Source organism: Halichoerus grypus, chromosome 3, assembly GCF_964656455.1.
Source record: "Halichoerus grypus chromosome 3, mHalGry1.hap1.1, whole genome shotgun sequence".
NCBI classification, from domain to species: Eukaryota; Metazoa; Chordata; class Mammalia; order Carnivora; family Phocidae; genus Halichoerus; species Halichoerus grypus.
Genome location: NC_135714.1, coordinates 39,184,574 through 39,427,153, shown reverse-complemented (window position 1 = coordinate 39,427,153; position 242,580 = coordinate 39,184,574). Strand labels below are relative to the sequence as shown.

The following is a 242,580-nucleotide window of genomic DNA, read 5'->3' as shown; positions in this document are numbered from 1 at the left end:
CAGTCATTCCTTTCATTATGGTATTTGTGTTTTGACTTCAGATATTTTTCTTTTTTACCTTTCTCAGTGTTAGAGTACCTGGGTTGTGTTTCAGAAGCTCCAAATTAGAGCTGCTACACTCAAGTCATTTCCTTACTCTAAAATGAATATTAAAGACTGAACAACTAGGTGTCTACCTGGGGAGCTGTTTTCATGTATCTCAGAATTTCAGCCTAATAAACAAGCCTGAAGCCTGTTTCCTATCTGTTTGTTGGGCTTCTGTTCTGGCTAGTTTTCTTTCTAATTTGTGGGGAAGAATTTAGTGAGCAGAGAGAGGAGATTGAATGAATGAATAATAAGTTCAGCTGTTTACTGTTTTTTATTTGCTTCATTAATTTACCTAAAGTCACACACTATTTAATCAACAGATATGTTTCCTGTGTGATAGGTACTTTGTAGGTACTAGAGATAACCCCGATCCTTTCTCTTGGGGAGCTGGTAAGGAGCGAAAGATCGCAGGCAGGAAGTAGATACTCAATAAAATAGACATCCTTTCATGTGTGATAAGTGGTGTTTAAAAATGAAATGGTACAGAAAGTGATGAAAAAGGGGGTGAAAGGTCACTAGCAGCTTTAGATTAGGAAATCCCGCTGAGATGGGGACATCTGAACTATGACCTGAATGGCCTCCATTTGAAGATCTGAGGGAAAAGTCCATGAGGGAGGGAAAGTAGCAGGTACCAAGTCCGGAAGCCCCACAGACCATGGTGAGGAATTAGGGTTTACTCCAGTCACAGTGGGTGGTGTTGGAAGGTTGTCAGTGGGGAATAATTGCTGTCCTTAAGATGACTGGCTGCTGGCTGCTGGTGGAGACAAGACTAAGGGGCAGGGGAGGGAGGTGGGTTGGGAGCAGCCCAGGCTGGAGGTGCTGCTGAGGCTGGGCTCCAGTTCCCCACCGCCCTTGAATGCCCTTGAATGAGTAGCAGGTGTGAGGAAGCCCTGGAAACTGCTGTGTGAGAGTGGAAGGGGAGTGAATGAGACCGGATAGAGGAAATAAGTTCTTTAAGGTCAAAATGCAGTTCAATTGGGCCTAAATATGTACGTGAATTTGTTCTGAGGGAAATAAAGCAGTACATTTTGGCCTTTTTTGCTTCAATCTGAACCAGTTAGAGAAGGACTGAAAAAGTTACCAAATAGCCACTAGGAATGACACAGATAAAATTGTGAATGTGATGGCCTTATCAAACTCCTCCTTACTTTGTGTCATTGTAAAAGTTGGATGAGCTTACTATCTGAAATTTGGGGCATATTTATGTTGAAATCTTTAGTTTTTCAGCTTAAACTTTTAGGGATTGATCGGCATTTAGTGTTTCTGTTTCAATTACTTTCCCTATTCAAGTCCAAATTAAATTCAGATAATTTCAAATAAATTGGTATAGTCTTTGCTGAAATTGCCAGAGGAACTTTATTGAAGCAAAACATTGAAAGCATTTGCTTTTTGCAAAGAAGTCTGATGCTTGAACTTCATGGCTATGAATGTTAAAAATTTTAAACACAGATAAGTATCTGTTGTAATGTTTAAAGATGACGTAAAGCACTTTTGGCTCTTCATGTTATTTCAAATGACCCAGGTATCTCCAGCTGTTACATTTGCCCATCCCTGGGTGTTAGAAAGTGAGGCAGATGTTTAAGCTCTGGAGCTAGAATTGATGTAGGGCAGCTATGTGTCTTCTCTGGTCTGCAGAAGTTGTCCTCTGTATTGAGTGGCAGTGATTAGACCACCCTAAGCCATGGGCCTTAGAGTCTACTTATAAGTTGGTGAGCTGCATAGAGGGAAGAAGCACCCCCTAGAAAAGATGTGAATTTGGGGGTGAGGAGAGGGAGGAGTTGGGAACCCCTCAGCTCTCCAGAAACTCTTAAGGGACAAGAGACCAGGTGTCCACCTGGAAAACCGTTTTCTTTCTTTTTTTTTTTAAGATTTTATTTATTTATTTGACAGAGACACAGAGAGAGAGGGAACACAAGCAGGGGGAGTGGGAGAGGGAGAAGCAGGCTTCCCGCTGAGCAGGGAGCCCGATGTGGGGCTCGATCCCAGGACCCTGGGATCATGACCTGAGCCGAAGGCAGACGCTTAATGACTGAGCCACCCAGGTGCCCCACCATTTTCACGTATTGCAGAATCTTGGTCTGTTGAGGAAGTTTAGGTCTCCTATTTGCTGTGCTACCTCTCCTGCTAAATTTTCAATTAATGTGGGGGCATGTATTTATGTGGTACTGTGAAGAATCACCCACATACAGCCTGAAATTCCACAGTCTAGATTCATTTGAGTTAAAACACTTTTAGAGAGACCTTCCCTTTTCACCATCATCTAGCCATCCTCTATCTTAACAGTATTTTTTCCTCATAGCACCATACCTGTCATTGTATTATGTATTTGTTTATTGTCTCATCTTCTTCACTAGAACGTAAACTCCATGAGGGCAGGAGTGCAGTTTGTTTACTGATGTAACCCCAGAGTGGGCATGCCTAGCCACATAGTAGATGCTGGTATTAGTTTTCTCGGGCTACCATAGCAAATTACCACAAACAGAAAGGTTTGAAACAACAGAAGTTTATTCTCTCACAGGGCAGGAGGTCAGAAGTCCAAAATCAAAGTGACAGTGGGGTTGGGTAGGTTCGTCTGGACACTGAAAACTGTTCCATGCCTCTCTCTTAGCTTCTGGTTGTGGGCGTCAGTCTTTGGCTTGTCCTGGCTTGTAGACATAATCCCAGTCTCACGTCCATCTTCATATGACCTTCTTCTCGGTGTCTGGGTTCTTTTCTGTCTTCTATAAGGACACTATTTGTATTTAGGGTCCACTCTGAGCCAGTATAATCTCATTTTAACTAATCACATTTGCAAAGACCCTATTTCCAAAGGAGGAAGGTGACATTCTCAGGTTCCAAAGGGACATTAAATTTTGGGGGCGGAAGAGGGCCAGTATTCAACCCACTGCAATGCTCGATATTTGATGGACGGATGAATGAATTCACAGTGTAATTCTAGGCTGTAAACTCCTTGGGTATTTTTCATTACTCTCTTAGTAGTCGTGCTGCAGAAGGTAGGGTTTAACAGGTCAGTCTGGTCCCAGATTGCTTGGGCTCCAATTCTGGTTCTGCCACTTCCTAACTGAAATCTCGGGCAATTACTGAACTTCTGTAAGCCTCAGTTTTCTCTCGTAAAATAGTGACATTAAACGTTACCTATTTTTTGTCTGCAACTATTTTAAAGCACTTTACATTTTTAAAATTCTCACATAGCCTGTGTATTCGCATTTTACAACAAAGGAAACTAGGTTTGTTTCAAGAATTAAAAACAGAAAATAGGGGCGCCTGGGTGGCTCAGTCGTTAAGCATCTGCCTTCGGCTCAAGTCATGATCTCAGGGTCCTGGGATCGAGCCCGGCATCGGGCTCCCCGCTCCACGGGAAGCCTGCTTCTCCCTCTCCCACTCCCCCTGCTTGTGTTCCCTCTCTCGCTGTGTCTCTCTCTGTCAAATAAATAAATAAAATCTTCAAAACAAACAAACAAAAAAACCCAGAAAATAGGTAAGTCACTTTGTGAAGTACTTGGAACATAGTGCTTAGAAAATCTTAGCTAAAATAATGGATAAATGTGACTTAATCTCATAATTTTAAGACCTCTGTTACAAATTGATTCATGAATCAGAAAAAGAAATCTTGTGAACTGAGGCACCTCAGTTATTGCTCACACGGTCGCTGTCATTGGGGGTGCACTATTCCTGGGAAGACCAGGCAGAATGCTGGCCAAAGGCAGGGGCATTTCGACAAACTGCAGTAAGGGACCCTGGTGGGGGAGGGGAACAGCACTAGGTGTGTGAGGACACTAAAATAAAATTCCTTTGGAACTTTCGCTGGGCCAATTCTTACTAACTTCTTCCCAAATGACTGTTCTGGTGTATTAGAGGAGAGGATTGTGTCCTAGCAATATATTCAGTAAACGGAATGTCTACACAGGCTACTTTTAACATATGCAGAATATTTCAGTGTGCAGATATGGGTATGTTTTTTTTCTTCTTTTAAACTGAAAAAAACTCTCCCCTCCCTGCAACAGGTAAACTTCCAGTTTGCCTGTTTCTTGCTCTTTAATATTTTTAAAAAGCCAGCATCTTTAGATCACAGCTAAAAAGTTTACATTCTAAATTCCACATTATTTTCAAGTATCCTTCCATAGCTTATATATGTGTACATTTGTTCAGTGTATTTATTCTACTAGACTGGAAGTTCTGTGAGGGCAGGAACTTTTATTTTGTTCATCTGGCAGCTAGCAAATCCTAAATGAGTATTAGTTGAATGAGTAACTAAATAAGTCATGGGGTAGCATTTCTATCTTAGCTACTGCTTGCCTATTATCATCCTGGGATGCTGGCCGCCTCTTTAAAATATCTCTTGTTCTCAAATTGCCTTCATTTGTAGTACTAAGCACTAAATAGGCCTGTAATATATGTGACCAAAGTTTGATCTCTAAAATCACCCTGAAATTTTCAGAGGTATAGTCACAACCTTTAAGTTGATTTTTCCACAAATCTCTTCAAGGTTTGTATTTTTTCTTTTAAATTATCTAATTAGCTGGATATAATGCTAGACAATAAAAATTTCAAAAGGCTAGAAACGTTTCTTGTGAAATTAAAATATTTTAAGAAACTAACTGATGGTTGTCACTTTAAGCTGAAAAGCAAATGTGGCAAATTTTTAAAAAGGAATAATTCAGATAGGTCATTGAAGATTACTGTGGGCCCTCTGCATAGTCAAAGTACTTTGGATATGTTAGGAGACTTCTCACATTTTTGTGATTTCTTACATTATAAACCTTTGTTACAAAGTATGTAAAAATAGATGTTTACTCTCACGCTAACAATACTTCAAGTATTCACTCTGGTGCATTGATAACGAGAACTAGTTGGGGTTTTTTTTTGCTGGGAAGAAGTTTAAGGAATTCTTATTTTAAGGAATCTTATCCAGCAATGTAAGCAGCTTTAGTTCTCAGAACATAGTATAGTTGTGGAAGAGAGAGGGACGCTTGTCTACCTACACTGGCGATCTCAAATCCACTGACGTAGATACTTTAACTTCACAGTTCTGGTAGCACCTCCACCAGAGGGCAGAACGTGGAAGGGAAAGGAGGTGAAAAATTCATACTTGCCTTCAGAATGCCTGTAGAAACACTGAGGACTAAATCCCACCCTCCTTTTGCAAACTGAGCTAACTGGGGCTCAGATCTGCTCAAGGTAGACCTGGCTGAATAATCCGCTAGGCTCTTCGTTTTCAGGCTGGTGTCCCTGCAGTAGTGATGAGGTCTGATGAGGCAGTATTTTAGTAAGAACACAGGCCTGACATTACACTGCTTCCAGGCATCCCAGCTCAGCACTTGGCTAGCTTAGGCTGGCTACTTTGGCTCCCTAAATCTTTCTCATCTCTAAAGTAAACATAATAATAATACCTCAGAGAGTGGTTGATAGAACTAAAAGAGAGAATGCATGTATGGTGCTCAGCACAAAGCTTGCCACAGATACCAAGAGCTTAATTGTTGTGAATTATGATAAACTTGTCAGATGCTGGATTTCAGGTCTGATGTTTGGAACACTCTTTTACTATACACATGCAATATTTTTTACTTTTTCATTTCAGAAATAAAATACTGATTTTTCTCCAATTTTACAAATGTATACTCCCCCCACCCCAGCAATAATATTCAAGGGGCAGGTACCTGATACATACTTTGTTGACTATGCATGGCCTCCACCAGAAAAACGGAGATGGATTTATTCAATGACCTCATGAGTCATTTTTGAAATTTCCATTAAGATCTTGACTGAAGTTGGATGAAAACTCATTTCTAAGAAAAATGCAATGTATTCTCCTGCCCCCTTTCCCCAAACATGTGACAACTGTCTTGGGCTTCAAATGGTAATCTTTACCGTTGTAAATACTTGCAGTTCCCTCCTTGATGTGTCTGGAGAGCCGTTGCTAGTGAATGACAGAAAAGTGGAATTGTTGGCCTCTCAGTTGCAGCCTGTGGATTCCTCCCTAGGAAATTGCCACCTAGGTGTATGGAAGCAACCTGAGGTTCTCCCGCATCCCTGGAGCCTCAGCAAAGTCTCGGGCGTCTTGCAAAAGCAGTTTCTTCATGTAAAATGTAATAGAGGGCAAGTTTCTATTTGCCTAATGCAAATAATGCCGGCCTTCGAAACGTTAAATCTTTTTTTTTTGAGAAAACAAATTTGGCCTTTAATTGCCAGTGCCTGCAGTTATTTTGATTTTTCCTTGGCTAGGCTCTGGCTGAAAGAAAATGGTCTAGGATGGGATAAGGAGATTTTGGCGAGCCGAGAAGTAACTCTTTTGCTCCCAACTACTCTGTCTCCCACAGCCCAAACTTTCAAGTTTCATCCTTTTCTTGCAGCCCTCGAGGGGCGTAAATTTGGTGGGGTGGGGGAAACGGGCAGTCCGCTTGGCTTTCCCTCTGCCCCTGGAGAAGAATTTTGAATGCAAAGAGGTGGGGTTGCGGAGGATCTGTCCTTAAGGGCTCTTAAGGGTTGGACCCAGAGACGGGAGTGAAGGGAGGGAGTGGTCCGCGGGTGGGATCTGTCGAGCAGACAAAATGTGGGGCCCCTGCCCCGTGAAGTTTAACTTGTCTCTTACTGAGTGAGGAGCAAGGCGTCCCTAGTACGCCTCGCCCCCCAGCCCATCCCTCGCAGGGCACGAAGAGGAGAGAACAGCGACCAGGGTACGAGTGGGCAGAGGAAAAAGCGAGACATGTTCTCCAGCAAACAGCCCCCTGCCCTGGCTCGGGAAGAGCGCTACCGCCCAGCCCGGGGCCCGGAGCAGGTAAGACCCACGTACAGCGCTTGCCCGCAAACAGGTCGGCTGACCTCTCAGTCCGGTTGAATTGAGGGTCAAGCCCTCCCTCCCCTGCGCCCTCGTCCCTCGGTGCCACCTTCCTCCCCCGCCGTCGGTGAGCTTTCGGCTTCCTCAGCCCGGCGCTGAGCTCCCCGCAACCTGTCCTCGGGCGCAGAATCCTCTACGGGGCGCTCAGCGTCCGCGACCCTCGCAGGGTCATGGGCAGAGTTTCCTTCAGCGTCAGAGTCGGGTCGGCCCGGAGACCCCGCTCTCCTTGGCAGGGGCGCCGCCACGTCTCCCACAGAGTCCCTCCTCGGCCGGGCGCCCTGCGCGCAGCGAGTGGACTGGGCGGTGCGCGGGCGCCCGCGGCGCCTGCAGCAGGAGCGTCGCGACCGGCCCCCCGGGGGTCCCCCGCTTCCTCGCTGCGCCAGCGTCGCGGACGCCCGACCTTTGCGAGCACGGCGCAACAGCCCCGCCGTCCCCAGACGTAGGACCGCTTTCCAGCTGCGCGCGTCTCGGTCTCCATCCCTCTCAGAGCCCGGACTCGCGCTCGCTTCCCCCCGCGACCAGCTGGTGCCTGGAGCTCATTGGCCCACTCTGAGCGTTGGCACCCCATAACCGGTCCCGCTTGCAGCGTGCCGGGAACTCCCGCGTCCCCAGCGCGCAAACTTTGTCTTGGCGCAAATCCGCGGGGGCACACGGGGCGCCAGCCTCCGGGGGGCGCAGGTTCAGAGCTGCTCCGGGTTTGGCGGGCTCCGATCGCGTCCTGGAAAGGGACAGCGCTGCCCTTAGTTCTGGAGAGGAAAGGTAGGGAAGAGCATCACGGACGGTCCCCACTGGCCTGAGTCCCCAGGAACAGGGTCCGATTCGCGACTGCCCTTCTTTTGCGGTGTCAGGAGGGTCCCAGAATCCGCTCACTGCCGCTCGGTCCTGGCTGCGGGCGGGGACTCTGCGGGCTGAGCGGGCGAGAGGAAGGTGGTGTCGTGTCGGATCCTGTGGGGACTCTTCCCCAGCTCCGGTGGCGGTGGATGGCGGTGCCGGCGCTTTTAGCACTGCGGGTCATTCCCAGCCCGAGCCCCGAGCCCCGAGCCCCGAGCCCCGAGCCCTGAGCCCCGGGCGCGGCGAGCTGCGAGCTCGTCGGGAAAGCCGCAGGGTTGGGCGTTCGCAGGGAAGCTGTCCTCGCAGTTCATGAAGTGGAGCTTTCCTCCCGCGGCAAACGTCTGAGAACAATGCGCCACGAAGCCTAATTCGTGTATAAGACTACGTACGGCGGCTTCTATATGCGTAGTTTGTAGGGTTTTTTGGTTTTGTTTTTGTAAAGGAATTTTGTAAAGGAATGGAAACAAAACTGCTAAGGAATGCCAGACTGCTACCAGAAAGGGAGCGAAGTCAGGATCGTTGTCCAAGAACACACATTTTAGCTGAAGGTGTTGAAATTAAAGATGCTGCAAAACATTAATTTTTGGCATAACCCGGAGAGAATGAGAAGAAACAATGCATTTTTTTAAAAAAAGTCATAAAATCCATTTTTGTTAGTCACAATACAACACTTACCTGCCTGTTTGTATTATTTGGTGCCGGATAGTTTGTTTGTATGTGATATTATGCTAAAAATTAGTCCCCAAAACCAGATTCCTGGGGATTGAGAGGTTAGACTAGAGATCTAGGCACCCCGTGCCATCACCACACACCAGCTGGGGTTTCATTTTGGAAGAGCCACCTTTCCCACCATGGTTTTGCCTGGATTTCAGCACTTGCTGGCTCTGTTGTCCTGCAAGCCCCTCAGTTGCCCCTCTCCATTGTTGGGGGGCAGACAGGAAGGAGATTGGAGGAGAAGCTGAGCAGCCTGCTATCTCCAGATAGTTAGCATCGTCACGCTCTAAAATCTGTATTTTCAGATCCTCATACTGTAATGAGGTACTTGGTTGCTCATTTTTCCTCTTTGCCTTACCTCTAGCCTCCCTTGACATAAAGACCTAAAGACTTGGGCTTTAGGGTTTCTGAGTGTCTCTACTGTTGGGGAATGGGCATTCCCTGAAGACCAGGAAAGCTGCCATACAGAATTTTCCTGAACGGGCCCAAGGGAGAAAGGTTTATTTCATGTTCCACTTTGGCCTTGATAAGTTATTTGCCAAACATGTGTCCGTGCAGCCTGCCCCATCAGGGTTTTTGGCGTTCCCCTTTGCCTGGCCAAGTAGAAAATGGGGCAAGTTGGCTCAAGAATACTGACCTGTATGGAACACTAGATCCACAGGAAGCACTCAAGCAACCTCCAGACTTAACCTGTTCCGTGAAATCTACTCAGACACATGCATGTGCACATACACATGCATGCGCTTTCGTGTTTTAGACTGTTTTTCAGTGGGGGTAGCAATGGAAGAAGTCACAAGAATGAAGGCTGCTGTTAGCTCACATGCCTTGGAGGGGAGAGTATGGATTTTGGTGTTTAAGCTAAATTCAAATCTCTGGCTTTACCCCTTAAAAGTTACAAGGCTCTGGGCAAGTCAGATACTTCTGTTGAACCTTAATGTCCTCATCCAGCAAATGGGGATAATACTACTGACCATTTATAAGAATGCAGTGAGGATTAAGGAAATGAATATGTCCTAGAAATACTACCCATATTAGTGGTCTCCCTAACCTATTTTTACTTAACAGAACTGGTCTCCTCTCAGACCCACTGAGTCTGTCAGGCTTTTCTCCACATCCAGGCTTCTGTGATTCTAAAGGTGTGCTCTCCAATAGAGTAGCTGCTGGTCACACATTGTTATTTAAAATTAATGTCATTATTTAAGTCCATCAAAATTAAATCCAATTAAAAATTCAGTTCTTCTCTCTCACTAGACACTTTCCAAGTGCTCAGTAATCACATGTGACCACTGGTTACCATATTATGTTGGTAGAACATCTTTTTCAATGTGGAATGTCCTCTTGAGCTTTCTTTTACTTGAGTGATAATTTAATGAGGCTCTTGGAGGATACAGGTTTTCTGTCCAGTGCCTCCTTTTGCTTCTTTTCTTCCCAAGGAGGGGTTTTGTATTGCTAAATCACTTCTGTTTTGTTGACGTCTCTGACACTGCTGGGGTATTTGTTGAATGGTAAATGGCTAGATCCCTTTATAAATCAGTCAACAAGTGTGAATTAGCCACAGAGTCCTTGGGCATTCTCCCCTCAGCCTTGATGATTTTTGATAACGTATTGTTCTTTTCCCTCACAATGACCTTTATGGCTGATGGTTTTCCTAGTTTTAGAGCAGAGACTCTAATCTAACAGAGGGAGGCTCTTCTATCTCCCTTGTGCCCTGACATGTTGATTTCTTATAAGAATGACCATACAAGAAGACTAGGTTCCATGTTTGCCTCAAATCCACTGAGAGTGTTCAGTTTATTCAGATTTGAAACTAGCACCTCTGCCTTATTCTGTAGGACCCCCTCCTGAACCTATCACCATTTGACAGACTGTATATTTTACCTCTTTATTTGGATTGTTTTCTGTGTCCTCCTACTCTCAGATAGAAGCGCCACATAGGCAGAGATTTTTCTGTGTTTTTGTTCATTGCTAGAAGAATGCCTGCTACATAGTTGGTACTTATTAATTACTTGTGAATGAATGACTATGCAGAGACATATTTGGGACTAGCTAGGATAGATTCTGTATTAGGTTCCCAGGGCTCTGTACCAAATAACTACAAACTGTGTGGCTTAACACCACAGAAGTTTATTCACTCAAGTCCAAAATCAAAACGTCAGCAGGGCCATGTCCCTTGAAGGTTCTGTGGAGGAATCCTTCCTCCCCTCTTCCTAGCTTCTGGTGGTTGCTGGCAATCCTTGGCCTTCCTTGGCTTGTAGCTACATCACTCCAGACTCTGCCTTCATAGTCTTTCCCTGCATTTCAGTGTTCTTTTTTCTTATTATAAGGACACCAGTCATATTTGGTTTAGGGCTAGTCCTAATCCAGTATGACCTCACCCTAAATAAGTACAAAAGCAAGACCCTATTTCCAAAAAAAAAAAAAAAAAAAAAAAGGCTTACATTCTGAGATTCCAGTGGACATGACCTTTGGGGGACATGATTCAAGCCAGTACAGATAGATAAGTAATCCTTTCCCTGCCTGGATTCCTAACCCCCTAGAGGTTGATTTTGTTTCTGGGGCTTTGCTAAAATCAGCTTTGTGCCAAATACAGTCTACAACGTTGGTTATTCTTACAGACAAATAATCACCGCGCAGGATGGGAGATTAGGTCGGCTTTCTACATGCGTGTGGAATCCATGGGATGGTTCATTTCTGGATTGCTGGAACCGCTGCCCCTTCCTGAGCCTGTTGCTGTTCCCAGCCCTGTCGCCAGCCTCGACTTCTTTCTCTTTGCTCAAATAGAGCCCCTGTTGTCCCAGAGCGCTGGTTGGTCTGCCTCATCCCCGAGCATTCTGCAGCAGTGTTTGCTCAGCTCTGAGCTCTGCCGAAGGGTGCCCATCAATTATGTTTTCCGCTCAGTCTGCTGGCAGTTGCCTCCGTCAGCTCACCTTCCGGCAGCTGTTTGAATATTCTCCTGTAGTACATTTCTGATGTCCACACCATCAGAACTGGTGGCGACAAGCGCAGTGTCAGTGCTTGATGGGCTGGTTGGAGATGCGGGGTGGTCCTGTAGGTGATCCATCTTGCCATTCAATATCAGTGCTGAAACTCTGTTGGCAGCTCAGGAGGATATCTGTGGAGAAAGGCCAGGCATCCAACAGTGTGGCTTAGGAGTTGGGCAGAAAATAAAGGGGTGAGTGGCGAAGAACATTTTGGGGCCACTAGTTGTGCTCAGCCCAGGACCCCTTTGAGCCTTTAGGCTGACAGTGTTTGAAGAGCACCTTTTATTTCCAGCAGTTGGGAGACTTTTAAAGAAAGGTCTTTATGCAGCTGTGAAAGTGAACCGTGTCACTCTCCAGAGCCTCATGAGGTCATTCTGCTAAAGTGTCACAGTAGCATGGTAAAGGTTGATAGCACCGGGAAATCTTAATGTGGGGCTGCCCGAACCCCATGAGTAGTGAAAAACCTCTGTAAACTGTTCCATGTGAAATTTTCTGGCTCGGGCACCATAATACCCTGAGAGGTTAAGAGTCATGTACCAGACCCAAATAACTTCAACTTATGAGAATCAGCCACACAGCCTGGACAAAAGGAGGAATAGATTCATCCATTTGCTCAATGAACATTTCTCTGCCAGGCACAGTACTAGGCTTTGGGGTACACCAGTGGACAAAAACACAAAGATTCATGCACGTGTGGAGCTTAGCTTCTAACTAAGCACTGAACACGAAATTGGTAGTGCAGGGAAGACGGATAACGGTTTAAGTAGTATGAGTCACTTTGCCTATCATTCTACCTAGTGCCAGGGAGTGAGAGCCCAAGATAAGAGAAGGGAATCCACGGTTAGTTTCAGAATACTGGTGTCTTCCTATGTATCCACCATGCAGTCCTCCGTCCTCTGTGTGGTCCTGTGTTTAAAGCTTTGAGCCTTCTTGTCTTCTACCCCAAACCAGTTAATTCATCTAGTACTCAACTGATGAGCCTGTTCCATCTCTGGAAAAACTGACCATGTGGGGTTTATGGACAGAAGTTGTATTGGTCTCCAGTGTGGCACTTTCCTTAAGGATTTTCAAGGTTTATTTTGACCATACATGATTTTCACCTTTGAGTGCCTATTTCAGAGCCTCATCCTGCAAACAAGATGCCACTCCTCTGTAGTGTGGTTTGGAGATCAAAGCTGTATTATTTTGCTTAATCTATTTCTCTGTGATCATTCAGAACAATTCTGTCCAAGTTGAACAAAAACAGAAAATCACAAATGGGAGTTCTGGTCTTTGTCTGATACTAAGTTGTTTTGAGACTTTACAGAAGTCAGCCTGTTTGATCCTGGTGTCTTCATAGCTAAAATGAGGTAGTTGGACTAGACACTCTCCAAGGTTTCTAGATCTAAAAGCTGAAGTGTTAATGTGGCAGAGAAAATGAGCAGTGCATTGTACCTTTTTTTTTTTTTTTTTCCCTCCTGTCTTTCTGACATTTGAGAAGTGCTGTCTGGGGAGGAGGCATTCTAGCAGCCCTTAATGTCTGCCTCTCTCTTTGTGGGTCTTTTTGCTGATTCTTCTTATGGTGACCATCTGCCAAAGTGCAGAATTTCCCGTTCAACCCCAAAGAAGACTGACCAGAGAGCCCTGATTTGGCCAGTAGATGGCCCAGGAGCAAGTTGGGAGCCAGATACACCTCTGAGCATAGCTGAGGAGCAGTTTGACACAGGAGAAAAATCATTGTCCTTAAATGGCTAGGTAGGACACACACCCCCTGTCTTCTGTTAAGAAACAAAAAATAATAAATACATGTTCAGAGATGCAAAGGAACAGACTTCTTAGGAAAAAAAGGAAGAATTGTTGCATCTCTGAAATTTAGGAAGCTTGGTTATAAAATAACTCAGGAAGTAGAGTGAGCCTGATTAACCCATTAAACCCAAGCCAGGAAATAGGCTCACACAGCCCTGGGTGCTCATGCATGCAGACCTGACTCATCATTTAGCTGTTGGTGCCTCCAGCAAGTACATTTCCCTAGGCTCAGTTTCCTTCTCTGGACAATGGGGACAGGATCCCTCATGAGATGGTTGTGATTAAAGATTCAGTAAGATAATGCTTTGTGGAGGTGCTTTGTAAGAATACAAGTTGTTATTATTATTATTATTTTTTTGGTTACTGTTATCTGTGGTGAATTTAGTTGTGTCTGTCCCTAGATAATATCCCTCTTGATTTGAAATTTCAATTCTGTGTAGTCAGTTGCTCTCCCTAGAGAAGGTTGAAAGAAGAAATGTTGTTTTCTTTGTCTGGGCTCCCTTATGAGTATGACAAAAATAAAGCAATTGAAATGTAACATCACCCTGCTTCCCTTTGTGGTGTACAGTAGCATCATCCCTTAGAAATATAATGTCGGCCACATGTATAATAGAAAACTGTCAAGTGGCTACATTTGAAAAAGTAAAAAGAAACAGATTGATGTTAATGTATTTTATTTAACTCACTGTGTCTAGGATTTTATAATTTTAACCTGGAATCCATACAAAAATTATTCATGAAATATATTACTTTTTTTTTTAAATAATAAGTCTTCAAATTTCAATACTCTTACAGCACATCCCCAGTCAGATGGGTCACATTTCTATGCTCAGTAACCACATGTGGCTCGTGTCTACCATATTGGATAGTACGGACCATATGGACTATGGTAGGTTGAATAGTGGCCCCCCAAATATATCCATGTCTTATTTCCCGGGACCTGTGAATGCACTCTTATGTGGCAAAAAGGACTTTGCAGATGTGATTAGTTAAGATTCTGAGATGGGGAGATTATCCTGGATTATCTGGGAGGACCTGCTATAATCCCCATGTCCTTGGGCAGGAGAGTCAGAGTCAGAGAAGGAAGCAATGAGATGGTGGGTGTGGAGGTTGGAAAGAAGTGTTTTCAAGATGCAGGAAGGTCCACCAGCCATGGCCTACAGACAGACAACCACTAAAAGCTGGAAAAGGCAAGGAAACAGATTCTCCCCTGAGAGACTTCCAAAGGAAGCAGCTTTGCTGACACCTTGACTTTGGCCCAGTGACCCTGATTTCAGACTTCTGACTTCCAGCATTAAAAGGAAATTAAGTGTGTGTTGTTGTCAGCCACTGTGGTAATTGGTTACAGCAGCCAAAGGAGACGAATTCCTTACTAATAGTCTAATGTTAACATCTTTCTAAGACTGATTTGAGAAGGTGTTTGTCTGGCTCCATCATCTTAGACAGTTATGGTTATTGGCTTCATCCCAGCCTGGGCTAGGGTAGCAATGCGCTGTCATTCCTAGGATTGCTACCCATTATAGCCATCCTCCCTGAGCAGTGGAGTGTTTCTGACTGACTCAAGTGCAGCCTTTGATGACAAAACTCAGTTGATGTCATTGTCCTTGAGACTGAACAGTGGAGAGAGGTTATAGTACACAGGAGGGAAAAATGGTGTGGAAAAACTTACTGGCTCTCTCTACTATCCACTCAATAGTTTCTTAAATCTAAAAATGTGCTGAAAATAATGTCTATCAATTTTAAAAAAAGTATTGCCCTGTGGGTTTGGTAGGGGTAAAGTCTTATACTTTTCTTTCCCCCAAAGATATTATTTATTTATTTATTTGACAGAGAGAGACACGAACTGAGCTGAAGGCAGATGCCCAATGACTGAGCCACCCAGGCGCCCCTTATTCTTATACTTTTATCTGTGAATGCTAGTGAACATGATTGGACCGCTAATTCTCAACGTTTAGTGAGCATGAGAATCACCCATCGCCGGGTGGGACCCTAGAATTTGCATTTCTAACAAGTTCCAGGGAATGCAGATGGAGCAGGTGGGCAGGGAGGTGTTGGGAGGTCCCTGGGAATCCCTGGCCTGCAGGAGGGCATCCCAGGCCTGGCCTCCGTGGGGAGGGTACGGCGTTACTGCGGGGAAGGCCCCGAGGCCGGCCTCCCCTCGCCCACCAGGGTATACACACACTCCTCTTCCAACAATAAGCTGAGCGGCCCCATTGCTAAGGAACTTGAGAGTGGGCACCTCTCCTCTTGCATGGCTCTTTTGGGTCTCCCACCCTGAGGTCAATCCTGAGATCCCCAAGTCTCAGCTAAAAATACCTCATTTGCCATACAGGCCAGCTGTCTTCTCAGATTTCCCAGCTGGAGTGAATCCCCCAGACCTGGGGCTGCCCCAGTGGAAAGGCTATAAACAGAAAATACCAAGTTAAAAATAGCCCTAGGGAGGCCCCTCAAAGTGCTCACACCCAGCGGCCCACTGGAGATGACCAGTTCCAGGCAAGGGGGCAGGTAGGAGAATCAAGCCAGGAAGGGATGAAGAACTTAGGCTTTGTCCGGGTTCATCCTGCGGAGGAGTTAGGGCAAATTTTAGAGACTAGCTTCCTCTCTCCTGGTCTTTGTGTTTTTTTTTCTTTTTCTTTTTTACTGTAAATTCCGGAATTGGTAACTATAGTCCTAAACCGGCTAATGGTGGTTTTTATGCTACCATCTTCTGCATAACAATACAGTTGAGCTTCCCATGCTTTCTGAAATTGAAACAGAAATGAGCCTTTCCAAAGGTGTCCTTGGCAAGAAAGTCAAGTGGTCCCTTGGAAAGACCTGCAAGAGCTGATTTATGTGCCAGGGTCAGTGGTGTGGGTCATCTTGGGGCCACCTCTGATGGTCTTCCTCACTCCCTCCTGTCTAGCACCCACACTTTTCATTTGGATTGTTTTGACTTGACCTCTATCAACGGACTGTCAATAAAGAAGAACAAAAATTCTCTCTGGATAAGAGATAAATAATCCTAACTAATAATATTCTCCAATCATTTTGTGTCAGAAACTCCTAAAAGCAGGCAACGCTCTTCCTTTCTTCCTTGGAGAGAGCTTTCCCAACAGGTGAAAAATACCTTCTTTCCAGAAAAATTAATATTCTTCCTAGTGGAAGTAAACAAAACTCATGGGATAACTATTGTAATTTTTATTAAAAATTTTTAAAAATTAAAACAAAATTTCTTTAAATTTGTATTTATTATTTTTTTAATTTTTAAAAGCGAGCTTTTCTTTTTAAAAAGTTTGTTGTTTCTCCACTCACATTTCTCAAAGACAAAGGGAAAATATAACAAATTATCCAATTTGACCTTTTCCCTCTTAATAGAGTGTTGAATGCTCTGCAGTGTGGCCCGTACATTGGTCAAGTCAGATCGGAAGCGATGAACGCAGAGCTTCTGTGGTGGTCTGGCTGCTGCAGCATCAGACGTGAAACACACAATACACACCCTCACAGCCTCCTGACTTCAAGGTAGGGGAGAAGGCTGAAGGACCCAGATCTTGTCATCTTATCCATCTTTTTTATCGAAGTGGGAAGAGAGTGAACAAAGGAAGAACACGATTGCCTTCTATAGATTTCACACCTTTGTTTGGATCTTCCTATTCTTGCCCCTTGGTGAAGAGCCGAGTCCTGAAACCGGGGGCAGTGCAGTGGCCAAGAGCTTGGCTGTGGAGTGGTGCCCTGCGGGGTGTGTTGGAGCCCAAGTAGGGAAAGGAGGGGTGGGTATGGGGTCAGCCTGGGTGTGGGGTCAGAGCTTGAGTGGGATGAAGAAGGCAACCAAGCGTGGGGGCAGCCGAGGCAGGGTGTCAGAGCTCAGACAGCGTGAGCCTGGCGCCCCATGCGGAGATGGGGCGGAGATGGGGCCGGGAGACTTGTTGCAGCCTGGAGGACTGATCAAATAATTACACACAAGAATAAGCCACGTCTCTTGCTGTGGGAAAAAGGAGTTAAAGATAAAGAAAGGCAGAAAGCTAAATCTAGAACTCTGTAATATGGGATTGGAATTGGAGATACGGGTATAAATGTATGTTTCAACATATAAGAATAGATAAATACAGATGTAATGTGTGTATGTATATGCGGACAAAAGATAAATACATTTCCCCCTGTGGCTCTGGTCTGCTGAAAGACACTGGGAACAGTGACAACCTAAGAGCAGTGAGCACACCCTGTGGGTTCCAAGGGACAGCCAGCTCTAGGTTTTAGATACCATTTTTTACAAAAAGGAACCAAGGTTCTTGGAGAAATGGCTAATTCCAAGGGTGAGGCAGGGAAAGTACAAGATGAGTCTGAAACAGCCATCTTGTTCCAGAAAGCAAAAAAGGGCTCAAGGAACAATAGCACGCAGACTGACTTGGCTCCCACTGGCCAAATGGAAAGCCGTTTAGTGTCAAAATAAGTAATGGTGGTAACAGACGATAAACCATTGAATAAAATAGGAAACCAAGAGTTCATGCACGTGCCAAAAAAAGGATAAACTGAAAATTTGAAGGGATGGGATAGTTACATAATTTCAATACCTCACCACAAAATACTTATTGATTACACAGATGAGTGGGGGAGAGGAAGAGAGTAATATTGTAGGAGGGAGGCTTGGCAGATACCACGTGATTGATGTGATTGTATCAGCAAAGGAATACGTTGATAGGAGGCAATGAGAAGAATATAGGATCACTTTTGTGATATTTCTGCTACAGACGTCTGAATTTAATCCTAAACCACAACTCAACACTCCACAAAATAACTGGTCTGTAATTTACAAAAGCGTCAAAGTTATGGAGGTCAAAGGAAGACTGAAGGAGACAAAGGAAACATGAAAACCAAGTGTGACATCCAATTCTAAATTAGACTCTTTTGGTAAAAGGGGTATTATTGGGACTATTGGTAAAACCTGAGTGAGTTCTGAGAATTAGATGGTAGAAGTCTATCAGTGTAATTTCCTGGTTTTGGTGGTTGTGCTGTAGTTATGTAGGAGAATGTCCTGTTTGTAGGAAATGTCCACTGTCCAGAGTGATAGGGCTCCAGTTGGCAACTTATGAAATGGTTCAGAAAAATAGTTCTTTGTATTGTACTTCCACCTTTCCTATAAATAGGTGGTTGTTTCAAATTTTTAAAAAAGGAGAAAAAAGTAAATACATTTTACTTAATAATTTCAGGAGATTTAAAACTTTTTATGTTTGTATCGACACCAAGATTATTTGTAATCACGGCAACTTTTTTTGGGGGGGAGGCAGTAAACAAAAAGTACACTGTTAATACACAATCTTACATTTCCAAAAGGAGAATTTTTTCTAAGTTCTTCATATGAAAACAGGATTATTTATAATCACTTAGTTCACAATCATGATTTTTAATTGCATCTTCGTAAAGGTAAATGTCAATACACTGCATTTAGGCAATTACTAAACATTTAAAAATACCTTTTTTTTACTAGTTTAGTCTCCTAATTTGGATTCAGAGGTGTGCCTTTTCATAAGCAAATTAAATACATTCAAAACATACTACATATTTTAAAACATTTATTATTTATATGTTTGGTTTTGTCTCAAAGTATGGACAACTTTAGCACTGGAAAGCAATTCAGGAGAATTGGCAAATGTTATTCTTTATGAAATAATATATTATAATTTTAAAAAATTTCCCTTTCACCTATTTGCCCATCCTCCCACCCACTTTCCCTCTGACAACCACCAGTTTGTTCTCTGTATTTAAGTCTGTCTGTCTGTTCATTTATTTTGTTTTTTTTTAGATTCCACATGTAAGTGAAATCATATGGCATTTGTCTTTTCTGACTTACTTCACTTAGCATAATACCCTCTAGATCATCCATGTTGTCACAAATGGCAAGATCTTATTCTTTTTATGGCTGACTAATATTCCACTATTTTTTTTTATCCATTCATCTATTGACAGACACTTGAGTTGCTTCTATACCTTGGCTATTGTAAATAATGCTACAATAAACATAAAAGTGCATATATCTTTTCAAATTAATATTTTTGTTTTCTTTGAGTAAATACCCAATAATGGAATTACTGGATAATATGGTATTTCTATTTTTAATTTTTGAGGCATCTCCATACTGTTTTCCACAGGGGCTGCACCAATTTATATTCCCACCAAGAGTGCATGAGGGTTCCATTTTCTTCACATCCTCACCAACACTTGTTAATTCTTGTCATTTTGATACTATCCATTCTGACAGGTGCAAAATGATATCTCATTGCAGTTTTTACTTGCATTTCCCTGATGATTAGTGATGTTGAGCATCTTTTCATGTGTCTTTTAGCCATCTGTATGTCTTCTTCGGAAAAACGTCTATTCAGGTTTGGGAGGTTTTTTGGTGTTGAGTTGTATCACTTCTTTATATATTTTGGATATTAATCCCTTATTGGATAAATCATTTGCAAATATCTTCTCCCATTCCGTAGGTTGCCTCTTTGTTTTGTTGATAGTTTTCTTTGGTATGCAAAAGCTTTTTATTTTTGTGTAGTCCCAATAGTTTAATTTTGCTTTTGTTTCACTTGCTTTAGGAGACCCATCTAAAAACATGTTGCTAAGGCTGATGTCAAAGAGATTATTGCCTTTGTTTTCTTTTAGGAGTTTTATGGTTTCAGGTCTATCATCTATTTTGAGTTCATTTTTGTATATGGTGTAAAACAGTGGTTTAAGAAAGTCCAGTTTCATTCTTTTGCATGTAGCTATCCAATTTTCCCACCACCATTTATTGAAAAGACTTTTTCTTACTGTATATTCTTGCCTCCTTTTTCATAGATTAATTGACCATGTAAGTGTGGGTTTATTTCTGGGTTCTCTGTTCTGTTCCATTGATCTATGTGTCTATTTTTGTGCCAGTATCACACTGTCTTGATTACAGTTCCTCTGTATTATATCTTGAAATCTGGGATTGGGATACCCCCAGCTTTGTCCTTCTTTCTCAATTGCTTTAGCTATTCCAGGTCTTTTGTGGTCCTATACAAATTTTAGGATTATTCTAGTTCTGTGAAGAATGCTCTTGGTATTTTGATAGGAATTGCATTGAATCTGTAAATTGCTTATGAGAGTATGGACATTTTAGCAATATTAATTTTTCTAATCCATGAGCATGGTAGATCTTTATATTTGTTTGTGTCATCTTTAATTTATTTCATCAATGTCTTATGGTTTTCAGAGTATAGGTCTTTCATTTCCTTAGTTAAATTTATTCCTAGGTATTTTATCCTTTTTTTTTTTTAAGAGTTTATTTATTTATTTGACAGAGAGAGAGACACAGCGAGAGAGGGAACACAAGCAGGGGGAGTGGGAGAGGGAGAAGCAGGCTTCCCGCGGAGCAGGGAGCCCGATGCGGGGCTCGATCCCAGGACCCTGGGATCATGACCTGAGCTGAAGACAGACGCTTAATGACTGAGCCACCCAGGTGCCCCATTTTATCCTTTTTGCTACAATCATAAACTGATTTTTAAAATGTTCTTTTACTTGGGAATACTAACTGTGGAAAGATATCAAAACAAAATTTAAAGATATGATGGCTGGGCCAATGAGATTTATATTCTGAAAAGTCATCTTTTTCATCATCAACTTTATAATTTTAAGAAATGTTTTATAATTCTTAATACTTTGGACTATGACCATAACTATTAAGCGGCACAGATTATATTGTAAATATGAATTAACATATTAAAAACATTTGAAACCATCATTAGAAAGCAATGGGGAAGGTAAATTATTTAATTATGGGTGAAATAATTCTAGTAATTCAGTTTTGAGTGCTAATAAGTAAATATTCATTAGAATTCCTTGTCACTGAAGTATTTTCAGTATTAGACTGTTTCCTGTTGTAGTTAAGAATAACATGTTAAGTTTTCATGAAAAAGTGGAAGTTAGTTTTGTATGTTCATTTTCACATTACCACAAATTATTTACCCAGTAGTTACTCTATGTAGCACTTAACACAATTATATTGAAAGAAGATTTGTATAACCATTTACTCTCTTTCTCCTCTGATAGACTGTGTGTTCCATGAATACTGTTTTCAGTAGCCACTTGGCATAGCTGTACAATCTAGAAAGCACGGTTTCCGAATTGCTCTTGCAATGAACAGTCCGCTGGCAGGTTTAAGAGGCCAGCTTTCAGTAATTTCTCCGGTGCTTGCCTCCTTGGGGGCAATTAATTCATTTATTCTTTGAGATCTTACCCTTCTTCCTCTGTTTGATTTCTTTGGGTTCCAAGCATATATTATTAGCTAATAACCACCAAAACTATCTTCCCCTTTCTAATAGCCTCTTTAACAGTAGTAGACCTGGGTGCAACTTTGCTAGTCTTTATCTAGATCTTCAGAGTCATGTTTTCTTCTTCCTTTCTGCTCAGCTCATTGGCTCAAGTCTCAGCCTTTCTCTTAAGGAAATCTCTTTCTGCCTCTAGCTTCATTAGTTTGTTGTTTTGGAAATAAGACTGAAGTATGTTTTTTAAACCATTCCACATCTCCTTTGACTCCCTGAGTTAAACTGATTTTGTCAAGACAGAATGTTCAAAGCACAGGCTTTTTAAGTGGCCTTTTTAAGATCGCATTTATAAAAATTTTATTTAGTTGTGTTCCTACTTCACCTCGGGAAGATGGAATACAAGATGATAAAGACATCATTCTTTTTGTTTGTTTTGAAACAAAATCTGCCACCTTTCCCTGACAGAATCCATGAACTAGCCTCTAAATCTAAGGCCAGCGTCAAAGGTTATTTAGCAAATCCAGGGTGGATTAGGACCATGTGATGGAGGATGGCTAAGGCCTTTGGATAAGCCCCGTACATCTGAGGTGTTGTTACCTCCACTTACTGGTTTCTTTCCATGGCCCTGACTATAGTTTAAAACAACATAATAAGAAATGGAACCTGGGGCAGCCTTTCTTCAATATCTATTCTAAGACAGGCACAAATAGTCAAAACCAGAAGTTCACGTCTACTCCTGGAGAGCCGAAGCATCTCAGCTGCTTTGTAGTTTCCAAACAGCACGTTTTGTTCTGCTCACCTCCAGAACTACAAAGGTTTGATCCTACCTCAGCCTCACCTGAAACCCTAGGCCAAGTTACAGCTATGTAGCTTGGGGGCAGAGGCTGCAAAGATTGTCCAAAGTCTAAGATCCTGCATGAACCCCACTTGGCACAGGTCCAGCAAAGCTTAAGGCCTCATGCCCTGGCTGCCCACGAAATAATCACCCCATGTGTATTTACCCCCAGATACTACTCCTTACTCTTCCTTGCCATTCCTGGTTTAATGTAGTAGACGTTAGGTTTTGAAAGGCTTAATAAATTATGCTTCTCCTCTTTAATTAATGTTGACATTAAGATTCTGTGTCCTTTTATATGCCAGGTAGGATGATGGTCACAATTAAGAGACATGATGTTTGATCTCAAAAATTATACCATCTCTCTTTGGAAAAAAGGTATAAACTCTCAGTGTTTACTTAAAGATATTAACTCTCAGTGTTAGTTAATGCCTATAGAATGTGGGAGAAATTTGCTAACCGAGGACTTTACCTTGCATCCAGGGCATTGAGCTGACCGTGCAGTACGTGTTCAATAGATGCCTGCTAGACAGCCCAAATGCTTCTCAACCAGAAACTGTAGTACCCTGGGGGCATTTGGAAATAATGGAGGATGCATCGTGGGTCACAATGCCTGGGATGGGGTGGGGGGGAAAGTTACTGCTGGCATTTATTAGGTGGTGTCCAGGGATGCCAAATGTCCTGAAATATGTGTGAGAGTCCCATCAGTGAAAAATTGCCCTGCTTAAAATGTCAATTATGTTGATTTCCTTTGGCTTCCCTCCTCCCTCAACCAATACACACAAGCTTTGAGACCCAAATGCTCAAGAAATACTCTTGTTCCATCTTGGCGCAAAAGTAAAAGCTTACATATTTTTAAAAACGTAACAGTGTGACCTGACTGTGCCCTAGTTTACTCCACTCTTATGGTTGACTTGTTGTCCTTTCTACATATGTGTATTACTGTCCTGTCCCTGGGTTTTGAAGTCACTCGTGAAGTTGTGCCTCTCCTGGGAGGTAGGCTGTCAACTCCTGGAGGGCAGGGACTATGTCTTTCTCATCTTTATATTCCTGTAGCCCAGCTGTGCACAGAATAGGTGCTAAATAAGCATGAGCAGAATAAGTCAAATTAATTAGATCTTAACATGTGGCATAGACATGTTTTGTCATGGAACATAACACAGAACTTCTCTGTATTTTCCAACCAGAATGTTCATGAAATATAGCAAAACAAATGATGAATGTTAAGTTTGGAATTCATCCCTTTGCTCCAGGTATTCAGAAAGAAATTGCTGCTTCATCTAACACATAAAATCTTTACTTGTACCTTTTTTCTTTTTTTTTTTACTGCAGGATTCCTTTTAGCAGGTAGGTTCAGTAGGTTAACTGTTTTCAACATCTGTTTGTGTTTTACTTTGCATTGAAATGCCTGAAATGGATTGTTGTAGAGCATAAAATCCATTTTGTCCTGTATGCATTCCCTGATTGTTTTCAGCTGTAGGGAGTCAATATTTTAGTCCTGTACTCACTTTGCCAATCTGTTTGATTTTTTTAAAGTCACAACATTTCCATTGTCATAGGATCAGTGAGTCAATTAGGTCTTTGAGAGTTGCCCACACTCAACAGTTTTCTTAATGCTCCATGAAATTGGCTTCGTTTGACAATATGTTAGGCGTCTCTGGATTTTGCTATAGCATCCTTCGAAATACAGTAACTTATAATTGGGATGTGAAATTTAAAACATTTTAACGAATAAATGTCAAACATTTAATTTCCTGAGGGATGGATAATCCAACCCTCCTATCTTTTCCCTCTGTAGTCGTCATTGTTTCCAAAGCAATATACTGAAAAGGCTTTGAGACGCTTTAATATATGCAGAAAGATATCTGATGTTGTATCTACTTTAAAAGGAATCTTTTATTACTTGAAGATTTTTGCCTGCCACAAAATGGTAACATTGACATGTTTGAGATTAGGGGCAAAGTCATCTCACAAAAAGGACCCAGGGCCCTATTTATCTAGCTTGTCTAGATGCGGAGTTGCTTGTTGTTTTGTTCTGAGATCATCTTCTGTAACTGAACAGAAATATGAGCCTCCCACCTTGCTCTGAAGAAAATGAGGTTTATCTTAAAAGGTTTTCCTATTGCCTCTGAAGACATCTCCTCCCTGGAATAAAGATTATTATAACTTTCCTCCAGAGCCCAAATTGAGCAAACTCCACACAATGTGTTGGAGAGAAATCAGGATTCTTAGAGCTTTCCGAACTTGAAAGACACATTGTTATTCTTCTTTTCCTTTGCCTTACCAATTTCATTTTATTTTTGGAATATTTGTGGTTGGCGCAAGACATTTATTTTTCACCCTTTACTTACAGATATGGAAATATGTTTGGGACTCAGTGAAGGCTTTATAAGGTCACCTAGATTTTCAGTGGTGGAGACAATATTGTACAAGTTGCTTCTGAAACATTCCAGTCTTCCCTGTCATATTTCAGACTTTGGCTAAACAATGCTACCCTCAAAACAGAAACACTGAATTGATATGCTGCCTGGATACTGGGTTATTATTATTAGTCTCCTCAACAGGAAAAATATTTGTCGCTATTTAGTCTCTGTACTGAGCATCCATTCTGGGATGTGTGAATATGAGACTTGGGATGGGGGTACTATCTGGTGCTGCTGTTATGTTAATTTTCAAAGGAGAAAATATGAGTATGGTTGGCTTGCAGAACCATGTGTTTTGGTGTGAATGGAGTAATTTCATTTTGAGAGCGCTCATGAGTTCTTTGAACTTTGTATGCATCAATTAAATACCAGAAAATGGGATGAAAAGACTTACTGAAAACCAGATGCTTGTTCTTCATGCCTCTTGGAACATTAAAAACAAACATTACAACAAAAGACATTTGGGTTTGGCATAATTCACTGGTGGATGATTTTGGAGGCATTTTGCTTATTGGTAGAGTGGGAGCTAATATTTGGAGAATTAACAGATGTCTGGTTTGAGTGTATCTAAATCACTGATCTCTTATTCAATAAATCTTTTAATTCATGTAGGGAATACTTTCATAGTTTATTGAGAACAGAGAGGAAAGCACCTAGCACTGGCAGATTTACTTCTTAAATATGGGGTAACAGTTGGCTTGTTTTTGCTCAGTGGATAGACAGTGGAAGTGGGTTGGATTAGCTCTTTCTTTAATACTGAGAAAACAATTCAGATCACATTTTGGAGTGATGGTTGTACAAGACAATGTTCCAAGCTGACTATCTAGCAGCAAGTGGAGACTTGGTGTCTGGATTTTCTTCAGGACTGTGAGTGTATTAACATGTGACAGCGTAATATCCCCACAGAGTTTAGAGGGAGCTTCTGTGTCCTGCTCAGGCCAAACCAGTCAGAGTGACCTTGTCATCCTCTGCGCCACCGAAGCAGCAGAGTCCAGAATACATTTGCGGTTCATCGGCGTCCTGCCTAGAGAACTAAGGTGCTAAGTTAGTCTCAAACCAATACATAGTTTGGGTTTGGGATGAATTTTTCTTTTGAATTGTTTTTAACATTGTAAGCAAATCTTTTTTGGTAGGACAGACGGTTATTGAATTCTGCCATAATTTTGCATAAAATCCCATCCACTGAAATGTGTGCTGTCATTTTGGTTTAAGAATGTTTTGACATTTGACTTGCTCATATCATAAACTTCAAAGTAATAAATGGAATTTTACTAAATCTACCAGATCAACATATGAATTAGAATAACCTTGGGGTAGTAATATTTGTATGTGGCTAAAATTCACAGACTGTTGATTAACTGTCCTATGTTAACTAAGTCTACATAATTTCATAATTGTATTTAAGAATATAGCCATTTTGCTATTTAAGAAGATCAATAGCATGGTATCACGTTATGAAGGTAGAATTAACTTCCACATTTCCCAAAATACTCTGTTACTCTTAAACAGTTTATATATTACCTCAAGTTTGCCTGATCTTTGGTTATAATTTAAACAAACCCTATTCGAAATAGAAATAATCAATATATCTCTCTACATCTGATGCTGTACATTAAGAAGTAGCAAGCTGATATTAGTCTCTTTATAGACAGTATCTTTGGATGAATATTACCACTTTCAGAGCTATTGTAGGTCAAGGATAGCCTGTGCTTAGCAAAACCTTGGAATGGTCAGGGAACAGGGTTTTTGTTGTTGTTGTTGTTAATTAGGTTTTTCATGAATGAAATATCAACTTGAATCTCCTTTCTATTCTGATTTTTTTGCTCTTGAAATGATGTTACTTACACTATCCTATGAGGGATAACATCCACGTCTTTGAAAACTGATCATGAGGGCCAAGACTTGCATTCTCAAGGCAAAATATTCTAAACTATAGAAACTGTAGAAGATTCCACATTTTTCAGAATTCCAAAACATTCTCTGGCAATATTTTATAAATTTAATTCTTGACAGTCTACTTATTTTCTTATGATTTTTCCATCTCTCTGAAAGGTAGAGAATAGAAAACTTATGTATTTAAAGATCCCAGGTAATTGAGGCTTTACTTAATTAGATCAAGGTTTTAAAGGTAATTTTGAAATGTGAGCTCCAGAAAGAAATTGAAAAATACTACAGACAGGCCATTTCTAAAACATATCTCTTACTGTCTGGCTGCGGTGAGGTAGTAATCCTCCGTTATGCCATATCTGGCCTGGGAGGAAGCATGGAAGCATGGAAACTCAGGAAAAGGTCTATTTCTTACCCCCAAAGGAGCAGCTATACTGAGGGATGGGTGGTTTTGCACCTCTGATGATGAGGGCCATGGGATCTGGTCCTTCATAGGACTTGGGCATCTAGATTCAGTTCTGTATGACTCAGGGGGTAAAAATTAGTCTGTTTTCACAGGGACAGAGCTGGTGAGTGGATAATGTGTTCTAAGCAGTTCTGAAAACCATAGAACTAGGCCAAATTAAAAAAAAATATGAGATCTCTGGTCTTTTTTTTTTTATTATGTTATGTTAATCACCATACATTACATCATTAGTTTTTTTTTTTTGAAATTAAATCATCTTTATTGCTAAAAGTTAATTGACAAATATTAAAGAGAAAAATTCACTATTAACTATTGAAGAGCTGGAAGCTTGGTATATATAATTTAGGAATTGCTACTACTCACATAACTGTTCAGCTTTATGTGAAGGTTAACAGAAGGAGGGTTCTTGCACTTAAGCTAACAATTAACATGATGTATTATTTTAAACTAGAAATTTTAAACCACTCAAAGAATTACATGCCTCATAGCTAATGTTATAATTGTATCATATTACTTAGGTTCAAGTTCTTCCTTCAAAGAGTCATCAGAATAACATGGACTGAAGAGACTTTCGAACACTTGCCATCTCTTGCTGCTGAGTTTCCATCATAATTGTTTTTGCAACATAGCCATTTCTTTTCTAAGTTCATTTTGTGCACCAGTAAGTAGATTATCATGATTCTTCTCCAAGTCCTCCATACTCTTTATGAACTGCTCATATAACTGTCTAATTGTTTTCAGTCTCTGGCTCTGAACAATTCTAGATTGTTGAAAAACCTTTTGTTGCTGTCAAAACATGTTAGCTAGTTTTTCTTCTTGTTCCTCAGCTTTCTGCATATCTATATCCCATTGCTGAAACAAAGTCAGAAACTGCTGAGAATATTCTTGGTTAAGCTTCTGCCTTTGCTCTTGTTGGGTTTTCCAAACATGTTCAATTTTCTGGTTACTAGTTTTGAGAGAAGCCTTTGTATACAATTCTAGTCTTTTTCTCTTGGCAAGAAGAGCCTTGTTAATGTAAGCTCCAAATCTTTCCAGCATATTTTGTACTTCACCCCCCATATCTTCAAATATTGCTGCAGAAGTCCTTTTCTTCCCATGCTTATCAATTACTGGAGTCTTCCCTTCAGTAACATCCTCCTCTGAACCACTCAGATCTTTTTTATCTTCTTTCTCAAAGTCATAGGCTCTTATAACCTGATCCTCCATTGATGGCTTCCCATATTTCCCTGTATGTTTTCTTCCAGAGGGCACCATATTTAGATGTTTTCTGACTTTTAAAAAATAAATCTGAGGCTCACGCTTGGCTAGCGTGACGCTCCTCTGAAGCAACTCATACATCATTAGTTTTTGATGTAGTGTTCCATGATTCATTGTTTGCGTATAACACCCAGTGCTCCATTCAGTACGTGCCCTCCTTAATACCCATCACCAGGCTAAACCCTCCCCCCATCTCCTCCCCTCTAGAACCCTCAGTTTGTTTCTCAGAGTCCATAGTCTCTCATGATTCGTCCGTCCCTCTGATTTCCCCCCTTCATTTTTCCCTTCCTACTACCTTCTTTTTTTTAACATATAATGTATTATTTGTTTCAGAGATACAGGTCTGTGATTCAACAGTCTTACACAATTCACAGCGCTCACTATAGCACATACCCTCCCCAATGTCTATCACCCAGCCACCCCATCCTTCCCACCCCTCCCCTGCACTCCAGTGACCCTCAGTTTGTTTCCTGTGATTAAGAATTCCTCATATCAGTGAGATCATATGATACATGTCTTTCTCTGATTGACTTATTTCGCTCAGCATAATACCCTCCAGTTCCATCCACGTCGTTGCAAATGGCAAGATCTCATTCCTTTTGATGGCTGCATAATATTCCATTGTATATATATACCACTTCTTCTTTATCTATTCATCTGTCAATGGACATCTTGGCTCCTTCCATAGTTTGGCTATTGTGGACATTGCTGCTATAAACATCGGGGTGCATGTACCCCTTCAGATCACTACATTTGTATCTTTGGGGTAAATACCCAGTAGTGCAATTGCTGGGTCGTAGGGTAGCTCTATTTTCAACTTCTTGAGGAACCTCCATACTGTTTTCCAGAGTGGCTGCACCAGCTTGCATTCCCACTGACAGTGTAGGAGGGTTCCCCTTTCTCCGCATACCCGCCAACATCTGTCGTTTCCTGACTTGTTAATTTTAGCCATTCTGACTGGTGTGAGGTGGTATCTCATTGAGGTTTTGATTTGGATTTCCCTGATGCCGAGCGATGTTGAATACTCTTTCATGTGTCTGTTGGCCATTTGGATGTCTCCTTTGGAAAAATGTTCATGTCTTCTGCCCATTTCTTGATTGGATCATTTGTTCTTTGGGTGTTGAGTTTAAGAAGTTCTTTATAGATTTTGGATACTAGCCCTTTATCTGATATGTCATTTGCAAATATCTTCTCCCATTCTGTCGGTTGTCTTTTGGTTTTGTTGACTGTTTCTTTTGCTGTGCAAAAGCTTCTTATCTTGATGAACTCCCAATAGTTCATTTTTGCCCTGGCTTCCCTTGCCTTTGGCGATGTTTCTAGGAAGAAGTTGCTGCAGCTGAGGTCGAAGAGGTTGCTGCCTATGTTCTCCTTTAGGATTTTGTTGGACTCCTGTCTCACATTTAGCTCTTCCAACCATTTTTAGGCCACTTTTGTGTGTGGTGTAAGGAAATGGTCCAGTTTCATTCTTCTGCATGTGGCTGTCCAATTTTCCCAACACCATTTGTTGAAGAGACTGTCTTTTTTCCACTGGACATTCTTTCCTGCTTTGTCAAAGATTAGTTGACCATATAGTTGAGGGTCCATTTCTGGGCTCTCTATCCTGTTCCATTGATCTATGTGTCTGTGTGCCAGTACCATACTGTCTTGATGATGACAGCTTTGTAATAGAGCTGGAAGTCCGGAATTGTGATGCCACCAGCTTTGCTTTTCTTTTTCAACATTCCTCTAGCTATTCAGGTCTTTTCTGGTTCCATACAAATTGTAGGATTATTTGTTCCATTTCTTTGAAAAAAGTGGATGGTATTTTGATAGGGATTGCATTAAATGTGTAGATTGCTCTAGGTAGCATTGACATATTCACAATATTTGTTCTTCCAATCCATGAGCATGGAACGTTTTTCCATTTCTTTGTGTCTTCCTCAATTTCTTTCATGAGTATTTTATAGTTTTCTGAGTACAGATCCTTTGCCTCTTTGGTTAGATTTATTCCTAGGTATCTTATGGTTTTGGGTGCAATTGTAAGTGGGATTGACTCCTTAATTTCTCTTTCTTCTGTCTTGTTGTTGGTGTATAGGAATGCCACTGATTTCTGTGCATTGATTTTATATCCTGCCACTTTACTGAATTCCTGTATGAGGTCTAGCAGTTTTGGGGTGGAGTCTTTTGGGTTTTCCACATAAAGTATCATATCATCTGCAAACAGTGAGAGTTTGACTTCTTTGCCGATTCGGATGCCTTTTATTTCTTTTTGTTGTGTGATTGCTGTGGCTAGGACTTCTAGTACTATGTTGAATAGCAGTGGTGATAGTGGACATCCCTGCCATGTTCCTGACCTTAGGGGGAAACCTCTCAGTTTTTCCCTATTGAGAATGATATTCGCTGTGGGTTTTTCATAGATGGCTTTTATGATATTGAGGTATGTACCCTCTATCCCTATACTCTGAAGAGTTTTGATCAAGAAAGGATGCTGTACTTTGTCAAATGCTTTTTTTGCATCTATTGAGAGGATCATATGGTTCTTGTTCTTTCTTTTATTAATGTATTGTATCACATTGATTGATTTGCGGATGTTGAACGAACCTTGCAGGCCAGGAATAAATCCCACTTGGTCGTGGTGAATAATCCTTTTAATGTATTGTTGGCTAGTATTTTGGTGAGAATTTTTGTATCCATGTTCATCAGGGATATTGGTCTGTAATTCTCCTTTTTGATGGGGTCTTTGTCTGATTTTGGGATCAAGGTAATGGTGGCCTCATAAAACGAGTTTGGAAGTTTTCCTTCCATTTCTATTTTTTGGAACAGTTTCAGAAGAATAGGTATTAATTCTTCTTGAAATGTTTGGTAGAATTCCCCTGGGAAGCCATCTGGCCCTGGGATCTTGTTTTTTGGGAGATTTTTGATGACTTCTTCAATTTCCTTTGTGGTCATAGGTCTGTTCAGGTTTTCTATTTCTTCCTGGTTCAGTTTTGGTAGTTGATACATCTCTAGGAATGCATCCATTTCTTCCAGATTATGTAATTTGCTGGCATATAGTTGCTCATAATATGTTCTTATAATTGTTTGTATTTCTTTGGTGTTGGTTGTGATCCCTCCTCTTTCATTCATGATTTTATTTATTTGGGTCATTTCTCTTTTCTTTTTGATAAGTCTGGCCAGGGGTTTATCAATCTTATTAATTCTTTCAAAGAACCAGCTCCTAGTTTCGTTGATCTGTTCTACTGTTCTTTTGGTTTCTATTTCATTGATTTCTGCTCTGATCTTTATTATTTCTCTTCTCCTGTTTGGTTTAGGCTTTATTTGCTGTTCTTTCTCCAGCTTCTTTAGGTGTGGGGTTAGGTTGTGTATTTGAGACCTTTCTTGTTTCTTGAGAAAGGGTTTTCCACTTAGGACTGCCTTTGCTGCATCCCAAAGATTTTGAACAGTTGTGTTTTCATTTACATTGGTGTCCATGAATTTTTAAAATTCTTCTTTAATTTCCTGGTTGACCCATTCATTCTTTAGTAGGATGCTCTTTAGCCTCCATGTATTTGAGTTCTTTCCGACTTTCCTCTTGTGATTGAGTTCTAGTTTCAAAGCATTGTGGTCTGAAAATATGCAGGGAATGATCCCAATCTTTTGGTACTGGTTGAGACCTGATTTGTGGCCTAGGATGTGATCTATTCTGGAGAATGTTCCATGGGCACTAGAGAAGAATGTGTATTCTGTTGCTTTGGGTTGGAATGTTCTGAATCTGTCTGTGAAGTACATTTGTTCCAGTGTGTCATTTAAAGTCTTTATTTCCTTGTTGATCTCTTGCTTAGATGATCTGTCCATTTCAGTGAGGGGGGTGTTAAAGTCCCCCACTATTATTGTACTGTTGTCGATGTGTTTCTTTGCTTTTGTTATTAATTGGCTGCTCCCATGTTAGGGGCATAGATATTTATAATTGTTAGATCTTCTTGTTGGATAGACCCTTTAAGTATGATATAGTGTCCTTCCTCATCTCTTATTACAGTCTTTGGTTTAAAGTCTAATTTGTCTGATATAAGGATTGCCACCCCAGCTTTCTTTTGGTGTCCGTTAGCATGGTAAATGGTTTTCCACCCCCTCACTTTCAATCTGGGGGTGTCTTTGGGTCTAAAAGGAGTCTCTTGCAGACAGCATATCGATGGGTCTTGTTTTTTTAGCCAATCTGATAGCCTGTGTCTTTTGATTGGGGCATTTAGCCCATTTACATTCAAGGTAACTATTGAAAGAGATGAATTTAGTGCCATTGTATTTCCTGTAAGGTGACTGTTACTGTATATTGTCTGTGTTTCTTTCTGGTCTATGTTACTTTTAGGCTCTCTCTTTGCTTAGAGGACCCCTTTCAATATTTCTTGTAGGGCTGGTTTCGTGTTTGCAAATTCCTTTAGTTTTTGTTTGTCCTGGAAGCTTTTTATCTCTCCTTCTATTTTCAGTGACAGCCTAGCTGGATATAGTATTCTTGGCTGCATATTTTTCTCATTTAGTGCTCTGAATATATCATGCCAGTCCTTTCTGGCCTGCCAGGTCTTATGGCTAGGTCTGTTGCCAATCTAATGTTTCTACCATTGTAGGTTACAGATCTCTTGTTCCGAGCTGCTTTCAGGATTTTCTCTTTGTCTCTGAGACTCATAAGTTTTACTTATGTCGGGGTGTTGACCTAGTTTTATTGATTTTGAGAGGGGTTCTCTGTGCCTCCTGGATTTTGATGCCTGTTTCCTTCCCCAAATTGGGGAAGTTCTCTGCTATAATTTGCTCCAATATACCTTCTGCCCCTTTCTCTCTTTCTTCTTCTTCTGGGATCCCAATTATTCTAATGTTGTTTTGTCTTATGGTATCACTCATCTCTTGAATTCTGCCCTAGTGATCCAGTAGTTGTTTATCTCAGCTTCTTGATTTTCCATCATTTGGTCTTCTATATCACTGATTCTCTCTTCTGCCTCATTTATCCTAGCAGTTAGAACCTCCATTTTTGATTGCACCTCATTAATAGCCTTTTCGATTTCATCTTGGTTAGATTTTCATTCTTTTATTTCTCCAGAAAGGGTTTCTCTAATATCTTCCATGCTTTCTTCAAGCCCAGCTAGTATCTTCATAATCGTCATTCTGAACTCTAGTTCCGACATCTTACTAATGTTCATATTGATTAGGTCCCTGGCAGTTGGTACTGCCTCTTGTTCTTTTTGTTGAGGTGATTTTTTCCATCTTGTCATTTTGTCCAGAGGAGAATAGATGAATGAGAGAACAAAATGCTAACAGGGTAACAACAACCCCAGAAAAATATACACTAAACAAATCAGAAGAGACCTGAAACCAGGGGAAAAGAAAGGGAAAGTAAGAAAAAAGAAAAAAAAAGAAAAAGAAAAAGATAAAAAAAACAGAATATGATCAAATATGATCAGGCTGGTGCATAGATCAGTGCCACACACTAGATTTTGGGTGTATTTTGGTCTGTTAGAAAAAAGTGACTCCCAAAATTTTAAAGAAAGAAAAACTTATATATGTACAGAAATAAGGTTAAATACGATGAAGGGATGGAATATGACTGTAAAGATGAAAATTATAAAAGATTTTATAAAAGGAATTGATAAGATAAGAAGTTGGTTGAAAAAAGAAAGAAGAAGAATTAAAAAAAAAAGGGAGAGAATGTGATCAGGCAGGAGACTAGAACAAAGCCATACACTAGAGATTTAGGGTATATTTTGGTATGTTAGAAGAAACTGTATTCCAAAATTTTAAAGAGAACATCTTATATATATACCAACAATAAGGTTAACTACTATGAAGAGATAGAATATGACTCTAAAAATGAAAAATAAAAAAGATTTTTAAAAAAGGGATTGATAAGATGTTGGTTGAAAAAGGGAAAAAGAAAAATTCGAAAAATAAAAAAAAGAAAATTAAAAAAATTAACTTTGAAAGTCTAAAGAATCAGGGGGGAACAAAGCCATAGATTCTATGTGCAGTATTCCCCTAGCACTGGAGTTCTGCCGTTCTCATTGATTGGTAAACTTGGTCTTGGCTGGCTGTTCTCGCTGATCTTCTGGGGGAGGGGCCTGTTGCCGTGGTTCCCAAATATCTTTGCCGGAGCGGAATTGCCCTGCCCTTGCCAGTCCGGGCTAAGTAATCTGCTCGGGTTTGCTCTTGGGAGCTTTGGTTCCCTGCAAGCTTTCCGTACAGCTTTGGAGGGCAAGAGTGAAAATGGCAACCTCCTAATCTCCGACCCGGAGGAACCGAGAACTCGGGGCCCCACTCCTCAGTGATCCCGCTGAGAAAAGCAGTCACTCACTCCGGTCTCCCCGGTCTCCGGCCGCACTCCGTGCTCACCCGGCCTGTGACCGAGCGTTTCTATCTCTGGCACCCGACCCTGTGTGGAGTCTCCAAACCCAGCAGATCCCTGCGGTGCACTCCCGGGCCGCTCCTCCTGGGGGAGGAAGGGGAGTCTCCCCGGACCTGCCACTTGTTGGGTCCCTGCTGGAGGAGCAGTGGCCCCACTGAGCCGCGGATCACGGTTTATGGCAACCCCGAGCTGAGAGCCCACTCCTCGGCTCCGTCTCTGCAGCCAGCTTCCCCGCTCCGATACCTGGGAGCTCTGCCTCACTCAGGTGCCCCTGGTCTTTCTGTGACCCCAAGGGTCCTGAGACCACACTGTCCCAGAGAGGGTTCCACCCACTGGACCGACGTCCCTCAGTGGAGCCGACTTCTAAAAGTTCCAATTTTGTGCTCCTCGGCTCTATCACTTGCCAGAAGCGGCTGACGGAAGCCCCCTCCCCCACCGTCCATCCTCCCGAATATCGCCTCGGATTCATTTCTCCGCATGTCCTACCTTCCAGAAAGTGGTCACTTTTCTGTTCAGAGAGTTGCTGCTATTCTTTTCTTCGATCTCCTGTTGAGTTCGTAGGTGTTCAGAATGGTTTGATCCCTATCTAGCTGAATTCCTGGGACTAGATGAAATTCAGGTCTCCTACTCCTCCGCCATCTTAACATGTAATTTCAAGATCTCTGGTCTTTCTACTGAGTTTCAGAGAAAGGAATTGAGTGACTCAGTATTGCTTTGGATTTTGCCTTTTTTGCCAATGACCTTGAATTATTTTTATGAAATTATTCACAAAGAACCTCACACTTCTCATCTGTAAATGGGTATGGTAATAGAAACCACTTCGTAGAGCTGTTTTGAGAATTAAGAGCTATTTTCTATGCAAAATGCTGAGAGGAGTGCCTGGCCCACAGCAAATGTTCAATGGGTTTTTTTGCTTTATTGTTACTATTTCTGTTATTATTATGACTGTAGTAATTATTCCAACAAGGGGCAGCATTTTAGTCCCTGTGTTTCTAAGACTCTTCTGACAGTGGGAGGGCATATTTAGGTGAGTTTATTGATTCATTATTTTTTAAAGATTTTTTAATTTATTTTTTGACAGAGAAAGAGACAGATGGAGAGGGAACACAAGCAGGGGGAGTGGGAGAGGGAGAAGCAGGCTTACCACTGAGCAGGGAGCCTGATGTGGGGTTCGATCCCAGGATCCTGGGATCATGACCTGAGCTGAAGGCAGACGCTTAACGACTGAGCCACCCAGGCTCCCTGATTCATTTTTTTTTTTTTTAAGATTTTATTTATTTATTTGACAGAGACATAGCGAGAGAAGGAACACAAGCAGGGGGAGTAGGAGAGGGAGAAACAGGCTTCCTGCCGAGCAGGAAGCCTGATGTGGGGCTTGATCCCAGGACTCTGGGACCATGACCCGAGCTGAAGACAGACGCTTAACGACTGAGCCACCCAGGTGCCCCTGATTCATTATTTTTAAAAAAGATTTATTTATTTATTTTGGAGAGAGAGAGAGCGCGCACGAGGGAGCAAGAGAGAGCCCGAGCATCAGTGGGGGAGGGGCAGTGGGAGAGGGAGAAAGAATCTCAAGCCGACTCCCCACTAAGCACAGAGCCAGACACCGAACTCCATCCCGGTGATCCAGACCACATGATCACAACCTGAGCCGAAATCAAGAGTCTGACGCTCAACTGACTGAGCCACTCAGCTGCCCTGATTTCATTATTTTAATACTTTTATGGAGTGCCTAGTAGAGTCAAGGCCCTTTTTGAGTACTAGGGCTACAATGGCGAGCAAAAGCCAGCATGGTCCCTGACTTCATGGAGCCTACCGTATAGCAGGAGTAACCAATGTAATCTAATAATCACACACATACAAGTAAATTGCAACTGGGATAAAAAGCAGAATGATGAGAATCAATCACAAGTCATGAGTTGATGTAGGAAGAGTGAGTCTTGAGTGACACAGGCTGGTTGAGAGCTGGAGGGAGGCCATTCTAGGCAGAGTGCTTGTGAGGATCTGAATGAGCAGCAGAAGGTGGCAGAAGTGTAGAGGGCAAGGCCATGAGTGGTGTGCAGTGAGCTGAGCATAGGCAGGGCAGACCTAGAAGGGTCTCCAGATCCTGCTTTGGAAAGCAGCATCAGCATCAGCGGGGAGCTGCTAAGGAATGCACAGTCTCAGGCTCTACCCCAGACCTACTGGCTCAGCCTCTTCCTATGTGTTTCACATGTACATTGATGTCTGAGAAACATTGCCTTTTATGCCATATTAAGGAAGCTCGTCTTTGTCTCTGAAGTTTCTGGAGGGTTTTAAGCAGAGCCACAATGTGGAGATTGGAAGGGGACAAGTGAGGATTTGGGGAAACCAGGGAGGAGATTGCTGAAGTCTGTAGCAATGTGGGGTTTCTGATGGGATTACGAGATGAACTTGTCCAATGATTGCCTGCATTTTAACCTTATTTTTTATTGCTTTCTCCCTATTAACTCCCAATGAAAACATTTTGGCTACTACACTGTATTAAGAAATTTTTAATTGAAAACTGAAAAGCTATAATTTACTAAGTTGTAAAATTTTTCTTTGGAATTTGTCCTTGTTGAAGACATATAAAAGGCACTGAGCTTCTGAATAACAGGAGATAATCTGCTGTGGTCACACTGAGTTGCTGTTTTTCTGGTCAAAGGCAAACAAACTTGACAGTTATATTATTTATTATGAAAAGCCTTTTAATGGTTTTTATCTCCCTCCCATCAAAATTAAGTATATTAAAAATCCCAAACATTTCTTGGGAAATTTTTTTGAGCTTTGATTGTGAATAATTTATTCAATTGAGAATGCATATATTTATTCTGATCCTACTATGTACTAGGCACCAGTTAGTTGCCTAGGGGATAAAAATAATTTTCTGGGCACATGATGTAAGGATTTGTTGAATGAACTGAACATGTATCTTTACCTCCTGAGATTGTAGTTTAGTAGTTTTCGTATGTATGTACATGACCATGATCCAAAGTAGAAAGTAATAAATGCATAGGTCAGTTGAAATTGCTTCAGCTGCAAGTGATAGAATGTTTAGATTAACAGCGATTTATCAAGAATTTATTCCTTTCTCATGTGAATGTAATCTGGGAAATAAGCAGTTCAGGGCTGATAGAGAAGATTCACAAATCCATCAGGGAGTCATGTTCCCTCTTTCTTGCTATTCAGCCACCTTCTGCATATAGTTTTTACCTCAGAGTCTAAAATGGTTGCTTGAGAGGCATCTAGGTGGCTCAGTCAGTTGAGTGTCTGACTCTTGATTTTGGCTCAGGTCATGATCTCAGGGTCGTGAGATCAAGCCCTGCGTCGGGCTCTGCGCTCAGCTGGGAGTCTGCTTGTGAATTCTTTCTCCCTCTGCCCCTCCCCCTGCTTGCACGCTCCCTCTCTATCTCTCTCTCTCAAGTAAATATATCTTAAAAAAAAAAAAAATGGTTGCTTGAGCTCTAGCCATTACACTTGTATTCCCACAAGCAGGAAAGAGGAAGGATAATACCCCTCTCTTCAAGGATACTTCCTGGAAGTCACATTTACCACTTCTAGTTTCATCTCATGAGCAAGAACTCCCACATGGCCTCACATAGCTGCAAGAGAGGCTGGGAAATGTTGTCTTTATTCTAAGTTGCCGTTAAATATTGGCCCAACCAAATTTTAGGATTCTGTTTCTAAGATCAAAGGAAAAGAATAGATGCTAGCAGCCGATCAGTCTCTGCCACCAACCAGAAATTCAGATGAGGCAGAGGGAGATTACTTGTGTCTAGATGATCAAGGGAGGCTTTCTGAATGGGGTTAAATATGAATTACTTCTCTAAGGATTTGGACTTAGTCAGGTAGATGTGGGAATATAGTCTAGAATTATGATTTCCAAACTGTGAGCTGAGGTAACCCAAAACTGCAGTGATGCACAGAGGGTCTGCTAGTTATTTTTAATTTTTGAGAGGAATCCAGTGATACTCAACATTTGTTGGTTACCAAATGAAATACTAGGTTGAGGTAGTTCAGTGTCAACATTAGATTGCACTGTATTCCTTTTGATGTTGTCCTATTTTCATAAGGCTGGGTTCTTGGTGGTGGTTGTGTAAAAAGTTGTACCATGGAAAAATCCATGTGGAACAAGCAATGAATGGCGGTGATTCCCAATCTGATTCTAAGGTTTGAAGTATTGTGCACTGCCCAATAGATGCACACATAACATTAGTAAGTAATTGTCATTACTTAAGACTAACATAAAAATTCTGTTGTATTTTTTCAAATGTCTACTAAAGTTTTTAGGATACAAATTCTGATAAAATAATTGGACCAAGAGACTTAATAAGTGGAATTGTTAGGCATTTCTTTTGGTTTAGGCCACTGAAAAAAATTACATGGACACATAGTGCCCTGAACCAAGAATGTCTGGGAATCTCTGATTTAGGGGGTTAATTAAGTAACAAAGCCACTTTGTTTCATGTTCTTAACAAAGATGGTATTTAAAAAATTTTGTCTGTAATCAAATCCACTAAAATTTATTTTTTTCTTTTTAAAGATTTTATTTATTTGACAGAGACACAGCGAGAGAGGGAACACAAGCAGGGGGAGTGGGAGAGGGAGAAGCAGGCTTCCCGCTGAGCAGGGAGCCCGATGTGGGGCTCGATCCCAGGACCCCGGGATCATGACCTGAGCCGAAGGCAGATGCTTAATGACTGAGCCACCCAGGTGCTCCTAAAATTTACTTCTTAAATCACAAAATTTTCTAGCTGACTTCAAAGCTTGTAATAGGAACTGTGAGTATGGATTTGTACTAATAGTCCTAGTAAAAGCTGATTTTATTAATTTTAGTATATTTTTTCTGAAAGGGAAATATTTTTACTTTTTTCCCAAATACAGTGCTCGCTTCGGCAGCACATATACTTTTTTACCAAATACATTTTCAATTTCATGATTTAGGAATGGACTTTGTAAGGCATTTCCAGTTTACAAAGAAGTAGTGATTTGCATAATAATGCACAGAGCAATTTTTGTTTAGGCAATTTAATTCATTTATTTATTCAACAGGTATGAATCCACTTCTGATTGTGTTCAGGTGCGACTCTAGATGCCAGGTGTACACTGATGAGCAAAGGGAGGTATTTTCATTTAAAGAGAGAGTCACAACTGAGTTAAAATTATTTATGGTATGATTACAGAAGCAGGTATCTCTTTGTTCTAGAGCAGTTTTTGCCATTTGCAGCTGTGGAAGTATTCCCAAGACTCTACTGTGTGTTAGTAAAGTCAAATGCTGCAGGAAGGCAGAACAGGATAAAGGCTAATATACCCGAAATAACGGCTATGGTCTCTGTGACCTTTGAAATCTTAATAAAATGGACTTGAAATTCCATACACCCCTGCGAAAGTCCAAAGCCCTCCCCAGATCTCTGCCAAGCCACTGGGTACATGCTTCTCATGATCATCTCTGGTTCCAGGCTCTGAATCTTCTGAATTAGTTCAGTTTGGGGATCATTTTTCATGTTGCCTTTTCTCTTCATCCATTAATATACAGCCTCTTTCTCACCATGGCTAGAGGGTAGAGAACAAATTAGGGAGTGCAAGACTGGATATAGGTAAACCATTCCAGGTGAGATATGATGGTAGTTTTTATTAGAATGTAGGATCTAGGAGGCTGGAGATTTTCGCTCTGCCTAGTCATACACCCCAAGTGCCCAAACAAGTGCTCAGTTACTTTTTCCTGAGATAGGGAACTCTGAAAAAAATACCAGACATGGAGATAAAAATTATTTATTTGGTTTCAGGCATGTTAGGTTTGAGGTATTTTTGTAACATCCACTGAGGAAATGTCAAATGGCCAGTTGGATACAAAAGTCTGGAGCTCAGGGGAACGATCTAGGCTTGCTATGTAAAGATGTAAGTCACGTGTGTAGGCCTGGCAATCGATGCAATTTGTGTGGGTGATATTGCATGGAGAGTATGAATGTGAGAAAAGAACTTACAGAAAGAGAAGGAATGACCAGACAGGGAAGAGAAAGAAGTCAAGGGAAGAAAGTGCTTGAAGCAGATGAGAGTGGCTGAGAATTCTATCTCTCACATGATACAGGGATGTCATTACAGTGATGACTGAAACATGTCTTTGGATATGGCAACATGGAGGTCGTTGGTGACCATAGCAAAAGCTCTTTTGGTGCAGTGACAGAAGTGGGTCCCAAATCATACAAGAGTAAACAGTAAGTGAGGAAATTTGGACATTAAATATTAACAACTCCCAGGGCATTTTGGATGAGAGAGATAGGACAGTGGCTGAAGTGTGATATAGGCTTGAGGATGGTTAAAAAAATAACTGGAGAGACCTAAACATGATAAAAAGCTGATGGCAGTGAGAGAAAGAGAGAGGGAGAGAGTTTGGATATATGATTTAATGGAGAATTAAGATGTAAAATTACTGAGAAGGGAGAAGGAGATGGAGTCTGTCACAAAAGTGGGAGGATTAGTCTTAAATACGAAGAGCCTTCAATAGCTTCTGTGTTTGAACAGGAGAGAAGGGTCTATAAATGATCAGGTGTGTAGGTTTAGATTTAGGTAGATGAGGCAATTCTCATTTGATTGTTTTTTATTCTCTCTGTAAGATGGAAATTGAAGTGGGCCGTTTTCTGAGAGTGAGGGCCCAATGGGAGAAGGTAGTTGGAGGAGAATGGAGAAGGCTTTACATCAGCAACTGGGTAGTCCTGTTGGGTGGCTTTTTACAGGCACTTGCAACTCTCCAGGTGTAGATACAGAGAGAGCAGGTTGTTGGATTCATCTGGTGTTGGCTTTTACATGATGCAGGGGAAGAATATCCAGAGGCGTAGGCAGGTTCAGGGCATTAGCAATAGTATTGTTTCATTAATGGTCCAAAGAGTCTGAAGAAGATATGTAGGGAATTGAAAAAAGGAGAGAGCTGATAGACTGGGAGACGATAGAGGTACCCATGGACAGCAGGTCAGAATTATGTCTGCTTCAAGTTCTCTACAATGTTTTACCTGATCCTCCAGCAAGAAATTGTATTCCTATCTTTTGAATTCTTATGGCACTTTAGCTGTAAGTCTCATGGTGCTTATCATTTGCTACCTTGACATATATTATTTGTGGACATATCTCTCCTACAAGACTGAACTTTTGAGGGACAGTTGGTCTGAAATCATTGTTATATCTGTCCCTGTGCTTATTATAATAGTACATGTTCAATAACTAATTGTTGAGTAAATGAAATAAGTAAGTAGATTCTCTGTTGGGTTATAGTCCCACACTTGCTTATCTCCAAGTCTGAAAGGGCACCACCCACCCAATGCTAGTGTTGTAATCAATGTACTATTGCAGATCTTATATTAAATTGTGTCAGTGTGTTGTTTTGCAAACTTTACCTGGCTTCCCCAGGTAAAATTTGAAACTGACCTCCATATATAGAGGGCAAGAAGGTACTAAAGAAAGAGGCAGACCACTTCAGATTGGTAGATGGCAGGTTTAATAAGCAAGGGAACTTACTATGAGGTTTGCTTGGGCAGACAAGATGAGTAGTTTTCCACACCTGCCAGCCAGAATCATAAAAGTTTATATAGAGGCTTTAACTGGGTTCAGTCATGTGTTTTGTCCAGATGGTCTCAACAGCACATTGCTCTCTCAAGGCTGCATTCTTGAAAATGGCTCAGGCTGTGGGAACAGTGGTACATTTCAAGGACAGGGGAGGGGGTGAGGGGTCTCTGATTGCCTGAGTCCAGCTCACGGGTCAGTGGGTGGTCATATCCTTTTCGTGGTCTCCTCTAACACAGTGCCATGTCTTCTTGCAGATCAAATTGTAAATTAACTCTGAATGATCTCACTTTGGCTGGTAGATTAAACCAGGTGCAGAGGCAATGGGTCAGTAAAGACATTAACCTAGGAGATCAAGCCATTCTCAAGCTAACATCATATGTTCTTTCAAATAATATGTCTCATTGGGTATTCTTAAAATTACAGAGGATATCATTATATCACAGTGTATGTAGTGAACACTGCTTGCAATATGTGTTAGTGAACAAGAATTGATTCTGATGTAGGGGCAATAAAGCAGAAATGGAGTATCATATATGCCTTGCAATTCAGAAGAACCTACCAAAGTTGCCTTTTTATCCATGGGAAATTATCAAGTACTTGTTATATGCTATAAATGATCAAATAGAGGACCATTCTGTTGGAACAACTTCTTGTTATGATAAAGCTCTGCCTCAAAGGTCATTCATTTTTCAAAATTAGACATGTATTATAGGGGAAGAACCAACAAAACCTGAATAATGCATGGCATGGGGGGGATGATGGAGAAGTGAAGAGTCTTGGGGTTATTGGAGAAGTAGAGTGTCTGTTAGCACAAAGATGGAAATCAGGAGAAGAACTAGTTTGACGGTAGGGATAGAGAAAGAGACTAGTTTGATTTTGGACATGTTGAGAAGAGATGCTGCTAAGCACTAGGCATTGGAAATATATGATGTAACTTGAAAGGATGTTTGGGACTCAAGAGAGATTCAGGAGTTAGTTATGCAGAGGTTACAGTTCAAGCCCTGAAACTGTCACAGGAAAAAATGCAAGGAGAGTCAGAAGTCTAAAAGAAAACCATGAGAAATACCTTCATATGGGACTGGAAGAGTTGCTCATGGAATGGGACTCAAATCACTTTTAAAAATGATTTTATTTATTTGAGAGAGAGCGAGAGAGCACAAGGGTGGAGGGAGAGGGGGAAGCAGAGGGAGAGGGAGAGGCAGACTCCCCACTGAGCAGGGAGCCTGACATGGGGCTTGAACTCAGGACCCCAGGATCATGACCTGAGCCGAAGGCAGACACTTAACTGACTGAGCCACCCAGGCACCCCACAAATCACTTTTAATTTCATCTCAGATTCCTGTTGAAAAAGTCACTGCCCTAAGCTAGCCATTTGTAATAAATGAATTTCTGGCAAGAGACCAAACTAAAAATTAAAGTATTTAATTTAAATTAGCAAAATGTAAAGTATTTGAAGATAAGAACTTTTATCTGAACCCTCATGATTGCATCTCCTAATCCTCTCACAGATGGATAGGCTATATTGGCATCGTGGAAGGTATCCTGAGGGGTTGTCAGTGTCCTGGTCGACCAGGACAGGCTCTTTTTCAGTGTTCAACTTCATTTAACCTTGCTGAATGGCTGAAAATTAATTTTATCCAGATTCATGCAGATTTGGGCTAGGACTGGTGAGACAAACAGCAGTGAAGTCTGGGTAATGTCCTGTCTACGCCTACTCACCAATATGTTACCACTGTACTAGGCAGTCTTTGCTTATAGCTCTGGGCCATGGTAATTTGTAGCTCTTTGGAATACCACCAAATTGGCAAATATGTCAAAAAAATCAAGGTGGAATCCCATTAAAAGTTCACGTACTCCTAAAAAAGTTTTCAGAAATAGATGATTTTCTCTGCCCTGAATGTGGTTGTACAGTTATTTGTTCATTTATTGGCATGATTCAGTGACTAAGTTCAGTTTCATGCCCTGAAGGACGTGCACCAGAATCTCTCAGGAGTGCTGTTGTTCTGAACGGACAGCTGTACTCTAAAATTCCATACTGTGTATTGAGTTGCTTTGTAATATAAAAACCATGTTTCCCATCTCCCTTTTACTTTAGGTCTTGGGAGCTGTTGACAATACCATGGGTGATGGCTGCTCTCAGAAGCTGGCAACTGCTAATATTCTCCGCTTCCTATTGCTGGTCTTGATTCCATGTATCTGTGCACTCATTGTCCTGCTGGTGATCCTGCTTTCCTTTGTTGGTGAGTGACGCCACTATGAAAGAAAAATGAAGTCAAAATTAAAATGAGCCTAACAGTGATTTCCGTTTAGTACTTACTTAACCTAAAGCGTCAACTTGACAAGAGGGTTATCTGTTGACTATCTCACGCAGATCTGAAGTTTCAGCCACCAAAATCATTCTGCTAGTTATTCCTGTTAATAGAAAGTGATGAAGTAATTGATGCAAAGCATTTAAGGTGTGATTACCAGGTACCAGGCACTTTGAAAGTCCCTGAGCACTTAGGGATGGTTAAATTAGTCTGTCTTCCATAGGAACTCATGGTTGAGAGGAAGAGATGATTATTACACAAGGCAACACATGTTGATGATGGAGGCATATGCAAGGTACTTTGGGGAAGTCAAAGAAGGCTTCATGAGGCATTAACATTTTAACCTTTGGAATAGTTCGTAGAAATTCAGGTAAGAAGGCAATAGCACATGGGTTTGGCAGAGAAAACAGTAAGTGCCAAAGTATGACCCTGTGATAGATGGAGATAGACTTAGGATATTGGGTGGAATTTTGGCAGTGGGAGGAAATGCAGCTAGATTGATAAAATCCAAATGACACAGGATCTTGCATGCTGCCCTAGGAAATTGGGCTTCAGCGCTTAGGTTATTGGTTCTCAAACTCTATTCCACGGAACCAAGGTTCAGGGGAGGAGTTTCAAGGTTTACACAAATGCTTGTTTTGACTTTCAATTTTAAAAAAATAAATCTTAAACACATACTTAAACTAAATATTACATACCAAGTTTTAACCAAGCAGAGACCAGCAACCAAATAATTCATGCGTACAGATTAATTCATTTGTATTTGGATCTTGCTATCTTTTTAAATAAACACTATGTTAAAAGGTGAGCTATTGGGGGAGGTAATCCAAAATATTACCTTTGGTAGCTACCTATTGCTACGAATTAGGATTTTTTTGATCACATGCAGGCAAATGAAATAGGGAAATAAATAGCAAGATGATTCTGATCAAATTGCTTACCAACAATTTTGAATTTTTTTATTTCACCAAAACTACCTATCATTTTTCTCAATGTTTGGTTTTTAATAAGTCACACGTTTACAATTTATATAGTAAATTAATCCTAATAAAATATAGCTTGTATCTATTTGTAGATATTAGGATCTTATATAATATTTATTTGAAAATGGTATTTATCTGCTACAACAATGCTTGAAAACCACTGCTAGGGATGGTAGTTTACCATTGGAGGATCTTTCCAAGCGGGGAGAAATTTGATCATATTTGCATTTGCAAAAGACGGTAGATGCTCTGCAGAGGACTGGAGACAGAAAGGGAGGAGGCTTTTTTGAGGCTCTGGCTGTGGCCTAAATAAAAGGTGATAAGGGCTTGAATTAAGGCATTTGGTGCATTAAAATGAACACAGATCAGGACTGATTGGATTTTGGTGTGAAGGAAAAGAGGGGTCAATGCTGACTGCTGGATTTTTGGCTTAGGAAATCAGGGTGATTTTGGTGCCATCTGTTAATGCGGGAAGTAAAGGTGGAGGAGTAGGATGCACGTAGATGGAGGGCAGGTTGGAAGTTCAGTTTGGACATGTTAACTTAGACATACTTGGGGGACAACAAAATACAGTGGCATCATAGTTTAAGTGCATTTATCTTGAGCAAATTCAACAGTGCAGGTAGGACCGAGAAATGAATGTCGGAATATAAGAACGTGTTGCTTTTCTAAGGAAATTTCAAGGGAAATTGTGGCTATATATGATTTTTGACTTATGTGCTCACTTTAGAACCCAACCCCCACCGCACTGTTACTGACCTGAAGCTAGAAGTATCCAGAAGCGAAGCTGAGAAGGGGGTCCTGACTATGAAGGTGGGAGTCTCACTGGCAGTTGAAGGAGTAGAAGTAGGTGAACTGTAAAGAGAAAGTGTGCTGATGAAAAGCTGAGGGCAAAAGCCCTGGAGTATTTAAGGGGGAAGATAAAGAAAGAGGAGGAAGCAAGAGATACAGGAAGAATGGTCAGACAAGAAGGAAAAGAACCTGGAAATGCTGGGTTTCACAGACACCAAGAGATGAGAGACACTTCAGAGGTTGATAAGTAAGAAGAAGACAGAGAGGGGCGCCTGGGTGGCTCAGTCAGTTAAGTGCCTTCGCCTCAGGTCATGATCCTGGGGTCCTGGGATGGAGTCCTGTGTCGGGATCCCTGCTCAGTGGGGAGTCTGCTTCTCCCTCTCCCTCTGCCCCTCCTCTCCGTGCCCGCCCCCCCCCCCCCCCCGTGCACATGCTCTTTCTCTCTCTCTCAAATAAGTAAGTAAGATCTTAAAAAAAAAAAAAAAAAGACAGAGCAAGTGGCTCAGCCCAGGAGCCTTCAGGTTTTCTGTTGGAGTTTTAGTCGACCTGCCCCCAAGTGGGACCAACTGTGGCCTGCTCTCAGGGTAGAAGCAGGACAAAACTGAAGCTCATCTTTGCCACCTTTTCCTTCCAAGACTCTGCACTCCTCCAGATTTGGCCTGCTTTCATTTCCTTTCTAGTGCCTTCAAGTACTTTTTTGTGTGGTTTGTCCAGATTTATAGTTGTTATCTCTTTGAGGGTCTGTCTGGTAGAAGCTCAGTCATATCACTGTCATTTTTAAGTCTAATTCTGGTAATAATGTATTCAGAGGCTCACACACATTGAAGATTATTTCCTTTCATTCTCAGGGTAGAATGCTAATAGAAGTTTTAAACACATTTTTAAGTATCTCAGTGCTTAGAGGCCTCTCAATAGAGAGATGCTATTAAGGCAGTGCTTTATTTAGGTTAAATCTGTTTATTTATTTATTGGATCCTATTTTTATAGCTTTATTGAAATATAATTCACATACTTGCTTAAAGCATATAATTGAATAATTTTTAGTATATTCACAGGTAAGTGTAACCATCACTACAATCAATTTTAGAACATTTTTACCACTTTCAGAAGAAACTATACTTTTCACTGTCAGTCTCCTGTCTTTCCATCCTCCTCCTGCCCCAGACCTAAGGAACCACTAAACTATGTAATGTCCCTATAGATTTCCCTATTCTGGACATTTCATATGAGCATACATGATTTTTGTAACTGGCTTTTTTCATTTGGCATAATATTTTCAAGGTTTATCTATGTTGCATTGTGTTTCAGTACTTCATTCCTTCTTACGGCCAAATTATACTCCATTGTGTGGATTTACCACATTTTCTTTGTCCATTTACCAATTTTAGTTGTTTCCATCTTTTGGCTATTATGAATAATGTTGCTCTGAATATTCATGTACAAGTTTTGGTGTGAACATATGTTTTCATTTCTCTTGGGTTTATACCTAGGAGTAGAATTTTTTTATTGCTATATATGGGATTAGGAAGTGCACCATTTATAACCACTTCTAAGTGCCACTTTGGCTTATATTTAGGTAACCTTTAGAAAGTGGACAATTCCTAGACATTTTCTTCAAAAGCATTCTTTTCATAGATTCTGCACCAGATGATATATGGATATATTAAGTAATACCTGCTCAAATAAACATTTCCTATTTTATAACTGAGATGTTTGTTGCTGTAATGAGCAATAAAACCATTTTATATTTGTGTTTTAAAAAACTTCGTTAAACTCTGCTTACTTTTAAACATATTCTGTTTGGTTTGCGTTTGTAACTCCATGCTCTTTCCAAGTTTTATAGTTATTTATGGGTCCATTAGGTTACTATGGGATGGTGGGATGCCAATTTTGTATAAATAACAGGAGCTGTATCTTCAAAAGACAAAGATAATAGTGAAAGGATTATTGTTTAGGAAAAGATAATAAAAGCTTTATGCTAACACAGTTGCACTATGTTTCTCTAATTTTGTCTTTTTGGGCTTCTCTCATGTATAAAGTCAAGTGGCAAAGAGTTGGACTTTTATGAATAATTATTTCAGCAGCAGGATATAGAAGAGAGCAATAGCAAATTGTTTCTCTCCTCAACCCCCAAAACCGAAGTTGGAACTACAAAGGTTTAGTTTAGTTTAGTGTTTCTAAAATCAGCAGATAGTGTGAGCTGTCCATATGGTTCCAAAGATTTGGACTCTAAAGTAAAGATTACGATTTTTTAAAAAATCAAAGTCCAGGATCAGATAGATTCCAAGGTGGATTTTACCATACATTTAAGGAAGAGTTAATACGTATTCTCCTTAAACTATTCCAAAAAACAGAAGAGGAAGGAGAGCTCACAAAGACATTCTATGTGGCCAGCATTACCCTGATACCAAAACCAGACAAAGACAACACACACACACACACACACACACACACACACACACACTATAAGCCAATATCCCTGACGAACACAGATGCAAAAATCCTTAACAAAATAGCAAACCATTCAATAATACATTAAAAGGATTATCACCACAATTAAGTGGGATTTATTCTGGGGATGCAAGAATAATTTAATATTTGCAAATCAATCAATGTGATAAATCACATCAGTAAAATGAAGAATAAAAATTATGTGATCATCTTAATAAATGCAGAAAAGCATCTGACAAAATTCAACATCCGTTCATGATACTCTCACAAAGTATGTAGAGAGAACATACCTTAACATAATAAGGGTCATATATAAAAAACCCACAGCTAACATCATACTCAATGGTGAAAAATTGAGAGCTCTTCCTCTAAGATCAGGAGCAAGACAAGGAAGTCCACTCTCACTATTTTTATTCAACATAGTACTGGAAGTCCTAGCCACAGCAATCAGAAAAGCAAAAGAAATGAAGCATCAATATTGGTGAGGAAGAAGTTAGCTGTCACTATTTGCAGCTGACTTGATACCATACATAGAAATTCCTAAAGACTCCACCAAAATACTATTCAAAGTAATAAATGAAGTCAGTAAATTTGCAGGATACAAAATTAACCCCAGAAGTCAAGAGTATTTCTGTACACTAATAATGAAGTAATGTCAGTAGGAGAAATTGAGAAAACAATTCCATTTACAATTGCACCAAAAAGAATAAAATACCCAGGAATAAGCTTAACCAAGGAAGTGAAAGACCTGTATTCTGAAAACTATAAAACACTGATGAAAGAATTGGAGATGACACAAGCAAATGAAAAGATATTCTATGCTCAGGGATTGGAAGAATTAGTATTGTTAAAATGTCTATACTACCGAAAGCAATCTACAGATTCAATGCAATCACTATCAGAATACCAAGAGCATTTCTCAAAGAACTAGAACAAATAATACTAAAATTTGTATGGAACTAAAAAGACTCCAAATGCCAAAGCCATCTTGAAAAATAAGAACAAAGCTGAAGATATCACAATCCTAGATTTTAAGATACACTACAAAACTTTAGTAATCAAAACAATATAGTACTAGTGTAAATAAAGTTATATTTATATGGTCAATTAATCTATGAAAAAGAAGGCAAAACTATACAATGGGACAAAGTCTCTTCAACAAATGGCTCTGGGAAAACTGGACAGCTGCAGGCAAACGCATGAAACTGGACCACTTTCTTATACTATTCACAAACATAAACTCAAAAAACTATTGGGACTACACAAAAATAAAAAGCTTCTACACAATGAAGGAAACCATTAACAAACAAACAAACAAAAGACAACTTACTGAAGGGGAGAAGATATTCGCAAAAGATATGTCTGATAAGGGGTTAATATCCAAAATATATAAAGAACTTATACAACTTAACACCAAAAAAAAAAAAAAAAAACCCTCAAATAATCCAATTAAAAATGGGCGGAGGACCTGAATAGACATTTTTCCAAAGAAGACATACAGACACATGAAAAGATGCTCACCATCACCAATCATCAAGGAAATGCAAATTAAAACAAAATGAAATATCACTTTATGGCTGTCAGAATGGCTAAAATCAAAAACACAAGAAATGATAGGTGTTGGTGAGGATATGGAGATAAAGAAGCCCTTGTGCACTATTGGTGGGAATGCAAATTGGTGCAGCCCTTGTGGAAAACAGTGTGGATATTCCTCAAAAAGATTAAAGGTAGAATTACTCTATGATCCAGCAATTCCACTACTGAGTATTTACTAAAGAAAATGAAAACACTAATTCAAAAAGATACATGCACCCCTATGTTTACCACAGCATTATTTACAATGGCCAAGATATGGAAGCAACCCAGTTGTCCATTAGTAGACAAATGCAGAAGAAGATGCGGTATATATATAAAATGGAATATTTTGCAGCCATAAAAAATGATGAGATCTTGCCATTTGCCAAATCGATGGACCCAAAGTCTATTATGTTAAGTGAAATAAGTCAGACTGAGAAAGATAAATACCATATGATTTCACCCATATGTGGAATCTAAGAACACAAAACAAGTGAACAAACAAAAAGCAGAATCAAACTATAAATACAGAGAACAGACTGATGGTTGCCAGAGGAAAAGAGGTGGGAGGATGGGCAAAATGTGTGAAGGGGAGTGGGAGATACAGGCTTCCAGTTACAGAGAGAATAAGTCACAGGAATAAAGGGCACAGTATAGGGAATACAGTCAATGATATTATAGTAGCATTGTATGGTGACAGATGGTAGCTACACTTGTGAGCATAGCATAACAGAGAGAAGTTGAATTACTGTGTTGCACATGTGAAACTAATGTGACACTGTATGTCAATTATACTAAAAACTGTTTTTTTAATTTTATTTTATTATGTTATGTTAATCATACATTACATCATTAGTTTTTGATGTAGTGTTCTATGATTCATTGTTTGCGTATAACACCCAGTGTTCCATTCAATACGTGCCCTCTTTAATACCCATCACTGGGCTAACCCATCCCCCCACCCCCCCTCCCCTCTAGAACCCTCAGTTTGTTTCTCAGAGTCCATAGTCTCTCATGGTTCGTTTCCCCCTCCGATTTCCCCCCCTTCATTTATAGATTTAGGTTTTTGAAAGACGTTGAAAGGAAAATTGAAGAGTGGGAAAGTTACAATATTCTACCTAGGTTTTTATTTCTTTAGTTATAGCCTAATAATGAAGGGCCATGTGACATAGAAAAATAATTTATAATAATTTATAAGGCGGTGGTTTAACATCTTCCTCTTCCATTTACTAGATGTGTGGGTTTTGGTCAGATGCTTTAACTTTTCTGTCAGAAGAGGACTATAATTCTTATTCATTTCACAGAATTGTCAAATGAAATTAAATTTGTGAAAGTGTTTTTATAAACAACAAAAGTTATTATGGAAGTAAAGAATTAGTTTTTATTATACTCAAAAATTGACTAAAAAAGGCTTGTACTCAAAGTGTGGTCCATGGGCTGACAATGTCAACATTACTTGAGTGTTTGCGTGAAATGCAGATCGCACTCCAGACCTGTTGACTTTGCATTCTAGCAAGATCCCTAAGTGATTTCTGTGCTTGATCCAGTCCTCAACCCACTGCAATCTGATCTTCCCCCCTTTCTCTTTTTGTCATACTACTAAATGTTCTTACTGAGGCACCAGTGACTTTTTATCCAATGCACAGCATTTGAAACCAATGTGCATTTGAATAAGACTTAAAAAAAAAGATATAAAGTTAAAAAAGAAAAGAATATAACAACCAAAATTGGTAATAGAGGGCAGGGGGGTGTCAGAGGAGATAGATTTTCATCTTCACTCATAATGTGGAGCCAATCATTTTCCTAAATATATAGAGAATGAAGTTTGACTTTTTAATGGTATTTTTCAAAAATTAGTAAATAAAAATGATAACTATTACCACTTCAACAGCAAAACCCTGTGGTGAAAAGATTAGGCTTTGAAGTCAGACTGAATTCCTGCTCACTTGCTAGCTTCGATATCTTGAGCAATTTCATAGAACTTTCTAGTTCTCAGTTTTCTCTTTTGTAAAGTGAGATGATAATGTCTACTTCATAAGGTTGTGAAGAGTAAATGGCATAGTGGATCTAAAATGCTTAGCACTATATGCTCAATAAATGTAATTATTATTGTCCTTAAAAAAAATTAGAACCCACGCTTTCTTTCTGTGTTTGTTTTTGCCAGTTTGGAAGGAGCATGTTCATTGTTAGTTGGTGCCAGCAACACTGTCTTTCATTCAGGTGGGATCTATGACCTGATATGATCTTGCCCAGTCTTGACTACTTCTTTCTTTTCAAAATGCTCTTCTGTTTTGCCTGCATATTTTCACTTCTGATTTTTCTGCTATATCTGGCTGATCTTCTCATCTTTCTTTACTTAGCCATTAAATGTTGGGGTTTCTGTCCTAAGCTCTCTTTCTTCTCACTTGACACCCATGCCTCTCTTGGCAATGTCATCTACTCCCATGACTTCCTTCATCATCTGTACATTTCAACAAATATTCATTAAGGCCGACACTGGTGCCAAGCATTCTGCTTGGCACTTGAGATGCAGACATGCATAATACACCCTCCTACCTTCAAGGAGACAGACAGGAAAACAGACAATTGCTCTTGAGTGTAGGTGCGATACAAACAGTGTGTGCTCTGGAACCACAAAGAAGATACAAATATGTGGGGGTCTTGCAAGTCATTCTGGAGGAAATGTTAAGATTCTCTAGATTTAGACTTTTTTCCCCCTTGAATGTTTTGCAGGCATTTTATACTCAATGTATTTGTAAACCATCTACTGTAACAGTCAGGATAGGGTGTGCTATACTGTGTAACAAAAGTAATCCTATAATAATAGCAGTTTAAAAACAACAAAGGTAATTTCTCACTCATGCTGCAAGTCCTTTGTGAATGGCATGGGGGCTATGCTCATTGAGGTCATTCAGGGACTAAACTGATGGATCAGCCATCATCTTGCACCTATGCAGTTATTGTGCCAGAGAAAAAGAAAAAGAGCACTAGAGAGTCTTCTTTTTTTTTTTTTTTTAAGTGTATGATATGGTATTATTATCTATAACCACCAGCTGTACATTAGATCCCCAGAACTTATTCATCTTATAACTGGAAGTTTGTACCCTTTGACCAATGTCAAAAATGTCCAGAGACAGAGAATGAGGCCAGAGAATGTAACCCACACATGTGTCTCAGTAGAATGCGAGAGAATTGAAACTATTTGATGAATAGAACTAATGACTATCACTTCTATCTCAGTTGCGGGTCCTTTCATATACACAGTAATTCAAACCAGAAACCTGGAAGGGACCTCTGACTCTTTCCCTTATCACTCACAATTTTGCCTCTGAAAGCTCTCTTCCAAATGTTACCTTTGTCTTCATTGCTTTTGCCTTGGGTTAGGCCATACTCTTTTCTCACTGGGACTATTGCAGTAGCCTTCTTATTATCCTCTAGACTTGACCCCTTTCCAGCATCACCCTGCTGCCAGAGTGATCATTCCAATGTGCCACCTTATTTAAGATCCTTCAAAAGTTCTTCATCACAAGAACAATTCCAAGACTTTAACAGGAACTATTCTTCACAATGTGGCTGCTTTTCCTTTCGCCTTTCTTCCTGCCAGTCCCACGTGTGCTAGCTGTGTTTAATGACCTGCTGCTGGGCTTTGCATATCTTTACCCCTTTGTTCCATCTAGAAAGTTCTCCATTCCCTATTACCACACCTCCTTCTTCCCCACAAATGCTTTGCTCAAACCTACACAATCCTTAACTATATTTTAAGATTTCTATTGAGGATCATTCTCCCCTAAGAAACCTTTCCTGACTTTCTCAAATGGAATGACATCTATTTCTCTACTTTCTGTCACCAGATTGCCTTATGCATATCATTCTCAAAGCCCTTGTATCATGGCTTGTATTTTTAGACTACATGCCTGTTTCCCTCAACTAATCTATAAACATCTTGACGATAAAAAGCTCTTACTAAATGTTGTGTTTTCAGCAGGGAGTAAATACAAAGTTCCTGGCACATAGAAAAGCCAAGTAAATGTGTTACCACAGGGCTAGAGATGTAAAGATAAGGAATTACTTTTAAACTCATATCATAGGAAGATAGTTTTTTTTACATGCATTTGATGGTTGATTTTTTCCAACTTGTATAATTTGTTCAAAGTGAGAAGAGCATGTGGGTGCATGTGTATGTGTGTGTGTCATGTCCCAGCTCAATTCTTGGGTAGGTTAAATAACTCTTGAAAGCTTCGTTTTCCTTCTCTCTGAAACTCTGTAGAGAAGAGTTGTTGATAGCATCTGTTTCAAAAGATTGTTGGAAGGCTAACTCAGTAGATGCCTATAGTGACTATGTTAGTTTCCTATTACTGATACAACAAATCGATTACTTGGTAGCTTAAAATGACACAAATATATTACCTTCGAGTTATGGAGGGCAGAAGTCCAAATAGCACTGGGCTAAAATTAAGATGTTGGCAGGACTGTATTCCTTCTGGAGGCTCTAGGGGACAGTCTGTTTCCTATCTTTTCCAGCTTCTGGAGGTTTCTTGCATTCCTTGGCTTGTGGCCTCTTTCCATATTCAAATGAGCAATTGAGTCCTTGAGTCCTTATGCTGCATGGCTCTGAAGCATACCCCCTCACCTCCCTCTTCTGCTTATAAAAACCCCACAACCACCTTGGGCTCACCTGAATAATCCACGGTAATTTCCCTATCTCAAATCCCTTAACTAACTCATATCTGCAACATCCCTTTTGCCATTTAAGGTGTGTAAAGTAGCATATTCCCGGGTTCTGGGACTTAGGATGTGGACATCTCTGGAGGGAATATTAATTTTGCCTACCACGGTGCTCAATCCACTCATTACAAGTGACCAGTACATTTTGGCTATTATTATTGGAATTATAGGCTATTTCTTAAACAGAGGTTGTTAAACAGAACTATGTTCCAGAGCTGAAATACTTTTGAGCCACACAACCTTGATCAGTGTGGCCTTGTATTAACTTGGCATGAAAGAGCCCCACTTCGTTCACTCCAGAAGTAGGTTAAGTGATTCACTTTTGAACATTTCCTTAGCCATTTTTATTATGTGGGATACATTTATAGTAAATGGAAATTGGTATTTATTTAAAAGTACCTTAGTAGCCCTAAGGAAGGCAGTTTTACTTTCATGACTATCATTGTGTAGTAATGACTAACAGTTATTGAGAACTTACTATGTGCCAGGAACTGTTCCAAATGTGTGTGTGTGTGTGTATACAGAGAGAGAGAGAAAGACTAATTTGATCCTAATGACCAGTCCCGGGGTGGGGGGGGCTTTTATTTTCCTCATTTTATGGCAGTTGAGAGTTTACCCAAAGTTTCAGGGCTGGTAAGTACCAGAGATGGGATTTAAATCCAGGTGGTCAGGCTGTAGGACCTGTGCTTTTAGCCACAGCACTGTAAAAATAGGAATGTAAAAAGGATGGGGCAAAATGGGAAGAATGAACCCTCCACTTTGGGCTAATAACTCTCAGCATTTTTATAGCTCATCATGGTATAGCTTGAGGGTATTTAGTCTTACTGAGTTCTAATTTTTGTACTTTTTAAAAAATGCATAATAGGGGCATCTGGGTGGCTCAGTCGTTAAGCGTCTGCCTTTGGTTCAGGTCATGATCCCAGGGTCCTGGGATCGAGCCCCACATCACGCTTCCTGCTCAGCAGGGAGCCTGCTTCTCCCTCTCCCAGTCACCCTGCTTGTGTTCCCTCTCTCGCTGTCTCTCTCTCTCTGTCAAATAAATAAATAAAATCTTTAAAAAAAAATGCATAATAGATGACCAACTGTGAGTTGGGAGTTGGTCGGTTTTCAGAGATGCTTGAAAACAAATTGTCTAATGAGTTCAGACTTTTGGATAGGTCCTTAGGTTTGTTCCCTCCCCCTCGCTGTCAGTTGGGTTGGTCAGTCTGTCTCTTAAAATTGTACCCTAGGAACATTAACCACGGCAACTACCATACATCATGTATTACCTTTGCCTTTTGATCTATTCTGCCAACCTGCTTTGATACGTAGAGTTTAAGAGCAAGGAAGCTGAATTATTTTAGATAGTTGTTATCCAAGTCAGTGTTTCCTAAGAAAGTCCGTGTTTCCAGGGACCTCTTAGAGTAAAGAGATGCTATTAACACTTTTGCCACTGTGGTTAGATGAAAAAGATAAAAGAAAGATTATTAATATGGCTAATCATTACAAACAAAATGTTAAGAGCAACTGTTGAACAATTTCATATGGAAAGGAACTCCTTTTAAGTGAGTTATTCAGGGATGTAACCGTGAGGAGTTGGATTTGCTAAAAGTATGTTGACAGAGCTGGATGCTGACTCAGAGGGTTAGCATAATAAGTAAATCAACTTTACGGGCTCTAAAAGTTCATTACGGCCACATTAGTGGAATTAACATGTTTTTGCGAAAAGGCTATTTATGTCAAAATAAGTAATAATGAGAGCAACTAATAAATGGATGAAAATAAAATTATATCTAATCGATTCATACATTGTTATGTATGAAAGAAATACATATTATACATATTATACAGTCGTCAAGTCTATCACATTTAATATGACTTTAATATTGACTCAGAATCACACAGACATTCTGGAGAGTATGTTACCTGCACCACATGGTCACAATTGAACTTTTATGCTCCAGCGTTTTATTTAGAATCCTTCGGCAGATGAAACTGTTGACCTTAGTTAGCTAGAAAACAGCTGCTTTTCTATTTTGATTTGTAGTTAATGTTTTCCAAGTGTCAAGCACATGTAGAGAAATTTTTTCCATAGACTGATATTAAACATTTTATTTATATTTCTTTTATTTTTAATGGTCCGTGGACTGTTTGGGAAAGTGAGAGCCAATGAGAGCATTCATCGTAAATTCCTTTAGAAAAAAAAAACCTCCCCTGGGTATTTCTATAATGAATCAATATCACATTTGTTTATTTTAGTGACATACTCAATTATAGTGCTATATTCTGGAAGCAGTCTGTTGTCTATTTTTACTAAGTTAAAAATACATGATCTCTTTCAAAGTTTTCGGGAGTTTGTGCCGAAGTCAAATCTAGGTGATTTCCAATATCTTAGGTCTGACTATTTTGTCATTGAATGAATACCTCGAGAAAGTGACCAATTGATAATTTATTTAACGACTATATCGTATTAATCATATTATATTTATATTTTCTGGTCAAAGATGAAGATAATTTAGTTCCTTCTCTCAGTTTTTCTAGAATTAGAGTTTTACTTTTGGGGTTTTTTTATGGTATAGTCTTGGCAAATATATGAGCCCTGTTATTTTTATTTATCTGTTATGCATAGGTCACTGAAATTTGGAAAATGTGGAGAAATATAAGGCTGAAACTAAGCAGACACTATTGTCCTTTGGTGGCAGATATAGAGATATGAAGAGCTTGTGTCCTGGATACTAAGTAGCATAAAATGATGGATGAAATTGAGAAACTGAGAAAGGAGGAAGGGAACATTGTAAGGTTCACCACATTTCATTTATTTGTTGTAAGTCTCAGGTGAGGTGGAATTGCCCTAAATTCTTTGGGCATGGGGACACCTAGATGGGAGACTCAGTTTCTCTACCTGAAGCTTTTGAGAAAGTAGTAGTTTCTTCACAGGGTTAGGTTACTCGTGGTAGAAGAGAAACTCTCTTGGTTGTCCCAGTGAAGTGGGTAGTTTTGCTAGCCACCATCTTTCTCTTTGTGTTTGCCTGGATAGAATGAAACTTGGGAAAGTAGCTCTAGAGTTTTCTTAATGGGTTTTTTAAAATAAATACTTCTAGTAATGTATCAAAATATCCTTTTTTTTTTTGTCTTTCAGGAACATTAAAAAAAACCTATTTTAAATCAAATGGGAGTGAACCTTTGGTCACTGATGGTGAAGTTCAAGTGTCTGATATTATTCTTACAAATACAATCTGTAACAAGAGCACTGTGACATCTACTACACATCCCAATCAACACATTCCAGCCTGGACCACGGATGCTTCTCTCCCAGGGGACCAAAATCACAAGAACACAAGTAAGTCTGAGGATGTTGAATACTTGTGCCCTTTAATGTCTGTGGAACCCATGGGTGGGTTTTTAAGTGTGGCAACCAGTGCTCTTAAGTCACAATCACTTACTGGTCATACAGGCAAAGCTCTACTCACTTATCCGGCAAACTTAACTGAGAGTTCTATTCCTGACATGAAATGCCATCAGCTCAGCTGTCCAGATAGGGAGAAGGGTAAGAAATGAAAATGTATCAACGTCATTCAACATTTCTGAGGCATACTGCTTGCCCCAATACAATGGTATTGATTTTATGGCGTTTCACTTCTGAAAGTTTGTGTTTCTGGTTTGAAGTTTTAAGTTACTTATTTTGAGATGGTTAAATGAATAAGTAAGTGAAGTTACTTATTTTCTTATTGGTGCCTTGTGGGAAGGATCTCAATTCTATGGTAGAATGTCAATGATTTAATGGGAACTATCCCCCCATTTGCTTTGGAGGTGCTCATGTGTTCTTTTTACCTTGTTTCCCTCTTCTCCCTCTTTTTTTGGCTGTGCTATTTATTGTATGTGTTGGTGACTGACAATCACACCTTGAGGAAAATGGCGTGTATGAAACTCTGCTTAAGGACAAATGGAGGAATATGTCAGCTATTCCAGAACAAGAGCTGGAAGAGAGAGAGAGAGGACAGCAAGTGTGGAGATGGGACCAGTTAGATGGTAGCAGGCAATATGCTCTGGAATGTGATTCTATTCCTCAATATCCCTCAGATTTTTAGTAAAGGCACTAAGCTTCCAGAATTCTGGTGGGAGTAGAGTTGTGGGTAAAGTGTCCAAGAATGTCGGCTCTGATCCAGTTAGTGCTGGCAAAACATAATCAGAGTGCAGTCACTGTAAGAACTTTCTCTGCACTTGTCTTAGTTCTTATTTTCTTTTTTTCTAAAGATTTTATTTGAGAGAGAGAGAGAAAGAGAGAGAGAGAGCACGAGTGGGGGGAGGGGCAGACGGACAAGCAGACTCCGTGCTGAGTGCAGAACCCCATGTGGGGCTCGATCCCAGGACCCTGGGATCATGACCTGAGCCAAAGTCAGATGCTTAACTGACTGAGCCACCCAGGCATCCCTTAATTCTTATTTTCTACTTCCTAAAACAAGATTATGTGATTGAAAATTGTACAAAGCCCATCCATTCATGGTCATTTTCTTGTTTGTTCCTCCCTCTTTCATGAAAACACACAAAGGGAAATCACAGCCTAGGTCTAGGACAGAGTATTGATTTTCATTCTGAGCCAGGAAGGGAAGGATTAGGCTAAATTGTAGCTATCATAGCATATGTTTGTCAGTGTCTGAAGAAAAGCAGAATTATTCTGTTGCTTTAGCCCCAAAGAGACAGACTGTTTGGATTCCATTATTTCACACAGCACCCACGTATTAACTATTTCTTATGCTTGGTGTTCATCAGTGATTAACACAGATCCGTGTTTATTACCTGATAATAATAACTGCAAACCCAAATTATGCCTAGTAAAATTTATTTTCCTCATGAGTTTGATTTTGAAGTTTTTAAGATTTTATTCATGTTTTAAGCACTTCATTATTCTTTTTTTATTCTGCTTTTATTACTTAACAGTTGATGTAAGAGAATTTCTCCCATATTATTAACATACTTTGTAAACATTGTTTCTAATGTTTATTGGTTATTCTATGGTTTTGTCATATGTTTAGTTTTTCTTATCATTCTCCTATTGCTCAACTTTTTTTTTACCCCAGTTTTACTTTCTTAAGGACCGTGTTTTTCATTACAAGTGCAGAAGTCATTTAAGCAAAAACTCAGTCCCGTTAATGTGGTTGCAATTACAGCAATTGTTATTTTCTTTTGCTAAGTGGATTTATCTCTATTTTGAAAGTTTTGTCATTTGTTAAGATTCAAGTAGAGGTGGCAGACACATACTCTGAAGAGTAAAGAAACATATGGTATTTGTTACTCAGTTTGGAAGCTTGATGGAAGTCTGTTTGACTCGTTTTCTCTTCCTATGCCTGGAACATTGCTTGAGACTATGAACGTAATTTGACGTGTAAAGGAAATCCAGGTGAAATTAGAACGGTTAAATGGAGAAAGGTCAAAACCTTTGAATATACATCATTCCATGTCGTTAGTGTACTTGACAGTTAACGCTGAGCTTTACCGTCTGACCACCTAGACCCTCCATAGACTGTCGGTATTAACTAAAATTATTCATTGCAAAGGATTTGATAGTTTTTCATACATTTCAATAATACTGCTAGCCTGTGATTATAGAGCTTTTGGTTGTTTTGAGGGCATATTTAAATACTTTCTCTGTGGTCCTTATATGTAATTAACTGATGAGGTGTGCAGGACAGACAATACACACCAGTTCAAGTAAGGGAATTGAGGCTTAGAGAAATTAAGTTGACATATCCAATATCACTTGTGTAGTAGTTGGTAGGCATTAAATTGGAATTCCGTTCTTGGGACTCCTAGACCACTGCTCTTTCAAGAATTTCATGCTTCTTCATTTAATTTTATTGCATTCTTTGTTGTTGCAGAACAAATTTAAGCTCGAGGAGAGTAATTTGTTTTGTTCGTTGCACTATAAAATATTTATTGAATGAAAAAGAAATGAACTACAGTCATTTCAAAATTTTAATATCTGATTTATCACTTTTCATTAACAATATCTAATCATACTTCTGCACTTGATATTTAACCAGTTTTACTTAAAGCATCATTTAATGCCTTGTATCAGTACTAACACCTAACAGAGGATTTGCTTTTATACTTTTAAAAAAATTATTATCTAATTGAAATGTCATTTTAAATTCCTGGCATATGTGAAAGCTATTTAAGTCCACTTCAGTCCAAAAATACAGTGCCCAGACATTCTGTTCTATCCAAACATCCTGGGTAGGAAACCAAGGAGAGAACTCCAGGCAAAGGTACAAGGAAGTAGCCTTTCCTTAAGACCTTTCCACCTGGTGGTCCTCAATATCAAGCCAAAGCATAGACTACTATAGTTTGTAAACTCTTAATCAGAATACGCCCCCCCCCCCACAATTACACTGTGGTGGAGCTTTGTAAATGTAAAACAGGTTTTATGTGACATCTGTTACTTCTGGATTTTCATTAGCTGCATTTTGAAACCCAGTTGTAATATGGAAAGGGAAAGCTTGCATATTATATTTCAGCAAGGGATTTTTCTAGGTTGCATTTTGTATTTTCACTTTTTTGTTTTCACCTTTCTCCTTACATATTTTTATAAATATTTAAACATAAATTGAATTCTAAGGAAAGGAAAAAACTCTTTGACCAACCAACAGCTTTTGGGTTAAAAATAATTTGGTGCACAATGAAGTAACCTAGAAACTCTGGTCAGGAATTAAAGTGAGAAAAGAGTGGGGTAATGTGCTAGAAGCTTCAAGTATTCTGTTATCATGCTCTTTGATAACCAGCTCCGTAATCATCTGTATCAGATGAAAATGCATCATGCCTCTCATTCACTTTTAAAAAAAGATTTATTAGCACTGATAACTTTGTACCAAAAGTGCCCTGATCACATGCTAAAAATTTGCCGAGTGTACATGGAACACTACATCAAAAACTAATGATGTAATGTATGGGTGATTAACATAACATAATAAAAAAAATTGCTGAGTGTAGAGAGCTTACACACCAGTCAAAAACCCTAAAGTTATTCTTTCTTCCTAGTTTTCTGTTTGTAACATGGTGTTTCTATTAGCTTGAAAGTAAGTTCTGCCAAGAGTATGATGCTAAGGGGATCAGAGTCTTGAAGTTTTGCCTGGATTACTATTCATCAGGCAACTCTACAAAGGGGGATTTTGGGAAGAGGGAGTCTAATTAGAGTCTAATTAGACATCTGAAATCACGTTAAGTCCCTTCTCCTTTTTCCCTGACATTTTCTAATCTTATCAACAATAGAACACTGGATGTCTTCATTATATTTTTTAAAGTCAGTTCTGCTGTCCTCAGAGTAATGCACCCACCTCTATAGCTTACTGACTATGGATTATTATGCTGCTTGGAGTGGGGATCTGTGCTTATCTGTGCTCATATGTGTAGATGGGGATGAGTGAACAGATTAAATGTGCCCAAAATTGTATCCTTAGCATTCCTTGCTTTTTGTTGGACAGTACTTTTCCATCTGGGGTTTGAGGGACTCAGATGTATTCTGAGGATCCAAGAATTCTCTATAATAATTTCTTAAATATATGCTTTCATTTCAGTGATAAAAAAAATAACTACTGTAAGTCTGACCTCAATAACCTGGGTAACCATCTTATAACAAGTACTTACGTGGAATTTTGGTGCCTGTATTTGAGTTTCTATTTATGATTTATGTTACTGCTAAGCTGTATTGCCTAGACGTTTGCCAGCCATCAAGAAACGGACAGAGGCATACTTGATAGATATTCTTCTCAGTTGCAGAATGAAAGTATGTACTGGCTTCTTGTACAAAGGGCACCTTCATGGCAATTCAAACAGAAAAATGGTGACCCACTTGCTCAGCTGGGATACATGGTGGTATAAGCTTCCTAAGTACAGAAGAACTTGGGACTCAGCACCATACTTTTCATAGAATAATGTTATTATTATTCATTAATATAATTAACTTAAATTTCATTAGCTTTGTAATTTTGTTTCTATTTAAATTATACATACTAATTTTGTAGTTGTGCTAGATCTATAGGCATAAAGTGGTTTATATCTAATTATATATACACCTGCATAACTTTCTCCCTGTAAGAATGCCTGTAACAATTTTCAGCTTGCAAAATACTGCTTTCGGGTAACAGAATTCTAGCTGTTTGTGTCACAAACCCAGAAAAAGCAGCAAGGCTCTATGGCAGAGCTTCTGAACTTTTTTGGTGCCAAGGACTGCTTTGGCAATCTGGTGAGGCCTGTAGGTGCCTTCTCAGAATAATGTTTTGGTGCTTAAGATAAATTACACAGAATCACAAAGGAAGGCAATTTTATTAAAATTCAGTTATCAAAATATTAGAAACATAAATTAATGATACAGTAATTCGTGTGTCTATTAAATAATGATATCTAGCAGTAGGTCAATAACTATAATTTTATAACAGGGATGAGCATAAATAATATTTTGAAATGTCTGCCACAGCTCCATGTTGATATGAAAATATCATGTATAATTTTTAATTTGTTTTTCTACATTTGTTACCTACATTGATAATTTAAGTATTCTAAATTTCAGTTGGAGGTTAATGGAAATAGAAATGCTATTTTTCTCCAACCCAGGTTCTTCATAGACAATAAAAATTCTATGTATGGGTCCCTTGGGGTCTTTGGATTATGATTAAGAATACATACTCCAGATGAAAAGAGTTTTTTTTTTGATACCTGGAAGAGTCTAAGGTCTGTTTAAGCTGCTTCATTAGGAATTTGCTACTCCAAAATTTACTCTAGTCATGACCCTGGACACTATTGCTTATGTGCTCTGCTGACCATAGTGTTAGACACCAATGTTCAAGTCCAGTCGGTTGCCCTCTTCTGTATATTAAATCATATTCTTCAGGCTTGAAGAATAGTTATGAGATTCGGAAATGGGCTTCTGGCTAGAATCAACATCTAAGCAAGAACCAAGTGAAACATTTAAATAATTGTTGCATGTTTTTCTGGTTAGCACGGTAGCATTCTAGTAAAGACCTGCACAATACTTGGGAAAGAGAGAAAGGAATTTCAAATGTAGTAATGGATTCCCCCCCCCCCCCGCCCCACTCTCCTTTCCTTTCTCCTTATTTCATCTTTAGATGACTGTCCTTGGGAAGTACTGGGTTCTCTTCCTGAGAAAGCAAACTCAATCACTTGCAGAGGTAGGCTTTTGAAAGGGGTAATGGATTGGTCACTGGTTCACTCTCCATTGACTACGGTCCCAGTCTTCCCTTCTCGAAGATCTCTGGGTAAGACTTCCTGACCTTCTTTCCAAAATGAACCTGCAATATTCCACAGGTGACATGTTCCCCCAAAGGCATCGTGCCTATAACACATTACTGTAGCAAATGAGAGTCAGAGTTAAATAGTTGTGTCAAAGGCTTGTGGTTCAAAATTTTCCTCTCCAGAATCATTATCACAGTTTCCTCTTCAGGAAGAACAGCCCAATATCCTTGATCAGTATAGAGAAAAAAGAAAAACAAAACAAAACAAAACAATAGCGTGGTGATACTACATTGCAAACACAGTCCTGATCCAATTCAAGGATAAAAACGATCTTTTAAAAGCCAAATTCTTAGATAAAAGTTAAAAAAAAAAAAAACCTGTGTAATTTATTCTACTCTCTGGTTCTGAAAGAAATTTGGCATTGTGTATATTCTTTTGCCTGAATCATTCAATTTGCTGACTGTCTTAGGTTTTTGGTCTTTGTACAATTCTGTGTTGAAAGCAAAAAAACTGTCTGTGGGAATCTGTTTGCTGTTACTTGTGCCTTTGGAGAATATGACTTTTCACTTACTTGTAGTTGAAATGAATATGATAATGAATTTTGTAAGCCAAAAACTTTGCATCAATTTACATTTGATGCAAACCGCTCCTTGTCTTTTATTGTTAACATATTTTATTCTTATATTTTGCTCCTCTGCATCATTAACCTAATATTTGCATGTGGTGTTTGAACTGATAAAACTTACAGTACTTGTTTATAATTATGTTAATTGGTGTAAACTCATTCTGATGTTTATGTGCTCCTCCAAGCTTTGCGAGACATCTCAATTTCCGAGAGTTTAGGATATTCTGGGAAGCACCATTTATTCATCAGCAGCTGTTTATTGGGTGCCAAGCTCTGGGGTTTGGCTGTGTACTATAAAATTGGATCAGATAGAGAAATCCTGTCCCTAAGTAGCCACTGTCTAGTAACTGCCTTGAGACATAAACAAACTGAGAAATTCTATAAGAGAGGGTCAGGGACAGAGGAAAACATGATCTATTTCAATTCTTCTTATTTCTTTAATAGATAAAATTGTTAATTCATACCATATTTAAGCTATAATAAATATATCATTTTTCCAAACAATAAAGTTTTATTTATAATTATAAAAGTTAATTTCAGTTTAAAGGTTTGACCTGGATTTTTCATTTTTAATGAAAATATACTGTATCACTATTAAATTTAAAAATTTAGTTAGAATATAATTAACTTAGATAATTTGAACCGAGCCTGTAGTTTTCAATTTTATGTGAAGGCCAACCTTGCTTTTATAGGTACTATTGAGAATTTTATCACCTCAGAAAGTGGGAGGTCTGGAATTACACAATTCCCTCCTTGAAATTTCTTTCCAATCTTTCATTGTTTATTAAGTAACCAACTCACAGAGTTTGTTTCTGCTTTGGTTATATGTTTAGAAATGTGTACTAGACAAAGGATATGCATTTTAAGAAACTGATTTATGATAACTTGATGGCTATTAAGCCATCGTGTGTTACCATATTATGTATCTTTTAAGGTCAACAGAAATTTTTAAAAATAAATAATATGAGAGGGTTGCCATGGGAAAGAAATGAATTAACTTTTTACTTGTTTTAGAGTTTGGGGATTGGCTAAGTGGCCATGTTATAGCCCATCATGAGAGACAGTGAAGCAAGTAATGTGTGGGGACACATCACTCACTGTCAGTGTTAAGGTGGGGACCCATCACCCCTTCCTTATTTCCTATTTCTCCCTTTGGGAATGGGGATGTCTATCCTCTGCCTGTCCCACCATTGTATTTTGGAAGCCCATAACTTGTCAGGTTTCACAGTTTCACAACTGGAGAGGAATTTTGCCTCAGGATGAATTGTGCTTTGGGTCTCACCCACATCTGATTTAGATAATATTTAGGTAAGACTCTGGAGTTGATGCTGGAATGACTTAGACTTTGGGGCTTTGGGGATAGAATAAATATATTTTGCATATAAGGACATGAATTTTGGGGGACCAAGGGTGGAATGTTATGGACTGAATGTTTCTATCCCTCTAAAACTCGTATGTTGAAGCTTTGACACCCAATGTGATGGTATTTGGAGATGGGGACTTTGGGAAGTAATTAGAGCTAGAGGAGGTCATGAGGTGGGACCATCATGATGGGATTAAGTGTCCTTCCTTTAAGAGAAGACACCAGAAAACTTGCTCTTTCCATGCCCATACAAAAAAGAGGTCATGTGAGCACACAGTGAGCACAGAGTGAGAAGACATCCTCTATAACCCAAGGGAAGAGCTTTCCTCAGAAACCCACCATGCTGTCACTTTGATCTTAGACTTCCAGCTCCAGAACTGGGAGAAAATAAATTTTTGTTCTTTAAGCCACCCAGTCTATAGTATTCTGTGATGGCAGCCTGGGTAGACTAATACAAATCTCACATTTAATGCAAAGCTATTAAATAAAATATCAGCAACCAAATCTATTAACACCTAAAATTATATTGCATTTTAACACAATAGGCCTTATTGTGGAAATACAAGGATGGCTTAATATTAGACACTTCATTCATAGGTCTCCTAATTTAATTAATAAAGTAGATTTCTTTTACTGATCATCTCAATTGCTGAAGCAAAAGCATTTGTTAAAATTTGACACTAAACAAGGAAGAAAATATCTTTAATCCAATAAGGAGTATCTCTCAAAAACCTGGATGCTTTGACATTATTTGTAATTCCAGAAGAATGAAAATATTCTAACTGTCCATTAGGAGGGAACTGTTAAAAAAAAAAAAACGTGGTATAGCCAAGCAATAGTGTAAGATACATCTGGGAAGATAATGAGGTAGATCTCTACACACTGATATATACAGTGATCTCTAGACTAAATCATGAATCAATAAATCAAGGTGCAAAACAATGTATAAAATATGCCACCTTTTGTGTGATAAATTGGAAAGGGAAAATGTATTTATTTACTTATGTTAAAAAATAAACAGAGGGAGGATACACCAAAAACTAATAAAAATGTTTTTTTATTGGTGAAGAAGAACATGAAGGAAGTGACAGGGATGCAAATAAGACATTTTTAAATGTACCTTTCGTGTAGTTTTGATTAAGAATCAGGTAAAGGACTCATTTAATAAACAATTAGACCAGAGGAAAAAATTCATTAAAAATTGAAAACAAGGCAATAAATTATCTAACTGTATATCAAGTTAGTGACTCAACCATCCAAAATAAAAGAATTATCTCCACTGAACTTAGAATATTTTGATTGTACATCCCTAGTGGATGAACTCTAAGCACCAAAAGAGTTGCCAAGAAGGTTTAAACTCAACAAGTAGTCTTTTTTTTCTCCCAGCTTTATTGAGGAAAAATTGACAAACATTTGCATATATTTAAAGTGTAAAATGTGGTGATTTGAAATACATATGCATTTTGACATGATTGCCAAGATCAAGGTAATTAACACATCCATCACTTCATGTAGTTAACTCTGTGTGTGTGTGGTGAGAACACTTTTACTCTTAGCAAATATCAAGTCTATCATACAGTATTGTTAACTATAGTCACCCTGCTATATGTTAGTTAGGTCCTCAGAACTTATTCATCTTGTAACTGAAAATTTGTACCCTTTGATCTACAACCCCTTATTTCCCCTCAGTTCCTAGCAACCACTACTCTATTCTCTGTTTCTGTGAAGTCCTTTTTTTTTAATATTCCACATATAAATGATACCATATGGTATTTGTCTCTCTCTGGGTTTATCCATGTTATTGCTATTGACAGGATTTCTTTTTATGACCAAATAATATCCCATTACATGTTCTTTATCCATTCATCTTTCAATGGACACTTCTGTTGTTCCACATCTTGGCTGTTGTAACTCGTGCTGCAATGAACATGGGGTGCATATATCTTTTCAAATTGGCATTTTTGTTTTCTTCAGATAAAAAAGAAATGCCACTTTCCCAGATGTGGAATTGCTGGGTGATATGGTATTTTTATTTTTAATTTTGGTGGAATCTCTACACTGTGTTTTATAGCGACCACACCGATTTACATTCCCATCAACACTGTACAAGGATTCTCCTTTCTCTACATCCTCATCAACACTTGTTATCTCTTGTCTAGCTATTATCAAATAGCTATCCTAACAGGTGTGAGGTGTTCTCTATAATTAAGAATCTATTTCTTGGTTTGCCACTCTCTCTCTCTCTATTTTCCCTTTGCTCCTTTGTTTTGTTTCTTAAATTCCACATATGAGTGAAATCATATGGTATTTGTCTTTCTCTGACTGACTTATTGTGGTTAGCATTATACTCACTAGCTCCATCCATGTCCTTGCAAATTATGAGATTTCATTATTTTTTATGGCTAATATTCCATTGTATATATATATACCCCATCTTCTTTATCCATTCATCAGTTGGTGGACACTTGGGCTGGTTCCATATCTTGGCTACTGTAAATAATTCTACTATATAAACATAGGGGTGCATTTATCCCTTTGAATTAGTGTTTTTGTATTCTTTGGGTAAATACTCAGTAGTGCTATTGCTGGCCCGTAGGGTAGTCCTATTTTTAACTCTTTGAGGGACCTCCATACTGTTTTCCAGAGTGGCTGCATCAGTTTGCATTCCCACCAACAGTGCAAGAGGGTTCTTTTTTCTCCACATCCTCGCCAACATCTGTTGTTTCTTGTGTTGTCGATTTTAGCCATTCTGTCAGGTGTGATGTGATATCTCATTGTAGTTTTGATTAGCATTTTCCTGATGGTAAGTGATGATGAAATCTTTTCCTGTGTCTGTTGGTCGTCTGTATGTCTTTTCTGGAGAAATGTGGAAATGAACATATATTAGTGAGTGGAATAAGTAGGCTACAAAATAGTATGTACATTGCATATATACAAAGCATTGTAATACACTGTAATGCTATATATATTCATTTTATGTTAAGTAAAATGTATCTTTTGAAAGAAAAAAAAGACTAGAAAATAATGTCACACTTATTGTGTGTCAAGTATTGTACTGTATACCTTACATGAAAGCTCTATTAAGTAGATACTATTAATATTTATCTACTAATTATATTTATCTAATAATATTTATTTTAAAATAAATTTCTACTTATGCTTACCTCATTTCATTGCTAGTTATATAGGGAGTTTTGCATACCTTATAATAGTAGGGATTTAATAAAGATTTACATAGGATAGGGAAATATAGGCAACAAATATATAGTTTAAAATTCTGAAATCAAAATAATTCAATAATATGATTTAACTTAAAATATGTCATTTTCTTTTTTAGTTCCTTTCTGTATCCATGGCATAGAGTTTCGTTTTTTTTCAAACTTCAAAAAATGGGGGATACTCTTATTTTTCTTTATGTTTTTGAGCAATCAAAACAATAAGCCCTAGGTTTCTGGTTTAATAATAAATAAGTAAGAAATAAGTAATAAATAAGTAATAAATAAATAAGGCCTTATTATGTCTGCTATAATTTAGAAGCAGGTACTCAAACCCTAAAATTTAAAGAAGCCCTTAAACAAAGAAGACTGTTGCACTACTTTTCAATATTGTGAAGGATTTCAAGTATACATGTTTTAATAATTACCATTACTTCTTGCATCCTGCTTCTTCCTTCTGGGTCAAATTCTCTTCTTAACTGAATTACTCCTTGGGAGTTCTCCCAGTGAATACTATTTCAGTTTTGATTTGTTTTAAAATGTCTTTATTTTCCCCCTCACTATGGCATGATTGTTTAGCTAAGTTGACAGTTTTTTTTTTCTCTCATCAATTTAAGAATTTTATTTCACATTTATATGGATTATTCAATGCTATCAGAAACCTTAGTGCCAATTTAAATTTTGGAATTTTGTCTTGGAAGCTTTAAAAAGTTTTTCTTACCTTTTCTGGTTTTATTAAAATGGATATGATGTGGATTTCTTTTTATGTATCTTGTCTAGAAGATGTGCTTCTTGAATCTGAGGATTCAGGTATTTCTTCAATTTGGGAGAGTTCTCAGCTATTAACCCTATGAATATAACTTCCCTCCTGATGTTTCTATTCTCTCTTTCTGGAACTCTAATTACTCTTAGGTTGGACATTCTCATCCATCCTCTGTTAATCTCTGTGCTGAATTCTGATGTATTTTCTCGGATTTGTCTTCTAGTTCTTTAGTTCTCTCTTCAGCAGTATCTAATCTTCTATTTTACTCTATTCACTGAGTTTTAAATTTTAGTGTTGATATATATTTTTCATTTCTAGAGGTTCTGTTTGGTTTCTTTTCAAATCTTCCAGTTTTCAATTTACAGTATGTCATTCAAATGACTACATTTTTGTCTTTAGTTGTTTCATTCATACTTGTTTAATAGCCTCCAGACAACCTTCAGTTTTCTGAAGTTCTCAGACTTTTAATACTGATGCTGGTTATGACCAATGATTTTTCTTTCTCTTAATGGCTTGGGTTCCTGTTTATTTTATGAGTTGGATTATAAACTTCCTTGGATTCAGGGCATGTCACTCTAGGACAATTTTGTGTTTTGTTTGACCAGGCACCCCAAGGTATCCCTGCCCCGGGGCCAATTTTTATGTTAACATTTGGCTTGTGTGGTTTTTAGATCACATGTGTAATTGTAAATTCAAACCCTTGGGAGGGCTAGGGCTCTGGTAAAACGTACCTAAAGAAAGGTTTTTCTTTCAAACCAGAATCTAGGCAGAGTGAGATAAGTGTCCTCATCATATGCCTGAGCTAGTTGGTTCCCTGTTTTTTGTGGGGGTCTTGTTTCCTCTTTGTGCTTCTTGTGGATTCAAGCCTTTATTTCTTTATTGAGAAGATAACTTCCTCTAAGACAAGGTCATTGCTGTATTGGCTCATGATAGCCACTCATGTGATATCAGATTCCTGTGATGTCAGCTCATGTGCTCATTGCTCTTGTTTTCAGTTTGCTGTTACATTTCTGGAATCTTGAGGTTTCCTTTTATTTTATGGATAGTTCAGCTGTTCACATAAAAGAAGTTTGTTTTATTTTACAAAATATTTCTAGATGTTTATCATGGGTGAACTTTCAGGTTATTTATTTTGCAATATTTTGGAATTCATTCTTTAAAAAGAAATCATTTTACACAGAAATTTTTAATCACACACAAGGTAGAAAAAATAGTACAATGAATCTCAATGTGCCCTCTCCCAGCTTATCAATATTTTATCAATTTTGTTAGAATCCTTTTTAAAGGACTTTTTTCTAGGGCCTCTTATAGTAGAGTTTAAATTTGCTCCTCTAATTGAACAGAGGAATTTTGATATTAGCTAGTTTTTAATTAAAATACTCTATTTCATAATTTTAAGAAATCATCTAGAGAAAGCAAAGGCTTTATACAACAATATGTTAACCCTATATTAAATATTTAATTCATCATTATTAAAATTCATATTTCAACATTTTTCAATTATAAGAAAAATTACAGTGTCTCTAGAAACAAAATTGAATTGACCCCTCTTGGGTTTTTTGTGTTGGATATTCCATAGTTCCATGCACTATTCTAATCTCTGCCTCTCTAGGTTTGCATTATATCTGCCCCATTTGAATCTGGGCCAGTCTCACTAATTTTGACTCTGCTTCTTTGCTATTTCAACTCTATACATTCATTTACATGTTTAAGCTTCCTGTGTTTCTCTATTTCAGCTTTATTATCCCAGAGCCCTCTACTCCAGTTACTTCCTTCCATTTTCACCCTAACACAAGAGAGGCAAAGAGTAGAGAGGTTTCAGCATTTACATTTTTTCCAAGGCCGGGTTTTACACAGAGTTCTGTTTTTTGTCATCTGACAAGTGGATTGACATTATCTACTAGAGTTGGTAATGAGTAGGAGAAAAGTATTCTAAAATTTTCTGTTAATATCTTCTAGATAAAGAAGAAACAGTTTTCTTAATGTTCAACAAATGTCTTCAGTTACAGTGTGACCAAATTTGTCGAATCTATCCAGAGTAGAGATACAGTATAGCCATTAATATTTTCTTGAGAAACTCCCTATGTATCAAGAACTCAAAATGACTGACTCATGATGGGTTGGCCTTATTATGTCTGCTATAATTTAGAAGCAGGTATAAAGCAACAAACATTTCAGCACAATAGTTGGAAAACTAGAATCAGACCATGTTTTGTCTCCTAAGCTAAACTTGGGAGATAAGTGTCTACTTACAAGGGTAGGGCATGGCCTCCTTACCAGTCCTGTGTGGGTAGCTTCCCTGGAGAGATGTGTGACTGTCCAGGCTGGAGCTGAGATGCAGTTTGTAGATGCATCTGGTTTCCGGAGAAGAGGTACTACTTTTATGTGACATTTGAATGGGTGACAAAGCCAGAGATGCTTATGTGTTTGGATATCTCTGCCTCTTTTAAAAAGACAGAAGTTCTCCATATTGGAGGCCCCCAAAACTCTTAAACTGATCACCTTTACTTCTTATCTAATGTTCTAGAGAAATCCTGGGGCAGCTTCTCAAAAATCCCTATATGGGGAGTTATAGAGTTTTCTGGAGGGAGGATTCCTTTCTAATCATTTGCTGGCTTCATAAGCATTCCGACCTATATAGTTACACAGAGTTCTAAGCATAGGACTCCATGTGTTGTCTAATGCTCTGCTGTCACTTTGTTGAAATTATTAATGATAATATAATTTCATATAAATATTATAAATAATATAAATAAAATAATATAAAATAGTTTTTGAACCAGGGGCCCTACATTTGCAATTTACCCTGGGTGCCCCAAATTATGTAGTCCATTCTGTTCCTGGGTTTTACTGTGATTGGACCAACTTCAGTCTCTTATTTGCCCTTGAATAAAGTACAGTGCCAAGCAATGCCATGAACTAATTGTCATTGGCCTCGTCAGGACTCATGCCTGGAGCTAGGGCTAGGGAGAGGCCTCTGAAAATTCATGACTGCTATTCATTTAGGGATGGGGGAGTTGAAACTGAGCCTACAACCAACAAGAACTATTCCGTTCTTCCTCCTTTTGTTGTTGTTGTTGAGTGGTTGCTCATGTTTTACTTTTATTTTTTAATCTTACATTGCCTTGTAATAAGATAAAAGGTATATTTATTAAAAAGAAATAGTATGTCATATGCATTCCAAAAACTAGAAATTTATTTTAAATATTTTCTTTTCAGTATGTAGAACAGGTCCTCCCTTACAATCTTATTCCCTGTAGAATCTTTCTTTGTAAATTCAGAGAGTAAAAAGGTAAATATCAGCTCAACTTGAGGCTGATTTGTTACCAATTTTTTTTCAAGATTTAATTTATTTATTTGAGAAAGAGAGAGAGAGCATGAGCAGGGGGAGGGGGAGGGGCAGAGGGAGAGGGAGAAACAAACTCCCCACTGAGCAGGGAGCCCCAGTGGGGTTGGATCCCAGGACTCTGGGATTATGACCCAAGCCAGAGGCAGATGCTTAACCAACTGAGATACCCAGGCACCCCAGCAAAAAGTTTTATAGTTTATCATATGTGCTAATGGTAGGCATTGTAAAAGCATCACTTAATCTTTATAATAACTCAAAATACAGTACTTTGCAGATGAAGAAACATAAACAGAGAAGTTCAGGACCTAGTGAAAGGCCACATAAATACAGAATAATAAAGGCAGGATTTGAATCAGACTGTGCAACCACCCCATGCTATGTGTGGGAAAAGTGTTTTACAAATGTGAAAGTACATATCTGAATTATTGTTATCATTCAATCATTCACAATTCTAGGATAGATAATTATATGGGACAAGATGTGTTCTTTAAAAATGAATGAAAAGTGACTGACAGATGAAGATGTGACAGCTAAAATGTTACATCTTACTTTGTTCTATGGAATGTGAATAATTAATTTACAATAAAATATTGACCCCTCACTGTTACAGTGTTGCCACAGTAGATATTTGTTGGATGAATGAATGACAACAAGTTGTGTGCCCTTAGCTACCATTCAAACATCTTAGAATCAAGTAGTATGAATATGTGTATATGAATGATACAAGAGAATGACCCAGTAATAGGTATATGTAGGATATCAAAGCTTAATGGTTGGCAAAGACTTTCCCAAGAGACTTGAGGTTGTATTAAAAATGTTAAATCTGGAATATATGTAATTATATAGAAAATATTAAATCCCAATCCTCATGCTTCTTCTGGCAAGAGTAGATAGGTCTTACTTAACTTTGATAATTTATACAGTGTTGTATTAACTAGGCACTTATATTTTTTGCCTGTGCATAAATTGGCAAGACATTGGGTTACCTATGTCCTTGAATATGTCTGTAAAGACTTTATTACAAATGCCACAATTGACTCATGTGTTTTACTTTGATTCATTGATTTTTCTTTTATAAGAAATAAAATAGTTACCATGTTTGTATTCAAAGATGTTTACAGAGTTACTTAAGAAGCCCAGATCCTCACAGAGAGGCCCTGTCTTTAACTTTGTGTTCCTTCTTATCTTTCTGTAACCTTCTTATGGATCTCCCTAAATACACAAAGTCCTTTCAAATTGGTTTGTCCCAGAAATTATTTGGACAAAATGTAACTTTTCGTGTAAGTTATCTAGAATAGAGACTGGCTTACATTATACCATTCTGCTGATGTAGTTTCGACCTGTGCTGACTTTGTGGTCCAGCCAGGAATAGATAAGATACTAAGCATTCCCAGTCCAAATGGACTCGCAGTAAGGACGATAAACCAATTCACTGTTTTCTTTGAAAAAGTTTAATTTTTGCCAATCTTGGAGAAGCAGCTCTATTGCTAAATCCAAGGAGATTCATCAAAATATTCTACAATGAATGAAGTACATTTACAGTGTTTAAAATGGAATAGTATCTTTGGCAGAATCATACACAGGAAGAGAATAGGTTACGGGATCAGAAAGACCTGGTTTCAATTTCAACTCTACAGCTTAACATAGTGTAACCTCGAATACTTTCTCATCCTCATTGAATCTGATTCATCTTCTATAGAGTGGGAATAAAAAAGCTTTCTCAGGGCACCTGGGTGGCTCAGTCATTAAGCGTCTGCCTTCAGCTCAGATCATGATCCCAGGGTCCTGGGATCGAGTCCCGTATCGGGCTCCTCGCTCTGCGAGAAGCCTGCTTCTCCCTCTCCCACTCCCCCTGCTTGTGTTCCCTCTCTCGCTGTATCTATCTCTGTCAAATTAATAAATAAAATCTTAAAAAAAAAAAGCTTTCTCATAGGATAGTAGGAAGGTTAAGTAAAGTGCCGTATATAAGGTACCTAGCAAACATCCAGCCTAGAAAGTACTCAAGGATCTTTTATCTCTTTTCTTATCTTTAACTGTTGTATTTAATATAAAACAATAAGTAGAAATGGAATTTAAAATATATTTTATATTAAGAGACAAACTGAATAGAAACTAATTAATTTATTTAGGCTTTTATTGTAAACTTATCTCACCCTATCTTCTGTGAATAATATATTTTTCTTGCTGAAGGTACCAACGCTGTTGATACATCAGTTGAACATCAGCAGTATGATGATTTCTGCTATGTTTTCTCTGTTATGCTGAGGTCTCGTGCTAAAAGCAATTGAGCATGCTTAAGGATAATGAAAGGTTATACCTTGTAGAGGAAAGGGAGGGCAGTCCCTCCTCTTTTACTTTCAACTGCTGCACTATAGTCCAGAGGGGAGTCCAGGATGGGAATCAGTCTGGTGGAAGGAATAGGATGGGATGACTCCCTAGGCCATGGTAAGTTCTAGGGAACAGATCATTAAAAACAATAGTCTCAATAATAGCCATCAACCTTAGTGCTTTTGGGTCTCAGATATACTGGCTTGTTCACATCAGCATCTATCTTGTTTAATAAGAAAACTTTTAGTGGGAAGACTTTGTTCCATGTAATCTCCGCACTCATGCAGTGAATAACTATTGAGTGTCTACTATTTGGTATCCCAGTGATGTTATTTCTAGTGATGTGGATGAATACTGGGAATAAATAAGTAAATAAATAAACAAACAGACAGACAGACAAGATTGTATGAGGCAGTCCTGACACTATAATGAAAATAGAACAGGATGATGTTATTAAGGGATGTAGGAACACTTTGGATGCTATACTTATGGGAATGGGAACTTTCGCTATCTCCTGAGAAGGAAATATCTTTTTTTCTTGTGTGCAGCTCACATTGCCATGAACATAGAATAACACACCAAATACGAGTTACCTTACTATCTTGTATTTTTCCAATGATTTCTCAGTATTCAGTAGTTTCTTTGGCTACTGAATGGGGGTGGGGGTGAATTAGCCTTTTGGTCATCTCATCACTTCAAATATAGTTTATCATCAAGTGTATAAACTCCAAAGCTGTGAACCTTACAGAAAATCATGTAATATAAAATAAATAATAGCATGTGGTCAGTATACATGGGTGTGTTATCTATGGATATAAATTCAGGCTTTGTGACATATCATGACATACTTTTTAGTCTTTTCCTTTCATGGGCCATTAGGAATTACCTTCTTTAAGGTCTGTTTTTAACATAATAACCCCATTTTATGTTAGCCCAGGGTGGCTCCAAATAGAAGTTATTCAGAACACATAGGTTTGAAGATCTGGATTTTCCACAGAACGGCTCTGCCTAGCTGGGCAGATGTCTTAGACTTTCTAAAAGTGAGTTTCCTCATGTATAATATAGATGCAGTATCACTTTACCAGGTTGTGAAAATGAGATAATTGTGAATGAGAGCTGCTGAGTACGTGTTTTGGTATCTGGCATAGGCTGGTTTTCAATAAATGCTTTCTGAGATTGAATTTTCCAGAGATGATTTCATATTTTTGATGAAATAAAACTCTTACTCTTAGCTCTTTTAAGTAAGCATCTCTGCTTGTAGCACAATACATACAATTGGTCATTTTGAAGTTTGCTGTCTGTATGATCTCCCTGCCTGTGTTGCTCTCCCACACTGAAATGTATTTTAACCTCCCTCACTAAATGACTTGACTGTCATATTCATGAAACTTGCCCAGAACCCCCTACCTTGGCATTCACGTTCGGCTGAATTCATGTGTCTATGTGTCTATTTGTGTTCTGTCTGAATATTTTAATTTGGATTTTCTTCTTCTCTCACTCCTTTCTTTCCCATTTTGTATCTTGAGTTTGATGAGGTCCAAAAAAGTGTTGTGCCCTTAAATTTTTGGCCGAGTCTATCCTAGGGTCTAGCATGCAGAGAAATTCCACATGTCATTGTAGCCTTTGAAAGTGGAAAGTGTTTTGATCCTGCCCCACTGAGCTCAGCTCATTTTGGGTTGGATAATAAAAACAATGGTGGAGTGTGTCTTTTCATGAAGTATGAGACTGAGCTAATGGCTACAATCTAGTCATTTGGGGGAAAGACTTCCTACAGAGTTTGGGCAGTTTTCAGAGTGGTTTGAAAAAAGAGAAGTGAGATTAGGAAGTGCACTTAGGAGACTAGGGAAGGCAGTGAGAGGATCAGAAGTAAAGTCTCTGAGGTGACCTATGTGAAGGAAGCAGATGCGGAGGTTGGGGATCCTTCTGTGGTAGGCTGTATTTATTCTGTATTACAGATCAAAGGGTTAGTTTGGCCATTTTATCAGAGATGCAGCCTTATTTTTTAACACTATTTTTATTAAAATGAAATTAGCCTTAGGTTTGGAGAGGTTTTTCTCTTTATTTCTTTGACTGGGAATTACATAGTTATCAGAAAAGATGTTTCCTTTCTTATTGAGCTTCTTTCCCTTCTTGCTGTTCTCCCCCCTCTCAACATAATTAGAATGAATACTTTCACTCCTTTTCCAAAGCCTGAAGATGCTGTTTTTATTTTTATTTTATTTTTTGTTTTTGTTTTTTGTTTTTTTTTTTAGTGTTCCATGATTTATTGTTTGTGAAGATGCTGTTTTTAAATAGTAGCTTATTTAAATAATAACCGAAATTTTAATTATCTCCTTTTTTTAAAAAAAGATTTTATTTATTTATTAGAGAGAGAGAGAGAGAGCATGACAGGGGGAGGGGCAGAGGGAGAAGCAGACTCCCTGCTGAGCATGGAGCCTGCCATGGGGTTCGATCCTGGGACTCCAGGATCATGACCTGAGCCGAAGATAAATGCTTAACTGACTGAGCCACCCAAGCGCCCCTAACTTATCTCCTTCTTAAAGCAAAAGTAATAAATCTTCATACAAACCAGTAAGAGAATACAGAATTAAAGAAAGAAAAATAGAATAGTCTCCTAAAATCCCATTACCTGCACTCATATTAATATTTTGATTTATACGACACCAAACATTCAAATTTAGGGAATGAGAAAGAGAGGCTGTGGAGGTGGTAGTGCTTGGGAGAAGAGCCAGCTATGAAACAAAATGAAATTGGAGGCTCTGACTGACCCTGGATTGTTGGCATGGACAAGACTGGAAAACTTTGTATAACCATGTATGTTTTATTTTATTTTATTTTTTAAAGATTTTATTTATTTATTTGACAGAGAGAGAGCCAGTGAGAGAGGGAACACAAGCAGGGGGAGTGGGAGAGGGAGAAGCAGGCTTCCCTCGGAGCAGGGAGCCCGATGCGGGGCTCCATCCCAGGACCCTGGGATCATGACCTGAGCCGAAGGCAGACACTTAACGATTGAGCCACCCAGGTGCCCCTAATCATGTATTTTTTAAAACAGGATCCTGGTATGCAAATTTTTTTGTGACTTGCTGTTTTTATCTATTACAAGCACCATTCTATGTGATTGACTAGTCTTCTAAAACATCTCTCATACAGCTAAGTATTCTGTTGTTTGAGTTTCAAAGTATTTTAAACCAATTCCCATCGGTGAATGTTTAGGTGATTCGTATCTTTTAAAAATTATAAAGTGTGCAGAGATGAAGATCCCTGTAAATAAATCCATATTCACAATCATGATTATTTCCTTAGAATAAATTTTAAGAAATTTTACAGTGCCAAGGGATACGCATTTAAAGTGTCTCTCTCTCTCTTCTTATATATATATAGCTTTATAGCTATAACACATATATAACATATATAACATTGCCCTGCCTAGCTATGATCCAAATAGTGCCTGCCAACTTATGTGCCCATCAGCAAGGTGTGAGAGTGTATTTTTCTCTATATTTGCCCAGGATACAGATACTATTCCTTTGTGAATATTAGTAGCTTGATTTCATTATCTTATGCACAAACGCCGCCACACTTATTTGTACGTCTGTGTATGTCTGATTGTATATCTATAATCACTCTTACAGAATATATTTTATCTCATGAACATGTCAGTCTGTTATACCGAGTGAGTTTGTAAACATATAATTCTGATATGTCTGCTCTTAAATATACTTATCTTGACTTCCCAGGTGCCTGTACGAACATCACCCACAGCCAGTGTCAGATGCTGCCCTACCAAACCACGCTAACACCTCTCTTCTCGATTGTCAAAAACACGGAAGTGGAGAAGTTCCTCAAGTTCTTCATGTACCTCCATCGCCTCAGCTGCTACCAACATATCATGCTTTTTGGCTGTAGCCTCGCCTTCCCCGAGTGCGTCGGTGATGCTGATGACAGGTATTTTGGAATCAAAATCATTCTGTGATAAGAGTCGGTTGTAACAGAGGTGTCTGAGAGGAATGAAATTATCCCGAGCTACCACCGTTTATTTTTGTTAAAGGAGAAAATATCCCATACCCATCACAGCCACTTGTAATTCTTTGAAACTGAAATTTTTTTGTGAAAACTTGGAATTCTTTTATTTCTGGAGAGAAATTATCCCGGATGTGAGATTGAGGCAATCAGCTGGGATACTGAGGAGCTGTTTCCGTGAGGGTCTGGCAGAAGACAGCACACTCAAAGGGGTGACTGAAAAGAGTTTATTGAAGAGAAGATTTATAGAGGTATGGACAGGTTAAGAGACCAAATGATGGGAGGCATCAGGGTCTCATGATAGGGGATGCAGTTCCACCACCCAAGACGTGGAGGGGGAAAAAGGGCGGACAGCGACTGGAGAGAGTTTTAGCTATGGGCAAGGGGTCTTCCAACCAGCCAAGTCCTGCGACCCTATGCAGAGGAGCATAGCCACCAGCAGCCAGCCTGTCAGCCCTGCAGGAGAGAGGAGAAAGAAATAACTCTGACCTCACTCTACTCCTGCCCTCCCATCTGCCGGGGCCTTCCACCATCCGAACTCACCCACAGCCATTGGGCAAGGGCGTGTTATTGATGTGACCACAATAGATGAGATCTAAAATCTCATCCAAACATTATTGGGTCCAAAGTCCCAAATCTCATCCTCTGAAACAGGCATAGGTGAGATGCTGGGTGGTTCTTATGGTCAACACTAGAGCCCAGAGCAGGGTGAGGAGGGTGAAGGGTAGATGCAGAGGGACAAACAGAGAATGTCTAGTACAATATCAAATAAGATTAGAAAGAATTTTCTTATTTTGGGCGGGGGAAAGAACATTTGAGTGAGTGTGCTTGTGGATGTATCTTGTAAGCTCATTTTTTTTTTTTGAGATAAAGTTGACATATAGCATTATATTGGTTTCAGGTGTACCACATAATGATTCAATATTTGAATATATTGCCAAATGATCACCACAATAAGTCTAGTTAACATCCATCACCACACATAGTTATAAATTTTCTTTTTCTTATAATGAGAACTTTTAAAATCAACTCTCTTAGCAACTTTTAAATATACAATACAATATAGTCACCATGTTGTATATTACATCTCCATGAATTATTTAGTTTATAACTGGAAGTTTGTACTTTTTGACCATCATCACCTTATTGAAATAACATAATTTCAATATTACATTATTATATTGAAATAATTTTCAGTAAGAGTAAATCAATGAAAAGTATGTTATGGAATTTTTTAAGTTTACTAAGTATACATTTTTAAAATTTTTGCAAAGCATGTGTTAAATACATAATCACATAAAACATCAATTATTTTCTGAATTAAAATGTTAGGGAGTTTTCAGAATAATAATGTTAGAATGAAATTCATTTTCAAGTGCAAGTAGGTTCCATGTTATTTGTACTAATTTAGTTAGTGTATAAAATATGTTTTGAACAGAAGGAAGGCATTCATTGTTTTGATTGGGGAAAGCCTACATTGCCACAGAATAAAATCTGCGTAGAAGAGAAATAGTAGATTGTTTATTGTAGAAGTAAGTAAAGAACTATGAGCAGATACTGCTTTTAGGAAAACATTTCACTATAAAGAATCATATGCAGAGCATGCTTTCATGGTAACAAGAGAGAAACAGTGGCGGTATAACACGGCGGTTGTGATATTTTTCTAGAGCTGCTGTAGCAAATTACTACAAGCTGGGTAGCTTAAACAGACCTTTGTTCTCTCACAGTTCTAGAAACTAGAGATGTAAAATCTGACAGGGCCGTGCTCCCTGTGGGGGTTGTGAGGGGGTAGAAATCATTTTCTCCTTTCACCTGCTTCTGGTGGTTTCAGGCTTTCCTTGACCTATGGCCACGTCACCCCACGCTCTCCCTCCATCCTCACATAGCTTTCTCTGTGTGTCTCTCTTCTCTCGTGAGGACACTTGTCATTGGTCTAGCTAGCTCAAGATGATCTCATCATCTCAAGGTTCTTGACTTAATTATGCCCACAAAGACCTTTTTTTTTCCAAATAAGGTAACATTCACAGATTCCAGAAGTTAGGACATGGACACATCATTTTGGGGCCCTCCATTCAACACACGACAGTGGCTAAGAAAGCAGGCTATGGGGCCACGTGCCTCATCCTTCTTACCTGTAAAATGGAGATAATAGCTGAACCTCCTTTGCAAAGTTCACATGAGGATCAAATGACAGAGGGTGCCTGGCTTTTATGAAGAGCTCAAGAAATGTTAGCAACGGCTATCAAATCAATGGGTTGAGAAGGTGAGGTAGTACTAATGAAATTAAGAGCATAAAGAGTATTTCTAACATATATTAAGTATTGAAGGATTGCAAAAAAAGAATGTGGAATACATATGGATTAAAAGAAAATTAGGTCGAATACTCAAGGCTGTTGGAGTTGGATTCTTGTTCCACTTCTTAATTTCAAACATTTTCACTTACCACTCTTTTCTTGAATTTCTCTATGGAGTCATATGGGTGCATAAATAAAACAATGAAAGAAAGCTTCCTGGGGACTCTGAATTCGTTTTGGTCTTCCTTCTTAATATAACTCAATCTCCACTCTCACTTAAATCAGTTGTAAAATTCCGGTTAAGCTCCTCATAGTCTTCAGGGCACTTTTAGGTAAAATTTGTTTTTCTCCTGACCTGGTTCATCCTGAAAAAATGCTCTCCTGTAAGTGTTTTCCATTTTCTGTTATAATGGATGATAATTTATAGTCACTTTTCAGGTATACTTTGGGGACTTATCCTATTTTTTATTGTTACATTTATTATTATATTTAATTTTATAATTATACTTCCAGACCAGTGCTTCCTGCTGTCATTTAGTGTGTGCATGGAAACCAGAAGCTAAATTTAATAAGCAAAGTAAGTTCATAAAGGTAAAATGTATTGTAGAAAATAGTGTAAATACAGTTTTCTTATATTTCATTATTTTCGATCATCCATTATACTAATTTTCTCTAACTATTCAAATAATGGAGAATTGCTTATATTCCATCCTAGACAAAATAGCTAATGTTTAAATTTTAGTTTAAAAAGATTAGTGGGATATATAAATAGTATGGTTTTTTTTTTTAAGATTTTATTTATTTATTTATTTGAAAGAGAGAGAATGAGAGAGAGAGAGCACATGAGAGGGGGGAGGGTCAGAGGGAGAAGCAGACTCCCTGCTGAGCAGGGAGCCCGATGCGGGACTCGATCCCAGGACTCCAGGATCGTGACCTGAGCCGAAGGCAGTCGCTTAACCAACTGAGCCACCCAGGTGCCCAATAGTATGGTTTTTAACCTGCCCCTTTGAGACCTCAAATGCTCATTAACTACATTTTATAACAATAAACGTTAACAGTTTTTATTTAGACGAGGGTTGCTATTAATAAATACGTATATCATATACTATAACACAGGCTAACTGAAGTGGTACATAATTTATATGAATTCAGTGAAATTTATCTCAAACTATAGAGATCTCATTGATAAGTCATTTGGATAGCCTTAAAAATATATGTGTTAGCAGGAGTAGCTTAAAAATATCAGCAAGTAGCTGGAGAGAAATCCACAATTCCTGGGTCAGGAAAGTAACAGTTCTTTCTGGATGGCTTTTTGACACACCAGATACAATCAAGGTCTCTGGAAGAGAAAACAGGTATTGCAAACACATGCTTTTGATGTGTAATTATCACTCATACCCAAGTTGTTTAAATAATGGGCCTATAATATTGTCAAAACTGAAGGGGGGTCAGTTTGGCTTGGAAGGTCCAGTTTTGCTTCTAGAAGACACCCAGGAGACCTGCTAATGTGGGGTGACTGTCACCCCACTCACATCTTCTGATACTTTGCAGAGAAACTCTGTGCTCATGAGATGAGTCCTTAACATTAAAAACTTGACATGTTTGCTATTGATTTTTTTTTCCCTCTGGACTATAGATTTGTCACTAGGTCCTTCGCAGAAATTCTTAATAGCTGTGGAAATGAAATAAAAATTCTTCATTTAGCCAGATTACTTGAGATTCAAGATTATATTTCAAACCTAGGAACTACAGGACAGTTTTCTGTTAATGTACTTAATCCCTGTAGGATTGTGATAGGAATCAAACGTGTTTCTTCAAATGAGCTTCTTAAAAAATGCTCTGCTTTTTCCCAAATAAGTATGTTGACTGGAAATTAGAAAATTTAATCTGGCAACTACAGAGAAAGCACTTGAGGGGCTCCTGGGTGGCTCAGTCGGTTAAGGGTTTGCCTTCGGCTCAGGGCATGGTCCTGGTGTCCTGGGATCGAGCCCTATGTCGGGCTCCTTGCTCAGTGGAGAGTCTGCTTGTTCCTCTCCCTTTCCCCTCATGCTCTCTTTCTCTCTCTCTCAATCTCTCTCAAATAAATAAAATCTTAAAAAAAAAAAAAGCACTTGAAAGTTTGGGGGCAGATGAAACCTAATTCTGCCAATTGCCAGTTATAAGACCTTGGGCATTTTAGTTAGCCTTCTGACCCGCAGTTTACTCATCTCTATAATGAGAGCCTTCATAAGCTGCATTTGTGTGTGTTAAACAGAATGATTTATATAAAGTGCCCATACATGGCCTACACTATATGGCACAGAGTAACTTCTCCATGAACAGTAACTTACTATTATTGATAGAGTAGTCAATGATGGTCAGTGAATTTTCTGGGAGGGTATAAACTTCATCACTTCTTTCAGAGATGCAAGATTTGCATTTTTTTCCCCATTCTTCCCACCGTCTAAACCTGATTAGTAATGTTGAGCATCATTTCATGCTCTGTATGTCTTCTTTGGAAAAATATCTATTCAGGTCCTCTGCCCATTTTTTAATTGGGTTTTTTTTGGTGTTGTGTTGTATAAGTTTTTTATATATTTTGGATATTAACCCCTTATCAGATATATCATTTTCAAATATCTTCTCCCATTCAGTAAGTTGCCTTTTTGTTTTGTTGATAGTTTTTTTCACTGTGCAAAAGCTTTTTATTTTGGTGTAGTCCCAATAGTTTCGTTTTGCTTTTGTTTTCCTTGCTAGAGGAGACATATCAAGGAAAATGTTTCTATGGCTAGTATCAAAGAGATTACTGCCTATATTTACTTCTAGGAATTTTATGGTTTCAGGTTTCACATTTAGGTATTTAATCCAGTTTATTTATTTTTTTAAAGATGTATTTATTTATTTTAGAGAGCGAGAATGAGAGAGTGAATGAGCGAGCATGAGTACGGGAGGGGTAGAGGGAGAGAATCTTAAGCAGACCCACCACTGAGCACAGGGCCCGATGCGGGGCTCAATATCATGACCCTGAGATCATGATGTGAGCTGAAACCAAGAGTTGGATGCTTAACTGATTGAGACACCCAGGCACCCCAGAGTTTATTTTTGTGAATTATAAAAGAAAGTGGTCCAGTTTAATTCTTTTGCATGCAGCTGTACAATTTTCTCAACACCATTTGTTGAAGAGACTGTCCTTTCCTCGTTGTGTATTCTTGCCTCTTTTATCGTAGATTAATTGACCATAAAATTGTGGGTTTATTTCTGACTTCTGTTTTATTGATCTATGTGTCTATTTTTTGTGCTGGTACCATACTATTTTGATTACTATAGCTTTGTAGTATATCTTGAAGTCTGGGGTTGTGATACCTCCAGCTTTGTTCTTATTTCTCAAAATTGCTTTGACTATTTGAGGTCTTTTGTGGTTCCATCTAAATTTTAGTATTATTTGATCTAGTCCTCTGAAAAATGTCTTGGTATTTTGATAGGGACTGTATTGAATCTGTAGATTGCTTTGGGGAGTATGGACATCTTAACAATATTAATTCTTCTAATCCATTAACATGGGATGTCTTTCCATTTGTTTGTGTCATCTTCAATTCTTTCATCAGCGTTTTATAGTTTTCAGGGTACAGGTCTTTCACCTCCTTGATTAAGTTTATTCTGAGGTATTTTAATATTTTTGGAGCAATTGTAAATGGAATTGTTTTCTTAATTTCTCTTTCTGCTATTTTGTTATTAGTGTATAGAAACACTACTGATTTCTGATTTCTGTGACTTTTCTGACTTCACTTATTACTTTTAATAGTTTTTTGGTGGACTCTAGGATTTTCTATATATAGTATGTCATCTGCAAATAGCAGCAATTTAACTTTTTCCTTACTAATATGGATGCCTCTTATTTCTTTTTCTTTTCTGATTGCTGTGGCTAGGATTTCCAGGATTATGTTTAATAAAAGGGTGAGAGTGGACATCCTTGTCTTGTTCCTGATTTTATAGGAAAAACTTTCAGTTTTTTATCATTGAGTATGATGTTGGCTGTGGGTTTTTTATATATGGCCTTTATTATGTTGAGGTATGTTTCCTCTAAACCCACTTTGTTGATAGTTGAATTTTGGGTGTTGAATTTTGTCAAATGCTTTGCCACATCTATTGAGATGATCATATGGTTTTTATTATTTGTTTTGCTGATGTAGTGTATAATGTTAATTGATTTGCAAATCAACTGAACTATCTTTGCATCCCTGGAATAAATTTCAGTTGATCGTGGTGAATGATCCTTTCAATGTATTGTTGAATGTAGTTTTCTAATATTTCAGTTGAGGATTTTTATATCTATGTTCATCAGCAATATTGGCCTGTAGTTGGCTTTTTTTTTTTTTTTATGGTGTCTTTGGTTTTTGTTTCTAAAATTTTGATAATAAATCAAGATTGGAATTCTGCTATGTTGCTAACTTCCATTCACTTTGTGTTCATCTTTTAAGCTTTTGATTTTGCTAAAATCTTCGTAGATAAATAAAAGTTTAGGCCCATTTTTGTTTCAGTCCCTAGGGAGGAAGAAAAAATGTTAAAAGAAACAAGTGATATTAAAAATTGCCTTTTGGAAGGCACAATTTGTTCATTTCTCATAAATGCCCTAGGTTTCCTTTTAGAAGCAGCAGAGTTCCCTGGAAAAAATGAGCCCATACTCCAGTTCTCATTACTTAAAGTTACAATAAAAGTTCCCTGTCATTTCAAATATACAGATGCTTTGGTCTTCCTATTCTGACTCCTTCATATTGCTAAAGATGGCCATATTACTAAAATGGCCTCTAGGTGAATAATCAAGATGGGTACAAAAATTATTACTGGAATGATTAAAAAATATTTGCTATGCTAGAATTCTAAAACATCTCCCCCATCATCCAATTTATACTCACAGTTTCTACTACAGCACAGCATTGTATTGCCACACCATTTCTGAATTAAATTTTACTGACAATGTAATAAGAGAGTAAAATTTATGTGTTTCTAATGTAATTTTGGAGGGCTTACTGTGTTCTTAAATGTGTTATTTTATTTTATTTTATTTTTTAAAAATTTTTTTATTGTTATGTTAATCCCCATACATGACATCATTAGTTTTAGATATAGTGTTCCATGATTCATTGTTTGTGCATAACACCCAGTGCTCCATGCAGAACGTGCCCTCCTCAATACCCATCACCAGGCTAACCCATCCTCCCACCCCCCTCCCCTCTAGAACCCTCAGTTTGTTTTTCAGAGTCCATCGTCTCTCATGGTTCTTCTTCCCCTCCGATTTCCCCCCCTTCATTCTTCCCCTCCTGCTACATTCTTCTTCTTTTTTTCTTTCTTAACATATATTGCATTATTTAAATGTGTTATTTTATAAGACAGCATGGGCCAATCTCCTGCGTAAATGCGACCCTGAAATCATCTTAAAAGCTAATTGGAAAATATAGCTTGCTTTAAAACAATTTTTTGAAGTATTCATTTATTATATCAAGTCAGAATAGGCTTATTTTATTATTTTTCTAAGTGGAGACTAATTATATACTGCTAACTTATTTTACTAAAGATTTTATCTACGTCCCAAGAACTCTATTGTGTCACATTTGGGAATGAATGGAAACATTACAGAATTAACATTTTTTTCATAATTATAATTTTAAAAATTTATATAGATCAGTAGTCAAATAAAGATGAGCTTTGTTGGTATATTCTGAAAGCCATTTGCCACTTACTTCCCTGAGTTTATCAACAAACTGGAAAGCAGCAGGCTTTTTTAGCCAAACCAGTGCTGACTACATGGCTGTTGAAATGGTCAATTGTATGACTCTTTCCTTTTCAACATCAGTTAATCTAGTGTAGTCTGCTAGACTAATCTAACAGTTAATCTTGTCTGCCTTTTGGCATTATACATAAATATTAAATGATAAGTAAGTTTCCATTTTATGAGCCAAAATGGCTCCAAATGTGGGTAAGATATAGTCAGATAACTCATATTACTTTTATTTCACAAAGACATAAAGCTGGAGAATCAGGTCATGACAGCTCAGCTCTTTCTGACAATGCCCTGTCACATCACTGACACGGTCTCAAGCACACACATTTTATCAAGCTCAGTGGAGTCATTTGCTTACTTTTCTCCTCAATAATTCATTGGTATTACACGGATGTGACTAGAATTTAGATTTAATATTTCTGATTCAATTCATTTGAAGATCCATATGTAAGGCATCATTTCATGATGTACAAAAAATCAAAACAGCTGCAAAAATAATTTAACAATTGTAAGTTTCTTTTGTGATTTGTTAATCCTCTATCCCATGGGCCCTGGTAGTATGCCAAGTATTAATGAGAATCAGGATTGTGTTGGTTACAAGTTGTGTGGAGTTTTATATTCCCTTTCAGGAGTGGTTGTGTGGTTTTACATTATTCACACTCATCTTAATTCAAGCTGTGTTTATCTGTTGGTATTTCCTTGTTTTTCTATTTTAAGGGTGACCCCCTACTATTGGCATATAAACAAGGCACTTAATCTGTAGAGTTTTCATCCATAACAATTTTACTGACATTTTCCTCTTACATGAGAATTATTTCAAGATTGAACAGTACTTGTAAAATTTGCTGACCTAATGGGGAGGAAATCACATGAGCAGGGCCAGCATGAGCTCTTGTATAATCCATATAAGTTGAGAGTTAGGTAGTGATGGTTCTGATCCCAGCTTTGCTGACAGCTTTATTCCAAGCAGGCCACTGAATTAGCCCCTGCATGTGATTCCTTTATTTTGTCAACAAATATTTGCTGACTGCACATACTAGGTATGAAGCCGCAAACAAAATGAAATCCTTGACCTCATGGAACTTTTATTATATTGAAGGGAAATAAGCAAATAAATAGATAACAAATAAAAAATTAAAATAAATACATAAATAGTAGTACACACTAGGTATAAAGCTACAAACAAAATGAGATCCTTGACCTCATGGAACTTTTATTATATTGAAGGGAAATAAGCAAATAAATAGGTAACAAATAAAAAATTAAAATAAATAAATAAATAGTAGTATATCAGACAGTGATAAGTGCAATGGAAAAAATTTCAGCAAGGAATTGGAGAGCATTGGGAAAGTGGGAGTGTGGTGGCAAGAGGGGCAATTTTAAGCAGAGTGTTGTTCAGCGAAACTTCACTGAGATCTGTGAGGACATGAGAATCCAGGAGATGAGGGAAACCTGGACATCTGTTGGTGTTTCCATTTTATTTATGCTTTTAGCAAGCATTTATTGGCACCTGCAATGTGCCAGGTGCATAGTTTGATGCTGGGGATGTAGGGATGAATAAAATAAAGTTCTGCCTTCAAAGAACTCAGCATAATAGGGGACCAGACATGAAAACATTAAATTGTTGTACAGTGTGATCAGTTTACCAAGTGTGGGGGTAGCAGAGAGACAGAGGAAGAACTCTTTCCATCTGGCATTATTAGGGAAGGCTACTACCAGGGAGGAAGTAACAGCTAAATTGGTTTTAGAGGATGGAAAGAAGTTTGCCATGTAGACAAGGTGGAATGGGAAGGCATTTCAGGTAGAGTAACATTCTAGATCTATCGTATATTAGGGGAACTACAACTAGTTAAATTTTACTAGGATATAAAATGGGGAGAGAACAAACATATTTTAGGGAATTTTAAGAAGTAAAATTAGCAGCACTTAGTGATTAATTGCATATGAATTTTGGGGTTGAGGACAAGGCAAAGGTTTTTGGGCTTGGGACTTGGGTAGATAGTATTACCACCAAGAAGATCATGTATATCAAAGGAGGAGTGGGGGCTGTGGTGGTGAGGGGGTTGAGTTAATATTGACATAATATTTTTATCTGGTTCAAGAAGTGCATGACAGTACTATTCCTTTCAGAGGAGTTAAAAACATTTTTTCTTCTGTAAGAGATGACCTGATTTATACTTTCATCGAGTGGTTTGCTAGTCAACTGGCTCCCTGAAAAAACCAAACTGCTGATTTTTGCATGGGTTGCCTGCATTCCCCTGTGAGAGGCTGTGGCTCCTACCAGCCTTCTCCCTATGGCTTTCTCTAAGTTCCAATAACTGCTCCTTCCCTTGTTCCTCAAGACTGGGTGCTAACAGAACCTGTCCCAGCATAGTACACTACCCCTTGTTGGTTTTCCTAAACCCTGCCAGCACCTTTGTTAAGTGGTCCTTTCCTTCAAAGCTCTGCAGTGATCCTACTTCAGTGGGTCGTTTCTTTCCTGCTGGAACCATGGCTATTACACATAAAAAATAAGACAGACATAGGCCTTGCTTTTAAAGAACTTCAGACCAATATGACCCCCACCTACCCTGACATTTCCTCTTATTTCTCTTCTGATGTGGGACAAGAACATACAAACATTCTCTTGTACACTTTTCCATCTCCATGTTCAGTGAACCTGGAAACCAAGGAAACCTCTTTCCTACCTCTGTCCTACCCCATCTAAACCATAGTTCTTATGGTCTCTTGAGGCCAACAGAATGTGCTTACATAGGAAGTTGACACTGTTGGTCCATCAAAGAGAGAACAAGCCATCTGTTATTTTTGTGTTTTCCAGCAGCGGTGATGAAGTCATGCTCTTGTGTCATTTGTGGATTTATTCCTGTGTTACCTGTGGCTCATGTTTATGCAAAGAGGCCAGCTAGGTGACACACTTTGGAGCACTGGCCTGGAGTCATAGTATCTGCCTATGAGATCTCTTCTTTAGGTTTCAGTTTCCTCACAATGTAAAAGGAGGAAATAAGTGTCAATTACCTTGCAAGTCTTAACATTCTTTTCATGATGAAGGTCTGCAGCTTTGGGAGCTGCCTGTGACTATGACTTTGTAAGCCTTGTCCACGGAGCAGCTCAGCTTAACAAAGAAAATTTAGGAGTATGTTTTTTAAAAATGATTGTATGAGTTTTGTCAATGAATACATCTAACTCAGTAGCATGTTTCTGACCAAGTGATATATCAAAGAAAAGTATATTAGTTACCTACTGCTGCTTAACAAATTACCACAAATTTAACAGCTTACAACAATGCACATCTAGCTCTTTTTGTGTTTAGCAGAGCCATGTCTAATGGTCCCAAGAAGCATCTGAAGCATGTAGCAGTTCCAAAGCATAGGATGCTAGATAAGCTGACTGGGTGTGTTTGCCCCTCATCCATCTACTGGTTCCCATAAGCTAAAAGAATGTCTCCCTCTCATTTTTTTCCTAAGGAACCAGACTTAACTATGACCTAATAGGAGATGAAGTAAAGAAGATCTGTATACAGCATTTTATTAAGATTGGTGGCAAAGTTCAAACTGATATAACTTACCCTGCTGGTTTTATAGATGTCATCAGCATTGACAGGACTGGGGAGAATTTCCATCCGATCTGTGACACTAAGGGTCACTTTGCTATTCATTGGATTACACCTGAGGAGGCCAAGTATAAATTGTGTAAAGTGAGAAACATCTTTGGGGGTTGGGGGAGAGGAATTCCTCATCTGGTGACCCGTGATACTTGCATCACCCAGTATCCCGATCCCTCATCAAAGTGAATGACACCATTCAGACTGATTTGGAGACTGGAAAGATTACTGATTTCATCAAGTTTGACACTATGGTGATCAGAGGTGCTAACCTGGGGAAAATTGGTGTGATCACCAACAGAGAGAGACACCCTAGTTCTTTTGATGTAGTTCATGTGAAAGATGCCGATAGCAACAACTTTGCCACCCAGCTCTCTGACATTTTTGTTGTTGGCAAAGGCAACAAACCATGGATTTCTCTTCCCTGTGGAAAGAGTATCTGCCTCACCATTGCTGAAGAGAGAGACAAGAGACGGTTGGCCAAACAGAGCAGTAGGGAAAGGGTCTCTAGGTGACGTGATTGGAAGTCTTTTTACTTAATTAAAGATAATACAGCAGGATTAAAATAAAAAATAAAAAAAGTAACAACAATACCTACCTATTATCCCATAGTTTCTGTGGATCCTCAATCTAAGAATGACTTATGTGGGTCCTCTGCTTTAGGGTTTGTCATATGGGTACAATCAAGGTATCAGCCAGGGTTGGGGTCTTATCTGAATCATGTTGGAAGAATTTTAGTTCCTCAAGAGTTGTTGGACCGAGGGTCTGTTTCTAGCTGGCTGTTGGCCAGAGGCCACTCTTAAGCCCTTGCCATGTGGGCCCCACAATATGACAACTTGCTTCATCAAATCCAATAAGGGAGAGAGTCTGCTAGCAATAGAGAAGTCATAATCTTATGTACCCTAATGATGGATGAGACATCTCATTGCCTTGTATTGGTTGCAAGCAAGTCTCTAGGCTGACTGACACTCAAGGGGAGGGAGGGGCTTACACAGGGCATGAATATCAGGAGGTGGGGATCATTGGGACCATCTTAGGGTCTGCCTGCCACAGAGATTCTTTTTCTCTTTTTTTAGTGGTAAAAGAGTTTTAAATCCTAAGCTCTTCTAATGTATTTAAAGTTTAGTTTATGTGCCAAAAATAAAAAGTGACAACTAAATGCAACGTGAGAGCCTGAGTGGAGATCGTAGGAATATTTGAATAGAGTTCTTAAAGGTATTGTACCAATATTAATTTTCTGATTCTGATAATTATACTGCAGTTACATAAGATGTTTGCCTTGGGGGAGCTTGGATGAAGGATATATGGAAACTTTCTGTAATGTTTTTATAAATTGTCTGTAAGTCAAAAAGTAGGTCAAAGTAAAAAATTAGAAAAAGTGATTTGTAACATTTAAAAATCCATAACTATATAAGCCTACTTTGTGGCCATAGCTTGTTCAGTAATTTTAACATTATGTCTTTATCAGACCTTTTTTTGCAGATAGCATTTATAAATTTGGGGAGTAATGGGAAGATATTGGTCAAAGGGCACAGTAAAGGAAAAAAACTGTAATTTTTTTTGTAAATAAAGCAAACAATTTTAGTAGATAAATTCACTAAAAATTATATAGGTATATACAGTGGAATATTATTCAGCCATCAAAAAGAATGAAATCTTGCCATTTGCAATGATGTGCATGGAACTAGAGGGTATTATGCTAAGCGAAATAAGTCAGTCAGAGAAAGACAAATACTGTATGATTTCTTTCACTTATATGTGGAATTTAAGAAACAAAACAGATAATCATAGGGGAAGGGAAGGAAAAATAAAATAAGATAAAAACAGAGAGGGAGGCAAACCATAAGAGACTCTTAACTCTAAGAAACAAACTGTGGGTTGCTAGAAGGGAGGTGGGTGGGAGGAGTGGGTAACAGAGTGATGGGCATTAAGGAGGGCACTTAATGGAATGAGCACTGGATGTTATAAGCAACTGATGAATCACTAAATTCTACCCCTGAAACTAGTAATACACTATATGTTAACTAAACTGAATTTAAATAAAAAATTTAAAAAAATTATATAGGTAAAATCTGCCACTTTTTTTGGTTAATTATTTTAGAATGTTCTTCCTAGTGACAATACCATAAAAGCTTCACTACCACTATATAACAGAATTATTTATATATTTGTTTATATGTATTTGTTTCAACAAATAATTACAGAGATGATGTAACATAACAGTTCTCTTTTTGAACTTTAGTTGAAATGTGTTAGGGACTTGTAACATCAAAAGCACTTCACACGTCAATTTAAAATAATCACCAGTTCTAAAATAGTATTCTGATAGCCAAATCCAACTCTTTCCCTGTACAGAGCACTGTTTTCAGATGTCAGTCAGCTTGCTGCTTGGATATAGACACTCATGTTCCAAAATAGTGTGGTCTGTCTCACCACACTGTTCCATGTGATGAAAAGCCAAATACTTCAACCCCTCATAGGCAGTTGGATTTCCTGCAAAGCAAGAACAAATGGTTCCTCGTTTTACTCACTGTTTGAAAGGGCTCCTTGTTATAAATACTCTATCACTATTTCACATGTCCTGGTCCGGCAATTTGAAGCTTATGGGTCTCGGTTGGTTACACCTCTTAAGAGAGCTATTTGGAAACACTCTAGACATTTTTCTTAGGTCCTATTTTTAGAATGGAAGGCCTAATGGTATTTTAATGTCTCTATATATTCCCAGAACAAATCTCAAGAAAAAGTGTCTGTTACCTTTTGAAATTTAGCAAAGCTGGTAGGATTATCACTGCTCCTCTGAGAAGTATTATGTTAAAGAATTAATTTTGATTTACAGAATGTTAGTGGCAAAAGGACCATGGAAAATCAGCTCGTTCAAACCCCTCACTTTTCAAACGAGGAAAGTGTGAGTCTTGGTGTGAGTGAACTGTTGGCCCAATATCAGACAGTGAGGAGTATGGAAGTTTTAGAATGGTAGACTTACGTTTTCCTGCAGAAGATGACCGTGGTAAGAGTCAGTAACAGTCAGTTTCTGAGATAAGACTCAGCTTTAGAACATGAAAATAGTCTGCTGGGCCCTTGTGTGAAACTTTATTGCTCTTATAGAAGATTCTGGGAAAAGATGTGGAGTCATCCAAAAATAGGGGTTCAGAAGTGAGGAAAGGTCCAGAAACCTCTTGGGAGAATTGGGCCCTGTGTGTAGACAGACAGCTTCTCAAAGATCTTTCCCTGCACTCCCCCGCCGACTATGTTGGATGAATGTTTCCCCTTGTAGATGGCACCTGGCATTCCATCAATTAGAGATTCCTTTGCTCCAGCAAACAATCTTCTAATGATGCAAAAAACGTTTGGGAGGGTTAAGTGTCCATCTGTTATTATGAATTACTCTGTGTTATTTTCATCTTTCTTCTTCTTTGGCAGCCTAATTGGGATCTGATCATTTGGGGAATGTAGTTTTGATTGTAGGAAGGGAAGAAAATGTTGATGAGCCAGAAACACTCTGGTGGAGATGGCCATCTAAGTGGGGTGGCCAGGATGGTGTCAGAAACTGGGACCCAGGTCAGGGACTAGAAGGCAAGGGAAGAATGCTGAAGACAAACCCAGATTGCTTGTAGTTTTACTCTGGGCTGTCTCACACGTGGGAAAAAAAGAGAATGACTTTATCCTTCCCTGGTGTTCCTTAGCTCCTTTGGCAAATACTGATTCATTGCAGGTTAACTAGGAGTTTGTGGAATGAAGGGAGAACCCAACCCTGTGTATATTGTTGGTCCACTCAGAAAGTGCGTGCAAGCATGCCTGGTTTAATTGCTCTTTGCCTTATTGTGCTTCACAGGTGTTGCATTTTTTAATAAATCTTTGGCAACCCTGTGTTGAGCAAGTCTAGGTATCATGTTGCCAACAGCCTTTGCTCACTTCATATCTCTGTGTCACATTTTGGTAATTCTTGCAGTATTTCAAACCTTTTCATTAGTATTATATTTGTTGTGATGATCTGTCATCAGTGATTTTTGATGTACTGTTGTAACTGTTTTGGAGTGCCATGAACCACACTCACGTAAGAGGGTGAACTTAATTGGTAAGTGCTGTGCGTTCCCCTGGCCTTCCCCTGTCAGTCTCCCTCCCTTCAGTCCCCTCTATTCCCTGAGACACAACAGTGTAAACATTAGGCCGATTAATAACCCTATAATGGACTCTAAGTATTCAAGTGAAAGGAAGAGTTACGTGTTTATATTTTAAATCAAAAACTAGAAATGATTAAGCTTAGTAAGGAAGGAGTGTCAAAAGCCAAGATAGGCCAAAACTAGGCCTCTTGTGCCATACCCCCGAATTGTGACTGCAAAGGAAAAGTTCTAAGGAAATTAAAAGTGCTACTCCAGTGAACACATGCATGATAAGAAAGCAGAACAGCCTTGTTGATATGGAGACAGTTTGAGTGGCCTGGATAGAAGATCAAACCAGCCACAACATCGCCTTAAGCCAAAGCCTAATCCTAAAGCTTAAAGCAGGGCCCTAGCTCTCTTCAATTCTGTGAAGACAGAGAAGTGAAAAAGCTACCGAAGAAAAGTTTGAAGCTATCAGAGGTTGGTTCATGGGGTTTAAGAAAAGAAGCCTTCTCTAGAACATAAAGTGCAAGGTGATCAGCCAGTGCTGATGGAGAAGCTGCAGTGAGTTACCCAGAAGATCCAGCTAAATAATTAATCAAGGTGGCCACACTGGACAACAGATTTTCAGTGTAGATGAAACAGCCTCGTCTTGGAAGAAGATGCCATCGGGGGCTTTCAGAGCTAGAGAGAAGTCAATGCCTGGCTTCAGAGCTTCAAAGGACAAGCTGACTCTCCTGTTATGGGCTAATGCAGTTGTTGACTTTCAGTTGAAGCCATAGTTTATATACCTTTCCAGAATCTCTAGGGCCCTTAAGAATTATGCCAAATCTATTCTGCTTGTGCTCTATAAATAGAACAACAAAGCCTCGATAATAGCACATCTATTTACAACCATGATATACTGAATATTTTAAGCCAGATCTACTGCTCAGAAAAAAAAAAAAAAGATTCAAAATATCACTGCCCATCGACAATGCACCTGGTTACCTAAGAGCTCTCTCTCTGTTGGAGACATAAAATGAGATTAATGTTTTCATGCCTCATAACAAAATATCCATTCTGTAGCCCATGGATCAAGGAGCCATTTTGACTTTCAAGTCTTATTACCAAAGAGATACATTTCATAAGACTATAGCTGCCACAGATAGTGATTCTTCTGACCGATCTGGGCAAAGTAAATTGAAAACCTTCTGGAAAGGGTTCATCATTTGAGATGCCATTAAGAACATTCATGATTCATGGAGAAAGATCCAAATACCAACATGAACAGGAGTTTGGAAGAAGTGGATTCCGACCCTCATGGAGGACTTTGAGGGGTTCCAGACTTCAGTGGAGGAAGTAAGTGCAGGTGTGGTGGAAATAACAAGAGAACTAGAATGAGAAGTGGAGCCTGAAGACTTGACTGAATTGCTACAATCTCATGATTCATCTTGAACAGATGAGGGGTTGCTTCTCATGGATCAGCAAAGAAAGTGGATTCTTGAGGTGGGATCTACTCCTGGTGAAGATGCTGTGAAAATTATTGAAATGATAGTGAAGGATTTAGAATATAACATAAACTTAGCTTATCAGGCAGTGGCAAGATTTGAGAGGATTGACTTGAATTTTGAAAGTTCCTCTGTGGGGAAGATGCTACCAAACAGCATCACTGTTACAGAGAAATTGCTCATGAAAGGAAGAGTCCAAGGATGTAGCAAACTTCACTGTTGTCTTATTTTAAGCAATTGCCACAGTCACCCCTACCTTCAGCAGCCCCCACCCTGACCAGTCAGCAGCCACGAACATCTAGGCAACACCCTGCACCAGCAAAAAGATTATGACTCACTGAAAGCTCAGATGATGATTAGCATTTTTAGCAGTAAAGTATTTTTTAATTAAGGTATGTACACAGTGCATTGTTTTTTTAGACATGTATTGCATACTTAATAGACCGTAGCATAGTGTTAATGTAACTTTTATATGCAATGGGAAACCAAAAAATTCATTTGATTTGTTTTATTGTGATATTCACAATATTCTATTCTGGCGGTCTGGAACCAAACCTGCGATATCTCTGATATTAAGTATCAAGTTTTGAACTAACCTTGAGTTGTGCTTTTGGAGCACACATTCCTGAAGTATGGATTCACATGAATAGAGTGTTTAACCAAGTGGGTCCTGGGATCAATCTGGCTGGGTTTGAATCTCGGCTCTGACATTCACTACCTCAGAGATCTTGGACAAGTCTCTTAGTTTTCCTGTGCTTCATTTTTTTTTTTTTTAATTTGTATATTTGGGATGATAGTAGTAGTACTTATCACTTAGGGCTTTAATGAGAAATGAGTGAGTTAATGCATGTAAAGCACTTAGAACAGAGCCTAGCAAAGTGTTGCAAAGCAGTCGCATAAGAATTCTATGATCTGATTCGTCAACCATGTCCTTCAGTTTTATTTGAGAAAATATAGTCTCTAACTTCTCTAGGATAAGATTTTTGTTTTTCGAGAGAGAGAGAGAGAATGAGAGATCATGTGATGGGGTGGAGAAGGAGAGGGACAGAGAGAGAGAGACAATCCTAAGCAGGCTCCTGATCCAGAGCCGAGCCCCTGGTTGGGCTCAATCTCACGACCCTGAGATCATGACCTGAGCCGAAACGAAGAGTGGGTCGCTTAACTAACTGAGCCACCAGGTGCCCCTCTGAAATAGAATGTTATTTAAGTGACACTTTCTTAGTCCTATAAATATCTATGTATTTCCCGATGGTGGTCAGCTGTCTTCTTTACACCAAGAAATCGTCTGGACCAATTCATAATTTTATAGCCCAAACCTAATCTTTCAAATGCAAAACCTCTCTTTCCACATCTTCATTAACAAAATTTAGTAGGTAGATAATTATGTGGAGATCAGGATTCTACAAGGTACTGAGTTTTGAGACAAGTTCCTGAGAGGAAATAAATTACATTCATTTACATCTGAATGTAATTGTTGAGTACTCCTTTTCCATATTTGTATATAGAACAAGATCCTTCTCTCAAGATCTATTACAGACTCTTATCAGTTCTATTTTAACTCAGTAGCTGGTGTATCCCATTATGTTTCTGCAATTCAGAGAAGTATGAATGGGGAATTTTAATGTGCTTGTTTAATCAAGGGATTTTTAAGGCCGAATTATTCGGTCCTTATGTGAAAATAGACAATATGGAAGAGTAGATAGAACATAAAACAAAAGTTCAAACTCCTGGATTCTCTTCCTGCTTCTGCCATTAAGAAGATGTGTGATCTCAAGTCCATCCCAGAATCTTCCTGGGCCTGTCTCAAATGGAGGATTTGAATCAGGTATTGCTTAAGGTTTATGACAGATCTCATATTGTATGATTGTGCAACATCCCAGTGACCCTACCAAGTGAAGTGTGTGCTTTGCCTTGACTGACGTGTATAGTTTCTTTCCCAGTTTCCTTAAAACCATTTGAAATGGCTTTGCCAGATCCCCAGCCAGGGTGAGAGAGGCATTCTGTGGCTGCAAAGTAGGAAATGCCCACTGGGTCTGCAAGAGAACAAGTCCCTGCCTTGTAACATTTCTACATTTACAACTGGAATTGTAACATTCTTGTCCAGAAGGGTTTGATTGCATGGCAGATGAATAAAGGCAAGCTCTGGGGGCATCATTAGTCTTACCATTAACAGCAGTTGTTTGCATTTTTCTATTTTGCAGAAGATAAAGGAGAAATCTGAGAAGATAAATAACTGTTTAAAAAGTGAAGATAAATAGTTTGTTACTGTAGATACACAACTGAGTTGCCACTTGTCTATTTTTTTCTGGGGAGGCAGTGGAGGTCCAGGAGGAGCTTTCTGTCTACCTCTCAGAGATACTTTTAATTTCTCAAAGGGAAGCTAAAGAAACGAGATTAACTTATTTTGTGACCTACTTCTGCTTTTCCAATTTGGGGGCCTTCCTTTCTATGTTAATTTACTCCATTTGATATTAACTAGAGCTCTTTTCTTTGGTTGACAGGTTTACTTCAGCACAGGAAATCTAAAAAACAAAAATCATTGGGATAAATACTTTTACAAGAGATAGTAGGCTGATATGCTATGGAACTAGCTTATTCCCTCTAGAATCATGGGAATAGGGTGGCTGCAATCCTTGTTTTAGGACTTAATGTAGAAATTTAAGTTGTTGACTGCAGTAAATATAAATTAAGATAATATCACGGCACTCGTGGCCAACTTTAATTTCATTGTTATTTCAAGAAGGAGTCAGTAAAAACATTAAATTTCACTTTTTCTTTTCTTCCAGCCGTGGACTCCTGCCCTGTAGGTCCTTCTGTGAGGCTGCCCAAGAGGGTTGCGAATCAGTCCTGGGGATGGTGAATGCCTCCTGGCCTGACTTCCTCACCTGCTCCCAGTTTAGAAACCAAACCGAAAGCAGCAATGTCAGCAGGATTTGCTTCTCACCACAACAGGGAAAAGGCAAGGAATGTAAGTGTCTGTGTTTCATTTCATTTAAAAAACTTTTTACTGAAATATACCGTTCATACAAGGATGTATACAAATAATGTATACTTCAATACATTTTATGAAAGTGACCAGACCCATATAACCAGCACCCAGATCAAGAAATAGATCACACAAAACTTGTACATGATGAATGTTCGTAGTGGCATTATTTATGGTAACCAAAAAGTGGAAACAACCCACATGTTCTTCATCTAATGTATGGATTTTTAAAAAATAGTATATTCATGCAGTGGAATATTAATTGACAGTAAAAATGCATGGACTCCTTGTGCATGATACAGTATGGATGAACCTTGAAAATGTTTTGTTAAGTGAAAGAAGCAAATCACAAAAGGTCCAGCATCCCCAAAAATCTTTCAAGCCCCCTTCCAGTCCACTTACCCTCCCAAAAGAAACCTCTCTTCTTTTTTTTTTTTTTTAAGGTTTTATTTATTTATTAGAGAGAGAGAGCACAGCAGGGGGAGTGGGAGAGGGAGAGGGAGAAGCAGACTCCCAGCTGAGCAGGGAGCCCGACGCGAGGCTCGATCCCAAGACCCTGGGATCATGACCTGAGCCGAAGGCAGCAGCCTAACCAACTGAGCCACCTAGGTGCCCCAAGAAACCTCTCTTCTAAGAGAAGCCACCTAAGGTGATTTCTGTCATCTTAGATAGGCTTGCCTACTTCTGAGCTTCATGTCAGTGGAATCAGGAAGGATGGACTCCTTTTGTATCTAGCTTCATTTGCTCAACATTATGTTTGAGAGATTCCTTATGTTTTCCTCTTATGGTTCATTCATTCTCACTGTTGTATAGTATCCTAATATATTACACCCCAATATATTTTTCTATTCAATTGTGGCTGGACATTTGAGTTGTTTCTAGCTATTATGAATAGTGATGTTTTGACTATTCTTGTGTATGTCTTTGATTAAACATAGTCCATATATTTATTCAGCAAAAAGTTTTTTAAAGTGGTTGTACCAATTTATCCTCCTACCAGCACGGTGTGAAAGCTGCAGTTGCTCCAAATTCTCCCCAACACTTGTTATTGTCAGTCTTCATCATTTTACCAATCCTGATGATAGTATTGTGGCCTTTTGTGGTTTTAAGTTGCATTTCCCTGATGAGTTTGATTAATTTTTCAAAAAATTTTGGTGATGTGAATACCCCTTTTCATGAAGCATCTGTGCAAGTGTTTTACCATTCTTTGTTTGGGTAGTTTGCCTTTTTGTTCCTGATTTATAGTTCTTTATGTATTCTAGATATGTCAACTCTTGGGTTTATGTATGGTGAAGATCTCCCACTCTGTGGCTTGCCTTTCTTATTAGTGTCAAATTATGGAATAGAAGGTCTTAGTTTTAATGGGTCCATATTATCAGTCTTTTATTTTGTGGTTCATTTTTGGTGTCTTGTTTAAGACATCTTTGCCTACACCAAAACATTGAAGTTTTTTTCCTGTGTTTTCTTCTCGGATCTTTTATTGTTTTAGCATTTACATTTACACCTACCATATCCTAGAATTAATTTTTGTGTATGGTGAGAGCTATGGATTAACTTTTTTTCTGTGCATATATTTAATTGACCCACTGCCCTTTATTTATTTAGAATACAATCTTTCCCCTCTGCACTATAATGTCACCTTTGTTATCGGTCAAGTGATTGATGATATAAACATCTGTTTCTAGACCCTCTATTTGGCATAGAATTAAGCCAATACCACTCTGTCTGGATTCCTATAGTTTTATAAGTCTTTATATTTAATAGTGTAAGTCCCTCACCTTTTTACTTCTTAAAGATTGCCAGTTCTTGGTCCTTTACATTTTATGTAAATTTTCAAATCACTGTGCAGTTTCCACAAATGCTTTTTGTTTTGATTTGGGATTGCATTAAATCAATAGTTCAAATTAGGGAGAATTGCTTTATAACATTGAGTCTTCCAACCCATCAAAATGATACACTATGGTAATCTTTACTTAAGTATTTTAATGAGTTATTCTTTAATTTCTCTCAATAATGTTTGGTAATTTCAACCAGAAAGATCTTGTTCATCTTCCTTTAGATTTATTCATGTGTATCTGATATTTTTTATGTCATTTGTAAATGGAATCTTTAAAAAATTTTTGTTTGTGTACAAATAAATCACATATTGATTTTTATACCTCTCTGTAGATCCATTTGGATTTTCTAAGTGAACATTATGTCATCTACAAATGACAGTTTATTTTCTCTTTTCCAATCATTATGCTTTCTGTTTCTTCTTTGTCATAGAGAAAGGTTTCAATATTTCACTTTTAATTATAATGTTTGCAGAAAGACTTTTACTGATGCTCTGTGTCAGATTAAGGAAGTCCTTTCTATTTCTGGTTTGCAAAGGTTTTTTTTTTTTTAATCATGAATGGATTTTGAATTTTATCAAATGCATTTTCTACATCACTTGAGATGATATGATTTTCTCCACATTATGTTAAAAATATAAGCTTTAGTGATATGTAATTCATATACCATAATATTCACTCTTTTAAAATGTATAATTAACTGGTTTTTGTATACTTATAGAGTTGTACAACCATCCATAGCCATCTAATTCCAAAACATTTTTGTCACCCTAAAAAGAAACCCCATGCCCATTAGCAGTAATGCCATTTTCTCCTCCCCCAGCCACTGGAACCACTAATCTACATTCAGATTCTATGGATTTGCCTATTTTGGACATTTCATATAAATGGAATCATAAAATGGGACCTTTTGTGATTTGCTTCTTTCATTTAGCATAATGTTTTCAAGGTTTACCCATGTTGTAGTATGTATCAGTACTTCATACATTTTTATTGTCAATTACTGTTCCTTTGTATGAATATACTATTTTTTAAAATCCATACATTAGTTGAGGAACATTTGGGTGTTTCTACTTTTTGTTTACTATGATGCCACAATGAATATTCATGTGAAAGTCTTATGTGAACATATGTTTTCAATTCCCTTGTGTATATAGCTTGGAGTAGAATTGTTGTGACCAGTAATAACTCTGTTTAACACTTTGAGGAAATGCCAGTCTCATCAGCAATGTACAAGTGTTCCAATTTCTCCACAGCCTCACCAACACTTGTTATCCTTTTTGATTATAACCATCCTAGTGGGTAGGAAGTAGTATCTCAGTGTGATTTTGTTTTGCAATTTAATAATGACTAATTATGTAGATAATTCAACATTTCATGAGCTTGTTAGTCATTTGTATGTCTTTTTAGAAGTAGCTATTCAAATAGTTGGCCCATTTTAAAATTAGGTAATTTGTCTTTTCAATTGTTGAATTGTAAGAGTTCTTCATCCATTCTGGATACAAGCCCATTATCAGGTATATTATTTGCAAATATTTTCTTATGTTCTGTGGGGTGTCTTTTCAAGTAATTTTCAAATGACTTTTCTTGATTGTGTCCTTTAAAGCACAAAAGTTTTTTTAACTTTGAGGAAGTTCAGTGTATCTATCTTTTCTTTTGTCACTTCTGCTTTTAGTGTCATCTCTAAAAAAATCATAGCCTAATCCGAGGTCACTAATATTTACTCCTGTTTTCTTCTAAGAGTTTTAAGATTTTAGCCCTCATATGTAGGTCATCAATTCATTTTAAATTAATTTTCATATATGGTATCAGGTAGGGGTCTAACCTCATCCAGTTATCTCAGAACCAACTGTTGAAGAGACTATTCTTTCCCTGTTGAATGGACTCAGTACCTTGTCAAAAATCAATTGGCCATAGATGTATGGGTTTATGTCTGAACTCTCAATTCTATTCCATTGATTTATATGTCTATTTTTATGTAAGTACCTACTGTATTGATTATTATAGCTTTGCAGTAAGATGATTACTAGAAGCAAAGAAGGACATTTTAAAATGATAAAAGAGTCAATCTATCAAGAAGCCATAATCTAATATCAGAGCCCAGAAATATATTAAGCAAAAATGATAGAATTAAGGGAAAAATAGTGGATAGAATAACTAGGTAGATCATCTATAAGGAGGAAGAATTGAAAAACAACTGTAAACCAACTTGATTTAGACAGCTATAGAATACTCTACCCAACAATAGCAGAATATATGTAAACATAGACACATCTCAAATTTTTAATTTTTTAACTGTAAACCTATTTGTGTCTCTAACTATGAGTTGAACATATAGTTGAATAGCATTTTTTATGCACTAGACAAATCCTTGTCTTTTGATTGTAGTGTTTAATTCATTTACATTTAATGTAACTACTGATAAGAGAGGACCTACATCTTTTATTTTGCTATTTGTTTTCTCTATGTCTTTTAAAGAAATTCCTCTATCTTCCGTTACCTTTTCTATTATATATTTTTTAAAATATACCATTTTAATTTCTTATTGCTTCTTATTATATTTTTTGAGTTGTTTTTATTGGTTGCTGTGGGACTTACAGCTAGCATCAAGTTATAACAATCTGGTTCAAATTAATACCAACTTAATTTCAATAATTTACAAAGTTTGCTTCTATATGGCTTTGTTCCCTATCCCCTTCTTTGTGCCATTATTGTCATACAAATTATATCTTTATACATTATAAACCCATCAACATAGTTTTAAAATTACTGATTTATGAGGTTGTCTATTAAATAAGATAGAATAAGAAAGGATTGACAAATAAAATATATTCATTCTGTCTTTTATATTTACCTAGGAATTACCTCTACTGGTACTTTTTATATCTTCATGTGGATTTGAGTTACTGTCTCTTGTCTTTTCGTTTCATTCTGAAAGACTCCTTTTAGTATTTCTCATGGGGAAGTTCTGATAGTGGCTTTTGTTTATCTGGAAATGTCCTACTATAGTCCTCATTTTGGAAGGGTAGTTTTGCTGCATATAGAATTCTTGGTTGATAGTCTTTTATTTTCAGCACTCTAAATATGTAATCTCACTTTCTTTTGGAGTCATGCTTTCTAATGAAAAATCAACTGTTAATCTTCTATAGAATCTATTTTGCCTGATCTATCTCTTGGCGTTCTCAAGATTCTTTCTATCTTTGGTTTTTGATAGTTTGATTATGACATATCTATGTATTGATCCTTTGAGTTTATTCAATTTGAGTTTGTTCTGCTTCTTGGATGTGTGGATCAACATTATTCATCAAATTTGAGATTTCTCAGCTATTATATATCCAGATACTCTTTCTGCCCCATTCTTTCTCCTTTCTCTCTCTCTCTCTTTTGGTGAACAGTACACTGTTTCTTTTTTTATCATTATATTTTATTTAAGATCAATTAATTAAGGTATAATGTATTATTAGTTTCAGAGGTAGAGTTTAGTGATTCATCAGTTGCATATAACACCCAATGCTCATTACAGCAAGTGCCTTCCTTAATGCCCATCACCCAGTTACCCCATCCCCCCACCCATCTCCCCTCCAGCAACCCTCAGTTTGTTTCTATAATTAAGAGTTTCTTATGGTTTGTCTCCCTCTCTGATTTTGTCTTATTTTATTTTTCCCTCTCTCTCCTCTCTTTGTAGAACTCCCACAGTGTATATGTTGGTATATCTGATGTTTCTTTTAAGTATTTAAGGACCTGTTATTTTTGGAGATGCCTGGGTGGCTCAGTTGGTTGAGCATCTGACTCTTGATTTTGGCTCAGGTCATGATCTCATTCAGGGTCATGAGATCAAGCCTCATGTCAGGCTCTATGCTTAGCACAGAGTCTGCTCCCCCCCACCCCCACCATTTAAATAAACAAAATCTTGAAAAAAAAATTTTAAAAAGGATCTGTTATTTTTCTTGATTTTTTTTCTTTGTGTTCCTTAGACTGAATAATGTCAACTTATTTATCTTCAAGTTTGCTGATTCTTTCTTCTACTTGCTTAAATATGCTGTTAAGCATCCCTGGTGAAATTTTCATTTTATTTGTTTTACTTTTCAACTGCTGAATTTCTATTTTGTTCTTTTTTTTTAAAGAAAATCTAATTTATATCTCTTTATTAATATTCTCTGTTTGTTGGGACATTGTTACTATACTTTAGTTCAAAATGGATTTTTAAAAATTTTTTGAATGTATTAAAATAGCTGATGTAAATTCTGTGTCTAGTAAATCCAATGTCTGAGCCTCATCAGGGACAGTTTCTATTGACTATTTTTTCCCCTTATATATAGGTTATACTTTCCTGTCTCTTTGCTTGTCATATTTTTGTTGTTGTTGTTGAAAATTTGATATTTTAAATAATATAATGTACAACTCTGCAAATCCAATTTTTCCTCTCTTCAGGATTTGTTGTTATTGCTATTTGGTGTTGCATTTATTGTTGATATTTGTTTGTTTAGTGATTTCCCTGAACTAAGTCTGTATTGTAAAGTTTGTGTTCTTTGTCATGTCTGACCACTGAAAGTTTTGCTCAGATAGCAGCTCAGTGGTCAGCTAGTGATTGGACAGATATTTCCTTAAATGCCTTGAACCAGTAAGTCTCCCACCCTTTTTAATGGGTTCAGTGTGTGTGTTGTGGTAGGACTTAAACACTCTGGCAATTTCCAGCTCTGCCTTAGCCTTCAATTCCTGCTTATGTAGAGCCTCAATGTCAGCTAGAGGTGAGAGATTCAGGGGGATACTTCCAGATGTCTTTATCCTAAGTGTCAGCATTCTTTTTCTTTCTTTCTTTCTTTCTTTCTTTCTTTCTTTCTTTCTTTCTTTCTTTCTTTCTTTCTTTCTTTCTTTCTTTCTTCTCTTTCTTTCTTTCTTTCTTCTCTTTCTTTCTTTCTCTCCTTTTCTTTCCCCTCTAACTAGGGCTTTACATTGGCATAAAAGACCTGCTTTGATTAGCTGTTTATCCTTCAATAAAGCTTGAGCATTCTGACTGTTAATTCTTGGGCCTGGTACTCAGTTCTAGACTTTTCTGCTAGTATGTAAGAGCCTCTTTCTAAGCTATTAGAGAGGGTTTTTGGCTCACATATGAGTTACAATTACCTGTAGCTTTTTTTTTTTTTTTTTAAGATTTTATTTATTTATTTGACAGAGAGATAGAGAGCACAAGTAGGTAGAGAGAAAGGCAAAGAGAGAGAGGGAGAATCAGGCTCTCTGCCGAGCAGGGAGCCTGATGCGGGACTCAATCCCAGGACCCTGGGATCATGACCTGAGCCGAAGGCAGCCACTTAACCAACTGAGCCACCCAGGTGCCCCACCTGTAGCTTTGAGTTACTGTTTTCTAGGTCATTGATGCTTAGCAGTAAGGCATCCAATCCATTGTCCTTATAGTTACTACTACTACTACTACTACTACTACTTCTTCTTCTTCTTCTTATCATTATTATCATTACTACTATTATTTGCACTTCTCAAACCCCATTCAGTGCATTACTTTCCATAGGTACATTATTCTAATTCACCTCTGATGAGGGTTTTAACAATTTGACTGCCCCACTGTGCCAGGGAATGTCTGCCCTACCTTCCAGGAATGATGGCACTTTCACAGCAAGGAGTAATCCAGATCAATAACCCAATCTTATAACATGCTGTCTTGATGATCACTCCTGGGACTGTCACAAATTGAGTTTTTCCAGAAGTAGTCACTGAGATGGAGTTTGTTGTACAGGGTATTTTATTAGGCATCAGCACTTGTGTAAAGGAGGGAGAGAAAACGGGATTGAGCAGAAGGAGAAATTGAAATTTGCTCTAGGTCCATCTAAGTCTCTGCTAAATCCATGCAGAGCTCTGGAGTGTAAATGGTCTGAGAAAGGTATTCCATGTTGGGCCAAAATAGCTGGTTCTTTACATCCCCATCTCAATTAGCCATTGATGTGGTCCTTCCTGGGAAGGGTGTGCCTTTGGGAGAGGCAGCTCTCTGCAGTTGGGGCAAAATCTGAAGGAGCTAAAGGCTGTTGGCTGACAGTTGGAGCACCAATCCTTTGTTGAGGAACGGATCACCTTGATCCAACAGAGACTGAGCTGATTTTGCTGTTTGGTTAAGGCTCCATCTACCTCTGGTTTATCTTGAGTCTGAGAATACACTTCTTCAGTGGTCCCAAAGAGAAACTGAGGTGTTTACTGCATTCTCTTCCCTCGGGCAGTCCCAAATTCTATTTTTTTCTTCTCAGAACAGTAAGATTGCTGGAATTTCCATTTTATTTTGCAGAAGTGTTCTGCTTAGGTTTTTAGCTTCTTGCTCTTTGTGGAGAATGCCTTGAGAGAAAATCCTTCCAAGTGATAGGCCTACTTGTCTGTGTCTCCTTTCTCACCACATACTTGGCCCCTTAATACCCACTCCTTTGGCAGCACCCAAACTCTAACTTTTGTCTCTCTATGCCTGTGGGATTTCCAAAAGTTCTGCTGGTTTCTTTGCCTCTTTGCAGTGGTCCTGTGTCCAGATTCTCAGTTTTTAGCTCCATGCCAAGAACTGGCAAGTTCCACAAGGGAAAAAGCATCCACAGAATGTATACTCTTTGTTCAACAGTTATCTTCTCTCCAGGATCTTGGCCATTCACATCCTAATTGTCTTGAGAACTATCAGATGCCTTTATACAGATGTTTCTTCTGTTTTATCTGGTTTTTCTAATTTTACTTGATGAGGGCATAACCTGCTGCAAGTTACTATATTTAAGCCATGAGTGGAAGTTTGTTTTATTTTTTTTAACACAGTGTTTAGTGGAGGTCTGCCACTAAGTTAGGATTCCATCTGAAAGACAGTATATAGCAATAAACCATTAGCATGAGTCAGTGTATCTGAAAGAGAAGTCTCTCACGTCTTTTCTTTTTCAGCTACCTTTGCCCCTGTTTTGATAAGAACATTTTATTAATGGTCTTTACTAGAGGTCATTTGGAAAATATAGCCTTTTGGTACAGGATTTAAGAATCCATAGAGAAAATTTAAAAATCAAAACATCGTCAGTGTTCTTTAACACTGACGGCCAAAAATTTTCAGTTCTTGAAAATCAAAATAAGATTATCAGTATTACTTAATGGCTCAAACTGAAACGCCACGTAATATAGGTTCTCCAAATATCGGAAGACATTACAAATTTTCTGATCTTGAAAAACACCTCGGAAGTTTGATGAAACATTTGTATCTAAAAACATATGTTTAAAGAGACAGAAATTTCCTAAGAGGATTTGAGATCCTCTACTTGTCATAGTCTTCTTAAATTTTTTGGTTGTATTATTTTTTCCACATATGATTAATTCTCTGAGGATAAATCTGATAAAAAGTGTTCAGTGCAATATTTTCCTAGAATTTAAAATAATTGTTCTGTCTCATGCTTGATGATGCTTGATGGATAAACAGGGTGCTAACAATCATAGATATGTGCATAGTTCGTGTGCTAGGGAAAGAGCTACTGCTAGCTATGATCTTTGTGTAAGCATAAGAATGCAATTTCTAGCATACACACACACAGTTACTAAAAATGTGTTCATGTACTAAGAATATGTATACCAACTAGAGAAGTATTTATTATATAATACAGTCTTAATCATATAAGGGTTTATACTATATGGCCACTTATAAATATACCTGATGAAGTCCTTTTCTCATTTTTTCATTTATTCAGTAAATATCAATTGAGTACCTACTCTGTTTTGAGCATCATCCCAGGTAATCTGAGAAAATAAAAGTAATCACAATAATCATAATATTAGTTTATACCCACCTAATGCAGTAGTTCTCAACCAGGAGTCATTTTGTAGCCTCCACCTGGGAACATTTGGCAATTCCTATAGACATTTTGGTTGGTACATCTCCACCCACAGAAGGAGTTGATATGAGCTAGTATCTAGTGGGTAGAGACCAGATATGCTGTGTAACATCCTACCATGCACAGAAAACTCCTCACAACAAAGGAGCTCTGTGGCTCAAAATATCAGTAGTGCTGCTTTTGAGAAACCCTAGTCTAAGGCTTTATGTTTTGCAAAATATTTTATAATAGTAATAATAAGAATAATTACCATGTTTCCTACATTTAAAGAGTGTTAAACCTCATCTGGTCCACCTTATGTGAAAACCAATGTGAGAAGAATATTGTGACTACATTTAAACATGCTATCACACAGAAACTACAAAGGGATGCAGGTTAAATGTCAATGGAGTAAAGTGGAGTCAACCGCATAAAGGAATTTTGAATATTGGAAAAAGGGAAGGGTCCCACCTGACAAAGAAGAAGAGAGAAGGTGTTCTGTAGGCACTCAGCACTGTGAACTTGGGTTGGGCGTCAGGCTCCTATTTAGCCCATAAAATGAAGGGTCATTAAAAGTTGACTCCCATTTAACGCTTTTTCTTCCCACTTGTGAATCATTTGTCCCAAGAAGATAGTAATTTCCCTCTTTATATTACGGTCCCCATTCTCCTTTCCAAAGTGCTTTCACAGCTGTTAGCTCCCTTGTTTCCAGAGTAAATCTCTGAGGTATTATCATCTTCATTTAATTAATTGGGAAACTAAGGGTCAGGGAGATTGTTTCAAGATTATTTTAAATCTAGCCCCGCCAGGCCCTATCATCTACCCAATAGTCCACCATTGTGGGACCATCCTGGGATTCAATTATTAATCCTTGAGCCCTACTCTCTGTTACAGCCCCCTACTCACAAGAGCTTTCAAAATGTCTTTTCAGACTGAATGGAGCCAAAACGCTGACTTGTAACAGCTGCTTTCTCCAATGCACAGCTCTGTGAATTTCATTCTTCTGTGAGCGTCCTTTAGATCAGTCAAAACTCTGAAGAGATTTTGTTGTCATATAGAAAGATGCACAGTTGTCTTATCCTTTCTATCTTATATTGATGCTAGATCCTGTAAAGTAAATAATGTGCTAAAGTGATAATGCTGTGGGAACTGTTCTTCAGAGGTTTTAAAATAAACATTTGTGTATGTTTCCATAGTTGAGTTGTGAGAACTCAGGAGCAAAAGGTCAGGGCCCATCAATCATTCTAAGCTTTCTCACTAATCCTTTACTTTACCTTCTCTGTGATCATATATGAAAAGTCGTTTTTAAATGGTATTTTTGTAGGTCTAAAGAGATCTCCCCTGCCATGAAAGAACTTCAGCTATTTATTTTTTTCCTCGTCCTTTTCCTTCTCCTAGTATCTTATTTGCCTTTCCAGCTCTGGTTGCTGAGAGCAACCATTTCAGCACATAGCAGCAAAATGGTAGTTTTGGGATCTTGGTAAAACACATACTCTGAATTTCTGCTATTGGGCTGTGGATTCATTTGGGAGAAGTAATGCAATACTGTTTCTTTGAGGTACTTAGTGTCAGTGTTTTGCCAGAGATAGATGATTATAGATAGCATCACGAAGTTACTAAAAGCTAGCCATGCACTTTTCATTACAGTGAATAGTCAAATAAAATGGGGTTTTCTTAGAACTTCAAATTTTCCTACATTTATAATTTTAAATTACTTAAAAATTTAAACCATGGGATCATTTTCTTTTTTCCATGTGTGGATGCTTCTTTTAAGAGCACCAAACTTAGGGGCGCCTGGGTGGCTCAGTTGGTTAAGCGACTGCCTTCGGCTCAGGTCATGATCCTGGAGTCCCAGGATCGAGTCCCGCATCGGGCTCCCTGCTCAGCAGGGAGTCTGCTTCTCCCTCTGACCCTCCCCCCTCTCATGCTCTCTCTCTATCTCATTCTCTCTCTCAAATAAATAAATAAAATCTTTAAAAAAAAAAAAAAAAAAGAGCACCAAACTTAGATCTAAAGACTTGTATTCAAGCCCTGACTATTCTACTTACTAATTGTATGGGCTTGAGCAAGTTTCTTAAACCCTTTTAACCCCTCTTTCCTCACCTTTTTAATAGGAATAATAATACCTGGGTGGTAGAACTGTTTTATGGGCTAAATGAGATAATGTATTTGAAAGAATTTTGGAAACCATAACATACAGTATAAATGTGAATGCTTCAATTCAACAGACATTTAGAAGCCTATTCTATGTACCAGGCAGTTTACCAGGAGCTGGAAAAGGAAAGATGACATGCGTACTTTTGAAGAGCTCATAGGCCAGTGGAAATATGGATATCTAAGCACAGAGGCAGAGCCTGAGACAAGGGTTTGAGCACAAATGGTATATTTGGGAGAGGCATGGGACAGTGGGGGAGGGGAGAGGTGATTCAGGGAAGGGAAGATGGCCAACAGAGGCAAATTATTAAACCAGCTACCATAGTGGGCAACTGGAGTTTAATCTTTTGGAAAAAACCTGGAAAATAGTGTACAACATACAACAATTCAGAATTACCCCACTAGAGGGGTGAGGTAGCTGGGGTATGCACTTACTTCTTTAGCCTTTGAAACTGATAGTATCTACTAGCCTATAAGTACTACATCCTTTAAGAGTAAAGACATGAGAGAGAGGAGGAGGAAGTAGAAAATTTGACTGTGCCTGCAATGGAAGGCTTTTGTCCCTGTTGACTTCTTCATCTGCAGCACTCTCTTTGCCTTTAGTTTCTAGAGCACTGCTCTGTTTGGTCTGCTTCTCACCACATCGGCCAGTCTCTTTCCTTTTCCTCAATGGACCCTAAGAGTCTAGCCTCAACCCTCTTTCCTCAACATCCTATGCATTTTTCTCTAGGAAATCTCTTGCCTGTGGCCATGTAAGTACTGATGACTCTTAAATCTGTATTTCACATCAGATTGTATTTTACTTCCCCAAGCTTTAGATCCATATTCCAATGTCCTCACTTCCACCTCTCCAGCAAAGCTACTTTTTTCCTGGTCTCCAGGGATTTTCATCCAGGTTGCTAAATCCCATGGGAAGTTCTCAGTTTCCCCCTCTGACTTGACTTCCTGCAGCATTTGCCACCATTAATTACTCCCTCCTCCCTGATAAGCTCTCTTCCCTTGGCTTCCAGGAAGAAACCACTTATTTTCAGCCTCCTTTGGTGTTTTCTTCTCATTTCTATCACTTCTAAACATTGGAGTGCCTCAGGGCTTAGTCTTTGGATCTTGTCTATTTCAGTGATCTGATTAGGGCTATTCAGGCTTGTGGCTTTAAATACCTCCACGAACTGACAACTACCAATGTGGGTTTCGAGCCTGACTCTTTTCTGAACTCTGAAACTGAATGCATATGTTTCTCCCTCTGTCTCTTACACACACACACACACACACACACACGGCCTTCAATTTATTTCCAGTCCAGTGCCTGAAAGGCATGTCAAACATAACATGTACTAAACTGATCTAATATTGCCCCCACATTTGCTCCTCTCCCAGCTTTCCCTCTCTTAGTAAATAACAACTTCCTTCTTCCGGTTGTTCCAGCCAAAAATTTTAGGTCATCCTTGACTCTTCTCTTTCTCTCCCATACCATATCTGATTTGTCAGCAAATCCAATGGCTCTAATGTCAAAATATGTGCTTAATCCAATCAGTGCTCCCCACCTCCATAACCACTACTTTGTCCAAGCCACTTCAACTCATTCCTGGATTATCCTCCAGCTCCTTATTAGCTTCTTTGCTGCCTTCCTATGCCCCTGTATCTTATTTTCAACACAGAAGCAAAATGGTTTTTTTTTTTGCTACTCAGATCCTGTTGGTCCTTTAAATGTTCACGTCTCTACCCTCCAAGTTTTTTTTAAAGGTTTCCCATCTCACTCAATATAAGAGCCACCATCCTTACAACCTTCAGGGCCATTCATCAGTATTGTTGCATTGTACAACTCCAGGGGAGCATCATTCACACAGAATTCAATATAACTAGGGCTTCTTGGAGTTGTGCAACATAGACATCTGGCCCTACGTTATCTGGCTCTCTTACCCCCTGACTTCTCTCTTAGTACTTTCCTTTTGGCTTCCTAGTTCCAGCTATTCTGTTCCATCTGCCTGCTATTCTCCTCTCCCAGATATCCCCTCCTGGTTCTCTTAAGCACCTGTCTGTCAGGCTGTAACATAGAGCATGTGAGGGAAAGTGGCCAAAGCAAAGTAAAGAAGGGAAGCTATACCAGTAACAGCTATCATTATGCTTGTTATCTGAGTAGTGATAAATCTTAGGACATGGAAAAATTCTTAATAAATTTCATGATCAGGGGTGCTTGGGTCGCTCAAGTCGGTTAAGCATCTGACTCTCGATTTCTGACTTGCATCGTGATCTCGGGGTCATGAGATCGAGCCCTGAGTCAGGCTCTGGCTGGGCCTGGAAGCTGCTTGAGATTCTCTCCCTCTCCCCCTGCCTCCCCCACCCTCCTCTCTCTCTCAAAAAATAAAAAAACCAAAAAATAAATTAATTAATTAAATTAAATTTTAAAAATAAACTTCATGATCCACTTGTCTGATACTTGAATTACATTTTGCTAAAATTGAAGCTTGAAGGTTTTTTAAAAATCATTTAAAATCTTTAATGACTTCTTTCAATCCATGAACCTTAAGAAATACTCATCTTGTGGATTTCTGCTGTTTTTCTGTGAGAACTATAGTCTTGTTTTGATTTCACTATGCCACATACCCAGCAAAAAGAAGCAGTGTCAAACAAAATAGATTTCTTGTTGAGCCTAAATACTACCTGCTCTCTTTGAGCTCAGTAATTTTTGTTTTTAGATCATTTGAAATTAGGTTTCTGTTCTCTGCCAAATATTGCTTTGCTTGAGGTAGCACAGTCGTTCCTCAAACAGAAAAATAAGGAGGTTCCTTTCCACACCTGCAGTCATTCTTCTCACTCTCTTTACAAGGTTGATAACTCAGAAGCCCAAGAGCATAGATTGATGCCTGTGTTTCTTGCAGAATATATTTTTTTTGTTGTTCAGTGGCTGGAGACCAAAGGCATCCACATTTTGTTCAATATTGTGCCTCACAATCAGAAATCAACATTTGTGGCCTTACAGATTATGATTAAATACAGAAATTTTTAGCTACAAAGCAAAAGTCTGATTTTTTCAGACTTTTCATACCCACTAAGCCTTTTTTAGTCAATAATCAGTTTGATCACTGCAACAGGAATGCTGATCAGTCACACCCTGAACAGTTCAAAACATCATTTATTTTAATTCTAAATTCAGCTTTATATCCCCCAATTTAATCATAACAGATTCATCTTTGCAGAACCAGATAGTTGAAAGAAATTGCTGAGTTTTTTTTCCTTCACCTAATTGAAATACTAGCTTAGTTCTGAGTTTCATATTTGTCTCCAAAAATTCCCAAGAAGGGATACAACTTATGGGTTTTTGTTTGTTTGTTTGTTTTGGTGGATAGAGTTTCTTTTTTTAAATTTTTTTTAATTTAAAAATTTTTTTATTATTATGTTATGTTAATCACCATACATTACATCATTAGTTTTTGATGTAGTGTTCTGTGATTCATTATTTGCATATAACACCCAGTGCTCCATGCAGAACGTGCCCTCTTTACTACCAATCACCAGGGTAACCCATCCTCCCACCCCCCTCCCCTCTAGAACCCTCAGTTTGTTTTTCAGAGTCCATCGTCTCTCATGGTTCATCTTCCCCTCCGATTTCCCCCCCTTCATTCTTCCCCTCCTGCTATCTTCTTCTTCTTCTTCTTTTTTAACACATAATGTATTATTTGTTTCAGAGTTACAGATCTGTGATTCAACAGTCTTGCACAATTCACAGCGCTCACCATAGCACATACCCTCCCCAGTGTCTATCACCCAGCCACCCCATCCCTCCCACCCCACCCCCCACTCCAGCAACCCTCAGTTTGTTTCCTGAGATTAAGAATTCCTCATATCAGTGAGGTCATATGATACATGTCTTTCTCTGATTGACTTATTTCGCTCAGCATAACACTCTCCAGTTCCATCCATGTCGTTGCAAATGGCAAGATTTCATTCCTTTTGATGGCTGCATAATATTCCATTGTATATATATACACTACATCTTCTTTATCCATTCATCTGTTGATGGACATCTTGGCTCTTTCCACAGTTTGGCTATTGTGGACATTGCTGCTATAAACATCGGGGTGCATGTACCCCTTTGAGTCCCTACATTTGTATCTTTGGGGTAAATACCCAGTAGTGCAATTGCTGGATCGTATGGTAGCTCTATTTTCAACTTTTTGAGGAACCTCCATACTGTTTTCCAGAGTGGCTGCACCAGCTTGCATTCTTGGTGGATACAGTTTCTTAAGCTCAATCCGTTCTCCTTCAAATTGAACTGGAATGATGTAGTAATTGCCTAGTAATTCAGGCATCTAAGTGTCTGAACTCCAAACTCTAGGCCGCCCACTGAAACTAATGTGTGATTCAGGATCATCACATCAAAATCTGTGAATCTCTTTTGAAATTGCAGCGTCATTATGCCAAACAGAACTTTAATCTTCATAACTTCAGTTCCATTGAGCTCAGCAATTGGGAAGTAATCGTCTTCTTCATTTTCATCTGTTCAACCCATATGTTTATTTTGTGTCTGAAGCCTTGCACCCATTTAAAACAAAATTAACTAAATTCTTATCGAGGAGGTAATGTAACAGTTTTTTAGAGCTGAGGTCTTCTAAATATTTTTGCCTGTGTAACTCTAAAAGGATTTTGAAAAATGATACACCTCTTGCACAATTTTAAGTTAATATCTAAAAATTTTGAATCATGAATGTAATTGGCAAAGAGTATAATCTAAAGGATATTATAATTGACATTTTAAAATGAACCTATTATATTACTTTTTAAAATGTGTCCAGAAGAATTTAAATACTGTAGTGAGGTGACTCTCACCATTCAAAAATTACAAGCTCTTTCTTTCTTTTTTTCAAAGATTTTATTCATTTATTTGAGAGAGAGAGTGATAGAGAGAACATGAGCAGGGTGGGGGGCAGAGGGAGAGGGAGAAGCAGACTCCCCACTGAGCAGGGACCCTCACATGGGGCTTGATGCCAAGGATCCCGGGATCATGACCTGAGCTGAAGACAGACGCTGAACTGAACTGCCTGAGCCACCCAGGCACCTTTTTAAAAAAAGATTTATTTTTAGAGAGAAAGAAAGAGTTAGTGAGGGTGGGGGGGAGGAGCAGGGGGAGAGGGAGACAAGCAGACTCCCCACTGAGTGGGGAGCCCAACACGGGGTTTGATCCCAGGACCCTGAGATCATGACCTGAGCCGATACCAAGACTCGTCGCTTAACCAACTGAGCCAACCAGGAGCACCTACAAGCTCTTCTTTTAATAGTCATTAGATATTACATTGTTTTTCTTTCTCCCTGAACTCTTATTTCTATTCCCCTCTCCCACAGAATTTCATTCAGTGTAATCTCTTTTAATGTTTAGAATTATTTTTATCGCCCTACCATACATCTCTAAAACCAAACCATGTATAAAAATGGACATTATTACTTGGAAACATTTTCCCTCAGTTATGAGACTCTGAGTGTCAACAATTTCTTTTTTGATTAATTTTTCATAATAATTATGATTTAAATCTGTTAAAGTTTTTATAATTACTAAACTTAAATGTGACATTTGCTAGAGATTTATCCCTTGATGTGTTAGAGGGATGGTTGGTTTTCTTTTAAAATTGGTTTGTGCACAGTGTAACAGCATTTGCAATCAATTCCATTCCTGTATTTTTTTCTTCTAGGTGGTTGTGCTTTGAAACTTATTCACATAATTAAGTACAGGGGATAGAAGGAGTTTTATTATGATAATGGCATTCAGTTAAACTTCCCAGTTTAATGTCAAAATTCACATTGTAATAACATGTCATTAAAAAGTATTTCTAATGATTAGATGACAACCTGATAAGATTCTCCTTCCATTTTTGAAAACACAGAGGTGAAAAGCACTGTACTTGCTCGTGAATTTGTCATTCTGTTATCAGAGTCACCATGGTCTTAATTTCTTAGACCTTTGCCAGGATTTATCAAATTCTGTGTATGATTTTTTCACTTAGAAGCATTTTATTTAATCCTGTATACTCAGAAAGAATTTGGAAGACAGAAATATTGTTAATTTCAATTAATTTTTGCTAATACAATATTTTTTATAAAAAACTTATCATATTATTGCATGCTTTAAGTATATATATCAAAACTTTGGAGCTATTAATTTGATTCTTTCAAATTTATAGAGAATTTACCTAATCAGTAAAGCCACTTTTCTATGTTAAGCTAATTGGCCAAATTAGAGTTAGTTTCTGACAGAAAGAGGTTGACTTTTTCAGTTTATGTTAGTGTGTTAACATATGTTCCCATGATAAGAATCTTATTGTTATTTATTTTTTTTACTTCCTAAGTTATATAATAAAATTCACTTTTTTTCCCTTGTGTATAGTTCTATGAGTTTTAACACAATGCATGTATTTGTGTAACCACCAACACAATCAGGATAAAACAGTTTATCACCCCAAATATGTCCTCATTTTGTCCTTTGTAGTCAAACCTACATTCCAACCCTAAACCTCTGGAAACCACTGATCTGCTCTCCAAACCTACAGTCATGCTTTTCCCACAATATCATAAAATAGAATCCTATGCTTTATTATCTTTTGAGACTGACTTCTTTCACGTAGCATAATACTTTTAAGATTCATCCATGTTGTTACATATATCAATGTTTTTTTCTTTTTACTTTTTAATAGTATTCCATTGTATGGATGTTCCCTATCTTATTCATTGGTTGAAGGACATTTTTTGTTTCCAGTTTTTGGTAGTTACGAAAATTATTGCTAAACACTTGATTACATTTGACTACAGTTTTTTTTTTTTTTTTTCAAAGATTTTATTTATTTATTTGAGAGAGAGAGAATGAGAGAGAGCACATGAGAGGGGGGAGGGTCAGAGGGAGAAGCAGACTCCCTGCTGAACAGGGAGCCCGATGCGGGTCTCGATCCAGGGACTCCAGGATCATGACCTGAGCCGAAGGCAGTCGCTTAACCAACTGAGCCACCCAGGCGCCCTTGACTACAGTTTTTGTAAGCAAATGTCTCTAGGATAAATACCTAGATTGGTAAATGTATGTATTATTTTATGAGAAACTGCCAAGCGGTCTTCCAGAAAGACTATGTTATTTACTTTCCCTTCAACAATACACATGAATTCCAGTTGCTCCACAAGCTCATCAGTACTTGGTATTTTCAAGTCGAATTTTGTTGTTTTTTTTGTGTTAGTCATTCCAACAGGTCTGTAGAGGTATTTCATTGTGGCTTTAATTTGTATTTCCCTAATGAGTAATGATGAGCATCTTTTAACATGCGTGCCATCAATATATCTACTTTGGTGAAGTGTCTATTCATATCTTTTGCTCATTTTTTCCCCTTAGGTTGTGTGATTTCTTACTGTTGAGTTTTGAGATTCCTTTATGTATTCTGGGTGCAAGTCCTTGTGAAATATGTGATTTGAAAATATTTTCTCCCAGTTTGTACTTTCTTCACATTGTCTTTCACAGAGCAAATGTTTTTAATTTTGATGAAGTCTAATTTATTAATTTTATCTTGTATGGAACATGCTTTTGTGTCCTAGAAGAACTCTTTGCCTCATTCATATGCACACAGATTTTCTCCTATAATGTTTCCCAAGACTTTTTTTTTTTTTAAAGATTTTATTTATTTATTTGACAGAGAGACACAGAGAGAGAGGAAACATAAGCAGGGGGAGTGGGAGAGGGAGAAGCAGGCTTCCCGCTGAGCAGAGAGCCCGATGCGGGGTTTGATCCCAGGACCCCCCGGGACCACGACCTGAGCCGAAGGCAGACGCCCAACGACTGAGCCACCCAGGCGCCCCAACTTTTATAGTTTTCATTGTACTATGATCTATAGTGAGTTTATTTTTGTAAAATGTGTGAAATATAGGTCAAGTAGTACTTTTTTCTTTTTGCACATGAATATCCAATTTTCCTAGGACAATTTGTTGAAAAGATTAAATTGCTTTTGCAACTTTGTTAAAAATTAATTGGCCATATTTCTGTGGGTCTATTTCTGGACTCTTTATTCTGTTCCATTGGTCTTTTTTTCTATTCCAGAACCAAAACCACTCTGTCTTGGTTATTATAGCTTTATATTAAATCTTAATATCTGGTAGTATGAGTTTTTCAACTGTGTTCTTGCTCAAAATTTATTTTTCCATTCTAGTACTTTCCCTTTCTATATAAATTTTAGAAAAAACTTGTCAAAAAATCTTGCAAAGATTTCAATTGGAATTGTGTTAAAGCTCTAGATCAATTTAGGGGGAAATCAATTTGATATCTTTAAACATAAATGAATCTTTCAAGCCATGAACTCAGTTTACCCATTATTAGGTCTGCCATGGTTCTTTTATCAGCATTTTATAATTTTCATTATAGATCTTGCACATATTTTATTAGATATTTTTAGAGCTATTATAAAAGGTACTGCTTTTAGAATAGTCATTTCATATTGTTCATTGCTTATTACGGTAGACAGAAATCTGAGATGGTCCCCAAGATTCCAGTCTTCTGGTGTACAATCTCCTATTTTTTAATGTGGGTGTGAAATGTGATTAGGATGAGATAGATGGTCACTCCTGTGATTAGTTATATGCCACAGTTGACTTTAAGAAAGGTAGAGTATCAGGTGCCTGGGTGGCTCAGTCGTTAAGCGTCTGCCTTCGACTCAGGTCATGATCTCAGGGTCCTGGGATCAAGCCCCATATCAGGCTCCCTGCTCAGCGGGGAGTCTGCTTCTCCCTCTCCCTCTGCCTCTGCTCGTGTTCCCTCTCTCGCTGTGTCTCTCTCTGTCAAATAAATAAATAAAATCTTAAAAAAAAAAAAAGAAAGGTAGAGTATATTTGGCAAGACTGACCTAATCAGGTGATTTCTTAAACTAAATCTTTCTTCCTGCTTTCCTGAGAGTTTCTGTCATGAAAGATGTTGATTTCTATGAAATATTTTTCTGCATCTGTTGGCATGATTATGTGGTTTTTCTTTAGCTTGTTAATTTAGAGATTACATTTATCACTTTTTTAAAGATTTATTTATTTGAGAGAGAGCGAGAGCCCACACACAAGCAGGAGGGGCAGAGGGAGAGAGAATCTCAAGCAGATCCACACAAAGTGTGGAGCCTGACATGGGGCTCAGTCTCACAACCCTGAGATCACGCGGTGCTCGGTCACAACCCTGAGATTACGACCTGAGCCAAAAGCAAGAGTCGGCTGCTTAACCAACTGTGCCACCCAGGTGCCCCCATTTATTATTTTTTGAATGTTGAACTACCCTTGTATTCCCAGAGTAAACCTATTTGTTTGAATATTGTGTGTGTATATATGATTTTCTTTGAGTTATTCCTGTTTGGGTTTTGCTGAGCTCGGGTCTAAATTTATAGCCTTCATTAGATTTCAGAAGTTTTAGGCATTAATTTTTCAACAATTTTTTTGTACAAATCTCATTCTTCTTTCTTTCTTTCTTGGATTTTAATGACATCAGCATTAGACCTTTTTATAGTATCTAACAGGTCCCTGAAGTTATGTTCATTTTTTTCAATCTCTTTCCTCTCTATTGTTCAAGTTGGGTAATTTCTATTAATCTATATTCAAGTTCATTGGTTCTTTCCATAGTCATCTTCATTCTGCCATTCAGTGGCTTTTTAAAAAATTAACATATTTTTCAATTATAAAATTTCCATTTGATTTTTTCTTATAGCTGCTATTTCTCTACTGAGAACATCTATCCTTGCATTCATTTCAAATTTGTTGACCTTTACTTCATGCAGCATGGGCATAATAGCTGCTGTGAAGGCTTTCTCAAATAATTCCAATATATAGGTCTTTTCAAGAATGGTGCCTATTGATTATCTTTTCACTTGGAGGTTGCTGAAAGTGTCCTGCTTTTTTGATGCCAACTAATTTTGGATTATATCCTGGGTATTTTGAATATATTATGAGATTCTGGGTCCTGTTAAAAATCTCTGGAGAATGTTGATTTTTGTTTTTGTGTTTGTTTCTTTTCATAGTCGATTGACCCAGTTAGGTTCAGGTCACATGTCCCATTGTACGTTCTGTGGGCTTTAGATCCAATATCAGTTTACTTTTCAAAGACTTTGTGGTGTAATTTGGATCCTCCACGCATACGTGCCTCCCAGGGACCAGTCTGGTATTTGGGCCATGGATTGCATTGTAGTTCAGTTCTCAAAGCCTTTGGTGTTCTACTTCAAGTCATTGTCACGCATGCGTCTCTGGGGGATAAGCCCAGGACTTCATATACAGTTCTACGGGATCTTCTCCTCAAGCTCTCTTCTCTCTCTGACTCCCAGGGACTCTTCCTCCTGGTCCTTTGTCCAAAACGCTGTCATTTCAACATTCTTTCACTCATATCCTCCTCCAGGGCAAACAGGCAGCCCAGGCCACTTCTGCTCCCACTGTGGCATGAGTGCAGCTTCAGGACTGGGACCCCCCTCCCTCCAGAGGAGGCTCAAGAAAACAACTGGGACAGATTTCCTCTACTCTCTTTGCTTTGCAGGGTCCCCTCCTCCCGTTCCTGCTCAAGGAGAGAGCTTCTGTTGGCCATGCCTGCTGCACGGTTCCATAATTTCTCTGCCCAGACTCTATGTTGGAAAATATGGGTGGAAAAAGAAAAACAGCAGAAAACTCACTTCCTAAGTAGTCTTTTTTTTTTTTTTAAATGAGATATAATTGACATATAACATTATATTAGTTTCAGGTGTACTATATAATGATTTGATATTTGTATTACTCTTTTTTAAGTCTTGATTTCTCTTCCTAAGCTGTCTGCTATTCTTTACTTTTTAGATACCAGAGATAGTTGCTTTATATATTTCGTCTGTGATTTTTGGTTATAATCAAAGGGGAAGATAAGGTAGAATAATCTTCTGCCATCTTAACGGGAGCTGGTAGCTTAGAATCTCACTTTTTTCTTCTAATTTTAGCCTATAGATTTAGGAGGACAAAACCCAATGCCTGGACACAGTTTGTTGCTGGAATGAAATGAGCGCCCTCACCTTCCATGTTTCTTATCTGTGCTCTTTTGACTTTGCCCTTCAAGGGGTTTCTCTTAGGAACAGTATATTCTCTGACATTTGGGGAGTGGGGATGCAAGATGGCTAAATTGAAAGTATTTTGAAATGTCTACATGTTTGGAACCTCAGATGTTTTGCACAAGAATATGCACTGGAGCAGGTTTGGAATGGATTAGAGGCATGTCTTTCTTTCATCAATAGAGAAAGGGACATCATGAAAGAAGGGGTGGGGAAGGGAAAATTGATGACTCCACCCTTGGACATGTCCTTAAATGGGGTATTTATGGAAAAGAGGGAATTTAAGGACGTGGACATTGATTCCTTTAAAACTATCTCTGCCTGTATGTACCCTTGGAAAGTCTTTGCTTCTGCCTAGGGAAGTGTATTCTAATCTTAGAAGATGGCTATTGTAGAATCCAGCAGACCTGGCTATTATCCTGGTTCTACTTCTTTAGTGATAATCTAAAGTTGAAAATAAGCACATATAGTGTAAAAAGGAATCACAAGTGACAGAAACTCATATGCACATATACAAGTGATTCATTAATACATGGGATAAATTTTAAGAACAGAAAAGTGCTGAGTAATTGTGAAGATGGGGATAGCTATGTGTTAGAAGCTGGTGGGGCTAGTCTGTGGAAACAGTACGTTGGTTAGAAATTTGTAGAAGAGAAGATGAATTACTTTTCATTTAAGCTTCCTCTCTGGTAAATATGGTTAAGGCAATTACAAAATTAAAAAAGAAAAAAAAGCACAGAAGAAACAGTAACTGAACTTTTTTCCAAATAATAGTTTTAATAATAGCATTTAATAATAATATAATGGTAATAATAATATAAACCTCTTGCTGAGCATTTCTTATATACCAAATGCCATCCTAAGAGTTTAGAGATATTGGGATGCCTGGGTGGCTCAGTCAGTTAAGCGTCTGCCTTCCACTCAGGTCATGATTCCAGGATCCTGGGATCAAGTCCCGCATCAGGCTCCTTGCTCAGCAGGGAGCCTGCTTCTCCCTCTGCCTGCCTCACCTCCTCCTTGTGTGCATGCTCTCTCTCTCTCTGACAAATAAATAAATAAAAATCTTTTAAAAAATAAGAGTTTAGAGATACTATCTTATTTACTCATGGAAGCACTGTATTATGGTCATTCTTCCTATTTGGGACTACATATTGTATCCCCCCCAGAATTCATATGTTGGAACTCTAACTCCCAGTGGAATGGTATAGAACATAGAGCCTTTAGGAGGTAATTAGGTTTCCATGAAGTTATGAGGGTGAGCCCAATGGTGGATTAGAGTCTTAGAAGAAAAGAGACTAGAGCTTTGCCTCTCTGTGGCATATACCAAGAAAGGCCATGTGAAGACATAACCAGGAAGAGGGTCCTCACCAAGATCTGGACCATGCTGGCACCCTGAATTAGGACTTCCAGCTTCCAGAACTGTGAGAAATGAATGTTTTGTGTTACCACCCAGTCTATGGTATTGTTGCTACAGCCTAAACTTGACTAAGACACTTCCCATTTTGTAAATGAGAGAACTGATGCTCAGAGAGATCATGCCATTTGCTCAAGGTTCTAGAGGTGGGAGTGGGCAGGCTGTGATTTGAACCCATTTGAATCTGGGCCTGTTAGAGCTCACAGATTTAATACATTGCTGTTGTAAATGTAGCACATACATATTAAAAGGAGAAAAGAGGATTTCTGTGTACATTTAACTTAATAACATTCAAAATTATCTCAAAATGGTGATTTCTGTGTACAAAGACTACTTATTAAAAATCATTCATTGGAAGCACTTAATTAGAAGAGATTAAAGATTAGACCTATGACATTAGGCCCACAAAAGAAAGGAGGGGCTTATTCCACACAAAAAGTACATGTTGCATAAGGACATTTCTATGTATTTGTATGTGTGTAGGTATATGTAGATGTATATAGCACATGATTATATATATAAAGCAAATACTGTTTAATTAACCTTATATTTTGTGATTAGATAAGCCATGGTTACCTTCACACACCCCCCTTGGCTTCTCTTTTCCTCTTCATGAGAATGTTCCTACTTTTCTTTTCATGGTTTGGTAGTTCAAATAAATCTCAACACAAGACAAAAAATGTGGCTATTTGGTTTAGAACCGTTGATATTGACCGGGTAAGAAGTCTGGAGTTTTGCTTTCAATCTCCTCAGACAAGATGTCAGAAATGTATGGCTTAATTTAGGCTAAGGCTTTGCACTGAAAATAAGTCTCCCTGCTGGCAGTCTTCTAACTGAAGAAAACATGTAATGTTCAGATCTGCCTGGTATAGAATAATAGCGATAAAAATAAAAGCCTTGAAATATTTTTATTTCACTGAAGTTTCTTATTTTGCAAGTCAAATACAGATGCAGACACGAATGTACTGACCTTTTATTTCTGTTATTGGTAGCACATTTTTTGCTATTTTTATGAAGCAAGCCATGCAAATTGATCTGACTAGAGACCTGATAGAAAGTAAAATGCAAGGCCACATTCTTCTGGAAATAAAGCAACATCTATCCTTTAGAATCTTACCCTACTAAAAATCAATTCAAATGGATATGACAGATGTTTTTGACGAAATATGAAAAATATCTTCACTCAAAAATCTTGGGGGAACATTTGAAAAGTTACTTCTGTCCCCTAAGTAGCATGTAGAGGGTCCGAAAGAGTTAATGTTTTCTGAAATTGCCCAATACATGCAGCCAGTGGCCCCACAGGATCTGGCTTTTTACTCCATAGGATTTTATGAAATATTGTTCTTTTGGGTTCTTAAGCTGTTTCCAATTTTCTCAGTTTGGATTTCAGAAGACTCCCTGCTAAGTATAACTTTTGAATAGAGGATTTTTACACATTTTATATCTGAAGACTAGAAAACTTCTTGCTTATCTGAGAAACTCAATAGCCAGAGGATTAACACTTGAACATTATAACAAAACAAATAGTATCTTGTTCTGTGGGAAATCAAAACTGTTTCATATGATTTAATAGCCTTGTTTAAAAGAACAATTTACTAGAAAGATTTAAGTAAAAGAAGATTATTTTTATATTCTTGTTTTTTGAAAACCCAACTTAAAGAAATGCATGCACCCCATTCATTCAGCGGATATGGGAAAGCAGCTATGCGCCATTCATGCATACAGCAAATGTGTGTGGAGTGCCTACTCAGGGCTGGGATTGTTTCAGGCACTGGGGATTCTGGAGCAAACCAAACCAAGTCCCTGTTCTGAAGGACTCACACACTGGAGAATTGGTGATTCGCTGGGGAGAGGAAAAGAGAGAAGGTGTTTGGTTGGGAATCTCTTAGAGGATGGTGGTTATACCACTTGCCAAAGTAGAAGCCACAGGGAGAAGAATAGTTTGGGAGGAAGGACCATTTGGACTTGTGAATTTCCCGATTATATCAGTTGGGTACCTGAAACTTAGGAGAGAGGTTTGAGCCTGGGGAACAAGAGCTTGGGAGTTATTTGTGTAGATATTGGGCTGAAATCAAAGTGGATGAGCTCACAGAGGGTGAATGTGAAGCACGAAGGACACAAGGAAGAAAGAGGACAAAGCTTGAGGACATTGAAAGGGCAGGTTGCAAAAGCAGTTTTGGTATCTGTCCTCCTCTGAGACCCACCGCAGTTGTGGGAAATGGCTCGGTGACTCATCTTTTAACTATTATGCAGACTAAGGAACAACTAAATCTTCTCCTTCATTACTTCCTCTCTCGTGTGTTTTCCCCAGCTGATTATGAAACAGGCTGGTGCCCTGCTGGACTCAGGAGGATTGGAATGGAGGCACTGGGACTCAGGGAAATTGTTTGAAAAAAATGTGATACATAGTACTCTCTGGGAAGATTGAAAATACATATAAATATTGTTTTGTTTAAAAATGAGTTCTTGTTGGTTTTTAGCTCAAGTTACGTAGGGGACAGTGATAAGTGTCATCTGCTAAAGACAAGGTCCTCAGAGTAATAACAATAAGAGCAACAACAGCAATAATAATAGCTTTTATTGCATGCATGCTGGGGGCCAGTTACTGTGTGAGGTGCTTTATACATTCTGTTTTTTTACTGTATTTTACGGTTAAGAAAACAGAAGCTCATCATTTTAGTATATCTCCCGACCGGGTAACCTTGATACTCAGTATATTTTTGACCGAGAGAATGAATGAAGGTGCTTTCAGCAATGAAGAAAATAATACTAATTTGAGGGGCACTAAATTAATCCAACTGTTCGCATTTCAACTAGGGAATCTCATTAGGATGAGTATTATGGGCAACACAATAAGCAAGCTAATAGTAATGTTTATTGCAGAGAAGGGAATGGACTTGCAGAAACTAAGTCTAATGAGATAGTGATTCATGTCACTAATGTGGGTCCCTTTTGGCGTTTGGCACAATCAGATGCCCAAAGGCTGTTCTGCCTGGCAGACTGGACTGTGGTCTGTTTTTGTTCCTACTTGGAATACTGTGCTTCCCTCCTGCCCAGTTCCCCCTTGTGTATATTGTCTCTGTTCCTCCTCCTCAGCTTGTTGCAGGTTTATCGCTTTCATGGTGCGATATGGGGCTGTCTGTGTCTTTGTTCGTTCCTCTCTTATCTAGTGGCTAACTTTCCCAATTTCTTCCAGCCCTCACAGGGTCCCTGAAGCTATAGCAACTGAAATTCTTACAGCCAGAAGTCATGTTATAGAGTGTCTCTTTCCCCCCCCCATTCAAATTCTGATGCAGATGCTTTATTTCTTACTCTGTGCCATGCGTCATATAGGTCTAACAGATTGAACGTGAATGACTAACATACTCAAGAAATGTGCTACTGGGGTCCTGGTCCCCTCTTATAATCTCTTTTGTACAGGGCCAGTGTCATCAGATTTAAAAAGAAGAACAAGCGAACAAAAGCCGTTGGTCACTTAACCTAATAAGTGGAGACTTAATTACATTTTGGGAGAGGGGCAGGTTGTGGAAAGTGGTCCGAGCCAGTGTGGACATGTGAGAGATAGTAAGGATGAAGGATTGGGGGCAGTGAATGAAAGAGCTGAATGAAGGATTTCTTGGCTAGAAGAATAAAGACTGGTTGGAGAGGAAATGAAGGCTGGGAAAACTGGAGGGGGCCTTTGAAGCTAAGGATGACGAGTCTGCATTTGATAGGGAGAACAATAGCGAGGCCACTGGTCAAAGCTGTGGGTGAGAAAAAACATTTTTTTACCAACTGGTAAAATTGAATATGTACTGGTTTTGCATGCCTGAGTCATCTGTTAGATCCATTGTTGTTGTAAAAAACTCTGAAGGACATTACAATGGAAAATAAATGAGAAAAATCCACAGTTCTGAGATTTCCGAGTTTCGACACAAAACATTACTTTTCCTTGAAGCAAATTAAACACAACTTCTCTTGTTCGAGGGGCAGGCATCTTTTTGGTCTTGACAGTTTCATTTTTTAAAATACGCCTTAATTCCGATTTTCGTAGTAGTATTTCCATAGGAATTTTGTTTACAATTTTAGTGGGTGTTTCTGTACCTTACATTGTAATGAATATATTCTATCTGTATTTTTTTCCAACACATTATTCTTTCAGTTCGCATATATTTTTTTCTATATATGTATTATATGAATATGAAAACCACTATTCTATGTGATTTGACTAGGTGTTGGACTGCGATCCTTCATCTCTTAATTTAAAATTTTTCCTTGCTATCTGAAGAAAAAGGTATGGAAATGACAAGGAACTGTGATACTCAGGCAACAGCTCTAATTGCGTTCCCCACAGAGAGCTCTAATTGCGTCTCCCCACACATACTTGTCCTGCTGCTTTTTGGCTATAACATCATCATGTCAACTCAGGGCCCTTTGAATTGCAGAGGTTGTATACATAAAACTTTCATAGTTATAATCCAATCTCTTGTTCATCGATATAGCTTCATTTTATGCCTTTCTGCTTCCCAAGTCATGCAGTGAAACTGAAGTTTAGGTGTGGGAAAGCCCAAGGATAAATCAAATATTGGATGATGATGGTTGTTTGCGCTAAGCCCTCAATACTCTGAATGAGTCCTTGTGTAAACTGAACAGATGTTGGGAGCAAGTTGGCACAATGTGTTGAGCCTCATTCTCCTCATATATCATCCAGTTACTTTTTAGTGCCTCCAAGGGTAGATGCACTTTTTAAACAACCAGTTTACTACTATGGAGCAATATGATCATTAGGGAAAATAGAGCACTGCGTTTAGTTCAATTGAGTATGTCAAATGACAATTAGAGTAGCTCCCTTAAAATTCAGATGTTGAAAAGTCTTCTACTTCTTTCCTTTCTCTTCAGGGAGGGTACCGCATGCCAAACAGATGCAAAGTTTCCACTTCTCTCAAAGGCTCCCTAGAGGAAATTTAAACAGTGTTCCTTGGCAAACCCATCCCAATCTGTCATACTTGTTAGGAACAGGAAATTTGTCCCTGCCTCAGACTGCAGCATAGGGTTGTTTTTTTGTTTTCAGGTTTGCTTGTTTGTTTGTTTGTTTTGCATTAATCCTTCATGGAAATGAAAAAGCATTTGGGCACTTTCTTCCATGATTTCATTTCTCTTTGTGTGTCTGAAGAATATTAAGAAGATTATGCTCATGGAACCAGTCAAGGGCTGGTCAAGGGCTCCTGACACAGGCCAGATGCACTTTTGGTATGTTTTTGTTTCTGGTAGATTATTCCTGGTTCCATGATCAGGCTCTTTGATTCTGATATTAAGGATGTTCCCTTGGTGAGAGGGTGATGTGTTTTCAGTTTGTGATAACGAGTACATTTTCATGGCAATATTTACTTATTTCTTTAGGTTAGAGTACTTGGCTTTTTCCCCTAGTGTTTTGTGTATTCGTTTTTCTAATAGAGTAAGTTGTATCATTTAATGTTTACTAGTATTTTAGTTCTCTTCGCCATTCTTATTTAGCCAAGATAATTCAGAATTCCAGTTCTCTGAGAATCCTCCTGTTTTCTTAGAGCTACTTTCTTGCATTATCTCAATCACTACTAAAGAATATAATGATCTTGAGGCCAGGATTGATCCTTACCAAACACCATTTAAAAATATTTGTCACACTAGCAACATTTAAAATATATACATTATATTTTGAATATATTATTTGTATATATTAATATATGCATATTTATATAAAAAATTACAGTCACTCTCCTGAGTTCTGTTACTGTCTTTCAGTTTCTTACTGTATTGACAATAGATTTGTTGATTTGACATTATACTGATCATTCGTTAGCGTCTGCCACCTTGTTCTCGATTGGGGTCGGCAAACCACAGCCAGTGAGCCACATACAGCTTGCAGCCTGTGTTGTAAATGACCTTTTATTGAAACACAGTCATGCCCATTCATGTATGCGTCACCTGTGACTGCTTTTGCTCTACCACAGCAGAGCTGAACAGTTTACAACAGACACTATATCACTGCAAAGTGTAAAAAATTTATTATCTGGCTCTTTGTAGAAAAAGTTTGCCAACCTCTGTTCTAGGTTAATTCATGTGTGCTCAAGAGCGTTGGTAAGACATGAGAAAACCTGTGTTCCAGTCCTGCTGCTACATCCTAATTAGCTTTGTGACCTTGGCCAAGTCACGGTCATTCTCTGGCCTTGGTTTCCTCATTGCCTAGAACGGACCAGCAGGACTGTATGATTGCCAGTCTCTTTCAGCTTTAAAGTTCCAGAAATCTAGGAGTGCCTGGGTGGCTCAGTCAATTAAGCGGTCAACTCTTGATTTTGGCTCAGGTGATGATCTCAGGGTCGTGAGATGGAGCCCTGTGGGACTCCACGCTCAGTGGGGAGTCTGCTTGAGATTCACTCTCTCCCCTCGCTCTGCCCCTCCCTTCTCACTCTCAAATTAGTAAATAAATCTTTTTTTAAAAAAAGCTCCAGAAATCTAACTGTTGTTTTACTTAAAGTAATTTAAAGTTGATTTTTTTTTCTTACAGATTAAATTTTGGGTTTGTTATAATCCCTTTTGAGTATATTGGACACACATTCAAATTTCCACACATATTCAATGATTTAAAAATAATAATATGGCGGGACGCCTGGGGGGCTCAGTCGTAAAGTGTCTGCCTTTGGCTCAGGTCATGATCCCAGGGTCCTGGGATCGAGCCCCGCATTGGCTCCCTGCTCTGCGGGAAGCCTGCTTCTCCCTCTCCCACTCCCTCTGCTTGTGTTCTCTCTCTCGCTGTGTCTCTCTCTGTCAAATAAATAAATAGAATCTTAAAAATAATGAAAATAATAAAAATAATAATATGGCATGCCTGTATGAGCTCTACATGTGCCGTGTATGGAGGCAGGCATTTTTACCTTATCTCTTATAGTCCTCAGAATACTTCCCTCCTGTGGATGTGAATGTTCACGTAGCCGTAAGGGGCAGAGTCGGGACTTGAACTCGGTTCTCATGGTAAAGCTCCATGCCCCTTCCACAGTAGCAAAAAGGTCCTTCTTCACATGCCTCCTCTATTTTTATTGTCATTTGCATATACAGTAGCACCTCGCTTATCCAAAGGTTGCCACTTAAGTTGTTCAGAACATAACCAACAGGACAAAGGAAAAAAATCAAAAAAAGATGAACCAAATAGATGTTTACCTCTGCCATTAAAAATTTTCCCCAAGGTCCTCTTTTATAGCCTGTTCACTTTTACTTTTAAACAAATCCAAAAACTTGCTTTTTTTTTTTTTTTGGTTTTCCAAATCTCTATACTTAATGGCAAACAAATGGGAAGCAGAGATAGGTAGAACCACCAGTGCAGGGATCTTTAGTAGAGATGGTGACGGCAGAGACTGCATCTAATGTAAGAAGGATGCATCCAAAGTGGCAAGACCTGGAAGCAGGTGGCAATCTCTGACAGCTTAGCCTAGGGACAGATGCACCCCGGGAACGTCCCAGTGGCACTGAGAAATTTTTGCTGCTCAGTGCAAAGCCCCTGGGAGCAGCAAGGAAATGTTTCAAGTTAGCACGCTCAATGTAAGAAGGTGGAGAAAGGGTGCCCCGTTTCACAAAACTTTAATAAAATTCTGAAGGATATTAGGAATCTCAAAGAGATAATGCTCCACGTATTTGACTTGTTCACCATGTGGGACATTTCCTTCCTTGAAAATGCTACACAAATGAAACCCTGCGAAGTCCAGAGTATTTAAGAAATCTGTCTCCGGTTTTTACCGATTCTACCTCACTTTTCTGTCCTTGGTTTTTGTCTTAGTCAGTGTTCACGCTCTGAAAACAGTGCTCTAGAGATAAATAAGTAATTAAAAGTCTGACTTTTCAGTTTCATGTATTATCAAATTTTCTCCACACCTCATTAAGTCTTGGGTTTTCCCATTACCTCTTTTTATTCCTTTTGGCTCTAAAGAAAATCTTATTGTTTTCCTTTTATTCTTTTAATTTTTTTTTCCAAAGTAGAAACCCATTTTCTTCCTCAGCTTTTAAAACCATCTTCCTCAGGGCGCCTGGGTGGTTCAGTTGGTTAAGCAACTGCCTTCGGCTCAGGTCATGATCCTGGAGTCCCAGGATCGAGTCCCGCATCGGGCTCCCTGCTCAGCAGGGAGTCTGCTTCTCCCTCTGACCCTCCCCCCTCTCATGCTCTCTCTCTATCTCATTCTCTCTCTCAAATAAATAAATAAAATCTTTAAAAAAAAAAAACCATCTTCCTCTGACCCACTGAGTATTATTGATTATAAAGGTAATTTGCAGAAGGTAAACTTATTTCGTCTACTGCCAGGTTCTTGCAGGGGCAGGGGGGATGGATTTTGTGGTTCTTCCTTTTATGTTTCTCTCTTGTATTCAGTTCTTGGTTTGCTCTTCTGATGGGTAGGCATTTCCTTCCATGTTTCTGTAACCCATTACTTCTAATTGTCTGCTTTGGGGAATGTTTTAAAACCTCACACATTTTTTTGAGGCAGTATTTTATGCAATTTATTTTGGGGAAAATGTGCTAGAACTACTTGTGGAAGTTAAGAGATTTAGAAACACTGAATTCATTTATCCCTCATGCCTGTGTGTGGGGGGGGGGTCAGAGGAGGGAGGGTGGTTACCCACTAATAGCAAAAGCCTAAGGCAGTGTGCTTCCTTAAAATCAATTTCTTCTTTCTTTGCTGCCTATATTATGATGTTGATTTAATAATGTCAGTAATAATCAGTTAAATGTATTGCAGGCTCCTTTGATGTTAGACCTATGCATGATGGTTTGCATATATTACGTCCATTAATCTTCAGTATAAGGCAAGTAGAGAATTACTGGCAGTCTTCAGCCAATAAATGAGCTATATTTCAAAGATATATTTGCAGATTAGTTATTTCAAACGTGAAAGATTTTTCCTCATAGAAGCAATGTTGTGGGCACATCTCTAGACTGAGCTGGATTACCAAAGACTCATAGCCAACATGTGTAAATAAGGTACATTCAGAATCCTCACTGGAATGTGGTGGGCCCACCTTCTTCCTTGGGTCCTAACTTTAATGCAAGTGACTCGGCTTTATTCTCAGATCTTCCTTATGGACAGATAGACAGTGGGAATGTAAACCCCCCAGGTTCAAACCATTCATATTAATTATAGAATGAAGAACCTGCAATAACCCAAGAGATCTCGAAATCCTGTGGCTTAAAGAAAACAACATTTTATTTCTCTGTTAGGCAATAGACCCAAGATGAATTTTCCAGTCTGTAAGCTGAAGCTTCCTCTATGATATCATCCAAAGACTTGAGTTCCATCCATTTTTGGCTTCACCCATTCCTAGACCGTGGTCCTTATCTGAGTGACTGAAGCTGGCTGAGCCCTGGATCTGTGCTCTGCCTTGTGGGAAAGCAAAGAGAGAAAGTACATGGCAACAAGTCACTTTTAAGCAGGCAAAGTAGGAGAATCATCTGCTTATAATATATTGCTGAGAACTTAGTAACATGATGGCCACACCGAGCCACAAACGACCTGAGATATGTAGTCTTGAGTTGGTCAACCATAGGTGCACCGCCCACTCCATTACTACAGTGGAGGTGGAGGGTACGTTAGGTTGAACGACCAGCGGTCCTTGCCATATCACAGTGGTGGTTCCCACATCTAGACAGGGACTCCAACAGGATAGAGTTTGTGGGGTGTGGCAGAAGAGATGTGGGTGGAGGATGGACACAGTGAGTGGCCCTGGGGTAGGTTTGAGGCACACTGGGATGCTGGGCCCCTTGCCCTTGTTACTTCTTGGAAGAACTTGCAGGTTTTCACTTCCGTTTCACCCTGCCTGCCTTTCTTCTCCTTTTGGAAGGCTAAGGGCAGGGCTGGTTCCATGGCTGGTTCCTGTGCAGCGAGTGGCACAGGACCCTGAGCTCAGTAAGGCTCCAGGCTTGGTTGGATGCTCTGCTCTCATTGTCTTGAAAAAAACATTTTTTTTAAAGATTTTATTTATTTGACAGAGAGAGACACAGCAAGAGAGGGAACACAAGCAGGGGGAGTGGGAGAGGGAGAAGCAGGCTTCCCACGGAGCAGGGAGCCGGATGCGGGGCTCAATCCCAGGACCCTGGGATCATGACCTGAGCCGAAGGGAGACGCTTAACGACTGAGCCACCCAGGCATCCCTTGAAATTCTTAATAACTTTATACTTGTGCTTTGTAAGTGAAGTTGGGTGGGACAATGGAGCATGGATGTGAGTGGCAGAGATATGCTAGGTCGTAGTGAGCATGTGCACGCACGGGCATATGCCAACTGTCACAGCATGTGAATGGTGTTCGTGCTGAGCAATTGGCCTGGTGCCTCAAAGCACATGCATGTGCCTGAGGACCGTCTGGGATCCCACGGGGGCTCGCAGGTGGCCGGGTCAGGACTTGGGCCCTGATTGGTGGCCTTGATGGGGCCACAGCAGCAGAAGCCCAACAGAAGCAGGTTTTGAGGGGGGCAGTGGTAGCTCTGGCCCGGGGCTAGTGGAGGTGCTCCACATGGGAACCTGTGGGAGGTCAGCCTGGCTGGTTCCTGGAGCCCGTCCCTGTGGCATCTGCACAAATATTAACTCTTCAGCCTGAATCGTGAGACAGAAGCTGCTGGTGTGGGGGCCACAGACTTTGTAAGTAAATTATTACATAACAACAGCATACACATGAACATTGCTATAAGCATTTATCAGAGAGTTATTAGAATTCTTCAAAGAGTTTAAAATCATTGGTTTTGAATGCTGAAACATTACAAAATGAATATCCATAGGCTTAGAAATAGAAATCACATTTAACCATTGTTATTGGAAAAGAACGCTATTTTCATATGAACTTTGGATGTACCATTCATTAACAAGGAAGAGAATAGAAAAAGAAAATTTTCCATAAAATTGGCAACACAGCTATAGAATATATAAACAGGCATTTTGAGTTGTATATATTTTGAAGCCACTTTTGATTTCTTGTAAGATCTCCACAATTTATAGGAAATATCAGAAGAATCATTTAAATGTCACTGTATAAATTTACATTTAAAATTAAATTCAGACTTATATGACACTGATTCATATGAAGAGTTATATCTTTTTATTAAAATTGCCCCAGGAGAATCACCAGCTCTAGAAATACTAAAATTTGTATTTCAAAATAGGTTACCAGAAATCTATCCTAATGTCACAGCCTATAAAATACTCCCAACAGCAACAGTAAAACATGCACCAAAGATTCTTGTCAAAATTGAAAATCAACAAAAATCATTTGTAATCTTGCATTTATGTTGAGCTACTTACTGAAGCCATTTTCAATTATATAGATTAAAAATAATGTTGCTAAAAGTATAAATTCATAAAGGAATTTGCAGAAAAGTGAACCAGACAGATCTCATTAATAGTGTATCGTTATTTATTGTATCATACTAAATTATGACACAAAAATATTATTTTTGTGCTATTTGTAAGTTTATGTTGTTCCCCATATATCACTATTACTGCTATTATGTTTTATAAGTAATAATATATTTTTAGAGGGAAAAATGTTTGTATTTTAGTATCCTCAAAGCACTTCTTTTTTTTTTTTTTTCCTGCAAGGGGCTCTGCATCTTCATTTTCCACTGGGCCCTGCAGATTATGCAGCTTCTTCTGGCTGGGGGACAAGTCTATCTGTTCAGCTTTCTTTGCTGCCTTTTCTATGCCTGCTACAGAATAGCATTCAGTCCCATAGCTTTTTCTTTGCCCTCACACATATAGCTCTTTTGCAGTTTTTAAAGGATTTGAGTTACTAATGATGAATGAGAGAGAAGAGTCAAGGAGTCAAGGCCAAGCTCTTCCTCAGGTCTTTTCTGTTTCTTCGCTCGGCTCTTGGCTACTTGGAAAGTCAGAAGCACATGTAGCTGAGAGCTACAAAAGCACAGATAGCCCTTGGTTGCACCAAAGCCCGATACAAGATTCATTTGCATTTTGGAGTATCATCCCTGAGTCTTTGGAACACCCTTATTACAGGAATAGAATCAAACAGCAATTATCCCCCTAGTGATTTTGTGTGGCCGAGATGCCTGCCACCCTGGGTTCCCCTTGCACTAGAAGCGACTGAATCAGGCTGGGGTCAAGGACTGTGACTAGAGATTCCAGACCGTGGCAGCTCTGATGCAGGGAATGGGAAGGAGGAAGAGGGGGGCAATCAGCAGATGGGAGGGAAGGCACACCTGTTTAAGCCACTCATTTGCAGGTGGCTTTTCCTATGTACGAGGCACACTAATGATGAGTAAGATGTCAAGGCATCTGTGGTAGGCTGAATAATGGCTCCCCAAAGAGGTTCATATCCTCATCCATGACTTCGTTTAAGCTAACACTTATCAAGTGCTTTCTATTTACCAGGCAATGTCTTCACGGCTTTACCTTCATTTTTTCCTTAGAACACAGCCGTGAGGGTGATAACCTCAATTTATCAGAGGATGAAACCAAGGCTTGGGAGAGTTAGAAACTTCCCCCATAACATAGCTAGTAAGTAGAAGACCTACTTCCTAAAACCCATGCAGTCTGACTCCAGAGCCTGTACTTTTAATAATATAAACACTCAAGGGTGCTGTATTAGTTTCCTATTATAGCCATCAACAATTATCCCATACTGGGTGACTTAAAACAATGGAAATTTATTGTCCCTCAGGCCTGCAGGTCAAAGTGTGACATGGGTCTCCCTGGGCTAAGATCAAGGTGCTGGCAAGTCTGTCTTCTTTTTGGGAGACTCTTAGGGCAGAATGCTTCCTTGCCTTTTCCAGCTTCTAGGGGTTGCCCCCATTCCTTGGTTTGTGGCCCCTTCTTCCATGTTGAAAGCCAGTCCACATAGCATCTCTTTGCTCTTGTGTGTGCTTCACGTCTCTTTCTCTGACTGTCCTCTTCTGCTTCCCTCTTCCACTGTTAAGGACTCCTGTGATTACACTGGGGCCACCCACATTAACTGGAAGAATCTCCTTATTTTAAGGGCAGATGGGTAGAGCCCTTATTTCCATCCTTCAACTTTAATTCCCCATTGCCGTGTAACCTAATATCTTCACAAGTTCTAGAGATGAGGATATGAACCTCTTTGGGGAGCCATTATTCAGCCTACCACAGATGCCTTGACATCTTACTCATCATTTGTGTGCCTTGTACACAGGAAAAGCCACCTGCAAATGAGTGGCTTAAACAGGTGTGCCTTCCCTCCCACCTGCTGATTGCCCCCCTCTTCCTCCTTCCCATTCCCTGTATCAGAGCCGCCACGGTCTGGAATCTCTAGTCACAGTCCTTGACCCCAGCCTGATTCAGTCGCTTCTAGTGCAAGGGGAACCCAGGGTGGCAGGCATCTCGGCCGCACAAAATCATTAGGGGGATAATTGCTGTTTGATTCTATTCCTGTAATAAGAGTGTTCCAAAGACTCAGGGATGATACTCCAAAATGCAAATGAATCTTGTATCGGGCTTTGGTGCAACCAAGGGCTATCTGTGCTTTTGTAGCTCTCAGCTACATGTGCTTCTGACTTTCCAAGTAGCCAAGAGCCGAGCGAAGAAACAGAAAGGAGGAGCTTGGCCTTGACTCTTTGACTCTTCTGTCTCATTCATCATTAGTAACCCAAATCCTTTAAAAAACTGCAAAAGAGCTATATGTGTGAGGGCAAAGAAAAAGTTATGGGACTGAATGTTATTCTGTAGCAGGCATAGAAAAGCCCCCTTCGTTGGCCCCTGCTGATCCCATTTGACCATTTGTCCTCTAGGGCCTTTACCCAGGTATCCTTGCTGGATCCAGTATCTTTCAAAGAAAGATAAATAAAAAAGATAAATATACAAAGTGCTATCGCCAAAGGTATTAATCACTGTTATTGCCTTTATCGTTCATGGTCTCTGTAAGGCCTTAGGATTCTGCCATGTCCAGCACAGTGCCTTCTGCACACAGCCTCCAGAATCCTTGGTGGTTGAATAAATGAGGAGCCCCCAGGAATTGCCTTTTAATTGACGACTTTTGGCTTAAGTTAAATGAGTAAAATCCAAACTGAGGAATTTCAGCTGGGAAATATTTTAGGCAGAGAGACCTCCCAGGAGCCCTTCAAATCAAGCCAATTTTTATAAAGTATTTGGACTCATTTTTCTGTCTACTTGTAATAAATAGCCCTGGAATGGCTGTCCCAAAATTTTCTTAGGAGGGTAGTTGCTGAGTACAACTGGCAATTTTCTTCAGAGTTCTTAGAGCAGAGAAGTTTGGAGCTTATGATACTAACATTTCAGAAGTATCCTTCTACAACTGTGGACTTTCACTTCGATCTGGGCGCCACGGGGAGACATTCTAGCAGGCATTTATAATGAGATTATCTCATAATGAGATCACCTGCTGAAAAACCCAATTCAATTCCGTAAAAAACCATATTATGTACAAATTAAAATTCTAAAAATGTGTTAAAAGCCACTTGAAAGAGAACTGGCTGAGGAAAAACTGAATTTCTAAAATTATTGGTTGTTATGAGAATGGAAAAACCAATTCTCAAGTGAACACACAAAGTGCGTTTAGTGTTCTGTAATGCAGTGCTCTCTGAGGATGCGTATTTTTGCTTCTGCAGTTAAAATGCAAAATTACTTTGATTTTAAAGGTGACTTGATTTTAAAAGGTGACTTGATTTTAACATAAGTACTGCAAACACATAAAATATGGTTGTTTTCAAATACTGTCACGCATCTGGGCACCTCCTGCAAATGTATGGTAGGCTCTGTACTTGGGTTTATGCTGTGGTCTCCCTCTGGTGGTCGGTGTTAGGAAAGTAGTCCATGAATTTCTTCCCTTTGGCATTTTGCTGAAACTTAAATCTGGCTGGCATCTCAGAATTCTTTTATCCTGTTCTGTTAAATACAGATCAGCCTATGTATTTTGTATTTTGACCATTTCAACAATATGGGAAACTTTCTTATTTTAACAAAAATTAGTCAGTCCCGGGCGCCTGGGTGGCTCAGTCGTTAAGCGTCTGCCTTTGGCTCAGGTCATGATCTCAGGGTCCTGGGATCGAGCCCCGCCTCGGGCTCCCTGCTCCGCGGGAAGCCTGCTTCTCCCACTCCCCTTGCTTGTGTTCCCTCTCTCGCTGTGTCTCTCTCTGTCAAATAAATAAATAAAATCTTAAAAAAAAATTAGTCGGTCTGCAGCCTTCCCCCTTATGGCCATGTCAAAATCAGTTTTGACTGTTAGGAATCCCAACCTGTTTTTTTTTTTCTATCTCTATGGCCTATTGTTGGCATATTTTGGCCAGAATGTGTCTCTTAATTTGGCTGTGGTATTTTCCAACTTCTTTAGAAAGGCTCTGAATGCAAAATTTACTTACCCACCTACATGCCCATCACTCTTCCACGACCCATGGCACTTCAGGAAACAAAATAGACAAAAACTAGTGCCCTCATAGAGTTTCTGTTCTATGACACATACCGATATGGTTTACAAAGATATAAATTTTGTAAAGACCGATTTTTGACTTCACACGTGAAATTTTGTATAGCTAAAGAGACTATGAATTTAAAAGACAAATAAATGATGATCTGGGAGAAAATAACTGCAACAAAAGGAGGCTCCAATAAACCAACATGGAAAGAAAACCAATAGAAAAATGTGCAGAAGATGTAAGCAGGCATTTATTGTGAAGGACTTTTCATTTTTCTGAAGAAATCATTGGCAGAAGTGGGATTTCATGATTTCAAATTTACCTGGTTAAAGACACAAGCAGGGGTGCCCTTTAGAAAAGTCTCCCCGCTGGAATTCCCTGTGTGTCTTAACAACCTCGTAGGTAGTGAGGGTCTCAGGCAGAATTCCCTGTAGCACTGCCCGGAGTCTGTGTGCTGAGTACGCCTGCCATCTTGTGATCGTGCCTGGAAACTGCACCCTTCTGGCAAGTGGGAGAAAGAAAAAAAAAAAAATTATATATATATATATAATTTATATATATATATATAAAAAAAATATATATATATATATGGAGCTTTTCCCAGGGGAATCACCCCCTTGATGAGCTCAGTCCCCCTACCCATCTACCATTAGCTGACTCCCGTACCATAAAGTTTCCCAGGATTGATTTAAGCACGTTAGATTGATCAGTAGAATATTTCTAAATGAGACTGCATCACTGCTGAGATTGCAGTATTGAGAGTTTATAGTGATAGGCGCATAGTTTTTGACTTTCCATTACCTGCCCAAATGTCTTTCCTCCTCTCAGGGATAAAGTAGACCTTTCCCTCCTTGACTCAGGGCTGAGTTAATGCCAAATTATTTGCCATCCTTTTCCAGTCCTCATGTGTCTTTCCTGAAACTTCAGCCTCACTCAATCTCTTCTTGCCTTGGCTCATTCTGTCCCCCCTGATTGGATCACTCTATCTCATTCACAGGGACATCACTCCTGTTTACCAGTACAAAGAAACATGTGAATACTGTGAAAATTTTGGAAAAAAAATTAGCAGGTTTTTTCCCCCCTCCCCCTAAGCCCTTGGGTGTTGTGTACCCAGTCTTCTAGTCTCAGCAAGTTGGCAGCTATAACTCTGGAATGCAAGTTAATTAAATTGTGCTTATATTTAGTTTTAGGCAAGGTTGATTTTTTTTTCCATGTTAGGTTTAGTCTGTGTGGCTTTGTTATATACAATCCCGGTAACTAGGGATACTCGGAGAAATTTTATGTGGCTGTGCTGTGAAAGGCATGCAGCGGTAGAAAAGGAAGCATGGGAGAGAGAATTCAGGGACCTCAGTGTTCCGCCAGTATGTAAATCATTTAACAGAACACAAATGACTTAACAGTGAAAGTCAACTCTCCTGGAGCAATTGACTTCCTTTTCTGTCTCTGAGCCAAAGAAAAGTTAGGAATTCTATCCCTAAATGCTGTTATATTGGTTCCTGTGTGTGTTGATCTCTTCAGAACCAGGCTCTTTTCCAGTTATCTTGGCTGTTAGGAAGAATCCAATGCCGCCACGTTCCAGCTCTAAGTAGGTGGTGCTGTAGCCATAAAGTTGGGGAAAGGGATTCTCTAGTTATTTGCAGGTTAACCCTTTAAGCACAAGGCATGTTTCAATACTTTGTGATGATCATCTTTCGGAAGTGAATTACACATTTCCCAGCCTTCTTAAATAGAACATACTGGGCGTTAGTTCAGTGCCAGGCACTTTATATCCATTACTGATCAATACACTTCAAGGCAATACCAAAGCAGGTAGGATTCAGATAAGGAAACTGAAGCTCAGAAAGGTTAAATAACTTGCCCAAACCAGCACAAATAGCTTATTTTAAATCCAGGTTCATACTTTTTCTCCAAGATTACTTTTATTTTCATATCTCAGGGTCATTATTGTGCATAATTACTTTTCTGGTCTGTAGATCCAGTCACTATCAGTATGGATATTAGAGTGAGTATTTATGAATTAATTTCCTCAGCATTATTTTCTTCAAATTATGATACCATTTAGCATTGAAGTTTCCTGATTATTTTGGGTGGTTTAAGCTTAAAGGGTCAGATAACTGGATGTATCTAAGCTTTCCCATCCCTGCCTTGGCGCAAGCAATGGAATACGTGTGCTGTCCCCACGGGCTGCTGCTATGTAAGGGGAAGGGAGTGGGGTTTGCGGCCATCAGTTAAGAGGACAGAGATGAGAGAAGGTCTGGGACAGAGCTCTGTCCTAGGGCTTCAGAATCTCAGCATCCAGCTACTGGCTAGCTGATGTGGAAGATAGGTGAGATCCTACTAACCCTACAGTATCCTGAAGATCAGTGAATTTTTTAAAAAGATTTTATTTATTTATTTGACAGAGAGGGAGAGAGAGAGCACAAGCAGAGGGACCTGCAGAGGGAGAGGGAGAAGCAGGCTCCCCACCCATCAGGGAGCCCGACTTGGGGGCTTGATCCCAGAGCCCTGGGATGATGACCTGAGACAAAGGCTTAATGACTGAGCCACGCAGGTGCCCCAAGATCAGTGAATTTTTTTAAGATGATAAATTTTTAAAGAAGATATTTTTAAAGTAGGTGGGAAAGTGATACATACAAAACAATCTTCATAGGATTTGAAGTAAATTTTTAGACATGAGGATAGAACTGTAATCTGTTCTTGAAAGATGTTTTCTCAAAGTTCTTTTTATAGTAAATTGTAAATATATATGTTTATTCTATTGCTGGGTCTCAGGCCACATAGTATTGCATCATGGACAGTTTATTCCAGCTTTTAGACTGTCAATGTATAAAATGAACTAAATAAAAGAAACTAGGATTAAATATAATTTTGGTTTGAGTTGAAAATTAAATCCATGAACTATTGTAAAACGAAATCAGTCCTATTTGTTATAGCCCAACAAGTAAGAAAAATAATGTGGAATAGCTCTTCAAACTGATTTTTGTTTATCTTTCTCCTGAGTCTTTCCATAGATGTTGTGACTGAGTTTCACGTTTAATAAAGGTCTGAAAAATGCTAGTATGTATAATTTTTCAGATACTACCATATGCATACAAGAAATTTTCATTTTCTTTCCAAATAATATGTATCTCTTTTACTTCTCCTAGATTTATATGCATACATCTTATTCTTTTATAAAAAAATCCAACATCTTACGTTTGTTTGAAATTTGTCAAAGGTAATGTATATATTGTTCCATCATTATCATTTCACGATTCATAATCAATATTTGCAAAATATCATTTGAGACAGCCTTATGTTTGGAGAAAAATCTCAAAAATATTTTAAAGTACCGTTAAATGATAATTACTTGTGTAGAAAATAAAGTGTTTATTTCTTAAAGCGAATTTTGAAAGTAACACCCCCCAGAAAACCTAAATATTTGAGTAATTATCTCTGAATTTAGAAATCTCTACCTGCCTTGTCAAGAGGGTAGACTGTGGCCATACAGTTTCTAAACTGTCCATGTTCTTTAGAAAGTTGAAGCTGTGTTATTGCACTTATATGCAGGAAATGATAAGTAACGTAATCATGATAGGCATCTTATTTTCCAGTGGTTTTTGACAGAACTGTTTCAGAGTTCTTTTGGGGATTTTAGACACTAAAACTTGAGGTAGTAGACTAGTATATCCTTTTAATTTGACAATTCCTGTTTGGAAGTTTTTCCTTCCTCCCTCCCTCCCTTCCTTCCTTCTTTCTGAAATATATATATATTTAAGTTTTGTTTAGACTTCTGCTTGGCAGTCTGTTTCTGGCAGTCTCTGATCGTAAAGCTAACGTGCTCTTTATTCTGTTCTTTCTTACCTTCTTACTTTCTCCTCTAATTAGATTTAAATCCTCCGAGCAGGATTTTGTCTGCCTCTATTTCATACTGTGATTTTACTTGAGACGTTGAATGATGACACGGAACTGCTTTCCAAACTCTGTTCACGTTCTCTCTCCTACCAGAGTGCCACCAGTTACAGATCTAGTTTTGTTTCCTTCTAATGATTTTTAGATAATTTCACAATGACTGATTTTTCTATAAAATGATAGGTCCTCTATCATGCTGTCAGACAGGCAAGACATATACTTAATTCTTATTTTCAGGACTTTAAGCTGAAGGCCAGATGGCAGAGTTTTCATTGAATCAAAGCATAGCTTTATTTCAGAGAGAAAAAAAAAAAGAGTCAAGGAGTAACTTAATCTTGAGGACATTTAATTGGTGGAGTTGTTTCGTATTTTCTTTGAATGTTTATTTGACAGAGATAGTTTCTCACTAATTGCAACATGTTATCTATCAGGCAGGGAGGGACCTGGAGTTGTACAGGGTGAGGGAACTGGTTTTACCTGGTCTTTGCAGCAAGTGCCCATATGCACCCACAGATCATAAAAGAGGACGTCACCGTGGTACTTTTATTTTTAGAATATCTAAGAACTCTCTGAGTATTCAACTGGCATTTCCTAACTACTTACCATAATACTGCTTTGGAACAAAGACCTGCACGTTAAAAGGTGCTGATAGAGTCCTTTGCTCCCTCGGTAATGAATGAAAAATCTAATAGAGCAATCTACTAGGAAAACAAAAAGGATGTGTATTATCATTTCTGCATTTTCAGAAGACAGAGACCAGCACTGAGGAGGGAAGGGTTGAGCAGAGATCATGTGGCATCACCCAGAGTGGGGTGGTATGGCCGGAAGATGTTTGGAGGGGTGGAGGCTGGGCATGTAGGAGACATTACCCAAGGCTTGGAGGTGGCGGGGGGGGGGCGCCGCGGGGGCAGGTGGCTGAGTTTTGCCATGTCCCCCATGGAGCAGGGACCAGTGCTTACTTGCTTAGGGGAAGAGACAGGATCTCAGAGGGAAATGGCGGTGTGGGGCAGCCAGGAAAGCCTGACACTGGGGACCATGACCCTGAACCCTGGTACGGATCAGACATAATGGAGCGCTCTATCTAGGGTAACCCCCTAGGACTTAGAACCACGCACCCCTCAGCAATTCTTGGAGAAATTGAAAGCTAGAGCCCTTTCCTTGGCTCTTGCAGGTACCAAGTAAGCCCCTTGGATCCTTGCACCTCCCTAAGGAGGCTGAAACCCCTGCAAAGCATGCCTGAATAATATTTTCTATCATCTCTTTGAGTGGGGAAGTATGAATTAATCTGATTTAGAAAAATAAAGTGATGTGGCATTTCTTGCACGGTACTGTGACCGCTACACCTTCGGGCCTGGCCATTCTGAGCACACTTGAGCTTCCAGGTCCCACTTCTCATTCTCACTTCCCATGTTTTATAACTTCCCTCAACTCCCTATGCTCACCTCAAAAGCTACTCATCAGGTAGCCCATTCTTTCAGCTCTAAATGTGATGAGTTCAACAGTCTATAGTTAAATTCAGAACTAAGTATTCATGCCAAAAAAAAAAAAAGAATTAAAGTGTAATCCCTCTCAGACTTTAACTAAACATTTAAAATCTTAAGGGTAAAGGGTTTTCAAACTTGTTTTTGGCAGCAAAAACCCATTTTCAATGGACTGAAATATGCAAAGTGGACAAGAGTGGAGCTCCCTGGCTGCAGTGGAGTAGGGGATTGAAGACACCCCTCAAACCCATGACCTGGCCCCAAAGCCCCTTTCCTTCGCATTCACAGATTCATCTGAAAACCACCATTTTATTTTATTTTATTTTTTAAAGATTTTATTATTTATTTGAGAGAGAGAGAGAGAGAGAGCACAGGCAGGGAGGAGGGGCAGAGGGAAAGGGAGAAGCAGACTCCGCACTGAACAGGGAGCCCGATGCAGGACTCGATCGCAGGACCCTGGGATCATTACCTGAGCCGAAGGCAGATGCTTAACCGACTGAGCTACCTAGGCGGCCTGAAAACCACCATTTTAACCTAAGGAATGAGTAATGTTGGTGTAGGTTTTGGGGAGAATATTAGACACATCTCCGCAAGCCAGTGGAAGATTATTTTAGGCAGAAGGATCCTTTTGATTCATTGTCCTACTGTACAAGCAAATGCTACTGGAAGGCAGACTTGTCTGCAGGTTTGAGTGAGTATCCCACAATAACCCAGAGGGATTTTAATATTACATCAGCCCTTTATTGCCCTACCAACTAAAAGAATAAAATTGTAGGAAGTTTATTGCCTTTGAACATCTCCCCCAAAACGAATGATCATTTAGTTCTGTGAGGCACCTTATGTTCTGTCTTCATTTATTTATTTAACCAATATTTAATTCTATTCTAGACTCAGGATGCAGCAGTGAGAAAAACTGATACAGTGCTTTCTCTCAAGGAGCGTATATTCTAGAAGGGAGAGATAGAGAGAGGCAAAAAACAAACAAATATCTTCTGCTAATATAAAGTATTGTGAATCATAAAGTCTTTTTTTAAGCAGTCTGTAGTTCTGGTGGTCTTGAGCATCAGCACTATTAGAAGTGATTAGCATGGGGCACCATGTTTAATAGAGGCCTAGTAGATGTTGACGAGGGTAAAGAAGAGAATGAAAGGATTTCTCACCTTGGAAGATAAATACTTTTTCTGAGGAAGCCACATTTTAGTGATAGGTTTAGAGGGACAGACAGATATAAGACTGGCTTCATTTTTAGATTGTAACTATATTCCTGATGTTGATGATTCTTCATCCCTGGTCTCCTGTATCTTCAAGGGTGATCATTATTTATTTGATCCAAGCCAATCTATAGGCAGAACTTAGTACCACTCTGCTCCCCACAAAGAATGTACTTACACAAAATCATTTAAAAATCCTTTAAAAAAAAACCACACCCACTTCCCTTGTTATCTACCACCTATTTATTTGTTCTCTTCTGCAACAGAAAAAGTTGTCCTTCCTTTCTGTACTACTTCCTCTCCTCTTATTCTCTCTTCAACATACTGCAGTCAGACTTTGTCCTCCTCACTCCATTGAAACCACTCTTATCTGAGTCCCCACTGACTTCACATTGCCAAAATCTCATCCAGGCACACTGGCATTAAATTGATATGCTGACAACCCACATATTTCTGTGTATAGTCCTATCCTCTTTCCCAGACTTTGAACTTATATATCCAGTTGTCTACTCAACATCTCTACTTGGGCGTCTACTGTGTATGTAAGATGCAACATGTCCAAAATGTAACTGCTGATTTTTTCCGCCAGTCTTACTCCTCCAATAGGCTTCTCCACCTTAGGAGATGGCAATTCCAGTCATCTGGCTGGCTAGAGACTTAAAGTCCTCATTGGCTCTTGTCTTTCCCTCACAACTCTCATTGAATGGGCCAGGAAACCCTCCTGGCTCTACTTTGAAAATACAGCCAGCTTCCAATCATGTCTAGGCACTTTTCCTGCTACACCCTCCAAGCCACCATCACTCTTTCTGGATAACTTCAATAGGCTCCTAACACTAGTTCCTACTGCTTTCTTTGCCCCTCTAGAGTATTTTCAACACAACAGGCAGAGATCCATGGAAACATAAGTCGGATCATGCCACTGTGGCCACACAGGTTTCTTTGCTGTTCCCCACACCCCCCGCCAGACATGCTCCTGCCTGAGACTCTTTGCATTGGAACTTCCTTCTGCTGCAATCTTCCCCTGAGAGTTGGTTAACTCCCTCATCTCTTTCAAGTTATTGCTTAAATGTCAACTTTCAATGAGGCTTGCCCCCGGCACCCTAATTAATATTGGGCCCTGTCCTACCCCACCCCCTCATAATTTGTTGACTCTTTTAAAAATAACATTTATTATCTCATTATTTATTATAAAAAACAACTTTTTATTTATTATGTTTATTGACATTTGTCTCCCTAGAATATAATCTCCACAGAGCAGGGATATATTCTGTACTCAGTTATGTGTCCCAGGCTCCTGGCAAGGGGCCAAATTGGCTAAATAAGTGAGTTAAAGAATTAGAGAGCAATATAAGCTTTGTTAATTCCACATAGTAGATGGAGGAAGAAATACACCTCCCATTCCTCAGAAAACAACTTGAAATATCCCATTATATTTCTCTTTTATAAAGGGTCTTCTCTGTACTGTGCTCCTCAGGAAGGCTCAACCAACTTTTTTTTTTTTTTTTTAATCCCTCCCCCAAAATAGTGCCCGGCAGCACTGGCCCCTCCTTCTCCTCATGGGGTTCCTTTACCCCTTAATACACAGAGTTCTCTGATACCCAAGCATACCTACCCCAAACATCTTAATGTTCAACAAAAGAAGGTTTTCTAGTGAGTATGGCTTGGATGGCAGGGTAAGACCAAGTTTGCTTACTTGAGCATATCCTTGGATTTTCTTTCTCCTTTCTCATCTCTTATCTTTCACCTCAATCCTTTTATCAACCCCAAAGATACAGTGCTCTCCTCAAGAGGAATTCTTGTATCGGCTGCTATAAAAGATTATACTTATGCTTTCTCATATAGTCAAATAGTCTTGTAAAAGGAAAGAGCAATAGTGGTTGACAGTAACTTGATTTCAAGAAGCCTGTAAAATGAAGGGCTAACAGGCTCTTAGTATAGGCTCAGGTGGTAACAGTCTATGCCAGGTCAGCTTTCTCTTCAGAGGGAGATTTGAACCTGAGCTCCAGACTTTATACAAAGGCTCAAAGACTGGGTGAATGAGGCCATTATACAGGCTGGGATTGGTAGGTAGTTCCTGGAGGGGACTCCAACAATTAACAGAGTATTGAGAGCATTTGCCAATATAAATGCTGCCCATAATACACAGGCAGAGAGAACTGAGAGGGCTGGAAGCAGTTGGAGGAAATCTAAAGGTTATTTCAGGATATGGATGTTATTTCAACAATCTGTTATCAGAGACCAAAATACTGAAAAGAGTTGATCATCCTCATGGGTATATACTCTTCAGAATCCAGAGACTTCTGAAGTCCAGGTGATTCAAAATTATTCCCATCGTCTGGAAATGTAAACCAGTGTCTTAGGCAATATACATTTGCATGCTGCTATCATTGCATTAATATTGATCAATTGCCACATGTGTAAATGGAAGTCAGCTTTGGTAGTGAAGTATCTTTACTTGGTAAAAGTATCTTTATCAGATTACGATCAGTAGAATATATGCTACACAAAGGCAGGGAAATATTGTTTTCTTCACTGTTGTATCTCTAGAATAATGCCTAGCACATAGGAAACACCCAGTAACTATTTGTTAAATTAACCAATGAATCTTCCATTGTATCAATCTGCCATCGATTTTTTTTATTATGTTATGTTAATCACCATACATTACATCATTAGTTTTTGATGTAGTGTTCCATGATTCATTGTTTGCGTATAACACCCAGTGCTCCATTCAATACGTGCCCTCTTTATTACCCATCACCAGGCTAACCCATCCCCCCATGCCCTTCCCCTCTAGAACCCTCAGTTTGTTTCTCAGAGCCCATAGTCTCTCATGGTTCGTCTCCCCCTCCGATTTACCCCCTTCATTTTTCCTTCCTGCTTCTTCTTTTTTTAACGTATAATGTATTATTTGTTTCAGAGGTACAGGTCTGTGATTCAACAGTCTTACACAATTCACAGCGCTCACCATAGCACATACCATCCCCAATGTCTATCACCCAACCACCCCATCCCTCCCAGCCCCCACCACTCCAGCAACCCTCAGTTGAGGTATGATACATGTCTTTCTCTGATTGACTTATTTTGCTCAGCATAATACCCTCCAGTTCCACCCACATCAATGCAAATGGCAAGATTTCATTCCTTTTGATGGCTGCATAATATTCCATTGTGTGTGTGTGTGTGTGTGTGTGTGTGTGTGTGTGTGTGTGTGTGTATATACACATATATATACATATATATATATATACCACATCTTCTTTATCCATTCATCTGTCGATGGACATCTTGGCTCTTTCCACAGTTTGGCTATTGTGGACATTGCTGCTATAAACATCGGGGTGCATGTACCACTTTGGATCCCTACATTTGTATCTTTGGGGTAAATACCCATTAGTGCAATTGCTGGGTCGTATGGTAGCTCTATTTTCAACTTTTTGAGGAACCTCCATACTGTTTTCCAGAGTAGCAAAATCAGCTTGCATTCCCACCAACAGTGTAGGAGGGTTCCCCTTTCTCCGCATCCCCGCCAACATCTGTCATTTCCTGACTTGTTAATTTTAGCCATTCTGACTGGTGTGAGGTGGTATCTCATTGAAGTTTTGATTTGGATTTCCCTGATGCCGAGTGATGTTGAGTACTTTTTCATGTGTCTGTTGGCCATTTGGATGTCTCCTTTGGAAAAATGTCTGTTCACGTCTTCTGCCCATTTCTTGATTGGATCATTTGTTCTTCGGGTGTTGAGTTTAAGAAGTTCTTTATAGATTTTGGACACTAGCCCTTTATCTGGTATGTCATTTGCAAATATCTTCTCCCATTTTGTCGGTTGTCTTTTGGTTTTGTTGACTGTTTCTTTTGCTGGGCAAAAGCTTTTTATCTTGATGAAGTCCCAATAGTTCATTTTTGCCCTTGCTTCCCTTGCCTTTGGTGATGTTTCTAGGAAGAAGCTGCTGCGGCTGAGGTCGAAGAGGTTGCTGCCTGTGTTCTCCTTTAGGATTTTGATGGACTTCTGTCTCACATTTAGCTCTTTCAACCATTTTGAGTCTACTTTTGTGTGTGGTGTAAGGAAATGGTCCAGTTTCGTTCTTCTGCATGTGGCTGTCCAATTTTCCCAGCACCATTTGTTGAAGAGACTGTCTTTTTTCCATTGGACATTCTTTCCTGCTTTGTCGAAGATGAGTTGACCATAGAGTTGAGGGTCCATTTCTGGGCTCTCTGTTCTGTTCCATTGATCTATGTGTCTTGTTTTTGTGCCAGTACCATACTGTCTTGATGATTACAGCTTTGTAATAGAGCTTGAAGTCTGGAATTGTGATGCCACCAGCTTTGCTTTGCTTTTTCAACATTCCTCTGGCTATTTGGGGTCTTTTCTGGTTCCATACAAATTTTAGGATTATTTGTTCCATTTCTTTGAAAAAAGTGGATGGTATTTTGATACGGATTGTGTTAAATGTGTAGATTGCTCTAGGTAGCATTGAAATCTTCACAATATTTGTTCTTCCAATCCATGAGCATGGAACGTTTTTCCATTTCTTTGTGTCTTCCTCAATTTCTTTCATGAGTATTTTATAGTTTTCTGAGTACAGATTCTTTGCCTCTTTGGTTAGATTTATTCCTAGGTATCTTATGGTTTTGGGTGCAATTGTAAATGGGATTGACTCCTTAATTTCTCTTTCTTCTGTCTTGTTGTTGGTGTATAGGAATGCCACTGATTTCTGTGCATTGAGTTTATATCCTGCCGCTTAAGTTCTAGCAGTTTTGGGGTGGAGTCTTTTGGGTTTTCCACATTAAGTATCATATCATCTGCAAAAAGTGAGAGTTTGACTTCTTCTTTGCCGATTCGGATGCCTTTTATTTCTTGTTGTTGTCTGATTGCTGTGGCTAGGACTTCTAATACTATGTTGAATAGCAGTGGTGATAGTGGACATCCCTGCCATGTTCCTGACCTTAGGGGGAAAGCTCTCAGTTTTTCCCCATTGAGAATGATATTCGCTGTGGGTTTTTCATAGATGGCTTTTATGATATTGAGGTCTGTACCCTCTATCCCTATACTCTGAAGAGTTTTGATCAAGAAAGGATGCTGTACTTTGTCAAATGCTTTTTCTGCATCTATTGAGAGGATCATATGGTTCTTGTTCTTTCTTTTATTAATGTATTGTATCACATTGATTGATTTGCAGATGTTGAACCAACCTTGCAGCCCAGGGATAAATCCGACTTGGTCGTGGTGAATAATCCTTTTAATGTACTGTTGGATCCTATTGGCTAGTGTTTTGGTGAGAATTTTTGCATCCATGTTCATCAAGGATATTGGTCTGTAATTCTCCTTTTTGATGGGGTCTTTGTCTGGTTTTGGGATCAAGGTAATGGTGGCCTCATAAAACGACTTTGGAAGTTTTCCTTCCATTTCTACTTTTTGGAACAGTTTCAGAAGAATAGGTATTAATTCTTCTTGAAATGTTTGGTAGAATTCCCCTGGGAAGCCATCTGGCCCTGGGCTTTTGTTTGTTTTAAGATTTTTGATGACTGCTTCAATTTCCTTAGTGGTTATAGGTCTGCTCAGGTTTTCTGTTTCTTCCTGGTTCAGTTCTGGTAGTTGATACATCTCTAGGAATGCATCCATTTCTTCCAGATTATCTAATTTGCTGGCATATAGTTGCTCATAATATTTTCTTATAATTGTTCGTATTTCTTTGGTGTTGGTTGTGATCCCTCCTCTTTCATTCATGATTTTATTTATTTGAGTCATTTCTCTTTTCTTTTTGATAAGTCTGGCCAGGGGTTTATCAATCTTGTTAATTTTTTTCCAAGAACCAACTCCTAGTTTCATTGATCTGTTCTACTGTTCTTTTGGTTTCTATTTCATTGATTTCTGCTCTGATCTTTATTATTTCTCTTCTCCTGCTGGGTTTAAGCTTTATTTGCTGTTCTTTCTCCAGCTCCTTTAGGTGTAGGGTTAGGTTGTGTATTTGAGATCTTCCTTATTTCTTGAGAAAGGCTTGTATTGCTATATACTTTCCTCTTAGGACTGCCTTTGCTGCATCCCAAAGATTTTGAACCATTGTGTTTTCATTTTCATTTGTTTCCATGAATTTTTTAAATTCTTCTTTAATTTCCTGGTTGACCCATTCATTCTTTAGAAGGATGCTCTTTAGCCTCCATGTATTTGGGTTCTTTCTGACTTTCCTCTTGTGATTGAGTTCTAGTTTCAAAGCATTGTGGTCTGAAAATATGCAGGGAATGATCCCAATCTTTTGGTACTGGTTGAGACCTGATTTGTGGCCTAGGATATGATCTATTCTGGAGAATGTTCCATGGGCACTAGAGAAGAATGTGTATTCTGTTGCTTTGGGATGGAATGTTCTGAATCTATCTGTGAAGTCCATTTGGTCCAGTGTGTCATTTAAAGTCTTTATTTCCTTGTTGATCTTTTGCTTAGATGATCTGTCCATTTCAGTGAGGGGGGTGTTAAAGTCCCCCACTATTATTGTATTGTTGTTGATGTTTTTTTGCTTTTGTTATTAATTGGCTGCTCCCATGTTAGGGGCATAGATATTTACAATTGTTAGATCTTCTTGTTGGATAGACCCTTTAAGTATGATATAGTGTCCTTCCTCATCTCTTATTACAGTCTTTGGCTTAAAATCTAATTTTTCTGATATAAGGATTGCCACCCCAGCTTTCTTTTGGTGTCCACTAGCATGGTAAATGGTTTTCCACCCCCTCACTTTCAATCTGGGGGTGTCTTTGGGTCTAAAAGGAGTCTCTTGCAGACAGCATATCGATGGGTCTTGTTTTTTTATCCAGTCTGATAGCCTGTGTCTTTTGATTGGGGCATTTAGCCCATTTACATTCAAGGTAACTATTGAAAGATATGAATTTAGTGCCATTGTATTTCCTATAAGGTGACTGTTACTGTATATTGTCTGTGTTCCTTTCTGGTCTATGTTACTTTTAGGCTCTCTCTTTGCTTAGAGGACCCCTTTCAATATTTCTTGTAGGGCTGGTTTCGTGTTTGCAAATTCCTTTAGTTTTTGTTTGTCCTGGAACCTTTTTATCTCTCCTTCTATTTTCAGTGACAGCCTAGCTGGATATAGTATTCTTGACTGCATATTCTTCTCATTTAGTGCTCTGAATATATCATGCCAGTCCTTTCTGGCCTGCCAGGTCTCTGTGGATAGGTCTGTTGCCAATCTAATGTTTCTACCATTGTAGGTTACAGATTTCTTGTCCTGAGCTGCTTTCAGGATTTTCTCTTTGTCTCTGAGACTCGTAAGTTTTACTATTAGATGTCGGGGTGTTGACCTATTTTTATTGATTTTGAGGGGGGTTCTCTGTGCCTCCTGGATTTTGATGCCTGTTTCCTTCCCCAAATTGGGGAAGTTCTCTGCTATAATTTGCTCCAATATACCTTCTGCCCCTCTCTCTCTTTCTTCTTCTGGGATCCCAATTATTCTAATATTGTTTCATCTTATGGTATCGCTTATCTCTCGAATTCTGCCCTCGTGATCCAGTAGTTGTTTATCTCTTTTTTTCTCAGCTTCTTGATTTTCCATCATTTGGTCTTCTATATCACTGATTCTCTCTTCTGCCTCATTTATCCTAGCAGTTAAAGCTTCCATTTTTGATTGCACCTCATTAATAGCCTTTTTGATTTCGTCTTGGTTAGATTTTAGTTCTTTTATTTCTCCAGAAAGGGTTTCTCTAATATCTTCCATGCTTTTTTTCAAGCCCAGCCAGTATCTTTAAAATTGTCATTCTGAACTCTAGTTCCGACATCTTACTAATGTCCACATTGATCAGGTCCCTGGCAGTCGGTACTGCCTCTTGTTCTTTTTTTTTGAGGTGATTTTTTCCGTCTTGTCATTTTGTCCAGAGGAGAATAGATGAATGAGAGAACAAAATGCTAACAGGGTCACAACGACCCCAGAAAAATATACACTAAACAAATCAGAAGAGACCTGAAACCAGGGGAAAAGAAAGGGAAAGAAAGAAAAAAGAAAAAAAAAGAAAAAGATAAAAAACAAACAAACAGACAAACAAAGAAACAACAGAATATGATCAAATATGATCAGGCTGGTGCATAGATCAGTGCCATACACTAGATTTTTGGCGTGTTTTGGTCTGTTAGAAGAAAGTGCCTCCCAAAATTTTAAAGAAAGCAAAACTTATATATGTACAAAAATAAGGGTTAATACGATGAAGGGATGGAATATGACTGTAAAGACTAAAATTATAAAAGATTTTATAAAAGGAATTGATAAGAAGTTGGTTGAAAAAAGAAAGAAGAGGATTTAAAATAAAAAAGGGAGAGAATGTGATCAGGCAGGAGACTAGAACAAAGCCATATACTAGAGATTCAGGGTATATTTTGGTCTGTTAGAAGAAACTGTATCCCAAAATTTTAAAGAGAGAACAACTTATATATATATATATATATATATATATATACCAAAAATGAGGTTAACTACTATGAAGAGATAGAATATGACTCTAAAAATGAAAAATAAAAAAGATTTTTTAAAAAAGGGATTGATAAGATGTTGGTTGAAAAAGGGAAAAAGAAAAATTAAAAAAAAAGAAAAAGAAAAAAAAGAAAATAAAAAAAATTAACTTTCAATCAGGGGGGAAAACAGCCATGAATTCTATGTGCTGTATTCCCCTAGTGCTGGAGTTCTGCCGTTCTCATTGATCGGTAAACTTGGTCTTGGCGGGCTGTTCTTGCTGATCTTCTGGGGGAGGGGGCCTGTTGCTGCTCTTGCCTGGTCCAGGCTAAGTAATCTGCTCGGGTTTGCTCTCGGGAGCTTTTGTTCCCTGCAAGCTTTCCGTACAGTTTTGGAGGATGAGAGTGAAAACGGCGGCCTCCCAATCTGCACCCCGGAGGAGCCGAGAATTCGGGGTCCCGCTCCTCAGTGAGCCTCCAGAGAAAAGCAGTCAGTCACTCCCGTCTCCCCGGTCTCCGGCCGCACTCCATGCTCACCTGGCCTGTGACCGAGCGTTTCTATCTCTGGCACCCGACCCCGTGTGGAGTCTCCAAACCCCGCAGATCCCTGCGGTGCACTCCCGTGCCGCTCCTCCTGGGGGAGGAAGGGGAGTCTCCCTGGACCTGCCGCTTGTTGGGTCCCTGCTGGAGGAGCAGTGGCCTGACTGTGCCACGGATCATGGTTTATGGCAGCCCTGAACTGAGAGCCCACTCCTCAGCTCCGTCTCTGCAGCCGGCTTCCCCACTGTGATACCTGGGAGCTCTGCCGCACTCAGGCACCCCTGGTTTTCCTGTGACCCTGAGGGTCCTGAGACCACACTGTCCCAGTGGGGGTTCCACCCCCTCCTTAGCCACTGGACGGAGGCCCCCTCCCCCACTGTCTATCTTCCCGAATATCACCTCGGATTCACTTCTCCCCATGTCCTACCTTCCAGAAAGTGGTCGCTTTTCTGTTCAGAGAGTTACTGCTATTCTTTTCTTTGATCTCCTGTTGAGTTCGTAGGTGGTTCAGAATGGTTTGATCCCTATCCAGCTGAATTCCTGAGACCAGTCGAAATTTAGGCCTCCTACTCCTCCGCCATCTTGCTCCGCCCCCCACCATCTATTTAAAGTCCAACACGTACCTCTTAGAATTATAGATGATGTTAGTGGAAACAGTATCAAGATTATATAGCATGGGCGCCTGGGTGGCTCAGTCGTTAAGCGTCTGCCTTTGGCTCAGGTCATGATCCCAGGGTCCTGGGATCGAACCCGCATCGGGCTCCCTGCTCTGCGGGGAGCCTGCTTCTCCCTCTCCCACTCCCCCTGCTTGTGTTCCCTCTCTCGCTGTGTCTCTCTCTGTCATATAAATTAAAAAAAAAAAAAAATCTTAAAAAAAAAAAAGATTATATAGCATGACTTCTCCTCAAGGAATCTCCCTTTGTCACCTTAAGGGCTAAGTCAAAAGGCTGTTTGAATGAAGTTGATTGTTCTAAGAACGTGAAATTTTTTATCACAAAATCGCCACAGAAACTTGTTATGAGCTCTCCCAGGATATTCTCCAAAAAACCCAGAGGTGAGATGGAATTTCATCTCATCTGGTCCAAATCACCTCAAAAATAAAGACAAACTTGAACTTTTACCTGAACCTGATGCCTTTGAACTGACCACAAATCAGGTGACTACATAACTGCCCTGGACAAGGAACAGGGCATGGGTGTGGTATGGAGGACTGGGGCTGAAGCTCAGACCTCATGATTCTGTGTCTATGTGGCTACATATATGACTTTGGGCAATTGTTGTCTCTACCACATGGCAAATCATCATCATTTCCCCTAAGGAAGTTGTGATAGAATGCCTGCCTGTCTGCTTTATGGGGGGCTCTTTGAAAATCCCAAATAAGATGTGTTTGAAGTACTTGGCTAGTTGAACAGTTTCACACAAAGAAAGTGGAAATTCTGAATACAAGTTAAGGAGACATCAAACAAAAAGTATACAAAAATCATTCTAAGTTTACAAAAATAATATTAATTAAACTATGAACTTCTAAAGAAAGAATAAGCATAAAGAAACAATTTACAATGTCCTAAAGCCAAGGGGAGCCACACCTCCCACTGAGGAACCACACAAAAGAAGTCAGTTTCTGTGGAATCAGCCAAGACAGGGATATCAATAATCAGAACAATGCAAACAATGCTATGTTTTAAATTTGATCCAGATTTGATATAATCATACGCAAGAAATGGCTTTACTGGAGTAAAATATATGGGGTCTTACAGATGAAACCTAGATGTTAGGAGCTATGTAATGTTGAACTTTCAGCTACATTTGTCAAGGACTCACCAGAGCCATAAGGTGGGGAATGCAATAATTCTTCTGAAGCATTGCAGCTGCTGAAATGCAGACAGATGGAATTTCTGCACTCTCTAATATAACACAGAAACAATCTCAACAATAGGATAAACACTTATGCCTTGCAAATTTTCTCTCAACCCTAGAGAGAGGATATTGTATAGACTGGCCAGTAAAATCTTAGTGTTTTGGATTCTCATTTTATATCTGGTTTCCTGTGTCCCTTGTAGAAGTCTGTATTTGTAGGTATAGGAATGAAGTTCTGTGCTGAATCTTCTAAGGCTCTTTGAAATATAAATGTGTTTCATATTTTGGCAGTTGAAGTCCACAGATGTCCTTTGTATTGATCCTGAAATGGTGGCATGTAATGGAAAACCAGACCTTTGTTGTTGATCTTATGATGATTACGCATGAAGTGCCATCATAAGAAACTTAACTAAATCAACTAGTACTTACTGTTCAGCAAATCAGAATTCTGATTTCCTTGATAGCATTGGAAAATAATTCATTAATTGCATTTTTTTCTTTGCTTTTTGGCAATATATGGTGCTTCACTGAGATTAAGTTGACTTTTCCCCATCATCTATTAAATAAGAATCTCCTGAGTGCCCATCACTCTCCTAGGGCCCAGGAACATGGGAAATGTGAGAGACATGGGCTTCCCTGCCTGGAGCATTCAGTCTGTACTTTTCCGTATTTCTAATTCTGAGTTAAAATATTCTGTATTTCTTGGTTCCCTTTAGTCAACAGGGTTCATCTCATCAAGGAATACATCGTTCAGGGAGCAGTGACAGTGAGCAGGCAGCTGACCACATACGTGATCACACTAGCTTGTGTGGAGGGACGGAGACAAGAGACATAGAAATCTTCAAGGGTTGTATTTATTTACTGTTATTCTGAATTGAGAACTCATGGAAAAACTAGGTTTTTTTTCAGATTAAAAAAGTAAAACATCATGAAAGCCAGTAGCATGCCCCCACCCTGCACTTTCCCACTGCCTTGCTGAAGCCAGCAGGTGCACACAGTTCACATATGGGATGCTCCTTAATCACCAGGCTCTGGTCGTGAGGGGGGCATTCCTGGGTACCACAGGACTGTACCTACTGGAGAGAGAGTTCTTAGCAGGCTAGATATATGCACCCCTATGTTTATTGCAGCATTATTTACAATAGCCAAAATATGGAAGCAACCGAAGTATCTATCCACAGATGAAATGGATACAAAAGATGTGCTATAGATATACAATTGAATATTACTCAGCCTTAAAAAAGAATGAAGTCTTACTATTTGCAACAAGATGGATGGATCTAGACAGTATAATGCTAAGTGAAATAAGTCAGAGAAAGACAAATACCATATGATTTCATTCATATGTGGAAACTAAGAAACAAAACAAATGAACAAAGAAAAAAAAGAGAAACAAAAAACACTCAAATATGAGAAATAAATTGGTGGTTGCTAAAAGGGAGGTGGGTGGGGGGATGGGTGAAATAGATGAAGGAGATTAAGAGTACACTTATTGTGATGAACACTGAGTAATGTATAGAATTGTTGGATCACTATATTGTACCGGAAAGTAATATATGTTATATACTTGTAATATATTTCACTGCAGGGCAGGGTGTCTCTAGGCTTGGTTCAAGCACACAATTGACTCTTTCTACCGTAACTTTTTCTGTGCAACATTGAGTAGCGTTTTAGAAGGAGAGAATTGTGGGGTTTTTTTTTTGTTTTTTTTTTTTAATGTTTGTTCAACTAATAACACTTCGTCTTTAAATACTTTGCAGTTATTAAAAAAAAATACTCACGTTTTGTATTCCCCCCCCACATAAGTTGTGCAACTGATAAGGCTCCCCTCTTCTGCTCTGAGCATGGAAACCTCTCACGCAGCAAGCCCACTGGGGAGTTTTCTTTCGCTTTTCTCAGGCCAACGCTCTTTGCATCCTTCCCAGGTAATTTCACAATTAATGTCCTACAGGGCCCAAGAAAACTCGGTGAGGGGATTTGGAAACAAATCTTGAATAGCAAGGAGGGTGTTCTTGCTGTTCTTTGTTTCTCTTGACTTTTGAAGGAAAAAGGCTTATTCTGACATGGTCTCCCTGCCCTTCTTTTCCAGCGCTCTGCGGAAGGGGCGAGAGCTTTCTGTGCGCCAGCGGGCTCTGCGTGCCCGGGAAGCTGCAGTGCAATGGGCACAACGACTGTGACGACTGGAGCGACGAAGCGCATTGCAGTAGGCGCGGGGGCGCGGGGGCGGTGTCCGGGGCCGGGGCCTGGAAACCGAAACCATTCCGCAGTCAGACCCTGACAACCGCCGGGCGTTGGCGTAGACTACTGTTAGTTTGCCTTTCTGACGGGAGGAAACGGGGGGCAGCCAGTGTGTTTGCGCACCTTTCAAAGGCGCGATTCCGTTAGGAACTCAAGAGCCGGAGGTCGCAGTGGAAACGAGTTTTGCATCAAGTGGCTTAAAATTGGAGGGAGGTTTTTTGTTTATTTTGTTTGGGTGAGGCTTTTGTTTTTGTTTTGAAAGCTTAATGAGTTGAAAGGTCAGCTTTTTTAAAAAGGACATTTTCTTTTTTTTTTTTTTTAAAGGACATTTTCAATAGGCAAATGTTTCACCCGCCTGATCCTTAACATTCCTGACACAGCAGATGCAAAGCCTCTTGTTTGTTTATGCTTTCTCTAAACCTGGCGATAGTCCATGGTGCTAACTACTTTAAATCCATGGATTGAGAGATTCAGCCATAAACATCGTCAATTGATTTACTATGGATTTGAATAGTTGTTTTGATTGAATTGGTCGGTGGCTGTCCTAATCTGCTTGGGCTGCCATATAAAATACCACAGACCGCACGGTTTAAACAGGAGAAATTTATTCTCCTATGGTTCTGGAGGCCGGAGAGTCTAAGGTCAAGGTCAATGAGGTTCAGTTTCTGGTGAGAGTTCTTTTCTTGGCTTCTAGGCAGCTTCCATCTTCCTCTGTGCTCACTTGACCTTGTTGGAGGCGGGGGGGGGGGGGGGGGGGGGCGGTGGAGAGCGGGAGAGGGTCTCCTCCTCTTCTTATAAGGGTACTATTAGATTAGGGCCCCACCTTTATGGCTTCATTTAACCTTTAGCACCTCCTTACAGGTCCTGTCTCCACATACAGTTATTTGGGGGTTAAGCCGTTAACATCCGCATTTTGGGAGGACATAAACATTCTGTCCATAACATATATATATATATAATATATATAAATAAAATATATATAAAATATATTCAGCTTTCAAGTTGTTTTACACTTATGCAACAGATGAGAAGGAAAAATTAGCGTCAATAATGCATTGTAGGATTTGCCTCCAAAGCAGAGCCACATGCAATTGTGTTCTAATTGCTTTTTAATGGTTATATGATGAGCAAAAATTACCATGGGAAAAGCTGTGTTTTACTCCCTGTAGGAGTTGCCAAGGCTGTATGAGAGCTCATAATTGTTGACCTTAATTGAAAGGTTCTTATGGTCTGTTTGCCAGGTGAAACACGTCTTCTTCCATGTGAAGGGCTAGAATGCTTATCTATCATAAGTTTTGAAAGGCATTATATTATGGTAATATTTTAGGTCAGTGTTTCCCAAACTGATGTTCCATAGTGCCTGAGCTATGAAAACTGCTTGAGAAAAAAGTAAGTTTGAGAAATGCTATCAAATCTACTTTTTAGAGAGTTGCAATACATATTCACATATTAAAAGTTCTGAGAAATGCTGCAGTTTTATAAAAGACATACTCATTTTGCTTAACTTGGTATTTCCTCAAAATTATTTGTTCATATATACTCCCACCTTTATTTATTTATTGTTCATTAATTCTTTTTTTTTCATTTCGTGTAGTATGTAGCCTCCTGTGGAATTTCAGATATGCCACCATATCTTGGAAATGTTTTCACTAAGACATTTGTTTTTATAATTTGGAATTCTCTCTTCAGAAAAACCTGTAGCATATGATTTTACATGAAAAACATTTTCATAAGACGTATACTTACATTGGGGAGAATTGCTGTGGACTTAGGAGGGAATATTTTTATAGAGCACCCGCAGTAGGGAATTTAAAATGGTTCAATAGAATTATATCCAATTTATGGGAAATGTGGTGGAATCTTTTCCTTATCTCCCAATATGGCCCATGAGAGATTATTAAAGTTTTGTATGTGCCTCTGCCCCAGTGGTTGGGCCAACACTGGCTCATCATTACGTTCCTTCATTGCACCCAGCGCATCGAGCATTGCACTTTAAACAGTAAGAGATTGCTGCCGCTTGGGTTGAATTGAATTGGAAGGAGTAAATTTTCCTAGTCAGTGACTGAACAAACAAGGTATTACTACTATTCTGTAAGGTCTATAGCACGTCCTCGGAGCTGAAGAGTTCATTAAGGAAGATAATGGGCTTTCCTCATGAGCATACTTTAACACCCATGTGGTTTGGTCAGTTGAGGAAATAAAATACATCCCTTCAGAAAATTTGTCTGAAAATGCTTAGTTACATCTTGAAAGCTTCGTGTGCAATTCTTTCCAAACTTACAAGGGCATTCGACTCTGAGTTTTAACATTCAGTGCCTGTGGTATTGTAGTCATTTATTGAGGGTGCCACGCTCCCACTGTCACCACCCTGTGGTGAAGGAATAGTGTAAGTCTGAAATAGGGCATGGATGCAAATCAGAGCGTGAATGCAGCCTACATACGCCTGAGGGGAGAAGCAAGTTTTGCTGGGCATTCCTAATGAGAAGCAGAAGGATATGCCAGCTCCCAGGCTGCTGGCAGGTATGGGAGGAGGAGGACTGCCTTCAAAGAAAGGAAGAGAAGGAATTATTATTTGTGGGTCTCCTAATCAACTATGCTAGAAGCATCTATTTACATGATTTGATTTAATTTTTAGCTAAGGATGTATTACCCTTTTTAAACAGATGCAGAGCTGAGGTTGAGGGTCATGAATGAATTTGCCAGTGGTTCAGAGTGCAAGAGTTGAACCTGGTCCTCTATTATTTGTTTGTTTGTTTCTATTGAAGTGTAATTGACACACAATGTTATATTAGTTTTAGGTGTGCAACACAGTGATTCGACAGTTCTGTACGTTACTCAATGCTTACCACAAGTGTAGTCACCATCTGTCCCCATACAGTATTGTCGACTATATTCCCTATGCTGTACTTTTCATCCCCATAACTTATTTATCACTGGAAGTTGTACCTCTTACTCCCCTTCACCTATTTCCACCCATCCCCTCACCCCTTCCCCTCTGGCAATCACCAGTTTTTTCTTTGTATGTATGAGTCTGTTTCTGCTTCTGTTTCTGTTTGTTTGTTTTGTTTTCTAGATTCCACATATAAATGAAATAATTTGGTATTTGTCCTTCTCTGTCTGACTTATTTCATTTAGCATAATACCCTCAAGGTCCACCCATGTTGTCGCAAATGGCAAGATCTCATTCTTGTTCATATAAGTTCAGACTTGGTGAACAGTTACCTTCTGATCATTTCTATGAGAGGAAAATATTTATGTTGGATGCTCTATGACACTTTGGCAGATAATTGTTTATTACACCGGTAAGCCAAGTATCAGGAAGCCCCACCTGCAGGGATCCTAAATCAGTTGTTCTAGAGTTGGAGCCCAGCTTCCTTTGCAAAACTGTCCAGGTAATTCTAACATGCAGCCAGATTTGAGGCCACTGGACTAGAGGGTGTCTGGTGTGTCTTTTGTTACTCACATTCTATAATCTTTTGATTCTGTAACCAGCTCTAGAATGGTGTCTGGTACATAGCTGGGGCTTAGCACATGAATAATCGCTGTCACAAAACAGCTTCAAGGAAAATGGTTATCACAAAGAAAAGAGCTGCCACAAAGTCCACACATTCTAAGCCACATAAAATCACTGTCAAATACTTTTGGAAATCATTTGCTCGAATTTGGGGTATAATTGGTTGACTTATATTTTAGTATAATTATACTACGTATTATACTAATTATACTACATACTAATTATGCTGTGTTAACTACTTATTCTAAGTACAATTAATTATACTAATTACCACAAAGTGTAGTGATTACTCCTGTAATCTCTTGAGTCGGGCTGCCTGGGTTCCTATCTCTTTACCATTTCCTGCTTCTGTGAACCTGGGCAAGTCTCCATCTCTCTGGGCCTCCGTGTCCTCATCAGTAAAATAAGACAATAACAGTAGCTGTCTCTAGAACTCTTGTGCAGAATAACGAACATTTGCCTATGTAGCACATAGACCATTGTCTGTCTGACATGCAATAATGCTGAAAGAGTGCCAGGATTTATGGTTGCTGTTGTGGTTATTGCAATCTTATTCACCGCATCTCCCCTCCCTTCCACACACCCCCCACCTCACCTCCATCCACCCCTCCCCAGTGCCTCTTACCTCCAAGCTGTAAAGGATGACCACTGGAAGTCATGGGGACAGCTGATAAAGGTCAGGGGATATTTTGTAGAGGAAACAAACACTAAAATAGCCACAATAGCTTTATTTATTTATTTATTTATTTATTTATTTATTATTTATTTAATAGATTTTTATTTATTTATTTTAGGGGGGGAAGGAGCAGAGGGAGAGGGAGGGAGGGAGAAGCAGACTCCCTGCTGAGTGTGGAGCCAGATGAGGGGCTGGATCTCATGAGCCTGAGATCATGACCTGAGCTGAAACCAAGAGTCAGATGCATAACCAACTGAGCCACCCAGGCGCCCCAAATATCTGCAACAGTTTTAAAACCAGCACCACATGAAGCTATTTTAGAAAGGAGGGAACCCAAACAGCACAAAATAAAAACTGATATTCTAGGTGATGTTTTTGAATCACTAAAAATGACTGCATTTACTATATTCTTTTTACTAAGGCAGAGATGCAAGTAAATACCAGAAATATTTCCATCAAAATAATAAAAAGGAGAATATTACATTCTACACTAAAGGAAGAAGCTTCAGATGTCTGGAAAATTCACTTCCGTTTAGTAGCAATCTGTTACAGGAATCAATAAAACTATTGAATATTCTTGAATTCCTGCTATGTGAAGCATGTTCTAGATACCCAGGAAATATAAAGACTGTTAAGACATGGTTTCTTTCTTCATGAATCTTTGAGCCTAATCAGAGAAATAACATATAAACATGGAGATCATTGAATATGGTACTTCAGAGCAAAAATAATGGAGGAGATGTCACAAAGAAAAATATTGGTATAAACAAAAAGATAGGAGTGGTAGGTCCTTTGAGTATAGATGAGGGCAGGATTATAAGGAGTTATATTGGTGTGGAGAAAGCTGATGGAAAGATGGGATTAAAACTAGGCCGTGGACACAGGTGATGTTTAGAAAATCTAATTCAGTGGTTCAGAAGTGAGGGCAGTTTTTGCTCCCCAGGGAACATTTTGTAATGTATGGAGACATACTTGATTGTCACAGTGTGGAGTTTGGACGAGGTGTTACTGGCATTTAGTGGGTAGAGACGAGAGATGCTGTTCAGCATCCTACAGTGCACACGACAGTCCTCACAATAAAGAATTACCCACTCCAAATTGTCAGTAGTACTGCTGTGGAGAAGTCTTCCTTCAGGGCTAGAAGTCAATAGTCAAAAGCACCCAGGGAGTCAAGAAACCTAAGTAACTGTAGTGAGCTAGGCAACTGTGGGCAAACCATGTAACCTCTCTGGTCATCTCAAAATGAGGGCGCCTCTGGGTGGAAATTGAGCCTCCCTACTTGAATCTTGAGTTGAGGCAACACAATTATGTTTATAGACTCATAGAGACTGAGCTAAATGAATGAAGCTCTTGATAAAAGGTTTTCTGTTCTTTAGTTGTCTCCTTTAATTTAGTGATAATCTTGAGTGGGGAAAATGTTAATAGTGTAAGATGCCAAACTGAAATGAATATCAACATGCAAGAACTTCAGAAGTAACATTTTACATCAGGTACTCATTAAGAAGAAAAATCTGTATCTAGAAAGACATCTACCTTAGGTTATGTAAAATTATGCTTATACTGAGCAAGAAAGTCATAGCAAAAAGCTTTTGAAAATTTTGATTTGTTGGCCCTAAATTGTGCTGACATCTCTTTTCAATTCAAATAAACATTTATTCCAATAAAAGGAGGCACTGTGATCTTTGCTATTTGCTATTCATTTCTGCCGTGCAGTGCCTCCAGTTAAGGTTTTGTGTGTTTACAAGTAAGCCATAATAATGGAAAGTTGAATCTGCACCTGTGTGAATAAGGAGTTTTTAAAAATGCTTGAGTCATCTCCACTTATGAAATAAATGTTGATTTTTATGAAATAATTTAATAAATGACAGCATTCATTTAAAAAATATCTACAACAAGGTGTTTTAATATGAATTCGCAAGGTTTTCAGAATGGGCCTCACAGAGGGGTTGCATGAATCTTTAGAAATTTTTGGCGTGTTCCAAGGTTAATCAGATTCTAAAAGGAGTATTTGATTCCCCAGTCTTACCATCAAAAAAAAAAAAAAAAAGTAAGTGCACTGCCTAAAAAAAAAAAAATTAACTCATGTGGTTTAAAATATGTCACCCCTCCACCCCACCCCCTCCCCTGGGGAACGCAAATAGTTTTGCACTGATGGTCAGATTGAGGCCCCGGTTATTGCTGATGCTAGCATAGTGATTCAAAATTTCCCACAAGAGTAGTTTAGATGAAAAAAAAACAAAACAAAAATCAAAAAGACCTTTTGAAACTTCCCAAGGAAATGTGTATATTTTGATGCACAAATTCCTCAACCCTGCTCGGTGGGCAGGAGAACCAATGTTGTAAACTTTCTTGACTCAGGGAGCGCTGAGTGCAGCAGTTGCCTGGCGGCAGTGGGGTGCAGGGTGGAAAGTTAGCGCCCTCTGCTGAATGGGAGGAAATAGTACTGTCGAGGTGAAAACTGGGACCTCTACTTAGTTCTTTATTTTCCCTTATGATGGTCATCCTTGTGATTAAAATTATTCAGCCTGGGGGAAATAAAAAATTAAAAGTACTTACAAAGTTCTGCATGTGTATAAGTGTGAGCATATGTGTAGCACACGTATGTGTGTGTTGTTCACATACACACCCTTTTTAATGTAGGCACTGAACAGATGGTCCCCCTAAGGCTTGTTACACTTTTAAAGTGATGTGATTCTAAAAGTATTTAAGTAGCTTCTTAGAAGAATGCTTCAGAAAATAGAAATTTATAATTCATATAAGTAACAAGTAAATATTTTGATGTATGTGGCTAACAGTTTAACTGATCAATGCCCAAGAATTTTGATAAGGAATTATTATAGGGTTTGGGACGTTTATAGTGAAGAGGTACCCATCACCAGTCATGTGAGATGCAGACTTATGCTTGTGGAGAAACAATCAGCTAGAATTTAGGAGACTGGACTATTGATCATTAAACTTAATTTACTTTAAATAAGAGAAAAGATAATACATTAAGAAATCTCATTTCTATTAAATGCAGGCTTCTTTACACATATTAACTTAAAACTTTTTTAAAGCTTTATTGAGTACAATATCCATACCATATGTTATCCCATTGATTTTTAGTAAATTTATAGATTTGTATGACCATTACTGCAATCTATTTCTAGAACTTCTTCATCGCCCCTCAGATTTCCCTCCCACCTGTTTGTAGGCAGTCCCCACTCCCAACCCTCCAGCCACAGATAACCACTGCTCTGATTTCTGTCTCTGTAAGTATTCTTTTTCCAGGAATTTCATAAATGGATCATACAATGTGTAGTCTTTGTATCTGGTTTCTTTTATTTAGCATAGTGGTTTTGAGGTTCATCTATGCTGTCACACATATCAAAAGTGTCATATTTTTAATGGCTGGGCAGTATTTCATCATTTCAGTATTTTATATTTTGATTATTCATTCACCAGCTGGTGAACATTTGGACTGTTTCTAGTTTTTGGCTATTATAAATAATGCTACTATGAACATTTATGTACAAGTCTGTGTGTGGATGTATGTTTCCTTTCTCTTGGGTAGCTTTCTAAGGATGGAATTCATAAATTGTATGATAAGGTTATAGTTAACTTTATGAAAAGCCACTGTACTGCTTTCTAAGGTGGCATTATTATTTTACATCCCCACCAACTATATATGAGAGCTTCAGTTTCTCAGAATCCTTGCCAATACTTGGTATTTTCTGTTTTTTAAAAATTATTATTATAGCCATCTTAGGGGATATGTAATAGTACCTCATTGGGGTTTTAATTTGCATTTCCTTAATGACTGATTATATTGAGCACCTTTTTACGTGCTTATTAGCTATTTGTATGTCTTCTGTGAATATTTTCTATTCAACTCTTTTGTGTACTTGTAATTGAGTTGTCTTATTATTGAGTGTAGGAGTTCTATGTATACTCTGGGTGTAAGTCCTTTATCAGATACATGATTTGCAATACTTATTTCAGTATGAGGTTTGTCTTTTCATTTTCTTAATAGTATCTTTTGAGGCACAAATATATATTTTTTTAAGATTTTATTTATTTATTTGTCAGAGAGAGAGCACAAGCAGGGGGAGTGGCAGGCAGAGGGAGAATTAGGCTCCCTGCTGAGCAAGGAGCCAGATGAGGGGCTCGATCCCAAGACCCTGAAATCATGACCTGAGCCGAAGGCAAATGCTCAACCTACTGAGCCACCCAGGCATCCCACAAATATATTTCTTTAATAAAGTCCATTTGTTACTATTTTTTAATTGCTTGTGCTTTTGTTGTTGTAGCTAAGAATTTGTTACATCCAAGAATTCTTCCAAGGTCAAAAAGATTTTTTTCCTATTTTTTTTTTCTTGAGGCTTTATAATTTTAGCTCTTACACTGAAGTCCGTGATCCACTTTGAGATAATCTTTTGTAAGTTTTGAGGTAAAAGCCAGACTTTACAATTGTCCCAACACCATTTGTTGAAAAGTATTATCTTTCCATTGAATTGTGTTGGCATCTTACACATATTCATTTACATTACAGACATTTATTAATCTCTTCCCCAAAACCCTATTAAGTAATTGACCTTATCCTAATTTCGTAAATCAATTTGAAGATTCATAGATTTTAACTAATACACTCAAGTTCCCACAGCTGGTAGATGGCAGAACCAGGAGACCCAAGTATCTGGTTTACCCAAGTACAAGAAATATCTTATTAAAATTTCATCACATGTTGCTTACTTCAATATAAAACCTTAAGCTCCTTGAGGTCACATATCACTTAGTCTTATATTGCCACCGTAATCTAGTCCAGTATTGCTTGAGGGTCCTGTTATGAAACACTCAATTGACTTAAGTGATTTTGTGTGAAAATAACCTTATCATCTCAATAATTTTTTCTCTCAGTTATGTTTGTACTTATCATTGATAAAACCAGACTTTTATTTTAAAATAACTGCTCACCTTCTATTAAAAGTCATTCATTCTGTATGAACATGAACTTCATTAGGAACCATGGTGAGTTGAGAGTGTCTGTGCTCATAGTTGACTATAAAGGAGCTTTCGGGTAACATAAAGTGGATCTCAGATAAAGACTTTCAGACAGTGATAGAAGTATTGGCTTGGAAGCCAGAGGGTCCTAGTCCTGGCTCTGCAGTCACTTGTTATGTGACCTTGAGCAAGACCTTGGATCTCTCTGTACCACAGTCTCCTCACTGGTACAACAGTAGATGTGGACCTGGTTACCATTATGATTTGCCTCCCAGGATATGCTTTTGTTAAATGAAGTACTGTTTTAACACCCTGTTCTGCTCTGATGACTCATCAGTGGCTTCTCTTATGTACAGATTGCAGTGAGAATATGTTCCACTGTCATACGGGCAAGTGCCTTAATTACAGCCTTGTGTGTGATGGATACGATGACTGCGGGGACCTGAGTGATGAGCAGAACTGTGGTAAGTAGCATTGTCTCCCTAAGGTTTTCATTGAAAGTTACAGAAATGTGTAACCCAGAACCCATAGCCCATTGTTTGTTAATGTGATTGGAAGATTAAATGACAAGATGGTTGGTTTCTTAATTTTTAGAAAGAGGAGGTTTTTTCAATTACTAGTCTCAGTCATGTCTTATGTGTAAATGTAATATTTCTTATATAAAGTCATAATAAGGAAGTGCTTAAGAAGTACAGTGGAAAGATGGGTAACAGTTGTTAATATGTTAGTAATATTTTCTCCTTGAGAGTGTTCTATTTCTTCTTTGGTTAGAGCCAGTGGCTCATGTTTAGATTTTGAGCTCTTGAGCAAAACTTTGCAGACACATATATTGTCATGTGTCTGATGCCCTTATTATATGCAACCAAAGACCCCTCCTTTAGTTGATTGCCAAGCATGGCAGGGACAACTTCAGTAGAACTGACACCTAGGGTTAGGACAAGCACATTTATTTTATGTACACAATCTGATCTTATCTTTTAAAAAATGAACTTACTTACTAGTTACACGTTCGTACCTATAAACATCTTCCTAATTCCCCACCCCAGACCCTGGTAACTACTATTCTACTCCCTGTTTTTACAAATTTGGCTTTTTAAGATTCCTCATATAAATGCTATCACACAGTGTTTGTCTTTCTCTTTGACTTATCTCACTTAGCATAAACACACACACTGTTCTATGTCCATTATATCTTTTTTTTTTAAAGATTTTATTTTATTTATTTGACAGAGAGAGACACAGTGAGAGAGGGAACACAAGCCAGGGACAGTGAAAGAGGGAGAAGAAGGCTTCCCGCCAAGCACATTATATCTTAATAAATAAAAGAATGAACCTACTATTTAAAGAGCTGTGTTCAGTTGTGAATGGCATCTCATGAATTAAAAAGCAGCAAAATTCCTTTTGCTTATTTACCTTTTTGACTTTGTGGTTACCTTTAGAATTTTTAGGTAGTGTATTACTGAGTGACATGAGGACTTTGTAATATGAACAACAAGGCAAGCTAAGATGAGGAGGTGCCCTGGAAAAAGGGTGTGAAATAATATTTAGCAATTAGAGAATATTGAAGTGGATGTTGGGGAAGAATTAGAGTAATGCCTTGGAGCGGCAAGTCTCAGAAATGGCCCCATACTGGGAAACTAGCTTGTTTCTAGAAGCAGCTGTCCAACTGCCTCTCACTGTATCCATAAAAATCTTGGAAATATGTATATGTACAAATCATCCCAGAAGTCACTAGGTAGATACGGATTGCCTTCTGGGACTGAATAATTGTGGGACAAAGAGTGAGAGGCCATTTTAATTTTATACATCACAGACCTTCTAGTTGGAAGAGGCCTTATAGATGATCTAATCCAAACCCTCCTTTTACCAGTGAGATCACTGGAGAAAAGAGCGGGGGTGGGGGGGAATGTGGGGAACGGGGTGGAGGGCTTGGTAGTTGGACAGGTCAGTGGAAAGGGCCAGGGTATAGTTACTGTGTGATAAAGAATGGTCTTACCACTCAACATATTTCCTCTGAAGATAGTAGGATATCACAAAGTGCGCTCTTAGGGTGATTTTGCCCTATGCAATGGTAATAATTACAACTTTCCCTTAGACCAGTCTCTGCCCCAGCTGCCCATCGTTACCAGGCTGAGCATGTGCTGGTTCTTCTGGTTTCTGCACAGGCATCCCATCTATTGTGTCTTTCTTCTTTTCTCTGCACTCCCAGCTTCCATATACCTTACTTAATTGTTCCAATGTGCCTTCTCAGATTCATGGTCACTCTGTGAGTCTGTCAGTGACAGTGGCACTATTCATGGATACTCGTAATAGTTCCCCAGTATTGAATCTGTCATCCATGAATCCACACATATCTTTTATTTATTTATCTTTATTTTTTTAATTTAAAAGGCAAAAGATTTATGCGATATGAAGAGAAACCAGAGTATTTTATTCTTTTTAATTTAGATTCAATTAACCAACATAGAGTACATCATTAGTTTCAGATGTAGTGTTCAGTAATTCATCAGTTGCATATAACACCCAGTGCTCATCACATCAAGTGCCTTCCTTAATGCCCATCACCCAGTTACCCCTCCCCCCCCCCAGCAACCCTCAGTTTGTTTCGTAGAGTTAAGAGCCTCTCATGGTTGTCTCCCTCTCTGATGACTTCCCATTCAGTTTTCCCTCCCTTCCCCTATGATCCTCTGTGCTGTTTCTTATATTCCACATATGAGTGAAACGATGGAATTGTCTTTCTCTGATTGACTTATTTCGCTCAGTATAATACCCTCCAGTTCCATCCACATCGATGTAAATGGTAAGTATTCATCCCTTCTGATGGCTGAGTAATGTTCCATTGTATATATATATACCACATCTTTATCCATTCATCTATTGTTGAACATCTCAGCTCTTTCCACAATTTGACTATTCACACATATCTTTTTTTAAGATTTTATTTATTTATTTATTTGACAGAGAGAGACACAGTGAGAGAGGGAACACAAGCAGGGGGAGTGGGAGAGGGAGAAGAAGGCTTTCCGCGGAGCAGGGAGCCCGATGCGGGGCTCAATCCCAGGACCCTGGGATCACGACCCGAGCCGAAGGCAGACGCCTAATGACTGAGTCACCCAGGCGCCCCCACACATATCTTTTAAAGGGTTATTTATATTAAGGTTATTCCACATCTCATGGTAAAGAATCCTATAGATTCTATTCTCTGTGAGAAGAAACATCACTTAATTCCCCCTTTTATCCAGGAATGTGTAGTTTGGGGGAGAGGTTAAATCCAGGCTAAAAAGAATCATGAAAAAAAAAAAATATATATATATATAAATATCCTGCATTTCTCATCCAGCAGTTTTTCCCAATACGAGTGTATATATTAAGATGGTTTGATAGAAAGCCTAAGCTTAGAGTCAGGAAAGATGACTGGAGATAGCTGCCTTCCCAATTTACTATAGAGAGGTAGGTTACAATTCTTAGAAACGTGATAGAGTTGTTGCAAATACATCTAATCAGCTATCTACATTGTGAAACCTACATCACAGTTCTGTTTATTTTAGCCAATGTGAAAATCAAACATTTTTCATAGGGAAAGAAAACAACAACTAAACAAAACAAAAATCAGGAACAAACTATAGGTCCTGAGAAAGCTGGCCAGTCATTACTCATCTGAAAAACAGACAGGTCTTACCCCATAGAGATGGTGGCCAGTGGGTCACATGCTTGTGCAGGAGGTGGCATTTTAACTGTTCCAGATCCATCATAGAAAAAGTATTGAGGGTATTGGAACAGTTGAACAGACTCTCTTCAGCTGGAGCTATGAGTCATTCGGTTCTACGTGTTTGTCATGCTGGTTCTCCGCATCCCTACGAGTTTCTGTTTTCTCCAGATTGCAATCTCACAAAGGAGCATCGCTGTGGAGATGGGCGCTGCATCGCGATAGAGTGGGTGTGTGATGGTGACCACGACTGTGTGGATAAGTCTGATGAGGTCAATTGCTGTGAGTTCCCTGATGATTTCCATTTACTTATTTTTTCATTTCTGCCTGGTTAGACAAATACAGTACCCAGCATTCAAACGGAAGATCGTTATACTTTGGCTGTAATCTATAAAGATAATAATTAAGCAGCATAATGACAAATGTCATGCATCTGGCTTCCACATGTCTCTCCCCACAACTCCAAGCTTAATTTGGCTGCTCTGGCCAAGCAGGTGTCTATTTTCTCTATCACTGGCCACACATCTGTGACTTTGTCAAAGGGGATGTTCTTCCCAAAGATTGGGGGACTTTTTTTCTGCGAAGTATATATGAGCAGTTAGGCTTCCCTGCAGGAGCCTCCATACATGTTCTCAGGTACCATTTTGGGAGAATATGGAGAGAATTGCCAGAGAGAAGAAAACCTTCGTAGCTCATAGAGTTATATAGAATGTACAATAATAATTATAACTTTATGGGCTGTTGTGTTTCTGGGTGAGTAAACAGCCTTGAATCTTGAAGCTAGGTGTTAAAAGAGCAATATTGACCTGAGTTAAAATGATGCATTTTATGCATGTTCAAACTAATTCAAGTTTTTATTCCATCTTTTGCTAAGGGTCAACAAAGTTGATACATATGAGATTGAATATTTAACTTGCCTATAATATGAGGCAAAAATTGAAATGTGGGTTGCATGATTTTTATTTTGACATAAGAGAAGTCATCTAAATTAATTAGCAAATGCAATGCCCACTCTCCCCTTCCTGAATTGAGTTGGAACTGGAAATATCACTTGAGTCCTTGTTGGTGGACATAGTGGAATGGAGTGGACTATGTCTCGGTGCATCTTGGGAAAGCAAGGACATGGTGCTCAAGTATAACGATTCTGGCATTGAGCCTTGGTTCAAGCATAAGGAGCTTTAATATTAGGCAGTAACAGTGAAGGCTGAGGCCACAAGATACACGGGTTTCTGATGCTCTAAAGGACAATAGTGATAAAATTTAGACAACCTTCAGGAATGGAAGGTGAGTGGCCACTAGACCATCCCTTTCAAATGTCAGATGCCATAAGCAAATTTTGAAATAAGGTGTTTATTGTGTGCAGGGTATTAAGCAAGTTCTTTCACATAGGTCATTTCATTGGCCCTTTAGATTGGGTTGGAATAAAATGAAATGTTTGGGTTTAGAGTCAGAGAAGCTTGCCTTCACATTCTGGCACCAGCTTTTAACAGCCCTGTGACTTCGAGACAGTCGCTAAACTCTCTAGAGTTTAACTTCCTTATTCTAAACAAGGTTGATAATACCTCTTTTGCAAATCCGTTATGAGGATTTGAGATTCGATACATAACGCTCCCAGCACAGTTATCACCGTGTAGCAAGCCTTTAATAAATCGTAGTTTTTATATGCACAGTAAAGCTGCAGATCATTAACATCATTAACACAATTTCTTACCCCACCCTTATCAAGAAAAAGTTAATTCCTTAGTAAGTGCTATTTAATAAGGCAGGGGAGAGTCAGGAAAGAAAACTTTCCATCCCAAAAACCCTTGGGATGAAACACATTGACGGCACACTCCTTCACTTCTGCAGACCACACAGATATTCCGAACACTTCCTTTCTCGGTGATGCCAGATAAGCGGGCATCTCGATAGGCTCTACAGATGGCGAGAAGGACCAGACGGTGCAGTGACTGTCGGACTGTTGTTCTGGCCTTCCGCAGCCTGCCACAGCCAAGGTCTGGCCGAGTGCCGGAGTGGACAGTGTATCCCCAGCACCTTCCAGTGTGACGGGGACGAGGACTGCAGGGACGGCACTGACGAGGAGAATTGCAGCCAGAGTAAGTGTGCGTCCCCTGCCCCGTGCATTCCTGCCTGTCGGGCCTTTCCTGGGGAACAGAGCAAAACCTTGGCAGTTACCTAATGCTCAGTGCGATCCCCGCATACATCGGTCCAGATTTCCTGGCGCAGCGCTCCTCACGGTGCTGGCCCGCCCGGAAACCCCTTCTCCTGGTGAATAGAATTCTCGAGCATCGTACACTACACAATCATTCCTAAGCGGAGACAATGGAGGTTGAACACTTACACAGCGTGGGAGATTCAGTTAACGGTTTTGGGGAAAGTCAACACAATGATAAAGGAAAAGCTGAGTACGTAGTATTCCATTAAATTAGATTAGGTTCCAATTAGGAGGAATTGGCTTCTGAAATTAAATGTGAAAGCCTCCTAAAATAACCGTGTTCAGAGAAGCACTTTCTTTTTCTTTTTTTAAAGATTTTATTTATTTATTTGAGAGAGAGAATGAGAGCATGGGAAGGGGAGGGTCAGAGGGAGAAGCAGACTCCCCACTGAGCAGGGAGCCTGATGTGGGCCTCAATCCCAGGACTCTCAGATCATGACCTGAGCCAAAGGTAGACGCTTAACTGACTGAGCCACCCAGGTGCTCCAGTGTCATCTTATTTTTTATTTCAAGTTTTTATTTAAATTCTAGTTAGTTAACATATAGTGTAATATCGGTTTCAGGAGTAGAGTTTAGTGATTCATCACAAAGAAGCAGTTCATGTCTCACGTGATGGAGCAATATACTCAGCTACACCTGGAAAGGGTCACTGATGTCATCTGTGAAACTCGAAAAGAAGAAGTAAATCAAATAAGTTGGCTTTTAAACTGTTGTTCCACACTGATTGTTTGAAGCCCCACTTTGAGTCGAAGCATCTCTCAGCACAGGGCTGCTAGGAATACCCCTTGACTTAAAAATCACTGCATTTGTTTATCCATGACCTCGCCACTCACCAGCATAGACTAGTCATTAAGAAGGTGGCCTTTGGAGCCCAGCTGCCCGGGTTCAGGCACCAGCTCTGCTAAGCTCTGCTACCTACTATCTCATTCACTTGAGGCTGGTAACTCAACTCTGTTGTGTCTCGGCTTCTGTGTCTGCAAACTCAGAGTCATAACTGCCTCACAGAGTTGGCCCATGGTGAGCACTCCGTAAATGTGAGCTCTCGTTACATGGCTGTTGTGTTAAAACATGTCTTGGGCTGGGCATATCACAAATTGGCCAGTGAGATTGGTCACCTGTAGCCAAATTAGTTTTGTCTTAATAAACACTGATCATTAGAATTGCTTTAGTGAAAAAGCATTCCAGACCTAAAGGGAGACACTTTTAATCACAGATTTAATACCTATAACATCAGATAAAGGGTGCTTCGTTTTAACCAGTTTTAAAATTCAGAAGCAGAGTCTTTTCTAACCATGAGTTATTATGTGCATACGAGCCAAGCACCTCCCTTTGGATCAAATTGTTCTTTCTTTCTCCATAATTCATCTCTGTTTGAAATAATCTTGGATTCTTTACTATGCAATGGCAAGATTCATAAAGTATTTCCTTACATATGTGAGATGCAAGAAAGTCATATGATAAAAATGGATCAAAAGTCAAATTTTATCATCTTTATATTACTTAATCTAATGAATTCAACTTAATAAATGCATGTCATGGTGCTCATAGGTGGTTAAACCACTGGGGATTTAGTGGCAAGTAAAGCAGCTCATGGAGCTTGCAGGCTCCTGGGGAAGATTGGCATGATACAAATAATTGTGCAAGTCAGTGTCTCACTCCATGGAGTGACATAGGCCATGAGGGAAAATTCAGGGAGCCACGTGCCATATATGGTATGAATGGCCTGGTACAGGGCCTCAGGGAAGGTTCCTTGAGGAAGAGATGTTGGAGCTAAGCTCTAAAGAATGAGTGGAGTTGACTTAATGAAGGAAAGTGGGACTGGAAAAAGCTTTTCAGACACAGGGACCTGCTTGGTCAAAGGTCCCAGGGAGGAAAGGAGCAAGGCATATGGAGGGTTTCAGGAGAAGGCCACTGTGATTAAATCTAGGAGTGAAGGGGAGGGTATGACTTCAGAATATTGTCACCAGTGAGCCCAGGCTGGCTCTGCTAGAGAGGCTGGGGAGGGAAGTAGGAGCCACCCAGGACTTTGGGCCCTACTCAGGATTCAGGCCTTTACAGCCCTCAGGCTCTGCTCTCAGCCTTCCTGTCTAGCCTCCCTGAGGCTCTAGTGAGGCCAACCTGTGCTCTTTCCACTACAGCCTTTGCATATTCTGTTGTCTGCTTGGGGCACCCATTCTACCTTCTTATGCCAACTCTACCCACCTGCCTTAAAAACTCCTTCAAGAAGCTTTCCCTTTATTGTCCTAGTCCACTTCTGTTGCCTTACAGACAGCTTCAGCAGTACTGTAATCACACAGCATGGTAAGGTTCTCTGGTCATGGCCATCCCCCTAGTTAGAGTATAAGCCATTTCACTTCTTTTATCTTTTAATGCTTCGTTGTCTATCTTGTCACATAAGCTTGTCACACAGCAAACACTCAATATCTGCTGAAATAATGAATGCATGTTGTCTTATTGAAATTAAATTTAAGAGACTAAACTCATGGAAATGAGCCTGGCTTACCTTGCAATGACGGTTCGACTCTGATGATATTAAAAAAAAAAAAAAAGGAGTGGCATCTCTTTTCTTCAAGGCTATGATATGTACTGTTGCACATTAATGGAAAGAGTCCAGTATAATAAACATTGTCTTATTATAGATAACATTATAGATAAGAATGATTATATGCATACACATACTGTTGTTTATTCTTAAAAATGTCTTGCAAGATTTTCTAGATTCCCGATGACATGTCTGAAAGTAATTGACTATAATGGGCAAGAGCCAGAAAGAGAACGGGCAGTAATTTATTACCTTTTCCATTTAACCTACAAATGACCAGGAAATCAATGGGAAAAGCAGTTTCCTCTCTACATACCTTAAGGAAAAGCCATTAGGCTGACGCTACTGCTCTCATTCATTTGGAAACAAGAAACCCAATTCTCAGGTCATCACAGCTAGGCCAGTGATCCTTTCCAAGGACATACAGAAAATATGGATCGCAGCTGCACAAGACTTGCACCATGACAGAGTATCCTCACCGTACTGGTGTCGATGCCATATTTATTTTTAGGGAAAGCATTTTCCTTATGGGGAAGACTAGAGTTGGGTGCAAATGAGTCCTTAAAATAATATCATTTGATATTCAAGAGTTCAAGATCATTATGTTGACCTTTCTCTCCAATCACTTACATTTTATTTTGCAATCAAGTTTATTCACCCAGGCAAACAAAAAACACTTTTTTCCCCTATGAAAAGCAACAAGATCCCGTTTTGTAGATAACTTGCCTCTTATTTTTTTGTTCCTACAGAATCCTTCTGGAATAACCGTGTTGTATTTAGTTGCCAGGAAAATTAACCCAGAAAGTTACATATTTAACATGTGCTCAATATTTTTGGAGAAATTGGAAGGGAATTAAAGTTATGTCATTCCTCAGCTCCCCAAGACGTCCTTGATACTTCCAATCCTAGTGTAAGGAATTTACAGATGATGAAAGCAAATGTGCCTTTCCCCCCTCTGTAGGTCAGACTCCATGTCAAGAAGGCGACCAAAGATGCCTCTACAATTCCTGCCTTGATTCATGTGGTGGTAACTCCCTGTGTGACCCGAACCACAGTCTGAATAACTGTAGTAAGTACAGCAGCTGACAAGTGCAATCACCGTGTCAGGATATGCATCTTGCTTTTTTCTTTTGAATTGACATGAAAATGCTGAAGTCTGGAATCCCTCCAAATGTGTGTGTGTGTGTGTGTGTGTGTGTGTGTATACATATATATACATATTTCTTTTTTCTTTTTTAAAGGTTGCATGTGGTAGTGGAAAAGAAACAAAATGGTCTTACTTGACTTAAATCAGAAACAAATGTGTCATTGTCAATGGCCTATAAATCCAAATTGCTTAATATCATTACCATTACTTTGAGTTCAGCATCAGCTCCTACATGTTACTTTCTTGGCTCCATGTGCAGGCAGATGCTATCTTTCTTCCCTTTTAAAGCAGAGCTTCGAAAATGGAAACTTTATCCAAGAAGCAAATACGAAGTTCATCTAAACAGTGCATAAAGCTGTGGCGGTCTGTTCTCCTAATAACAATTATTCTCACCTTTGTAGGAACTTTGCTGACCTAGAATGATCTTGCAGCTGTTATGTAAATTTGTCTAGGTGACAAATGGTGTAAACTATTGGCTCACTCTAAATTAGCTTTCAGGAGGGGGAATTCCTGGGGGGAGAGAATGGACAGGAATAGCAGAGGGTTCTATAGGTTCTCGTGGGAAATTGAAAATGAATCAGAAAGCCCCGAAAGACTCTGATTTCTAGTAATGAGTTCTTATTTGTAGGCTCCGCTTTCATATTCGGCTCACTTCTTTCACTTTTTATAATTAATGTTTGGCCTCCTCTTCCGCTTGGGGCTTGAGATTTAGAAGCAGGTCTGTCAGCTTTCAGTTGGCAAGAAAGTATGAAGGTATCTCCCAGTTGAAAGGCTGAAGGGTTCAGGTCCTAGTCTTACTCAGTGACCTTGCTGCATCCCTGTAGGGCTTATAGGGGCTGCTCCTATAGCCCCAGAGGTGTGAGGGGAGCAGCCAATGAAAAACCCAGACGGAGAGGACTTTTTGTTTATTTTCACGAGCACTTAATAACTGTTTGGCTAAAAGCGTGATACCCAGCCCTTTTCCACTTCTATATGAGAGAACAGTTGAGAGAGATGTTAATCTGACCATTAAGACATACTGCCATTTTATTTTACTCACTCTAAACTGAATTAAATATGTGTGCATGTATGCATGCATGACTATGTGTATATATATGTATATGTATACGTATATGTATATGTATATGTTCAGGGTCCATTGTTTCACTTTGCTTTATCCCCCAATCTGCTCTGGAACTTTTTCAGAAGCCTTTCTTTACTTCACCTTAAACTTGACATGAGCAATTTTGAACGGTGACCGTGTCATCTCAAAGATACGTGTTTATTATTAAAGTTTCGGGGATTGTCTGACAGGGAATGGCACTTAGTGTTAGATTAAAAAAAAAAAAAGTTGAAAGGGCTGTGTTGGCCTGTGTCAGATTTGGGTGAGGAGTATTGAGTGCATGTTGTCCTATTTTCTCCATTTTTGAAATATGTCAAAATTTGAAATTTAAAAATACGTTACACCGGTCAACAAGAGAAGTGGAAAGAAGGACACCAGATGACTCCGGTTCATAGTCAACCGGTATTGATAGCATGCATAACAACGTTCCAGGCTCTGGGATGGCCACTGGGCACTTTAATGGCGAAGAAGGGAGACGTGATTTCTGCCTTCCTGGAGATAACTTTTCAGCGTGGGAGAACACACTGCCATCTTTTCACTCATGTATACCACATTCGTTTTCTCTTCATGTTCTTTCAATACACTCGAAACAGTGTCCCTAGCATCTCACTGTCCCTTCAGCTCCTTCTTTCACCACAGGTGTTCTTGCCAGGTTCTTTCCATATATATTCAGCAGACATCTGATCATCCCTCTTCTGAGTGCCAGGCACTGGGCTAGTCACTGGTCCCTCATTCCTTCTGTGTTATTAAAAATACCTTCCAATGGAAAGTAAAGATGTGTCTTCTCATCTTTCAAAGAGCTTCACGATGGTATGTGCGTACTTGGTTCTCTGTAAAGTTGGACCAGTAGCATCTTCTCTCAGAAAACTTCATGCACTTGAAAATGTGATTAATTATTTGAAGATCCTTACCACTGGAGAGACCATGCCTACTTAGATTCTGAGACTCAGCTACACAGCACTGTCTTTGTCTGGCTCCGTGCTAATAAAAATATGAGTTTGAAGAGTGTGGATATTCTGTCTGATGGAGTCAGCCTCTTACTGGAGTTGCTGGGATTCTAGTCCTTGAAGACATTTGTTCTTGCTATCCCATAAAATGTTATGGGTCCCTGAAGATATAGAGCGGGACCCAAGCATCAGTAGTTTTTACATTTCCACGGGACTCCAATGTGCAGCCAAGGTTGAAAATTATTACTTCAGTGGTTTGTTCATGACTAAGTTGTAAGGGTATGTGACATCCCTGAAACTGAATGTGAAAAAGTCTTTATAGTTTTCAGAGTTTTCAGTGGAGAAGTCCACGGCTTATCTCAGATTCCCAGAAATGCCTGTAGTTTTTTTTTTTTTTAACCTAAAAACCACATCTTTGATGACATTGTGTACTGATAGGCTTGAAGCATCACGGTATCCCCACATCCACTCATTACCCAGGATCTTTAACATCTTTGTGCCCTGCTGGGAGGCAAAATACAGACATATCCTTGCCCTAAGGGGTTTGTGTGGGAATGTTATTTCCCCTCACTCTGGTGTGGGGGACTAATCTATCACTCCCACCTTGTAGTGTGCAGTCCAGACAACTGGGGAACCCTGTGGAAAGAGCAGTTCCTGGGCATGTGTCTCTCCCCACCTCTCTGTGCCCGTGACCACCATGGCTGTAGGAAGCCGGCTGCCGCTGTCATAGCCCAGGGACTCTCACGTTCCTCACAGTGTTCCATCGACTCTTCGTTCTACATGTTTACTCATGCCTTTCTTTTTCTCCAACATTGAGGAAGCAATGAGCAGCTTTGTTCTTTGAATAATTTCCTACCGACCTCTCAATTTACTGCCTTCTCCTTGCAGTCTCTAGTTGGAAGGAGCAAATAGTATAGCAGTGTGGTAAAGAAGCCAAACACCATAATGGTTAAGGACTTCAGTCCTGGGAGCAAATGGGAGATGAGAGGAATGATCTCTTTCTAAAAGCATTCCCAACAAATGAGTGAAAAATAAATGATTAAGTTAGAATATTTCCATTTGGTAACCAGTTGTTTCCATTTGGTAACATGCATTGGTGAATTAATGGGTCAAGGCATTGAGCATCTACAGTTGCTCACATCCCAAAAAGAAAGAAATCAGATATACTTTGCCTTCTGATGGAAGAACACCATAGCACCCATAGTCTTCCCTAAGGGATGAAACTTAATCAACTCTCTGCATTCAGCTGCCCATGTTCAGGAAGTAGGCAGGGGAATATATTTAACTTCACCAGGAATGAGTAGTCAGCAAAATTCAAACTCGGGCACACTCTAAAGTCAAATCCCTGGGTTCTTCAATAGCTAAACTCGAATTAAAAATAAAAGGAGGGAGGGGGAAGCCCAGATTAAGAGACTTAGAAGACAAAACAAGTTTTAAAAAATGGGCAAGGTTAACTATAGTATTCAGGGTGCAGTGCGCACTTAGGTAATACAACTATAAAGCAGAGCAAGGAGGTGATAACTATGAAACTCAGTAGTTACTCTGGGGAGAAAGGAGAAAGTTGGTAGAAGACAGGGTAAATGGAGGGCCATCTGGGATGTCTGGCAAAGTTCAACTTCTTGATCTCGATGGTAGGTACAAGGGTGTTCACCATATAAAACTCATGAAACTACTAAAAATAATAAAGAGAAATATAGAATTTGAGGCAAAGATGAATCTTAGAATATTGTATATGCCAATGGATTTGAAAGTGACATTTTCTCATGTAAGTAACTATCATTTAATATGTGATTTCCAATGGCTTCAGAGTATTGCATCATGGCAAGCATGTAACATCATTTAGTTAACAATCCCATCTTTAGGTTGAATTTAACAAATATGGTTTCAGACTTTGAAAGGTGGGATATCATTAAGACTCCATCAGGATCAATTTTTTCAACAGTATTTATTGAACCTCATCTGTGTTCTGGACAATGTGCTAATAAGCAGGGCATCAAAACGCAGTGAAAACAGTAAACAGCCTCATGTTTGTAACACGACTGCCCTCTAGTGGCTATCGTAAATCAAGTTTGTGAGCGAGTGAGTAAAAAAAGCTTATTGATACTGTAAATCATAGAATTTGAGGTTGATAGATATTTGAGAGTTTATCTTGCTTAACAATCTGTGAAGAATGCCTTATGAAGGAATAAAACACAAGATTCAATCACCCTTACCACATTCAGTAGAGATCTCCAGAATAATATATGATCATAACTTAATCCTTTCATCTTCCTTGGCTGTGAAACACTGAAAGCTTTTATCTCATCCCAAATCAAAAGAGATATAGTTCCCACATATCAAAGAGAAAAAATACCCATGTGATAGGTCTACTTATCATCTAAATAAAATGTACCAATAAACATTTAAAACTTGATAGGGTGGTAGAGGAAGAGATAGAAAGGAAAGGCATATACAAGAAAAAAAAAGATTGCATCAAAAATCTGTGTGAATCATCCCATTTTTTGGTAAAATTATATTAAAGAAATTAGGAAAAATATAGTTAGAGTGACATCTACTGACTTATAAGTCGGGCATGATGAATAATTAAGCAACAAAAGCAAATTGAGGAATACTAGGAATGGTAAGAGTCTACTTTGGCAGAAGCAAGCAAACACAAATCTGTCTATGTGTGTAGACGCTTGTATATGTAGATATGAGCCAGTGAAAGGCAGGGAAGGATTCAAACCCAGTCTGTTGGCTTTGAGCATAGATAAGAGAAGAGGGCAGGGAGATGATAAACTTTTTCTTTAGCATCTTGCATTGTTTTTATTGTTATGAGGAATAGGCATTTTTTAATAATATGAAATCAAAAGATTTAAATGTTAAATGTTCACAAATCAATGGACATGACAAACTGAATCAGCCCCACACTGCCTCTGTGTCTTTCTCTTCTCTCCACCCTGTACTCATTGTCAGGATTATGCCAACTTGACAATGTTACGCCTTTTCCAGTAAATGGAAACTGTAATTACACTTTGTCCAGAGGCTTCTTTTTTTTTCTTTAAAGATTTTATTTATTTATTTGACAGAGAGAGACACAGTAAGAGAGGGAACACAAGCAGGGGGAGTGGGAGAGGGAGAAGCAGGCTCCCTGTGGAGCGGGGAGCTGGGAGCCTGATGCGGGGCTCAATCCCAGGGCCCTGGGATCATGACCTGAGCCGAAGGCAGACGCTTAACGAATGAGCCACCCAGGCGCCCCTGTCCAGAGGCTTCTAATCAGGCTCCTTATCAACAAAATTTCCTCGAAGCCCTCAGATGCTTTAAATTGAGAAGTGGTTCCAGAGCTGTTTTAATATTTCACCCCAGTCCTTATTACAAATCTATCTGCATGTACATCACTTCTTGGCCAAGTAATTAAGTTTAATTGAGTAATGACTCTTAATAAGGCATGGAGTCTTTGGTGGGTCTGGGCAGATTCACCAACACACTTGCTTACCTCTCACGACTCCTGCAAACAGAGAGGGAACAGGGAGCCTTTCTGCCAAGTTCCCCTAAACCCCATTTATTCTGGGAAGGTTTCCGTGCCATTCTTGCTCCACCTTGTCCTTCTGGGCTCTTAGCGCTTTTTAAGACCACTATCCTATCCTCATGTTATACCGGCAGGGAATGTATCTTTCTTCCTATAAAGATTGTAGAGTGCCTTGATGGCAAGGACTATATTTTTCATTATATTACATTTTAAGTGCCTAGGAGAGTTCCTGACACAGCCCACCTACCCCCCCCCCCAAAAAAAATCCTTTCCTTCTTTCTGGCACTGCGCTAGGTACAGACTTTGAGATCAAGAAATAAAGTCCCATTTCTCAAAAATCTCTGAATTAGGGGCGCCTGGGTGGCTTAGTCAGTTAAGCATCTGACTCTTGGTTTCAGCTTAGGTCATGATCTCAGGGTCACAAGATCGAGCCCCACATCTGGCTCTGTACTCAGCACAGAGTCTGCTTAAGATTTTTTCCCCCTCCCTTTTCTTTTGCCCCTCCCCCGTGTGTGCGCTCTCTCTCTCTCTCTCTCTCTCGCTAAAATAAATAAATAAATAAAATCTTTAAAAAAATCACTGAATTATGTGGGGGACGCAAGTAAGTAAAGAATACAGTAGAGGGCAATGAGTGTGTGGTAGGAATATGCCTAAGATGCTCTGGTGCTCAGCAGAGACTCCTACTGGGAATGGGAGGGGGAGAGTGGTTGGTCGGGAAGGCTCCCCAGAGGAGGTGATGGTTTGTGCTGAGTCCTACAGGCCAAGGAGGCATTCACCTGGTGGAGAAGATGGGATAGGATCATTCCAGGCAGCAGGTGTATGCACCTGGCAGCTAGAACCATGACTGCATTTGAGGGGTGATTACAGGTGTGTCAAGAAGAGGAGATAAGAGTTAACAGGGCCCACAAAGGCATGTCATTCTTAAATATTTATTGTCACCAAGGAAATACCAGTGATGAGCTAGTCTTTGGTGCTGAGGCTGGAAGGTTAGGCTGTGGTTGGAGTATGAGACAACCTTGGATGCCAAGCTAACAGGTTAGTATTTCGTCTCATTAGCCATGAGGGCCTAATGAGAGCTCAGCCTCCTCTTGCCCTGAAATCTTGTCACTTTATATTTAAATCCACTGATCAACAATCAGATGTATAAAGACATAATCTAATAGTCTATTTGAGCAAATTCATTGATTTTTTTTAAATGGCTGTGAAGATGAGGGAATATATTCATTAAGAAGTAATGAATAAATCAGAAGACAAAGGGGGTAAAAGGAAACATAAAAGAGAGTGGCTTGAGGTTGAGCCGAGGGAAAAAGCGAAGAAAGACTTCCTCCAACACACACGCTGGGCCCTGGTCTACCAGCTGCCTGTACAGAAATGATTCTTGGCTTGGCAGTTCTTTAACCAAATTATTTATCTTCTGATGGAACTTATATACTGTTTGCACTCTAGTCTTAGTTATTTTTTAAAAAGAAGGTAAGATAGATTCCAATTTTGTAAGTTTTGAAGAAATTGTTTTACATATGGAATTTACTATATATGTATGAACCTGTATGTGTGTTTTCTTGTTAGGTCAATGTGAACCAATTACATTGGAACTCTGCATGAATTTACCCTACAACTATACAAATTATCCAAATTACCTTGGCCACAGGACTCAAAAGGAAGCATCCATCAGCTGGGAGTCTTCTCTTTTCCCTGCACTTGTTCAAACAAATTGTTACAAATACCTCATGTTCTTTGCTTGCACCATTTTGGTACCAAAGTGTGATGTGAACACAAGCCAGCGGATCCCACCTTGCAGGTAATACAATGAAGTCTCCCCCAAGCATCCTCATTTTCCCCTCAGGGAGAACCGAGGGATCGGAGACTTAGTTTGAGTTTAGACAAAGTCCATATTGCTAAGGAGCTCTGTATATAACAAATTATGTGTTAAAAAGGTAAAGAAGTAGGAATTCTAAAATGAATATTTGAGTTAGGATTCATTACTGGAGTACCACACAAGGGAGGTATGAACTGCCTTTGATAAATAGTTCACATACTTTATTTTTTTTTGAGATCTTATTTATTTATTTAATGGAGAGACAGAGAGGGCACAAGCAGGGGGAGCTGAAGGCAGAGGGAGAGGGAGAAGCAGCCTCCCTGCCAAGCAAGGAGCCCGATGTGGGACTTGATCCCAGGACCCTGAGATCATGACCTGAGCCTAAGGCAGATGCTTAACCGACTGAGCCACCCAGGTGCCCCAGTAGGTCACATACTTTAATCAAATAAAATCACGTTTCACTTTGGTGGATCAAGAAGTGTTCTAAAATGTGAGTTAGGCGAAGAAGGGGTATATCTGCTTTTTTCTCTGGCAACACTGATGTTTTAAAATGCTGACTTTTGATAGCACTCAAAAGTTAGAGACGTTACATAAGCCGTGGACTGCAGCTTGGACAAGGGATGGACATTGCTGACGTTTTTCTACCTGCTTAGATGAAATGAGGGCCAGCATTTCAAGCTTGCAGCTTGGATTTAGGATGAGAAATATCCTACTTCAGGTTAAGAGTACTACTCCGGAGCCCACCGTCTGGTCCGAGTCCTGGCTCTTCTGTGGCTGCTTTGTGGCCTGGGACAGATTTCTCAGTCCCTCTCAGTCTCAGTTCTTCTACTCTGTCTATAAAATCAAGACAAGGGACGCCTGGGTGGCTCAGTCGGTTAAGCATCTGCCTTCGGCTCAGGTCATGATCCGGGGGTCCTGGGTTCGAGCCCCACGTCGGGCTTCCTGCTCAGGGGGCAGTCTTCTCCTCCCTCTCCTTCTGCTGCTTCCCTGCTTGTGCTCTCTCTGTCAAATAAATAAATAAAATATTTAAAAATAAATAAATAAAAAATAAAATCAAGACAGTAACAGTGGTTGGGTTGAGTTGTTGGGAGGGTAAATGAGTGTGCATAAATGTCAAGGCTTCTGGCTGTAAGCTCAGTGCACAAGAGCACTGATGGTAGGAGAGGAACACTACTGCTTAGTGGAAGTTTGGGCTCTTCTCTGCCACGTGTTGCGGTGTAGGCAGAGAATGTACAAGACAAGACAGCTGTCACAGAAGTGGGTAGCTGCAGTCTTTATGCTGTTTTCCATCAAGGGGTGAATACACAGATGTCCTTGTGTAAGTGTGAGCAGTGACTACGGGAACCATATGTTGGGATCAGAAGTCACTTGGAACTTTAAGAAAAAGCAGTAATATTGATATAGTGGACAGATGGGAAAACAGTAAATTAAATACCAAATATCAAATGGATGACAAGGAAGGGGCATCTATAGAGGACAGGAAACAATAAAATTTCAAAATGAGTTGGGGAACTGAACAAATTATACAAACAGATTAAAAGTTAATGTTGCCTTGTGCAAACATAATTCTGAAAACTTCTGTAAAATGCCTTTTAAAGTATCACTAAGAAAGCATCTACTCATTTTATGTTGAAAAGTTATTTCTAAATTTTATTCCACTTTGGCTAAGCAAGGTCAAGGATAGTGAATAATAATTTGTTATAATACTTAACAAATGCTTGCATCGATTTTCTTTTCACATGTATAAAAAAATTTCCCTAATGGAGTATTCTCTGGAACAAATGTACATCTACCTATGATTTATAATTTCAGGGCTTATGTTTCACATTAAAATGCCCAAGACAAGACTGACCCTGAGATGTTATTCAATCAACATTTTAGTGAACTTCCTTTAGATACTTTAGTTCTATTTCTTCAGTTCACATGTACATCTTTCATTTTCAGTGGCTCTCAAAATGAGTTCTACATTTTGATATTTGCTTATAAGAATTTTTTAAATATTCTGACAAGAATAATAATATACTCATGTGTTCATGAAGCAATGTTGCTTTTGCCATGCCTGTTTATGGGTCTTAACATTTAGTTTTTAAGTTATGAGTCTGAAAAATCTGACATTGTTGAGCCCTTACAATGTGTTAAATATTTTAGGGTCGTGCTGCTGTCTTGCCCTCAAAGTATCCTTTTGAGGGAGGCCCCTCCCCTCAGGGCTGTGCCCATGGCTGAACGCCGCATGGGTTAGGGTAAGAACAGTGACCCCTGCCGTTGCCGTGCGGCACATTGTCTTATTTTTATCCTATTACCTCACTGCATTCTTTTCATGTATTATTGTATTATTTCCATTTTATAGAAAAAATAGGAAGTGGGAGAGTCAGGTGCTACACAGTGCTCGGTATAAATCAGGTGTCCTATGGCAAATTTAAAATTGCAGCAATTAAATTATACACATTTTTTCTAAATCTGCAACAAAACTATTCAATCTAACAGAGAGTTAGTGAACACTATTGAACATCCTGTTTTTGCAGAACTAATATGGGAACACCATGGCTTTGTCTTCGCCTGAGTTCTGAGGCTAAGACAGCATCGAGTTATGCTCTGTCTTATGCAGACTTTTTTTTTTTTAAACAAAGAGAGAGAGAGGGGGGCAAACCATAAGAGACTTTTTTTTTTTAAGATTTTATTTATTTATTTGACAGAGAGAGAGAGAGATAGCAAAAGAGGGAACACAAGCAGGGGGAGTGGGAAAGGGAAAAGCAAGCTTCCCACTGAGCAAGGAGCCCAACGTGGGGCTCAATCCCTGGACTCTGGGATTGTGACCTGAGCCAAAGGCAGACACTTAACAACTGAGCCACCCAGGCTCCCCTCTATCTTATGCAGACTTAATGTAACTAGAGCTTTCTCTGAAACGTCCCCCATTCTATTGTTAACCTTTCCCTACCAGTTTCTAGCTAGACTGGAGCTGACCTTTCTGGAAGGGCTGCCCCATTTTATCAAGAGAGAGACAGTGAACTTTGTTGAAATGAATAGCTTAAAGTTTAAAACTTTTGAAAATAAATAACGTATTTGAAAGGAAATAAAAAAATTGTCTAGGAACTTATTTTGGTTAATTTACTTTTTTTTTTTTTTTTTTAACTACGTAGCTCATTTCTTGGTAATTTATGGAGGCAAAACCATTTTTCCCTCATAGGAAATAAAGAAATACACGTTGATACCTCACTTTAAAAATATGCTTTGTGTAAATGAGATGACACACATGAAAGAAGGCACCTAGCACAATGTTTAGTCTATCTTTTCTTTATAAAAGGAACAAACACACTTTATTTTAACGAGCTCGAGCTCAGTAGAGATGGGATTGGGAGAAGTACCAAACTTTTCAACACTACCGGTCTAAGCTGAAGTGATGATGGCCATGTCTTAGGTAAGTCAGGTTGGCACATGAAATAGCTCCCATGACTGGTCCCCAGAGGGAGAGACCTCTCAAGTGGACGCTACCGTATAGGCTCCATGACCCTTGGTGGCAGACTATCCAAGCTGATGTTGAGAACTTCCTGGCTTGGAATAAAAGCATTGGAGAATGTGTCTGCTTGAAAGACAGAGAATGAGAAAGGTAAAGTGCAGAGGAGAATCTGTTTCCTGGATGTTGTTCAGGGGTGTAAACTTGCAATTAGTAGGTATAAAGGTCTTGGAGATCTTAGGCACCATAGGGTGAATACAGACAAGATTGTCTTATAATCATCGAACTTGCTAAGAGTCTAGATCTTAATTATTCCAACCACAAAAGAGAAATGATAATTATGCGATAGAGATTCTATCTCTACATGACAATCACATTATAATAGATAAATGTATCAAAGCAACATGTCTCCCCCTTACATTTACATCGTGTTATATGTGAAATGTATTTCAATAAAAAACACACACAACAAATTTCTATTTCTATTTCTGTAATGAAGTTTCTCTTAGTGAAAGTATGTTGCTGGCATGCATGTCCTTTGTGGAGAGAGGTATTACTCATTTTGTTTTCCCAAATATCAATTATGTATCTGTGCATCTCTCTATATATTGGTATATACACACACTGGATACACACAGAGACCCACATTCACACAGAATTAAAACCCTACATATATTCCTAACATACTATCTCAGGTGTAGCTATTTCTGCCTCCCATGTTTTATCTTTCTTGCTCTCTTAGAGCACTGTGTGAGCACTCCAAAGAACACTGTGAGTCTGTGCTTGGGATCGTGGGCCTACAGTGGCCTGAAGACACAGATTGCAATCAGTTTCCAGAGGAAAATTCAGACAACCAAACCTGCCTAATGCCCGATGAAGCTGTGGAAGGTTAATTTTTAAATCAATTACTATGGGCTATCTAACATGGATGACTCTATCATCAGCTACCTTCTCAAGGTTCTCTGTTGTTAGTGTTCTTATTGTGTTCTAGTTGTCAATCAGGCTGCATGGGTGAGTGAATCTGTGAACTTGGTTACATTGCAAACCTTGGTGCTCATCTGTTAGACGTTGTCTTCATTTTAAAAATAAATTGCAGAGATGTATTTAATATTTCAGGTATTTATCTTTAACGATACTCAACTCATAGAGCCCATTATATGTGCATGCTGCTTTTATACTAAGGGGTCCTAAGGGTAGTGGTGAGCATCAAGCCCTGGTTACTTCAAGCTTAAAGCATTTAGAGACCTTGGCAACATAGGATCATCAGGTAGAGAAATGGAATCAGGGACCTGCCCACCATGAGGGAAGGATTAGAATAGGAAACAATTTTGGCACAGTAAGGGCAGCTGGGTAGTTAGAAGGCTTGGCTCCGTGGGCTACTTCAGGCTCTGGTGGTCCATTGAATGGACATGGTTGTCCATTCGGGAAGGTAGCTAAATACTGGAAAGCCTAATGACACTAAACAGCTGACTGGAGAGATGATGCCAAGGATGAAGGAGAAAGATCCTGATGAGCAAATGGAGAGAGCCAAGTTAACTTTGGTTGGTTCAGCTTTGCGGAAGACCATCTTATCTTCAAGAATAGCCCCTTGACAATAGCCCACACATAAATAGATAAATGAGCTGATGGCTCCAGGCTTTCTGTCTAATGAAAATAACATGGCTCATTGCTTTGAACAGAATGCTCACCTAGTCACTTCAAGTGTGGCTCTGGACGGTGTGTTCTGGCTACCAGAAGATGTGATGGCCAGGCTGACTGTGACGATGACAGTGATGAAGAAAACTGTGGTATGTGTGAAATGACACTTTTCTTGAACATACAAGAATGCCTGGTTAGGATAAAGGACTGTATATAAAAATGTCAGCTGTTTACTTATGGCCATAAGTGGTGATGAGGATTGAATGCTAATGCATTTACTTTTAATATTACCAGATGACAAGGTATGAAGCAATAGGTGTTTTTCCTGTTAACTCTGTTGATTTTCCCTAAGTTATACTTCTGTTTATAACCTTGATGATATATGTGCAAATCCTTAGTAAAACGAGAAGCACTTCACAAATGTAAGGGATTATTTTTATTATTAGAGATACAAAGCAGTTGTCACCTGTCTAAAAGTCAGAATGATAGTGTCTTTGCATATGATTTCCATGTTGTTAAGTAGGCATCTAGATACACAAAGACAGAGTTCAGGCTCCAACATTCAAATTTAATTGGAATTCATTTTCATGCCCTCTCTGATTTTTGTCTCTGTCAGCAAAGGATAAAACTCTTTCTGACATTTCTGCACTGAGTTCCAAAATCACCAATGGAAAGGCCAGAAATGCCAATGGTAATTTGAGTGGAGCTAATTCCCATTTTATTTTCCTGCAAACCTCTGTACTTGTAACCTCAGAATGTGTCAGGGAATAGAAAACCGGCAATGCTCTTTACTAAGCAATATTCTGGAATAAAGCAAAATGATTGAAAGGCTATCCAAAGAATAGTTTGCTTATGATCATTTACCTTGTTCTGCTTACAAATGAATTGACACTCTTTGTCTTTAAAAGCACAAAGAGCAATACATCTTTTGAAATAGTTTTATTCTTTTGGCCTTTGAGGTATGAAATATTTCCTTGCTTCCCAAAATGAATTTTCCGTAGTAGACATTGCCCTTCTGGTCTAGACAAAATGTCACAAGCAATAAACCAAAATCCTATCAGTTGCTATAAATATGGATGAGAGCATCCTCTAGAAAATTAGACCTGTCAGAATGATGGTACAATGGCCAGGGGTAATTTTGTTAGAGAAGAACATCCAGTGTTTTGAGAAGGTACTGTTGTTTGCTTGTTTGTGGTCTTTATGTAGAGAAATAAATCCAAACTCATTGAATATTCCTATATAAATGACTTACTGAGAATCTATTGGATTTGTTTGCTAAACTATGACTGCAATGGATTATGGTATTCTGAGATGCAATTTAAAATGGATTATCTTTGATAGTTTAAAGAGATTACATGGTACTCTAAATCTGTAGTAGGGGACTAAATATTTGAGAAATGTAAAAACTTAGTTTTAAATGGTCTGAGTCTTTGAATATATTCTGCAAAAAGAAATGCAAAGCACTATAGGGTTTAAATGATCCTACATTGTCAGGTTTCTAGTTGAGCCATTGAGTTTTTATCAAGACTTTATTCACACAATTAAAGGTACAGCAGAATGATAGAGTCAGTGGTCTAATCGCTATCAACACTCAATGTATTGGTGGCACTACTGAGAGAGAGCTCTAGTGAAGGAAAGTTAAGAGTGGGAGAGAAATTAATTCATTTGGAGTTACATTAATTGCTCCAACAGTATTCACTTATGAGAAAACTCTCATTAAGTTTTTCAAAGTGACTGATGATAGAAATTTTACATATATTTACCTTTGGGATATATGCACACATTTGAATGGGCATGTCCAGTGCTCTGGGAGAATGAGACACTTAAAAAGCAAATGAAGAAGTCACGCTGAAGAGGGCCTAATGAAGGACTATTGGGAAATCACCCAGTTCCCACTTGTCATTTTCTCAGTTGTCCCTCTATTCCCATGGGCATGCATGGTACCATCTGGTGATGCGAACACCAGCCCCACGGAAGCTGAGTTTCAGCCCAAGCTTCACGTGCTTCTGATTTATTCTGTCCATTGTGGAGTTTAATGCATTTAAAGGCTTGGGCTTTACTGAATAATGTGATAATTAACTATTCACTCTCACACACTGCAGATCCTCCAGAACTTCTAAAAATAGTATGGGGTTTTCCTCTTAAAAACAATACTTGTTTCATTTATCTATAAAATAATTGATGTGTTGGAAATTTATTTTGTATTTCTTTAGCAAATCTGCAGGAGGAAAACATGGTAGCCCAAGCACACCGTTTATAAATATGCTTTTAAGATACAGATTTCCCCTGCTATCCGAAAGTAGAGCATTCCGATGAAAACTTTCACAAGCCAAAATTGTGTAAAGTGAAGAAGCAATTACCATTATGTGGTAATGTGGAAAAAATTTTGACTGTTCCCAGGCCCTAAAAATATCCTTCCTTAGGCTTTTCTAAAGCTACCACACATCTTGCTAATGGATGTACAAAATAAATCGAGATAAAGCAGAGTTGCCCACAAAGGTCAAAACTATGGTGGCTTGATGCTGAGATGCTGAATGTAGTTCCCCGGGAAGGCGCCTGGGGGCGCTACTCGCTGCTCAGGGTGCACGCTGTCTGTGTAAAGCCTCACTGCCAAGCAAATGCTGAAGCTATTTTCCTTCTTCGCTGTTTTTCGTAAAAGCGAAAAGCTTCTTTGGCTTTCATTCGGTTAGAGAAAACAGTTACTAACGTAGGTCTTCCGTAAAAGCGAAGTGGCATGATGCGAACTTTGGAAAAGTGGGGAATACCTGTGTATGCATTAGCCTTTAGCAATGGGCAATGTGGCTCTGAAGGGTCTCCTGCTTTTGTGGTACACTTTTGTTGTTGAGGTTGTTTTGATGGTGTGATCGCTAACGTAAACAACCGCTGAAAACACTGTCGGTGTTTTCAGAGATGTTTTCGGCAAGTATTTGGAAGAATTATACAAACTGGAACACATCGTTCCAGCATCGCTTCATGGGAGGGAAGCCTTGAAAAATGGGAGCGACTTAGAGAGTCACCGCTGTGTCAGGACAGAAGCACTTTGTCGTCTTAGAAAAGGTTGATGGCTTATCATTCATTGAACGTATATGCTCTATGGGTGGAGCTGTGTGTAAAACTAGCAACCTGATGACAAGTTGATTTTCAAAGTAACATTTTCCAAGCACTGATACCTAAGCAGTGAGGGAAAAGGTGAAGATCCGGTCAAAGACGTGAACAGGAATGGCATCAAAGAAAGGACAGCTGAGGGAAATAACAATGGGTTACGTTTCTGGGCTTTGCCTTCGTGCAGAGATTTGAGTTGGTGAGACTGAGGTTCGATTTTGCTCGGCCTGTGTCCACGATTTGGGTGGGCTACCAGCAGAAGCAAGGTGGAACCTGGGCCGCAGTGTGAGCAGCGAGTCTTCTCAATGGGGGCAGTTAAAGGAGAATATAGCGAAGACAGTTTCATTATATTTACTAGAGAAATAAGACCCTTTATTACACAAACACAGCATCACAATTACTAATTGATCACTACTCTATATAAAAGGGTATACACCATACGGAGAAAGATAGACAACAGTACAAATCCCCAAGTGTCATTAAGTGCCTTTCTGTTTATCCTCAAATGATTAAAAATCATTTCATCCTCTATCTTTGATCTCCTCTAAGGCTCCAGTAAAATAAAATCTTTAAATATAACCTTTTCTTGGGATCAAAGCACCTTTAGGCTATGTTCAAAGCCTCTGACTCTGGTATTTGTGGGCTGTACAGCTTGATTTTAAAAGTTTTCCAAAAGACCTTTTTTTCTATCCATTTGGACCCTTGAAAGTATTTGTATAACTTCTCACAGAGGATGGCTTACCTGGCATTTTTAGCCAATAGTAGTCTCCATGCCTAGATTTCTCTTTGCTTGTGGAAAACCCTGACTTTGCTCTGACTAGTCCATATCATGTCAGATACCCACAAATGTGCTTTCGGGATGAATCTTCGGGATGGATCTCTAATCACTCAGTAGGGTTTAATTTTTCCATGTTAAGGAAGGGACATTCTCCTTCCCTTGAGGTATTTTGCTACTCGGTTAATTGCTTTGCTATCTTATTTGGCATCTTGGGCAGGCAGCCTGAAATGGCAGGGAGGGCTCTGTGTAGACCTAGCCTTGGATTTAAATCTCAACTCAGCACGCAGAAGCTGTGTGACTTTTGGCCAGTCACTTACTCTGGGCCTCAGTTTTCTCACCTGTAAAATGTAGAGAACACCCAGTTTATCCTCCCAAGCTTGGAATGCTTATAACAGGCTTTATTCATTCCTCAGAAGGCAATAACTAAGCACCCATCTGCCACGGTGCTAGGATATCCAGGAAACGACTCCTCTCAAAGGTACCCAGGGGTCTCCCTGGGGGGGAGGAGTCCTCTCTTGCTTGGTCTGGTCTCTGGCAGACCAAGGCCTTGGGTATGGCAGAAGAGAGCAGGCTGGCCTGTCGTGTCCGAAGCAAGAGCCGGGCAGAATCCCTGGTTCACGTAGTAGACACGGGCAGCCGGGTGGTGTTTCATCCTGAAGGTAGTGCTTATCTGGGGGTACAGGTCCCCATCTCCAGGATTAGTCATCGAAGGGGGCCCCCAGCCTGTAGTTTAAAGCCCTTTCCGCCACCCCATCCTGCCTCCTCATTGGGTCCTAGGCCGGCGCATGCTGAAGAGGATGATATGGGGATGTCACCCCTAAACAGGGGAGGAGTAGGGAGGGGCTGCTGAGGAATTGGGAGCCCTGTGGTCTGTACTGGTGTTGCTGCCCCTGACGGTCAGGCCTGAGACGGGTGGGGAGGCAGGTCCTCTGTTGGGGCTGCTGTAGGTCTGCTGCTGATCCTTGAGATTGGGGCTCCATCTCCCAGGGTTGCATGCTCTGGAGGGGCCTTCCCACCCGCTAGGCCTGAGCCTCACTGCTGCAGCTCCTGTCGTGCACCCAAGACGGCTAGATCCAGACTGTTCCAGCCTCAGCCAGTCCAGGACCCAGGTTCATCTTGCCCCTTGCTCTTCTGACCCGTTCCTCCCTGAAGATACTTTTTATTTCATGAAGCTCAAATTAGCAGACCTAATGAGCATACCTCCTCACCCGGTATTTGCCTGAGAGATTTTTCCAGGACAAGAAGCATCAGCTTTAGGATGGTTTGCTGCCTTTACCTATGATGACAACTTTTTTGGTAGAGAAAAAAGGGTGCCCCAGCTCAGGTGGGACCTGCCTCTGGTCGGGGGAGGCTGAGGGATGGAGTAAGTGAAGAACCCAGCACAAAGCTTAGCACACTTAGTGTGAAGAAGCATCTGGTTTGTCTGGGATGCAGGTGGTTCATGGAATGAGGGACAGTTAGTGCTGAGAACAGGCAGGTCCTGGGCAAGCTGGGGTGAGTTGGTCACTTTAGCGACACACCGTGGCTGTTGTCATTATCTCTGTGCTGGGGAGGTTGTGATTCTGACTTAAACAGTTATTTGGTTTCATAAGCGCAGCTGCGTTAAACACCCCACCCCATTCATACCTGTCTTTAATTTTTAGTGGAGTCATACTCTTTTCATTTTAAAGCATACATTTAAAACAGAATTACACCAAAGATGTCACTTTAAAGGGACAGTTTATTCCTTCACATAATAATAATGCTACCTTCCATGTGACTAATGTCTTGACCTCTTCATCTTACTTCATTTATGTTCACCCTAACTCCACAGAAGAGGTATTAGGACACATGAATTTTTATTAGAAAAGAGAAGATCCAGGAGGGTAAGTTAATGCTTGTAGAGGACTCAATTTAATCTGTAGAGCAACCCTATGTAGCAAACATTATTATTACTATTTTAGAGCTATGGAAACTGAGGTTCAGAGAAGTTAAGTAACTATCCAAGGTTGCACAGCTAGTGAAATCAGAGCTAGGATTCAAATTCAGGTATCTGACTCTAATGCTGTCCTTCCCTTGCTTTCTACCCCTCATGCACATGGTTCATTCTCATTTTACAGAGGACTGCAGCTAAGGACTTGCACCTGGATCCCAACTGGATCTTTCTCTATAAGGCTGTGATTTGGAAACATTTATTTATTTTCTCTAAATCTCAGTTTCCTCACTTATAAAATACTGATCATAATGCTGACATTGTGGTATTATTATAAGAATTAAAACTAATTTATAATGTGGATATATAGTGGATAGTGAATATTATCTTATTATTATTATTATTACTGAGGATGCAGGTCTTACTTATGTCCCAGAAAATCTACTTTTATGGTTTTTCATCAGCTCATTCCAAAGGTCCAGGTTCTCCAGATTTTAGGAAGGGTAGCACGTGAATAATCAGAAAGACTCATGTTGTTTCCTCTCATTCTTTACTAACAAGTGGTATGGTTTGTGACAAGACTGTAACTGATGTCTGTATCTGCTGCTAGATGAGACTCCAGATAATATCCCCATGAGTTCCTGGAATAGATATCTCTGGGCCTAAGACCATTCCAGATGTACAGCTAGTGAAACACTCTCACTGTTTATTTCCTATATTTTTGAATGGTGAAACACTTTCAATCTAATTTTAGCTCATAATAAAAATTTCTAGTGACCTATTTTGATAACTCTTTTCTTTTTTTAATTTTTTAAAAAGATTTTATTTATTTATTTGACAGAGAGAGACACAGCGAGAGAGGGAACACAAGCAGGGGGAGCGGGAGAGGGAGAAGCAGGCTTCCCGCTGAGCAGGGAGCCCAATGCGGGGCTTGATCCCAGGACCCCGGGATCACGACCTGAGCCGAAGGCAGATGCTTAATGACTGAGCCACTCAGGCGCCCTTGATAACAATTTTCAGTGAGAATTTTGAAAAAAGCAGATTTTTTCTTATAACGGGTTCCAAGAAACATGAGTCAATCATCTACAAAATTTCTCTGAATTATTTGTAGTAGGTCAAATAGGAAATAGCATTTTTAAAGAAATACCTTATTTGATCACTGCTTTGCATTTCACTCACCTTAAACTGAATGATATTTTCCCGGGAAGGGAAAAGACTTTTGGTTCCTTACATGAAAGGAAGTTCCATTTAAAATACACGTGTGTTGAAGGCCTGTCGAGTGCTAGCCGCTGTTGTAGCATGGAGGGAGGGGAAAGGAACCCAAAGATGAATGCCATGGGGACTCTTCTTCATGCACCTCGCAGCCTGGTAAGGACCATGGATCCCACTGGAGTGACGAGAACACATTAGACTCTTGGCATGTTTTAGCAGATGTGTGAAATGCACTGCATTTGATTCAAATGGCATTTATTAAGTTCATTGCAAGTTCTTGCTATTTCATAGGCAAATTACAGTTCAAGCTTATAGTCCTGATCTTGTGCAAATTACGTTCATTTCTCATATTAATTGATGAAGTTGATCTCCTTAGATCTCTTAGACTATGTTACTGAAGTGACAGCTTTTGTACCTGGCTCTTAAATTAGTTTTGTAGGTATTTGGCAGAGGAGACACCTCTTAGTAAACACACAGATGGCCTTTCCATTTGTTGACTGAAATTACATTTTAAGGTAATATGCATTTAAATCACTAGGTTTTGGCATATTTACTTAAAAGCATAACTTATCATTTTATAGATGAGTCTTATATGTTAGCAAATTGACTCAGAAAGCAAAAGGAACAGCTAAAAATGAGCATTAATGTATAGTTACTTTTTCATTTTTTCCCCATTTCCCATATGTCACTTTTGATCTTCTCTTAGGAGAGCTGTCCTATTTATATGGCAGTATGGAGATTATTGAGTATTTCTACTCTCAAAATTACCTTTTTCATGGTATACAGAAGTCAAGACTTTTTAGGAAGAAAGAAATCATGCCTTTGTGCTATAATTTTTCTACATTGCTTGATCAAATTCATCATTATTTTGATGTCTACGTCTATTGCAAATAACCTTTTCTTCTGTCTCTAGGCTGTAAAGAGAGAGATCTTTGGGAATGTCCATCCAATAAACAATGTTTGAAGCATACAGTCATCTGTGATGGGTTCCCAGATTGTCCTGATGGCATGGATGAGAAGAACTGTTGTAAGTGCCTACTTGCATTGCTCAACACAACTTTATGTTAAACACGGATTAGGGCTCATTTTGAAAATAAACTAGAAATTTGGAAATATGTATCAAAAGCTTGTAGTATGTTCAGATCTTTTGACCGAAACTCCACTTACAAAAATACATGCAAGGACATAACCAAATGTATGTAAATTATATGCATGGTGATATTATTCTAGCATTATTTATCACATGCAAAAATTAAAACACCCCAAATATCCAAAATGAGGGGACATAAAATACAACCATAAAATTAAATAATATACAGACGTTAAAAATCAAATTAAAAGAATAATTCCTCCTGGGTTCATTACATGTCATTAGTTGAATGAAACAAAATATAAAGTATTATGTGCACTATTGTCCTAAGTTTTTAAAGTACATATAACCATGCATAGAAAAAGATCAGAAGGTCACAAGAAACAGTTTACAATGATTATCTCTGGGTGGTGGGATTGTTAAATTTTTGTGCTTTTCTGTCTTTCCTACATTTTCTAAATGAATGACCACCGCTTTTAGAACCCCCCCCAAAAAATTATCGATCAAGATATTTTATCTTTTAGTAACAGAAAGCCCAACTCAGACTGACTTAACCAGTGAAAACATTTATTATATTTTATTACTATATGTATCAGATATGTCTTGTATTATCATATTTAAAAGTCAAGTGGAGGATGGATTCTTGAAGCTAGATGTGGGAGTTCAGCACCTCTTCTGTGATTCTTTTAGTTCAGCTTGACTTCATGCTGGTTCTACAAGGGTCAAAAGATGGCTGCCAAGAGCACCTGCGGTGCTATGCTTCCTTGATCATATCCAGTGGGAGGGAGTGATGATCTCGCCCTCATGTCTGGACTATCACTTAAGGATTCACTCAGATTGGCCAGGTTTGAGCAAGGTTCCGGCTAGCCTTCAGGGATCTTTGTATGGATTAGAAAAGATAACCACATAAATAGCTCGATCACAAAAAGAAGCACCCCTTAGGGAGAACCAATTAGAAAAGATGCTGTTTCCTTCAGGCTGCCCCTGTCCCAGGCTAGGATGCATGATCTGGCCAACAGGGTTTGGGTGGGAACTGTCTTGGAAGGCACAACCCATGAAATGGTAGGCCAAAACTCTGATCTTGGGTCACATGTTTACTGTTGGACTAATAACTTTACCCAGAAAAGAAAAATAGTTGTGGTTAGAAAATGCCTTGTCTGAATGACACTAATCAGGGTCTTCTGGGACTGTGGGGACCTGAACAAAATCAGGTCCCCTTAAAAAAGGAGAAAGAAAGGAGATGGATGTTAGGTAGGCAATTAAAGAGTGTCGCTATAATTTCTTTTTTCTTTTTTCTTTTAAAAAAGATTTATTTATTTGAGAGAGAGAGAGAACAAGCGGGTAAGGAGCAGACGGAGAAGAGAGAGGAAGAGAATTTTAAGCCGACTCCCTGCTGAGCATGGAGCCAGACACAGGGCTCAATCTCACGACCCCTAGATTATGATTGAGCTGAAATCAAGAGTTAGATGCTTAACCAACTGAGCCACCCAGGTGCTCTGATAGTAGAGATTTTAATTTTTTATCTTATTTTATTTTATTAAAGATTTTATTTATTTATTTGACAGAGAGAGAGAGAGAGAACACAAGTAGGCAGAGTGGCAGGCAGAGGGAGAGGGAGAAGCAGCCTCTCTGCCGAGTAGGGAGCCAGATGTGGGGCTCGATCCCAAGACCCCAGGATCATGACCTGAGCCGAAGGCAGCCGCCCAACCGACTGAGCCACCCAGGCGCCCCAGTAGAGATTTTTAAAGAATAAACATTATCCATATATGTGGACAGAGCTTGTTTCCATCCTGTGGTTTCTTCATTCTGCTCAGCCCCAGTGCTTGGCTCAGGCCACTCCAGACTTCAATCCCATTCTCTCAATTCCTGGAATTTCTGCTGCTCTGGGTACCACTTTTTCAAGCCTAGTGTTGGGACTAGACAGTGCAGTCACTTGGAGATGGTAGCATTATTTAAATGCTTGCTATTTGAATGGATTGGCATCTGTGGTATGAGTTTTTACCAATTCTGTTATTCTGTCTTGATACCTGTTTGGAGGCCCCAGTGACCACAGCTTTCCTACCTTACACGCTCCTGGGACAGATGATAATGTGCATCTTAGTGAGACTCACACTCGTTTCTGAAATGTTTCCATCTTCTCGCTTCTTGTTCCCGGTGCCAGCATTTTGCCAGGATGACGAACTCGAATGCGCAAACCATGAGTGTGTGTCCCGTGAGCGCTGGTGTGATGGGGAAGCCGACTGCTTGGACAGTTCTGACGAGTGGGACTGTGGTGAGCTGCGTGTTTCCGCCATCGGCTGCACGCTCTAACACCTGTCAGCCATTGAAGCTTGATAAAGCCTAGATGACTTCACAGAGTTTACTGACCAGTTTCACCTGTTTTGTTTAGTGATGATAAAAGCTGGTGATAGATTAACATAACATAATAAAATAAAATTTAAAAAAAAAGAAAAAAGAAAAAAACACACACCAAGGCTTAAATGTGTGTAAAATGTTATGGAGTCAATTATAAGCCTTATGTAAGTTACATTTGGAATAAAAGTTTTTATTACACTGGTGTAAAAAAAAACAAAACCTGGCAGTAGTGATTCATATATGTTGTTTCCAACTCACAGAACATCTCCCCCTAAATTATCTCGCTGTTTGAAATGTCTATGTGATATGTAAAAACATTTGGGTTCAAATTGTTATGACCATGTGACTACTAGAATACAATTTTTAAATTCTTTTTTACCACCCAGCTTCAACAATTACCAATATTCTGTCATTCTTATATCATCGACACCTCCTAGAATAGGGTATTAAAGTGGATCCAATATTTTGTCATTCTTATATCATCGACACCTCCTAGAATAGGGTATTAAAGTGGATCTTCCATCTTCCCTGTAGTCTTGCACCAGATCCAAATGAGACGACTATCTATCTAGTTCCTCACATGGACAAGACTTAAAAGTACCTCCCACCAGACCTCCAGTGTTACAATTTGTAAACTTGAGTTTGATTAATTCTATTTTCTATTTCTATTTCATTTTTTCAGTCTTCCACCACACTGAGAGCAGTGTTTTGCAGAGAGCAAGCATTCACCAAATGGTTCTTAATTAAAATAAATAAATAAAAACAAATGTATGCAAGTGAAGCGAAAGCATGTAGAGTTAGCATTTGGTTTCCTGAGGAGAAATGTTTCTAATTAGGATTTTCCTTTTTTTTTTTTGTTCTCCTCAGTGACCCTCTCTAAAAATGTGAGCTCCTTTTCGTTCCTGACGGCTCACAGATCTGCCATAGAACACCACGTGTGTGCGGATGGCTGGCAGGAGACGTTAAGTCAGCTGGCCTGCAAGCAGATGGGTTTAGGGTAAGGTCAGTAGTTTGTAGCACTGATGAATTTCTCAGAGGGCTTCGCGGAAGTTGGCAATAATATCTTCCTTCTGAATGCAGAGTGAGTTAGTGCTCTCCAGTAGAGCCCTTCAAAGCATGGGAAATGAATCAGGTGAGAGGACCGCATTTAATTACAGGCACCTGCTTTGAAGAGACTGAGGTGAAAACCTGCTTTGATAAAGCCTCCCGCTACAAGTAAATGGAAGTAATTGTATTTTAAGTACTTCTGAAAGGAAATGCTTTTGGGATTTGTAAAAGCACGAAGATGGTTTCTTCCTAGCAACTTGGATGGGAAAATCTTGAGATTTTTCTCCCAAGAGGTTATTGAAAATTCCTTTTTAAGCAACACACATTTTTTAATAAGTTGAGAAATAGGACTTAAAGTTGATGGTAGTTCAGTTTACCCTAAGTAATTCAGGAAATGTAAATCAGGAAATAGTTGACCATTTTTGCTCCTTAGTAGAATGAAAAGACACTAACTCTGGCTTTGATACAAACAGACTGAAATCGATACTTTGAAAGTTGGATACTTGCTATTTTGTGGGGTTTTCTTTTTCAGTTCTATTGGGGACGAAAAGCAATAATTGAGGGTCTTAGATGTATATGTGAGTGTGTGTATTCACATTTTTTTTTTCTTTTCAACTACTGATGTATGTGAGATTTGGGGGGGAAATGTGGAAATGATAGGAATCAAAGATAAAGGAGTTTTAAAATTCTAGAATAAAAAAATTGAGTAAATGTCATATCCCAGGGTTCCACTGAACAAACTTGAAATAATTTTACAATAATGAGTGATCCAATTCTGGGATAGCAACTAGCAGCACATTTTTGTTCTCCCAGTTTGAAAAATGTCCTAAATCTCAGTATCTTCAGCCCATTTTTCCCATTTAAAGTCCTACATCTTTGGAAAGTTGAGTAACTGATGCTAATCTGTAAGAAAAGAGCTTTCAACTTTGCCAGAGTGGAAAAATGATATTTACCAAGATCCATTAAATTATACTTCATTTTCACAACATTCTTAAGGTGTCTAAATGAAATGGGATGTGATTATGATTGAGATAAATGAAAAGTCTTTTGAATGAGCTTTATTTTCCTCTCATCAAGACACAGTTTATTTCTTATTATGAAAACTTAATTACATAATGATTGAAAATTCTGAGAGTTCTGAGGGAAAGTGGCAACCACAAAGATTTTGCCAGCAGAAAAATTCTTTTGATAAGTCACCCTGTTCTACTGCAAATAGAAGGGAAGGGATCTTATTTTAAATGTTCTCCTTGATATTTCTTTGATTTTTTTTTTGCATATTGGATTTACATTTTTTATTGTAATGAAATATACATAACAGAAAAACTCAGCATCTTAACCATTTTAAAGTGCAAATTCCATGGCATTTAGTATATACACAAAGCTGTGCAACCATCTCCATTATCTGGCTTCTTTCACTTAGCATAATGTTTTCATGCAACTATAGATCAGCTCCTGTTTATGGCTGAAAAAGATTCCATTGCATGGATATACCACATTTTTAAATCTGTTCATCCAATCATGGACACTTGTATGGTTTCCAGCTTTGGCTATTCTATGTGTATTGGATTTTTAGAAAGATTCTTACTCTGTTTGCTCCATTTCCTTACAATAGTGGGAAAATGTTATTTTAATATATTAGACATTTAAAATCTAAAAGGACATTTAGATTTTTTTATTTATTATTGTTATTATTTTTAAAAGATTTTATTCATTTATTTGACAGAGAGAGAGACAACGAGAGAGGGAACACAAGCAGGGGAGTGGGAGAGGGAGAAGCAGGCTTCCCACTGAGTGGGGATCCCGATGTGGGGCTCGATCCCAGGACCCTGGGATCATGACCTGAGCTGAAGGCAAATGCTTAATGACTGAACCACCCAGGCCCCCCCAGATATTTTTTAAAGATAACTTTATTTCACAGAAAGGCTAGGAAAATCTGAGAGAGCAGTGTGGCTGGAAAACCATAATCATTATTTGACTGAGTTAATGTGTAAGTAGTGATATGTCTTCCAAGGAAATGAGTAGGAAGGGTAATCTTAGTATTTTTGTACTTTTTGATTGCCTTCAAGTTTACTCTTCAGTTTACTTGGGTGGCTCATGAATTGACAGAAGTCTGGAGAGCCAGGCTGGGGCAGGAACCAAGATAAGGGGCAAGATGAGGCCATTAATTTCTGCAGTAGGAATCTGCTCTGTTACCACTGTCCCTGGAGATCAGCTGCTGTGCTGCAATTTCACAATTCTGCCACTGACGCCTCAAACTCTAAGTAACCCTGTACCTTGAGTCATTTCCTCCAGATTCAAAGTCCTTACAGAAGAGTCTGTCTGGCCATGACTTGTCATTGACCTACACTCCAGCTGCCAGAGGGAGGGTAAAGGGAATAGCTGTCCCCCTTTAGCTTCTGGAGTGGAGTGCCTGCCTTTGTACCTTCAAACATACTCCACATCAGAAACTTGAAGTTTAAAACACAAGCCCAACTAGTTCTATTCAGTGTCTCTTTCCTGTTGGTTTTTTAAGTATCTGCTGATGGGTCTTGACCTGGAGTAGGCATTGTGTGGAGGATGCAAAGGTAAATAACGTCATCCAAGAGCTTATAATGTAGTGGGGAAACAACCTAGAAACACATGAGGAAACAACCTAGAACATAAAGTTGGAAAAAACTTCCAGACTTTTTGTCAATGGTTTATGTAGGGCATAGCACATGACCTACCGATTAAAAGTATATAAGAAAAATACTCAGCTCTAATATTATCGTGATAGTATATTTATTAAGTCATTCATTTATTAATTCAGTAAACATTTATAGAGAAAAGCATTGTAGTGTAGTGTCCAAAACTAATATACTTTAACTCTAAATGGGGGGAGGGCCCATTTTGGAGCTAGTTCATCAAAAATGCAGGTCTACACTGAATTACGTGTTTTGCAGGGCTTCTATTGAAATGCTTTCCTGATGGGGCAGTCAATTAAAAAACACCTGCCCTTGGAGTTGTTCAGACCCAAATTATGCCTTCCATGTCTAACAGCACAAATGCTCAGCTCTCAACTAAGTGCTTGCCCAAATGGGAAGATCTGAAAAACTTTTTACCCCCATCTGCAGATATTTTGAGTTTACCCCAGCCTGGAAGTATGATAACTATTTGATTAGACAAGGATATAAATCAACCCCTAAGTTCTCATGACAGTATATTGACTTTGCTACCTATATGTCCAGTATTAAAAACATATGGACATTTATTTAATCAACAATACAAATCAGAATTTAGACTGCCCTCTAATACTTGCCAAATGCTCAGTTGAGACATCTGGTATTTGAGGAAGTTGGTCTAAGGGAATGTGATTCTTTATGTCTCTTGGCTTCATAAACTTTATCTCCATATAAAACTGGATCATCTGGAAATAGGCTATTCTATTTTGACAAAAATTCCTTAATGGGGTTAGTTGCAATTTGATTTTATGCCCTAATCTTTTAGAGTTGATCAATAGAAGCAACATCTTCCAAAGAATGTTTCTTTGTCTTGGGCAAAACCACAGATAGCCTCAAATTATATTACCTAAGAGTCCCTGATGGAAGAATTTACGTTGGATTTTTTTTTTTTTTCCCTAAAGTGTACTCCCAGGAAAAAGCTTCTAACTTCAGATTTCATTTGTCATGTAGGGATGGTTTACTTATTGATGGACTTCCATGAAGCTCTAAGACAGACTAATCCTCTGTACTAGTAAATCTAGCTCAGGTGGCTGGTCCTGTGCATGTAAACCATAGAAAAGAAGCTCAAAATCTTATGGCCTTTTTTTTTTTTTTTATTGCAATGTAATTCACATACCATAAAATTCACTCTTTAAAAGTATACAATTCAGTTGTTTTTAATATATTCACAATGTTGTGCAGTCATTACTACCGTCTAATTCTTTAACATTTTCAACTTGGAAAAGAAACCGCATGCCTCTTCGCAATCCCTCCCATTTCTCCTCCCCAAACCCCTGACAAACACTAATTTACTTTCTGTTTCTAGGGACTTGCCCATTATACACATTTCATAAAAACAGGATCGTATAACTATATACCCTTTTTGTCTGGTTTCTTTCACTTAGCATAATGTTTTCAAGGTTCATCCATGTTTTAGTATATATCAATGCTTCATTCCTGTTTATGGCTGAATAATATCCCATTGTGTAGGTATATCCACACTTTGATTATCCATTTATCAATTAATGGATAGTTGAGTTGTTTCCATTTTTTGACTCTTATGAAAATGTTGCTAAGAACATTCATGTACAAGTTTTTTTGTGAAAATATGTTTTCAGTTTCTCTTGGGTATATTCTTAGGACTAGAATTACTAGGTCAAATTTTTAATTTTTTGAGGTACTGCCAAACTGTTTTCCAAAAGGGCTACACCAGCAATGCATGAAGGTTCCAATTTCTCCATATCCTTGTCAACACTTGTTATTATTCATTTTTTATTATAGTCATTATCTGACTAAAAGAGATCGTTCTGGTTGTTATTGAGAATATGCTATAGGAATGCAAGGGTAGGAGCAGGAATACTAGTTAGGAGGCCATCGAATAATCCAAGTGAGACATTTTGGTGACTCAGATCAGAATGGTAGCAGAGAACATGGTGAAAAGTGATTTGATCCGGAATATATTTTAAAAGTAGAGCCAATAGGACTTCCTGACAGATTGGATGTTAATTGGGGATTGAGAAGCGTCAAGAAAGAGAAGAGTCAAGAATGACTGAAAGGTTTTTGGATTGAGCAACTGGAAAGATGGTACTGTCATAAACTAACATGGGGAATACTGTAGATGAAGCAGGTGTGGGAAGAAAGATCAGTTCTGTTTTGGACATGTTAAATTTGGGATGTCTGTTAGACATCCAATGGATATGCTTATAAGGCTTAAGTCTGGACTTTATTAGTGAGGTTTGAGCTGGAGCTAGATATTTGAAAGTCACCTGGATACAGATGATATAGATTTATGGGACTGGTGACATAACCAAGAGAGCGAGTTTAGACAGAAAAGATAAGAAGACCAAGGGCCGAGCCCTAATGTTAAGAGGGTGGGAGAAGAGAAGTACTAAAGCCAAAGGAGATGAGAGAGGACAACCCACAAGGTAGGAGGAAGTGATATTCTGGAAACCAAGGGAAGAAAGTGTATCAAGGCAAGACAATGGTCATATATATCAAAAGCTGCTGAGAAGTCAAGTAAAATGAGGTCCAAAAACTGACTGTTGGTTTCAGCAATGTGTATGTCATTGACATGAGCAGTTTTAGTGGAGTGAGTGGGGCAAAAGCATAAGAGATAGTGAAAAGAGAGAAATAAAAGATAGTATAGAACTTTTTGAAGGGATTTTATCGCAAAGAGAAGCAAAGAAATGTGAGCAGGGAAGCAGATATGAGCAAAGAAATGTGGGGGAAGTAGGGTTAGAAGATATTTGGTGGCTCCATTTCCCTGGAAGCACTCAGTATCCCATGGATAAATTATTAATAGAGACCTGCCATTGTAGGAACATGATGTTCAATTGCTATTGAATGTTTTTGTTCCTCCAAATTCATATGTTAATTCCTAATCTCAAATGTGAGGCTATTAGGAGGTGGGGCCTTTGGGAAGTGATTAGGCCATGAGTGTGGAGCCCCCATGAATGGGTTTAGTGTCCTTGTAAAAGAGACTGCAGAGAACTCCCTCAACCCTTCTACCATGTGATGACATAGCAAGAAGATGGACATCTATAAACAAGGAAGTGGGCTTTTACCAGACACCAAATCTGCCAGGACCTTGATCTTGGATTTCTCAACCTCCAGAACTGTGGGAAATAAATTTCTGTTGGCTATGAGCTACCCAGTCTATGGTAATTTCTCAGAAGCCTGAATAGACTAAGGCAAAAATAAATCATTTCTGTCAAAAGTCTTCTTTCATTCCACCTATCTTTTTTAATCAAATAAGTTTGGACTATTTTACCCAATTAGTGAGCTCACCATAAACTAGTTTATCTTTCTTTATCTTCATGTCCCTTTAATATGTTCCTTCTCTTTCAAGACGGGCTTACCCTTTATTCATGTTCCATGGGCACATTCCTTCCTGCTTTTGCCTCTTTGTCCGTAAATGTCCATACATTTCCTGTCCAAATCCTCAGGCCTCACTCAAGCCCCATGACTTCTGTGAAGACTTTCTCATCTGCATGTTTTTTCCCTCTGCACTTCCTGTGGTACATAAAAATTGGTATTACACAATTCCCCTCTTAAGTCTACAGTGCCATATATCATTTTTATTTTTATTTTTTTCTTCTTTATTTCCCAGAAAGGTTATACAAAATAGTACTGGCTAATCTTAATTGTGTGCCAGGCTGCTCCGAGTCCTTGATATGTATTAACTCAATTTGTCCACCTTATAATCCTGTAATAGATGCAGTGTTGTTATTTCTACTTTACGTATGTGGAAATTGAGGCATAGATCAAGAAACTTTGCTAGGTCATGGAAAACTATGGTGCCAGGATGCAAGTCCAAGCAAAGGCAAAGGGCCTCTTGGGTATGACGAGTAGGTCCCTTATGGCACCCAGTTATTCAATAAACATGACCTGATTGATGTGGCCAACCAGCTTCTTACACATAAATCCCTTTTAGTATTGCTTTACATGAGATTTTTGTGGCAAGTCTTAATACCATATCACCTAATGATCTTATCATTGTGGCATTTTTTAAAAAGATTTTATTTATCTGAGAGAGCAAGAGAGAGAGAGAGAGCAGGAGCAGGGGGGAGGGGTGGAGAGAGAAGCGGACTCCACACTGAGCAGGGAGCCCGACATGGGACTCGATCCCAGGACCCTGGGATCATGACCTGAGGCGAAGGCAGACGCTTTTTAAGTAGACAGTAGTGAGGAGGTGCAGCAGTGGGGAAAAGTCATCATGCAGGCGAACAAGAGAAATGGTTTTCACTTTTTGAAAAATCACTTATAGTAATAACTAGATTCTTGGCATATTCTAAGTAGAAGTTAGCTGAAACAAATCCATAGAGTGTTATTTTCTTTCACACAGAGGCTTCACAGTTTTTCTAGCAGACATGTAGCTTGGGCACAGGGAATTAAATCCTACATGATTCCAAGAAGCTGCTGGTTGAGTGCCTGGGTGAGAAGAAAATCACAGAGTCCGGTATGTGGCTGTACAGGTCCCTGGAACGTGCTATTCTGGGGTGAAGAAGAAGAAGAATTTTCCTGAAAAAGTGCTATATCCTAAAGGAAGTAAAAGTGTTTTTTAAGTTCTTCCATGAGACCACTGGGCATGAGGCTTTAATAAGCAAAGCAAGGTAAATCTATCAGTTGTCCTGAAAGCATTTCCATATGATCACTATTAGCACGCTCTGCCAAGAATTTGGATATTTGTTAGCAAACTGAATCTCAAACTGTGTCAGTTGAGTTAATGAATATTTTATGGAATTAAAAGGAAACCTCTCAGTGGTGTAGAGAAATTCACTATTATTAACTAGAATGGAACTATGTGGGATCCTGAATTAATCAGATTGGTTTTCTACTCTCTTACATTCCATTTTGTGGTAAAAAAGTTTATCATTGAAAAATAGATTTGTATCCTGATTTTTCAAATCAAAGATGGTTCTCCAGAAGTACTCTCAAGACTGAGCTTTTAGCCAAAAATATTGGGGCTGATGTGAGCAACAAGATTCTAGAATGGGAAGAATCAATCTCCATAATATCTCTGAGGGCCTTGGATTCCCCAGTCATCGTAATGATTATAGCATTGCCATTGGACATGAATATGAGTAGTGAGTCCTAGGAAGTTAAGAACGTGATTTACAACTTGAACGATCCATCAGGAATTGACCAAAGAGGCCTGTGTTATTTCTGTTAGAAGTCCTTATATGGCAGCTTACTCATTTTGGAACTTATACCAGGAGACTCCTGGTGATGACTAACTTTAGATCTGATATCTTTTGCATATTGTCTTTCAAACCTACTGAGATTTGGCTTGCTTTTACCTCCAAGGCAGGACTGCTGGTCAGCCATGACATTATCTGCATGGCAGACCCATTGGTCTTTTCTTATTATTTATATAGTTTGGGCTCAAAATCCAGTTTCTTACTCTGGCCTGTAAGACACTGGCCCCTGCCTCCTCTCTTTCCTAGCATTCTCCACGTATCTGCTGAACTTTAGACACACTGACCTTATTACTGATGTTCAAACTGCAAACTCATTTCCAGCTCAGGGGCTTTGCCCTCGCTGCCTTCTGCTTGGAGTGTTGATCTGTAGACTTTCAGATGATCACCTCCATCTCATCGTTCATGTCTCAGCTTGTACATCAACAACTTAAAAAGGTCCTTGGCAACCCTAAATGAAGCAGCTTTCACCCTCACCAAGTCTCTGCTTATTTTGTTTTCTTCAAAGCACAGCATCAGGAATTATTTTTAACATGTTTAATTTGTTCCTCTCACTAAAATAATAGCTCCTTGAGGAAGGGACTCCACCTAATACAACACTATTGTGTTGTCTCCTTTTCTGTTCTACCTTATTAAGCCCATAGTCATAAGTTTTAGCCCTTGTGCATCTGTCTGCATCATTTGTTTAAATTCTGCCAGGGTAATGTTCCTTCTGAGATCCAACTCACTTTATAGCAATATCAGCTTCAACACTCACTGATTAACCCAGTGTTTCTTTTATAAACATAAGTCAAATCTAATTTCTTTTCTTCACATTTTTATTTAAATTCTAGTTAGTTAATATATAGTGTAATACTGGTTTCAGGAGTAGAATTTAGTGATTCATCACTTACATATAATACCCAGTGCTCATCACAAATGCCCTCCTTAATACCCATCACCCATTTAGCCCATTCCCCACCCACCTCTCTCTGTCAACCCTCAGTTTGTTCTCTGTCCTTAGGAGTCCCCTACGGTTTGTTTCCCTCTCTCTCTCTTGTTTCCCCCTTCCCATATATTCATCTGTTTTGTTTCTTAAATTCCACATATGAGTGAAATCATATGGTATTTGTCTTTCTCTGACTAACTTATTTGGCTTAGCATAGTACACTCTAGCTCCATCTACATTGTTGTAAATGGCAAGATTTCATTCTTTTTGATGGCTGAGTAGTATTCCATTGTATGTGATATATATATATATATATCACATCTTCTTTATCCATTCATCAGTCAATGGACACTTTGGCTCTTTCCATAGTTTGGCTACTGTTGATAATGCTGCTGTAAACATCAGGGTGCATGTGCTCCTTCAAATAAGTATTTTTGTATCCTTTGGATAAATACTTAGTAGTGCAATTGCTGGCTCATAGGGTAGTTCTATTTTTAACTTTTTGAGGAACCTCCATACTGTCTTCCAGAGTGGCTGCACCAGTTTGCATTCCCACCAACAGTGTAAGAGGGTTCCCCTTTCTCCACATACTCACCGATATCTATTGTTTCTTCTGTTGTTCATTTTAGCCAGTCTGACAGGTGTGAGGTGGTATCACATCGTGGTTTTGATTTTTATTTCCCTGATGATGAGTGATGCTGAGCATCTTTTCATGTGTCTGTTAGCCATCTGGATGTCTTTTTTGGAAAAATATCTATTCATGTCTCCTGCCCATTTCTTAACTGGATTATTTGTTTTTTGGCTGTTGAGTTTGAGAAGTTCTTTATATATTTTGGATACTAACCCTTTATCAGATATGTCATTTGCAATTACCTTCTCCCATTCTGTAGGCTGCCTTTTTGTTTTGTTGATTGTTTCCTTCTCTGTGCAGAAGCTTTTTATCTTGATGAGGTCCCAATAGTTGCTTTTGTTTCCCTTGCCTAAAATTTGTATGGAACCACAAAAGACCCTGAATAGCCAAAGCAATCCTGAAAAAGAAAAGCAAAATGATTCCAGACTTCGAGCTATATTACAAAACTGTAGTAATCAAAACAGTATGGTACTGGCAGAAAACCAGACACATAGATCAGTGGACCAGAATAGAAAACCCAGAAATGGACACACAACTGTATGGTCAACTAATCTTTGACAAAGCAGGAAAGAATATCCAATGGAAAAAAAAACAGTCTCTTCAACAAATGGTGTTGGGAAAACTGGACAGCAACATGCAGAAGCATGAAACTGGACCCCTTTCTGTTGGGGTTAATGTAGAGCATGAAATCAGCCATAATACCCGGCTTGCTAAAATGTAACACGGAGGCTGTTAGGGGCGAGGGAAGGTTTCAGAGAAGGGTGTAGGCCTTTGGAATGCCGAGGCCTGTGTAATCACTCTGCTGTAGGAATGCAGTGGGGAATTGCCTTCCCCAAAGCTTTCTTAGCCCAAACAGCAGCCCTGTGATCTAAGATGTATGCATTGTCCCTTAGTCTATGTTTAGCAGAACTCGTAGAACCCACAGATTAACATATAGTATCTTTCCTGTAAACAGATCCTCCTAGTTCCAGTAAGACCCCTTGTCACACATCATGTGCTTGAGGAATAGTGATAAGGATTTGTGATTATCCTGAAGTACCAATAAAAGTGGGAGCAAAGAAGGGCAAAATGTCTTCGTCTCTGAGCGTTGACCCCCTTGCCTTCTCCTCTCTTTCACAGCAAAGTTTGGAGTAATCTTTCACTTGTTCGTACAGGGATTGCTGGCCATTCCTGTCACCTTTCTTATACCATACTCAAAAATAAATTCAAAATGGATGAAAGACCTAAATGTGAGACAGGAAACCATCAAAATCCTAGACAAGAACACAGGTAACAATCTCTTTGGTCTCAGCCATAGCAACTGCTTACTAGACATGTCACTGGAGGCAAGGGAAACAAAAGTCAAATCTAATTTCTATCCAATCTTTTACCCTTCTTACATCTTCCAAAAACTAACAAAGGAACATGTAGAATCTTGATTCTGAGGCACAATAATCTTTTTAACTAAAAAATTTCAAGGTCACTTGTAGCAGACATCTATTATGTTGCTTCCCTGTATCCCTTCCTTTTAGGGACTTGCTGCACTCCCCATTCTATCCTTGGGATCCTAATGGGAGCGGCCATCTTTGTACATGACCCACTCTTCTTGGTCTCAGTGACTGGTTGAGGGGCAGGTACCTAACCCAAACTGAACCAATCAAAGGACTTCACTTCCAGGTCACAGTGATTGGATTTTAGGTACTAAAAGTCCCTCAACAAGATTTGTTTTAGGTGGAGCTGGGAGAGAAGACTTCTTTCCTTTTTGGTCACAAAGATGAATGGATTTGAGTTTAGAAGGGCAAGTAGTCTGTCCCCTGGTTTGTGGAAAAGTCAGTTGAAGGCGATAAAGCCACCCTCCCATCACCTCCTGCTCCCTCTCACAGAAGTGGAGATGAGAGATGGAGGGTCCTGAGGACACTTGTTTCCCTGGCACCAGCCATCCTGAGGACCATCCACATCCATTTAGTGATTGATTACATTTCTAGCTTTTGATACTCAGATATTCCAGTGCTATTTTAGGTACTAAAATCCTGAATTTCTTTTGTTTGTGTAAAACTATTAACTGAATATATACATGAAGTGTGTGTGTATATATATATACATATATATATACACACAAAATATATATATACAAAATATATATATATTTTTTGTAATCCCTAAAGTTTGAATTATTTTATCTTATATCAAGAGTCATAGTCTGTCTTAATTGAATAAAGGTGTATTTTCTATACTTCTACAGTTTTCAAGAAGAGGAAGAAATGGGCAATTGACAAAGCAAGATTTCTGTTAGAAAAATTAATTCTACTCTGGTTCACAGTCTTTCTGAACTAGTGGAATAAAAAAATGGCATATTGTAGTTGAAACTGGAAATCTCTACTTTTATATAAATCAACTGAAGGTGAAGACAAACAGGAAACAAAAAACACTTTCTTTGAAACTAAACTCAAGTTGCTGTCAATAAGATGTTGAGTCAATAAAATATTTTCTTAAAAATAATAAAAAAGATTATTCTAAAAGGTTTTCTACAAGTTATCAAAAAAGCAATGGAATTTTTTGAACATAAAATAGCCCAAAGGAAATAGTTGGACTAATGTAGGTTCTGAAAGAGGTAGACACTTTTGCTTAAAAGTATACTTACAACTTGACACCATTTACTCAGTTTGCTTTATGAGGTTGAATTTTAAAAATGATCAAATGACATTTGAATTTAAAATTTTTATGATTGGTTAATTTTTTCACTTTTAATGAGATGTTTATTTTAAATACTACTTTATTTTTATTAATTTTATTTTCTAATTTATACTAGAATGATAGTGTATATTTAATAGTTATCTTTTGTAAATTTATATTTTACTTCATGTTATATTTTATAATTTTAGATCAATATGGATTAAACATCTAGTGTCATTGATTTTTTTAATTTTATGAAATATCAATACTGTGATTTGATTTAATAACTTCCCCTCTTTGCTTTGAGATAGTTTTTGTCACTTATACCTGTAGATCATTGCCTAATACCATTCTTATAATCTACCTCTGAGATAGACAAATGAATAAAATTTTATGTTCTCAGTTAGGATTTCAATAAAAATATTTTTAAAAACATTAGGTTTACGGGACACCTGGGTGGCTCAATTGGTTAAGCGTCTGTCTTCAACTCAGGTCATGATCCCAGGGTCCTGGGATCAAGTCCCGCATTGGGCTCCTTGCTCAGCAGGGAGCCTACTTCTCCCTCTGCCTGCTGCTCCCCCTGCTTGTGCTCTCTCTCTCTGACAAACAAATAAAATCTTAAAAAAAAAAACAACACTAGGTTTACTGGAAAAATTAACTCAGACTTTATGTTCTCCTTTAAACATTTCTATTGGTGAGAGTTTTTCTGTATAAAGCATAAGCTGAGCTATCTAACCAGGCAAATGATTCGATAGTAGTATTCATTCATGTTTTGTTTGAAATCTACTGTGCCCTTTTGTCAAAATTTCCAGGTCATCCTTCTACTTGACGAAATAATTTAACTAGCTTTTAATAGTCACATGTCTATAAGAACCAAACAGAGATAATAATATGACAGGATTCAAGAAAATATTTCTGAATCCAGATAGCTAAATGTTTAGTGGAAATGTTCCAAATTCTGAACGGGATATTTAGAATAGCGACTAGTGTATCTTGTCTACTGCACTAGGCATTTATATTTCAAGACCAACTGCTAATACTGAGGTTGAAAACTCAGATTATTTTTCCCCAACAATACCTGTAATAGAACAGACTTTGTCCTTCCCCTGAAATGTGTAACATTTCTAGGTAATTCCTACCCTGTTCTCTTGCCCCCAGAAGTCAAGAAGCCCTTGGTTTCTGGGCATTTGTGCTGACCTTCATTTTTAAGTCAGCAACCCCAACAGGATGATAACACAAGTGTTAAGTATCCTATTATTAAATACCGAGTGTCCTGAGAGTAGGAAAAGGATAGGTCAAGCTGTCTAGAGAGCTGGTTGCTCACTGAAGCCTTGAAATATATCTTTCCTTTCAGAATATCAGGATGTTTTAGAATTCTGGATAAGTTCTATCTTCTCATTTCCGGGACAGAGGAAGAATTAAACATTTTTTATATATGTCTTATGGCCGCCCAACTCAAGAAGCAAATTTGGAAATCTTTTTGCTTTTCTGTGTAGTATTGCCTTTAGACCCAGAGCAGAGGGGCCTTGCCCTGGGCTCCATGATTTAGAAGAGTGGTTCTCCACCAGGCTTAGCTTTGCCTTTTAGGAGGCATTTGGAAATGTCCCTAAGACCTATTTAATTACCAGTCCAGAAGTGGTGGGGTGGGTACTATAGCATCTAGTGGGTAGAGGTCGGGGATGATGCTAAACATCCTGCAGAGCACAAGATAGCCCCACACAGTAAATAATTATCTGGTATAAAATGTCAGTAGTGCCAAGGATGAGAAACCCAGATTTAGAGGGACCACTCTGGCCTTCCTCCCCAGCCATGCCTCACCCCATGGGGCAAGGAGTCTGTCCGCCAAGGAGTTATGCCCCCCTGGAGCCTGGTCCACGATCTATAGCAATGTTTTCAGAGTGTAGTCCCAGACCAGCAGCAGCATCACCTGGGATCATGTCAGAAAGATTGCTTTCGAGGCCCTATCTCAGACTTCGCGAATCAGGGAATCTGGGGATGGGGCCCAGAAGCTTTGTTGTAACAGGCCCTTCAGGTGATTCTGATGAATGCCAAAGTTTGAAAACCACTGTTCCAAGGAGTCCAAAATCCTATATTTGAGCCTAAAAGATATGTTTGTCAAGATGGGAAGATTAGAATACATTTTCTTTAACAACTTGTTAACTTGATTTATAACATCTAAATATGTAGACATATGGTATGTGGGCCTCCATTTGTACCCTACTCACAAATGTTTGGCCCCACGTATGTTTGGGATGGGTCTGTATCTGTGTCTCAGTTTTCTCAGGCTGTCAAATGAGGGCACTGGATTAGATTTTTCCTTAATTTCCTTCTCTGTATATGATTTCATTGCTACTACAGAAGCATTTAGTTCTGACTATATTCCCTGCACACACCTTTTTCCCCCCAGTTGGGCTTGTCTTTTTTAAAATTAATTAACTAATTAATTAAAATTCAACTAGACAACATATATACATCATTAGTTTCAGATGTAGAGTTCAAGTGTATAACATCCGGTGCTCATCACATCACGCCTACACACATGTTCTTAGGATACAGGGACTTTAATGCCTAATCACTGCTAAGATGTTTTTTTGCTCTTTTGCTCTCTGCCCAACATAATTTGATAAAATATGGAAAAAGATAAGTCAAATGCATTACCAATTGTCAAAATTTGAACAGCTAAGTTCCAGATACTTTTTCATAGCATGATTTACATTATATAGATAGTTATAAAAATTAAAAAGCACATACACATACATTCTTGATGATATGTAAATTGGCATTAGCCTTTCAAGGAAAATTCAAACTATTAATCAAAAATTTAAATTTTGATTTGATACTTTTATTTCTAGGAAATTATTTTTATTTCTAGGAACTTGTGCATGGAGGCAAAGGTGAATAGTTAGGAGTGTTAACTGCTGCTTTTTTGTTATAATGAAAATTAGAAATAACCTACATGCGCATCAGTAGTGGGTTGGCTAAGTAAGTGTATGTACGGCCATGTAATAGTAACACTCGGCAGCTATAAAAGGAACAGGGCATGTGCTGTTAATGAAGGGGGACCGTGTGGTGTTCAAAGTGTTAGGAGTGGTACTCTGGCCTCAGACCACTGACCGTCTACATACTGTGTGACCTTGGGCAAGTTACTTATTCTCTCTTTGCCTCAATTTTTTCATCTCCAAGATAGGGACTAATAATGCCTACTTTCCAACATTGTTGAGAGGATTAAATAAGATAAAATGAGTTTGTCTTTCAGTGCAGTTGAGAAATGTCAACTATTATTAGGGAAAGACTTCCAAGATAAATCACTAAATAAAAATATATCAATACAACACAGAACAACGTGTATAGACTAAAAAATATGAGTATGTGTACATGAATTACAGCTAGAGCTTGGCAAGGATACTCTCAAATGCTATTTTCAGTGGTCATTTCTACACATCTGGGATGGGAAGAATATTTTTTCATTGTATAATTTTATTTTTTCCATATATAAGTATTACTTTTATAACCTTAAAAATTATTTAAAGAAAAAAATAAAAAAATGAAATCACACAGATGCTCAGATTCTGTATGATGGCAGAAATAGAACCATATGGATTCACTGATATTTTTTTAATAAGCCATAGCATGGTATTTCTGGTGCTAAAAGATTGATTTTTGTGCATGAGAAGCATTCTAGGGCTTAAGAATTTCATGGAAAACTAATTTTTATAATGACATCCCCCTCTTCTTGATGATGAATTTCTTGTATTTTCCACTTGATATAACTGAGAGATTCAGACTAAATTGCCTTTCTTGTTGGAGGTTAATGAATGAAATGCAGAAACATCCCAGGTGCAATGCTCTGTGGAGACCTTTTTCAGGGCAACTGAAGGTGCCTTGCGGGTTGAAAGACTGAAGTGTCCTTTGCCATGATTTTTCAATCCACCATTGTGCAAATCCTATGCTGAATAGCCCTCCTTGTGCGAGTCCCTTTTGCCCTATAAATACCTGCCTGAAGAATGACTTAATTAAACAACAAATCTGAAGCTTATCTTCCTTTGGCTTATGGCCAGTCATATGCCTGGATTTAGGAGGCCTCAAGTTGATCGACTGCAGAAAGGAACTCTCAGGATGCAGGTAGCAGGAGAAACACCGTCAGTGGTGTTTGTGACCTCTGTCTGACTTTTAATTGTTTGCCTCTTGCCTCTGCCTCCACATACAGAACTTGTGAGATTGACAGAAAGCCAGACTCTCATTTTGGTCAAGGAAAACAAAACTCCTCATTTTGCAGTAGGTTTTGTGAAGTCTTCAATCACCCCACCGTTCATTCAAGTTCCTAAATAAATTTCAGTCTTGTGGAACTCTTCTTAAAGTGTGGTCAGGGTTCATGCTCTGTTTTAAAATCAAATGATTAGAATCCACTCATTATTAAGGGCTTTGCTTTGTTTTTTTCTTTGGCTCTTACTCTACCATCAGGTGTTCTCTTTAGAGGGTTTTCCTCTTTTATAAGTAACAGGATTTGGGGAAGGTTTTGTTCCTTTTGCTTTCTATTATGAGATTACAATAGTTTTTAAATAATCAGCTGAAGTGTTCATTTTTCTTTCAATGCCACTGAGTCTAACTTTGCTTCCCTTCCTGTGCCCTGCCCCTCTTTTTTTTAAATATGGCATCCCGTTATTGGAAAAGAAAGTCACGAAGCCTACAAACCTGATGCTACTAAAACTTCAGGATTTCCAGGTTCATTTGAACCCTGAGTGCTGTTGCCATTCTTCTCACTTATCTTTTTTTTGGGTTGGGGGGACGGGTGTCATAAACAGGTATTTGCATTCATTGACAAGACGGTAAAATCTAGATTATAAGCATATAATTGAATACATGAATAATATGTATTTCTCTTAGGAAATTCTATGTGATGTCTTTTTAAAAATTTTTTTAATTTAAATTCAATTTAGTTGACATATAGTGTATTATTAGTTTCAGAGGAGGAATTTAGTGATTCATCAGTTGCATATAACACCCAGTACTCATTCCATCAAGTGCCCTCCTTAATGCCCATCACCCAGTTACCCCATCCTCCCACACACCTCCCCTCCAGCAACCCTCTTTGTTTCCTAGAGTTAAGAGTCTCCTATGGTTTACCTCCCTCTCTGTTTTTATTTTATTTTATTTTATTTTCCTTCCTTACATTCATTTTCTCACTTAACTTTGATGTGTTTCTCCAAACATTTCCACCAGGGAACAAATCCGTATTATATGTGTCACTTTTCTCATCATCATGCACCCCTGCCACCCCCAACTTTCATCAAAGGTGCTCACCTTTTACTTGAAAAGAAAGATAGAGGCTATCTGATTTGAACTCTCTACGCCCCCCTCCAACTTCAGCAAAGTACCACTTTCCTTCCAGGTCTGGAGGCAGCCCTCTTCCTTCCTATCTAAATTAATTCCTCCACATTTTCTACCCTTGGGCATTAGGTGATGAAAGTCCCAACAGTTTTCTGCAAATATGGATTGCCTAAAAAACCAATTATTTCATTTAGAATAGAGTATTTTACACAAAACCTGAATACTTTTGAAACCTAAGGTTTTAAATCTTGGATACAGGGTAACCGTATTTATTTGAATGAATGAGACATTCACAGTAAAGTATTGGTAGAAGTTGAGTAAGAATATAGATAAAAAGCAAAATAATGTTAACTCCCATCTTTATTTTCCAGAGTTTTTCCTAATTTTTAGTTCACGAGGATTTTGCAGTATGTTGAAAAACATCATTATAATTTTATACTGTCCAAATAGACACTAAGTGGCCATCAATTTACTTTACTTACTTCTTTATTTTTTACTTTATTTACTTTATTTTATTTTATTTTATTTATTTTAAGGTATTGCTGCACTGCAGGATTACATTGGGTAAGAAAAGAGGAGGAAAAAAAAATCCTGGGCAGATAAATTCTTTTACTTTTTGTGATCCCTGCCCAAAGTTGCTCTTGTTTTTTAGGTATTGGAACTTTTACATCATATACATTAGAATTCTAACACCTCACAAAGTTCAAATGTGTGTCAGTGGAGAGAATGATTAAAATTGCTATAACATTTGGATCTTTATTGCTTTAGATCCTCTCTTGCTGATCATATTCCATGCCAAATTTCTAATACAAATCCCCCTCTTGAAATATTGACTTATAATGTAATGCTTCTTTTTGAAAGACAGTGAGTGCTAAGGAACGATATTGTCTGGTCAAAGATCATTGTGCTTTGAATATATCATTGTTATTTGTCCTTATATTAGAGAACCATCTGTGACCGAATTGGTACAGGAACAGGAGCAAGACCAGCTGTGGTTGACATTACACTCCAGCTGGGAGAGCCTCAACGGGACTACTTTGCATGAACTGTTGGTAAAAGGGTAAGACCGCTTGCACAAGAGCTGTGTAGACTGGATTATGGAGCAAGAGTCTATCATCAGGGACCTTCTCCAACTTCTAATTTAAGATAATCCAAGTTTATCACGTCAATAAAGAACATCCATAGAATGGTGATTGGCCTTTATATTTCAACACTGTTTGGCTTTATCTCTTCTTTCTAGACATAGATTATTTTTTCTCTTGCTAATTACATGTTTCTTTAATGATGATTACAGCAACTATCATGGGGAAGGAAGAGGAACTTAGGTTCTAATTTTGGAGTTTTTTTCACATCCTCTTCACAGTAAATTCTCATATCTGCAGTTCGTACCGATTCTACATGTAACTAGTTAACAGGGATTGAAGTAATGAGAACTGATCAAACTTGGACAGTCTGAGGAAAAAAACTGACACAAAATGAAATTATAATCAAGTAGCCTGGAAAGAATACTTCTGAAAATTTTCCCTAAAAAAGCATGGCATCTTGAACAAGGCTGTCTCCCTTGTCTATGGCTGGGGATATGGGGATATGGAGGAAATCGAAGGAGTTAACACTTATTTAGTGGTTATTAAATTATAGGGTCATAGCTACAGAATATTTAAAGAACTTGATCAAAACTCACAGCCCACAGTGGCCTCTCAACTCAAACCAAGTTAATCTGACTCCAAAGCTTTTAATAAGTGCTAGAGAAACCACTAAAGAATTTCAAAGAAATCGAAAGGTAGGCCATTTCTCTTTAGAATGTCTTGAAAATTTCCCCAGAGACCAAACTCTGCAGCCAAATTTCTGAAGGACTTCCTTCAAAACAATGACCTGAATCTTTCAACAGAGTGATTTTTTCCCCCCAAATTGCAAATGACAGAAAAGCCCCTTCAGGTTTAATACATACACACATATGTACATACATACATACATACATTCAATTGTAAATTGGGAGTTGGTAGAACTGGTTCTACTTCTGGCTTACTAACTAGATTTGTGATCTTATATAACCACAATCTCCTATAAAATAAAATTTATTTTATTTTTATTACAGATAGTCTTTGCTGTTTTTTCCTATTTCTACAAGTTGTGATCTAACTAATTAACAACTGATTATTGAGTATCTCTTCTCTGGCAGGTTCAGTGCCAGGTTGTGAGGAGTGTAGGAGTGAGTGAGGGGAACAAGGGCCCTCATTCCAAGGAACCTATGCTATATAGGTGGACAGAGAGATTATAAGCCAGTAAACAAAAGGAATTTCAGATATTTGGAAATACTACAAAGAAATTAAGGATAACAAGATAGAGAGTAAGGAGGAGACAGGACTTTAGGTTGTGGGAAGGCAAAAAGCAGGAATGTTTTTCTGTATTATATAATTTATTGATACAAATAATTACGCATGCCCCCATGCAGATTTAACAAGAAATGAAAACACAATAAATCCTCAAAAAGGAAAGTGGACATGACATATTTAGGGATTTTTTTTTTCTGAGAAATCTATGATTCTAAGCACATCACAGTATTTTTGACAGTCCCAAAGTGTCTTTTGTTTTTTAATTTATACTATGAATAAATGCTTCATGGTTGGAAGAGAACTTCGTGATTGAAATTTAATGTACCCTAAAGTGAGTTCTCTTGTGCAGCCACATTGATAGATGTTAAAATATGGCCCATGTTCTTACCTTTAAAGGTTAACTATGATTTTTAGAAAGGTCTTTCTTTCCTGAACTTACTTCCTGTTAAGTTCTACTGACTGGTTCTGATCCCACCACCTAGAGTTACATGGAATAAATTTAACCCCCCTTCTTCCTGTCAGCCAATCATAGATCCACATTTTAATATCACAGGTCTCGTCAAAATTTTTTTCCAGTCTAAAAAATTTAGTTCCTTTATCTGTTCTCTAACTTTTTGAAGTAATACTTTATTTCTCTCAAACTATTTGCAACTTCTTTTGGACATCCACACCCTCTCTGTAAGCATAAAAATCTGACATGCTCCTTCCTCACCAAAGATTCTAAGAAGTAGCCCAGTTCCCTTGCCTTCCTCTGCCTACTTTGAAAATCATGGTTTGAGTCAATATTCTGGGTGGTGCCACAGCCAAGATGATGTGGGAAACTTTGCTAACAGTAGTTTCTTTTCCCACCCATGTGAAATTATGTTATGATGATATTAAAGAAGCTTAAAAAAAAAAAGGTACACATCCTCCATATACCCTTATTTCCAAGGTGATATTTGACAACAGCCCTGCCTCAAGAATTTCTGCACGAATTTCTGTTACTCAAAGAATGTGACCTCTGGGAATGGTTGAACCTATGTCTTGCTTTTCACTGGTGAAGTGTTTGAAATGAATGATAAATATGTAACTTAACATTATGCCATTTTATGTTTTCAAATCTAGGGAGGCTTGTCATAGCAGAAGTAAGATTTCTCTTCTGTGTACTAAACAAGGTGAGAGCATTAGTGGTGTGGCAATGGAATATGATCTTAATTTAACTGGGTTGGCTCAGGGGAAGAACAGGACTTTGCACTTAACAGCAAAGACCCAAGTATCTTGCTGGGTTTAGCGGTGAATCACACGCTGTCTTTCCTGCTCCTCGGTAGACTGCGGGCGTCGCCCTGCTGCCCGAATGAACAAGAGGATCCTTGGGGGTCGGACAAGTCGCCCTGGAAGGTGGCCATGGCAGTGTTCCCTGCAGAGTGAACCCAGTGGACACATTTGTGGCTGTGTCCTCATTGCCAAGAAGTGGGTCCTGACAGTTGCCCACTGCTTCGAGGGGTAAGCTGCACTTTGTCCTTTGGCTTTGCCTGGATTTGATCATTTTGTCCCTTGGGCATTGTTAGTGGCATATGTCATTCTGTGAAGCCACTTCAGTGCGAAAGCCACAGTTGATCTACTTCCTTTATCTGCTTAAGTTTTTTACTCTTGATGTTGTCATCCTATGTAGGTGCTAATCATTTATTGGAAATGGATGTATATTGCTTATGAATTTTTCCCTAAAGAGGGAGGAAGAGGAAGAAGTTTAGGAGGTTGACTGTCCAGCTAGCATTAGTCTCTTTGCTAGCCCTCTTAAATACATCGAATACACCTGAGGTTCAACAAAGAGGATTGACGTATACTACAGGAAGGTGAGGATACTGGAGGGACTAGTGAGGACTTTGAGAAGGAGAGTTAAAGGTACCACAATATGTGTATAAGGGTTCTCCAGAGAATGAGAGACCAATGAGAGAGGAGGGCTGAATTTATTCTAAGAAATGGTCTCACATGATTGTGGGGGTTGCTGCTGAGTCCAAAATCTAATGGTGTAGATCAGCAGCCTGGAGACTCAGGGAGAGTTGCAGTTGGAGTCCAAAGGCAATGTGCTGGCAGAATTTCTTCTTGCTCAGGAGAGGTTAGTCTTTGTTCTCTTCAGGTCTCCAATATATGGGATGAGGATAATCATATTATGGAGGGTAATCTGCTTTATTCAAAATCCACCAATTTAAATGTTAATCTAGCCCAAAAAACACCTTCACAGAAGCATCTAGAATAATGTTTGACCAAATATTTGGGCGCCATGGCACAGCCACATTGGCATATAAAATTAATCATTACAATATGCCTAAAGGGAGCAGAAAAATAAGACAAAGGGCAAATCTACCCTAAATTGACAACCATCACTGTAGAAGGTCCTCTCCCGTTCCAACCATCTGTTGTGTATTTTAGGAGCAAAAAAACCCCAAGTCCAACAGTTACAATAACAAACACACAAAGAAAATCCCCAACATTTAGTATGTTCACACAAGATTCTGGGGGTCAGACATTTGGACATGACATAGCTGGTGCAGTTTGTCTCTGATCAGCCATGTCTGGGGCCTCAGCTGGAAGATTCTAAGGCTGAGGGCTGGAACCATCGGAAGTCAGGCAGTCAGTGCTGCCTGTTGGCTGGGGCCTTAGTACATCATGGTGGCTGGCACCCCCCAGAACCAGCTTCTCCAAAAGGGAGACCTAGCCTCCAAAGACATACACGGGGCCTCTTCTGTGTGATTGGTCAGAGCCCTCACAAGCCCCACCCAGATCCAAAGCAAAGAAACAAAGAACTCTACTCTCAGTAGGAGGAGGATTTGAGGACAGGTTTTAAAAACCACCATACCACTTTTTCCCCCTATTTTTTAAAAATGATTTTACTTTATTTAAAGTAAAATTAAATATTAAATAATAGCAAAAATTCAAAACGAAATAATTCATAGTTCTATCACCTAACTAAATTGTTTTCATTTGATCAGGGTAAGTTCTAGAAAAAAAATGCAATTTCTTTCTTTTCTTTTTTTTTTTTTTTGCCTATTGTTTTATTTTTAGCTTTGCCACTTACTGTGTCACCACGGGTCAATTCATTAACTTCTCTGGCCCACAGTTTCTTCACTCGTGACATGAGGGAAATAACAGTCCCTACCGCACAGGGTTGGTGCGGGCAGTAAGTAAAATAGTCTTGTGCAAAGCCTTGGGAACCATGCCTGACACTGATCAGTGAACTCTCAGTAAAGGTCAGCTTTTCTTTTAAAAAATTACTGCCAAAAATATGCATTCTACCTTTCCCCTTTGCATTACGGCATGAGTATTTTTGCACTTTGCTGGCGGTATTTTTATCTTCTTCCATACTCTACTTCCTCATCATCATCACAGTAACCCCTGTTACAGCCTAGCCAATGTTCTTTCTCACCTATAAACACATTTTTCACAGGGTGCTACTGTTTGCTTTTACAACTTGGAATCACAATCTGTGCTTCTGTTTGTTAAGTTGTTTTTCTCATACAACAATATATCATGGACCTCCCTCTAGGTCAATGGATGTAGCTCTAGCTCTTTTTCAAAACTAAATGATATTCCCTTATCTACATTTACCATAACTTTTTCTATTACTCCCCAGATAATGGACATTCAGGTTAGTTCCAATTTGCTGCCATCTTAATAATACTGCAATACATCTTCTCAAACAAAGCTACTCACCTCCTTGTCCTCTTGTTTCTATAGGCTAGAGTCCCAGCATATATACTTAGCTCTCCGTGGGGGTTCCAGAGATGAATACATGTTTCCTTCCTTGGAGTGCTAACCTAGTAAGGAGGCAGACATTAAACAAGTAATTAGAATATAATGCAATAAGTGATTATAAAATGGAAATGTGTATATCCAGTTGATTGTTCTTTTTGGGAGAATAAAATATAAAAAATTAAACCAGAACCTCCTCTTGAGAAGTTTTAATGTGTTAAGATCAAAAATGATTGGGAGAGTCTGTGTAGTGTGTCGGGAAATACATGACAGTGTTATTGCTTTGGAAGGGGCCAGATGTTTCCAGATGTCTTTTCCAGTTCTGATTTATAACTCCGTGATAAGCAGAGATGACACTATCAAGAGTACATTCATCAAAAGACCTAATTTAGGATTACCTAAATAAATCCAGCAGTTCTTTAAGGGAATAATACTCTTTATGTGTTAAGCCACTTCTGTCATTTCCGTATGTGGTATCCAAGCTTCCTCTTTCACTGATAGCTCTGTAACGTTAACAAGAAACCTTGCAGTAGAGAAGAAATATGTGTTTACAATTAAGGAAATGGATATTATATCAAAGGTCTTGGTGAAATTTCATGGAACACTAAACTAAACAGGACTGTCGAGAGGGACCTGGCCTGTCCATAAAAAGCTAGAAATTGCCCAACATCAAATAAGCCTTTGCTTGAATGTGTGCTAATAACGGATTCCATGTTACAATCTCTCCAGTGGCCTGCAAGCTTTGAGAATTTCTAATTGTAAGCCTTATTCTCTGCTGAAGCCTTCAACTGCTGCAATTAATGGGATTCACTTCATATTGTGATTCCATACTTTGGCAAGGCCCAGCTGACCCATCTGTAGGTCTTCTCAAGCTTGTCTCTTTTAATTATATCGGTTTAAAAAAAAAAAAGGACAAGTTTGTTTTGCTCTTTTATGGAGAAGTATTTAAAAATCCCAAATGAAAATTAAAAACATATGAAATACTAAGCTGATCAGATCAAGTCCCATATGCCCTAATCACAGCTCAACTTTAACACTTGTGAGAAAGAAAGACTGATTTTCAGGGGTAATTTAACAAGCAATTTTCTGCCTTCTTCCGCCTCTGAAAGTCTTAAGGCTGAACTTCCTAGGCTGGCCCACAAGTAGTCATTGTCAGAAGCATCTAATTCCTCTCCAGGAAATGCACATGAAAAATGATCACCTCCCTATATGAACATAACCCTTAACCCCGCCATGTCACCCACACTGTGATTTCTCCCAATCAGCTCTTCTCTCCAACAGGACTGCAGTTGCTGGTCTGCATGTGTCCCCCAATGATTTCAGTCCCACATCTCCTTGTGCTCCTTCTCTTCTCAGTTAACCTTGTGCTCCAAGCTCATCACGTCAGTCCTTCTGGACAGCTCCCTCTCTCATTCTCCACAAAACAAAATCACTGTGCTTGCCCAGCTGTCCTGGTCTAGCAGTCTGTTAGTGCACTCAGAAAAGGAAGTGAGAGGCTTAGTCTGTTTTTTATTAAAAGTTAAATCATGATGTGTCCTCATGATTCCCTCTTCATCTCTAGGTGCTTATGAACTGTGCTGGTAATTCACAATGTGTTTTTCCATTCCATCAACTTAAGCGATTTGATCCATTCCTGTCAGTAATAGTGTCCGCTAAAGCAGAAATTCTCCATTTTGGATCCATACCTCCCCTGGGGTGCTATTTTCCAGCAGCACTGGACAGTAAGCAAATGTGGTTTTAAAAAGTCCTTGGTGACAATGACCTGACTCCATGCTTGCCACTGCGAGGCCTCCTATGGAGATATTCTCTCTCATCCTCCTCTCTCCAGTGGAAAATATCTGGGTTTAGCATGTGGCCAGAAGTTGGCTTAAAATATGCGCCAAACCTCATAGTTTCTGGGGCTCACAGAAACTGGGAGCTCCTCCCCTTTTAAGCTTTGTAGTGACTTATGTGTTTCTTCTAGTCATGCAACTACCTACCGTGTACTCTGCACCTGCACCTGAACAGCTAACAATTGCTGAAGAATATCACACACCCTGACAGCTAACAGCGCACATAAAATGTATGATCGTGAATCTCGAATGAGCATCTAACACTATAGGACACTTCCAATATACCTCCACAGCAGAGTCACTTTTCTACCCTTAGAGACAACTATCTGACATCTCCTCTCTCCCCAAATCCTCTCATCCTCCATTGGTCTCACCTCATACTTCATGGAGAAAAGAGACACCATCATGTATTTCACCTTTTCTTACCCTTAATCCCGACAAATTACCTGTAAATGTGGCCATATCCCCTTCTTTCCCTTGACTTAGGGTGGAAGATGTGTCTCTGTTTCTATTTAAGATAACCATATCCTCCATCTTTTTAAAGACTTCATTTTTAAAATCATTTCTATTTTGCATCATTAATTTCTCCTTTTTGCTGGATCATTCTCTTCAACAAACATGCCTTGATATCACTAACTTAAGTCCCCTTCTCTTGATTTTCCATCTGTCATCAACTATTGCTCATTCTGGCTGGAATTCACAGTAAAACTCCTGACAGACTTTCATGCAGTCATTGGCCCCCCTTTTCCACTTCCCATCTTCTCCTCAACCGATTTTGGTTGAGCTCTCATCAAAGTCATCACAGATATAGCACAGATATGGCCAAGTCTTTGATGACTTCCATCTTGCCATATCCAATGGTGACTTTTCAGTTTCCAGTTTATTGGAACCCTCTCTAGTATTTCATCACTACATCTTTCTTGAAATACTTTCTTCACTTTTATCTTAGAAAAACTAAAATAGTCTTGTTTTCCTCTTATTTCACCAACCTACCCATTTCTTTCTCTTTTCCCATCTCTTCCTTTTTTAGGCCACTGAATGCTTTAATGCTCCAGAGCTATTATGGACTGCAGGCTTTGTTTCCCCTCCAAATGCACATGTTGAAACTCTAACCTCCAACAGAATGGAATTAGGAGGTGAGGCCCTTGAGAAGTAATCAGATCATGAAGGTGGAAACCCCATAATGGGAATAATGTCCATATAGGAAGAGGAAGAGAGCTTGCTACCTTTTTCTGCCATATGAGGTTACAAAAAGAAGATTGTTATCTATAAACCAGCAAGAGTGTCTTCACCAGAACCTAACCATGCAATCACCCTGATCTCGGACTTCCAGCTCCCAGAACTATGAGAAATAAGTGTATGTTATTCTAGTCACTCAGTCTATGGTAATTTGTTATAGCATCCTGAGCTAAGACAAGGACCCAATTCTTGGCTTTCTTATCTGTCTACAGTCATCTAATAATATGGTTTCAAATACATGTACATATTTGAACAAATATGAATATCAAGTATTGATATGAATATCATTATGGATATATTTGAAAATAAAATATGAATATCATACATTTATTCATGACTTCCAAACTTATATCTCCAGCCCAGATTTTTCCCAATCACCACCCTTACCCACCGACTTTAAACATGTATATTTAACTGCTTAGATGAGATGTCCATTTGAATGTGTAATAAACATCCTACTTTAATTGCCAAAGCAAAACTTGGTTCCTTACCCTCTCCCACTGATTAAATAATTGTGTGCCTCACAAGCTTTCCCCATCTCAGTAAAAATCATTATCCATTGGTTCACCAAACCTAGGAATCATCCTTAATTCCTCTCACATTTACTCAGTGATAATTTCTGTAGATAATTTCCAAATTATCTCTAACCCAACCACCTCTCACCGTCTTCATGCTATAATGCTAGTCTAAGCCATCATCATACCAGGTCTTCACTATTATATTGGTTTCCTAGGGCTGCCATAACAAAATACCATAAACTGGGTGGCTTGAACAACAGAATTTTATTATCTTACAGTTTTGGAAGCTAGAAGTCCAAGATCAATGTGTGGGAACGGTTGGTTCCCTCTGAAGGCTATGAGAGAATGCCTCTCACCTAGATTCTGGTGGTTGCTGGCAATCTCTGGCATTCCTTGGTTTGTAGAAGCATCACACAAATCTCTGCCTTCATCTTCACATAGTGTTCTCTTGGTGTGCATCCCTATCTCCAAATTTCCCCTTTTTATAACGACACCAGCCATCTTAGGGCCCATCCTAATGACCTCATTTTAACTCGATTACCTTTGTAAAGACCTTATCTCCAAAAAGATCATATTCTGATGTACCAGGGGTTAGGACTTCAACATATGAATTGGGGGTGGGGGAAACATAATCAATCCATAACAACTGTTAAAACAGTTTCCTATCTGGTCTTTTTGACTGCTCTCTTGTCCCCTTATTGTCTATTATCCACACAGTGAGATAGTTATCTTTCTAAAATGTAAATCAGACCATGTCACTCCCCCTGCCTTAAACCCTTCCCACTGTAACAAGAATAAAATCTTCTCATCATGGCCTTTCAAGATCTAGTCCTAGCTCTTGGACTGCATCACCCTCTACTCTCCCATGGTTCACTGGGCTGCAGACATCTAGCCTTTCTTGTGTGCCTGAAATCCTCCAAGCTCATTTTTACCTCAGGACATTTGAACTTGCTGCTTTTACAGTTACAGTCACAAAACTACCTCCTTCTGGTCATTAAAGTCTCTATTTAAGTACGACTTTGTCAAAGACCTTCCCTAACCATCTTGGCTACAGTGAAATCGCCCCTCTCAGTCATCTATCATATAACCCTATTTTGTCACTTCTAAGTGCCCAGGATAATCTTATTTCTTTATATATTCTTTAGTGTAGTAGAATAAAAGCTCTGTGAGGGCATGAACTGTCTTTCCTCACCCTTGTGTTTTCATTTCTTTTAGCATGGCATATATAGCAGCCACTCAATAAATATTTGCTCACTGACTAATCAGGTCCTTCTAGATGTTTCTTAGTAATCATATGTGCAGTTCTTTTAGTAGTTAGGACTATAATTTGTCTGGAACTAGAAATGTTAATTCATCTACTGAAGGTCAATGGCGTCTCACTGAGTCCTCCCAAATCTTAGACCACACATCAGTTCAACATTGTCATGTACTAAGCACCTGTATGTTTTATCAAATGGAAGATGAATCTTATGCATATTGTCTGAAGAACATCCTCTTTGAATAGAGAAATTGGAAGCAAAGGAAACTCCAAACAGTTCTGTTTTGTCTTAGTTCTTTGCTAATATTATTTGCCACAGACAGAAATTTTCCCCTTTCCTTGTTCTTGCACATTATTTTGCAGAGAAGCCATTTTTATGTTTCCTACATTTCTCCTCTTTAAACAAATCCCTGTTCAGTCTATGATTAAGAATTTCCAGTAATTGCTACACTTTAATGCCTCTCTTTTGTGATAAAGTTTCCAGTTGCGAAGCTCTGGCATCCTGATGCAGTCTCATTTACTCTTTAGCTGATTCTTCATTTTCTTATTGCAGTCACTTGTGATGGTAGCATCAGAATTTGGCATTTTATTTCTTTCATCTCTCTTGATCTGTACTTGAAGAGTCCCTGGATACAATATCATGTCTGCCTTTTTTTTCCCCAAACATTCTGAAATCTGATACTTGAATTTCTAGGATATGTATGTGACTATCCTCTTCTCTTGCTTTTTTGGATCCTGGGATAACAGGATTGTTCACTTTCTGTAATTTCATCACTGGTGGCTAGCTCCCCATCATGTCCGGGAGACATGTTCAGGAAAGAGAAGATCTCTTCCTGCTATCTGCCATCCTGTCACTCACCAATGAGTCCACCGTGTGACATGCTTTTCTGTGGCCAGTACCCTATTCCTATGTAGATGCCTGTGGACCTTTTTGTTCCAGAGAAGTTTAGTAGAAAAGGTGTGGTCTAGGGGTTTAAGGGACCAGCATTCTGTTACCATCATTTACTACCTCTGTGACTTTAGATGAGTCATTCATCTGCTGTGAGTCACTGCTTTCTCCTCTATGAAATGGAATAAGAATTCTTGTTACATCTCACAGTTGGCAAGACCACTTGAAATAATGTGTATAGAAATACTAGGAAAGCTATGAAGTAGAGCTCTTATACTACTGTAAATCCAGGCTGCTGGTTTATTTTGCTTATTGTATTGCCTTTTTGGGGGGGGGGCAACATTTAAAACTGTGAATACCTTAAAAGGAATCCAGAACTCTAGCTTCCCTTGAACATTCAAAAGGTCAGGTCCTACCTGGCATTCCAACATGACAGCAATAAGCAGGAGTGGAGAAGTGGATGACCCTCCAGATGGGCAGAGCCTGTGATTTGACACACTCTGCTATGACTTCCATCTGGTCCCTTCACATATTCACTCTGTGATCACCCCATTCTAAAGTCTGTTCCCTGGGTGTGTTGAAGAGAATCCTTTACGAATACCAAGGGCAGAACACAATATTAAAAGTAAGAGGGTTGGGAAATCCAGTAGTATATTTAAAATAAGTTTAAAATCCCTCATTTTGGGATGCCTGGGTGGCTCAGTCAGTTAAGCGTCTGCCTTCAGCTCAAGTCATGATCCCAAGGTCCTGGGGTTGAGCCCCGCATAGGGCTCCCTGCTCAGTGGGGAGTCGCTTCTCCCTCTCCCTTTGCCTGCTGCTCCCCCTGCTCATGCTCTTTCTATGTATTAAATAAATAAATAAATAGATAGATAGATAGATAGATAGATAAATAAATAAAAGTAAGTGGGTCGTGAGATTTGTAGAACAGCAATGATGCCATTATGTGATATTTCTTAGTGCAAATTTGGTCACCTTCAACTACCTCCGAATCACTACTTAGCTGTGCTATTTCTGGAGTAAGACTTGTAAAATAGGGTGGTTTCTATCACAGGTATTAGTTATAAATATTAATTTTTTTCTTAAAATGATGTTAAATATATTAAAGCAAGACCAGAAAGGATGACAGAAAGGGAAATTTTATGCTCTTAAGAAAAGATGAAGATAGAACATCTCTAAACCTGGCTAGCTAAAATAAGTAAAAATGTGGCATTTTTGTGTATAAACTGGGGTTCAGGCTGGCATATGTAAACCAAATTGACCAGTTCTTATGGCCAAGGATGGTGTGCCTTTAATTTTGTATAAGTTTTCCTGCATGTCATCTAAGATGTATATGTAGCTGGGCTTTCTCTCTAGAGCTGATGGTTGAAGAATTCTACATTGAAATCATATTATCTCAATGTTCTTTGTAAAGTGTATCCATTATTAAAGTAGTAGTATAGGCATGAAGCAAATTAGACCGTAAATGTGAATTTCAGACAAGGAAATGCCACCTGGAGCTAGAATGAAAGGAGAAAAAGGTCTCTTAACGTCTTCCTCGGCCATTTTCACTGTGATTGGTGGATTTTCACTGGACTTCCTCTCTGCCTGCTTCGTCCCTCCCAGAACATGAGGGGTCTCTGCAGAAACTTCTTTAAGGATGTGCCATTTCTCTGTGCTGCTGTTTTGAGGTCTGACAGCTCAGTTTGGAAAAGTACCCCTAATGCTGAAGACTTTCAGAGGGTATACTTGGCTTTTTTCTTTGTCGCTCAAACTCTTCATTGAAAAGCCCATATGAACATAGCTTGTTCCTGTGTATTTCTCCACGGGGGGTAATATGAACTGAGATTAGACTCGTGTGGCATTCATTCACGTAGCTCTAAATTTTCTTTCCTCTTTTTGCTTCCACCAATACGGGGTTGTCTCTGCCGTTATTTCTGACTCATTCTTTCCAGCATGTGTTTACTATGCCTGTATACCATTGATACACAGTTCCTTCACTTTATATGCCCATTTCAAATAACAGGTTGTGGTTTTTCCTGGTTTTTGCCAGACTTGGAAAAAAAGACATTAAAAGAAACTTTATTTTTTCCATCATATTCATAACAAGGAAAAAGAACAATATCCTCACTGATTACAAAAATTATGTGAATTTCCTGTGTACTCTTTTGGTTGGTTGGTTTGTTTTTGGCAGATGTTAATGCAATAGGGTCAGTAGCTTGTGTAGCAATAAACTACTAGATACAAGTTAACATTTGGCAGTTTTATTTTTCACTGTTAGAATTAGATTAAGCACAATCTAGTAATTAAGTCTGAAATTTGTTATTTCATCTTATTACAAATAATTTGCAGTGTTCAACTGTTTGAAACATTGCTTGTGATTTAAGCAAGTGGATGAATATTTGTTAGAAGCAAAATTTAGTAGTTCTGAATCCAGGTCAAGAAGCTATTAAATAAGCAGAAATTGAAATAAATTGTTGCTTGATTTCAGATGCCTTTAATAGAATCTCAAGTGAATATTGAATTTCTCAAATGGTCATGCACTTACTTCTGTAGATGAAAAAATGGAAGTAACAAGGGAAGGAGGGAAGGAAGGGAGGAAGCGGAAGGGAGAAAAAGGAGGAAGCAAAGGTGAGGGGGGAGGAGGGGAGAGAAAGAAGGAAGGGAGGGAGAGAGAAAAGGGAGAGAGAGGGAAGAAAGAAAGAAAAGAAAAGAAAGAAAGAAAAAGAAAGGAAGAGAGAGAGAAAGGAAGAGAGAGAGAAAGGAAGAAGAAAGAAAAGACATGTTCTTTGAATGATGGCTTTATTTAATGAAAAATAATTCTTCTGTAATATTATCTTGTAATGCTCATGAGATTGCACTTCCTGCGTTTTACTATGGTTGTTTCTTTAATTGTTCATCTTCACTCAATTCTAAAGTTTGTGTGGATGGGAATCATGTCTTTCTTGATTGTTGCAATCCCTGCACAATGTTTGGCATGGAGGAGTTGCTATAAATCTATGCCTATCTATATGTATCTATATGTTTATAGCTAATATCTATATTTATATCTACATTCAAAGATGACATCAATTCCTATTCATATAGTCCTAAAATTATTATTTTTTACATTGGCAAAACGATAGAATGCATGGACCATGTAAAGCAGTCTTTCAGTTGTGTACTCCAAGAATCTAGCAATGCCATAAACAGGTTGAACACTGACCTTGGCCACTTCTTTCCTAACTCTCCTGAAATCTCAGCCTTTTGAATCTTTGCCATGCATGAGAACACAATGAAGAAAAGCATGCCAAGGAAAGAAGGAATATAGGTGAGTTTTTGTCTGAGACTCTCTAGGGAGCTCTTAAAAATATGGATTCCCAGGCCCCAGCCCAAAACTTTCAATTGACAGGGGGTGATGCCCAGAAGATCGGTATTTAAAAGCTTCAGCCTGGGTTGAAAAACAACTGTTTAGTGGGACAAATCAACCTACTCTAGTTGGGCAAGCTCCCAAGTGGGGACAGTGGTGGCATGGCTCACTTAACGCTACCACCGTTATACAGTGATGTCCACTAGGAAAGCCCCACCAGCACTGCAGTCCTCTACACATCCACTCCTTTGCTCCCAGCCCACTCTGGTCCTCCAGAGTGGACTGGGACTGGGAATGGAAGAGAAGGTGGAGGGACTGATGGAGAACAGACCTTGCCTAGGTGGCTGGATTTGGCCATTAGTACATGTTTTGAAATAACATGCATTGAGCCACCATTAAATGAATACTTGTTGAGAACCCACTGCATCCCTAGGCCCGTGATTGCAGCAGTGAACAAGACCAACCAAGGCCCTGGTCTCATGGAACTTACATTCTGGGTGCAAGGCAGAGAATAGACAAACAGATGTACCAATGTCATTGATATCAATGAGATGAAAATCAAAGCAGGGTCAAGAGTAGAGAGTGATGGGGACAGAAAAAAGCCTAGACTGGGTGGCCAAGGAGGGCAGCTGTGAGGAGGTGGTGTTTGAGCTGAGACCTCAAAGAAGAGAAGGAGTTAAGGTGGGAACCACATGGGAGCTGAGAGAACAGAAAGGAAAGAGCCTCTGGATTGGGGATGTCCTCAGCATATCCAAAAATAGAAAGTCCTTGGGGTTGGAATGGAGCAGGTCATCTCAGAGGCATGAGGAGTCTACAGTGTATCTCAAGAGTGATTCAAAGTCTCTGGAGAATTATGAGCAGGAGATGGACTCAATCTAATTTTGTTTTTAAAAAGATTACTCTGCTGCCGTGAGGAATATGGGCTCGGGGTGCTAAGAGTAGAAGAAGGGCCACCAGCTGGGAAGCCACCGCAGTCATCCAAGTACATGACAGTGGTCACTCTGTCACATGGTTATAAGTACTAAATATCTGTAAAATGAATCCTGAATGCTTAGAACATAGTCAAAGATGTGGGAAGCACTAAAAAAATCTTAGCTATCATTAAACATATAAGTGAGTTTGTTGAATGGATAATTGGGTATTTAAGTTTGCAGCCCAGTGGGGAGGGTAGAGATGCACATTTGGGAGTTACCAGGATTTGGTGGCATTTAAAACCCCTGGTCTGGATGAAATCTTTAAGGGGATGAGTATGGAATAAGAAGACTGACAGTAGAGCCCTGGGTCACTTCGACATAGACTTGAGAGCAGAGAAGAAGAGGAGACTGGAGGAAAAAGGAGAAGAAAGGAGGGGCACCTGGTGGCTCGGTTGGTTAAGCGTCTGCCTTCGGCTCAGGTCATGGTCCCAGGGTCCTGGGATCGAGGGTCCTGGGCTCGAGCCCCACATCGGGCTCCCTGCTCAGTGGGGAGTCTGCTTCTCCCTCTGCCTGCCACTTCCCCTGCTTGTGTGTGTGCTCTCTGACAAATAAATAAAATCTTTAAAAATATATGAAAAGAAAGGAGAATAAAAAGTCAAGGCTAAGACATTCCTCCAAGAAGGAGCAAGTGCCTCAGAGAAATGGCGAGTTTTCAGGGGAACCTTTTGAAAATTTCAAGCCGAAGGCTTAAAAAGGTGACCCATGACTTCCAGCGGTCAGTCTCAGACTGCATTGTTTTTGAACACTTGCTGGGATTATTCTAGTCAATCCATCTAAAAACATTTCACTCACTTAACTTTCAGGACTCTCCATGTGCCAGAATTTCCTTTCTCTTCTTCATGTCTTTATTATTTTTCCCACTCAATGAAGCAAGTAACCCCCCTGCCTGCCTTTCAAACCGAAACAAGTTTTATTTACCAGAATAGCCCCATTTTAGAAGCATGAGCTTCGCTTTCCACAAGAATACCTATTTACGAATTGCTCAGGCCATTTTAGAAATGCCTCTTACATAAATACGTTGGGCGTGGGAAGAGCCATTCTTTACCTAAATATTTTAAAAGTTACTTGTAAATTTCAAAATTTAACTTAGAGTTTAAGACGCCAATAGCTCTTGTTTGTTCTTTGAGGAGAGAGAGCGCTGCCGTCTGGAAAGTGGTGTTTGGCGTCAACAACCTAGACCACCCGTCACCGTTCCTGCAGACGCGCCTCGTGAGGACCATCATCCCGCACCCGCGCTATAGCCGAGCCGTGGTCGACTACGACATCAGCATCGTGGAGCTGAGTGAAGACGTCAACGAAACCAGCTACGTCCGGCCGGTCTGCTTGCCCAGCTCAGAGGAGGCCTTGCAACCTGACACGTACTGCTATATCACAGGCTGGGGGCACATGGGCAACAAAAGTAAGTCAGGAGCCTCGGGAGGGAGCACTTGCCTTCCGTTTGTACCTGAAAACCACTGTGTTACCTCCCAGGCTTGGGCAACAGTTTCCCGTTTTCACTTCCGGAAGTGTAGCCACAAAGGGCAAGGAGTGGGGTGTGTGTCACGCTCCTCTCCCACGCGCAGTACCCCCACCTGCCACCCCGCGGCAGCCTCAAAACTCCTTCTCCACACCTCGGATTCTCCCTTCGGGTGAGCCCCTCACTCCCCATGTTGTGGAGCCGCCCTGCAAGGGAAGGTCTGTCCGTCATCCTGCTTCAGACCTTCTCTAGCAGCGATGCGCACCTGCAGGCAGAGCTCCTCGGAGCCTCTCTCGAGCGGCTAGGCTGTTCCAGTCCCGCAGTCAAGCTGCACGCACCGTGTGTTATGATTTGGTCTTGTCAACATCCATAACACAGCCTGAAAGTCCGTCCGGAAAGAACACTGATTTGCTATTTGCCTATTTAATTTGATTAAAACAGTTTGGCTCCCTAGGTGATTTAAACATAAAAAACATATGAACATTAAAGAATTGGTACTCTTTACCCCCCGTCCCCATAATGGACCCCCTCGTTTGACCTATTAAAAGTGTAGAATAAGACTGTATTCAATATTTTCTCTAACATTAAGTGCTGGCCTCTCCGACTATCAGGAGTAAAGCCATGGCTCTCAGGAATGGTGGTGTATGCGGGTGTCCTGGTATCTACCTTAGCAACTGCCAATTCGAAGGACAGGTTTTTGGTTTTTTGTTTTCTTTTTCTTAAAATTCAGTCAGATAAGTTTTGGGCTAAGTTGAGTTTCTTTTCTATATGATCAATTGACAACAGAAAGAAAAAGCCAAAAGACAGAAATGAGTCAATGACTTCTAAAAAGCTCCCATGGAAGACCTCCAAAGGCAGCGTTGGACATACAACGTCACCATTCCCATGGACCTCGGTTTTTCAAAGCTATAATTAGTACTGTGATGTGATATAACAGCAGAATATACTTTCTATCGCCCCTCCTTGTATCGTTTCTACAATATCCACATCAGACTCAGAGCAATCAGGCAGCATCGCACATACCACATACATGGTGTAGCACGAAGGGGGGGATCTGAATTCAGTTAGAAGGGGCTGACTGACCCTGACTTCCTAGCTTAGCATAAAATGGAAAAAAAATAATAGCAACTGTCTAATTCTCAGGATTATTGTAACAACTAAAGACAGTAGGCCCAGAAAATGCTGAGTGCAGGTCCAGGCCTACCACTAGTACCCAATAAATGTTAATGATGGTTCTTCTTACCATTTTGGCAACTCACTGAAACTGTTTCCATCACATTGATTTTCTAGACGTGATTCTTTCCTCCCATAAGCTACCCTGTACATATATATACACACTGCTTCACCATCCCTATCTAAAAGGGGAACAATGTGTATAATTTTGTAGGTCTAAACAACAAAAGATTATGCTTCAAGAAACCCATTATTATTCCGTGAGAACTTAGAAACAGAATTTGCATCTTCCCTTTGCTGACAGTAAGGGATGGCTTTGTCCCTTTCGACATCTGTCATCCCTTCCAGGATGAAATGTTCTTACCTCCGGTAATGACCATGGTAGCCCACGGGGAGACATTGTCTTTAAACCTAAGATAGAGTCCCCCTTCCCCTGTTAGACCCGACGGGCATGCTGGTCTAACCCTCCTCTGGGGCAGTGCTCTGGCTTGATTATTTTTCTTTTCCTCGAAGTAGCCGTTGTTCTTGTTGAAGCATGTATTAAGAGGGGAGAAGCACGAGGCAAGTTACCTAATCAAGTTACTGATCCAGTTTCTCATTAATAAAATAAAGGAGTTGGACTAGATGATCGCTGTCAACACTTCTGATTGAAAATTCTGACGCCAACAAGCCTTGTCTTTGAAATGGCATTTTAAGTAAAGAATATGCTTCCCTGGGTATACAGATATCATCATTTATATACGGCTGGCCTCATTTATGAGTCATTCTGCCCTCTTAGATATTTGGTTTCTTCTTCTTTTTTTAAATACCCCAGTGCCTTTTAAGCTGCAAGAGGGAGAGGTCCGCATCATCCCCCTGGAGCAGTGCCGGTCCTACTTCGACATGAAGACCATCACGCCGCGGATGGTGTGCGCCGGCTATGAGTCCGGCACCGTCGACTCGTGCATGGTAAATTCTCTCCGCGTACCGAGGCCAGCCAGTGCCGCGTCAGCCGCGCTGGGGCCCTAGATACTCACTGTTATTCCCGTGCGGCCCTTTGGGAATATTTGTCGGAGATTGCTTATTACCCGATGTTGAATTATTCACAGTATGTACTTTCTCCGGTACCCAAGCGATCCCCTTCTCCTCTCCATGCCCTTCGCTCCGGTTGCCTTCGGCTTTCGCGTCTCCTGCCTGGGGTGGGTGGGAGCCCGGAAGAAAAGCCGCTGTCTGTCTGGAGTCGCGGTGCCGGACTGCGCGGGTCGAACGCGAGCTCCGCCTGCGAACGTGGCCCACGCCTGTGCCTCAGGCTCGCCACCTCCAAAATGGACAGTGTAATAATTCTCAGCAACTCATAGGGATCTCGTGAGGATTAAATGAGCTAATCCAAGGGAAAGTGTTTAGAGGAGATCAATAAACGTAATTACTATTTTTCGCCAACATGACCGGGGGGCAAGACCATCTATATAATTCCAAGTTTGACGTCCTTACGGGGCAGGCGTATGTGCGAGTTCCCACCATGAATTCACATACTTACTTCTTTATTTTCTAGGGTATCGATCCCTCTCTTTGTGTACGGTATGTTTGTGTTCAGAGGCCGTGCAGAATACACCTAATCTCTGACCTTTTCAGATGTAGCCAATATTGATGTTTATAAAGCCATAGTGTCTCACTGCTAATCATATGTGGGGGCAAGAACTGCAACACTTAAGCTGAAATGTCAAGAATGAAAATCTCCATGCAAATGAGATAGAACAGAGGCTGCAGACACCTTACTGTAAATAATTCTGATGTGCTATTTTCCACTCACGTACACTAACTGAAACAGTCCTAAGAACTGTTAGGAAATGCAGCAAGTTGCCAGTGTCTTTTACTAAAGAGTCATTCACAAAGCAAGAATCTTGAAAATAGAGAGTTATTCTGGAGTATTTTTCTGAAGTACTGTTTGAGTGGAGGAAAAAAAAAAATCTTTGCATGTTCCATTTTGGGTACTTACAACATTTATAAAATGGCTCAAAGTTAAAGAATGAGGACAATTACGAGAGAATTCGTTCTGATACACTAAATAAAAAAATGATTATGACCTATTTCGATAAGCACAGGAAATGGCTGGGAAGTCTGATTTCAGGGAAATAAGAATGTAGCCCTTTCCCAAGACGCCCCCGTTCTTTTAAATATCAGGGTCTAAAATGTGCATTTGGAAGTTCCATCGGTGTGGTGGAAAGCGTGCTCCCTCTGGTTGGCAACGAAAGCCTTGTTTAAACTTTCCAAGAAGTTGGCTAAGCTGGGTTTGGCTTCACTGTACCCCCAGGATAACACAGATGCCACCAGTGACTAATGTCCACTCCTGTTCATTACAGGGTGACAGCGGTGGGCCACTTGTTTGCGAGCGGCCTGGAGGACAGTGGACATTATTTGGTTTAACGTCGTGGGGCTCTGTCTGTTTTTCCAAAGTCCTGGGGCCTGGAGTTTATAGCAATGTGTCATACTTCGTCGAATGGATTGAAAGACAAATATACATCCATACCTTTCTCCTAAACTAATTCCAAAGATGATGAGAGACTTTTGCCAGCTACAGTCAAAGAAAATGGCCCTGTCAACTGTGGAGAGCTCCCTGCAGAGAGCCGTCCAGAAGCACTTTTCACGGACAGGGATGCTCAGCGGTGCACTGCAAATGTTCATGTTTGTTTTGGTCTCATTCAGTTTTTTCACTTTTAGTTTTCTCTTACTTCAAGTTTAATGACAGTCTTTAAAAAAAAAACAAAACCAAAAAACAAAGCAGATTTTGTTCTTTTGCCAGGCCTAATCTTGACCATAGCACAAAAGTATCAGCTCTGGAATAAGGCAGGTGCTAGGGTAACAGGTTCTAGAGAATTCTCTTGATTCCAGTCACAGAGAGGCCATTGAGATCCAGGCTCTTTGCCAGCTTTTGTTTCTCAAGCACAATAGCATAGTGGCAAATTTCAATATTAATATTGGAGACTTGCTTTTGATTTATTAAGAGCCAAGACAGTTTACCTGCTTAAATTATATACTGTTACTCAAGTCTGCATAATTCTGAAAACTTATGAAAGATAGTCAGAGGTAAAAGACAAGTAGCATCCATTTAGGTAGCTGAAATGGCAAGACATATTGAACACAAAGCTCTTTAGACATCAACAATAGCATTTAACAGTGTAAGACTGCACGTTCTGAACTTAAATCAAGGATGTAACCTTATAGAAAAGTCTCCATAGAACCCTCCCTCTAGCTGGGATTTGTTCAGTGTGTATCAGCTGGCTGACTGAGACCTCAACAGCTAGAATAATATTCGTGGGAAACATTTTGTTTTGCCTATGTGACCGTGAATGGAGATTAAATTGCCAAAGGAGACTTGCTTTAGCCTGGAGAGATTCACTTTTTGAAAACAAAAATTAAATTGCACCCGACCTCCAATTCAGTATTTTCCAACTTTCCTGTGTTCGCCCATAATGATAAAATCACAGAAATGCCTCTCAAAGCACAGTTCAAGTTTGCGTGGAGTAAAACATTTTGTAATTTTCCTTGAAACGTGTTTAATATCTGATGTCGCCATTGCCTCCCCTTGATAATTAAAACAAAAATTTAAAAAAATGCTTTTAAGCGCTAGGCCACTTTATGCACATCAATTTCTAAAGTAACTAGTGGTTAAAAGTATTTTTTTCCCCGCTAAAAATCTTCAAAATGCAAATTTTCACACGTAAGTAATTTAGTTAGGCATCCATTTTGCAACATCCAAATGCCTTCGGAACAAGGAAGACTCCCCACTAACCTTCACCGGCACCCCGGACTGCCTCGGCATCCCCCCTCCGCAGACTTACCTGCAACTTTATACCTGGGTTTTTGTACTTTTTTCTATGTGTGCACATATTTCAGATTTGAAACGTTGCCTTGACACATTCCATGTTATTCATCTCCTGTTCCAGAGTTTGTATAAACCTACTGAGAATGTGAAGTCCAACAATGGAATGATGGTGAGGACTGTTACAGTGGTAGGTACATACTTCATGTAATAACTGTTAGCCTTGCTCAACTTATGTTCGGGCAAGTGTACCTACTGTACTTATTCTAAATAACCCTTAATACACATAAAATGGTACGACTTTTTTTTTTTTAACGGACATGGAACATGGAAATAGCAAGTCCCAGAAAACCATGCCTCCCACTTTACTGTTGGCCCCCAGCC

At 39.1% G+C, this 242,580-nt stretch overlaps 1 protein-coding gene and 2 pseudogenes across 1 annotated transcript; 2 read left to right on the top strand and 1 right to left on the bottom strand.

The window, feature by feature from the left end:
* Positions 1-27,637: 27,637 nt before the first annotated feature.
* On the bottom strand, positions 27,638-28,347 carry LOC118538621 (synaptonemal complex protein 3 pseudogene; annotated as a pseudogene).
* A 16,022-nt stretch (positions 28,348-44,369) lies between these two features.
* On the top strand, positions 44,370-242,215 carry CORIN (corin, serine peptidase). The gene is made up of 21 exons (XM_036096676.2): positions 44,370-44,490; positions 58,204-58,404; positions 79,691-79,898; positions 100,003-100,184; positions 159,370-159,483; positions 169,045-169,152; positions 172,566-172,676; positions 174,374-174,490; positions 178,113-178,220; positions 185,422-185,653; positions 189,865-190,010; positions 190,802-190,909; positions 198,678-198,791; positions 201,016-201,126; positions 202,077-202,206; positions 220,615-220,731; positions 223,109-223,158; positions 223,312-223,486; positions 236,896-237,167; positions 239,212-239,345; positions 240,737-242,215. The coding sequence occupies exons 1-21, from the start codon at positions 44,370-44,372 to the stop codon at positions 240,917-240,919; spliced, it is 3,042 nt and encodes a 1,013-aa protein (XP_035952569.1). The 3' UTR covers positions 240,920-242,215.
* Positions 91,343-92,141, top strand: LOC118538620 (small ribosomal subunit protein eS4, X isoform-like; annotated as a pseudogene).
* Positions 242,216-242,580: the final 365 nt, after the last annotated feature.

What these genes read in the sequence shown, in the direction of transcription:
- CORIN (XM_036096676.2), top strand. Translation starts at nt 44,370, where the DNA reads ATGGGTGATGGCTGCTCTCAGAAGCTGGCAACTGCTAATATTCTCCGC. An exon ending in GATCCTGCTTTCCTTTGTTG is followed by an intron (nt 44,491 to 58,203) that starts GTGAGTGACGCC and finishes TTTGTCTTTCAG; the next exon opens with GAACATTAAAAAAAACCTAT. An exon ending in TCTTCTGTGTACTAAACAAG is followed by an intron (nt 223,159 to 223,311) that starts GTGAGAGCATTA and finishes GCTCCTCGGTAG; the next exon opens with ACTGCGGGCGTCGCCCTGCT.